This window comes from Strix uralensis, chromosome 2 (genome assembly GCF_047716275.1).
Source record: "Strix uralensis isolate ZFMK-TIS-50842 chromosome 2, bStrUra1, whole genome shotgun sequence".
Taxonomy (NCBI): domain Eukaryota; kingdom Metazoa; phylum Chordata; class Aves; order Strigiformes; family Strigidae; genus Strix; species Strix uralensis.
In genome coordinates this window covers 33,305,730-33,558,445 of record NC_133973.1, presented here as the reverse complement: position 1 = coordinate 33,558,445, position 252,716 = coordinate 33,305,730, and the positions used below count along the sequence as shown (strand labels likewise).

Sequence of the window (252,716 nt, the reverse complement as noted above, 5' to 3'; positions counted from 1 at the left end):
CACATGCGGAGGCGCAATAACTTCTTCCTAAGAGGGGAGGGCTGCATGCCTGTGGCCTATTATCCCACACTTACTTCTGCTCCTCTTCCTCTTCCAAGGGAACGAGGGAAGCAGCAGCGCCCGCGGGGCAGGCGCCTTCCGGCCAGCAGCCCCCAGCAGCCCCGAGGGGACGCCCCGAGGGGTAAAAAGGGCGAGTGGGTTGCTTCTATAGTTCCCTGTTCTTCTAGCTGATTCCCAGGCTATCCAGTCCAGGCTGCTTCTAAAATTTATGTTATTTTGATCGTGGAGTTAATTTGCAAAGTTTTAGATTTATTTGGGTTTCTTCTACTTCTGCATCTTGAATTTTTTAGAGGATTTTGTTACTGTTGCAGTTGTTACCACGGTTTGAGTGACCATTCATTAACAATTCTTCATTAAAGCCAAGGTACAAGTTACACACAGCATGTACCACCCACAAAGCCATGGGCTTGCCCTCAGCTTGCTCCTCCTGGACTTTACCCTGAGTCCTCTGAAGCTATTGAGAAGACTCTACAGACTGATTTGAACCAGGTCCCACCTAAAAACTGCAAATGTGTGCAACAAAAATCAGGAGGGCACAGAAATGAGGAGGGCTGACACGGCAGTAGCAGTGGCAGGAATGAGCCAGTCATATCCATCTGCCACACACGTGATGGGTCTTGATATCACAAAATGTTTATTGGCTTCAGACCCAGAAGGCCTGGAGTCCAACAGAAGAGACCAGAGTTCCCTGACCATCTTCCCAGTCACTGGCTTTCAGTCTTCATTTACTCAGAGCTTCCTCAGTTCAGGTGGGGGGGCAGGCAAGGTGAGAATATCTCACTGCAGCAAACAGTGGTCCCTCCATGGCTGGCCCTGATGTAGCAGGCTCAGAAAAAGTGAACAAAACCTGGTCTGACACCCACTCTATTGGACCGTGCAATTTTCCTGGTAATATCATCATATGTTTTCAAGCAGAGGGAGATGCATTCCATGCTCATATTCACACACATACCTCCCACCTCCTGGGAAGACTTTGGAGATCAATCTAAGATTAAAATGCTGTCTGTGAGAAGACAGAGAGCTCAACATGGGCTCTAAAATTTTGTATATAAGCATTCCAAGGGAGGTAGCTGACTTTTTCAGAAATAGGGCCCATCCACAAATATCTATGAAGTCCAGGGGTTCTGCAAGTCTGTGGTTCCTCAGAAAAACTGTGTGGTTTATATAGAGCAGTGACATCAATACTGAAGACCAGCTTCAAGAGCAAAGTGTGTATTTCACTTATATCAGAGCATTCTCAACCCTCCTAAGGCCCAAAACTTACTGTTTGTTCTTGGTGAGGTGGAGATCTTTTAAGTTGTATCTGACCAGACCATCGCTGTATAGGTGTCTTTATAACAGAGGAAAACCATCACTTCAAGTAAAACAGAGACTTCCTAGAGTGAGAGCCGGGCACCTGGTTCAACAATTGCCATCAGACTATAAGCTGTTATGTGCCCTCAGTCTCACCAAAGACCCTTTCAATAACTCCACTTCATCAGCCATTGCTACAGGGAATGGGAACATTTCCACCCTCTGAGCCATTTCCTGCACCCCAACTAAGCAGGTGCATCTCTAAAAGGCAAAGCACACTAACAAGTCATGTCTGCCTGGTAGAAAGCAAGGGAAGCAGGAATGCAACATGTACCAGAAGACATATTATGGTTACAGAGCCTTAATGGGAGGTGCCTTACTTCCTCTAGAAAATGTGTACATGACATTGAGCTTTTGGAAGCCTGCTCTGATCTTCCAGAAGTTGTGTCCTCCCCTATGTGTGATGGACACCAAGGGGATTGCCTTATCTCTTGAGCCTGAAAGGCAGGAGGTGTGTGCACATTCTTTGACAGGGACAAGGTGAATTCACTGAGAGAAAGGTGCTGTTTTGGCACCTGGTGCTAACTACCCAAGGCCCAAGGCAGGAGAATTTGTGGAGATTCAGTCTCTCCCCTCACGCTCCTGCTGGTACCCTGAAATCTCACCAAACTGCTGGATCCTTAAAGCTGCACATGTCTGTGTTGAGACCCATACTGTAAAAGTTGAATTGATCTAAAAACCCCCAGACCTCATTTCCTGAACCTTAGGAAGCAATTCCTGAATTCGGCATCTGGTTGTGAGAGCTGAAGAGCTTCCCATGTAGGAGAAGCACCCGGCAAAACTTTAATCTGCCTTTTCCAGGAAACAAGATTGTTCTCTAAGTTAATGAATTGGTGGTTCTCCTTTGTTTATAGAGACCAAGCTGTCAAGCAGGGAGCTCTGAAAACCCTTCATAGCATTCCCTGCCAAAAGTATAAAGCCTCAGGGCTTAGTCATCCTGAAGAGAGGTGTTCAGTACACAGCCCATTTTCAAAGATGTGCCTAGTAGAGGACAAACCCACAGGTAGCTGAGAGAAAGCCTTGTTGGCAGTTCAGGTGCAATATTTTAGAGATGTTTTTGGCAGCTTGGTTTTGCCTGGGAACTGCAAACACACTGCAGAAGCTTCTTTTTCCCTGCTTATAGTGATAAACAACATATGAGCAGGTGCACCAATTTGGTGTATACAAGAAGTGGGTGAGCTGTGTCCTGCATCAATTCAGATCTTGCTGGTGTAAGAAGTAGAGGTTGGATGCTCCTGCTCACATGTCTGCATGCCCTGGGTCCCAGTTGTTGTGATAGCTACTGGTTTAACTAAACAGAGGGGAAACATCTGGAGCATTGTATCACGGAAATCAGTCACCACCTGACCAGACAGGGTGGTTGGGCTGGGTAGCCAGCAATTGCCCCCGCTGAGGGCATGGGCAGCACTAGGAGGGCAGTGGCGAGAGGCGGTAAGGTCACCACTGGGCAGAAGGAAGAGAACCTTGGGGGGACCCATGCTGCAGATTGATAGCCCACTGGCAAGCCTGTGGGCTGCTGGCAGAGCATCCCTCTGGGGGCAGCGGGCACGTCCCAGAACCACCCTGGTGGCTCTTTCAGGGACCATCTCATGTAGGAGAAATGACCCTGTGTCCTTGCTGTGCAGGAGCCTCACCCGGCACTGACCAGATGATCATCTTTTAATAATGCTGCAAAGATTATATTGATTTTCCCAGGCTTTAATCATAAGGAATATTTTAGCCATTATGTAGCAGTAAGATTTAAAACCTTGCTTTTCTTATTTAATTTTAGCAGGAAGACAATTCCCAGCAGGTCTGGAAAACTGGGTATGTGTCATCTTTTGAGCTGACACAGAATGCCCCAAAATGAGGTTGTTTCACCTCTACATTAATGCCTCCATCTCACAAACACTTACTGAGACAAGCAAAGATCAGCTCACAAAACCAGTCTAGGCAACCGAAAGTCCCAGCACTATACTTAAAGCCTTTTTTATTGTATGTATGACCCAGTAGCATTTACCTAAAACACAAAACAAAAATAGGAAAGCAGATATGTTGAGAATAATGCTTCTGCTTGGCTGAAAGCAGGAATGTCTGGGAAAGCCTGATGCCCTCATTCTCCCTACATGGTTGAAGAGTGTAGGGGATGGATGAGAAAGAAGCTGTTTATTTTCTGCCTGAGACAAGATGGGCAGAGCACACACCGAGGAAGGGCATGGGGGAGCCCACAGTATCTCTGAGCACCTCCAGCCAGGAAAGGAGGAACCCAGGGCTTGTGCTGGGACGCTCTGAGCCTGGAGGCACGGGCTGAACCCTTGGGTATGGGCCAAGCACCCACACATCTTAAAAGGAAAGATTTGGGCAGAACTGCTATACTCTTACTCCTGGTCTGTTTTGCAGTATTAAATCTCAGAAAGAGAGTGAGCATGATCTGTACAGACTGGCTTTGTGTACCAGAGAAGCTGTTTTGGTGTGGGAGGTGTGAATGAAGTGCCATCAAAGAGAGTGAGGCACAGGCTCCCATGTGCCCTCCCTTCAGGTAACATCCTCTCCCTGTCCTAGTGCCATGTCAGGGGAACACTGATACCTTCATGACCAAACTAGCCCCACTGAAATACTCCCATGCCAAGAGCCAACCTCAATAGTATATCCTAAAAGGAAGAAACTCAAGACTTTCTGTCCTGTTTCAGATCCTGTGATGCACTCTTTCACTCTTTTTTTTTTTTTTTTTTAGCCTGTCTGTGTTTTGTCAAGCTTCTGTATGTGAGAGAAGAGAGCCTGTCTCCTCCACTCACAAAAGCCCTGGCTCTTCCCTCCTGGCCTTCATAAGCTGAACGTATGGGGCCAAGAGATGCATGATGGAGTGAGGGGTTCGGCATTTCTCCCAGCTTGGAGTCACCAGCAGGAGCAGCGGGAAGAGACCACCCACCTCTTATGGTAGTAGTCCATAAACAGGGCAACATCAGTAGCAGGGCGAGGACTGCAGACAGGCTGTTTCACAGGACACAAATTATGTATGGCCAGTCAGGTTGGCCCCTAAAGCTCTGTGTTTTCCCACAGGAGGCTTTTCAGACCAAGGACTCCTTTCTCCAGCACATGTCTGCGGCAGGAGCCGTGCCAGAGCACCATGCCAGCTCTCCTTTGCTAGCAACACAGGTACAGCATGCGGTTTGCAAACACCACCCATATGTCAGCTGGCAGGATATGTGCCGAGGGCTCTGCCACCTGGGCTCTGGCTGTCTTCTGTATCACTGCTGATACATCCTTTGGGAGCTACATTGCTAATGCAGAGGATGAGTCCAAGAAAGAGGTGAAGTCCACAGACAGTCATGGCCAAGGGGTTGTGACCAGGTCTTAGCAGGCGCCCTGAGGGGATGGTTCTCTATGGGAGCAAACCCTCTGAGTGCTCCAGAAAGGCTTCAGTTCCAGTAGGTCGGGGCTAAATAAACTGGACTCTTACACTGACAAGACAAATATACCTTTACCCCAAAAGCAAGGCTTGTGTAAAGATGTAGTATTCAGTTGTTTTGAATTCTGCTCCTGCACAGACACACACACACATAGATAGAAGAATTGTCCTTCCAAGTAGAAATGGTGTCTTCATGCCTTTGGAGCCTAACACAAATCAAACACTCCAAAGTATCACCTTGACCTCAAAAGTTTTACTCTGTCCTTTCACCTGTGCTCTCTTTCCAGCCACCTCAACTCACACCCATTTCACCAGCCACCTTCTCTTTCTGATATTGTAAGGCCCTATTTATTTTTGTTCCTACTTTTGACAAATGTTACTGTTTGAATAGGTGCTTTTTGCATAGCTCTCTGCTCAGGCTGGATGCTTGGAAAACACCAAACCAAGTAGTTAGGACATTTACAGAAATATAACTCATGGAGATGCACAACAAAACAGAATTTTTCTGTGCAAATATTATTTTTTGACATTTTTCCAAACACAGAGGTATAGGGCTTTTCACAGGAAAATCTGAATGATATGGATCTGACAAAATGGGTGTTTGTTGGGGGGTTGTGTTTTACTGCTTTTCAAAAATGCAGCCAAATCTGGAGAAATTATAAAAAAATTATAAGAATAAGAATTTTGCACATGCTCAGTAAAACCTTTGTGAATTTTAGCAATTTCATTCCCTGAAAACTCTGTTGGTTTTGGGTAAGCTCCAGAGCCTACTATGGCTTTTGATACATTTGCAGAGAAAAATCTCTGCACTTACAATTTTATTTTAGATGATGGGGGAGTCTTTGACTTGGATTCAACATGCAGAAGAATGTCATCTCTTCTGCTATCAGTGACCCACTGGAGGGAATCTGCCTGGCTTAATGTCAAGAGGATGAGAATTAACCTGCTTGGAGGTGAGGAAGGAGTGTAACCAGACAAGGAAACTGGGATGGAGACTTGGAAACAGGCAAAGAGGAGATAGAAACTGGGTTTGGGAAACAGAGCTGAGAGACCTGGGGTCTGTGCCAGGGAGCCCTGTGCAGTGAAACCAGAAAATACTAGAGCTGGGATGCAGAACATAGGAGGACTAGGAGACAATGGTGGGGCCAAAACAGGGACATGAAGCCAGAGGTGTGGAAGAGGCTGGGTTTGGGGTAAGGGGAGGGGGGAGGGACAGGCCAGGACAAGTCCTGCCTGAGGATGGATGGGGTGAAGAATTTGCCTCAACAAGAAATGTGATGATGCTCAGAGATGCAGAGCATCTCAGCTGCAGTTGGCATCGGGGGGCAGGGGGGGATGTTTTGCACTAATGAAATACAGGTAATGCCAGAATACTATAAAACAACAAAGCCCCCCAGTTAGTTACTACTTTTAACTGTGACCCTGTGCCTCAGCTCACTGCAGCAATATCTTCTCTCTCCCTTCGCCTGCCACACTTTACACAGGAGTGGTGGAAATACATACTTTGTGGGGCACTCTGACACTGCTATGCCCATGGAGAAGCCCGCGAGGACACAGATAATTCTCCACAGAGCAGAACTGGAACAGTGTCTAGCAAATAAGATGTACAGCTACATATCAAACAGTGATGAGAAACTAAATACTGAAATCTGCACTCTAAATCAGTGTAATCGATGTCGAGTGGGGAGATGGTCCCTGAGAATGCGTGAAACTCACACACCCCAAAGGAAACGGGGGTGCCTAAGCACTTTCCCTCGTGTTGTGCCATGTCTGTTGGATGAGGACGGTCCCCGAGGGACTGTGGTGGGGTTCCTGAAGGCAGCTTTGAGGCACGGTCCTCCACCCCCACTGCCAGTGCCCACTTAGGCCAGGGAAGGGAAGAAATGACAGCCAACACCTTCAAACCCTGGGACAGGGCTTGTGAAAGGAAATTTTTGGGAGAAATTATAGCAGGGCAAACTTTAATCCCAGCACGCAGCTCTTATGAGCTCTTGCCAGACACAGGGGAAATTGTCTTTCGGTGAAGCTGAAGTCACCATGGAAAGGACTTGCCTGCAACTTCAGTGAGTGATTAGTATAATTTTCTTTCTGAAAGTGCCCTTCCTCACATTATCTTTCAGCTTTTCACTTGTGAGCATTGATTTCTCAGCTTCACCTTTATTTCCAGGTCATGTTGGCACTACCCTGCCTCACATGAACAGTTTGTAAAATCTGTGTGTGGCATTTTTTCATTTTTGGGTGCAATGCAGCTACAGAGCAATTTGATTAGGTGAGTCTGTCAGGGAACATGGTGAGTACATCCCCCAGATACCTCTCTGTTCTTTTACACTTCTTGGTCCTTTGCACTACTGCTGGGGGGGGGCTTCCCATTGCCCATTCCTTCCTTGGTGCATGGCCAGCTCTGAGAGCACCTTTCAGATGCCGTTCTGCCCTTGGATGTTACAAGCCCTGCCACAAATATCACTAAAAATAATCGTTTAGCATATTGTGTACCCCACAGCATATGTTAAGATGCATGGTACAAATGCAGAGGGCATTTCCTTCTTTCAGTTGCCACTCAGTTTTTCTCCATCTTAAATGGACCACTGTACAGGGGCAGTATCCAGAATGATGGGGCCCATAGAATGGCAGGAGCAATGTACATCAGGCACAGAGTTCAGATCTTCCAAAATACATGAGCATGTCCTTACTAAACAGGATGCGTTCTGAAGTTTCTGTAAGGCAAACATACTGAATCTCTATCATCAGATGTGGAGATGCTTGGTGGTATTTGTCTCCTGTCTGGGAAAGCCCCTGTCCCTCTGATGCTGGGAGGGCACTGAGAGGAACAGGAGGGCTGACACTGGAGAGTTTGGTGGCACGTTCAGCTCAGTGTTGTTCCTCATCATTCTAAAGTGGTTTCTTGTTCAGGGTTGTGTTTGCTTCTAAAGTAGCAGTTGTAATTCAGCTGCTGATGTTGGACATTGCTGCTGCAAGTACAAATAGATTTGTATTTTGTCATGTCTCACAGTCTGTACGTATGACGCTCCATCATTTTTGATCAAGTTCATATAGTTTGCTATATCTCTCTTTACAGCTTTTCGAAGCCTTATAGTCACAAGGAATGCTCATGCTTTGACTGTCACTCAATACACATTTTTTTGTCATGTTTGTTTTGCACTCCCAGATTGTTAAGTGTTGCTCTTTGCTGCACTACACAGGGAAGATATTTGAGGCTGAAGAGGCCACATAAACTTCAGTAGCCTTCTCCAGGGAAAAACCTGGTTTTTGTCCAGTCCTAAACCTGGACATAGCTGCAGAAAAGAGGTAGGAGACCCCAACCAGCACAACAGAGTCAGTGACAGGAGTGGATGGCAAACAAAAGGTACCTCTGCACTTCAGTGGTGAAGTAGGATAACTTGCACCAATTTAGTCATTGTTTTTTGTATACAACATAAGTGTGAAATACACTGGGAGATGGATGAATTTTTCCTGAAGAAGGTGACAAGTGCTGAAGTGCTACGTCCTTCACTGATGCAGCTCCCTTGACTTTGTTGGAGCTTCACGTTTTGTTAAGAATAGAAGAGCGCTGTTTATCTTGCATTTCCCATTACCTGCTTCTCTGACACCACTCTGCCACAGAGCTGGAGCTGTGTGCATTTAATCCAGCCGCTGGCCTGTGAGAACTGATTTGTACTCAACTTTTCATACTAATTTAACAATGTCAGGTTAGAATTCGAGTAGTTAAAATGATCTGTCCTCAGAAGCCAGACCAATAGAAAGGGATGTGTAAATCTTGCGCAAGCAGTGCCAACGCAGCATTTGAGCTAGCCCTCAGCTGTGTTCATTTTTTGTAACCATATTGGGGCAAGCCGTGCTGTTTTGTTGCTCAACGCTAATCTGACATCTGATGTCTGCCTCGCATCATTGTCTCTGGCACAGCTGGATTCAGCCCAGAAACACCCACTGGACTTGCACCCTTTAGTACTCGTTTTCCAGTGCTCGGTAACTTATTTGCGGGAGGCCAAAAGGGCTGTAAAAAATCAATCATTTGATATGACAGCCCTTTGCACCCACTTTGCATGGGCAGGTAAAAGATGCTGTACGAGGTGCGAGTGGTAGGAAATCGTGCTGCTGCCTGTTGGCTTGTGTGCGGCTGAATTTGGCCTACTACAGTTAAATTGTAGGAGTCGGTTAGCAGGCTTCCTAAATATTATGGCAGACTTGCATCTGCAAGCCTGCTCACTGCTGCAGCTGCTTCACACCTGTCTATTAATAGCCTCCAAATGATCTTTTTTTCTTCCCTGAAAGTTGCTGCTGCAAATTCACTTCGCAGAGAGACTTGATTATCCTAGTTATTAGCGCAAATCTGAGTTAGACCTTTAAGGAAACACAGTGAGGTATCAGTTGTTAACTTAACACAGCTCTGCAGCTAGGATGAGAGCTAAGGTCGTGACCTTATAATGGTCAACCAGCCTATTAGTTTAGCAATGCGGGACTCAAATGTCATTTCAGCACCGGTTGGATGCTTCAATTTATTACCCAGAAAGCTCCTTACTTGAAAATGATATGATTTTTTCTACTAGCTGCTAGAAGTCCCCTTTTTAAAAATAATAGCTACAAATCTGCACTTTAAAAGTTCTCTCTGTGCTCCTTAAATGGTAGGGTGACCTATGCCGAATGAGTAGGCAGAGCAGGTACGGCAAATCATTCAAACCTGTGGGCTTCAGAAAAAGGGGGGAAAAAGGCAAGATAAAGGAAAAAATGCCAATCAAATTTAAATGATGATCCCATTAAATAATGATTTTCATTCAGACCTCACCGTTCACAGTTTTCACATTTTATGGTTGTGTCTTACAGGAAACAAATTCTGCCCCTTATTTCCTTCCCCTTCCCCTGCCCCCTGTTATTAATTCGTGATATTCTGCAATAATTTTAGTTAAGGGGGGAAAAAAAAAGAGAGGAAAAAACCTGACCAAAAAAATCTTGCTGTATTCAGTCCCCTGAGAATGTTGGGTCGAGTTTTTTGATCCCTGTTGCTCATTGATTTGAGGGCTGATGTAGTGCAAGGGGTCCCTATTAGTGGCGTCTGTCACTGCTGTAATGTTTTTGTTATTTTTCCTCATTTGTTCGCTCTGACATCATGTCATTACAGAATGGTGCTGTTCAGGCCCTGCCTTGGCTGTTCGTTAGCGTGTGTTTAATGAGCAGCTTAATTGAGCTGTCTACTAGGCCACCTGTCACCCTCCGGACTTATTAACATACTAATGGCCTGACATTGTATTCTCTGACAGGCAACAGGGTTTACTGATTTGATGTCTGGACATGGGGATTTTATGCAGGAATGAGAGAGGATATTGGGAAGGAGGTTTAAAAACGCAAATTAACTCTTTGGTATCTATGTATTTATGGCTTGCTTGTAAAAGTTCAACACAAAGTAGCAGGGGGAAACGGCCCTGCTTAGCAAGCCCGACTTTGTCATTGCAATTGCAGCACGTTTCTTCAGAAGAAAATATGCTTGCTGTAAGAAGAGCAGGCTTTACTTCTATTACAGTATTATTGTTGTTGCTGCTTCAAAGGAGAAATCTTCTTAAGCACAGAGGAAAGTTTTGTGACTAGTCTTTTCTCTACTGTGGCTAAACAAATGAAAGGCAAGAAATTTCCAGTTAAGGGATTTAAGTGCACGACATTGTTCCCACCTTTTAAAGCCAGATGAAGACATTCATCGCCAGTGAACACTGTGCTGAATTGTAAAGGTTCAAAGAAATGGCTTAAGTGCATGCAAGTTTAATAAAAACACTTGTTTTGATTTGGTTGTTTTTTGTTGTTGTTGTTGGTTGTGTTTTTCTCCAGCAGAGGAGAAGCAGACCTTCTGTCACGAGAAAACTCGGGTTACCAAGCAGATAACAGATCCAGATGGGTTGGCTTTAAGTCCAGCACTGCAGTAAATCCACCTCATATGCAGACTGCACACCAGACATGGGGCCATATTTCTGGGTGGTGGGGTTTTTTTCTTCCATGTAGGACGGGCTTGGGCTGGGTGGGTCTCACCAGACCTTTGTGCAGGTCCAACCAGTACTTGCCAGCATTCAGAAGAAAAATAAATCCCAAAGCAAACTCAGTGTGAAGGCAAACCCTGAGGAGCATGGTTTCGGCTCCCAGTTGTTTGCTGGTGGGTGACATGACCTTGCATGGGACTCAGCCAAGAGCCTGAGCAGCCATTGGGACCCAGCCACAGAGAAAACACAAGAGGTTTTGGTTCCACAGCTGCCCAGTACCATCCTTGTAGGCATCCACAAATGACTCAGGACATGGGGCAGGGAGAAACAGACCACATGGGTAAAAAGGGGTCCCCACTGCCAATGCAGAAGGGCTTTGCCCATTCACTGTGAACCACCTCAACCACCCCCAGGCAGTTTGATGACTAGCAGCTAGTTGTGTTTAAGCATAATAGGACAAAATAGCTACATTCCCAGCAACACAACAGAGCTAGGAGAGAGGAGTCTTATGAAATATTAGCCAGGGGTGATGGGCTTATTTTGGTGCATCTAACTGAATAAAAACCACCCAGATTTCTCCAGCTTTAACGGGCCAGCATGTGGCTAGTTTTCCAATTTCTCAAACTGAGGATGATCACAGATTTTAAGATCAAGGCATCCTTGTGATTATATGTCACAGTCCCCCATAATGCGCTGTTAGTAGAAATGCACCCATCGATTGATATCTGCTGTGAGCTTGTAACTTCTGGCTGAGCCACGGCGTGTCTCTCTAAGAGTTTCTCATCAACTGAGTGAGACACAGGGAGCATGCATGAGAGGGAACTGGCAAGCACTCAGCTTCAATGAAACTGCCCTAAAGTGGTCTAGGAGGGCAGCTGACAGTAATTATATTTCTTGTCTTGTGGGAAGGAGGTAATTTTGGTTACTTCTGCCAAAGTTTGCTTTCTGGAGTTTGGTCAGAGTCCCAGGTCACTTCAAACAATAGCAGTGACCGAAGCAGCTATTTTCCATCTGTCTTTGGCAAAGAGAACTGCTCACTTTCCTCCTGAGTGTGAATGTTGCTGATGTGGTCTGTGCTTTTGCTTTGTCTAGATTAGATTTTGCATTGGGCTCCCTGAAAAATCAATGCAGAAAACCATGCTAGAATAAAACACAGAGGCTCGATTACCTCCCAAGCACATCCAGATGAGCTTTGGGGCTTTCAGTTATGATACAGGGGGTAAGTTTTGATTCTCAGAGCTTGAATCAGCCTGTGGTCTTCCTCCTGGGAAATGACCTGCAGCCCTCATGGTGCCACAGCAGAGATGAAGAGCAGAGGAGGGGGACCTGCTGGTGTGGGGCTGTCCTCTGGGGACTCCCTTGGATTTGAGTTCATGTTCCATCACATCATGGAAAGGAGAGAGATAACATCAAACTTAAAAGGCTGCTACTGCATTCATCATTTTGGGTGGGTATCTTCATGGCACAGAGGCTTACAGGCATCATTTCTTTGAAAAATGACAGAGAGAAAAGAATTTCTTTGGCTTCTGTCACCTCTGTTGTATGTATGAGCAAGAAGGAACACTAATATCTGAAATATCTCTATTCTCCTCACTTAGATGGGATTTATGAGTATTTAGGATTGTTGTGTGTTATGCAGGTTGAAAAGCACAGTCATTTCTTAAGAAGAGGAACATGCTCCTATGTGACCAGATGGCTGGCAGTTTTTATTGTATTTGTTCAATCTAATTAAGCACACGTAGCCTGGGTCTGGACAGCATTTGCTGGTTACCTTGTTTCATGCCATTTGGGCAAGAGTCCCACCTATGCCACATCTGATTGCTGTAACAGGGTCACACACCAGCCATGGACATGTCTACATGCAACCTAATTCAGGGTCTTCTGAAGGCATCAACTTCTGTACAATTCTGGTGCAATGCTCCCAGAAGCCTAAATCTGCACATGCAATTTAACACCTCATGACCAGCCCTTTGTGTGCGCTCATTTTTGTACCCTTTCTTTCAAAGATCTAAATCACGCCTTCTGAAGTTAGTGCAAATCAGGTAAGTTCATCAGAGATGCCATGAGACAGGAAATAAAACAATATATCAGTTGGACTAAGTCCCTGTGCCTTTGTTTTGCACTGATAAAGAGCTGAATTCAGCTGGATGTGTCTCTACTCAGGTTGACATGACTGATAGTGAAAAATCTCACATCATGAAGTACTTCAGTAGCTGCTGAAGAAGCAGCAAAAGTCAGCATGTGTCAGCAATGCATGAGCTTTAAGCAGAAGGCAAATGAATTTCCTTATTAGTTTCCAATTAGTAAAGAACTTCAGGCCTCACCTCTGAAGCTCCAGGTGCTATATTTTTGATTTTCAGTAAAGCTGCTTATTGTCTGAACAAGGTGCTTTTGCACGCAGTGTCTGTCTTTAATTTCCATCAGGGTACAAGTTCCCTTCTGGTGCCTTCTCTTCCAGGATCCTCTGTGCACCCATAGGCATGGTGGAATATAGCAGTGTCCATGGAAATCCTCAGAGACAATTACAGGTTCAAAATTTAGGATGGTGTTTAAAATAATACTTTTAATACTGCATTGAGGACTACATTTAAAGCATCAGCGACAACAGATGTTTGCTGCTGCATGTACCTTCTTAGTGGGCAGCAGACACTACCAAAATGGTTCTAGTTGTTACATTAGGGGTGCACGAAAAACAAAAACTACTCTGCACTGTAAGAAGATTAAGGCTAAAGGATTTAGAGCTGGAAAAAATAGTGCTTAACACCACCACTCAGGTGAGCAGTCTGATCAAATATCTTTTCTTTCTGCTTCACTGAGAACTGCTGTGAGAGCTCAACCAGCATGTTTGCAAGTCACAGCTGGACTGCAGAAGGTCACCAAGGGGTAGAAGATGGACGAAGATCCAACTCTTTACAGTGCTTGTCCAGGATTCTAGCCATAGATTCAGTCCCTAAACTTGGGAACTGCTTTCTGGGGATCATTTATTAATAAAATAAATGTATGATAGAAATATTGTGATGTAAATACATACAGAAGGACATACATGAGGTACTGAGGAGTTGACTAATCCTAACTATAATGACATGACAGAAATGTGCTGCCAGCTCAATTTGGAAGAGCACTGAACAGACATGGTGAGATTTATCCAAGTTAGCTGTTTTATCAGATGGAAACATGCCTCATCCCTTTATAAAAGTTTAGCTTCTTTCATTTCTGCCCAGGGTATTTAAGCTATTTTCAGCAGACTTCTTTGAAGTCAAAGACATCCAATACTCCCACCACTCACAGCTCTGGGCATGGTCAATGGGCTATGTTGTAAGACGAAGTACCCACCACCTCCCAGGCTCCCTGACATGGGATTATGGATCTGACAGCTCTCCAAGTTTTATGACCCATCTCCCTCCACATCAAAGTGTCCATAACTCATAGGGTCTGAGCTCCTGACAGATCAGCAGATGAACAAGATGCCCAAAACCCTGGGGATCCTTAAGGCTTCCTTAAGGCCCTGTGCCATAGAGCTGGGAGCCTACACACCCTGGCAACCACTACCGGGCCTCAAGAAACTGTCACCTAGGGCTCACGGGTCCCATACTGATGGAAATTTTCAGGACAAAACACTTGAATGATTTCACAGGTCCCAGAATTTCTTGTGGAAAAGAAATGTCTGTTTCCATTAGATCCAGAACTGAGGGAATCCAGGAAATCACACTCTCCTCATTCAAGTTAAAACACAACCAGATCATGTTTCTCTCTTTCAGAGGGTGTTTTCTTTTAGGGAATGGTGGGTCCTACTCCAGCAGCTACAGAGAGAACATGCTATTATCTTTTTCACTGAAAGAGTAAGCAAGGATTTTGCTTCAGCTGAGCCATTGTACTCCATATGTTAGAGATAACCAGCTAGGAAACACACACAAAAGCTCTTCTAGCTTTACAACAACTGCAAACACCCCAGAACACCTTCTCACACAAACAGTGGAATAAACAGAAGCCTTGATTTCCTGACACTTTGGGATGTATCCAGATGAACCTCGTTAGCTGAAAACAAAACCTGGAAATAAGAAGACAATACTCACGTATGCCTTGATTCTTTCATAAAATGACACTTTCTCACTCCAAAGGGCTTTCCATCCCTCTTCAAAGTGACATGTACATTCAGCTTCTTCAAATCTACACAGAAAAAGGAAGTCCTATTCTTGCTTTATCAGTACTGTCATGTTTTCAGCATTGCCTGGCCGACAGTCCCATGCCTTTAGAAGAGGATCTGTCATAGACTGCAAGTACAGGGCTGCGAAGGCAAATGCACTGCCCTGACCAGGTCTTGCGTGAAGAGTTTTGAGGCTGCTTATTAATAAATGTGCTTCTCTTTTTGATGAATACTAATAGGATACAAATTTGCCTTTAAACTTCTTGCATGTGTTTGTAAGAATAATTTTCCTGACTCTGGAAAAAACTTACCTCTGCAAATGTGGGGTGGGGTTATATCAGTACTCACTCTTTTAACATGGGTTTCACCAATTCTGTTAAAGCTTGTTCAGCCTCTTTAAGGAGATTAAGGGCCAAGCTCATGCCCCTTTTGGGAAAGAAAGAGGACACTTTTGTGATCAGAGTGCCAGCAGGCTGAGGGCAGAAACAAAGTGGTCGAGTTGGAGGTCTTTGCACCAGCTCTGTATTCATCTCTTACAGTTGCAAGTTTAGCTGTATAAAACACTGAGCTTTTCCTTTTGTGACTGGTCCCATCTTCTCCCTTACAAATATTGCTAATGGATTTGATTTTTTTTTCCCCTAAACTTTCATATTTCCCCTAAACTTTCATATTTGCAAACACAAGAGATACATACTTCAACCTCACAGCTGATGAGAAAATTAAACATGTTTTAACACAGCAAACATTTCTGTTGAAGGTTATTTGCCAAAGCATACATTCCTCATTAAAAGTAATAGAGAAAACAAGGAGCCTAAACTCTGTGGCACTGCAGGTTATGGGTAATGACGGCAAATTGGCTCAGGAAAGCATAGGGCAAGACTGCAGAGATGTGTCTTTTTGCTCTTGAAAATAACAGGCAAAGCACTGAAGCAAGGGAGAAAGTACAGAATATTGCAAATTTGTCCTTGTTCAGCATCCTTGTTTCAGCTTAATTGGACCATACGCTACTTAGCTCTGCTACTATTGAAAAAACACATATAAAAATATTTTAATGAAAAAACGGTGTTTATGAATTCACTACCATGGTCTTGATTTTTCAGTGGAATTAGAAGGACCCCAAAGCCTTTCCCCCAAAACCATGGCTGCTTACTGCAAGACTGGTCTGAAAGTCCAAGCACAGTCCAAGGGCAACACCTCGGCAGGATGCATTGATGCATGAAAACACAGACCTGCACTCCCATGGAAGAGCACAAGTGAAAAGGTGGTAAAGGAGAATGTAAGAGGAATGAGGGGAACAAATGAACCCATGCCTTAAGGAAGAAAATAGTTGCAGGCCTAGCTTATCAGAAAAAAAGGCAACTACACTTACAAACTGTGAGATCTGCAGCTTGACATAAGATGGAGTTCTCAGCTACAAATGGTAGAGGGATGAGGACTTCCTCACAACTTCCCTCGTAATAAAGCCAAACTATTCCTGGGCAGGAGCAGGCATGGGAGCTAGGGGAGAGCTGCTTTAGCAGCTTGCAAACCTGAACTCAAAACCCGCTTTATCCCACCTACTCTGCTTTCCACCAGGACCTGCCTTTTCCTCCCTGACATCGGTGTCCATAAATATTCAACGTACTGGGTAGGACCCTGCAAACCTCCAGACCCTGGTCTAGCGAAAAGAGTAAGTGACTGTGCAGCCTTTCACAAGGCAGGAGGCAGGTCACGTACTTAGAATTAAATTCACCTGGCTCATGGTCAGCAAAATAAAAATTTTTGTTGCTTTTAAAAATCAAATCCTGCAGGACTTACAGGAAACAGTGATATGGCACCTCTTCTTTCCTACCTATGGAGAAGGAAAGGAGGAGACAGGGTCACAGACCTGTTGCAGGTATAGCAGATGGTAAATTTAATAAAAGAGGGAGATCATAGTGCTAGTGGCAGGAGAAACAGAGTTCCTCATCATTAAAGATGGGAGATGAGTTTTCATCAAGTATTTTACATTCTGAAAAGTAGAGTTGCAAATGTTTAAATAGGAAAGAAATTTCAAATAGAATTTTTTAAAAAAGTCACAGATATCTGAGAACCAATAAAACAAAGTTCATGCTGTACTTGAGAAAAAAAAAGAAATGAACAAAATCAGTGTTATGGTAAAGTGTGGAAATGCAGATTTGATGTATACCATACTTACTTCTGCTTTTGGAACCTCACCTTCCTGTGCAGCTTTTATGGACACCCCGTATTTCTTTGAAGTATGATGACATGGGCTGTCCAAATAACTGCTCATGGATGTAGGCTCTGGGGGATTCCCCTAGGCTGTCATATACTGCCACAAACCATACAATGTACAGACCTGGGCAGAAGGGTTTACACCCCAGCCTTTGTTTTGGGCATGCTTGTGTCTGGTACCATACTTTATCTACCCAGTATGTTTCAGAAGAGCTCCATAGGCCATTTGGAGGTTGTATTACTGTTGTTGTGTGGACAACGGCAATTGTCTTAAAAGGAATGATCTGAAAAAACCTTGATTTTGAGGCTACTTACAAATATATAAATAAATAAAATAAAATAAAATAATGAAAATTCTGACATTATCTGTTAGGTTGATCAAGCCGTTCCATACTGTTTCATGTTTATTTACCTGCATTTGTATTATAATGTTTACTATCACACAAAATCAAAGTAATTTGACACACAGAAACATGCTGAGTAGTTGAGAACCCAATGAGAAATTTGGATGTTTAGTTTAAAAAAGACCAAAATGCCCATCCGACACTATCAGAATTTTCCCTCCTGAAGCAAAACTGCAGCAAAATAATCTTGATTGATTTTTGTCACCGGAGTGGTATTTGTCAGTTCAGCCATTTTATCATATCAGAAGCATTATTCAGCATGTTAATAAGAACTTCAGGTTGCAAAGTACAAATTCAGTCTCCTGTGAGACCAAAGGACATAATGTATTTTATAAGGGTCTATACCTTACTGGTATATGCATATTGTGCACTGGCAAACACTTGTTACCTTGGTCTGAAGCAGATCCAAGTTTGAGAGGTGTTGCCGGGCTCATCCTCACACAGACTCTTCAGCCAGCCTTGTAACAGGAGTTGCACAGTCACCCTCTGGGTGATCTTGGAGTCTACAGCATAGCTGCATTTCTGTGGTTTGTAGTAGGATATATTATTCCTGGGGGCATGCTGACAGCGTAAATGTGTTTGCTATCTTCTGTTTCTTTCCTAAGCGATACATTATTTTTATTCTTCGTGTTTACCAGGCAGGAACCTATGAAAATCAGAGATGTTATCCTGTCGGTTTGGAGCATAGTTAGTAAAATCAACAGCAATGAAAGAAGTGTCTATGAAATTTTCTTAGGGACAAAAATCAGAAGTTAGAAAGTGCTGATTATGCTAAACCAGAAGCTTGTCTGTTATTTCCAAAATAATAATACCCCAGCATTTGTTAACGGCTATATTCACAGGCTAAGAATCAACAAGAGCAAGAAAATCCCTGGCAAATGTTGGCTGAAAGGTAGTCCATACATTCACCCACAAGGAGCAGCACGTTCTTCAGAGATGTGTGTTTATGGGCAGCATGGTCAGGACTCTCCAAGTCAAGCTGTTATCTGTGCTCTTGTCCCTTTTTGTCTCAAGGGTTTGACACACAGCTAGTCTCTTGTCTTCTCTTTTCGTTAACTGTTTCTTTTGCCATTGATCTAATGCTCACTCTAATAATTTTCATGTGGCACTTCACTGTGTCCTTCTGTAAAGGCCTCCTGTAGCTCTTGGGTAATTTTTCACCTCTTCCTTACATTGTGAAACGTTTGACAATTCTCACCTGTTTGTTGAAACAATATACTAGACAGCAATCTTCTAGACCAGCATATCTGAAAATTCCCCTAAAAACAGACTTTAGCAATGTCCCTCTTTTAAATGGCATTTCTGGTTTCGAACAGCCACATCCACCCTCCTACAGGAACGGGAAGAATGGCCAGAGGTTTGCAAATGGAGCATGTGTCCTGATTTATCCTTTGTGTTTATCCCCGAGGTTCAACATATTTATGAGCCATTTCCATCAGTCCTGCAGTGTTCTAAAGGATCATTGTTCTTTTCTCCAGGTAAGGCAGTTCATGTTGATTTATGCCCACTGTGAAGAATTTCTGTGGAGTCTAAGGGAAAGATTTTTTCCAGGTGATCTTTAAGGTCTCAGCAATGATTAGCCTGTGTCAGGCACTTCTGGAGAGCCTGCACATCTCTTCTGTAATATCTACCAATGCACACACACAAAAAAGAGATTTAGGCACTGTTAGAAACACAGTTTGTGATATATTCAGATAAACACAGAAATACTTTCATTCATCTGAACTGTTCACCCCCAGTTTCTCTGCTGTATTTCTGTTTTCCAGAAGAGGAGGACTGCTAATTGCATGTTCAAGAATTGCAAATGTAGCCTCTTGGCTGTGTTTATGGGTGCTGTAGCTCTGCTCACACCAGCCAGATACTGTATGGGGATTTGCAGACTTGCACTCAAGTTATCTAAAATACCATGCCTCTTTCCTGCTCTGCTCTGATAAACCAGTTTTCCTCAGAGATGGTTTTGACTAGAAACCATGCACAGGTAATGCATGTTGTGCAGTCCAGCACTGGCTTGGGACCGGAGGCATGACCTGGATGTCCACATGTTGCCGTTGGAAAGGAAATGTGAGCTTCCTGGATGGGGGTACAGCTGTGTGGATGTTAATCACCATGACAAGATTGGTTACTAATGGTGGCCTGTGGATCACAGCTGGGAGAACCTGCAAAGGGGCACCTGAGAGACTGAGGAAATTCTTTCTGACCCTTTTCTCACCTCCAGGTAGAGGAAAACCAGAGGGCAATTGGCACCAAAGACTTTGCTGTGACACCAGAGCAGACCATCATTGCTTGCCAGCAGCTCCAGGGACTCAGTCAGTGGCACAAGTGTGTCTGTCTTGTCTGCATTTTGGGCAGAGTTAAAACAGGCAATGCTGGGGGGCAACAGCTTAGTGACCTGGAGCCATTTCTGCACTGTCGTGCCAGGGCTTGGGGATGCTTTTAGGCCACCATCCTCTTTTACAGCTCTGGTCAGGGTAGCAAAATCTGTCCCGAAGCACTGCAGTCTCAAACAGACATATCTGGGTTTTCTGCTCCCTAGGGGATTTTTAACAACAACGCCACTCTAAGCATCTGGAAATGTCAGTTTAAATCAGCCAGATTCTATGTTTGCTTCAGTGACTCGTTCCATTCACAGCAGTGTATTGCACCTGACAGGCAGAGAGCACGTGGGGATCCCTGGTCCCCCGCTGCCCACCCCGTGTGTGCCTCTGACACCTCTGTGCCCAGGTACGGGCTGCATCACTCCGCTCACCTCCACTTACTTGAACTGAGAAATATTTTAACAAAAAAATGTAAAAAGTCTTTGTCCCACCTCAGGGGCAGTTATATTCTCAGCACTGCTTTCCCCAGTCCCTCCTCCTTTCTGCCTTCCTGGGGACATTGGATGTTGTGGTCTCGCAGTCTGCATGTCAGATGAGACAACACTGCCTCCAGCCTCTGACCTGATGCTTACTGCAGGTGAAAAGATCATTCAAAAAAAATCTATATGATTAGGTGCTGCTGTCACTCATCCTCAGAAATCTTTTCCACTTACTTATGGTAGCAGTTGCTGATGTATATGGACACACATTTTGAAGATGGTAACTTTATTCTGATAGGTAATTCTACGCCTTCTTGTTCCTGAAAAACAGGCTGAGCTATTTCTAAGGTCATGGCCCAGATCTGTGTCTCTACAATGAACTTTGACTGGGGTCATGCATTTAGTTTTCAGTGTGTCTGCAACTGAATGGACATTACACTGACCCCTGCTAAAGAAGCCAGTACTGAAAATGCTGCCTTCAATAATTAATAGTAACTCATTTTGATCCTCAGGCTGGCCATATAAGATAGCAGATGTCAGGAGCAGCTAGGGCAGATGGCCTTGAGCCTTGTCCTGCTCACCAGTTGGATGTCACGAAGTATAAGGACTCTTGTTCAAATGTGTTTTCAGTTTCTCTTTTTTTTCGCAAAATAAAATTATCAAGCTGATAATTATTCTTCCCGTTCCTGTACCTAGGGAGAAGGAATAGACAAACTCCACTATATCTGGATCTGATCTGGGAGAAGGGATGCAGTGGCAGCATTCTGTGAAGCCCAGGAACTGAAATATGGGTCAATGACAACATCATAACATACAGAAGACAAAAGGTTTTCCCGAACACATAAAATCCAATGGGATAGACAAGTAAACTGGCATTCTTGCCTGATTCTACCTGGAGAGGGGAAGAGAAAGTAAGCACTTCCAATTAGTAATGCTCCCTCAAGTATTTCCTTCTTCAGCCTCATTTTCAGTTGCAAATTTAAAAGATCATGAAAACCTTGGGGATTATTTTTCCTTCACAATTTAGTTTCCATCAGAACAGTTCCTGAAATGAGGACAGAAGAAAGCATGATGTTTTGCTCCTATCTAAAAACAAAATCTGTTAGCCTTTTCTCTAAAAAGCTGTCAGATTCCCTTTTTTGGAGGCAGTATATCTTAAACATAGCAGCTGGTTAGCCTTTTCATTAATGTGAAAATGCACCCCATCGGTCAAATCACAGCCTTTCAGAAAAGAATAGCTTGCATATGCTTAACCAAACTTGTAAGGTTTCAGCCAGTGACATCCCTGAAGAAGATGAGAGCAGGGTTCAACACCAGAAGGAGCCTCAGTCCTTCTGAAACTAACTCTGGGCAGTACCAGAAGAGCGAACAACACGTCTCTCTGCTGAGGACCTTCCCACTGAGAGCTCATGTAACCTCAGGATGAAAACCTCAAAGATCAGAGAACTCTGCTTCTTATTTGCCAGCAGGCCATTTCACCTGACATTATTTGCTACATTATCAATCACTAAAGCTCTGAGTTAAGCTTTGCTTATCTAAATGCCTTTGCTGTCCAGATAACAAGTGATGTGTAAACTGGAGCCTGCTTCTCTCCACCAGTGTACCTCTATATCCTGCCCTGGCTAGGGGTGGAGTTGTCCTGATGGCTGACCTGGGTGTCTCACAGTGGTAGTATCTAGCTAATACAGACATCAGCTAGCTGTGGTGATTTTACGAAAGTCTAGAAATATGAAGCATGAATTTTTTTTTCTTTTTCAGGAGTTAGCAAGAAGTCTTTGCACATCCACATAGGCCTTGTTAAACTACATGGAAATGAAGATTAACCAGCAAAAGAATGTGCAGCTGGGAAAATAATAGAAATTAATATCATTACATGCATCTGGTTTGCAGGAAAATTAATATAAGGCCATAAGCCCTTAATAAGGCTAGACATTATAAACATACAGGGAGGAGATTATAAGCATACCAAAAAACAGTCTGCATAAAGTAATTTATCATGGGCACATTATAAGGTACTACCATGCCCTTCCCTCTGTGAGATGGCTCAGGGTCTAACAAATGAATGAGGAGCACCAAGCTCCCCAGACACAGAAGTTAAAGGCGACAAGATTTACTACACCCATTCAGCCCTGGACCCACAAAGGATCCAGCTCTCATTATTTTCAAGGAGGGTTATGGTGCTAAATACGTCAAGGCTGTCTTCCTCACTTTTGAGTGCTTGCCATTGTTGCTATTGAAAACCACCGGAGTGGTGTCAGCCTCACCCCCGTGGCTCTGGCCCTCCACGTGGAGCCCGTGCTGGCTGCAGATGGCAACCAGCAGCATCCTGTCCCATGAGCAACAAAGGGCTGGGAGAGTTACAGGATGGCCACTTAACGCGATTCATGCTCTCCCTCCACTCGTTGGTAGACAATACACTCCTACTGCCTGTTTCTGGCTGCTCACTATTCTGCTTGGAGAAGCTGTGCTCTCCCATCCTTGCTCCTTGGTCTTGCCTTCCCCTAGTTTGGGGTCAGGTCCTGCCTCCTATTTCCAAGGTACCAAAGCAGGTTGCCTGGAGAAACAGTGGAGCCTTCCCTTTTGGGAGGCTTCAAGCACAGGTTACACAAACCTTTGCATTATGACAGATTTTGGAGACTAACAGTTGGAGGGAGGGATTTGGGATGAGTAAGCTGACCTATCCAGACCAAATCTCACCCTGTGAGTCCATGCCTGCTCTGATCACCCTCCTGGAGATGCCCTAATGTGTCCTACAAGCCTTGCAGTAACCACCGAGGGCACCAGCTCCCAGGATTGCTGCATCTGGTGCCTCACTGCTGCCTGTGTCAGTAGGAAATGGAGTTTTTCAGTGTGGCTCGAGAACGGTGCTGATTTAATCCCCCTCCACTCTTCATGGAGGAGAGCAGCTCTTCAGAGGACCTGTCTGCAGGGTTTACACAAGTGGTCAGAGCACTCTGGAGACTCAATCCCTCATTGTTCTGTTAGCCACAAGAGCCCCATGTCCTCCTAAGGGTCCCCAAGGCTACCCACTAGCTGGGGACCCAGTCCTATGCTTTGTGAAGGCTCCTCGGGATCCTGGGGCAAACCCAGAAAGTATGTCAGAAGCACTTGGAGGAGAAAAAAAATGAGGCTTACCTGTGTGCACAACACAGCGTTGTGCTGGGGATGCTCACGCTTGTTCCAGAGGTGCTGGCTGAAGGGTGTGTGCCATGCTGTGAAGCTGCTGCAGAAATGCTGTCTTGACCCTCAGAGGCAGAAGTGACACCCAGTCATGCTAGCAGGACAATACTGCCTCCTCCTCCTGGCCTCTGCTGGGTGGTGTTGGCAAGGCTAGAATGGGAGAGAGCCAACAGAGAGTCCCAAGTGGCTACAATGACAGGCCAGTGTTTGGTGAGAGAGCATCAAGGAGAGAAAGCAAGAGAGGCTGAAAAACAGACTGTGTTACGGAGCTTGACCAGACATCAGGATGCTTGTTTGTGTCTCCAATGAGGTCGTAAAAGGAAGACCTCATCTACTCTGTGTTGGAATTGAAGGTGTGGTGGCTTCTGACTGCAGGGCTAAGTTCTGGTGCCTCTCCAGCTCGTGATGCCTCTGAGTCCTGGCTGACTGCTGTTTCCTCTCCCATATCTCAGTTGGATCTGACAGGTATGATTTGTGAATTATTTTGACAGGTCCTTTCAGAGAAGATAAAATGTCAAGGAAAAAAGTGCAATTCAATTATATAATACCATGGTTTTCATATCAGAACTGTTTATGCATAGCTGCTCATGTGTGGTGCACATTAAGTTACTCTTGAAGGTCTACCATTTGGAAGAAAATTTTGTTTTAATACCACCGATTCAGTCCCTGCTATTTGCAAGAACAATTAATTTCTGTCATGCTGGGTTGGAGCATTGCCAAGAAAAACCTAGATCTGATTGCAGAGCTGAGTTCTGGCTTTTATAGCCTCTATGCACCAGATCGGTACTTTGCTGCTGCAACTGACCCTGTATATGCCTGTGGCCAGACTCTGAGTACATATTTATAATTTGATGATTCAGGACCCAAAAGAAGTCAAATTTCCATGTGCTTTGTTTTCAAATGGCTAGGTTGGCATTACCCGTGTTTGGTTATGCTGGAAGCTAGGGCTGCTTTAAAGTTCCTTTTTCTTATGATTTTTTTTTACTAACTCTGATGTTTCTTTGAATTAAACATTTGATTTTGTGGAAAGTATTTTGCCCATTTGCTCGAATCTTTGATGTGTTAAAATGTCTTTATTGGAAACTGGAGATCTCCTTAAGGCTTTTGGCCCTGGTAATTAATTTATATTTGTCTGGTAGATCTCCCAAAGTCATTGTTTCCGGTAAAAGTCACCCTTGCAGTGGCCAGTCTGGTTAATACTGTTAATCATAGGGTTATGCTATAAGGAGTTCTTGATAGAAAAAAAAAAGAAACCTCCAATATGTTCAGCAATTTCATCCCTTGCTGAGACAGCCTGGCAAGTGGCTCTTATGCTGGGATGCTGAGCTATAACAGAGCATAAAACCATCAAAGGCAGAGACGCCAAGGGAAGCACAGACACAATCAACTCTCCAATTTCCAGTCATCCAGGCTTCTCAGTTAAGGCAAGTGATTGCCTCCAACAGATCCTTTGCAGAGCTGCCAAGTTATCAGGAGCTGCTCAAGGGAGAGGGAGCGCAGAAGGGGTTCCCAGCAGCTGAAACCTCACCCGCTGCCCTGCAGCCGCAGCCCAGCTCAGTTCGGAAGCACTGTTAGCCTGTTTTCCTTGAGGCTGGTGGGAGAGAGAGCGAATCTGAGTTTCTTTGTGGCTGCTGTTTGGTCCTCACAGTTTGATTTTGCAACCCCATTCTTCCCTCCCTGCAGTCAGCCTTTTGGCCAACACCTCTGTGCAAGGATTTCTCTCAGGCAACCTTCTTCCTTCTTTTTCCTCTACTGTCCTGCAGGCAGGTCTCTGCACTTAGAGATAGGAACTGTTTATGGATGCTGTCTGATCTTTTAATGGGTCTGTCCAGATACATCACAGGGAAGATGTCCTCTAAAAATAAATGGCTTTAATATTACCTTCAGTAACAAAAAAACACACTGGAAGGCAAATGCAGAAGGAGTGGGGAAAAGTTGGAGTCCAACATGGGTGTTTGAGATAGTAAGTCAAGTAACAGAGAAGTGATCGTGAGTAGTCAGTTGTCAATATTTCCCTTCCTGGTTATAATTCTTTATGCATGGTAGTACTAAGTCAGGACACGGCTATACCAGGGCATGTACAGACAGACAGCCGCACTGTCCCCGTTTCAAAGACCTTAAGCCAAGTCAATAAGATGGGCAACTCACCCTGGCAAGGACAGGGGCTGCAGAAGTGAGCAGCAAAGTCCCCATGCAGGATAAATCAGGCATGAGTGGGATGGCAGGAGGTGAGGGGCCTGCAGTCTCTGCCAGAGTATCCACCGAGCAGGTGGAGCAGGGAGATTGGGCTTAAGCACCTGTCGGTCTGAAGAAAAGACCTGAAGGAGAGATTTGAGTCATGCAAGGCTCTGCTAGTAAATGAATTTTTCATTCAGAAGCTGAATGGAAAAATAACCTCAGTTTAACATGGTTGATAAGTAATTTTTTTTTCAAAAAAAACCCAAGAGCAAAACCAAAAATGCACCCAGCAAGCTAAGTGTGGGAAACCTGCTGGGTACAGTCCTCTCCTCAGCCAGGAATATATGATCTTAAGGCTCCTTGGTGTGTGTGTGGGGGTGAGGGTCTTGCTCAGGTGAGTGCTGCAGACACTGTGGCTCCTGAGAAAACCTGGAAACAGCTCTTCCTTCTACGATGAATCTGATCTTTCTAGTTTTGTACTTGTTTTTAAACTTAGGCAGCACAGGTGAAGCCAGGCCAGATAAGCAGTTTAGGTTACCCCAACCACTTTCTGGTGTCGTTACTATTTGGCAAAATTTAACCCAGGTCTAACTGAGAAAGTTTCTTCCAAATGGGAACATCGGTGTTACCTCATTGTTACTCATTCACCCGTGGGGATGGTGCCTGACCGTGGCAGGTACCAGGGAGGACAGAGTCCCTGTCCCATGGAGCAGATGGTCTAAGCACGGTCAATTCCACAAGAAGAAATGTTGTTTCCCTTCCCCTGGGGATCGGAGGGGCAGAGTTAGTGACTTGGTGCAAATCAGGATGGGAGAAGGGTTTCCTCAGGGCTCCCCTTGCTCCTGGGTGGGGGGTAAGAAAGAGGTAGAGATGGGGCTAGGAGGAGGGGGCTATCGCTGACTTTAGTGATGGGGATAGCTCTTCAAATGCCTCAAACTGAAAAGTGACATTAAAATATGACGGGATGTGAGGCATTCTCACTGTTGAACATGGGACATCTAACCTTGGCTCCCTGCACAGCTTGTGGAAAGAGGGGGGATCCTCCGGGGAGTTATTCAGAGTTCCTCAGGGAAAAACAATCCCTCCCACTGAGAGGCACATGTTGCAGGTAACCCAGGTACTTTCTGACAAGCTTCTTCCTGGGTGTCCATGCTGGAGATGGAGGTGGTGTTACTGCCCCACTGCCATCACCTTTAACACCTTGCTTCTTTCCACTTAAATTAGTGCCCGGATGCTGCAAGGCTCCCTTGGGGAACAAGTGCCCAACCCCTGAGGATGGAAAACCAGGTTATGGCAGACACTAGCCAAGGAGAGGGGAGCAGCAGCAGCTCATGATGGGTGGGCAGTGTGGCTGCAGGTCCCCGGTCACTGCTTCGGCACAGCAACTGAAAGCTCTCGGTGATGTTTTCCCAGCAGGATCACCCTCTTCTCCATCATGAGCAGGTTCAGCCTGTCCGAAATGAGACCCCACCAGCCAGCCACCCCACTGCATGGCTGCTGACCTGCTCACTGCCCCAGGAAAGTCCCTTTGCCACCGCTCTCGCCCAGCTGCTGTGGGGCGTCCAGGAGGATGGGCTCAAGCAAACCCATGCTGAAACCTCCAGACATAAGCAGCAGCAAAAGCCCTGCCCTGTGCATGCTGAGAGGCTGCCCCAGCCCCCCTTAGGAAAATGGGGGTGTGTGTTTTCCTGTTTTGCTTCCAGCAGCCCCATGTATATTGGCCCCTGGCTCCAGGCCCTGTTGTATGTGTCTATCAGGTCTAAATGTTATTAGACAAGGACAAAACCTGCAGGTAAGCCTCTCCCCAGGCTACAATGGCAGTGTGAAGAAAAGCTCAGCTCGTGCTGGGCACGACACGGCCCCCCGGGGAGGGGGACGACCAGGGTCAGCGGTGGGGACACAGGCGCCTGCAGCCCAGCACTTGCTCCCTTTCGGCACCAGTGGTCATTGTTGCTTCCCACTGACCAGCTGCCTGCGATCCCCCGACCGAAAGCAAAATGGTAACACAGCCCCCATTCAGTGGAGATTAAATGCCTGAAATGAGCCACACCTCTGAACAATTGCTTCCTCCAGGAGGACCAGCATTCAATAGCCAGGGAGCCCATTGATCGTCGCCATAAAGGAGGTGGGGGCCCACAGGAACAAGGTTTCACGCCGCCCCTCACACCAGCTCTGCGAGCCTCCCTCCTCCAACTGCCTGCTTTGCCCACATCGCCCCTCGGTTCCCGCGTTTGCCTCCCAAGAGGCAGGCAGCAGTCTTAAAAAACTCTCAACATTCGTCCCGCAAGGCATCATATTCCTTGCTGATCGCATTAGGACCATCATCTTACAACTCTCCCTCTCTGACAATTAGTTACTATCATTCACACTGTGCAATCAGCTGTTAAATCCTCATTTATGTTAATTTGAATGTGAATGTGCTGCTCAGCAAAATGTTAGATTGCCATGTTTACAAATATACTACAGGTATTTAGAAATTTAGATGATACAAAACATACTGTTTAAGCTACTTGTGATGCCAGTTTAAATAACTTAAGCCTATTTATCAGTTATTTAGCAATTCTTTGCACATACTACTGTTTTTCTTCTTGCCACCCCTTGTCACACAAGCAAAAACATGCTTGCTTTTCAAAAAAATATATATAATCTAATAACTAGTAATCTCAATGATAGAATTTAATTACATTCAAGCTCTACATGGGTAGCACAATTTAACCAAAACACGTTTTTCTAATCCGTGAAAGTGTCCTTTAAAGCTGGTGCATTTAGAAATAAAGAGGAAAATAACCTCTTTGGCTTAGCGCTAGTAGAAGCTCTATCTTAGAGAATGTAATATGTCCATGTGAAGTGATTTTCCCAAAGCTATTACAGTATAATAAGCTCAAGAATGAGTTTCAAGTTAAACTTTATCTCATTATGTGCTCCGACCTGTACGCATCTCACACTTCCCATCAAAAGCTGATTTCTTCTAATGGTTTTTCTTCAATGCAGTCAGCAGGGTTAGTCCACTTAGCTGACGAAACCTGTCTCTGATGCAGAAACTCTTCCCCTGGTCCTTGCTGGGAGTGAGTTCAGAGGAGGTCCCAGCTTCCACTGCATGGGAAGCAGGCAGGATCTCCTCTGGATAAACCACTGCCTTTTCATCTGGAGCACAGAGGTCAAGGCCACCCTGATTTCCTGGCTGAGGAATTTTGATGGGTCCAGCTGTCCAAGCACCCCCATGCTTGTATCACACCAAAACGGGAAGCGGGTTGAGACCCACCTACTCATAATCCTCCCTTTGGGAAAACAAGTTGTATTGAATTAATGAGGAGAAGGAATTGCATCTCACTCTAGAAACCTTGTTAATTTCCAATAAAGCTGTAGGCTATTTACTAGGTCCTACGCAGTGATTGCACACTGGCTGTTTCTGCTTCCCTTTGTCCCTGGATAAACAGAGAACAACAAGTCGCAGCCTTACCATTAAATTTGATCGCTGAATGGATCATCATAAGCCCTGGCACCCTGCAGTCACTGGTGCTATCTGCCACTACTGGTCCTCCAGCCTCAAAGCCATCCTGAGGCTTCTACCCCTGAGAAGGTAGCAATGAGTGAAATTCCCACAGACTGTTGCCTGAAACAGAAGTGCTTTTGAAGTCAAGGGAAGCTGTATGCTTGCAGTTTTGGGGACGGCTGGCACTGTTTGTAGCAATGCACATGCAAGGGTGGCAGGACACTGCAGATGGCACAGGAGGTTTAATTGCCAAACACATAGCCTATGTCCTACCTCTCTTCTATCTGAAGTGCATCTCATCTAGAAGAAAAGGAAGAATCTTAAAAGGAAGATGCTGAGCATGAGAATACCATGCATGGAGTCAGATTGGGCAACATGTTCAATGGACCAAGCATGTGGTCCTAGGGCACAGCAGCTTCGCAGGAGCTGCAGGTGAGCATGGTGGGAAGTGTTATGACAGTAACAGTGGAGCAGATGCTGCTTTGCTGGAGCTGTAGATGCTGTGGGCACACAAACTGGCTGGGAATGCTGCAGCATCCTCAGCTCTAGCAAGGCAGCATCCGCTCTACCAGTTCCCTGGTGCTGAGGAAGCCCCACAGCCACTGAGGCAAATTTTACCCCAGTGGATGTGGGACAACAGCAGGGTGCGTTCGTAGAGTACTTTTCTCTGTTGGTCTCCGCCACCATCTGGGGGGTGTGTGTGTTTCTTTTTTCATCTGAAAAACAGAGAAAAATAAGTCAGGTCATTCCTGTGGTGTCTTTTGATCGAATGATGTAGGGAAATTTGGGCTTGCCTGGAGCTGTAGACACCTGTGAAGGGTGGAAGCTTCCTGCAGGCTCAGGTCTCCATTCACACCTCCGGGGTTTCTTTGCAGACACTAGCGCCTGCAGGAAGGACCTAGGCCCAACAAAGTAGGGGCACGACATAGCAAAGAGTTGTCATATACAGCAATAAGGGGGGTGAAGATAAGAAAAACCTCAGGACTTCAGGCCAGAACCCTGTGAAGCAGAGCAGGAAGCCATGTGGGTAGCCTGGGACCCATGCTCTTGGGTCAGGAGTTTTCCCCCCAGCCAACCTTTTTTGTCTTTGCAAACTGGTCTGCAGTGTGACTGCCATCTAAAATTGAGAATAAGCTGGGATCATCCCATGTCTGAGCCATTGGGAGGGCAAAGGCAGCAGTAGAGAGGCTGGAGGACAAGCAACTACACTGTTGGGAGCAGTGACGCAGGGTAAAGGCTGCTATCATCTGCTGTCTCCATCCTTCTTGGCGCCAGCTCCAAGGTAAATAAAACCAGCAGTACTCTCTTTACAATTATTCACCTCATTAGCAGGCTGCGTTTCAGTCCTGGCTCTGGAGGTGCCCGTGAAGTGCTAAGACCCTCCAGTGTCTAACAGAGCATGAAACGTGCAGATTGCCTGCTGCCTGTACCACCACCTCTGAATCCATGGGTCAGGCTGAAGAGGCATTCCACTTCTATAATATGAGATGGCTTTGGGTTTTAATATTTCAAATGTATTTCCTGCCTTCTTGGCAGAGCCACCTTTCATTTCCCCTTACCAAGAGATGTGATAGCCAGGTGACTGTGACAAATAAAGTTACTTACTACCAGAGAATCCTTCCTTCAGAGAATCCCTCCACCAGATTCTCAGCCCAACAATTGGTACTTTTTGTGAAAGCACTAGAAAAAAAATATTTGTTATGTTTATCTGAAAGTTAGACTTGTCTCCAAGGAAAAGAAAAAACTTTTTTTTAAAGATGAAAAGTCAGTCGTTCAAACAATCTTCAAAGTGCTCGACTTAATCCGCAGGGGACTCAATTTTGCCTTTCTCAGCGCAGATTTCTTCCCCCCTTGTTCACACACCTTGAGACAAAGGCTATAGTTAAGACAGCGAAGGGGGAGGGAGGAGGGTTTTTTTCTGTGCGGGATGCGTAGCAAATTTATTCTAGAGACTGCCTGAAATAGGCTTCAGAAAATGGATAGAGTGTCTTCTGGAAGAAAAGGCCCCTAAGTAAACTCCACTGCCATTCAGAAGATTTGCTCCGGCACTTAACAAGCGGAGCAGGAAGAAAGAAAAATCTGTTGTCAGGTTTGGGGTGTTTATCAGCTACCCTCTAGACACTTGACCTGATGCCGGGGACCCCCTAATCCGCTGATCTGCATGCGGCGAGCCTTGCAGGATTCAGGCCCACGACCGCCGCTGCAATGGGCTGGAGCACTTGTCCTAATGCGCTGATCCCGCGGCACATTGTGTGCCACTCACCTTCTCCCGCCTCCCGCCTCCCCCCACGCCGCTCCCCCCAAATTTAATTCTACTCACAAATTGTGAAATAAGTTGTTTGGGCTGGATTTGTCGAGTGAATTGTCCTCCTAATGAAACAGTCTGGTCATTATACAGTTGTCGAAGGAAGATTTAGCTCTCCCATACCCCAAGACCCATGCAGGTTAACGTTTTGCGACGAACGGTTGACAAAGGAATGAATAGCCCAACACTGTCAAATCAGGCTTACAAACAGCTTGGCATACAAACAGTTACTGCTTGTGTGCATGTGGATTTAGGGTCCCCGCTCTCTTAATGGCACAGATTTGTAAGTACAAATCGCTCAGTCTTCAAACTGTTTGCAAAGGAAAGAAAATGACCAAAAATTAGTTTGTTTTAGGAGTTGTTTCCTCCCCTCTCCAACATTAAAAAAAGAAAAAGAAAAGGTGGATCGGGGAAGCACCTACTCCTACATTTGGCAAAGAGCACCCTACTTGGACAACCTGATTTTGCCAGAAGCCCCTGAGCTGCTTCTCCCTTTTCTTTCCAAAGCAGTAAGAAAGCCTGATCGAAATAATTCTCAAATCTTGGGGATTTGCAGCATTCATTTCAATGATTTTTAATACCTGCTGATTAAAACTGTTTGCAATATTTTTTACATTTTTAATTGCATTAATCATTAACTATAATTATTTAGATTTATGAACTCTTTTGTTCAGCAGCTATGCATGAACTAGATGAAAACAGCATGATTTTCATAAGGTAAGGTGACTTATTTTGCCTAATGAATTGAACTAAGCAGAAATCCCAGAGCAAGAGTAGACTGTGGAAAATTTTTACCAGGTGATTTATCACCAGAGGGACACTTTAAATCTGGATCAGTTTTATTAAATCTGCCAGGCATTTATTAAAGCTGGAGCAGGAATAATAGGTGTCTGCAATATCACATAATGACCATCATTCTGCAAAGCCCCAAAATAGCCAGCCGAATATGGTTTTCAAGTAACAAACAAGGATAATCTCAGGACGTGTTTGAAATAACTTGTGAATGCCGGCCTCATCTGACATGGGTTTCTCTTGCAAGGACATGGGTTTAAACCCCCCCTCTCTGCAGAAGTGCAATGGCAGGGCTGGATGTTACGCTTGGATTCCCTGCCATGGCTCCTTACCTCCTTGAAATTTGGAGGAACTAAAGACTGCGTCCCCGACGATGCACAGGGGCAAGCAGGTACCTTGGCTGTTCTCCATCAGATGTCCCCTGGCGATGACCCTGCCGATGTAGTGCGCTCCCATCACATCACGTTGTGGGGGTGTTACTGTGACTACATGGGACAACAGGGACATCTTTTTTCCAACAGCCCTGGGAAATTGCTGTGAAAGCCATAGAGGCATCAGTACAAAACCTCTGCTGCATCCCCGTTACCTGGATAGCTGAGGCTGGAGGCTGCAGTGCTCAGCCCCACTCTCACAAGACCTGTACTGGTGTGGGATTTCAGGTCTATAGGTAAGATTTTCCCCTTTGACAAGGGTTTTATCTGTGGCGGATGTGATTTCCCTTGTTAGAAACAGGGGCAGGAGGGATGTGGTTCTCCCCTCTCCTGCTCGTGGGGCCATTCATCCAGTCACTGCCCCACACTGCAGGGCAGTGAAAATGGCAAAGGGATCTCTTCAGCTGAGACAACGGCCTCTACTTTTATGGGGGAGTGATAAGGCAGGGGGATGCTTGCTGTATGCTGCAAGCCCATGTGCCTCTGGGTCAGCCAGAACCTTTTTTCAGGTGACAAGGAATTTTTGGTTTGTTTTTTCAAGTCAGTTTGAGGATGCTAAGCTAGTGGTGCAGGTAACAGCAGGCATCCTTCAGCCTGGGTCTGGATTCACATGGCATATCTCCCACTGCATCCATTGGTGAGCTGCCAACTTGCTCTGCCGAGGCTCCCGGCCATCCTGAAGCTGTGGGACTGCCACAGTCTTGCAGCTGAAGCCCGAGCTTGCAAGCCATGCTCAGCCACACAGCGCCTAACTAGGCATGTCTGGAGTCTGTTACAGGGCAAAATCTTCCCCCTCTGGAGAAGCTGGTCTCCCTCTTCCCTGACTACAGAGGGAGCCTGGAGAACACCTTCAGGCTGGGCACCTAGCTCAGATGGATGATGGAAGGTGAGATAAATCTCATGCCCTGACGTATCCTGAGGTGGCTGCAAAGATGTGGGTTACAGCTGCCACTGCTGCAGCTCTGGCAGAGGACAGGGACAAGGAGGTCTGTGCCTGAGTCCCCTGAAATGAGAAAGCACCTGGTAATACCCAGCTCCCGGACAACATGGCACCAGGAGGAAGAATGACACAGAGCTGTACCTGTGGTAGCATCTGCAACCCTGCTCTCCTGGCTCTTGCCCACCGGGCTGTGTCCCTAAGTCTGGAGCCAGCCCACTGCCAGACATCACTTATTCAAAAGTTGACATGGGTGTATTCAGACTGCACAGCTGTAATTGCAGGGTAGAGGCATCCCAACACAGACCAGACATGTGGTGAGACACAGGGACCAAGATGGAAGGGCAGAGGAGGTGGAGATGGGACTGTCTGAAATGAATACAGCAAAAAGAGAAAAGACTGGAAAAAAGTTTACTGATGCCCTTTGGTGAAAAAATGGAGGTGTGTGGGATTACTGGAGTTTGCAGTGGGATAGGAAAGGAGCTTTTGCATTTTGGAAAGGACAGAAAGCAGCATCTGCATGGAAGTCTGATAGGGGGACTACAGATTCAGTGGAGTTGTAGTACTGTTTTGGATTAAAGTATTTTAATAAAATGATAGTGTTATTGACAACTATCAATCTATTGAAAAATAAAGAGGAATGAACTTTGTTAAAGTATTGCAAACAAGTTCTGTCCCCCCACTTTTTAAAATCTTTGGTGGCAGTTGCAGTTATGCAGAATTTCGGAGAACCAGAGCACAGCGTCTAGAATTGTCCTTCCTGACAATGAGGCCTCCCTTCCCCAGCTTGTAGGCCCTTCAGAAAACACAGGACTGAGAGGCTCGCCAGCTGAAAGAGCACAGTTCAGCCTTCAGACACCTGGTCATCCTTTAATATACTGTGGAGGGTAGAAGTTACACATATCCCAGCTTTTATAGAAACACTGAAGGGCAAGTAGCATTGTCTAGGATTTTTTTTTTTGCTTAATATCACATCAACAAGAGCCAGCCAAGTTTTTTTGTGTATGAGAAGGAACAGGGCACCAGAGCAGCCCGGTAACACAGAGTTGCAGCATCGTTTTGGAGCAATTTTCCATGCCAGTGTTGTTGAGTCTTTCATCTTTTAGTTTAAAGTATTCACATCCTCTTGATGTAAATTACCTTCTTATTTGTAGGCTCCCCGAGATCACTAGGCATCACTACCAGCATATGTACTGTTTATGCACTGTACTACTAAAATAGTGGCAATTATTGGCCACTGTGTTGCCATTAAAAATTGAAAGAATACAGCCCAGTGTGACTATGTTATGTTTATTAGTGCGAGGAAGAAGGGAAAATAGGAATTTTTATTCAGTTGCAGCTAAAGGTCCATGCACAGGAGTTCAACAGTAAGATTTTTAAAATTCAAAACATAAGAATAAGAGGCACTTCATTGCAGAGTTGAAAGATAATTGTGCAATTAACTGTATGAGGTCAATAATGCCAGAGCTGGATGCTTCTGACAGATAGGGATAATCAATTCAGCCTCTGTCTGAAAGACTCAGAGGTAGCAACAGAAAAATAACATAGCACAAACGTTTCAGTGTTATAATGAACACCAGACAAATCATTATTGACTTTTTTTTTTTCACTTATTTCAAGCGTTAGCACACAAGTATCTTCTTTGATTAAATGTAAATTTAGAATTTTGCTTTAATTTCAGTGTCTGTCCTGATCTAAGTGAGGACACTAATTTAGAAATGTAGCAAAGTCTTCTCATTGCAGTTTCAGTGTCTGCACAGGTAACGGCCATGAAAGTTGACAGAATATTGTCCTGTCTTGGTTTGTTGCAGAGGGGAAGGGAACCATCTGAGCTCGCCTCGTGTTGGTAGGCACTTTGGTGCATCAAAATTAATTTTAAAATCTGGGCCTGCATGTCGGTAAGTCCATGGCACCAGAGGCAGAATGAGCTCCAGAGCAGCCCTGGGCAGGGATCGGCAATGACAAATTCAGGGGGAAAGAAATGTGGAGCCATGAGGTTATGGCTGTGGACAGTGACATCTCTTTCCTCCTTAGGTTCTCCTCTGTAATCAGGCTGAGCTTTGTGACAGCATGCCAGGCAGAGAGCCTTACAGCCCCTTACATAAAGGCAGAAATGTGGACTGGAAGCACTGTCAGCCTTCGCCTGGGCTTGGTATTTACCATTCGATGTTGTGACTTGCTTGTCCTCACCCCGTTAAGCTATTGTTGCAGCAGGGGGATCCTTCCACAGCCTGTACCATGTCCTAAAAGCCTTCTGGGAGTATGCTAATGAATGATGCGTAGCAACATTGCTGTCCGCGCCTGTGCCATGTCCCTCCCCGTCACTGAAGTGGCGTGGGCTTGGTTGCCTCTTGGCCACCCCAGCACTTGCCAACACCAGAGCCAAGTAGGTGTGAAATGCCATGAGGCAAGCAGGGACAGTGACCACAGTGATGTTGGGACACCAGGAAAACAAAGCCCTTTTTATCCTCATAGTTAAAGTCTGATGCCACAGGTCTTACTGTGACCTCCTCTGTGTGCCTTCTGTGCCCTGGAGAAGTGGGAGAGGAGCAGTCTTACTACCAGAGCAAGTGGAGGACGGTGCCTTGCAAGGCATCCCCTCCACCTGCAGTTACGCGATTTGGCCATTAAAACAAACCTCGGCCTGCAAAACAATTCAACTTCAAGTGATTAAAAGGATTAATTTGGTGATGCTGCAATCAGAGCGACAGCACGTGATTCATTATTCATCAATTAGGGGTCTCATCCGCACACGGCTGATTAGGGTGCATCATTGCCTCAAATTAAGCACAAAAAAGATGTTTTAAAGCAACCATATGGTTCTACTTCAGAAGCAGTTAGCTTACAAATTGAGCACATTGACTAGTCATAGCTATTGATGAATGAGGGAAGAGTGCACCAAATTTATTTAGAGAGTTCCCCCTCTACTTTTGCTGGGTTTTTTAATGCGATCTAATGAATAAGCAGAGTCAGCTTTAATTGCTGACTCGCTCTCAGATGAAAAAGAGAGCCTCCAAAACCCCTTTTCCTCCTCCTTCCCTGCATCACTTGCTGGAAAAAAAGGCCAGGGCAGATGATTTTTTCCCCTGGACTGAAGGCAAAACCTTGGCTTTCCTTTTTCTTTACTCTGTGGTTCAAGGTCAAATTTAATCATTGGACTGTGGCCAAGCAAGAGTGAGGCTTTACGCACTTGTCAAGGAGAGAGATGGGTTTTTTGGCTGTGGTGGGGGTGGCTATAGGGGGCTAGAGGTGTGCGGAGGGGTGCAGCAAAATGCCTTTCTGCGTGACAGGAGGGGTTGTGCGGAGGTGCCACCTGCAGTGGTCTCACAGCTAAAAGAGGAGGCAGGGGATAAAAATGGCAGCACAGAAACAGCTTCTTGGTGGAGAAGGTTGGCCAGTGTGATTGCTGTGGAGAGACAGTCAGTACGTCCCGCAATTACGTCAGGAAAGATAATTGTGCTGTCTCAAGAGAGCACAGAGCTTCCCTCTTCCAGGTCCCCATGAATATGTTTGTAATTTGGGGGACACCACTCACAGCCAGCTCAAGTCAAAGGGGAGATACCTGGTGGCTTCACCAGGTGCTGGATCAGGATCTTAACCACCAATATAGCCAAGGAGGAGTGCCAGAATATATGAGATGAGGCTCCTACCCAGCTTTCTAATCTCAGACTATTAGGGTCAGAGGCAGTTTTCAAATTGTAAACACTAATACTTTCCTTCTTTTTGTGGTAGTTTGCTATTTTCAGCAAAATTATAACCTGTTATTCTTCCTAAGGAACAACATAAATAAGGGAAGGGAGTTATTCTGGCTGTCAGTTTTTAGGACAGAGACTTCATTTCTTATTTATTTGTACCCAGCTGAAGAAAACATCAGGAACTTACTTTGCAGGTGTTTCCCCTTCTTGTTTCGATGATGTAGTGTGCATTGCTAGGCTGCTCTGGGGCTGCAGTCACCTGCGTGGAACCTGGGGCCATGTAAGTGCAATGTGGACAGAAAACGACACTCCATATCAAGTTAATGTATAGTCAGACATATACTAAAAAGGTAAAAACCCTCACCCTTAAAATAAAGCCTTTTGTAATTTTTGAAACAAACTGTAGTGACATGATACTTGATATTTGTTTGATCTGGTATTTGTTTGGATTTTTCTTTATGGAAGTTGTCAACTTTTTGTTCTTGTTCAGAACTGGAAAATTATTTAAATTGGTGGCAAATCTTGAGGTTTGAGTGAACTGCAATACATCCAGGTCTACTTCAATTCAGTGGCTTTGTGCCCTGGTTGTTTAATTACAAAACAGAAAATAATGCAGATTCTTTGATTGTTTTCTCTCTCTTTTTTCTTTTCTCTTTTTTAATCAGGGCATGCCCAGCAGCCAGGAATTTATCTGTGCTAGAATTATTTCTTTATGGGATCCTCATGAGCAGAATAAGAACTAGAAACCGTAAGCAAATATTTTCCTCCTATCTATGTGGAACACAGACTTATGCTGGTTTTGCAAATCAGTGTGGATCACATTTTCCTATGTGATTTTCATTTCTTTTTGAATTCACAGTATACACTGTAATTAATTGTTTCCTCCTGAAGTTTTAAATAAAAGGTGGTTTCAAGTAAAAAATGGCATCCATTAAGTTAATTAATTTCTCATGCAGCTGGCCTGGTAAAGGGGCACCTGCTAATTGGGAGCAGTTTTTAAATTCTAGATTAGCAAGACTACTCCGGTCGGTACAGGGAAAGGCATTAATATTTTTCTCTTGTATGCAAGTGCTGTGGAGATTGCCATGGGTAAAACTTATTTCAGTCATTTTACATGAAAGCAGAGTTTGAGAAGAGGGTCTTGCTGACAGTTACCTGGCCTGGTCCCTCTGACTGTCTCATGCAATGGGTACAGTGCAGGTGGCAGCATGGGAGCTCAGCAGGAAGCCCTCCAAAAGGGAAAAATCCTCCTGTTTCAGCATCCCTGTCCATCCCCTGGGATCGCCAATGATGCTCGGTCCTGCTGGGGACTGGTTTTGTAATATGGCTTCTTGACCTCTGGGAGTTAGTGTTCAGCCACCAACCTTGTTTGCACCAGACTATCAATTTTGGAGCTCTCTTACCACCCCTACCAGACAAAACGATGTGAAAAAGGAGTGTAGCTTTCTCAGTCGCTTCATGTCCCCCTTTCACACGCAGTCATATCTCCTCCTCGCCCTGGCAAGCTCTGTCTGGGAACCAGCTCAGTGAGGAAGGAGTCTGCTTGGCTGATCCTGCCAGATGATTGCTCTGGACACCAGAGGCTTTGGTGTTCCAAGCTCTTCTAAAATCAGCTGGGTCCCTCTGCGGTTTTGTATTGCTAAGGGTAGCTGTGGGGAGGGTAATATATTGAATTCATAGGCTGTTTTTTCATTCAGTGCTCTGCTTGGGAAGACAAATATATTAAATGAAAAAAGAAAAGAGTAAGTTTAGGACAGCATCAAAATATGTACAAGATTAGGACAGCAACCACACAATGAGTTTTAAATGTAACACAGCCAACTTGCTCTGATATGAGAATCTCTAAACATTTTAATTTCTCCACTTTTACAGCTTGATTTTGCAACTTCGTTACTAATAATGGCGATATTGTCTCATTCCCTTGTTTTCATTTTATTTAGTTATCATTAGACTGTGATGGGAATTTTTAAGTTTTTTTGTTTTTATCAACACATACACACCACTGCAAACTGTGCATATCTCTCCATTTCTGTTTAAATGATCTGTAGTTTTGTAAGTATGAAACAATTTTTCCTCTATCTTGTATTGCTTCACAAGTAAGGGAAATAAAAATAAGCAAGGCTGATCATAACCATGATTCTGTGTGCAGCATTGCCATCTGAACGTAAATGAAAACTCTCCGCTTGTTTGTGTAACTCAAAGAAGTCTTGAGCAGGCTTTCTTTAAGGTTTCCCAAAATGGCCTCTTCCAGCTGAGATCAAACAGGAAGCTTTAGCACAAAGGAATTTCTCTGAAAAGCTACTCAACAGGAAAGGGGGATCAGAGTAGAAACTGTGCCATTAGTTATTACTGTGTTTCCTACCAGTGACTAGATAATAAAATTATAGGATTGACTTTTTTTTGCAGGCATCATTCCACAACCTCCAGTCTGTGCTGGTGCCCATAACAAACAAAGATAGAAAACATCTTCTGTATTTTCCTTCTTCTTAAAATACTTGATTAGAAAGGGTTTGGCTTTTAGCTTTCAGTTCTTTCTACAAGTGTTTAAACACTCCAAAGCTCCTTGAATAAAACTGGCAAGATAGGGCAGGAAGCTTTAATCTTCTTCAGGCTGGCCCCTGGAGGGGGAGCAGCGCCCTGAGCTGGTCAGGAGGGTGATGTTGGGATAGAGGGTGGTTAAAGAAGTCAAGAAAAAAATGCAGAAAAAAATTGAAAAAGGAGTCAATTTATCTGCTCCCTTCTCACCTCCTCCTCCGCCAAAGGGAGCAATCTGGCTCACTTTCCCTTTTTTGTTTATTCATTTGGGATGGAGGGGAAATAGATGGTCTGATGGCATCTGAAATAGATTGTCACCCTCCAACAGCTGTAACGAATTTTGTTATCTAAACACTGATGTTCTTTAACACCATGTTTTGCTGTGGTTTTAAGTCATGCTTTGTGTGAAAACTGCTGAGAGTAGAATTTTTTGCAGGATCTGCTTTTCACTACTGTTGGAAATGTAGTTTAGTCCTATAAAATCACTGCAGCTGAAGCAGCCACTGAGGCAGCATGGGACATTCACGTGGGTAATCAAGGGCATTAGGAGCCACCATGGTGGGGGAAGCATGTCATCCAGGGAGACGGGTCCTCAGGCCATGAGTCAGTCTGCAGATCTGTGGAAGATGGGAAGAGCATGTCAACACTGGAAGAAAGCAAAATGTAAGGCCAGGTCAGAAGTATCTGTAGTCTTTGCAGGGTGTGCATAGTCAGCCTTCCCTTCAGGAGTATGAGTGAGACTGATCAACTGCATCAGCTGATATTACAAAATAACGCCATTAGAGATAAACTGATGCAAGAGAAGACATTGCTTCAAAAGCCAGACTTACCAGGGCTGTTGGAAACACTGTGGTGGGAAATGTGTGCAGTCATCTGGTCAACATAGACCAGCTGCTGAAAGCATGGGGACAATGGCTGCTGGGTCAGGCCTGGACTTTTGAGGCCTTCTCCCAATTTATTCCTCTGGCTCCCGAGTCCTGCGCAGCTGTCTGCTGCTTGGGACATACAAGACTTTGTATGCTTGTTGAAAGATTCAGCTCAAAATATGCCAATATTTAGTATTTGTGAAACTAACAGTAACATGTCACAATTTGGGATATGTATGTCAGCTACTGAAATTTTTTTCAAATGAGGTAACTATTTTTTGTGTAGAATTAGTGTACTGAACAACTACTATGTTCATTGACTTCATGACAAACTTTGAAGGTAACTCTGGCTACACTTGAATGAAAGGTTTGCAATATCAAAGATCAAGGCTATGTAGCCTGTGACAAACACCACTCCAGAGCTTACACATAAAGTTGATACTTTTGGTAAAACACTGAGCCTGCTGTTGGTACTTGCAAGGTTGTTTGCTTGTCTATTTTTGAAATCAAATGGCAGCAGTTTGAAAAATTATGCCGGGTGGTGAAACATACTTTTTTAAAATATTTTGAGTGATGATGCAAAATACCTCTGGTATAATAATGGACTTATTCCTAGTTTGGGAATATACTGTACCACTGCTGCAGAGACACCTGAGCTAGTGCTAATGCTGAGTTAATCAGGATCCAACAGGGATTACTGCTTTCCAAACAACTTGGATATGGGCATTGTATCCCTGCAGCCAGGCAAAGAGGGGAGCACCATGGAGAAACACCTGAATTAGAGCCACATGGTCAGCTCTGGTGGCATCAGGGCTGCCAAGAAGTGTCAGCTAATTAGTCCTTTTGGGCCAGAACTTGCTCTGTGTGGAGCTATTTTGCTAATTTGGGTACCCATTTGAACCACTTGTACCGTATTCCTTAGAGCATCTCATCTTTCATTTTATGTTCAAAGCACACCTCTCCTTGACTTGCTGCAATCATGAATATTTGAATTTAAAAGCAAAGTATTTTGCCAATTGTATCATGCCATGAAATGATCTCAGGCCTCACTGTATTATGAATGGACATAAACCACACTTAGCATTACTATTACCGAGCTATGAAAATAATGCAAAACTATTCTGAGTAATATCAACACAAAAACCCACAGTGCGTATGGAAATGGACATTGCCTTTGGGTATTATTCATACAGTCATTTATACAGTACCATTTTTCTTCCCTGAGTGGGCATCAGTCCTTGCACCATCCTTGTGCCCCTGCCCAACCACCCAAGCCCCATCTGTAACAGGGGCTTTTTGGAAGTGATCTGTCCTTTTGCCCATTGGGGCAGCAAGTTTCCCTATGTTGGAGGTGCTATCAGGGTAATAAGGAAACATCTTTCTTACAGACAAAAGTCCAAGGGCTGGAAAGGACTGATGCAGAGAGAAACAATGCACAAAATGTCCATTTTACCAGAAGGCAATGTTTCTGTTAACAGACCCATGAAACCATCTGAACTGTGTTTCATTTAGTTAGTCTTTACCCTGTCTCTGCTGGACCGCAACTAATCCTCTTTAGCTGAACAACTTCAAAGTCTTTGGTTAGATACCTCTTGCAAGCATACAGCAGCTGCCTCTTTGCCTCTGGTTACCTGCTTGCAAAATCTGCAAGAAAAGGTGTTATCGGTGAGTGTCTGATCCGGTGCTTCGGGTCAGCCCTCAGGTTTCCCCCCCCCCGCCCCCTGACACCACAGGACTCTGTTCCTCAGCAGGCAAACATCCAGGCTGACCCAGTCCGAGTTACCGAAGATGACCTCTTGCCATCTCATCTGGGAGGGAGCAGGGGGAAGGGTGGCAGCAAGGTGGGAGGGCAAAACCAGCAGGTCAAACCCTGCAAACCCCTCTCTCCCATGTTAGTTGCCCACGCAGTGCCAATTCCAGGAGAGGATGTACAGCAATGTGTGCACCCTGTGGAAGTGCTGCATGCTGATTTATATGCATTTATATATTGAGAGATTGAAAAATGTCACTGTGCTGGGACTGAATTCTGTCATACAGAGGCATCTGTTTAGAGGTTAATTTTATAAAAGTTGAGGATTAGAGTTCCTCACGTGCAATCACGCTCAGTTCTCATAGGACACCCACAGCAGTTATAGGTACTGGACCAAAGCAGCATCAGCTCTGGATCTCTGCTTTTCAGTATGATGTTCAACCTCTAGTTCTCTCAGCCTGGCAACTGTGTTCACTACAAACTTCGCTGTGATACAGCCTCTCCTTACACCAGAAAAATACACAAAACTACAGCAGCACATAGTCTACTTCCCCGGGAAAATGTATCTTCTAACAGTGAAACTCCAGCCCCAAACAGTGTCTGGTAACACCTTGGTACATACTTGTTCAACTGATAAGAAAAATAAGAGCCTACAACCAGGAAAATATCTTTTTTTCTTTAAGACTTTGATATCATTGCTACTACTACACAGCTGTATTTATAGGGACGTATGTCTGTTAGCTATCCTTTCGGTTCTCCCTTACCCAGTCTGTATTAGTAAACAACAGTAATGCACATCAGGCATGATCTGACAGTATCTCTAAAACAAGGTAAAAGCTCTATGTATATAATGATTTTTTCAGTTCCCTAGTTAGCTTTCATTTTATTATTATTAATATTATGTGAAGGCCAGAGTATTAATAAGAGGTCAGGAACTGGTTACTGCTTAACCATAAAAATGTCAAGGTGATGGCTCCAGAGCCAGTATACCCACAACACATGCCTTGTCTTGCAGTACCTCTGACAAACAGGGCTTGCTGGATGTGCCAGATTTATACACCTGGGAGCAAAAATCCCTATGCAAAGCAAGTAATCCCACATCAGCCATTTCCTGGCAGTCTGGCGTAGGGTGAAAACCAGCCTCTACTCCAAACACTCCATGCTGTGAAGGCATGCACTAAACAATAACAGATGACAATAATCAGAATATTTTGTCTTCTATGCAAAGATTCATTACAAATTGACTTGCTGCTAAGGGTGAGAAGTTTTGGGGACAACTTGAGACCTGACTGAGATCTCCACTTGACTCATCTTCACACTTGTTCAGGCTTGAAGCATTTCTTTTCCTTCTGCTTTTCTAAAAAGATGGGAGAAAGCAAGGGTGGGAGAGGAGACAAATGGGACACTTGTAGTGTTTCGATCTCTGCAGTACAGCCTCTTCTAAAAGAGGAATGAGGGAGACCAGCAGATGGGATCTAAGGTAGGGAAAAGCCCCAGGGATGGACTGGGGTGTTTCCTCCAGGTAAGAAAGGAAGCCTCTACCTCAAGCTAAAAGCAGTTTGCTACCCAGACTGCCAAGGCACTTCGTTTCTGCTAGGTGTGTATGGTTAGCAGCAGGCAGACTTTCACAGCAGGTTTCTGCCTTCAGGACCGTGCAGCATTTGCTCCCTACCATTTTATAAAGGACAGGTCAGTATTTGTTACAATTTACATTTAAGATTCGATTAAAATTTCCCAAAATTTAAGAAATAAAGCACACAATGTTTTTGTGGAAAGAAGGTTATCTGTCTTTGGGAATAATATGCTCCATCTCTCGCCTCTTCTCCAGCATCCTCCACAGCTCTAATACTTGAATGTTTTCCAGGCATGAACTGAATTATCCTTACAACATACCTGTGAAACAAGGAAATGCTGGCAAACCCATTCTGAAGGGCAGGGAAGACAGCGAGATGTGCGAAGGTTAGCTTTAACACACACCAGCCTCAATGTGTGGGGTATGTTTTGTGCACCCCAATCCACCAAATCCAACTTCATCCCACTGGTGGTACCACTGCACCCCCTGCAGACTGGGGTCCACAGAGGTGAAACAGTTAATGCATTTTTGCATTAACTGCTTGCAGCCATGCTCTTACCCTGGTAACCCATGGGAGAAGGAAGGAAGCTGAACCTTTCTGCTCCCTCAGAGAAGGAACATTTGTTTCACATTTACCGCTGAGTAATAGCCCACTTGCAAACAAATTGCCATGAAGTAGCTGTTGTACTGCATGGTAGCGGCCCAGGTTGATTTACAGCAAATTGTCCATCTGTCAATATCTCTAGAATAGACCCCTCTCTCCAGACTGTAATATTCATGTCTAGTTAGTGCAGCACTTCTGAATTTAGGAGCTGAGACCACACTTGAAACACAATGTCGTTCAGCAGTTAAATCACAAAAAGTGCTCGCTCTGTAAATAGTGGCATTATCAGAAAAGTTTGGGGCTGCTGATTTAGTGCTAGCTAGAGCTCAGTTCCCTGTAGAGGATCAAAAAAAGGGATTTCCACAAAAATAATTTAAAAAAAAATGGTAGAAAAAAAGAAACCAAACCTCAAAGCCAAACCTTTTGCTTCAGTCTAGATAAAAGTGTTTTGTTCTGGTTTTAGGTACTTTGGTTTTAGAAAATAAAACAGAAGTAAATTTAGTAAAAGAAATGCCTAAGTAATACACATCTGCAATCTCCCATTATAAATAATAAATGCTTCTGGCTGTTTTTTGCAGAGAGTTCACAACTGGGTAAGCCTGACATAAGCTGATGACATTTAGTGGATGTCCTAAGTGTGCATTATTTTCTTTTCATTCACTCCGTTCTGGGAAGTTCTGGAACTAGATAATTAGTTGTATCATTTATATACTCCAACAGCGGTTCCTGCAAGCACCATGAGGAATCGCTGCTCTGCCCCAGCGCCCTGGCTGCCACGCAGGTCTGTGGCAAATGCCTTGGGGTCCTGGGTATGCTTCAAGCACAGCGTTCAGAAAACAGCACATCACTAGTTTTACGGCATCTTGCATACTTTCACGCTGGATTGACGGGGGGAGAAAAACTGACCGTAGCATTTCATAACCTGAAGATGAGTGAGAGGGAGGTGCAGTGAGATTCGTATGGGGGTATTTGGGGGAACCATCTGGGATTCTCTGAGGCTGGTAGAGGCTGCTGATCCCTGTGATGCTGGCTGTGAACCAATCCTGCTCACGTTTCACAGCAGAAGAATGGGAACTAACTGCTAATGTTCAGTTTCGCTCGAAAAATAATCAAGTGTCAATCACCAGCTGAATATAAGAGAGGGGGTGGCAGCAGGGAGGTTGCTCTTCCTACCATATGTCTTTTCTCCTGCTTTGGATCCACGGTGGCATTTGTGAAGTGTCAGTACTCGATTCTTTCCATTACCTGGTTTTAATTAACCCCCTAAAGCCTCTTTGTGCGGCTGGTGATATCAGCTGGGGCTCTGAATAGAAGCCACTCCTGTCAAAAAATTTTGGAACAAGCTCCTCTTGAATGGGCCCAATGAGCCGGGGGGCTGTTTCCTCCTTAATCCCACATTTAATAGCACGAGCTGGGGACAATAGGCAGCTTCTCCAGCTTTTTGCAGCTTGATTCCATTTGACATATCCAGCCTTCTTTTGTCCCCCCAGTGAGGACACGCCACCTCCGCGTGCTCTGCACGGGACGGTCTCCCTGAGTGTCACTGAGATGAAACAGTCCCAGGCAGCCTCTGCCTCCAGACCCGCGCTGCCGGCTCCATTGCTGCCCACAAAGCTGCCTACTGGCAGTGAGGGCTGTGACCAACAGAGCAGAAATACCTGGATGCTGCTGGTTTTGGTTGGTCTTTTTTTTTTTCTTATATTACTATAAGGATGTGTTTCCATCAAAGAAGTCAAGGATTATAAGATTTCGCCATGGCAACATGCTATTATAAATGCAAATGTAAAACTGGAAAAGAGGGAAGCCTTTATTTCTGATAATTAGATGACAAAAGAGTATAACATTGCAATTTTCCATATACTTCGAAAGTGGAAAAATCATCCTCTCACCTTCTTTTTTCTGGAGAGCTATTTTTCTTCAAAAAGAGCTTTTGTCTGGAGACTGTGGAAGAAAGAAAATTTTTTAATTTCATTTTTATCTTATTCGCTTGGTGAGATTGACACTTCACCTGAACAAAGGCTAGATCTGACTGGCTGCTGCTGTTTTGGGCAGGCATTTGCTATCCAAAAGGATGAGTAAAAGATCAGCGCGATCATCAGTCTAGGAGCCACATTTTAAATCAGGAGACTTCACAAGCAGAAGCTGTTCTGCCTGTGACCTTTCATTTGTATTTACAGCTCTGAAGCTGATCATATGTTCATTAGATATTTCTTCAAATGCCTGCTGCATGTAGAACAAATGGACTAATTAGGTTTAGCTTTGAAAAAGAAAAGTCCTAGCACGTGTATAGCTGGCTAAGTATAAAACACTGAGCAGCACATTGTACAGAGAACACATGTTGGCATCTTTTTTTTACTTGTCCATCAGCATTTATCTTCTTCACTTATGCAAAAAAACTTCAGAGTAACACAAGAACAAGCAATGACCAGCCTCAGTGTCAGATTACTCCTACCTCAGGAAAAGAAGAAAAGTTTGAACTATAGCATAGACTACTCAATCTACTTTTCATATAAAAAAAAAACCAACAAAACCACACCATAAAAGCACTGGCCTAGTGCAGGCCCAAGTTTCCATGTGTAAACAGCAACATGTGGGGGCTCCACTTTTGGATGGTGCACTTAGGACTCTCTTAAACAGATCTTGTTTTCACAATAACAAGTCTTTCCAGGAAATCACAATATCTTAGGACTGGTTACCAAAGATGAAAACAAAAATTAGTAATAACTTCTCTAATTTGTCTGTATACCATCTAATCAGACTTTTTCCCCAGCTATTCATACAACCTTCTTTCAAGGTCCCTTTAAAAATAAGTTTCTTTAATGATGCTTGCAAACTCTCATCTTGCCCTCTGAGGATTTTTTGCTAATTTGATGAAGACCACACACATAAAATCAAATGCTTTTGTCATTTGTTTCTCATTGTACCCACTTTCTAAAAGAAAGCATTGCCTGCGTTGTCTGATCATAAACATTGGAGTTCACAATCTGGCACCTTTCCAAATGTTAATTTTTCAGGGTAGCATTTTAGATAATTGTTAAGCTTCATGGTAACTATCAATTATATGACTCGTTGGAAGCACTAGCACACTTTTCTGTGTCCTGATATACCTTATGTTCTATTACTGGACTGGCTTTAAATCTCTTTGTGGTTTTAGTCCTCACCAACTCAAGTAAAGTGGGATTTCATACTGTGACTTTATCACTTGTAAGAATATCCAGTGGTAAAACAAGCTCTCTTGAAAGTGGTATTATTAAAAGCTGCATCAATTGGTATGCATCATCAAAAATTATTAAGCCTTATTCCAACGGTGTATAGAAATATGTATGGTATGTACTTCCAGCCACATGAGTATGGCTTGAGATCTCAGTTCTCAAGCTAACCAGTGTTTATTCTAGTAACTATTTCCAGCACAAGCAAATGCAGAAGCATCACTCTTCTAGGTGCCAGAGGCCAAATCCTTCAGGACTATGACAATCATTAACTTAACACCTAACCCTTAAACACCTGGGTCCTGACATAAAATCCCCACTGCACAGCTAGGCACCCAAGCTTCCTACGCATTGAAAGAGTTTTGGGTTGGGGATGGGATGTGATTCACTGCAGCCAGCCTGCCCAAGTCAGTAACATGTCCTGAAAAGGTATATCTGAAACACAAGCTTCATGCACCTGACTCAAGCAATCCCATAAGCATTTGCACCATGCCAAAATGGCTGTCCTCGTACTTGCCTGTTATCCAACTTCATTGTATCACACAAACCCTGGACCACACTATTCCTGTTCTCCTTCCTTCAGTGTTGTTAATATAAGGCAACTCAACCACATTGACTCCTTCAACTCCCTCCTGACCAAGGACACAGCTGCTGTCAGGCAGTCATTTGTACCTGCTGTCTGCAGAGGGTCCCTCAAATACATATTTGTCTCCCCTTTCTCCTTTTCCTCTGTTGTCCTTGAGCTCCTGCAATGCCTAGGGTGCCTCACTAGCCTTAAGACTAGACCATAAGACATACTTCATCCTAAGAGGAAAGTACTTGATTTCCCTGTGAGGATGGACCTCATTCCCTAAGCTCTTACCCTCTGAAATGCCCCTGACAACCCTGTGAAATCTCCCCGTTGGTGCCCCACTGCCCAGGCATCATTTTGCTGGAAAGGCCAGAAGTGCTGGTGATGGGAAATCAAAGTACAGAGCCCTCAGGGGAACTTAGCCATGGCAGACACCCAGGAGTATTCAACCAGAAAAGGACAAGACAATGAAATACGTGGTGAATTATGGTCTCAAACTATAAGGATCCCAAAAGTCTGCAGGCATCACAATATGAAGTTAAATACACTTCTTATGGTTTCAGAGAAATAACTTCAGATGTGCTTAGGGCCGGTATGCCATCTCATAACAAAATAACTATCAATCAGGACAATAAACTTTAGCTGAAGGAGTCATCTGTAAACAGACAGCTTGCCAAGTAAAAATATAAGGGGCTGTTGCCTCTCAAAAGATTACAATCTAAGATAATATCATAGAAAACCAGGTTGGAAGGGACCTCAAGGATCATCTGATCCAACCTTTCTTGGCAAAGGCACAATCTAGATAAGATGGCCCAGCACCCTCTCCAGCTGCATCTTAAAAGTGTCCAATGTTGGGGAATCCACCACTTCCCTGGGGAGATGATTCCAGTGGCTGATGTTTCTCACTGTGAAAAATTTTCCTCTTGTGTCCAATAGGAATCTCCCCAGGAGTAACTTGTACCCATTACCCTTGTTTTCTATGTGACTTCTTGTAAAAAGGGAGTTTTCATCTTCTTTGTAGCCACCCTTTAAATACTGGAACAAAGTTATGTATACAGTTATGTATATACTTCCTAGGAAATAATTTGAAAGAATTGACAAATTTGAACACCATCCTAACTAAAATTTCTCACATTTCTTCCCAAATCCTCAAAATTCACCACTTTTGAGACAATCCCTATTACTGTGTTGGGATCTATCCCTGCCAAGTAAATAGGGAAAAGATGAGATTTCATTCTAGAAAGGAAAAAACTTTTCCAAAAACCATGAAATTAATCTTAAGGAATTAATTGGAAAAGTTGTTTTCATATAAATAACTGAGCTGATGAAGGCTGTATGAAGTTCAAAGAACTGATATGACATTAAAGTAGCAACAGCATTAGGAGTCATGTGTGTCTCCACACTTGACTCCAGTAATTGCAATAAAGTCAGTATCATTTTTAGTCTTGCGATTTTTTTCAGGGCTTTTTAGTGATTTTACTCTCAACAGACTGCATGAATAAAATCCCATGTTTGTAAAATGTTTGTATTCATTTACTGTGGTTTCTTAATCCTGTAAAATGAATTGTTCTCCAGAACTGGTCAGCTGTGGCCCTCTGACTTCCAAGAGTAAAGCACAGAGGTGAGGTCTTTTTAGCTAGGAAGCTTTCTGCTCTCTCCATGAAACATGTTGGTTTTCACATCCTTGGTCTGTATTTGAGCACCTCATTTTTTGTCCTGGTGGATTTGTACCAGAAGCCTGGTAGGCAGGAGGGTTATTAGGAGTGCTCAGGGGAAAGCTATCCTGCTGATCGGATTTGTTATTTAGTTGAGTATCAATGCTGGAAGCACATTTCAGGTCAAATAAACAGTAAGAGACCTGAGTCTGTTACTCTAAGTATGGAAAAATGGTCACATCCAGAAAAAATGGCACTTAAACTAAGAACAGGTTTCAAGCCTTTGCCTCCAATGTTTGCTGCTGGATAGGTGGTAGGAGCAGAGAGAGATCAGAGGAGATGAAGCTTGCCAGAGGCTCTGCTTCACTGAATGCTTCGCACCTCTCTCCTCTGCATGCTCTTTCAAAGCCTGATTACACAAAGTTGACGAAAGCCCTTTTGCCTTCTGTAAAGGGATAAGGATTAACTGGAAGTTTGCTGGTACGAGTTCATTCAGCCACACTCACCTCATCTGATACAGAGCCCTGAATGATGTCTGAACAAATTTTTTGGTAGGACTAGTATATTAAAAGCTCTACTGTAAGGCTTCTTTCCTTCATTTTGCATAAGGAGCTGTCCTTTTCACTGGATGGTGCCTTGTTTTGTGATGGTCAGTGAATATGGGAAAAGCAATTAATCTGGAGGATCCTAAATAGGAGCATTTTTCACAGGAAACAAGAGGCACGTCTCCTCAGCAAAAAATAAATGTGCTCTATTTAATGCCATTCCTACTTTGGGCAAAGAGATAAAGGTGTGACACAAAGGGAAGGACACATTATAGAAACCCTGCATGATACTCGGTGCAAGTGTACTACATTGACATTTAAAAATGGTTAGATGCTGATCATCAGTAAAGATATAACTGTTTCCAGTGTTCCACTTCAAACACAGAAATGTACTAAAAGGAAACTCAGAGCATCAGTACTGAGATTTATTACTCTAGAGGTGAACTTGGGCACTTTAGGAAAACTGAGTAAGGATGAGCAGAGATGGCCTCAAAAAACTGGCAGATAAGTGTATGTAGGAGCGACACAGTCTTGGTCTTTAAGACTGGTTTTTATTAGATTTTTTTGTAGGAGATTTCAATATCAATGAAAACTATTTGCTTTCTACTAGCATCACTGCCTCTGGGGGGCCATGAATTTTCCCATGAGCATGCGGTCAAAATACAGTCAGGAATATTTTGTTCTTGCTTAAGCCAACTTCTTAACTCCTACTGACACTGCTGAGTCTTAAGCACCTGCTGCTTTGTTTTCGTGACCAAGACATACCACCCTTCCATTGTATCTTTAATATAAATCCTGCTTTTATTTTCATTCCCTGTTACTTCCAAGCATACAAACCAAGCCAGTATCTTCCCTGAACCAGGTTCTTAGGAGAGTAATTCCAAAGGCTCAGGCAGGGACACAGTAAGATTCCCTCCCTCCATCCCCCCCATAAAAATTACCCTTGCCCAGACCTAATATGTAAGCTCTTCCCAGCTTCACAAACCTCCCTGTTTCTTGGAAAGAAAAAGGAGAGAAGAGGGAAGGAAGATACTTGATTGTCAGTGGAGACTAATGGTCAATATGATGCACATCCCGGGCCGTTTGAAATGGGATAGCTCAGAGCGCCGAGGTCCTGCCAGCTGTTCTGCACTTGGCTGAGGGAATGGCAACTGGGCACCTGGAGAGGGATATTGCTCAGGAAACGTTTAGCTCAAAACAGGCACATCTAATGCCAGGCAAGGCGCCCCTGCCAGAGCTGGGACAGCCACAGGCACCAGTGGCTTGGTACCCTGGGCCCAAAGCTCCCAGGAATGCAGCAGCAGTGGTTACCCCCAGTGCCCCTGTCCTGTTCCCCCTACGCCCACATCCCACTCCCTCTGTGCCCAGGGAGGCTCCGGTGAGGATCTGGCCTGAGGGGGGCCAGCAGCCACTCTGGGGTCCCTGAGCATCCCTTCTCATTGACACAGACCCCTCCAGTGCTCGCTGGTTTGTGGTGACAAAGAGCTGTGCTCCAGACGTGCCTGCGGCAGGGAACCAGAGCCGCCTGGGGACAGCGGGGAGGCCTGGAGGGAAACCCCCAGCACAGCCAGCATGGAGGAAACTCAAGCCATCTCCGGTTTCTCCCCAGCCATCTGCGTCCCCCATCTCCTGGCCAGGGGGGCCGCGCTGGCGGAGAGCAGCTATGCTCGCCCTGTGCTGCTGGGGGTCTTCCTCCCGCCTGGGACACACTTTAGCTGGCAAGGCGCATGGCACAGGTCAGGTGTGCCCCAAATTCGCATCCTCCACAGCCTGCGGCGCAAGCAAACGCAGTTGTTTCTGCATTAACGATCCCACAGCGCTGCTGCCCAAGGTTCACCGCCTCAAATTGCTCATTAAGTTGGAGACATGAAATCTATGACATGACCTGATCAATACCAGCCAGGAAGGTCGGGTTTGCGACAGAAAACACTGGGGGGATGGGGGGGGCTTGGGGGCGTGCAGGACGTCACCGCAACGCCACCTCGGAGGCCCCCGCTCCTGCTGCCGACGCGCCCCGACCCCCGACGGCCGCCAGGCGGCGCTCGCCTCCCGCGGGGCGGGGCGGGGCCGGGCGGGCAGCGCGCGGGCGGGCGCGTGCCTCCACCCGCCGCGGTCGCGCAGGTGCCGAAGCTGCGGGCGCCCCCTGGCGGGCGGGCGGGCGCGGCGGGGTCGGCCGCGTCCCGAGGCCGCCGTCGGCGGGAGGGGCAACACCACCCCCCGGTGGCTCCCGGCCGGTACTGCGCCGCCCGTGTCACGCACACGCACACGCGGGCACGCAAACGCAGCGTGCGCAAGGGTTTGCCTCGCTGCCCGCCTTGGGCGGGTGAAGGCGGCGCGGGGTGTTTGCGCTGCTGTTGCTCGTGCCCCTTGCATGCAGGCCGGCAGCAGCGTACGTGAACCCCGAAGTGAGCAGCCTGGCTGGGGGCTTTTGGCAAACTGTATTTTTTGATTGCCCCCCCCCCCCAGCTTTGCTCTCACATCTGTGGTTTGCTTACATAAAAGATAAATCCCTCCTACAGTACTGGAAATCCCTCTATTGATGCTAATTCCTTAATTCGCTGCTGAGAGCTTTGCAATGTCTGCCATGGCCATTTGTTGGGTTTTTCAAACCACAGGTATGTCTACACAGCATTTTGCAGGCAGGTACAAGCTCCCGCTGCCCTCACTCTTCTGGCAGCTAAACAAAAGCCAGCTGCAAACTGAAATTTGGCACTATGCTTTCTGTCCTTTGTCCTTCCCTCTTCCACGTCATGCCCCCTGATACAGCTTGGCACAGCGGCAGGGCAACCCCTCTGGTGCCTGAGGAGGGCCACAGAGATGTGACTGCAAAGCCTGAGCTTCTCCCACCCCTCCGGTGCCTTTGGACTGTCCAAATAAACTGGCAATCTGCTTCCCTAAAAATGAAACAGGTTGTTGATTGCTAGGCATGGTTTGTTATTAGTTACATTTATCATTGTAGAATTGGCTCAGAGACTGACTGAGGGGGTAGTTGGTGCGCTAGAAGAAGAGGAATAAAAAGGAAAGGTTGGTGTTTTGGGAAATTTAGCACAGTGGCTCAGTTTCATGGACCTGCTACAGGCTGGATGTCTATGAGAACAGAGGGGCCCAGTTCCTCTCCTCCCCTCAGAGATCAGTGGCTCCAGCTGGCAGGTGAGAGCTTCTTGCTGTCAAAGGACATGGAGAAATGGCACAGTTGGCCTGACACATCACTGAACACCAGCAGTTTGATTTTCTTAACGACCTCTAAGCTCCTGCATTCAGTGGGAAATGGGGAGAGCTGAGCTTTATTGGGATTCTGTACCCCGCTTCTCAGATGCAATGATGTTCACAAAGCCAAGATCAATAGAGCCACATGTTAGCCAAAATCTAGGCATAACCACCAAACACCTGAATGGTGCCATACATTAAATCAACTGGAGGTTTTAGTCCAGGTATTAGTGGACCACTGTCTCCACAACAAAAACTACAGCCACAGCTAACGGCACAGTTCCTTTGGGGATTGTTGGACGTGACCAACTCCAAGCCAACAAGAAAGCCATGACATATAGCTCCTAAAACAAACAATGTTGCAGCCACTCTGTGTAATGTAAGCCCAGACAGATACCACATATTAGTGCCAGCAGAATAATGACTGTTCATCATGGGTGAGGCCCATGCTGATCATCTCTTTCAAATAACATTAAAATATTTTTTTCTGTGGTGTGCAATGCGAAAATACAATTGAGTGCCCTGCAGAATTATACTCCTCAAAATCACCTGTTGGATTGGATGAAGTCAGTATAAGGTCTTCAAAGCAAGTGTTTTTAACTGGAGTAGATTTATTTTTGTTGAGACCTTTTTGTGCTGTGCAATTGCTTGTACTGGATGTAGAGCAGTAGGAGCACACATGGCTATGGTCAAGAAAAAATATGTCAAGTGGGCTCCACATTTTGGGCTAGGCACATTATTTTGTCTTCCTTCTGAGAAGAAACCAAAGTAAAGTCCTCCAAAATAATCTAGCTATCAGTACAGCTAGCTTCTTACCTTGTTTTTCATCAGGTTTCTCAGGCCTTAGCTGGAGTGATGATCTCGCTATGTGTACACAGTCCTTGGCCCGTGGGTTCAGATGAGCACTGTTTGCTGCCAAGTGTGGAAGTGGGGTTTTGATGTTTGCTTAGAAATGTTTATCCAAGGTGAGGTTTTGGTGTTTGTTTAGAAATGTTTATCCCTTGACAACAGGACAAAACATCCAGTTCCCTTTATGGATGATAGTGAACAGTTGACTACCAACTCTATGGTTAACCCTAGTGAACTCAGAAGCAAGCATCAACTTATCACACCTAATCATCATTCAATTCACATGGTTTTAATACTGCTGTAATATGTATATGCATAAAATGTTTATTATTCCTCTATGTCAGTATGTGGAATATTATACTACTCCACACTGTGGGATATATGCTCTGTTCCATAAAACCTCTCCACTACTTAGCCTTTTGCAGAATTGCTGCTTATTTTTATTGACTTAAGGCTGTAGCATTTCTGATGCATTATAGGATTTCTTTCCACGTTCACAGGAGAATAATGCAAAGGACAAGGGGAAAAAGCACCCCAATCTCAAGCCTTCACATTCTCCCTGGAGGAACACTGAAACTCAAAATATTTTCCTGATTCAAGAAGCTATATATATGCACACATATGCACATACATGGAACAGCTAACAGGCGTATTTCTTTTCCTTCAAAGACAAATGGCAAAAGGTATCAGTCATCTTACGCAAGTGCTTTTGTAGCAGTCCACTTTGCACACAGATGGGAACATGCTACTATTCCCCATGATGACATACTGAGAGATGGCAGACATAAGCAGGAGCACTGCTGGACAAAAGCCATTTGGCTCACTTACGAGTCCATAAAACAGAGCTAGACCGAGGCAAGGCTGATATCCATCCCTCAGCCTGGTTTAGAGTCTGATCCTGCAGCGTTGTGAGAGCTGAAATGACAGGGATGGCAGTGCCTGGCATACTGCAGAATCTGGTCCTCAGGGAAGTAACTTACCAATTAAGAGAAGAAGTAATTGCTGTCTAATGGACTATGGTACTACAGGGATTAGTGGTTGCTTGTGGTAGCCTCTTGGATAAACAGAGAGCTACCCACAGGTAAAAAAGAGAGCACACTCCTGCTGCAGTGACCTTACTAGATGCAGGGAGTCAGAGGGAAAAGGCTTTAGGAAAGCTGAAGGTTGGGCTGGATTTCAACCATCATCTTGGCAAAGTCAAGTCTAGAAACTTATCGTAGGAGCACAAAGTGACAAAATTGTTTATTCTAGAAAAGGCAAGACTCAAAATGACCATTTTAAAATTTATTTTTAAAATATGTGGTCCACTGAGAGTGAGGGGAAAACCCAATTTATTTGCAGTTTATATACTCAGGAAAACTTTCCTGTGCTAAGTTTTATTAAATTCTGAAACAAGTTAAACAGGAAGGCATTGGAATCTCTTTAAGCGGAGATTTTAAAAAGATGATCCGAAGTTGCTTTACACCCTATGGAATGGAGTATACGAGGTTTTCAGCCCTCTTCAAGCTCTGCCTTTCTGGCTTTCTGTGATTAATTTTAATGTGTCCAGGAGAGTCAGCTAACCTGTCCACAGCTAGAGCACTGCAATGCGAGCAGTCTCTGTGGAGCAGGCAGGTACAACTGAAACAATGAACTCTTAACCAGTTTGGATTTTTTTAGTTTTTACATAGTTCAGAGGCAGGTGGAGTAGATACTTTTCCCCCATGTGGGCAGGAAAGGCTTGATGACAAGGATTATACTCCAGACAGACATGAAGGAAAAGGTGCTGTCATTTAAATAGCAGAGCCCCGCAGTTTCCCCTCCAACCCACTCCATGACTTCAGGACCTCTGCTTCTGGGTCGCTGTTTCTCTCTGGACCCTTCAGAGCAGGGGCCTCCTCTTGGTTTGTGCAGCTTGTATAAATAGCAGTATGATGTTAGCTGGGCTCAGAAGATGTTACTCCAGTTCAGATATTAATAATTGGTACTAACAGATGTTGGAGACCCAGCTTGTGTCCTGCGGCAGCCCACGGGCGGGCTGTGTGCCACAGGATGGCAGCCGCGCACCTTGCACCGAGCCGTCCTGCAGACACCACCTCTCCACCTCCCTCTCCCCCGGCTAGATAAGCAGCTTGTAAAAAGGGTCTCTTGAGGGAAACCACAGACTTTGCAAGCTGCCTCCCCTGTGTAGCTATAGCCAGGTACTGAAATCTCACTTCATAGAAATTCTCAGCATTTTTAGCACAGACCTGAAGCTACCAGCAGTTTGTTTCACCGTGTCGTCCAAACGCTTGGGTTTGATGATTCACATTTCCAGAGCTGAAGCCATACAGCAGCTTCAGCGGGGCTCAAAGACTGGGGTGAATAGTTCAATACCAAGCTGGAGGGATGAGTCGATATGCTGAAGGGCAGGGCTGTCACTCAGAGGGACCTCAGCAGGCTGCAGGAAGGGCTGACAGGAACCTCAGGAAATTCAACAAGGACAATTACCAAATCCTGCACCTGGGAGGGAGTAGCCCCTTGCAATCATAAGGGCTGGGGACTGACTGGTTTGAGACAGCTCTGCAGAAATAAGCCCTGGGGGCCTGGGATCTGGACTGACAGCAAGCTGAGCATGGGCCGGCCAGCCTGCCCTGGCAGCAGAGAGGACCGTCAGCATCCTGGGCTGTTTGAACAGGAGCACATCAGATCAAGGGAAAGGATTTTCCCCATTTACTCAGCACTTGTTAAACTGCATCTGGAGTAATGCTTGTAGTTTTGGGATTCACTGTACAAGAAAGACATCAATAAACTGGAACAAGGTCAGGAGAGGGCCACCAGGATGCTCAAGGCTGTCCTATAAGGAGAGGCAGACGGAATGGGGCTTTTTGAGCTTTGAGAAAAGACTAGGGGGGACCTAATGGCCACCTCCCCATATCTATCGGGAAATCATCAAAAAGATAGAGCTAGGCTTGTTACTGGGGTGCACAATGGGAGAACAAGAGACAGTGGAAAATACAGGAGGATCCAACTTGATATAAGGGAAAAAAAATCTCAAATACTCGAACAGGCTCCCAAGAGGTGTTGTGCAGGCTCCATCCTTGGAGGTTTTCAAGGCCTAACTGGAAAAAGCCTTGAGGACCCTGGTCTGATGCCAGAGCAGGACCTGCTGTGGGCAAGAGGTTGGATCAGAGATCTCCTGAGGGCCCTTCCAGCTGAGTGACTCTGGGATTCTGTGAAACTGCCTACCTGACAGTACCCTTCTAACCAGTAATGGCTGAAGACCTGGTGATGCAAAAGCTGGCTCTGTGCCTCATTGCCTGCATAGCTGTGTGTGAAGAAGATGAGCAAACTTTTCAAAATGTCAAAAATCATGTGTGCAGACACAAGTGTGTGAGTCCCGACCAGAGCTTCCCATTGCTCCCACCTGTAATGTGAAGTTGCAACATCAAGCTCTATGCAAGTGATGTCTAATTTTGTAGACACATTGTCTACAAGTTCTCAGCAGCAAGATGAACTCACTTGTAAGACTGTGGACCTCATCCTGGTTTTTCTTGAACATCAAACTCTTGGACATTGCAATACAAAACTTCTTTAGAAATCACTAGAGCAGAAAAAATAACTATTTCATAGCATGAATGGCATGCACATTTTGTAGTGTATATGAAAGCAACAAAAAATAAGCAAGTGGAAAATCTAATAATCTTTAATAAACCATGTTTTTACAATTGACTGCATCTTATATTTTCACAGTGAAGCATATTAACGAAGGATCTTTTTTTCCTTGTGCCACAAAATGAGAGTAGCAACATAAGCAAGCAATGTGGTGTGTCAAGGTGGAAGAGCAAGAAGCTGGCAGTAACTCAAATCCAAACTCTCTCTCCATTTGCCCCAGGGACAGCTCATCCCTGCACAGAGGAAGGATGATCCCCCCTTAACAACCTACCATTTTCTTCTGTATTGCTTGTGCCAGATGATAATACCTTGCAAGAAAAGATTGCAGTCTGGTTAATGGAAGACTCTTTATTGGTTTGTGCTTTTCTCATGTTTTGTGCTGTTGAATGACAAGAGCGACTAATGCTCTCTTTTGAGGATGTTTATTCAGAGTTGCTGCGCGGAACCTGCTGGTAACAGGTCCTTGGAGTGGAGGTGCATACAGGCGTCAAACCCAGGTTTGCTCAGTTTCCATAGCTGGGCTGTTGAGCTGGCTGCCAGACAGACCCTTTCTTAAATTACTTGACAACACCCCGTGGACCCAAAGGAAGCATGAAACTACCAGAAATAAAGGCACTTTGTGTTAGCCCTAAAGAAAAACATAAAGCTAAGGGTGGTTTGGAGCAAAGAAGGAATGAAGAGCTTCCCCTATTAGATGCATCCAGGAAGGGCAAAATGAGTTTAAAGTCAAGTTTATCCTGAAAAGCAACAGAGTTTCTGGTAAGTGTACAGTCAAATTCACCACTACCTTACGTAGTAGTAAGCCAAAAGTAAGCCAAAGTGTCTCTTATTGTGTAATATTAGCAACAGAGAAGTACTCTAGTGAACAGATCGTATGTGATCCTCACATTTACCTGATCTACAAGACATGCATTTACTGCAAAACAGGGTTCCCCAGAGCACCTCTCCTTCAGGAGCTGAGTGGGCATCTTGGGAATTCAGGCATCTGAAGGGATTTCTGATGCTTCCTCAATTCTGAATAGGGTGAGAGAGGACTGAAGACTCTCATGCACCAGCTCTTCCAGGAAAAAAAGTACAGTCACAAATCCAAAATTCACAAATCAGACAACTTGCCTGAAATATCTATAGTATAATTGGTTGGATTTTTTCCTTCACATTTGTGTATGCAACACACCTTATAAATGAGTAGGTAGGGCTTGAATCACAGTAGCATTTTAGTGTCTAACTTGCATCGGTTTCAGTGATGATAAAATGCCCAAATATCTCTGAATTGGGCCTAAATGACACTCTAAGTCCTGGCTTTGGCCAAATGCCCTTACTGAGGTAACAGCATCAGCAGTTCCCAGAGGGTCTTGGGCGTGTAAAGGCCAGGCATTGTTTTTGAAAAAGCAACAAATATCTTTTCATTTGAATCACAGCAATTCTTACTCTTCGTTCCCTGTAGGTTGCCTGCCAGAGTACCTTTGCCCTGCAGCATGCTGTCTCGTGCTTTATTTAAGATGCTGCTACTGCATTTCCTTGTGAAGCTGCTTATGACTGGCCTGTCCTTCCAAATAATTCCACTGGTTATTCAGGCTAGTTAGTATCAGGCTAGCTGTAGAGATTCTAGTTTTTGGTAGGTACTCTCCTGCCATAACAACATTGTAAACCATGACACAAAAATGTTTTCTATGCTGGATCATGGAGAAGCATCCACAGCGTTTGAGACGTGGTTGAGAACCACATTGTGCCTCTGCTAAGCTGTGATTGAAATTTCCAGTTACTCCTTCCAGCTGGGCAAGCAGGCTTTCAAACCTGATCTGGGTTTTTTCTGTTTTAAAACTACACACAAAGCCCCTGGAAAGTGGGCAGAGCAGAATATGTCCCATGGGGATGGTCAGAGGGGCTCCCCAATTGGAGGGCCAGTGCAGTGCTGGGAGGGGGCCACAGGACTGCGGAGGTCCCATCTCCCTCCCTGTGCACCAGGCTGGCCATCCCCCTGCGAACACGGGTCACCAGCTCCCTCTGCTCCGCTACACCCCAGCTCCCTCCTACAGCAAGCAGGGAGGCCGTCGGTCACCTCAGCATTTCCAGGTGAGCCCTTCGTGTACGACAGTACACCCGATGGCATGGGAGCAGAGAAGGTAGACAGGTAGGGATCCTGCTGCCGTGGTGTTAATGATAGGGATAGACCTTGGACCGCTCTCCCGGTAGTCAGGGAAACGGCATGGGTTGCCGGCCCGTGGAAACATAAAAGAGCAGCAGCGAGTGGGAGAGGAGGCACTGCTGCCTGCTCCGCAGGCTGACCCCGCTCCCAGGCGCAGCCGAGCATCCCCGGCTCGGCAAGCTCCGCCGAGCGGGAAGCCGGGCGGTGGTGAACCCATCCACCAGCATCCAGAGAAAGAGTAAGTCGCTGTCTTTGTTTCGGCTCTAAAAGGTGGGGGTGGTAAAAAACAGGAACATTTAATAGCTTGTATTTTTGTGAATGAGGATGTTTCTCTTCCAGCACAATTATTTCCTTGACAGTAACTCTGTTCCTGGCAGGTATTTTTCTTTCAGATTTGTTGTTTTGTAATCACGGTGAAATAACAGATTCTGCAAAGTTTGACTTTCATATGTTGCAATTGTTTATACGCTGTATCTGTATGCCTTAGATAATAATTAATAGCTCTATGAATAATAACCACAAAGAACAGTGGAATGATTTTGCTCCGTTTTGCAAATACTTCTTTAGGCAAATCTTTAAAGGTGACAGAAGTGTTGGTGGGAATTACTCCAGCTGACAGGAGTGGAGTCATTTTACTCAGTTAAAACTTCCTTGAGAAGAGCACTGGAAGAGGAGGATTGGGGAAAGAGCAGTTAGGACCTGTGTTTTATTCTGTCATTTAATTTAGAAATCAAGCCAGTGATACAGTAAGGACAAAACAAAGTAACTACACCACCTCTATATAGCTACAGAGCCTCAATGGCAATGACAACATCCACTGTCCGAGTGAGCGAACAGGAGCTGAGATACCTGGCACCAGGAGGCCCCATCCAGAGTTTCAGTCTCCAGCTGCTTAGTGACCATTCACATTTCATAACAGCTTTCTGTCATGCAGCTTTCTCCTCTCACATATATTTTTCTTAATTTAGGATTTGAACAACAGAAAATAAAGTGTTAAAGTACACTTTCTATGCCATTTTCATTCATGAAGTAGGCATTATGTTTTGGGCTTGGCAAATCTTTAATTTAGTGTAATACTTAACTTGAACTTTTGTCCAGGTCAGGTTAGAAAGGGCAGTGGGAAATAATAGCAAAAAGTTGCAGTCGAGCTTTCTTTCCTAAAGCTCACTCAGTGTAAATACCCTTGCTTCAGGGAGTAGTTGGTTTGACATTAAAAAAAAGAGAATTTTAAAAGTGGTTTTAAAATGAATTTTAGTACCTCAGTGTTGAAGTGCTCAGCTTGAGCTACCAAGGATAACTCTGGTTTTCAGGCAATGCTGACTACCCATCCTTGGGACACCTGATTTCCCAGAAGGTGTCCCTTTCTGAGGGCAGATAAATAAACAGGGATTTGATTGTGCATACCTTACAATTACAAAAGTACTTGTGTGAAAATGTGATGCACTTGTGCATTGAGCATACAAATTCATGCTTTATGCATGTGTATACACTTTTGGGGTTTTTTTAATATTCATATTCAATTTAAATCACAGGGAGCACAACCCCCCTAACATGGTAGCTTACATACACATGCAGTGCAGTCAGAGTCAGCACCAGTACTGAAGGAAATTTTATTTGCTAAGGCTTATCTTTCACAAAAATAAATAAAATTAGGCAAAAGGCTGGATCGTTCAAGAAGCGAACAAATAAGTTATTGGAAAGTACTAATCTATAATTTAGAGGAGAAATAAGATCTTTTCACAGTGTAACATATAACTGTGCACTCTGGGGTTTCTCTTTAACACAAAGCCAGGACATGATTTTGTATTCCTGACACCTTTTTGGTACAGGGCTCTCTCATAAGCATCAGGACAAGAGTTCAAGTCACTAGTGCTTCCGTTATTTGAAAGCTGCAGAAGGCACTGCGGAGAAATATCAAACAGTCAACAGACTGGAATAGCTGCCTGGTTAGATAGCAACAGGAAAAAACTTGTTTTTCTATAATGCCTTCCTTCTGAGACTCTTAAAGCACTTTATAACCACTGAATAGAAAACTGGGATTTGTAGTCATAGGTTGCAGTAGCAGGCAGGATAGAGACACACTGCCATAATGGCACTGCTAGAAATAAAATTCTGATTTTTCATTTCATTAGATCCAATTTATACCACTTATTTCAATCCAGTTACACAGGCATAATGACAAATCCTTCCTATGGTGCTCAAGTGAGTAAGATATGTATGATCTGCTGCTGCTTTTTAAAGCTGTGCAGAATAGTGCTCTCCTCCCGAGTTGGTAAACCTTTATATCACTTTCTTCTCACTTTTCATTTATGTAAATGCTTATCCTGGTGCAATTCAAAGGTGAATACCCCAATCAGTGTGTGTCACCCTTCCTGCACATCTCCAAGCTGGAATAGCTCCAGGTCCGTTCTGGCAAAGCAAATCCTGCCACTCATCTTGGTCCCCCACCCTTTATTACGAAAAGTGCAGACTGCATGTGTGAAGCAGGTCATGAAAATGAAGGCCTTACACATGCATCCTTTCTTCTCTCTCAGGGTGGGAAATAATCAGGCTGTGGCCTGCCAAGGGTGACCTTCATTGCAGGAAAAAGGGAGGTATCACCATCCCAATTCTTTGGGAGGGTAAGACTTCCTCCTTTCCCTTGTGTTTTCTCCTATTAATCTGCCTCCCTGCAGTTACCTGTCACAACCCCCTCTGCTGCAACATTTGCCTCCAGTATGGACAGAAGCTTTGCATGGAATGGACAGCCTTGATGATTTTGCAGAGGTGTTTTTAGATTAATTGTCTGTCCCAGAGTCTGTGTACACCTGAATACCAAAATACCCATACAGGAACATTTTCAAGGGTCTGTGTGTACTTCAAGTTCAATGCAACAGAATTGCCTATTTTATCTTGCATTTTTATCATTGCTGGGAAGGAATTTGTTCTGCTACGCTTGACAGCACCACTGCTAGAGCACTGGCTGCTCAGCCTAATGACAAGCAGCCCAAGGCTTTTGCTGCACAAGCAAATGCAAATACAGGTTTCAGGTTGCACAGATCACACTGCAGCCTGTAAGTCTGTAGAACGTCAGCTTTTATCACAAAGTTATTTTCCTACATTTATCTGTGGAGTAACTAAATAAATATGGTAAGTGTTTAAACAAAGAGACGGAAAACAAAATACTCTCTCTGCTATCAGCCCACTCAGGGAACTCCTAAAACTTCCACAGACTACAAAGGTCAAATCCAGCATTTTGTTTCCCTCAACGCCCAAGGCTCCCTAGGGCTTCCTGGTTAGATAATGTAGCTATTCTGCACTGAAGACTCAGACTGGACTTACTAAGGGACTGACTCTTTGCATTTTACATAACCCTTTACATTTTCCTGTAATCTTGTAGTTTAACACCTGCTTAGTTCAGCAGATGTTAAAGCTAACCTCCTCCTTTCTCATGTGCATACCTCTCTGCAAATCAGAGATGTTATTTTTTTCAGTTACAATTTAACAATAAAAGGTTTTTTCCAGAAGATCCGATAGGCTTTCAAGCAAATTTTTAGCATTATCTTTGAGGGAAAAAAGAAAAAAAAAAAAAAAGAAAAAGAAAATTTCAGTTTACTCTTTCAAATGCCAAAGAAATTGCACTTCAAAAACCTCCAGTTAGTCACTACGTGAACACAGCACAGCCACCCAACAGTAGCCCTGTGCAGTCTTTAAAAAAACCTCTTTCACAAAAATTTTACAGGTTATACCAGTATTAAATATCACCAAAAGAGTGCACAGATGAAGGCAAGCCTGGAGTGAGCTTTGCTCCTTAGCGTAAGGGGAGCTTGTCTGCACTCCTCTTCCCCTTGGCTCCCTCCCTTTTTGAGATTTCTGCATGGCAGGCGAGTTATGCATCATCCCCAATAAGATCAGCCCAGTTAAGCTGCTGTACCTACCTCCTTGCTGCCACCTTCACTGTGAAATACAATGTATTTTTTTACACATCCCTCCCATACCTGCCTGCAAATAGGAAAAGAAAGAGGCAGTCTTCATAGCTCTTCTAAAAGCTCTTGGTGTTGTCCAGCCTTTCACGTTATTTTGATCTAAATTGGGTGGTTTTGGTATTCATCCTGTGTACATTACTCAAGCTGCACAAGATTATATGGATTTAAGCTCCTCTTTGCTTAATACAGCACTTTCACATAGGCACATGTTAACACAAGTGATCAATGAGGGGTTTTAATTAGGTTTTTTTCTGAATAGAGAATGGAAGAAAGCACCCTGTGAAGAAATTAATTGTATAGGCTTGGGACTTCCATTGAATAGGATTAACTTTCCTTGAGACAGTAGCATTCTCACACAACAGTCAAAGGCTTTTTATTGCTTTTTTGCAGTTTTCTTAATACACAGATCTGCAATTAGCAAAAAAAAAAAGAAAAAAAGTGGAATGATCAAAGCAAATTCAGAAACCTAAAATGACACTATTACTAAATAAGCATTGAAAATCTCCTTTAGCTCTCAAAACCTGAGAAGAAAAAGGAGTGGGGATGGAATCTTGTGCTAGAAAACTTTTGGGATAACATGTAATAAATCAGTGTTTTCAGTGCTGGAAAGAGATAACACATCTAAAACCATGCATGGCTGAAGCAATCAAACTGGAATAATTTTATGCTGGTACCTATGTCTAACCCAATCTTCACTTGAAAGGCCCCCACTCAGGACAAAAATGAGCAAATCATTTGCTGGATTTAGATCACTCAAAATTGTTTAATCAGAAGCAGGTTACTGCTACCGGAAGCAAGTAAAATTTCCTAAAATCATTAGGATTTTTGTTTGCTGCTAGGCAGAGAAGCCAGCCTCTCTTCTCCTTTTGCTACCATAGAGATCCCAGCTCTGAAGCGGTGGCTGCCTTCCCCCTCTCCAGACCAGCACTGCAGGCTGGAGGGACTTTGGGGCAGCTACCGGGATCTAGTTTTTCTCCAGTTTTTGCATGCAAGGAACAACTTAGTACTGAACAACAAATATTGGACTGGATATAAACCACACAAATCAGGAGCCAAAGCAGAAACAGAATGGGTGTCTCTTCTGGAGAAGCGTTATTCCTTTTCTTTTACTTTCTGTCAAGACATGCCTGTAAAGTTTGCAAAAAACTTGCCCCAGGATCTCAGTTTTGTACTCTTTCTGTATGTTCTGCGCTATTAAAAAGCTTCCTGATTGTTGAGGAAGGCTTCCTACTCCTTCCTTCTCCTTCATGCCTCCAATCCATTTCTGGGCTGCACTTGCCTCTCCTCCACCCAGCCCCTTATCAGCACTTTTCTCCCTTCTTCTCTCTACAGCTGCCTCCTTCACCCACTGCTACCTCCTTGTTCCACCATACAGGCTGCAGTGGTTTTCTCCTCATCCATCTGCATCTGCTCAGTCTGTGCTCTGGGGTTTTGGTATTGTGTCCAGGTACTACTAGACATGCTTTACTATAGACCTATTTAGTTGTTACAGAATTGCTCTTGGTGCTTGGTGCCCTGTTCTCCAAGTATTCAGCTAAATAGACCTGGTTATAACAAAAAGTCCTTCAATTTGGGGTGATGCAAGAGCTTCCCCTCAATGCGAAAGAAGACTTTTCTAAAGGAGTCTATGAGGAAAACTGGATGGTAGCTTTGGACTTCAGGAAGCTTAAATGCCAGATGAAAATCAAGATTATACCAATCACCAAAGCCTTCTTGATGATTAACATCTTCAGGCCAATTAAGAATCTCTTGAGCTTGAACATATCCCTCTTCCACCTCCCCATTTCCCAGAAAACCCTTGCAGTGGCAGAGTTTCTATCAGTACTCTTTTTCTAATCGCTGAATCTTTCCCTTCTGTTACCTGAACTGAGGTATCTCTTTGATTCATAGAAACCAAAATCCACACTTCAAAACCTTTCTGATGTGTTTTAATACAGTAATTGGAAGGTAACCACTGGGTAAATACTGTCAGCTGTTTGGAGGAGAACTGGATCAGCTACGAGTAATTCCCATGGCATAGTGGTACTCTACCACTGCTTAGTGAAGTTGGGTGACTGCTTACCCAGGCATAAGAAAAAGCAGGCATAAGAAAAGACCTCTGGGGCAATACAGTCTAATTACTATTCAAGGCACTGAGTCATTCTCATACACTGATTTAATTTTTCACTTCATTCTCAAATACTAAATGCTTACCACATTGTGACTCTGGACAGCAAGGTGGTGTGGGGAGTATGACTCAGCAGCTATTTATCTACTAGTTTTACTTGCCTCATGTTTTTTCCACTTCTAATTGTATTTCCAAAACCAGACTATGTAAAGATGGTAGGGGAAGGAAAGTAGGCTTTACCTCCAATTTACCTATGCAGGGGGTGGATTTGTCGAAGGTTGTAGTTTCAGTAACAAAACCTGACCAGTAACTGATAAAAGGAAACGTTGCAATCACAATGCATAATTTCAAAACATTGTGTAATTGTTAGCTGACTGTATGAGACCAACTTAGAAAAAGTATCAGTGCAGTTGGGTGAAGGGCATGTTATTATATCCCACCTATGCCTCATTTGAAACATGGCTGTTTGGGATGTTGTTAGAAATAATACCACTGTGAAGAAACCATGATGTTAGAATAAACCACCATCAGTTTGGACAAATTATTTCTTTGCTGCATTGGACAAAGAGATGAACCCAAGGTGCTATTACTTCTGCTGGAGGTCATCTTGCAGCCTGGTAGAGCTCTAGATCTTTTACTCAAAAACTTAAACCAAACATTCAGCAACAGCAACAAGACTCCAATAGCACATACCACATTTAGGCTACAGAGCCATTTTGTGTTTTAATCAAAACATATTTATCAATCATCTCGCTGCAACTGGTTAATGAACAAGTTCAATCACTTCTGTTATGAAAATGTGTTACCATTTTTATTACCCTGCTGCTTTCAAGGACTGATGAACATTGGCTATAAGGCTGGACAAGAATGACTGCCTAAAATAGCTGAATTGAACAATTATACGGAAATGAAATGCAGACCAGCTCCTTTTTACCTTGCGCTTCTGTAGACAAAGGAGTTATTCTTTGCACCAGAACAGATGCATAAAAGCAGGTAGGTTTTGGTTACCCATCTGTGAGAGAAGAGCATGCAGATAATTTGCCAAGTTCAGATTTGAAATACCATTCTTGTTTCCTGAGTTCAGCAACGTTCTAGTATAAACTGTAAAGCTAAAACATGCTCATATGATTTTTACAGGACTGCTATACCTGCTATGCTATGTTATGCAGGGAAATGTCAAATGGCTTATGGAAACAAGTTGTAAAATCCACTGTGTCAGGTGGCTGAGTAAATAGCTATAGATTTTAAAAGTTTTAAGTAGAAGCAACACCCATAGGTGTTTTCTTCATAACTGTATGATAAGCCTCCTTTTGCCAAAGTTAATAGCATAGTAGAAGAGTAAGACATAGACTGAGTCTGTTTGGTTGTTTTATCACTGAAATGCTGTATCCTAGCCATAATCAAGGAAGAAGGCTGCAGAGCTAGTTGAACACATGCATAGTAAATGCATATGAGACTGTTGCTTAGTCTCTGAATATGTACTGATTATATTGGAAGTCTAGCTAAGCTTGATTTGAAAATTAGGGAAGAGAAGAAGCATACCCACCAATTTTCTAGAAAATTGTATGGAAATTCTTGACATTTAGCATGATCTGATGCATTCTTTGGGTTTCTATAGGTTATATCTAAAAATATTTTAGTGAGTTCAATGGATCAATTATCTTTGTTAAGGGGATTGGGTAATCCTCAGACAGAGAGCATGGTGGAAATATGTATCCCACAGCCCAAATTCTCCAGTTTTCTGAAGATACTCCATCATTTTTTGTAAATTTGGAGATGATGGAGAACACAGACCCACAACAGGGAAGAGAATCACCCCAAATTTCCTTCAGCATCATGGCAATTTACAAAAAAGGGCTTTTGTGTGTCTCCAAGAGCCCTACTGAAGGCATCTTTGCATTACAAGCAATTCAAAATATAAGGAATCTCTGCAAAGAAGGAAGATTTTTGAAAATAACTGTTAGCTTTTGCAACTTCAAAAGTACTTCCTGAGAGACAGTTTATTCTTTGTGTAGCTCACCATCACATCAACACACCAAATTAAAAAAAACATTAACAATTCTATGTTTCAGTCCTTTCAGTGGTTAAACTCAGATCACCTCAACCATTTTGCTTCATAATAACAAGATGTCATCCTGCAGGTATATACATTCAGGCCCTGGCCCTGTTTTTCAGACCTATGCTCTTCTTTGATTCTCCTTTTCCCTACATCTTCTACCCTGGCAAACTCCTGTTCCTCAACTTTCATGTCTGTGACTTTTGCTTCATATTTTTTTTTATCTTCCTTACTGAAACTCAGACTCTTCTGAGCCACTCCTAGAGAAGACAAGCTAAAGACATCTCCCCAGACTTTTAGTGAAAAGAACCTCTTGCTAAGTTGTGACCTCTTCCCTCCTAACAGTGCCTTGACAGCAGTAATAATTCAAAAAGATACAACTCAGAGCCATCGAGCTAGTGCAGATAAGTTTTATCTATGCTTTATCTTGCTTCTTGCAAGGCAGCTCCCCCCACCTCTAAAAATTAAAGCCAACCGTTTCCCAAGCCAGTGCAGGCAGCAAAATAATTTGATTCAGAGCCATATAATGCACATTTTTCTGTAGATAATTGGTAGATTAAGTAAAGGTGCATTGCAGGTGGCTTTGACACTTCACAGACAGACAACCTGCAACATATATTTCACTGCTTGCATATCACTCACCAAAACCACACAGAAACTAAATACCAAGAACTGAATTGACAGGAATGTTTCTGCATTGCAGGGAGCAGAAGAGGATAGCAAGTATTTCTGGAGATAACATTTCCTGGAATGCCAAGATTTAGAATTTTGTTTGGATTTTGATGGACAGAGCCCAAATGCTATCAGCTCAGCTAAACTTGAAAGAGAATTTTCTTTGGTTGGCTGCAAGACAGTAGAGAACTAAAGGTTCTCCACTCTTCAGGTACTGAAAAAAAGAAAAAGAAAATAAATAAAGAGCTAAAACTGAGGAGGATGCATCAAAGTATTTTATCTAATGTTTTATGACTATGAAGTCCTCCTTATGTGGAAAAAGCAGTATCACCCCTTTTGATGCAGGTGGGAGTTTGAAATGCAGAAGTGCTGAGTCTTACTGAGTAAAATCAATTTTACTTAGTTCAAACTCACACCGTTGACATTGTCTAGGAATTCTTCTTGCAACTATTACCTCCAAAACAGATAAATCCAAATAATTTCACTGAGTTGTGAAACAGTGGTGATATTACAGATTTCTGATTTATCACAACTGCTAGCCACAGTTAAGGGCTGAGAAAATAAGCACAGTATGGAGATTTAGTAATAGGATTTTCTTTGTGATGCATGAATAGATGCTTAGATACTGGAGACCAAATTAATTTAGCAGTAATGATACCAGGACAGCTACCAGTTGGATGAGTCTGACCTTTGAAGTTAAACTTTAGCTAACAGTTGGACTGGTATTTCTGGTATGTTCCACAACATGGATTAAATATTTGATTTAAGCATTAAAATGTCTGTATCCTTCACTTAAGAAAACAACATACTAAATTTAGGGAGTACATACAGAATTAAATCATGTTTGAGTCAGTCCACGTACATTTACACTATATATACCTTATCTAAGAATAATAATATATCTAAAAATAATAACATAATCTGTCAGACCAAATATCCATCTAGTCAAGTAGCCATCTCCATGTACAGCCATAAGAAGGTGCGTAGGAGAGATTTCGAATAGGACAAAAACATGTGATACTTACATGTGATATTTTCTTTGCCTCCAGTTATTTTCAGCACGGGGCCTTCTGTAGCCAGGTGTGGTGCCTGTGTACACGATAACTGCAGTGGACTTCTCCTCACTGAACTTACCCAGTCCTGCCTTGAATTTGTGAAAAATTTTTGTGCCCCCAACATCCTTTGCTAAGGATCAACAAGTCAGCTATGACTCTACTGGTTTTATTTGAGATGTCTTACTCTTGTTCTTGGAAGAAGTAGTGAAAAACTGGTCTTTACCCACCATCTCCATGTTATTTGTGCTGTTATAGGTCACCACCATATCCTACCTCAACCATCTTTTTTCCCACCTAGAGTCCTACTTTACCTAGTCCCATCTTACTTAAAGGGAAGTCCTTCCATATCTCATCACTCTTGTTGCTCTTCTCTGAACTCCAGTCTTTCCTGAAATGGTGGGATCTGAACTGCACACAGCAGGCAAGTGTCAGCAAACAAGTTATTTATGCAGTAGCTCAACAGCACTGTCTCTTTTTTCCCACCATTTTCCTATTACATCTTAACAATTTAATTACTTTTTGACTGCTGTGAAGCAATAAGCTGATATTTTCATGGAACTGTCTATCACAAGCTAAAGATTTCATTCCTGGAAAGGATCTGCTGGTAACGTCTGGCCCAGAGTCCACCATTCTTAGTGCAGATTTTTGCCCCATGTGCACGTAACTTTCCCTTTTCTTGCTTTTCCTGTGGATGGCAAAGACCTGGTCATTTACGAACTATCACAGTTTCCACAGATTAACTAACGGAAACCAAACTTCAAAGAAAGAAAGGTGGACTAGGGGACTATATCCTCTATAAGTGAGAAATGTGGAAAGCAGGACACAAACTATTCTGTCAAGATGCAGTTTTGTAGGTTTTTAAAAATTAACATTAGTCAAAGAACTCTCTCACTTGAATTTTCAGCAAGAATTGAGCTTGGTAAACTACCATGCATATGATAGTGCTAATGACCAAGATAACTTTAGTGTGCTCCTGAAGACATTTTCTTTTAATTGTCTGTTAAACGACCATGAAGTTTATAGCAGAAGATTCCACTCCCTAATGAAGGAAGATTGAATAACAGACAAAACCAATTTGTGTTTTTATTATAAAGACTACTATTTTCATGTTTATCTGGCATGTTTTTCCAAAAATGTAGGTGTAGTGCTGTGTTTTGTGAGTGCTGGAGACATGCATTCTGGACATGGATCAATCTTTCCACATGCTAATTCTGTTCCAAATTCTGCCCAGTGCATGCTCTACTGCTGCCTTCACTAGGACTTGCCACCTTTGGTCAAAATTTGGCTCTAATGTCTCTTGGTGCTTCAAAACAATTACAGTCAAATCAGACAAACTTTCCAACATCTTATAATTTGTGTTGAGAAATGGCATTCTGCATCGTTGCTTGTACCATAATCTAATAATATGCCAGGAGTATCCAGATGCTTCTGGTAAGATCCAACCCTGCTCTGAAAACCAAGGGGCTGGTAGCTGAGAATTCAAAAGTCCCCACCAAATGCTCCCAACCATTTGAGGCTGGGATGGAAACTTGCTCCATTGTCATAAGCATGCATGGAAGGTGCTACTTTGCTTTGTCAGGGTAAATGAAGGGGGGCAAAGCAACCAAGAAAGTCAGGATCTATCCTAGGCTAGTTGCTGTGCAGAGACACAGCGAGAGATGGTCCTTGATCCTCAAAACTTACAGGCTAAGGCTGGAGCACACATAGCTTCATATGGATGAAAAGCAGGTTTTATCAGCATACCAGATAGCTGTGGTGCATCCAGTAGTGCTTCCGCCCTTAACCACCCTTTCTTTCTTTCCCTCTGCCCAGTATATCCCACATTCAGTTTAAAGGGAAAGTTATCACAACTCTTACTTAGCAATTCAAGTGTAAAACAAAACACTTGTCTTTAGCCCTTCTCAGACTGCCTCTCTTGGTGAAGTGGAGCATGGAGTCATTTGTCACCGCTATCTGTTGGGAAGTGGACAAAGAAAAGGCAGAAAGCAGAAATGAGCAGGAGGAATCCTGCCTTCACCTTCACACTGGGCAGGCTGAGGAGCTGCCTGGATAGAGAGGAGGGTGTCCAAGCTGGCCCATAAGCAAATGAAAGCATTTAGAGCAAAAAAGGAGTGAAAGAATAATCCCAAACATGAGTCACAATTCATTTTCTGAATCAGTGTAGCTGCACTTCCCCTCTAATGCAGGACAACCTGCTAAACTGCAATATGGTTCTGACTAGATGAGACAGATAATGAGTGGGAAAAGTGAAGTAATAATAACCATTGAGTGGTCTTTAGTATAATAAAGAAATTGTTTCTCCTCAGTAGGTAAAGCCAAGTGATATAATTCACTGAAGTAAAAGAAGGAGACACCTGGCAGCTTGGCACCACTACTAATGAAGCCTATAGCCTTCTCTACTTTCACCTTTTGGCTGGCTCTCATTCTGGCTGGCTTTTTTAGCATATGCATCACTGGCAGTTTTGTGAGAAGTCAGAAGAACCATACGCTAATTTTCACCAAGGAAAACACAATTCGCAACTGCAGCTGCTTGGTGGATATCCGTGACTGTGATTACTGCCTGGCAAACTTGATGTGCAATTGCAAAACAGTGCTGCTTTCTACCATGGAAAAAACTACCTACAAAAGCCACCTGACCATTTGGTTCACAGACACCTCTGTGCTGGAGATGCTCCTCAACTTCACAAGGGTGTGGGATTTGAAGCTGTCCTTCTGTGGCACCACTCCTCTCCCAACAGAATACTTGGCCATTTGGGGACTTCGAAAGCTCCGGGTAAACAAGGTCAGGGGACTATTTGCAGAGCAGAGCATAACCATCCACAGCAGCAGCAACAATGAAAAAGAAGACTCGCTTGCAGTGCACAACAAAGACAGGCAAATGTTTGTATATATTTCTTTCCTGGACACCTCGCTTTTCAATGGATATTCTCTGCTGAAGTCTTACAGTGTGGAAAACGTCTCTAGTATCACAGAGCACTTTCCCAGCCTGCTGTACTCTGATGTTTTCTCAACCTCAGATAACAGGAGCTATGTTGTAACATTCATTTACTGAGTTATTGAACATATTCAGCAGTCAGAGGCATGGCAAACTGCTAAGAAAGAGATGGGAATTCTCTACGTCTCTTTGGTTTGACCAGGAGGACTGTTATGGGATGGACAGTTGTGACTGTGATAGCACTCTACAAGGAGGTGTTTAAAGTAAGACAGACTTGTCAGACTAATTCAGTAAACACTTTCTTAAAGAACAAAGAAAACGTGGAACAACCATTTTAGAAAGCATCAGTATGAAATCTTTTTATATACTGTAAGCTAAGAATTGAAAGCTCCAGATAAATTTTGTTTTAAGGTTCTGCCTCAGACAGAAAAAGACATAACCATGTACCTCCAGTGGTAGAAGAACCTGAGCCTCCCAGACAATCACCTGGGTTAGATGGCAGCTTGGGAGGTCTCCAGTCCAATCCCCTGCCCCAAAGCAGGGCAGCCTCTGGGATCAGACCAGACAGCTCAGGGTTTTCTGCAGTCCAGTCCCGAAAACCCCCAAGGACAGAGCCTGCACCTCACTGACCAACCTGCTCCACTGCCTGCCTGTCCTCATGGGGAAACTTTTCTCCATGTAGTAACCTCAGCTTTCCCTCCACCAAGCTGAGCAAGCCCAGTTCTGTCAGACTTTTCTCACAGTCACATGTGCCAGCCCCTGACCATCTTGGTGGCTCTCTATGGGACCATGTCAGTTGATCCACATCCTTCTTGCACCAGTGGGGCCAAAACTGCATATGCAGTACTCCGTATGCAGTCTAGTAAGTGCCAGGCTGTGGTGGGTTTGTGTGTGGTGGGTTTTTGGTAGCAGGGGAAGGGGCTACAGCAGTGGCCCCCTGTGAGAAGCTTCTCAAAAGCTCCCCCGGCTCCAAGTCAGACCCGCTCCTGGCAGAGGCTGAGCCAATTAGCGATGGTGGCTGCACCTCTGCAATAATGTATTTAAGAAGAGGAACCTGAGAGGGGGTTGGGATTTGCGAGGAGGAGTTATGAGGACACCTATGCAAACACCACTGGCCTCAGTGGAAGGAAGGAGGAGGAAGCGCGGGGAGGTGTGCCACAGCAGAGAGCTCCCCTGTATCCCATGGTGAGATGGCAGGGCCATGCCCCTGCCACCCATGGAGGTGCTTAAAGTAGACTGGGACTCTGAGGGAAGAAGAAGCCCCTGCTGTTGTAGTTTGGCACTGGGAAGACTGCAACACATGGGGGTGACCCTTGCTGGAGCAGCATGTGAATGGCTACATCCTGTGGGAAGAACTCACGCTAGAGAAAGTTCATGGAGGACTGTCTCCTATAAGAGCAGAGCCATGTGGAGCAGGGGAAAGAATGCAGAAGAGTGCTTCCCCCACCTTGGAGGAAGAAGCAGAGAACTGACTGCACCCCCACATTCCCTGTCCCTGTGCTGCTGGGGGACAGAGGTAGAAATATCGGAACAAAACTGAGCCCAGGAAGAAGGGAGGGGTGGGGGGAAAGTGTTTTTAAGATGTGGCAATGCTTCTCACTGTCCCATTCTGTCTAGTAAGTGTTGCTGTTGTTAGTGTTTTGCATTAAAGTGACATTCTTTTTTTTCTTCCCCTAACAAATCTGTCTTTTGCTCATGACTGTAATGGGTGAGCTACCCCTCCCTAGCCTTGTCTTGATTCCCAAACCTTTTGCTTTATTTTCTTCTTCCCATTCTTGAGGGGGAAGGGGTGAGTGAACGGTTCTGTGTGTTCAGTCACACTCTGGGCCTAAACCACAGCACAATACAAGGGGAATAATCCCTTCCCTCTGTCTACTGGCTGTGCCCCTGTTGATACAGCCCACTGCTGTCAGGTTCAAGGGGTGCAAGGTGGTCACAGGTTACTCACACTGGGAATGCTGAGTTGTCCTTGCCCTCTGGTACTCGGTCAGAGCTGGGAACACTCTGCTCGGGCTGGGTGACACAGCCTCTTATGAAAGCAGGGACGGGCTATGCGGGCAGCCTCCAACCTCGGTGCACAACTGACGGTGTGTTTGCGGGATGACCAAGAAGCTGTGTTCTCTGCCAAGCCATGGCACACACCATGGGAAAGCACTGGCCAAGAGGCCACCTGACAGGTGAGACAACACACTCACAAAGGTGTTTTTCCCAGGGAAAAGCCCGTCTCTTGCACGTTGGGTGTGCCCATGCCTGCAGTTTCCCAAATGCAAAGAACTTGACTTCGTCGTTTGCGACAATGGCAAGCTCTGCTCATGTTGTCCCCTGTGAGAAAGGAGAAAGACCCCATCTGATGACTCTCATCTGATAAGGGAGGTGAGGCTTCTGGCAGACATGTAGCAAACAATTTTGAGACGCCTTGTGGGAAACAGATTACTACCCCCAGGAAAACATATGTCAGGACTATTTATATAGCCCAAAGTCTGCTCCTTGCCCATGTCTGCAGGATTTGCCTCCTATGAGATACAAATAAGGCTGGGATCCATCCATATAGTACAATAAAGGCTTTGGAATAGCAAGTCCTAACAGTCATACATTGCCAGCAAAGGATTACATGAAACTACTGGGATAAAATACGTGTACTGAGGGGAATGGCTATCAAGGTTCTGAGGAACCAATGAATTTGCTTCAGCAACTTTAAAGAAAGACTTTTTCTATAATTGTAATCAGTGACGGAGTAGTTTTGCTAGGAAGCAAAACTTAATTATTCAGAATACTTGAATACATGCACACCTTCCATTACTGTGAGCTTTCCCACTGAAATCAACAATGCGGTAACTATTGAACTAATGGGGTCTATTTGCAATTGCAAATTAACAGATTTAAGCACACGGGTATTTGAAGGCTGGGGATTGAACTCAATTTAACTCAGCCAGAGAACTACTAAATCAGCTGTTGTAAAGATGTCGTTTCCTTTGTCAGCACCCTGGCAAAAACCGTAAGCCTTCTCCCCAAATCACAAATATTTCTAGCGATACCTTTCACAATGGTCTCACAGGTTACAAAATGGTTAGAAGCTGGAGCTTTGCTGACAGAGATTGGCGGGAGGAGGTGTTCTGAACACATTACATGCCTGGAATGTATTACAGACCCAGGCAAATAATTCATATTGTCAGCCCAGGAATCCCATGCTCCAACTGTCTGTGCAAGAGTACTAGCCTTACCTTCACAAACTGGCTGCACAGGATAGTGTTGTAAAAAAAAAAAAAAAATAGAGCTGGCACACAAATATATTGATTTCTAAATGTTACCGACCTTCTCCTTAAAATCTGGGAACATCAAACCTAAGTGATCTTCAGCGAATTCACTAACTGAGGCTCTGCTGCCCTCTAGTAACAAACGTGCTGAATAACACTGTACTTCCACATTGCCGTCACAGCAGCGGTTGGCTGCTGTTACTGTTCAAAATTCACACATGCAGCAGTAACTGAGAATGTATGTATTCTGACCTTGTCGGGAAGAAACCATGAGATTAATAAATCCATGTGCTTTCTAACACTGCAAATTACAGTTTTGGTTACTTCTGTCACTGTAATGTTCTGAATAAGGCTGGCGTAAAAGACCTTTTTTTTCCTGTGTCCAAGTAAACACTGCAGAGATTTTCCTGGAATCGGGAAAAAATCCTCCTCTCAATTACATGCGCAGCAGAAGCCCACAGCACCAATATTGCAGTGATCTTTTCAGCTCCCCTGTTCTTCTCCAGCAGATACCAAGAACCTGATTCTCCCAGTTTCAATTTTATATGGCTTTGCCATATCAAAGTACTGCATTAGAAGCTTGCAGAATTTCTTCAGACCAATGGATACAAAACATATTCCACATACGTTGTGAGTTTTATTAGTTTTATTGGTTCATCTGCATGTAAACTACACACAGCAGTATATTAAGCATCACTCTGCAGAAATAAGTATGTGATTTTGTGAATGTTTTAAATCCCAGTATACGGTATGCTTAACCACACTCAACACCCTATGGTATTTGATTGTATATTTATAGCAATTAGTATTTATACATACAATGGTTTCATTCTCCATGTATCAGTTTCAACCTGTATGTATTTGCCAGTGACATATGATTACTGGATATGCCAATCAATGAAAACTGAGGTGATTTTTTTTTGTGTCAGAAAAAAATTGAAATAGGAGCTGTAAATTTAGTTTTCCTTCCTACTAGCAATTGGGAAGTCAATACATACTGAGAACAGCACGAAAGCGATGCGATGCTTTCTATGGGAGATCTTGCTGTGCAGCCGCAGCGAGAGGCTGCAGGAGGCCAGCCAGGCCCCCTGCATCTCCTCCTGGGCAGACTCCCAAGGTGGCTGGCAAAGGCGGGCTGCAGAGAGTTCTGGGGTTGTTTAGTCTGAAGCAGAGGAGGCTGAGGGGACACCTCATCGCCCTCTACAACTACCTGAAAGGAGGTTGCAGAGAGATGGGGATGAGTCTCTTTTTAACCAAGTAACAAGCGATAGGACAAGAGGTAATGGCCTCAAGTTGTGCCAGGGGAGGTTTAGACTTGATATTAGGAAGCATTTCTTTACAGAAAAAGGTTGTTAGGCATTGGAATGGGCTGCCCAGGGAGGTGGTGGAGTCCCCATCCCTGGAGGTGTTTTAAGAGTCGGGTTGACATAGCGCTGAGGGATATGGTATAGTTGGGAACTGTCAATGTTGGGTTGATGGTTGGACTAGATGACCTTCAAGGTCTTTTCCAACCTAGACAATTCTGTGATTCTGTGGCCTTCCTGATGTGGTGGGAAGCCCCTCCAGTTCCCAACACTTGTACTTGCAGAGATGGTCTTCAGAAAGGCCAGTGATCTTTTGGCATCTGCCACCAAACCTGCAGCTTCTATTTTAGTCAACACAGTGGCCACTGAGGCTGACTCAACTGACTTCTGAGAATGCCCCCAGCCCAGATGAAACCCAACCCCAAGGGGCCCTGCACACAAAAGATGCTATTTACTTAGCACTAGCGCAGAAGATCACCATATTATTTGCCCCCTCCAAGCCAGAAGCCAAGATCTCCTCAGGGAGGCCTGGGGCTTTCCGGCAGAGGCCGTGCAGAGACCCGGCTGAGATGACGGCGGCTGGGCGCTGCGTGGGTACCTGCACCCTCTCCGGATACCCGCTGCCGCCGTCCCCAAGCTGGCTGCGGAAAAGAAGCCCGCGGGAATGGGGAGGCGATGCTGGGCGCCCCCCCTTCCCCCCGCGGCAGCTGCAGCCACGTCCCCGCGCCCCGCGCCGCCATGTCGCGCTTCCACAGGGGCCGCGCGCGGCCCCCTCCCCGCCCCACTCCCCGCTCGCGCGCCGCGCGGCCACGTGACGCGCGCCCCCGGCTCGCGCTGCCTCCTCGGCACAAGATGGCGGCGGCGGCAGCGGCTGCTGGGAGAGGGAGGGGGGAGTGGCGGGCGGCGAGGGGGGCCGCTCTAGCCCCTGCTCTCTACGCTCCCCGCCGCGCACGCTCTATCTTCCGTCCTCGCCGCCTCTCTATGGTCGGGCGGCCGCTCGCCGTTGGCGGGCGGGCGGCGGCGGGCGGCGGGCGGCAGGGGGCGCTGTGGCCGCCGGCGCGGCGGCTATCATGCTCGGGGAGCCGGGCCTGGGCCGCGGCGCGGGGTGGCGGGAGCGGGCGGCGCCGGAGCGGCGCGGGGGGTCGGTGCCCGGCGGGATGTTCCGCAAGGCGCGGAGGGTGAACGTGCGGAAGAGGAACGACTCGGAGGAGGAGGACGAGGAGCGCGACGAGGAGCCGCCTCAGGAGCCGGCGCCGGCGGCCGGAGCGGGGGGGGAGGGGCCCGGCGAGGCCTCCATGGCGCTGGCGGCGGGCCCCGGGCTCCTGCCGCTGCCCGCCGGCTGCGTGCCCCTCGCCCTGCCCGGCAGCCCCGCGGCCTTCGCCTGCGCCGCGGGCTACGGCGCGGCTCTCGGCTTGGGGCTGGGCTTGGTGGGAGGCGACAGGGCAGGCCTGGGGGCTCTGCCGGCGCCCGCCCTCCTGCCCCCCCCGCTGCCGCCGCCGCAGCAGGGCAACGGGCTGCCGGGGGCCGGGCGCCCCAAGGAGAAGAAGCGGCCGCGGGAGAACAAAGAGGTGCCGCGGGCCAGCCTGCTCAGCTTCCAGGACGAGGAGGAGGGTGAGGCACCGGGGCCGCGCGGCCTTGGGCTCGCTGCCTGCGGGAGTGGACGGGCCCGGAGCTGGCCAGCCCACACCGGGCCTCCGCCCGTCGTCTGCGCACCCCTCGTCCCCCTAGAGAGCCTGCACCCTTGTTTTATTTAATTATTTTTTGAGGCAGTTGGGTTGCCCCGCGTGACGTGGGGGTGATGAGAGGTCGCATAAGAGGGGGAGAGCCCCAGGGGCGCGGTGCGGGGGGCCAGGGATGCACGGGCGGGGGGCGCCGCAGCGGCAGCCGCCTTCGGCCCCGCTCCCTTCCCGGGCCCGACCCGGCTCCCGCGGGGCCAACGTGCTCCCAGCGCCGGGAAGCAGCCGGGTGGCGTCCCGCGTGTTTTTAAGTCCGGTTTAGCGGAGTAATTTGCCTCTGCTGCCGGTGCCTGACTTGCAGCCGTGTTGCGCTCACTGCAGCTGGCTGGCTTGCAGGGCCTGACCTGCGCTTTAGCCTGACCTGAGTTTGTGCGGTACCCAGCGCCCGTGCAGCCACCCCCGCCTCCCCCCAGAACCAGCAGTGCTGTTTGAGGGGCATCTTTCCCGCGGCTTTGTGTCGAGTTTGTTTTCATCATATGTGGCTGGTGTTCACAGGTCATGTCGGGCTGCCTGTTGTCCTAGCAAACTCCATGTGAAGCCGCTGGTGTTTTGTTGCGGAGTTAGTTCATCTAGCTGCCCACAAGGTTTATTAGATTAACATTCAGAAATAATGGGAAAAAAAGATTGAGCGGTTTCTGGACCTCAGCTTTTGGAAAAATAGCGTAGTTGTGTTTGTACAGTGCTTCAACTAATAATTCTGCTGGATTCCAGCAGGTACTGCACTCATGAATTGGTCCATTCACACTCAGATAATCTGATTATGTATAATAGTTATTACATATTAAAAATGATCAAAAACCACTCCTCAAACTCCGGAGTTCGTTGCATTCCAGAAGTTCAGGGTGAATAAAATTAGGATCTTATTTTTGTACAGCCTTTTGTCAGCAGGAAAGTTAGTATGCATCTTGAATTTTTTTAGAAGGAATTCTCTTGTAATCATTGGAACTTGGAATCTAAGACTTGAAATCTTGACAGAAATACTGAAAACGTGGAATTACACTGTAGACTTAAAAAAGCCCCAAACACTTGTGGATTTTCTACATCAAAGTTTAACTTTTCTTTTTTTCTGTGCTATTTAGTTCTTTAACTTATTGCATACCTTTTGGTAGGTTGTAGTGCTCAGGCATTTGAACTGGTAGTACAGCCAAAACGAGAAGTTCACTTACGCATTGTGTATACGTGTGGCTGTGAAAAGGCTGTTGACCCAAAATGTTGGGGCTTCATCTTGTTTTCTTCCAAATTAGTGGTCACAGTGAAGAATCAGCTGGGTTTTGTTTGGTTTTTTTTTTTTAAAAAAAAGATTACTGCAGTCAGATAAAAGCAGGTCATGTGTGTACACTTTTGTGTAACTTCAGCTTTGCTTTTCTGTGACTGCAGGATGCATACATTTAAAAATGACCAAAAAAAGACAAGGTGGACATTAGTTCACATGAAAGGATATGGGACTGGTTTTGTTGCAACAGTGCAAATGTAAAGTCGCATTAAATTATGTTGTTAGTGGCATTTATCAAGTTCTATGTGCAAAATTAAGAGATTTAATAGGTAAGTATACTTTTTGGCAGGTCTAATGTCATGTTTTTCAACTTCTCTTTTAAAGAAACTGAAGAAGTTTTTAAAGTGAAGAAATCAAGTTACAGCAAAAAGATTGTAAAACAGTTGAAGAAAGAATACAAAGAAGATCTTGAAAAATCAAAAGTTAGAACAGAGGTCAATTCTCCAACAGATGGTAACTACAAAACTAACTCTTGTAAAAGATTGAGTATTGTAAATACAAATTACTCGTGTTCGAGATGAATTGTTAGTCTTTCTGGAGGATTTAGAACTGAAGTAAAGCGTGCATTAAATGTGTTCATTCAAACTTTGCAAATGCTGTTCTGAAGCTGGTAGAGAGTTCTGTATTTCAGTTCTGTTTATGTCAGATGAGTTGCTTCCTATTGAATTAGGAAGGAATTAAATTAGCTTAGAACTGTGTGGGGCTTACCTGACAGGATGTGTCCTTGTAATGCATCTTCTTGAAAAGGAAGATTTTTGGGGTGAGCAGAGTGATGTTCTTTGTTATTAAGTAAATTATTCAACAGCTGCCTGTTTCAGGACTTGGACCTTAGAGTAGATTTGATGATTAAGATGACAGGATTAAAGTGTTAGAGCAGAAGGATATTTTAACAATGTACAATCCTCCAGAGCTTGGAATAGAGCCTGGGATTTCAATTTCATTGTACTTCTGCTATTGGTTTTTGGCAAGCTCATTGGGAAGGAGTAATGATTCCTCTTCCAGTTAGGTTTTTGTGTAGAGTATTAACCCACAACACTATGAGCACAAGCTGAGAGGCTTATGATCTAAAGATTGCAATGGTATAGATGAAACATATGAGAGTTAAACGTGGTCCCATGCAGCAAATTGCCCTTTTTAAGTTAATTAAATTAGTCTGCATTTAAAAAAAACAGGAATTCATTCTTATTAGAATCTTTAAGTTGCATATGCAGTTTTATGGGGCATGAGCAAAAGCAGAAATTATCATTTCTGTGGCTAATGTTCGGGTGATCTGAGGAAACCTGGATCTTAATTCTTGCTTCTGTCACAAAGATTCTTAAAAAAATGCATTTTGCACATAGCTAGCATGTGCTAATTTTCAGTTTGTCTGTTTTGCAGTCTCTATAATTGGTTTGGTTATAGTGCAAACACCTCATGGCTGCTGCCGAGTCAGTAGTCTAGATTCTCTAAACAAATGCTAAAGTCTAAAAACTCAGATCCGTGTGGCTTGGATTGGATAGCTGGATTTAACATGCATTTTTTTACATAATATTTATACCTGCTGCCTGTATCTGTTGTATGTTACCTAATGTAGGGTAATGTTGCACCCAGCCCAAGAGGAAAATGAAGGGGTTCTTTTGAAATTAGTCTGTTTTTGTGGAAAGATTTGGTGTAACACAGTCAATGCTTTCTAATTACATACGTAAGAGGCTGTGTGAAGGTTGCACATATGATCTTAATTATTGAGTTCCCCTCATTTCTGCAATACTTGGCAATGTGTAGAGTGTTTAGTGGTGGTTGTTGTCTGCTTTGTCAGATTTTATTTTGAGAGGGTGTTAGTGGCTTAATAACAATTAAGAAGGCATGTTTTACTAGATCTCAAACTATAAAATTGTCATTTAATGTTTTCATTTGATTTTTACTTTTGGTTGCTAGACCTTAAAAAAATACTCCTGAGTGATCTTTATGAAGGGAGTAAAACATGGGCTTTGTTGTCTTCCCAGTTGAACCACCACTAGAAAAGACAGGACAGATTAAGGATCTAGGTCAAGAAGATGGGACTGCAAACAGTGAGCATGGTGAAGAAGAAATGGAAGTTGAAAGTGAGAAGGAAGAAGAAAAACCAAAAGCTGGTGGGGCTTTTTCAAGTGCTTTGTCATCACTGAATGTTCTCCGCCCAGGTTGGTTATTGTGATGTGTCTGATATGTTAACAAATGTTTTATGCAGTGTTTACAGCAGAGTAATGTATTTGAGAGATTAGGAAGTAATTTACAGCAGTATATCCAGCATCTGAGAATTCAGGAAACGGCTACTTTCCAAAGCTGTTCAATTTTACAAGGCTTTTGAGAAAAAGTGTTTTGCTACAGAATGCTTCATCTTGATGTCAAAAGCAGGAATTTGTCTCTCAAAGTGATGACAAACTGCATGAAAATCTAGAATTGGAATAGGTGACTTAACATGAATTTTAACTGCTTTCAATTAAAATTCTGGTTTTAGTTCGAATGTCTCTGTTGCAGGTCTACAAGGTATCTCGAATGTTTTCCTATCTTATTTTGTCTAATGAGGTTCTTGTCAGGCCCTGAGGCGTAAGAAATCAGTCTGAGATAGTATTTTTGAAACTACTTTACTAATTGTTAGCTACGTTGTGGTAGCCTGCTCCTCAAATAGAAGATGGATGTCCTGGGTCCACAGACTTGGCCATATTTCAAGGGAAAAAGAATTTCCTAGTTGACTCGCAAGTCATTTTTGCTTTTACGGGTAATTGCAGAGTGGTGCGATATGTATGTTACTGCATCTCTGAAGATATTGCTGGCTTGGAGTATCTCATGTCAAGTGTAAAGAGAATCTGAAATCTAACCTTTTGTGCATTCCTTATCAAAGTAGTGGTAAAAATTATTCATGTATCAAAAAATTTATTTTTGGGCACCATTCTATATATGACTTACATAAATTGCATTAATTTTGTGCTAGGGATTTTAGATTTTTTTAATTAGATGTGCTTTTCTTGTTTCCCCTTGATTGTGCAGTCTTTTCATATTAGCTTTGTCTGGTTTGGTGTCCTCTTAATCTCCGAGCTGTCATCATCTGTTGAAATGGCTGAGGTTTTTTGTTCCCCCAAAATGAGAAGAGTTGGGAGCAATAGCAGGACAGAAAGTGACACAGTCAAGAACCTCTTTTTCTTCCTCCTTTTGCAATAGTCAGGTCCTGTAGAGCACTTGCTTTTTAGGAATTTTCCATAGGAGGAGCATCAGGCTTCTGCTCTTATGGCACATGAGCTGCTGGAAGTAGAGCCAGACTTTTTGGGAAAGATCCCAGTGTTGAGGATTTCTGGTCAGAAAGTTTGCATGTGCAGCTTCTAAGTAGCTTGCAAATGTTTCTGTGGGTATGGACTTTTTTCCTCTCACATTTTTTTTTGTTTGTAAGGATGATTTGGTAGGGTGGCAGAGATGAATAATAAGAAGTCGTAATACCTGTTTTGTTGCAGTGGTTGTTTAACAGTGTAAACATCTGTCTCTAGGAGAAATTCCAGATGCTGCTTTTATTCATGCTGCTAGGAAAAAGCGTCAAATGGCTCGTGAACTTGGAGACTTTACCCCCGTTGACAGTGAACCAGGTAAAGGCCGCCTTGTTCGAGAAGATGAAAATGATGCCAGTGATGATGAAGATGATGACGAGAAGAGGAGGATAGTTTTTACAGTGAAGGAAAAATCCCAAAGGCAAAAGATTGCTGAGGAAATAGGTAAAACCTTTTTAGAAGGACAGCTGATAAACATTCACACTGTTTTCACTGCAAGTGCTCCCATTCAACATTTTTAAACAACGTGTTTTCAAACAGGCATGAATCTGGAGTTGTATTCCACTTCTGAGGAAAAGTACTGCATAATGGAATCTGTCTATGAAATTTTGAGCACAAGCTATGTTCTTGTGCTTAGAAGCACACAACTCTACTGAATCTGGTAGAAACTTACACTAAGGCTCAATTAGTATTGTTCCTGTACTTTTTTTTTTAGGAAATACATAGTTGTGAAAAGAAAAGCATCAGTTCTTTGGTATAGCATTCTTCTTGTTGACAAGCAGGTAAAATATATAGGATTTTAACATTAGAGGGTTTTACCAGCAGTTAATTGCAAACTTACCGGTTGGATTTTTAAAGTGGAACCTCTGTGATGATAATTCACAGACTAGCATCCTTAATTCCTCATGAAGAGGAAAGGAGGTTGCACTGACATGTTCCCACCGAAGTGTGGTGTCTCAGGTTTTTGAACTCATGGCCCTTACTGTGAATACATTATCTTCTCCTTTTTGTTACATGTCTGTTTTACTCGTGTTAAGGTATTGAGGGAAGCGACGATGAAGCACTGGTGGCAGGGGAGCAAGATGAAGAACTCAGTAGATGGGAGCAAGAACAGATACGGAAAGGAATCAACATACCTCAGGCATGTATTTTGTTGTGAACTCTTTCTTGGTTTGTTTCTGCATATATTGGCTAAATCCATCACAAACTTGAGTAGCTTACAGAAGGCTGGTTCATCTAAGAAATTCAGTGTGTAATTTCTGATACTCTCTTTGAAGAGAAACGAGAGGTCAGATTTTAAGTATCCAGTGGTATCCATTTCATTAGTCTCCCTGTTCTGGGTAGATCCTGATTGTGGTGGTGTTAACCAGCATTTATTTGCAGCCTAAAACAGCTAGAATAATGCCACTTTGAAGAGACCTCTGTTCTTGTTTATCCTTGGGTTTGTAGAGTCTGTGCAAAGAGTGTTTGTTTCTTTGTTGTTTCTGTATCTTGTGTTGCAGCATAGAGTTGGAGTTTGTAGCAGTTTTGTACCATATGTTGTCTGTGCATTCATAATGAAGTTGCCACTCGGTTGAAGAGGATAGTTTGTTTTTTTTTTTTAAAAAACCCCCACATTTCAGCAAAATCACAACCAAACACACTGACTTTAAGAACCTATGTCATTCTATTAAATAGTCTTAGCAAAATTTAGTATAGTCTCAAACACTTGGTTATTGTAGGAATTATAGGCTGGTTAAAATTGTCATTTAATAACTTGTTATAAGTAGAAATATTTATAATTATAATGATACTAAGAGTTTGTCCATTTAAGAAGGTGCTTCTGAGGGAATTTTTCTTCCACTGTAGGTGTTGGAAGTTCTACACTTAAATCCACTTGATAATTACATTTTGTAAATGTACCTGCCTACATTTTTCACTTTATACCATTTGAGATGTAAAAGAAAATAAGTTTATCATTTCTCTGAAGTCTAATTTAGTACAATTATATTTCCTCTTCCTTTAGGTTCAACCAAGTCAGCCTGCTGAAGTGAATAATCTGTACTACCAGAACACTTACCAGACACTGTCTTATGGTTCATCATATGGCATTCCATACACTTATGCTGCGTATGGATCATCGGAAACCAAGTCTCAAAAAACAGATAATACTGTTCCTTTCAAAACTCCCAGTAATGAGATGACTCCTGTTACTATTGATTTGGTAAAGAAACAGCTTAAAGACAGGTAGGACAGACCATCTTTTTAGACTTAAAGACCTGTCCCCTAGCTTTCTGTTCCTCAGGCGTCTTTTAGTCTCGGTGAGCAAACGCAGAGTTTCATCGCTGGAAAAGTACTGACTGACACATCCATTAAAAAAAAAAATAAAAAGGCAAACAAAAAAAGCTCAAAGTGAAGATGACATTGACACTTTGTTCGAAAATCTCCTTGGATTGCTTCTCTGGAAGTGAAGCTTTAAATATGAGGCCATTGATCTTGTTGAAGACAGGTCTGAGTTGCATCTTCTGGACACTGCACAGTCTTATAGTCAAGAATTGAAAGGCCAGTGAGGTGTTTAGCTTATCAAATTGCATTCTTTTAAACTGTGAATCAGATTTTTTCCCCTTCAGTAGATAAAGAGTTTAAGCTTTAGCATATACAGGGCTTTTTTGGTTTAAACACTGTAATCTGCTTGTCAGGTACGCAAAAGGTCCTACTGAATGAACAACCCAATTGCAGTGAGAAATCATTTGTAATGAACAACTTGCACTTTACATGTCTTCAAAATTGGTTTGTATGCCCCTTGTAGTGTTACAGCTTTTGACAGTGAATCAAATTAGTAGAGGAATAAGACTGCTTTGTATAAGCTGTAGTTCTCCGCTACCCGCCTCTCCCCCCTCCCCCTTTCCTCCCAGTTTTACTTTAAGGCCAGCTTTGCACTATTCTGAGTGCTATCAGCTCCTGTAAAAATTTGTGGCAGTGGGCAGTGCAATGCACTCTGCATAATTATATAACTCAGCAAATTAATTTAAACCATTAGCCTTGCTGTTTATGTAGAGAGCAGAGAAAGTGACAAATGAAAGTTAGAGAACGTGTCTGCAGTATTTCCCATATATAGACTTGGTACTTGCGCTGTCTGTTTAATATCTCAGTGGTCTGAAATATACAGACTTTTGGATGTAAATTTGCTATTTATCCATTGCCCTTCAGGTTGGACTCTATGAAAGAATTGCACAAAGCTAATCGGCAGCAATATGAGAAACATCAGCAAAGCCGAGAGGACTCTACCAAGGCAATTGAAAGATTAGAAGGGTCTTCTGGGGGTATTGGTGAACAGTATAAGTTTTTGCAAGAAATGCGAGGGTATGTCCAAGACTTGCTTGAGTGTTTCAGTGAAAAGGTAAGGATGCAAAAACATTCATCTTTTTTCAAAAAAAAAAAAAAATAGGGACTCTTAGTACATGCCAAACACCACATCTTCTGTTTTCGAAAAAAGTCCCCTGAGAACATATTCTTCTAAAGGTTTGGTTATTTGAGGGTTGAAAAGATAACTTTTCATCATGCTAAGTTGGTTATCAGAAACCTCTCTTTCACAGTGTTAGAGATCACTGACTTTAGATTGTCTAAAACCACTTCTAGATTATAAATCTTCAGGATTTTGGCAGATACTCTTACATTTTGACTTCACTCAGATGCTGCTTTTTACTTGTGTTGGATATCAGGTTAACAAAAATAAGGGTTGAATTACAGCATTGCTAGTTTCTGGAATGCTTTATGAACACAGTAACAAAGACTTGTATTTTGTGTGTTGTTACAAAGCTCTTGCCAGGCAGTTTCACATACTTGGTAGTGCTCTAGTGTCTGAAGGAGAAAAGCTTTAAAACTAGCGTAGCTGTCTGAAGACACCCAAACTTAAAAATATCCTCCTTTTGTGTAGTGTGATACTTTTGTATATGTCTAACTTGAAAACTTAGTCTTTCCTTCTTATGTTATTCATTATGCTCAAATTACTTTGTTGTAAATACAACAGGAGCTCCTGAATATATATATATTTATATATATATTACAAACAGGAGCTGTAAAATTCAGTTAGCAGTACATAAGCTATTTCTTCATTGTCTTCTGACTTGTATACAATAGTATAGTATTTTCTTAATACATTAGCTGTCAGAATTACTTGAGTAGTTGAAGCTACTGCTTACCTAGCTTGTTAGGTGTGGGAGAGGAATATAAAAGCTTTCTGGTTGCTAATTGGTTAGACATTAATTGTACAGCATTAGTGGTATTGGGAGAGTCCCATCTTCAGTCCTGTAAATTGAAGAATAGCTATGTCATGAACAAACCCAGGAAGTGTGGACCAGTTAATTCACCCAGCTAATTGATTAGTTGCAATAGATATTGTTCACTGAAGAAGCAGTATTCCTGAGTCTGTATTGGCATTAGCTGTTGAGGGGTAGTAAAGGTGCTTTCCTTTGCAGCTCTGTCAGTTGGTCGCCCAGATGCCTAAATTCCTACTTAAAGATAACATTTTATATTCTTTCTCTGAGATAAATTTGTATTTCAGAAGGCAAGATAAATACCTGTATCTCTATTTAACATCTGCTTTCTAAAGACCTCTGGTTAAATTTCTTTTGTGGTAACTATAAGCCATGCCTGGATAGCCCATGCTGTTTTGTTCAAGTATTTTCTTTAAACAAATTGTTTAAAATGCACCATTCTGAGTATAAACCAGGCCTTTTAGTCTCCCAGATTCTGTATAAACCAGGAAAACTTACTGTTAAGTAATAGTGTAACAATTTCAGTACAGTTTGTAGGAAGGTTATTGACCTATCTAGCTACATGTGTAAATAAATCAATTCCAGCTGTTATATAGCAAATTAGCTGCTGATAATTTAACAAATAGGCTTGTTAAAGTTGCTTTGTTACAATACACCTTTACTTTCCTGGTAGTTGGTCTTTTAAGGATTTTATACCTGGACACCTTCCTCTTCCTTCCCCACCCTCCCCATACTCCTCCTGCCATGCCAGTCCATTGAACTTTTAAGATGTGATTTTTATCATCTCATGCTTCTTAGGGGCATTCACAGAGTTTTGCTGTTTTCAGTTGGAGACGGCTGCAGTACTTGTATGTACAACGAGTTGCAAAATTAGGAGACGACACGGTCAATTTAACAGGAGCATTTCATTTATTAAGATGTCCTATATATTCCTCGGTTCTTTGGCTAGATAATCTGTTCTGGAATTCAGTGCTTTCAGCATGACAAAAGTACTATCAAATTCAAAACCAGTAGCCCACATGATGCCGCAAGGTTTTCTAAAAAGGAGGCGGAGTGGGGGACAAAATAAAGTCATAAAATCAGTATTGGTGTTTATTTAAATGAAATAATGAAATGCAGCAGGACAGTAAATTCTTTTTATCTTTTGAGCGTAGAGACAAATTACTTTCAGCTCTTTTGCAGAACCTTTGGTGCTGACTGCTTCGTATTTAAAGTGTGTGTGTGTTTATATAATGTACATAGTTGTTATGATTATAATATACGTAAGCATATAAAGTGTGTATCTGTGTAATAACAATATTGTGTGTGTATATATATATACACATACATATATGAACACTTACCCTAAATATGTATAAAGCTAGGTCCCTCCCTATCCTTTCAAATAGGATGCTTTGATGCTTTCTCTTTATTAGGGCTAGTTATGGTTATTAGTCAGATTCACAGTGGTACTGATCTGAATGAGAAAGTGGTTTGCTGAAGAAGCACTAGTGGGTTCATGATATACTTACCCGCTCCAAAAAGAGTCCATTCCCCTAGAATTTTCTTGTATGTCTATTGACTTGGTTTTGGAGAACAAAAACGTCATCATAAATTAGACTTTCTTCCCCGTGCCACCTTCTGCACCTATTCGCCATGCTCAGCCCTTTGTGACCCCCAACCAAGCAAAACCGTTTTGTTTGTATTCTGTTTTGAAGAGATTCTGAATGTTAGAAACACTTTAATCATTGGTAAGGTGCAATGGAGAGTATAATGAGGCAGCTATTATGCAAATTTCAGAAACAAGCAATAGAAATGTCAAATCCTTTATGTTGTTTTTTTTTCCCATAAATGATAAAACCAGTGGAGTGGAAGATGCTTGCATGACTTCCTTCACAAGTAATTACTGTCAATATTATGCTTTCTGAGAAGACTAGAAAGTGGTAGCTGTGTCTTTACATTTTGAATGTAGGAATATGCAAGGGATATAGAAAGATTAAATTGTTCCGAGCGTGTATCTGACAGCACAGTTAGATGAACTGTTATTTTGACTGCAAAAGCAAATTATCAAAACACACAGTGTGTGTCAGAGAGGGGGACTGTAGGTTAAAATTATCCTTGTCATCTAAATGTTCAGAGAGCTTTCCACTTTTCCTATTATACTGTTTACAGTGAAAGTGAAGAAAAAAAACCCCAAAACACTGAATTTTTAAGGTATTGACTAAACGAAACACAATAAATGAGGGCTGTAACTTTACAATAGTCAGTGAAATTGTCAGTCATTCATCAACCACAGTATTGATTATAGAAGAATAACAGCTTCTCAGTCTCTTGTGTTTTAAATGGGAAATATTTTGAGTGGATTCATATATCTGAATACATAACTGGGCTTTTTTGATCCTGATGCAATTATAGAAGGAACCTCTAGTGATACTGTGAAAAAATTTCATTTACCTTTTCAGTTTTAGAATTCCCTTTACACACTTAAGAGAAGAAGCTGTATCTTTTATGGTAAACTGCAGTAAAACTAGTATAATTTTTTTTAATTATTTCTGTTTTCAACATTGTCTTAAATACCGAATATACACTCCCAGCACTATTTCTCTCTATTCTGTTTTCTCCAAGAGAAAGTTGTATGTATTTTGAGTTGGTGCAGAGCTGCTTTCATTTTAAGCCCTGTAGCCCAGTTTATACCACAAAGAGCTAATACTTATTTCCTTTTAATATCTCCTCTGATGTGTGTGTCATTCTCGGATGGCTGAAATGGCCCTGTAGCTCTAATCTTCTATTTTACTGGAGGAGGTACTTTAATAGCTGCTGAGTCACATTCTAAATTACACCAGGAAACAATTTCTGATTTTATCTTTTGCTTTGAAAAACCTTAATCCTGGATGGTAGGCAGCAATGAAATATTTGAGCTAAAAGGCTGGAAGACTGTGGACTAAGCATATGTCTTGGAGGTAAGGAGGATATGGCTTAAGTGTTCATACCAAAAGGACTTGCCTTTCCAAATTAAGAGATTGTGAAGTGTTCTGTTTTGCATTTGAATATTAATCTAATTTTAGCTTGTCCCGGGAAATGAATTTTTGCAGAAGTGAGCAGTGAGTCTGCTCTTTAATGTCAGGAAATTCCTAGTGGTTATAACATCATCTATTTTTGTTATAATTGCTACTGAAATTTAGTCCACTAAGAAAAAAAGTGGCAGGTCTGATCTGACTTAAGTCTGTATAGTTCAAAGGTTATACTTCATGCATAACTCTTACGAATTGTACAATTTTAATGATAGGCTAGAGTAACATTTTGCTGATCTTGATTACCTGTTTGCATAACATGCTTATGCAGTGTTTTATTGCATTTTAGTAATAATATTTTAGCATATGCTAATAAATAGCAAAATAATACCCGCTGGCTTCAGGAGGTTAGATTCATGCTTTGTTTTTTCACTGTATACAGTCAGGTTATTTTCTCATTGAAGTGTAGAATACTACTACATTCTTGTTTAAAGATAAGAGAGGAAACAATAAGGTCTGAGAATTGTAAGCAATGTAACACAATGTGTAGTGCACTTGGTAGAGAAAACGAGTACTTGAAATAACATTTCACACTCTCCAAAATGGTTGTCTTACTGTGTAGACTCCTTCAGTCAACAGAAGTTACTTTCAGAATGCTGTTGCCACGGTTGAAAGCTGTCAACGTTGTTAAATGCATGCATTTTCTTCACATTGAAATATTTACTGGTCCAAATGATACAAATGGGTAAAAGGAAAGAGTTTGTGCTGCTAGAAGTACAGTGACAGCATTATGCTTCGGAATAGTATGGTACCCCAGAAACTAAGCACCTGAGGAATTTGATATTACGTAGTGTGTTGTATTTTTACAGGTGCCTCTGATTAACGAACTTGAATCCGCAATGCACCAGCTGTACAAACAGCGAGCTTCCCGCCTTGTCCAAAGACGACAAGATGATATTAAAGATGAATCTTCGGAGTTTTCAAGCCATTCAAGTCAGTCCATCTTGAAGGTTTTTATTATTCATTAAACAACCTTGTTTACTTAGTATGGCTTAATTTAAATGTAAATATTTAAAGTATGACTGTCTTAAAGTTTATCCTTACTCTTGAGATAGGTAGAAGCAAGTTTAGATAAAAGTTCTCTAATCTGTTCTGTTTTAAACTCAAAGCCACTCTAACTCTGACTTCATCTTTCCTTTCTGTTGCTCTTAACTGTATTTTCTCTTTCCTAGCACTGAAAATGTATGCATAGTGTCAGTGGTAGTAGTGGTAGCAGTGACTCCCAATTTTGCTCTTATGTCAGGACACTGGTTTTTTATTTTTAACCTCCTTGAACCTATACATTTCCTGTAACATGTACAGTTAACTCTAGCCCAGTGCCTCGTGGCTTTGTACAGAGCTGACTTCTGTCTAATACTCTATTTTGTACGCAGCATAAGTATTTCATTTCACACGTAACTGGTAGAGCTAAAGGACTGGAAGAGACTGGTGCCATTGTTAAAAATCAAACTAATACAAAGTGACCCTATATGAAATACAGCTTAAAATTAGCCAGTTAAAATATCTGCTTACTGTGAGTGTGTGGATGGGGGATTCGCATAGAGGAGTTTTCTTGTGGTGATTACTCTTCAGTATGTAAAACTCTACAAAAGTATAAATGTTAACTTGGATGGAAATATACGTTCCCCAATGGAGATTTTATTCAGCATGTTAAATGATGGGTAAAATACCATATTAATAGTAGTTGTCTTTCTGCTTTGGAGAGCTTCTCATTTTTAAAAATGGCTTTCTTGTCTGTCCTATTGCTGACCTAAAATCCTGTAATAAAAGACATTTCCCATTCTGTCACAGTGTGTCCAGAGATGAAATTTTGTTAATACCATTAGATAGAATTTGCTGAGGGTGATAAAGCATTAGGGCATAAACATTGGTCATCCCTTTATGGAGTGGTTAGCATACGTATTCCCTTTAGAACTTTATTTGGAGCCCCAGGCATTACATGTAGGCCTCACAGTTTTACCATGAAAATGCTGTTGTGAGAACTAGAAACCTAATGTACTAGAAACATATTTCCTAAAGAAGCTTAGAATGGATTACTTTAGACTGGAATTTAATGGTGGGGTGGGAATAGTTGTCATTGTCAAGGCTGGGTTTTAAAGAGAGATCTTATTTGGTATCTGGGAGTCTTGAGAATGAATTTTAACTGTGTCTAGAAATAGTTCAGTTCTGTTCCTCAAGTTATCACAGAAACTAGGAATTGATGCCAGCCTTCGATTTGATGTGTGTTGCGGACACAGACGATCTGCTTTTCTTCATACAGTGTCAGAACACTAAAGGGCTGGAAGTGAATTTGAGTTTATCTGCCAACTTTTGCTTTACTTCTGTGTAAAGACAAGTAGCTCAGCTTTGAATAACATTTTAAAAAATTGGACAAATGATGGCTTGATCTGTATGTTAAGGCCCTTAGTAGTTCTGCTGTAGAATTGGAGTACTGACATAGAGCATCATTAATATTTTTAATGATGGATTTGTAAATAGATTTAGTTAAAACATGTACATTTATTCCTGAAATTTGGGTAAGCATTTTAAATTATGATGTTTATATTATAGTGGGTGGACTTGAGCACTGGCTAGCATTCAATCCACTTTTAAAAATTTGCCTGAAAAGGATGAACTGGAAGCACTCTTGGGTCTGCCTGCTGGTTGCTGATCAGCTTCACTGGTTAGCTGTGTTGTTTTCTATAATCAGGAACATCTATAATGAATCACAGCTTAAAAAGAGGAGGGAAGACAATTTATTCTCCTGTAGATTTTGATGTGTTTTAAACTTTAGGCAATCTGAAGCATATAAACTGAGAAAACACTATGACTAGAACTCTGAATTATCATATATTCCTGCTCCAGTCACTCTTCTCTTCCTTTCTTTTTGTTCATTTTCTTTTCAAAAGATAGATGGTGAATGTGTTTATGTAAGGAGCACTTTTTGTCTTGGAACAGTGAATTTCAACAATTCCTATTAAAACAGTTGACTTTTATTTAGTCGGGCACTGTTGTGAGAGGGACAAGAGTGAAGTACAGTGAAAACTATTTGACATTTAAGTGGAGATTTTTCCAGCTTCACTACTTCCTCTTTTAACCTCTACACTTGCAAATTCAGGCTTTTGGGTGCATCTTTTTGAAAACTTCAACTTTCTACTTCAAATTACACTTAGTTTAAAGTAGGTAAAAGGCTCTTATGAAACTGCCTACAACACATTTATATAATCATAGATAAGCATTTTAATTTTCGTCAATGTAATTTTACAGATAAAGCACTGATGGCCCCAAATCTTGAATCTTTTGGACGAGACAGAGTGATCTATCAAGAACAAGTAAAGCGTCGGACTGCAGAAAGAGAGGCTAGAAGGTAGAGTACTGAGATTTCTTGTCCATTAGGGGTCTTTGCCTCCTTTCAGAATGCAGTTGTCCTGTGTGACACACTAAGATAAGTAGCACTGTTTCCTTCTTTCCTGCAAAGGGAAGAAAACACTTAAGCTGATATGCTGGGCAGGGGTATTCCTATATATCCCAGCTTATCATGCAAGTGTACAAAACCAAGCACCATTACGTGATACAGATTTAACATCACTAAAAGAAAGCATAGTAAACCCATTCCATATCTATATGGCCTCTACTGGTTTCTCTTCCTTGCATTGTTTGAGTCAGCAACATAGTGGAATGTTTGAGGTGCTGACATAGTGAATGCTTTTTTTTCAACCTGGATTTCCTACATTAAAAGTTATGACAATCTTAGGCAGGTCTGTTTACTGTATACAGGGGGGGAAAAAGTAATAGTTGGTTTATATTGCTGATCCTTTTCAGAGCTCGTCGTAGACAAGGAAGAGAGCAAACTGGTAAGATGGCAGATCACCTTGAAGGCCTTTCCAGTGATGATGAGGAAACTTCAACAGATGTTACAAACTTCAACATGGAGCGAGGTTAGAAAAGCTACTGAAGCTTTATGTAACAAAATACAGAAAATTTGGCAGGAAAAAAAAAGATCCAAATTCTGCCCTGTCCTTATATTTCATCATATTTTAGAGAAGGTTTAGGAACTGTTCCTTGCTGGATCATCAGTGTGACCAAAACAGTCTCTTTCACCAACCTGTTTTACCACTTGCAGCTAACTAAATACCCCATCCTTAATGAGATTTCTTTTTATTTGATTCAAACATGCTTTTGCTGGCAAGCAGTAAGCTTTTGTACCTTCAGTGGATACTAAGTTTTCCTTCTAATTTCTAACATGGTTTATAATTTTTCAAATATCTGTTTGTTTTACACATGAAATTCTGGAAACCTCAGTGCTTAGAAGCCTTTTTTTGCTTGATAGGAAGTATTTTCTAGAGTTTTGCGTAACCATCTGGAAATGTAATGACAGAAGTTTTGCAGACTTGTTACAGCCTGGCAACTTTGCAGATGACAGAAAACAATGTTGAATGCAAACATTGCAGAAAGATCTTGTGGTACTGACTTGATTTGGAATTCATCTGCAGTTTTATGATGGTTTGCTCAAAGTAACCATCATTATGCAATTATGCATAAACCTAATTATGCAATAAATGGGGTTGTAAGTTAAGCTAATGCCTCTGAAACACTGCGAGAACTGCAAGGAACCTGAGATTTGGGAAGTATGGATAGTTTGATGGAACAGTCATCTTTTACAGCAGCAGTTAAAAGGAAAACAATTCTGGTGGTTACTGTGAAACCAGTAGTGAAGAAAGTAGAACATCACTGTAGTAATCCTGTTACCTTCTCATTCTGAACCTGAGAACAATTATCATTCTCTCTGATTAAAGAGAATTTAATCAGATTAGAAGAAATATGGAGAAGGGGAGCAGCAAGGATCACATCTATAGAATTGTTTATGTTGTATCTTGACGAGGGATTAAACAGTTCTGGACTCTTAAGCTAGGAGAACGATGTTGACTTTTCACAGTATGAGAGTTAGCAGTCCTGCAATGAAGTGATAAGATAGGTTTAAAGTAAACAAGTCGCTTCCCACAGAGTGTGTAATAAAAATGCCTAAGTCATTGCTGTAGGTGGTTGTGGAGACCCAAAATATGAACGGATTAAAAAAGCAATTGGATGAACTGCCTAGCAGTTGGATCCTTCAGAAGTGCAGTTTCCACACCTTTAGTTGCTGGCTGATTTACCAAAACTGTGGATTCAGGGAGAGCTTTTTGACAAGCAAAGCGACTGTTTAGGGTGGTTAGGTGCTATAATTAACTTTGCTAAGTTAAATGATCTAGATTAAAAATTCAGTGTAGCTGAATTGCTCTTTGTAACTTGGCACTTTTATGTGTACAAAAGCCTTTTGTAGGAGTTTCATCAGTTTCTGAGTAAACATAGTATTTCTAAAGCTTTTTTTAATCATTCATAGCTCTCATGTTAGTCCAGAATCAGCAGTGAGCTATATGGAACAGAGGGATGCACTTTGGACCTGCTAACTTTGTTTGTAGCATCCCTTCTTGATCCCAGTGTGAGAAGTGTGTTTACATGACATAATCTCATGTTCCCTCAGCCCTGTCTCTGCCTGCTTGTGTGCACTAGTTATGTTAGTTATGTACAGGTTACTACTGTAATTGAACATTTAAAACTGTGGCTGCAGCAAAAATGACTGAATAAGATGAAACTAACCCTGGGAAGTAAAAAAGATGAAGGGAAAATAGTATGCAGAGAAAAAGTTTTGGATTGCATAGCATACTGGTACTGTAAATACAAAAAAATCTGAGGAAGGTGCTAAGGGATTGTAATGGTTGCCAGTGCTAACAGCTGTGTTATGCTCGGCAGTTCAGCGTGGTGTTTGCCAGGACCTGCTCTGTCTGAAGTGCCGATTTGGTTGGCTTATCTGAGATGCCCTCTGGTACTTGCACTTGGATGAGCAAAGTTGTAGAATAATTTGGATTGGAAGGGATCTGGAGAAGAGCTGTTTCAAACTTCCATGCAGAGCAAGGCCAGCGTTGAAGTTAGATCACACTGAATACAGCCCAATACATCACCAGTCCAATGTCTGGGGACTGAAAATCATTGTATGAAATGATTAAAGCAAGACCTGTGATAAAACAGTATATCGGAGAGTACTCATGTGCTTATGTTTTTATCACTTTGTATATTTGAGGCAGAAGTAACAGAACTTTTAAAGGTGATGGGTTTTTTTTGTTTTGTTTATAGGAGTTATCTTATGTCAGTAAGCATCAAAGTCCATCCTGAAAGGTATTAGAGGGAATAGGTGATTAATTTATTACTAATTTTTCTCCCTCACCAGATCGCATACTGAAAGAATCCAGCAAAGTTTTCGAAGATGTTTTGGAAAGCTTTTATTCAATTGATTGTATTAAGTCACAGTTTGAAGCTTGGCGATCAAAGTACTTTGCTTCTTATAAGGATGCTTATATTGGCCTCTGTTTACCAAAGCTGTTTAACCCCTTAATCAGACTTCAGCTGCTTATCTGGACTCCTTTGGAGGTAAGGTCCTCTTCAAGCAACTTCTATGTAAGCTTCTATGTAGTGGTTCTAAAATTGCACTTTTGATGGGTGCTTCTCATAAATGCGTGTCCTAGGCATGAAATTTAAAATGGGCACCTCTCTCACGGTGAAGGGCTTCTGGGGAGTTTCTGGACTGTTGTTCCCTGTGTTCCCAGCAGGCCAGAGTTCAATTTGGTACATGCCAGTTCCTTCTCAGTGAGTGGTGTAGTCCAAAAAGCCAAACAGCTTCTTAAATAATACATTTAGGTTTTAAAATACTTAAGAGAAAATTGTGATTCTAGAGATGTTGTTTCCTCAGAAGTGGAACTAAGAGGCCTGTTTTTATCTTGACTGACAACCTATGTCTCTTTTTCTTTCTCTCACCTACACCTTCATACCCTGTAGAACTCTGACTGGCAGTTTCCAAGTCTTCCTCATAGTACTCATTGCCCAGTTATTAGGTAGGGAACATGGGAAAAGCAGGACAGCATTGTTGCTTTGGTTGTATCCCTGTATATGTGTGCTGACATGAGTAGCCATCAGGACAAACAGTTCGGGTAGCTTTTGACTCCCACCCTGTTCTTCCTATCGGTGAAAGCTGTTGTAAGGTATTTCTGTTGCAGTCAGGTGCTTATTTTCACAGTACTGGTAGGAACTTACTTTTTTCTGCCATGTTGGCTTTTACTGGGAAATGGGAGTGGGTCAAGGCACAGAGTACAATTGCGTAAGGTTGGGGGGTGGGGAGTGTTTTTTAGGAAACTAGGCTAATAAGGCAGATTGTCTTCTTCCCTTTCAAAACTTAGCTCATCTACAGCACCGTCTGCAGATGTGTCAGCATTATCTCACAAATGACTGAATCTCTCCTTTTTTCAGAAGTCCTTTTTCTTAACTACTAAGAGAATATTTGTAGAAGGGGATCTTTTGTTGTCTCTGCTCTGATTGCAGTGAAAGGGGAGCATGAGTCTTCCTCAGAGAGCACTTTGTATTTAATTTGAATAAATGAGGGAAAAATCTATGAAAGGTGTCCTTGTTAAATTTAAAACTGTTTTTGTACATTCTCCCTTCCCCCATGTTATTTCTATGTGAGTTCCCAGGCTGGCAAAACAAAGCTCAAGTTAATTGGAGAATTCCCAAATACAATCATTTTCACTTTGTGTTATTGGTCCTGTTAAGTATTTTAAGTTAAAAAAAAATCACAAGGTATTCATAAAAAGAGGTTTTTAATCCAGAAAGCACAGTTTTATAATGAAGCACAAATGAACTGTACTTCTCACTTTTAGCCTAATCTGTGGGATTTTATTTGGCTCAGGTGTAATTAGAGGTTAAAATCTGCAGGGCAACAGCTGCCAAAAAACCCAGTTTTACTTCCACCATTTCCACTTTCATTAGATCTAATGATTGTGTGGTTGTAGAGTCAATTGGTTTGTTTTGGCTGATTTATGGAAAAGTGACCTTGCTCCCCATCCTCTCTCAGGTTTGGGTTGGGTTGTCCATATACTCTAACCTGACCTATGATGACACCTTTAGTAGTGTCCAGACCAAAGAGGCAGAACATTTTCTTCACTTTTCAGAAATCAGGCTTACCTATGTTTTTGAAGGAAGTAGTATCACTGTTTCAGAAGTAGGAGAGCCAAAGCAGGTGCAGTAATTTGCCCATCCTTGTGCCAGATTAAGGGACTCTTTGGTCTTGAGACACTATTTTTTGTTTTGTTTTGTTTATTTACAGTGCACATGAGTACCTGACACCTAGACAAAAAGGACTAGGTTTTTGAGTTGTTATGCTCAATTGCTGCTTACCCTGCCTGCTTAGTATACTTGGTAGACTGTTTTAAAGTAGTTTTGTTCTGGCTTGTGAGTGTATCATACTTGCATATATAATTCTTTTTTTTTTTCTTCTTTAATGTGTTGACTTCAAATCTGTGTTTAGGAATCTAATCTCAATTCTTTTTTTATTAGGGCAAGTGTCGAGATTTTGAGACTATGTTGTGGTTTGAATCATTGCTGTTTTATGGCTGTGAAGAACAGGAACAAGTGAAAGATGATGCTGATATTTCACTATTGCCTACCATTGTAGAGAGAGTTGTCCTTCCTAAATTAACAGGTATGGTCTTAGAAAGAAAATGGGGGAAAAGGGGTGTGTGTGGAGGCTGATGCTTGTTTGTGCTTTCAGATTTCACTGTTTTGTAAATTATTGCCTGACTGTTTAGTACCTGTGTTTGAGTATTTGCAAAGTGGAGTAATTCTTCAATCTCTTACAGTGATTTCTGAAAATATATGGGATCCTTTTTCTACCACACAGACATCTAGAATGGTAGCAATTGTACAGAAACTAGTAGATGGATATCCTTCAGTGGTGAATGCAGAAAACAAAAATACACAAGTAAGTTGTTTTTTCTTAAATATCTTGCATAAGTTAAGGAACTTGAATGTATTTTTAATACACTGTTGGTGTGGTTTAAACCTGGCCAGCAGTCAAACACCATGCAGCCACTCGCTCACCCTTCCCCTGCCCTGGGGGATGGGGAGAGAATTGGACGGGTAAAGGTAAGGAGGTTCATAGGTTGAGATAAAAGCAATTTAATAATTGAAATAAAATAAAATTAAAATAATTATGATATTAATAATGATTATGATGATAATAATAGAATATACAAATGTGTGATGCATGATGCAATTGCTCACCACCTGTAGACCATTGCCCTGCCCGTTCCCAGCTAGCAATCCAGGAGGAGAGAAAATCCCAAAATTGCAATCTCGGAAGAGAGCTAGCTTCCCCACCAGCCTTCATCTATATACCAAGTGTGATGTATGATATGGAATATTCCATTGGCCAGTTTGGGCCCGTTGCTCTGGCTGTGGTTTCTCCCAGCTTCTTGCGTACCTGCACACTAGCAGGACATGGGAAGTTGAAAACTCCTTGATTTCTTAGCAACAGCTAAAAACATCACTGTATTATCAACATTCTTCTTGTGTCAAATCCCATACTGAATCCAGAACAGAGCACTATTCTAGCTACTAAGAAAAAAGCAGCTCTGTCCCAACTGAAACCAGGACAAGTATGTTGGAGAACAGAGCATGCTTAGTGGGGAACAAGATAGAATTTTGCAGTTATTTGATGCTCTGCAGCCTAGTTATGGAAAGTCCAGTACAGTGATAAATTAGGAGGAGGACCTCGGTAAAGTGTCCCCAAAATAGATACTAAAGAGATACCAAATGTACTGACTTGTTGGTCTGCAGTTTTGCTTTAAGGATCAGCTACAAATAGTCAGGCTTTTTTTTTTTTTTTTTTTTTTAGATCTTTGTAACCTTTTCAAATGTGTTGCCTTGAAATTTGATTTATGAATACAAGAACTGATGTCATGAGTTCAGGTGCTGTAGCTAATGCAATATATGTATTGCCTTTAGTATAATAGGAGATAGGCAAAAGTGCATGTGTATGGGGAAGTTAGCAGAAGATTAAAAACTATAAAAGCCCTGACTTCACAGAAGCTAACTGTGTAGCCAAGTTTAACCATAAAGTAATTCTATTGCCTTCAGTTTTTATTGAAAGCATCAAATTTCAGCTCTGTTAATTATTATAGGCTTCTCTAAGACTTTATTTATATGTGTGATTAAGTATGTGTGCCTTTTACTGTTAGGTTATGGTCACAAATGTTTTTTATGGCTTTGAAAATCAATTTCTGATTGGTTAACTACTAAGCAGTGCTTTGGACACGTTAAAAAAAAAATTATCTGTTTCAGATGCTTTTAAAGGCATTGTTGCTAAGAATGAGGAGAACACTAGATGATGATGTATTCATGCCCTTATATCCAAAAAAGTAAGTTTGCTTTTAACTATATTGTTTGACCTTTATTAGCAAGTCAGTGTTTTCTGTCTGTAGTTAACAGGGGTTTTTTCCCAGTATGGTTCACTGGCTGGATACAGGAGATCTTTTGTTATCATGCTGTGAGGATTAGCAAAGACAAGCAGGGTAGAAGGGAATATTTATAGAAATGAACTGTGTGGGAAGGAGGAAGCCAGCAAACTCCAGACAGAGATGGTCTTGGTTGCTCATTAAAGAAATCTCTTACTTTCCAGCATCTTAGAAAACAAGAACTCTGGCCCCTATTTGTTTTTCCAACGTCAGTTTTGGTCCTCTGTTAAGGTAAGTCAGTAAATACATCTGGTAAATCTTTGGTCTAGACAGTGTAGCAATAAAATCCTCTTCAAATTTGTGGAAAATGGTAAACGGAAATTGCTTTAACTTTACTCGAAAGAACTCTAAATTAGTATTCTTAGTCTTTGATAATGCACTGTGCCCTCTTCAAAAGATTGCCAAGTGAAAGCACCATCATTTTAACTTGTATGTTGTGGGTTTACTTAGCATACTCAACCCATTTTTTTTATGTCATTGTGCTTGTCAGAATAAAATATGCTGCTTTTAATTTCATTTATGTGGGAATGAGAGAGATTTTTTTTTTTATATATATATAGTGTGAGAATCTTCATGAAAATAACTTGGCCCCTTTTGAAAAGCTCACTGCTATTTGTAAAGTATAAGAGCATTTGTAATCTTAGTTTAACTGAAATGATAGAGTGTGAAAGAAAAAGTCTGTGTGTGGAATGTGCGATACAAAGTTTGCAAAGGTCTGTAAGAAGCTATGACTGTTGTAGTTTTCCAGTAAAAGGCTGTGAAGAAAATTAACTCTCAACTAAACAGGAAAGTAGAGTATGAGACCAATGTTGATTAAACTACTGATCTCCATGATCATGCAAACAGAACTCTTATCTGGAATTTTCTATTTAATTTGCAGCAGTGAGGGAGACTGTATTCTGAGTAGGTTTGCAGTCGCTTCATTTAAAATACTTGGCACTGAATTCTTTCACTCAAATAAAAGTCAACTTCTTAAATGCTGTCTAGAGCAAAAAAAGCACAAAGCTCATTTATTAAAATGCTGTTAAAAGTGAAACAGATCTCTTATTTAGGGCTTGTGTCTCTTTTAAGAATGAAATTGCCTGTTTCTGGCAACATCTATCAGAGCCTGGGCAGTTTAGAAGTATGCACGCTGTTACCAGTTTTATTTTAGGGAAGCATTAAAAATACAGCTCTCTTGCGCTAGCAAGTCAGTTATAGCATCACAGATGAGCAGAAATAGAAGCTGGAAGGCAAGTGCTCGTTTACTGTTTCCTGATGGTCTGCCTCAACAGTAAACTGCTGGCTGCATTCATTTGTACAAGGCTGGCAGCAGTTCCCCACAGGCCATACGCCAGCGGGGAATAACAGCTGTACAGTTGGCTTAGCCAGCACTCCCCCGTGACACTGCCTGTGTCTCTTGTGTCACCAGGCCTTGGAAATAAGGGTATGCTGGCAGCGTAGTTGGGGATTTCATTGACAAGGGGGCTGTGAATTTGCCCCCATATGGCATATGCTAGGCCTCACTTGGCTTGACATTGACATCAGATTTTGAGACAAGATGGCTTAAAACTTTTATTCTTTTTTTCTGATTTCTTGTGCAGACCATGAGCAAAGTTGAGGTGGTGATGGTTGTTATATGAGAATCTGTAACACTCTAGGCTGGCACTTTATGGATTCTGAGTTTTGAAGCTTACAAAAGGCATATTTCCATTGCTTACCTTGGCCATGCTGTTGCATTTGAAGAAGCTCGATAGTGTTTGATCGACTTCCTGGTTTCACTGCATTTTCAAATACTTACTTTCCCTGTGTTGTATTTTCAGTTATTAGGAAACTTTCTTCAGTGGTATGGAATCCTTTCAAACAAAACCCTCCAGGAACTGTCAATAGATGGTCTGCTAAATAGATATATTCTTATGGCTTTTCAAAACTCTGAGTGTGGAGAGGACAGCATTAAGAAAGCTCAAAGTGTAAGTAAAATCAAACAGTGTTTAAAATCACTTGCAATTCACAATTATCAACTGAAGGAGGAGTGTAGTTAAAACTTGGTTACCTATGAAATCTTGGCTTTGATATCTCAAAGTTGTAATGTCAGTGAAAAATAGATTTTTTTTTTATTTTATTTTTTTTTTTCCTTGTAAATACACAAACTAAAGAAGGAACCTTCTCTGGCTCATACCTCTAGATAGGTTAGGTATAGTGTCTGTTTCAGTGGTTTACTTCTTGAATTTGGGATTTATTTTTTGTTTGGTGGGTTTCTCATTGTTTCACTCAGTTGGGCCTTGTCTCTGCAATCTTACCTGGCAGACTTCACAAATCATGTTAGATAGTTAAACACAATGTAACAAATTAAAAAAGCTTTCTTTTTCCTGTTATGTTAATTATGTTCCTGTTATGTTAATTCCTAGGTAATTGCTTGCTTTCCTAAACAGTGGTTTGCTAATCTAAAAGGAGACAAGACTATTCCTCAGCTAGAAAACTTCTGTAGATACCTTGTTCATCTGGCTGATACAATTTATAGAAACAGCATTGGCTGCTCTGATGTAGAGAAAAGAAATGCGAGGTAACTTGTTTTGAGTTAATGCAGTTGCAATTTTTGTGCTTTGTGTTATTTTGCTGATGCTTGCAAACATGGGTAAGTATCTCCATACTGCTGCATGTCTTTTGAAACTTCTTTGAATTCAAACTTTAAACATGTTATGTTATGGTAGATGGGGAGATTTTTAAGGTGTCTGAAAACAGCAACTGCTGGAAATCTTTAAACATTCATAATATATTTTGCACTACTGCTTAGTGTCACTGAATCTGGCAAATTTTGTAGCTACTGGTTTTGGACTGTTCCACCTTCTGAGCCTGTTGCCAATTCCTGCATAATGATTTCTAAATTTCAAACTGTGCTGTTGTATAAAGTTCTGACTTCATTTACACAACCAACTAGATGAACCTGTTTTCCCCTAGATTGAAGAGTCATTTTACTTGTATCTGGCGACCAGCATAATTAAAAGTTCAAATTAGATGCATAAAAGTTACTGCTGGCCAAGTAACCTGAAATGCTATGGGTGTATTGTTTTAATCAATGGTAAACTTAAAAACCAAATTGTTGCACTGATATGCAGGAATATAACAAGACTGGAAGATTCTTTATTCCTGTGCTGTTGCATGAGGAGGAGAGGTTTCAAGGTCAATAGGTCTGTTGTTTCAGCAAACCTGAAACTTTGAAAGACGAACCCCCTTACTACCTACATTAGTCATTCTTGATAGTTGAACTGGCTTGAGCCATTGTTGAGTTACTCTTCAATTATTGAGGCTCTCCAGGGGATTAGATCCTTCTCCCTTTTTGATCTTATGCATAGCACTGAAACATAGACACACACATTTCCCTTAAACTGTAGCAGAAAAATCTTGGTTAAGAGGTTAGGTTTTTTTTTTTCTGGTATCAATTTTTTTTCCAGTTACCATGTTGGTTATGAAACACTTCTCTGTCTTTAAAGTCACTTTTGGAAATAGTAGAAATAGCATAAAAGCTACTTCTTATAACTGAAGAATGTCATGTATTTTCATATAAAACCTAGTACAGTTGTTTGAAACAAAAATGCATTAATTTTTGCCAAGAGGGAAGTGTATCTTCACCTATGTCTGTTGGTGCTAGTTTTCCAAATGTTGGATGCTTTTTCACAGATCAGCTGGGTTTGTTTTTAAGATTAATTTTGAACTTCTAGTATTTTTTGAGAGACTGGTCTAAATTTCACATCCATTTTCCTAGCAAGATACCAAAAGTGTTCTTGACAGTCAAAGAAGTACAGTCCTCCTAGCAGTTTATTCACTCTAAGCTTCCTAGATTGACCTGAATTGTAATGCAGTTCACTGGTGGCAAGCTTCCTACCTTTTTAAGGCATGCATTAAAATGTACTTGCTGCCTTGATATTTTTTTTTTTTTTGGCTTAAACATTAGTTACCAAGAGAGCTGTGACTCATTGCACAGTACCATAAGTAATCCAAGACACCTCTTGAGATTATACTGCATCTAGTATTAAAGCACATTGTGTGATTAATTCCTACTCCCAAAATAAATTTTTCAACTTCAGTTCAAAGCTGATAACCAACTTACTTTATCAGACTAAGCAAGTGGAGGAGATGTGAAGTTATCTGAAACAGATTTCCTGTATGGATTCATAATGTTGAAATATTAATACTTGTACATGATTGTTCCATTCCTGTATTGAATTCTCCTTCCTCTCTTTTAGGGAGCACATAAAGCAGATCATAAAGCTTCTAGCAAGTATCCGAGCACTGGATCATGCTGTGACAGTTGCAAATGATCACAATGTAAAAGAGTTAAAGATTTTAATAGAAGGAAAATAGACTTTTCCGACAACTCATTTTGAGCTTTAAAACCATTCCTGATGTGTAATTTATGTACATATGTAAAGTTTCTTAAACTGTAAAGTATTGGTCTTTGTTTTAATACAAAGTGCATTCTTATATACAGCATCCTTAAAAAAAAAAAAAAAATTGACTTTGAAAACAAAAATGGAATCCCAAGATTGTCATCTTTTCAGAAATCAGATTTTCCTTAAAGTTTCTCAGTCTTGTTTACAAAAATACTTTGTACCCATGATTAGTAGTCATCTACTCCTGTTAATTGTTCCATGGTTAACTGGAATGTGTATAATATATTATGTGTAATACAGTGTATGCATATATTTATACCACCATGTTGCTTTCACACTGGATATAGAGATCTTGTACTGTTGGAATAAGCTTTTCATTTGCTAAAAAACTACTTATTTTGACAATAAAATGATCATATTATTGGTCAAAAGGGCTGGCAAAACATTCAAATATGTGAAAATCATTTAAGCTAAAGAGTAAAGACACTTTCAGATGGGACCTGACCTTTAAAAAGCAGCATTTGGAATATGGAACTCTCAAGACTGTTCTTAGAAACAAAACAGAAAGGAAGACCCAAATCAATGCTTAATTTCTTTTTTTTTTTTTTTAATGCAGACATACCGTGAGAACTTGTGATTACTGCACAAGTATACATGACAGCATTTCCAAAGCCCCAAACACCTCTCATTTTGTGGGAGTAATAGTTTACCCATGAACTCTGGAGCCTTGTTCCTTGTGCAAGTTGGTTAAATTCACTGTTTGGTTTTGGAGTTTGGGGGTTTTTTTTGTAACTTCATCCATGGAACCTGTTTCTTCTGATTGGTATGGCTAAAGAGGTCAAGCAAAATGAAGGTGAAGAAAATTGTATATGCTATGATGTGAAGTATTTATGTTGTAGTAAATATTCAAATGTTACACTTCCCACTAAATACCATCTAAGAATAGTCTTGCTAAAAAAGCATTTAATTTAAATGTAAATTCAAAAGAAAACACTTTAAAAATCTGGTGATTTACATTGGAACACTAGTGACTTGATCTTGGGGTCCAAGGCACGGAAGAGCTGTAATAGCCTTGGGTTAAGAGCTATTTCCAGGTGTGCCCTACTTTTTTGGGGAACTGTAGCAATAAATTGGCATACTGAGTAACATAGAAATCATTGTATTTTATGCTCATGTCATGTGCTATAAATGAGTATATTTAAAATGTACTATTTGTAACATGCACATTTCATTTGGACACTGAACAATTGTTTTTCTGAACTATTGAGATTGGAGTATGTTCAGAAATACCTGCTTTTAAAAATTGTTTCAATAAACTCATCTATCAAGGAGTTGTTGCAGTGCAACTTGGTAAACTTCATTCCTTTAGGAAGACGGTAAAGGAAATGATACACATGCTGGTTTACTATTTCAGTGTGTCAGAAAAAATTGTCCTTAGAAGGTGGACTTTTGGAGTGAACAAGAATGTCTTTACTTTGAAAAAGCAATAGGATAAACACTGATATTTGTATAACTACATAAAGAGAAATTGAGATATTTCAAAAGATTATCATGCTGGTGGTTGCATGATTTAATGGTAACAGATTTGACCTTTTCTGTGCTTAAAATTTTACTTATTTTAGTATTTTGTTAGACTGAGGAGGATACAAATAATCCATGCTACCAATGTTTCTAAAAGAGTATTTCTACTCAAGTGACAATCATCAGAGAGAATCAAAAGTTTTAGCGTGGTTAAGGGAGGAAGGAGAGAGAGGGTAATCAAAAATATGCAAAATGAGATTTATTTATTTTTTTCTACAAGGAGGAACAATACTGTATAGTGACTTTTCTGCATGTTAATGGATGCCTGCCTTCTAGTCAGTCACAGGATCTCCAGGGGTGAGGATGCACAGTTCAGGCAGTTTGGCTACTCTTTCTAGTCTAGCTGCTCCAGTATAAAGCTCAGTGAAGGTTAACTTCCTGGCTTTAGGATAAAGTCTAACGCAGGCTTTTATGGTACAACAAAACTACTGCTGGTATTAAGAATAGCTGCTACCCTTACACCTGTGGTTATGGGGTGGGGGTGGGGGGGGAGACAGGTATGTTCTGTGAACAATAAAATAAGATCAAGCAGTTCTAAGACCTGTACTGCTAAATTAGGTTGTCTAACTGGGTAGTTAGTGTTACTGTTTGCAAATGAATGTAAACAGTATTACTGCAGGGGTGAAAATGTACTTTATTTCGTTTAGACAATTCCTTCAACTGAAATTACTGAAAAAGTTGCAAAAATTTAGAAGCCTGACATCTCTGAATATATTAACATGTGTGCATCGTGTACTGTCAAATCCATTGAGGATCACAGAGTAACAACCTCAAATGCCAAAGCTTTTCACTGTTTTTTCTACACCCAGAATTTTGACTGCCATCTAATACTGAAGCTGCAAGGTGGCAGATTCAAAGATTTCAACACTGGAAAATAAGGAAAGTACTTGATTGGGAGGTGTCAGAGTTTGCTATTTTCAGTTACAAAATTTTTCAAACACTGGGGGTAGTAGTGCAGGAAAAGGGTTGGAGTTAACTGTTCTGTTTTGGTGCCAGGTGCCTCTGTTGAAAGAGGGGGCCCGTTCACAAAAGGTAGTCAACAGTAATCTGCCTACTCTGAGAGCCCTCTTCAGCCTTGCTCTGCTGTCCACCCCGTCGCCCTGTGGTGGTGGTGTGCTGGGCTGGGCTAATAAACAGTAACTGGATTTGTTTTGGAAATCATGTTTATTCACACTCTCTACTGCCTCTCTGGGGAGAATACTTGTAATGAGTCATCCCCTCACTCTCTTCTGGCTGTAGTTAGTTCAGGGAGGAGAAAAGCCATACATTCAAACCATTGGCTACCATTTCAAACTTTGCTTTTCTTCTAATAGTATATATATAGATATAAATACAAAGCTTAAATGCAGGTTTGTAACTGCAGTTTCAGTAGGTGTGCACAGTACTAATGAAGTTTCAGACTAGTAGAGCAGCAAAGCTCAACCCTTATTAAAAATACAGGCATTTTGCTCTAATTCAGATTGTGAGTAGGACTGAAAGGGAGGGAATGAAGAGTATCTTCCTTGTAACCTCATTATAAATTATAGCTACAGAGAATCTTTTTTCAAGCAGCCTGTAGTCATTTTCCTAATTAACTGCTGCAGAAGACCAGCTATTCATATTACACTTAGCCCGTCCTCCCTCTACTACAATGACACCACGTGGCTCTGGTGTCTAAGCCTGTGCACACTGGAGGACTTTCTCCTTCCTATCCCCTTACAATGTCATATTTGGAGAACAGTAACATGAAGAAACTTGCAACAAAGTATACTTATGGGTAATAACTAATGTAACCTCATTTGGGCAGCGTGGTGCCTTTCTCATGTATAAATGGTTAGAATTGTATAGATGTTTAAAGACTTTACGTAAATAACCTTATGTAATTTTATGTATAAACAAAAGAACCACTTGCACTTCTGCCACTTCACCTGTGTCTCATTTATTGATACAAATCAAATGCTAGTAGCAAAGTGGTCATACTTTATATAACGATCTTTAAACAATGTTACACAACTGCTGCTTTGTTGAGGTATAATCCCAGGACAACTGCTTTATTATTCTCCCACGGTTTACCATGTATATCTCACTGTTCACTATCAAAATTAACAAATAATTATAACATGTTAAAAGACTGATGTCCTAGATGATGATGACATCCCATGTGAGAAGGTACTAACACTTTCAGTGACATGACAATCTTATTTCTGCTCAGAACTCTACAGGGACTCTTGAGAAAGTCTAATAACCTCTTTAGTAGTTAACATTGTTTAGGAAAAGGAAAGATGTAGAACATGTAAGAAAAAAATGCATGTAAAATTGTCAGTCATTGGCATTTTTATGAACAGGATAATATATTGCATAATTATTAGTTATTTAATTATAATTAGCTAATTATACAGTTATGTATGACTACAGTTAGTACAGAATTACCTTCACCCTAAAGGTCACAAAGGGGAAACCTTGTCCTTTACTATGAAGGAAAGCAACAATGATTTCTGAAATGTGAAATGGAGAAGTTTGAGGGAAAGTTGTGCAGATAAAGGGAGCCACATGATTCCTCTTTCTCCTCCTTTCAGATACATCTCATTTTCTGCAAATGTTTGCTAATTGATGGTTCTGCTTTCAGTTCTCCCTAAGTTACTCTGCAAAAAAGGCATTTTTTTTAAGAAAGAATCCTGAATACTGGGGGCGAGGGGATATGCACCAGCAGTTTTGATGTAGTGTACAGCTTTGGTAGAATGACTTGGTGGGGTTTGTTTTGACAGGCTGAACTGTCCTCTTATGCATGGTGGTGCTTAAAAGCAGATTCCCATCATCTTAGGTTTAGTAGTTGCCCAGTGAAAATTAAATGTCCTGTGATCAGTGCTCTAAAAGGAAATAGCAGTATCTGTGATCTGACCATTAGGCTTTACCTGTGGAGTCACAAGTGAACCATTCCTGCAAGAGTTAGTAATGAATGGCATGTACAGAAAAGAGAACTTTGAGAAGGCTTCAAAAATGATTGCTGCAAGGAGGGAGGATGGTTGTGGTTTCTTGAGAAGCTTGCATGCAACCCACAGGATGGATCAGAGTTGAGAGGTTTTGCCCTGCATGTGGTACTCCAAACATAAAACTGTGGTAGCCTTACAATCGTTAGTTGAATTAGTCTGTATGCACCATGAAATAATGTAGCCAAGAGTACCTAATTTCCATAACTAAAACTCTTGCCCTAAATATGCAGAAATAAATTAATGGGGATAAAATAATTGCATAGAGACAAACTTAATAATACAAGGGCCTGCAATTTAAGGCTCTGCTCCAAACAGTGGGTTAAGCATATGGTTTTGTTCAAATATGTGAACTGTCCTATTGACTCCACTTTCATGCTTTATGAGCATAGTTAAATGTTTTCATAGAGCAGAGACCTGAGTGAAGCACAGATGTATCTCCAAGATTTGGTGTAGTATTTTTCTTACATGCTTAAGCCCAAATTTTCATGGCCTAGATTTCATACAAGTTCTTGAGTATTGTCTTAAGACTTCAATGATACCTATCTAACAGTAAACATCCCACATTAAGTGGGATCTAGGTTGCATAACTATGGGTCTCACACACCCGGGGGACATGTGGCTTAAAATCATTGTACTGCACTTAAATTACATATTACCATTTCACCCAAAATCTCCAATCAGGATAAGACACTCGTTGAACTAAAGATACTAAAATTATAATGTACACACATGGTTACTACCTCAAGGATCTAGCAGTTCAGAGAACTGGCATCTGCAAACAAGTGGTGGATAGAGCAAACTCTAAAGATTTAAGCGGTAGGAGTTTGCTGAAGTAAGGCCTATGATAAGTGCTAGGAAGGATATACAAACCAAATATAATTTCAAAACTTTCATTTATTTGCTGTTGATGTGCCAATTTAGTGATGTACAGCACCACAGATGTCCCTGAGAAAATAGTGGTTTGAACATTTAGTGGAATGTATAAAATAGTCGGTGGCATCGCTGCCAGTGGTGCACGTGTCAGAGCCTGGCAGCCCTGGGTGGCTGCTGCTGCCAAGGGGAGAGGTGGGGGGTGTGAAGCTGCTGATACTGCTAAGGCTGAGGCTCACTCTCTTCCCGTTTTTTCCCACTGCTGTTTTTTGCACTCCTCCTCCCAATTTTGCAGAGGGATTTGCAGGCCCAGAAACCTTCCTTTCCCCTTTTCAGGCACCCTAATTCTGCCTTTACATCTGTCTTCTCTGTGACAGATGCAGCATGGCCCTGGGCCTCCTCACCTTTTTGATACCAAAGGTAAATGTTGCCTATGTTGCTGAGGAGCCTTGGGACAACTCTGCTTTCAGACAGGAAAGAAGTTTTAAATAGGCTCTGCTCTGAAGCCCAGTGAAGTCGTGGTGGGTTGACCTTGGACTGCAGTCAGATGCCCACCCAGATGCTCTCTCACTCCCCTCCTCAACAGGGCATGGTGAGAAAATAGGATGAAAAAGCTCATAGGTTAAGATAAACATGGGGAGATCACTTCACAATTACCATCATGGTAAACGGACTTGGCTCAGTGAATTAATTTAATTTATTGCCAATTAAAATAGATGTGGATACCAAGAAACAAAGACAATTAACACAACACCTCCCCCCCCCCCCCCCCCCCCTTATCCCAGGCTCTTCACTTCTTCATTCCTGACTCCTCTACCTCCTCCCTGCTCCCTGAGCCCCAGGTACTGAGGTATGTCTCAACTTTTCTATATATTTAAGGCTGGTGAGATTCTGAAATTCAGTTGACAAGTGGAGAAAAAGTTACCAAAACCTGTTATTACTCAAAATTGAAGAACAAATTAAACTTTTATGTAATATGCTTTGCTATATTATGTAGTATATTACATTGTCGATTAGTTAGAATCAAATATTCATTCTCATTTTCCTTTAACTTATAAGCAGCAGTATTTTCTGAAGTTAATAATAGCTTTATCAAAGCTCCCACTATTGGGTAGCAATACATTTCTTTACATTCTCAGCTGATGTAAACTGATACTGATGGATAAAAAGCTGGACATGACCCGGCAATGTGCGCTTGCAGACCAGAAAGCCAACTGTATCTGGGGCCGCATAACAAGAAGTGTGAACAGCAGGTCAAGGGAGGTGATTCTCCCCCTCTGCTCCCTCTGTGAGACCCCACCTGGAGTGCTGCATCCAGCTCTGGGGCCCCAGTACAAGACAGATGTGGACCTGTTAAAGTGGATCTAGAGGAGGAACTCAAGAATGGGGGCCCCCCATTTGGGAAGGCTGGAACACCTCTCCTGTGAGGACAGGCTGAGACAGTTTGGGTTGTTCAGCCTGGAGAAGAGAAGGCTCTGGGGAAATCTTATAGCTGCCTTTCAGTATATAAAAGGTGCTTATAAGAAAGATGGAGAGAGACTTTTTACCCAGGCTTGTAGTGACAGGAAAAGGGGCAACAGCTTTAAACTGAAAGAGGGTAGGTTTAGATTGGGCATAAGGAAAGTGTTCTGGGAACTCTCCCTGGCAGTGTTCAAGGCCAGGTTGGACGGGGCTTCGAGCAACTTGATCAAGAGGAAGGTGTCCCTGCCCATGGCAGGGGGGTTGGACCAGATGATCTCTGAAGGTCCCTTTCAACCCAAACTATTCTGTGATTTGATGATTCTATGATTATATTTTCAACTGATGCACTCCTCTGATGTTTTGAAAAGTCATTAAGCAAATAATGGAGTAGCCCATTTTCAACTGCATAATAATGATTAGCTATCAGAAAAAAAATTATATTACCCTGAGGCAAAATATATGTGTTCATAAGAAAACCACCACACATGCCATCTGAATCTGGTTTATCTGCTGAAAAACATGTGAATAAACTTGATACATTGACTGTTTTATGATACAGGTATCATTTTAGCCTTGGGTGTAGCTTGTAAAACCATCTTTAAATTGCTATACCTGTTAGTGATCTTTATGCATGGATAAAGCCAGTACACACTTACTTTTCTTCCACAGCAGCCACATTGTCATTCTTTTATTTTTACATTCTCAACAGTAAAAAGGTTTCATGTGCTTCCTTTTGATGCTATGCTAGAGATAGTTTGATAACATGTGAGAGTCTACCATGAGCGAGTGAGAAATAGCATAAACTGTAATAAGCTGTTAGCAATTACGCATTCTAGTAATTACAAACCCCATTAAACCTATCTTTAAATAGTCTTTTAAAATATCATACTTTTATTTATCTATAGAACATTTTCACTGGGGTCATCATAATGTGTGTAGGAAGCTGGCCAGCTAAAAATACATGAAGATTACTTACGCTGTATTTTACATCACAAATATTTGCTCTGTGTTCTCTCCCACCAGTGTACGCCACTGAACTGGTACTTAGCCTATGGTATGTATGTGGGATAAGTCCATATTTAATATCAAAAGATTATGTGTACAAGCTACTATTTTGTTAGAATAGACTAGAGCTATTCAGGGAATATATATCAAACATAACTTTCTGTGTTTCAATATAAAGTTTATAAGAAACATAAAAGGTATTTCTGTTTTGAATTTTTACCCTTCTGTCCTGGATTTTGTTGGGACAGAGTTAATTTTCTTCCTAGTAGCTGGTACAGTGCTGTGTTTTGGATTTAGTGTGAGAATAATGTTGGTAACACACTGATGTTTTGGTTGTTGCTAAGTAGCACTTACCCTAAGTTAAGGATTTTTCAATTTCCCATGCTCTGCCAGCAGGTGCACAAGAAGCTGGGAGGGAGCATGGCCAGGAGAGCTGACCTGAACCAGCCAAAGGGATATTCCATACCATAGGATGTCATGCTCAGTATATAAACTGGGGGAGTTGGCTGGGAGGGGCTGATCACTGCTCGGGCATCGGTCAGCGGGTGGTGAGCAACTGCACTGTGCATCATTTGTCTTTTCTTGCATTTTATTTCTCTCTCTCTTTTTCAGTTTTTCAGATTTTGTTTTTTCTACTTCAGCTCTCCACTCAAACTGCCATCCTGGCCCCAGCGTTATCTGAAGCACAGCAAAGCCCACTTCTCTTCATTTTAGCAGGTAGCTCTCAAACCTGCCTTCTGTAGGCTCCTCAGCAGCTTGCAACCTATCACCAACCCAGCACAGTAAAGCTCCCGTGAGGCGGTACTCCTCCTCCACCTACAGCCTGCTCAGGCTGAATGGAAATTTCCAAAGAGATGCTTACGGTCTGTCCCTAAAACTTTGGAAGCCTGTCAGGGAGAGGCAGGCTTCAGCGGCGCTTCAGTGCTCCCACCCAGGCGGAGGCACTCGGTGAGGCCTGTGCCGACAGCTTCCATGCCCATCGCACATTTTGCGCAGCGAGGTTTTCCAGTTTGCGCTGCCAGTCACAAGCCTGTCCCTAAGATTTTTCTCCCTGCTGTAATAAATACATAACCCGGGCTGGGGCTGACTGTTTTAAGACAGCCTCACCGTGCATCCACAGCACATTTTTCAACTCTGAAGCCTGCGATCTGGCGCTGCCACGAGACGCCGCGAAGGGAGAACTTCTTCGAAGGGCGCTCTTCTTACTTTTCCCCCAGCGCCCGGGTTTCCCAGGCCGAAGTCCATCCTGACGGCTGCGCTCTGCTTCGACCTGCCCCTGACAGGGCCCACACGAGAGACGCGGCTCCGGGGAACCCGGCCCTGGCAAAGCCTCCCCCGGCCCGGCGCCGCTGCTCCCGCGGGCCCACACCTGCGCCGCCGCAGCGCGTCCCGCCGTCAGCTGCCCTTTCCCGCCTCCTCCCTCTCCCTCTCCTCCTCTCCCCTTCCCTCTCTCTCCCTCCCTCCCCGCCATTCCTCTCCCTGTCTCTGTCTCTCCCCCTGTCCCCCTCCCTCTCCCTCTCCCTGCCCCCTCCTCCCCCCGTGCCGTCCCCCCCCGACTTCCGGCGGCGCGAGGCGCACTGCGGAAGGGACGGCGGGGCCGGGGCGGAAGGGAGGTCCCGCCGGCTCCCGCGGCAGGGAGCGGAGCGGAGCGGGCGGCCGCTGGTGGCAGGTGGCGCGGCCGGTGAGGGCGGCGCTGGTACCGCTGTGGCTGGTGGGGCTGGGGACGGGGGCGGGCGGCGGCGGCGGCGCCGGGGGAGGGGGTCGCGTCGCTCGGCGCCTGTCAGTGCGCGGCGGAGCCGGCCCGGCTGTCGCCGTCGCGGGGCTCGGGCCGCGGGGGCGCCGCTGGCGCCAGACAAGATGGAGGCGCTGTCAGCGTCGTGGGGACCGGCGGCGGCGCCGGGCGGTGGCGGGTGGTAGCGGGGCGGAGATCTGCCGGCCCGGTGCCGGCTCCGGGGCTGCCCTTCGGCCGGGCGGCGGGGAACGCGCGGCTGTTCGGTGGCCCCTTTCCTCCTGCCCGGCAAGGGAGAAGGGTCTCGGGTGAGGGTCCGGGCCGGCGCCGCCGCCGCCGCTCCCCGGCGGGGCTGCGCTGGAGGGTGGGGGCCGGCGTGTTCCCTACCGGCGGCCTAACGTCCGTGTCCGCCCTGGAGGGTACGGGCTCGGAGGTGAAGGGAAGGGAGCGGGCGGAAAACCCTGCTCCCGGCTTCCATGAAGAATCCCCCCTCGCTGTGTGTTTTGTGAGCTTAAGCCCTTAAAATGTGGCTACTCTCATGTTTGTTTATAGTTTCTTATTGTTTGAGTTGCTTCGTGGTTTTAAAGGAAGATCTCACCTCTCTGGCTTACAGGCAGTCTCACTAGGACAATGCTGCAATGTTTCAGTCGTCAGCCGCTGCAGGGGAGGGTTTATATCCAAACAAAAACCTGTTTTCATTTAAAAAAGAAAACCAAAATAGGTTAACATTTTGTATGATCTTTTAAAACGTCTTAACAGCTTTAGTGTTTAAAATATACTGTCCTTTCGTACAAGGTCAGAGTCAGTATAATAGATCTTAAAACTGAAGTCTGCCCAGGCTTCTGGTCCTCTGCATTTGGCATTAGTTTATGATTAAGATAGTTGCCACTCTTACATATTTGTGGTGGCTAGAGAACCTTATTTTCATTCTTTTTTTTTTCTATGAAGAAATGCTATTTGTGAAATAAATTCTTGTTGTCTCTGAGAAGTTTTTAAGTAAATCCTTTATTTTGAAAGATGCTTCTCTGGGTAATTGTGTTTTTGAAACATTGTTATGTGGTCTTGAGATAGTCCCTATATTTGTTTTGAAACATGAAGTAAAATAAGTCTCATGAGGTAGAAAGAGGGAGCAGGTCTTTATTTGTTGTTAGTTTTTGTTAAACATGTAAACTCCCTAGGAAAGGATGCAAGTCAGACCTGCTTTGCAGCATGTATCTGGAAGCACAAGAAGGTTTCACTAACATCATCTTGTGTTGGACAGGACTGCCTCTGATAAAGGCAAAATGGCTTTCAGTAAAGGATACCGTGTCTATCACAAGCTGGATCCGCTTCCATTCAGTGTGATAGTGGAAACCAGAAACAGAGAAGAATGTCTCATGTTTGAATCTGGAGCTGTGGCTGTCCTCTGTAAGTCGATATGTTTTGATAACTACAATGTAAAAAGTTGACAGGTTTGACATTGTGTAAGCTGTTTATTTATGGGATATAAAGAAACAACTATTCTGTTTTCTTATTTGCTAATGGAGAGGCTTCTGATTTAAACGAGAGGGGAAAAAGAAAGACATTTTCCTATCTTCATTTGTTGAGAGAAAATTTTACATATTTAATTACGTTTCATCACGCATGTATATTTTCATGTATACTAAATTTTCTTCTTCTAATAGCTTCCAACATCTGCTTGTTTCTTTGGTTCTGAACAACCTTCTTTTGAATACATGATAACTCATTGAAAAGCTAATTCTCTCTCGATGTTGTATTTCATAATTAAAATTTCTATATTCTTAAATGGTATATCATCTTAATTTGTTTATTGCATTTTGTATCGTGATTTTTTTATGGTTTTTTGATTTTTAGCTTTATTTTGTCCCTGTGTTTTTAACCTACCTTGAGACTCTGTATTGATTTGTCTTGTAATAAAATGAGTAATATTTGGAGCAAGGTGTCTTGCATTGCAAAGTTATTTTTACCTGTTTTCAGTGATAAATGCATTAAATGTTTCCCCTAAATGCTTTTGGGCCCCTTCCCCCCCCTTTTTTTTAAGTCATAGTTGAAGGAGGACACTAAAGTGAGAAATGCAGAGAAATCCATGAAGCCTATAGATAGGGTTTTAAAATGTTGCTTGGTTTGCATTTTCAGGTCAGAGCACCTGGTTGCACAGGGTTTCTAAGCTTCTTTTTGACTCTTTTTATAAGAAGCTTTCATACTGCAGAAGTATTTCCTTTTCTTTTAGTCAATAACTTTTTGATTAATTCGTTCTGATGCCTGTTTGTGGTTTTCTAGCCTAGCTATTCTGAGCACCTGAGCAGAAAAGGGGAGATTTGGTTCACTGCCTGAAGTCTGAAGGGACTCAAAAACCTACCTTTCAGGAGGATGCTCTGGCTTTGAGACTGTGGAATAGGGCTGAATGGGGAATATGTTCTCTAACAGGACCCAGAGTTAGAAATGTCATTTCCAAAGAAGTGTGGGACTTGAGATATGGTTTGTTTCTTCGGTATTTGCAATTGGCTCTCCTATACCTGAGTGTGCTCCTTGGCAATGTTGTGATCTCTTTCTGAGGCACCTGACTGTCCCTGTGTCCTGTGTAAGGTACTTAGAAGATGGACCATAGAGTCATCTTACTGGGCGGGCTTTATGAGCAAGTGCTGTCTAGCACACAGCTTAGTCCACGTCTTTAATGTGCGATTAGAACAAGCTGCCATTAACTGTTAGAAGCCTAGCAGTAGGACATGCCAGCATGACTGACACTATAGCTGTGATTATGTGATGATCCAGGTGAAAAACAATGAGTGCTTTTCTCCTATTTTTGAGAATTTTTTTTTTTCCTGATAATTTCTTCTTACTGTGTATCTGAGTAATCTCATTGACTTTGCCAGCAGTTTTTGAAAGGCATTGTGTAGTGTGGATTGGGTTGGGAATAAATGTCCAGTCATAAAGCGATCAGGTTTAGTGAAATTCATAAAATGGGGAAAAATGCTTTGAAGATTGTGGAAAACTTTATTTTAGCATGTATTTAGCAGTTACTGAACATGCTTAAGCTACTTAAGGAGCAATGTATTAAAAATAACTTATTCCTGAAAGTTGTGCTCAAAAAGGACAGTAAGTTAATAACTTTTTGTGCTGTGATATAGGTGCAGGTGCCTGGATAAACTTTCTTCTCTAAAAATTAAAAAACATATCACAGTTCCTGCCCTCTTCTATGTCTCATGCTGTCACCAAACAGAGGAAGTGGAACCCAAAGGAAGTTTGAAAGCCTCTCTCCTCTTGTGTTCTGTACTTATTAATAGCATGTTATTGATCTGTAAAGGTTTGTCCTTGGTATTCTCATTAGTAGGTTACAGCATAGTAAACATTCATACTTAGCTAGAAGTAGTTACTCTGAATACTGTTTTCAGTCACCTTAACCAGTAAACTCCTTACTCTTTTTCTATCTGGTAAATGGGCGTATTTTCCTAATGCATATTTAGCTGTGGCACTTTGCTTTAGTTCCCTTTTTGCACCTAAACTCTCTAGGTACTGAAACATGATTCTTTTGTTAATGGTTGAAAGATCGCAATCATACCCTTGAACTGACAGTAGAAAAAGCGCTAGAGTTCCCTAGCTCAGGATTATTTTTTCTCTTTTTCTGCTTGCTGCTCACTTCTGGTATCTATTCTTTTAAATACATATTTAAAGGAGTACAAGTATTAGTGCTTGGGGAAGATTTGTAAAGTACTACTTTTTCATCTCTCTAGTCATGCTACAGAAACCAGTCAGAAGATTCTAGTCTGTAGCCTTACAAACTTCTGGATATTGGTACAAATCTGAAAGCCAAAGTCAATGAAAGTCTGGCCCTTGGGGAAGATTCCCCAGATGTTTGTAAAATCTGTGTGAAGAGATAGAAAAATGGTCAGATCAAGTATATATCAATTTAAATCCAGAACAGCATAACTTTAAACTGTTTAAAAACTCATATTTTTTACTTATGGTGCTAACAGTTTTTAGACTCTACAAAAAGTAACAATACTGATCTCAAACTGTTAGACAATTTTCAAAGATTTTAATAAATACTGAAGATAAAATAAGATGTTCAGCCTTATACCCGATCATTGTTCTTACTTGTATGTAGAACATACAATACAGGCACAACCTAGTAAAATACACTTTACCGTTAAAAGTGGTTCATGTGGTTCAGTTCTGAGAGCCTTAGTGAACTGCATCTTCTAGGGTATTCATGTACAGAAATTTGGATTTGAAATGGGCTAAGAGAAAGGAATGAAAACTTACTGAACCTTTAATTGTCATCTTAAAGGAAATACGTCTGTCATTGTGCTGAGGGAAGGATAATGGTATTAACCTTCGTCAGCTTTACATTCAATGAAGCATTGCAAGATGATTCAAAGTTTAGTTAGGCCTCTGTATGAAGTGCTATACAACATTTTATGGTTTTCAGTATGTGTTGTATGTGCACTGAATCTGTTATTCAAATCAACAAAATAAGATGGAAGAAAGAAAGAGGGTCGAAGGGATGGTTCACAGAGGGGGTGGTTGCATAATCATTCAGCCTTAATGTGGAAGCAGCCCCAGCCATGCTTCTGCTGGAAGTATTTGATGTACTGCTTGTAATGTGGATTAGCTAATGTTACAGTGACCAAAACATCTGAGAAATACTTCACTTGCTTTATATACTTAATACCTCTTTTATCGACACACTCCTAGTATTGGGTTAACCCAAGATATTGAAGTCTGAGGGAATCCTGCCAACTTGCTTCTCAAGGCCTTGTAAGAGGACTTAGTTTTAAATGTCAGCAGCTTCACTGATGATTTGTTTAGAATTTAGTGGGAGGATGTCATAGACCTATTTTTTTTCTTTGACGTATAAAATAGACAGTATATTTATTCTTTGAAATAGGACTCTAATGAGATATCTTACCTGTAAAGATTTCATTGACTGAGCAGGAGGGTGTTCTCTCTCCCTGTTCCTCTGTGGTGAGTCATAACGAAACAAGTGGGAAGCTGTCTTTACTCCTGTCGCCTGTGATGAGTAAAGGAGAATGTTCTGTTGTCTGGGAAAATACTGAGCCCTGAGTGGAGAGAGCAGGAGCTTCATGCACATCCTTTGACTTCAATCTTATGGTAAAGCTGAGAAGAGAGCAGGTGTGGACAGGAAGAGGCACTATGCCCACCCCAGGCTTTCTGGAGAGCTAGATAAAGTAAGAGCTGTAATAACCTGTGTGCAGCAGGCATCCTGGTATTCATAGTCACATTTAGCAATGCTACTCTATCACCCATTCACATTCCACTTCTTTTTAAAAAGGAAATTCTTCTACACTGCATTCTTGGGGAGCGGGGGGGAGAGGAGCAGGTATGCTATTATCTATCCACAGTAGCAGATGGGATATAATAATTTTGCAAGAGATTTAAAGTTGATATGGTGCTTGAGGAAACTTAGATACCTAGAAAAGAAACATACTGGCAGATACATTTGATGAGCACCTGCTGTAATGTACATAATTATAAAGGAGGGTGATGTTCTGTATGCTCACAACCAGAGTGTTTTTTCCTTTGTGTTTGCTGCCACCAGTAATAAACTGCAAGTGTGTGATTCTCCCCACCCCCACAATAATGTTTATAGAGTTTTGAGTGAAACCACATCCCTTTAACTAGGGAAGGAGAATATTTCAAAATAAATGACTACATTCTGATTTTCATGATGGGATCTTATAAAATAAACTTAATATAAATATTTTCTTGTCTTATATACATATATAAAGGTACAATAATAATAAGAATTAAAATTCTTCAGACAGTAATTTATCCTCTGGAAAGAGTGCTTAGAGAAGAAAGAGTGTTAGAGAAGAAAGGTCAAATACAGGCTGTGGTAGAAACAGCTTTTGAATGTATTATTATGTAATATTGTATTTATCTGAAGCCAGATTGAAGGGACTAGGATGTAAAGGGAAACAGCAGTTTCACCTTCCTGTCTTCATTACTGTTGTGACAGTAGTGTCATCTTCCGGACTATGCCTTCCCATTAAACAGTACCTTAAAACACTTAAGAAGCTGCAGGGAAGCAACAGCAACAGCCAAGGGCAGCTGTGCTGGTGGAGGAGGCTGTAACCTGTCCTCCTGTCATCAAGTGCCTTTCCTAGGATCCTGCCAGAATTCACTGTCCTTTCAAATCTACTGGGAAGATGTTCTGCTCATTGCTTTCCAGGCATTTCCAACAAAATCACATGGTTTAACAAAGACCACGTATGCTAGCCTAGCACACTTTGAAAAGTACAAGAAGTACAGTAAGAATCTTCCTAGGAGGTTGGTGGAGGCAGTAACTCTTGTCTGGGTGGACTGTGATCTCTCTGAATGGCGTAATGGATCTGCAAGAATTTGGTTCACCGTTCTGCAAATATTAAAAAGAAGTTACTTTCAACAGAATCTGAAGGCTTTTTGCTTCTTAAGGTAGATTAGCTTTACAGCAATAGTAAAGACTATTCTGTATGTGTACCACAGCCTTTTGCATGATTTCAACAAGAAATTTCACTGACAACAAATAATTCTCTTTATGAATGTTCCCTTTTCATTTCAGTAAATTTTAATTTCCGTGGTAGCACATGTGGTAGTAAAAGTCTTGGGTTTGCCCTACTGGACATTCAGTGAATGATAGCTCTGGCTAATTAAATGTCTGTTAAGAAGCCTAGTTTGCATACTTCTGGAGTTACTGAAACATAATTTAGAAAAACTAATTAGCATTTCTACATTTTAGATAATTTGGTAGTTTTTTTGCATGCTAGCACGTATTTAAATTGAAGATTCTGCAATATTGTGAATTGGCTAGTACAAGCAAAAATTGCAACAGTTGTCTTTCATGTAAAATAACTATATTTTAATCAAAGCATTCACTATTAGAAGAAAATCTTTGTAGATTATTGGCTATAAAGTTTTGTTTTCAATGGAGAACATGTAAATGGGTCAGAAAGCCCAAATCTGATGGAAACGAAGTGCTTGTAGGCTGTTACATAGGTCAGCTTTGTTTTCACACTTCTATTTCTCAGTTTGTTTTTTTTCCCCTCCTCAGTGCTGTTAGTTGAAAAGATACATTTTGTGAAGTAAATTTGCACAATATTGAAAAATAGTGTTAAAGCAACCAAGCCTTTTAGTTGCTTATCTCTTAAAATTATTTTGTTGTTGTTGTTCCAAACAGTCATGTTTTTCTGATGTGTAGTATTTAAATATAATTGTTGACATCTAGAGATGTCTGGGGTTATTTTCATTGCTGGGTAGAGGTGATTTGTTATTTGGGGGTTCCTCCTCATAGTCTTAAGATACGTGTTGATTATGGCAACATGCACATGTCTTTGTGAAGTGAATAATGGTACTTCATAATTTGAACTAGCAAATAGAGACAAAATAGGACAAAAAAAAAAGTCCTATTAATTCAAAGCAAATGTCATATGAATTGTGGCACATTTAAATATCAGCTGTCATCCAGTTTTCTGTGCATCTTTTTGTGGGAGCAAAGTATCAAAAGTAATAAAATCATTCTTCCATTGGTTGATTTAGAAATTAAAGTGATGACTCAACCCTGATTTTAATGTCACCTATGTGGTAATATTAAAGTGTTAGCTTTAATTTAAATACCAAAAGTTTAGCTGTCCTAATTGGACAAAAAGCTTGAAAACCTCAATCTTAAAATCTCAAAAACAAACTATCTAAGAAAAGTTCATAAATTTTTCAGATTTTAAACTTTTTAAAGTAACACGACAGTAGAATGAGCTTTTTCTTGTCTAACTTAAATGAGAAGTCTTGTTTCTGAAGGAACTGCACATGATTTCCAGCTCAGTGTCCTATATTCTAGCTGTGGATTGTAGCTACTAACTTACAAGGTGTCATCATGGCACCTTGGAACCAAACCCACCAAGAGAACATAACTGTAGAAGGCCTAAATGATAACTTTTAATGTGTTCTTAGCTTTATAATTGTTAAAATTACAAAACTAATTTCTAATCTGGATTTAAGCAGAATACATGTTGAACCAAGTTGTCCTGAAGACAGGATTTTTAACGGGGTTCCATTTGAGCAACAGTAAGAGGGCTGACATAATCCCTTCAAAATAATTTTATCAGTCACCTTTCTTAAATGAGTCAGTGATTGATAAGGTGTGATTATTACAGATGTATACTTGTGACTTAACTTGGAACAAATTAGATGTTAATATTGAAAAATGCTATGACCTATTAATTTTTAATAAAGATTTACTTAAAATTATTTTATTCTTTTTCTCTTGACACTGCAAATGAGGCATGCCAGCTTTCTACAAGAATGCATTACAATTTGACCTGAAAACCACATTAAACGTGTTGTGGGTTTGGGTTTTTTTTTTGTACTGTTAAATAGCGAGTCATTATTTCTGTTTTAGGAATTAATCAACTTTAATCTAATTAATGCAGTGGGTTAAGCAGAAGCTGCTTTTAATTTCCTTTCTGCTTAACATCTGAACTGACACAAAGTAATAGAAGAAATACTGCTTCATAATGTTTTGTGGCCATCTTTATGCAGAGATATATGTATGCTTTCATTGTCTACTCTTTAGTGCTCCTCTACGGTATAATTTAAAATCTGTTAAATCTGGTGTTACAGATGAAAGTTGTAATTCCAGCCAGTAATTTCTGTCTTTTAGAAGTTGCATGTCTTAATTCGGTTTTAGCAAGTGACAGCATTTTATTTTTTTCCAGACAACCTTAATTGTGTTTGCTTACTTCCAGCTATTTAAAGATGAATAAATAGAAAAGTCAATTTCTCAAGGAGAACTAGGTTCATTAATTTGTAGGACTTTATGTTTTTCTGAGTGCATATTTATATTAGCTGCATTTTTTTCAAGATATGGAGCTCAAAAAGTCAAAAGGGTTCTCATGGCTGCAGGCCAGCCTACCATTCTGGGAAGAGATGTTCTTATTCATTAAGAATGTTACAGAGGAAATGAGGAAATGCTCTTGGAAATGCTCTCTCCTTCTGTCAGGATTACCTTAGCCTTCCTGTGGTTTAACTTCTAAGCTGCAGTTCACCCAGTTGATAATTTCAGCTATTCATAGAGGAAGCTGAAAGCTGGCTTTGCATACACTGAATGTAAGAGATTATAGTGATGGCGTTTTAGCCATGTGTTTTTGTAACTGCAGTGGCTCTTGCATATCCAGCTGTATCTGATGACTTTGCGTGCTGAATGAAGTGAGAGAGAATAGATCTTCATGAAGCTTACTGCTTTGGTGAAGAAGGAAGAGTTAAATATGATAATTATGGGGAGAATCTGGATGGTTTCAGAGCACTTAAGTTGCTATTCACACTGGTACGGAGTGACATGAAAACCTGCAAATTTCATTTTCGTATCTTCAGAAATGGGAAATGCCATGTGCAGTGGCAGTCAGTAATAGATTACACTCTGGCCTGGGTGTTTGGGTTTTTTTCTTTTAGCACCCTTAAATGAAAGGCATCCTTGTGGCTAGAACTGGTGGAGGTGCTGGTTCAGGAAATTCTTGTAAATGTTTGGAGGCTAAATGGACTTTTGGTCTAAACCAGCTGTACCACCATTTGCATGTTTTCATAGCATTACTACTTGTTCATGTCAGGGCCCTGAGGACGCCACCAGCCCTGACTGTCCCTGATCAGCCCCTCTGGGGCTTCCCCTACCCTGCCCACAGCCCAGGACTCCATTTCAGTCCCCTCAGGGCTGTCAGCCCCTGCCCCAGCGATGCTGCAGCATTTCCACAGCCCTGATCAGCCTGGACATGGGCCCTGCCAAGCTGGGCTGATGTTCCAGCCCAGCCTTGGCCTGGCCATCCTGGGTCTGTATCTGGCCCAGTTACCCTCTCCAAGCCTGACCCTTGCCCACAGACTGATGTCCTGGCCTGGCCTCGCCTCAGTCCATTCCATGAAGGTGCCTGATGTCTTGGGCTGGGGCTGCCCTCAGCCTGCTCTGCCTCCCTGGAGGAGCCCCCATGGCTACCAGTGCCCTGGCCCCCAGGGTGGTGCTGGTTCCCACAGCGTCCCAACAATTCAAATGGAAGAAAATGGAAAGGAGCATGGTGTAGCTGTGTCTTGTTTCTGATTTCGTGTTGGTTTTTGGAAAACTCAAGTGCCTTCCTTAATATTGTAGCACTCCTGATTGTGGGAAGTCCCTTATTGTGCATTACCCTGAAAGCAGCCTGAGCACTGCTGCAGTCAGCCATCCAAAACATCCCTGCGTGGTGTGGGTTGGTGCTGCTACAGTAAGGAGGAGACAGTAGTGCGGTGCTGTGGAGTTGCTCCCTTTTCTGCTATCGGTGCTACTTTTGTGACTGCTTTCTTTTTACATCAGTTTCTTAAGGAAAAGGAGGTTTATGTGATAACCATTTTTTATCTCTCTGTGTTGGCTAATATCAGTCATCACCAAATGTCCTAATTCTTTCAGGTTTCATGAGCACTGATGGTTAGAGGTTTAAACGGATGCCCTCAATGAAGGGGAATCTACCTTAAGAATTTATGTTATAAACTTGTAACTTGTAGTAGGTGTGATGTGCCTTATGAGAGGGTGGTAGGAGTGTGTTGCACGTAAGCTCTTCAGTGTCCTGGCTGCCTGCTGTGGGGCCTGTTAAATATACCTTGCACCTAGACTCGGGTTCTGCGGAGGCAGTGGCTGAAACCTGGGGATAGGTGAGGATGGGCCAGGGCAGGATGGATGAAGTGAACCTTCTGAGGTGTGCGATGCTTGACATTTTCCCATGTGAATTTTGGCCTTAATGAAAAAAAAAAAGGGGGGGAAAGCGCAGGCAATGCGAGATAGAAATACACACTCACTGTGAAAAAGCTTTACTCAGAGTTCACACTGTATTAGATCTAATGTAACTGAAAAACATGGCATGAAATGCTTTTGGTTGGTGCTTGGGTGCTTTGTTAAGAAAACAATAATTGACTAGCCACAGTAAGTTTTTCTATTTCCATTTGTTTGTTTGTTTTTGCAACTCTTTGCTGATTTATTAGCGGTGGCCTTTTTTGTTGATCTGAATTTTCAAAGCCCATGTTACTTAATTTTCTTTGGGCATTTACTTATTAAGGCTTAGCAAGGATAATGGGCTTTCTGTGCAATGGAAAGAGACTTAAGTCCATAGAAGACAGAAAAAAATGTTGTTCTGAAATGTTATTAAATGCTGGTAGGCAACTTTAAGAAAAATCCTGCAAAAAGTTTGAAACTAAACCTCATGTTTTATTAATAATTTGAAATGTGAAAGAAGAACATGGCAATACTCTGGTTACTGAAAGTTGAGTTTAGAAGAATGTTGACATCATTAAATGGTTCCTGGAAAAATGGATTGGAAGAGCCAGGTTCTGAAGTTTAGAAGCTGTTCTTTCCAGCCTGATGGTGATCTGGTTAAGAAAAACATGGTTTGGTGATGCTGACATAATCACTGTCTGTAAACAATGTGTTTAGATTGGCTGTGAGTCTCAACACTCATTATGGGTGAGAATTTTGGAAATAATCATGCTGCTATAACTCTCTTATCTTTAGTACCTGGATTACAGGAATACACAGCATATCAGTGCTGTACTGGGTCTGGCCAGACCCAGTACAAGTGCAAATAGTCAAAGAAGCTTTTTTAAAATGCACTTAAAACATTGAATAAGCTTAGATTTCAGGCCGAGGTTAAATAATTGTTTCATCTATATTGGTGTTTCTGATCCACTTTAATAACAGAGCTGGCAGACATTTGAACAGAAGGGATAGGATTGTGCACAGGCAGGACTATGCTAAGTTTGGGGAATACTCATTAGAAAGATTCACAACAGCAATTCTAAAGAAAATACAGCTCATGTGAGAGAGAGCACAGCAGATTGCCGGGACAATGGGCATTTTAATTTATGCTTTTCTTTATGTCAAATTCTGATTTTTTTAGTGTCAATGTGAAAATTAATTAGCAGATAATTTCTGAGGAGGGAGAAGGTGCTGATCCTTGATGACCCAGAAATCTCGATCCCTGTGGATCCAGGGGCACAGCTGGAACTGTCGCTCTTTGCGCTTCAGGTGCAGTCTCAGTCATGAGCAAAAGCTCAGGACAGGTGGGATCTGGTTTCTGCTCTGCAGCATCTCTGTCACCTGGCTCTGCAGTCAAGCTTGTGGGTCTGTTTTTTCTAATGCTGTTAAAGTCCTAAAGTGTACACAAACATTAATTCCCAGGTCAATAGTGTAGATATACTTTAATTTCTTCTAAAATATTACAAAATTTAAAAAAGTCTATGAAAATTGTGTTTTCCTAAGCTAAGACATGGCTTTTAAGTACCATTATCTTGTGGGCCTACAAGAGTTTTGATTTGCTTGGAATATATCTAAAACTAGTTAAAATGCACTTGTGATAATCTTGTTTACTTATCTGGAAATAATACTGCCACATCATGGTTTTATTCTTGGAGAAAACGGTAATTTTTTTCATGAAAAAAAGTGCAGCATTTAGCACTACTCTAATTTTAACTAATTATGGGAGAATTCGCATGGAACTCATTTGCCTGTGTGTTAGCTGCTTTTTATATTAGGAGATGATGATGTTAAAAATGTCAGCGTTCTCCTTTAATATCACTTGGAGATTTTGCAAGTCCTTTTTTTGTTGCCTAAAAACATAGCATGATCATACTTTGTCATAAAATCAAATACTCATTTTCCATTATAAAATGCCATATGCTCATACATTTTGATTTCTTTCCAGAAGTTTCACATAAGCACTACTTTTGTAATCTCTTGGATTTTCAGTTTAGAGTGGACTCATTCTCCCTGCTGTAGTATATGGTCTTTTACATCATAAAATCTTATGTTATCTCTCTGTAGCTTCTGCAGAAAAAGACACAATCAAGAATACCTACTCCAAAGTCATGGATGCATATGGGCTCTTGGGTGTATTAAGGTTAAACCTTGGTGAGTAAAATATGTAAAACCTTAATTTTTCATTTGGGAAGGAAAATTGTGCTGCTCTTGTAAAACTGCACAGCACAGGATCTTTGCAACAGGAACTGGGCTCTTTTTTTCTTTTTATTTTTTGTCTTTGTAGAGTAACTTGCAAGTTTGGAGCACTCCCAGAAATGAGGGAGTGGTCAAAAATAACTTCCGTTTTCACAATCCCTGTTATTTGCAGCATAGTTTCTGCTGTTTGTGTTTTCTTTTCTTCTGTAGAACTTGAGAGTGAGTTCTTGGTGTTGGTTCTTTTTTGTACTTTTTTCAGGCAAACTGGGGTCAGATGGTGTGCATTTAAGCATATAAATACATCAACATCACACTCCACTAAGATGCATTGTTACCCATGCCTTTTCTTTTTTTACAGGAGACACACTGTTACATTATCTGGTTCTAGTAACAGGATGCATGTCTGTGGGAAAGATTCAAGACTCTGAAGTTTTTCGAGTTACTTCCACAGAATTTGTATCATTACGAATTGATTCAACAGATGAAGATCGTATTTCAGAAGTGCGCAAAGTTTTGAACTCGGGAAACTTCTATTTTGCATGGTCTGCAACTGGTGTCAGTTTAGATCTTAGTCTCAATGCTCACCGCAGCATGCAGGAGCACACCACTGACAATAGGTTTTTCTGGTGAGTTCATAATGCGTTTTATCAGACATTATATAGAATAATGCAAGCCTGTACAAGTTAATCTGCAGCAAGTTTTTATCCCTTTATCAGCTCTTAAATGTACACCTTTATCCCACAAATGTTGATGAGATAGAATAGCATTATTTTAACTCTAAGGACATAAATATGTTATTAACGATACAACGTTTCCATGGCCACTTGGAGTTTCTTAATTGGAAGACACAGATTTATACTTTGAACAGTTGTTGTGATGTTGTGTTTCAGCCTTGGTGTCTCTTAATTCTTCATCAAGCATGTCAGTTTTTTAAAATGAGTGTGGTAATGGAGCTTTAAAGAAAATTTTAATCTTTTGAACGTTCTGGATTCTAAAATATTGTGGTGTTTATGTATAGTTTCCAAGTGGGTTTTCAACACATGAAAGGGCTTTAAAAGTTTTACTGCACAAATAATTGTCATGTTGCTGATTTTGTTGAAACAAAGCAGGTAGGCTGTGCTACAGTGCACATTGCGTGACTGCTGAACTCACTATCTTTTAATAGAATATTATTGAATAAAGTATAGGTTTTCACACAGAGAGTTCTTGGTAAAAGGAATACTGCTGTTTCCACCAATAAGCAGCTTTGATAATGCCATTGATGCATACTGTCATGTAAGAAATTCTGCTCCCATATTTTCAGCCTTTGTTAAAAATGGTGTATGTGTCCATGAACCCTTGGAAGGGTTCTGAAGGTGTGGCAGTATGCTGTTAGAACAGGTGAAAAGCTATATCTTCCTCCCTCTTCTGTCCAATATAAAAGACACCAAACCAGCTCTGTGCCAGCGCTATTCTACCCTTTGCCATTGTTTTGGTCAGATAGAGGAGTATGATCAGATTGCTGTATTAAGACAGAAAATAAGCTCTAGTCTTCAGAAACACATCTACCTTGATGTAGGATGTAGGTTCACAGGAGTTATAGGAACCTAGCTGTTTGTCTCTCACTACATCTGGAAAAAGACTGGGCTCTCTGTTGAGAAGTCAGTATTTCAAGGCTTGAGAAATGGTGATGCCTGTTGACCCTGTCCACATAGGCTTGGCTGATTTTGACCCCTGTCATAAAACTTCTTCAGTTACCTGGCTTTTTTCAGTAAGAATCGGTACTCACAGTAGGTAGATGGAACATCCCATGTTCCAAGATCTAGAAATGTAAACATTAAAAGTCAATAAGAGAAAGTATTCTGCTTATGCACTTCAGTAAGCTTTCTTGGACTTTTCCTATTCAAAAGTTCCAGTCTCAGTTTGCCCAGGGGAAGGATACTGTTTGCTTTCTCAGTCTCCTGTCGTAATGCATCTGTATACTTTTCTGTAAAGTGAATGCATACTCGATTCACAGGATTTGAATCTTCATTAATGATTGAACTGAGGTGTTTGATAAGTTGCAGATTTTTTTTTTTTTAAATTAGAAGTTTAGAATGAAAAGGCTAAAATTAAAGTGAATAGCTTCAACATTTATACCAAATATGTTATTTGCAATTATGGTCGAATTTTCTGGGCGGAGACAAAATCAGCTGTCTTACTAGAGTTTACTTTTCTTTGCTATGCAGAAAAATTTACTTCCTTTTTATACAAGGAATGTTTCCAAAGAAGATCAAAAGTCCAACTAGAGTGAGGTAAAACAAAAAAACCTCACAAGACCCAACTTCAGTCTTATTTACTTACTGTAGTGTTCATTGGTACTACTTAATGCCTAGGTATATCCAAACTGTGGATCTTTCTTTCATTTGAGCAGTAATTGGTATTAGAGAGAGGTATATGCAGTATATAATGCACAAACACTTAACCCTGAAATTGATATTTACAGAAATTTGAAAATCAGTTGGCTATTAGTGTATTCCTGGAAGCTTGTCTGGGCTAGTGATGTGTTGTGGTGATGTATAATAGAAATAATCAATGTATGTTGACCAAGAATTTTCTTATAGCTTTATTTTGTGGTGGTGTGAAATTGAATGGTGCTTTACCCATCACAAAAAGTAACCCTATAATTGGAATTCTGGCTTGCTTTTCCCAGAGCCTGCAATCTTTGGCTTCTAGAAGCAAGTCTGAGTAGAGAAATACAAACAAGCTTGGAGTGTTGTTTTTTGCTGGGTGAAGAGCAGAAGCTATAAGGGTTGTTTTAAGGTCATTAAAATTCATGGCTTCACCCTATATTCTTGTTGTGCAGACATTTAACCAGTTCTCTTGTAAACTTTGCTATTTCAAATATGTTTAAATAAGAGTTATATCATAAAACTATAACATGCATATTTTTCTTATTTGTAGTAGTGGATGTGAAATATAATAAGTCAATAGCTGGCTTAGCAATTTGAGCTGCATTTTATTTCCTTCCAGTTATTTAATTTTATTTTTTTGTTCCTGATAGGAACCAGTCACTGCATTTACATCTGAAGCACTATGGTGTGAACTGTGATGACTGGTTGTTACGTCTCATGTGTGGAGGAGTAGAGATAAGAACAATTTATGCGGCTCACAAGCAGGCAAAGGCTTGTCTCATTTCACGACTAAGCTGTGAACGGGCTGGCACCAGATTTAATGTCCGGGGAACAAACGATGATGGTCATGTTGCTAATTTTGTTGAAACAGAGCAGGTATGTTACGCTACAGCGCCCATTGCTTGGCTGATGAATTCAAGATAAGCATGTGTATGGGTAGTTTTTTGCCCTGAATCAACATATCGCAAGTCAAGTCTGTAACCAACAGATATTGGAATAGTTCCTTTGCTGCTGAATAAGGAATCCAAGTAGGTTACATAATTTGATGATCTTGTTTTTTAGTGTAGCTTAGGGTAAGGATGTGCATGGGTCTGAGTTTCAGTAGTTTAAGAAGCTGTTATCCATCAGCTGAACTGTTGTAGGTTGCTGTACTTCCTTTTAGCCTCCTGAGCTGTAGGTGAGTGTGTACTACTCTTGCCCTGAGCTAATAGTAAAGTAAAAGATCTTAGAAACAAGCACAAGACATTTTTGACAAATACATGGTACCTTGTGGTTCAGGAAAGATAAAAGCATTCCTATGCTTACTTAACACAGTTCCTCTGAAAGGTAATTTTTAAAGCCACTGTAATTCTGCTGCATTTGATTGCATATCTTTGCCCTTATACAGAAATGCAAGAAGCTATTAAATCATTCTTTGCTGGCCTTTCTTTGCTCACTTCTTATGATAACCTAGTTACCAAGATGTTGTTCCTGCAACTGTATTCATGTGAGCGGACATCTTTGGTTTACCGACTGACTCTTTGCAAAACCTAGATGACTTCAGTAGAATTTTATTCAGGAAGGGCTCTGCTTGTACACATCCAATTTCAGGAGTTTAGTCAGAACACTGTTGTTACAGTTTCTCTGTCCAAGTTTCCTGGGAGGCTAATGTCACTAGATGAATGTGGCATATCATTCCACTTAAAAGTTTCCTTTCCTGTATATTTAATAGACCGTTTTATTTTGGATTCTGATGCACAAAATCTGTGCAGGTGTTCTGAGTAGGCTACATTGTTATTTTCTCTGCATTGGTGTACCTTTTAACTGTTCCTACAGGAAGGTCTTCCCAAGTTTTCTAAAACAAGGTACTCTTAGCACAGAAGTTGTTCAGGCCAAAATAATAAAAGCTTGCTGTATTTTCTTAGACATTGTGAACTATAATTCCGCAAGGAAGCGTGAGAGTATCAGAACTTCTTTTATGAATTGTTCAGGGGGGACAAAGGATGATGTGGTTTAATCCCACCTGTCAACTAAGCACCACACAGCCAGTTGCTCACCACCCCCCATGGTGGGATGGGGAGGGAATCAGAAGAGGTGAGAGAACTCATGTGTTGGGATAAAGACAGTTTAATAAGTAAAGCAAAAGCCACATGCACAAGCAAAGCAAAACAAAGAATTCATTCACCCCTTCCCATCAGCAGGCAGGTGTTCAGCCATCTCCAGGAAAGCAGGGCTCCATCACCCGTAATGGTGACTTGAGAAGATAAACACCATCACTCTGAATGTCCCCCTGTTCCTCCTTCTTCCCCCAGCTTTATATGCTGAGCATGATGTCATGTGGTATGGGATATCCCTTTGGTCAGTTGGGGTCAGCTGTCCTAGCTGTGTCCCCTCAGAACTTCTTGTGCACCCCCAGCCTCCTCGCTGGTGGAGTGGGGTGAGAAGCAGAAAAGGCCTTGGCTCTGTGCAAGCACTGCTCAGCAACAGCTAGAACACCCCTGTGTTATCAACACTGTATCCAGCACAAATCCAAAACATGGCCTGGTACCAGCTACTATAAAGAAAATTAACTCTAACCCAGCTGAAACCAGCACAAGAGAAAAGTCTAGGGAACACAATATTTTAGCTTGTAGTGTTGAATATGTAATATGTAAATATATTTTATTTACTATGCTTAGCGAAGGCTAAGAAACCTAAAACCTTACACTCTGTAATACCTATTAATACTATGCTTTTTATTTTAACAGGTGATATTTTTAGATGACTCTGTGTCATCTTTCATACAGATTCGAGGATCTGTTCCATTATTTTGGGAACAGCCAGGTCTGCAGGTAAGCAGGAGATAGATTTAATTATACAGATAATTCTTATTCATGTCTTTTTAAACATCTTACAGTAGCGTTTAGGCTCTTCTGCACAGTTACCTGTTAGGATGAGGTTATCCTTTGGGAGCAGGTTGGTGCTATTGTTTAGTTCACCAAGCCTGCTACTTTTAAGTCTCTGAATGCTGTTTTGCACAAGATTTGAATGTCTGTTGCTTTTTAGATGTTTTCTCTTTGAAGTTCTGGATTTTTCTGCTTTAATTTAAATTACTTTTTAAAAATAAGTTATCTAAGGGCATCCAAAGAGACTATTTTCTTCAGAATTATTCTTGAGGATAAGTCTTTTCAAGAAGTCAATATGGATCAAGAGTTACTGTAATGTAATTTCATCCCAGTTTTCTTGAAAGAGGGATTGTATCAGCAATTACTGCTGTGATACAATTTTTAGAGGGAAGATTAAAAAAAGTTCATGCCTCACAGTGACTCTAGGTTCTTTAAACTAGACATATTATTTTGCATTATAACTGCTGAAACATTTACATGTCTCTTACTCAAACCAAGAAATAATTAGATCATATGAGTAAGTATATTAAATAGAAAAGAAGGGGAATATAAGAAAAGCCTATAAAAAGAACGCGCATCATAGCAAGCAGAATAAATTTGGAAGATTTCATTTAGAAAGTGAAATTAATTTTTAGGCCATATTTAGGATCAAAAGAGATCTTTGAAGAATGATTAATCAAATGTGTAAAGACAAATAATTTAATGTAATCTTCATGCCATAGGTGGGATCCCATCGTGTCAGAATGTCACGGGGTTTTGAGGCGAATGCACCAGCTTTTGACAGGTGAAAGAATGTCTTAAATTTTCGTTAATGCATGACAAAACTCTGATAAGTCATGCATCAGAGGGATGGGATATGTTATTCCAAACGGGAGGCTTTGTCTGTACAAATGTGTGATTCAGCAAAGCAGCAAACTGCCTGAGCAGCTTTTTCAAACTTCCACAGGATTGCTTGTGCCTTTGAGTGCTTTGTTGAAAAGTTTGAAGAAAACTTAAAATAGTGACATACTTTGTTAAATTTAAACCAAAAATAATAGCATGTTTACATTGAATAATCTATATTTGTCAGCTGCTGTATAAAAGTAAAATTTGTATTTCAATTTTATTCCTGCTATGACACTTCAGCTTTACAGACTTACGATTTTAACTAAACGTATGTTGTTAAATTGGTGCTATAATCCTAATTAAATAGCAGTCAGTGGTTGTATGCTATTACTGAGTTATATTGATTTGTTTGGACATGACATAATAAAAGGCTTGCAGCAGGTATTAGAGGACCCAGTACATTTCTGCAGCATCTCAGTCAGTGTTGCAGGTGTTTGTGTTAATTTTTCTGCACGCCAGAAGATGAGTGTGCAATTTTTCTTCTGTTAACAGGCATTTCCAAACTCTTAAAAATTTATATGGCAAGCAAATTATTGTAAATTTACTTGGGGCAAAAGAAGGGGAGCATATGCTCAGCAAAGCTTTTCAGGTGAGTATGACAATTCTCTCACTGTGCATATCCTTGGAATTTGCTTGGTTGTGATGAAGCTTTTATATAGCCTTTGAAAAATGAAACAGGTATGCTATGCTCTGGAGCAACTACCACTTGTGGTTAATATTGTATTTATCATAAAAGTGCTGCTTAATATACATAATGTGAAATGAATTTTTAAAACCTCTATATGCAATTAGTGTTTGATTATGTTCAGGTTTGTTACTTTACTGAAAAATTTTAACAGCAACATAGGCAATGTTGAGGGATTTTTCAGTTATTGTCATATTTGATGCTTATTAGTGGCTTATTTAAAAAGTAAATCTTTTTTTCTCTATAAAATTGGTGAATAAAAAAATATACTTTGTGGTATTTAACATTGTGATGTTTCTTTTCAAAATCTTTCCCTTGGAATTCCTGGATATATTCCTTAATATATTTTTTTAAAATCACAAATTGATTTATCATTTTAAACATAAAAGCTGCTTCATGATTAAATAGAAATGTTTGTTTAGAAGATGTTAACTCTAAGTGGCCATTTTCATGAATTCCCACTAGTTAGGTTAAAAATAACATTGTAGTCCATAAATACTGACAATTTGAGAAGTTCTGTCTGAAGCCAGAGAACATGTCAATAGCCATCTGTTATTTCCCTTTCCCTTTTCCCTTTATATTATAATGTTTGAATATCTTAGGTCATTCACTAGTATCTTTTCTGTATCCAGCTATTCTGGTATGAGACATTAGTGTTCCCAGATGCATATCGATGCCCAGTGCAGATCATAGCTTTGCCAACAAAGATTGTGTGAGCACTTCAAGATTTTTCAGGGAATATTAGGGAAAGTTTTGCTTAAGTCACCCTCCACATCAACCTAAATAATTTGTCTGTTTTTTTCAGTAGTAGTTTATGGAGTGTTTACTCAGTCCCCATTGCTGGCAGGTATGTCTAAAATGGTGACTGTTAGTGAAAGGGGCTTTCACTGAAAGAGCTCTTTGCAAATTGAAGCATTTTAACAGTAGAAGAGGCTGTAGGCTGTCTTGGTGACCCCTAATATAGTACGGAAAAAACTGACTTGGATTGAGACAAGAAAAAGAAAAAACGCAGGTGAAATATGCATCAGTTCTGAGTGATTTGTTGAACAATAGTGATAAAATGGGTTTCATTTTACCTAAGAGAAAGCATGTAATAAACAAGATAGCTAATAAAACAGCTTTAAAAATATTTGTAGCTTCTTATTTAGCTTATACTACTATATGTTCAGATATTGGTGTATTTATACTTTTTTTCTTCTCCTTTTACAATGTCAGAGCCATTTGAAAGCATCTGAACATTCAGCTGATGTCAAAATGGTGAACTTCGACTATCATCAAATGGTTAAAGGTGGAAAAGCAGAAAAACTACACAGTGTGCTTAAACCTCAAGTCCAGAAATTCTTAGAGTGTGGATTTTTTTATTTTGATGGAAAGGAAGTTAAAAGGTTTGTGTGTATAACTTCTGTAAATTTCTTCAAATTAAATTATGATTCCAGGATGCTTCTCACCCCTTAGCAAGAAAATAAGAGAAAAAAATGTTACTTCCGTTACTGTGTTTTTATTGTATCCACAATAATGCTCAACAACTGGAATACAAGTCACTTATTTTACTCTATTAAAATTCTGTCTCATTCTGAATATGCTCTAAAAATCTTAATGGAAAACGTCTCTCAGACATTGATAGGGCATGACTTAATTTCAGGCCTTTGACTTCATGATTTTGGGGAAAATGGGCAGTTGTCCTTTTTCTTGGATGTACCCACATGGGAACAAAGAGTGAATATTTTTCCATCTTCCTGAATATTCTTCCATCTTCCTGTATAATGTTAATCATATTTTCCTCAGCGATGGAACATATCATTTTCTGTTGTAAATGCTGATGTTCAGTGCAATCTTTTTCTAAATCTGTCTGCACCTGGATCCCCCATTTGAGAGATTCAGTTCTCTACAACGTATGAATGGGATGCATGTTTTCTGTCCTGCTCTGTACTTCCCAGTCCTGCTGTACTTGTATTTCTGTCCCTATTTCCCCAACCCTCTTCCTAGAGCAAAGGCTGTGCTTATCTCAGCAGGAAAAGGGAAGCAAGGCTAGAAATAGGCAACATTCCTGCTCTTCTCCCTTCTACACCCTTCCTCATTTTAATTAATACCAGAGCAAACTGCTGAATGAGGTTCTCCATGAGAAAGAATTGTTGAGTGAGGGGATTGGGGTTTCATCTTCTAGTGCGGTGGGAGAGAAGAAGGTTCCAGTGCCACTCTGTGCTCTAACCTGTCTGTGGGATTGAATCCCCCAGGGCCAGGTTTTAGTAGGCCTGAATAAGATTAGATTTAGTGGAAAGGTGCTTAGGTTCCATCTCCACCTCAAAACATCACTGACCATTCTCCAGAAAGCTTTAAAAGTGGTGTGACACTTCATGTTGGGAGAACACTATTTGGTCTTGATGGAGGTTCAAACAATATTATCACACATCAAAAAGACTGACAACAGAACAAAAGCAAAATAGTCTGTGGCTTGTGATAGCTTGAAGAATTGCATTAATAAAAGTTAATATAAGTTCATGGACCATCTCCTTTGGAGAATATCAGGGTTTTTTCTAACACAGATAGCAAGTTGCTTTGTATTTGAAATCAAATAATGAAAAAAATAACCTTGGAGAAGGTTCTTCAAAACTTTCTACAGTTTATGATTTGATCTCCAAGTAAATGTGATGAAGCCTTACTGACTTAATTGGACAAAGTGTGTAGTGGGAATGATGAAGGTAAGGAGTAAGTGTGTATCATTGGGAGAGCCATTAGAATTTTGTGCTCAGCCAGGCAAGAACATGGATGTTGACTGGTATGATCCTTCTGAAAGCTTCATAGCATGAGTTAATGGGCTTCTTTCAAAGAAAGGGGAGCAGTCCAGAGTGCTTGAGGGCCTTGAGCATCTGTCGAGCTAAGGGGGAGAGGCGTATTTTTCATTTTTATTTGGGGAAGAAAGGGAAAGTAACGAGGGGTTGAAATTGGCTTTAGTTTTATCACAAATTCTTGTTACTTTTAGTTTAGTTAAACAAATCCAAGAACTGTCCTAATATTTTATTTTTCATTTTTGTTTTAACTAAGAGTTATTATTTCTCTCTGTAATTTTTGGGAAGTGTGTTAGTTGGATTGTTTGAAAAGAAAACTTAATCCTGCATAGCATTGTAACCAAGCAAGCAAGGAGAATTGAGGAAAAACTGAAGAAGAAAGACTCATGTCATTTGCAGAAAATCAATTAGTTTCGTGTAGTGAACACTGCTGCAAAATTCACTGCTGTTATTGGAGCTAACCCTCTATTGCTGACGCATTTATAAACATACTTGTGATGACAGTAACGTTGCACTGACAATACCCTGATTTACTGTTCTGGTTCAGATCTTGATGTCCCTGTCTTTGTTGATATGTGTGTTAAATGAGTTATTTGAGTTGTTTTCTCTCCCTGTCTCTCATTGTCCTTGGCACAGATCTCAAAGCGGTACTGTCAGAACAAACTGCTTGGACTGTCTGGATAGAACAAACAGCGTGCAGGCTTTCTTTGGCTTAGAGGTAGGAAAAACAGTGTCCAGATACACAACTACTCCTGATGCTTCTGCAGCAATTAGGCTGTAAAAGTAGCATTACCTTCCCTGTGAAAGATGAGTTAAAATGTTTCGTAGATGGCAGTTTGATTTATAGCGTGATACTTTTCTTGTTTTGGGGCAACCCAGATCTTAGTAGTTACAGGAGCAGTAGCTGTAATTAAACAGTAGTCATGCAGCATTATGAAAAATGTTCATTCTTTTTTTAGGTGTCAGTTTCTTACGTCTGTTAAGGTTCAGGCTTGCAATTCTAGAAGAGGTAGTAGTGTTATAGTCCTTCACAAAAACACTTGCATTCACAATTACTCTATTAGATTAAGTTCTTCGGCACATAGGATTACTGTTCTTAGCATCTGGCAGTGCTGTGTGTATTCATATTTTCACAGTGCTGTGCTGTGAATTCACGGAACAATCTCATGCTTGAGGCTTTGGCCACACTCAAATTGAGTAGTTAAAAATTAACCATGGGATTCAGTCCTCCTGCAGGGTTGTGCTTCAGCATATTGTCTTGCTATCGGAACAAAGGTTTTATCCTCCAGGCTTATACAGTAGAGCTGGAACACATGAACCTCATAGGAATTGATGGAGTAAAATAGTACTGCTTGGGCTAAAAAAGTAGCTCTGAAAAACATTTGCATGTTTAAAAAGGAAAAGTTATGGGTGCTGTAACATCAGACTAAGTAAAACGATTATTCTTTTGGTTTCTGAATTGTATTTAATTAAAATGCTCTTGGTTTAGCATCTATAGGAGGATTTTCTGTGAGAACTGCAAAATCCATTGGCTGCTATGCGTGCATTTATCAAGTGAACACAGTTGCCAGTTCACTGGTGCTTTAGTCAAAGGGAATACTGAACTGTCTACCCTCGTGCAAATACTCTGAAAATTGTTCTCTTAACATTCAACATCAGTACATACTGCAGCAGATACAACACAGTTTGAGAGATCTAATGCCTTTTTTTCTCTATTGTTTCAGCTCTGTGTTTACCACAGGAGGGTACACATTTTAACTACTAAAATTAAGAAAAATAATTATTTTTCTTTCGTTCACTGTGTGTTGAAAAGAGTAGCAGCAGGCTTTGAAAATCTCACAGCATTGTATTGCATTATGTAGTTTATATATCTGTTCATCCTGTATTGACCTTGCTGTGGGGGAGAGAAATGATTACCTTACAGTCTTTTCTGGTCCTAAATCTGTTTGCTGCAGTTTAACAGTTCACTGTAGATAGAAATGCAAACTTGAAGTAAGCAATTAGGTTATCTTAAATGAGCCGTGAGAAACATCGCCTCTTGTATTTTACCGATAATACAGTAGCTTTCTATGGTGTAAGAACAAATCTTTATACACTCTTAATGCGTATAAAACTTACATGGCAAACTTAACTTTGTGGCTCTTTTATCTTTCTGATCCTTTTAAGAACAGGATTAAATACTGTCTTTTTTTTTTTTACCACATGTGCCAGATTTTTCCTTGGTGAGAACTAAATTATGATTTCAGCTAAAATATGAAAGCTAAAAGTATAAAACCAGTTGATAAGAAAGAAAATGCTAAATCCTCAAGAGCTGCTTACTTAATGTTAAAGTTCTATTTAAATGAGATATTTAAATTCTTATTTTTTTTAACATCATAGATACTTGATATAACAAGTACTGAGCTCTGGATGACCACCTAAAACTACAAGATGAAACATCCAGTTTCTGAAGCTTCTTCTCTTGTTTATTTCTACTTAATTTTGTCTGCAAGCTTCCTTTTGTAACTTTTGTTAATTCCTGCCCAACCTTCAGAATTTTGCCTTTATGTCATTTTATGTTCATCATCTTAGATGACTCCTTCTTGCTGTTGGACTCAAGGTTTTAAGGATTTTAAAAAGCTCTTGAAAATAGCTCTTTTTGGTTTTTTTAGTTTTAATTTTTGATATTTGTTTTCAGTATTATGTTGGTAGCCACAGACAATAGAAACTTACTTGACTTTTTTTAAATAATTATGATTCCATAAACCACTATTTCAAACAAGGTACAGTGTCCCATTCTACATCCATTAGCATAATGCTACATTTAAGTAATGTATTTAAATGTAAAATAATACATTTGTATGTATTATATGTATACCATTTAAATGCATTTAATGTAGACTGTGCATCATGGAAAATGAATTCAGGCATACTGATTGTAAGGGTAAAGATTGCTGTGTGTTACGCATGTAAGCAGAGTGAATGACAGAAGCTGTTGCTGTTTCACTGACTGCAAAGCTCTGTTGCCGCTGCATTTGATAATAGTGGTCAGTGTGTTTGGTATTACGTTTTTTTGGGAAGAACATGAATTTCTCTAATTCTAAATTATGTAAGTAGAAAGACTTGAGAACCAAAAATAGCTTACCTTGTAACTAGGGAATTTTTAGATGAAAATGTTTACATATCAACTACATAATTCTTTTCCTATATTACTACCTATCTTTAAAAGAAAATGAAATGCTGGTGCTAGTTACATGCACGTTGCAGCCTTTCAAATGTGACACGGTATCAGTCTGTTCAGAATGATACTTATAAACCAAAGGTTTTTTTTGTTTTGTGCATATATGTTGAAAAAATATGATGTACCTTTTAATAAATACGTTTAAAGATTTTTCTTTTGCAAATGCTGTCTTCAACTGTTGCAGATGCTAACAAAACAGCTGGAGGTATTAGGACTAGCTGAGAAGCCTCAGTTGGTTACTCGCTTTCAGGAAGTTTTCCGATCCATGTGGTCTGTGAATGGTGATTCTGTTAGTAAAATTTATGCTGGAACTGGAGCCCTTGAAGGAAAAGCTAAGGTAAAGTACATTTTATTAAGAACTTGCAGTATTCAGTATGGATTTAAAAAAAATCTGTCAATAATATAGCAACTATGAGATTTTCTTTTTTAAAATGTGCTTTTGTTGTAATCCTAAAAAACCAACCAAACAAAAAAAATTAACATAAAAAGGTTGGTTATGTTGATAATGAGATCTTGTTTCAGTACATCCTTTCTTAGCCATACCTATGCCTCCCAGATAACACCATTCTGTAGTAAAAGATGAGGCTCAAAACCCATTTCTTTAGATCATATTTCAGAAAAATGTATATTCAAATCAGCTTTAGTTTCTTTGAATATTTTCATTTTTGTCTCTGTACCTCTGCCTCCTATTGTTTCAGTTTCATTACTATGTCTCCTTTCTACTGAAATGTGTTTTGCTGGATGTTGTTGTTCATACTTTTAGTGTTTATTAACAGTGTTAAAATTAAACAGGTTGCAGCTGGGTGTTTTTTGTTTGCATGTTCCTCCAGCTATTTCTGTTTAGTTTTGCAATTACTGGAAAAAAACCAAATTCTGTTTTTACCTTGCTTTCTAATGTTGTGTAACAATTCCATACTGCATGACAGTGTAATGCTGTGTTTCTCTTCAACTTGCTTTGTCTTTGTTGATGCCTGAGTGTACAGATTTTCTAATGCTGTCTTTTATTTTTCTTCTAACAATGTTGCTTTTTTTTGTCTCCATAATTCTCTCTCTTATCAGGTGATACCTGTCAAGACAAACAAATGTTGAACCATAGCAATTTTTGCCCTTAGTTCCTTCAAGCATTTATTTTCATACTGTTCTTTTTATTCAAGAATGTGCTGCTTCTCATTCCATAGTATATACTGTGTACTCATAGTCGACTGTGTTGTTTTTCTGTCACTTGTTCATTCAAACCATATCAGGGTTCTTCTCTGTACAAGGCATTGCAGTAAGCTACATAAAAAGAAAATAAGTAAAATAGACTTGTTGCTTAATCTAACCTTAATTGGTGCATACAAGACCTTTTCATTTGGGAATTTTCATTTTCATACAAGACCTTTTCATTTGGGAATTGCTTGTATTTTAGTATAGAGTGGAATTTGGTTGAAGATGTTTAGTTTTATTTTCTTACAAAAATGTCACCCAGACCGTTAGGAAAACTACAGTAAGTATTTTATGGGGTGTTTCCCCTTCTTCTGACTTTCTCATTCAACCTTACTTGTTTCTTTTTGTAAATTAATAGTTTTCTACCATTCATTTGGCTACTTAAATTTTCTACTTTGTAAAATGCATTTACTGTATTTACGCTTCCATTTTTAATGTTTACAACACAGAGTACATTTACTCTGTTGTCTCTGTAATAACACAGGATCCCTGCCCTGGTACAACTGTTAATGAGTACCACATCTCATAAATCAAACACAGCATCGCTGACAGAGGTCCATCTATTTGAAGAGGATCTTTAGTACTTGCAAAGCCATACAGTACTTGCCATTGTTTCAGTGAAACCTGACCAGGTCACTACTCAATATATTTTTGAGTACTCTGATAATATACTTTGCAATGTAGTTTTTAAGTTGTTAGCTGTATTATCATTTCTCAAATGAAAAGTTTGATGGTTGAAATTTCTTGCTTGTCAGTTTGATTCTTCAAAGTCCAAGAACAGTTAGAAGTAAGAATATGGACATTCAGGATAGGAGAAAAAATATTTTAACCTTAAAAGTGTTAATATACATTTCTATACTGAAAAAGAATCCTTTTTAAAGTATTTTAATACTCGTTACATCTAACTCCTTACCTACTCTTTCTTTTGCTTTCTCTGGGTTCCTTTCAATTAATTGCCTGATATATGAATGGTGAGTGTGTTTTTTGGATCATGTCATAAGTTATACATTGTCTGACAGAAAGGGAGCAGCATCCTATTAAAATCCTATTGCAATAGTATGCTCCTCAACACCTCATCCACATTGTCTTCCAAAAATCATGGTGCCAGTTTACTACTACTTATCCTTGACAAAAGAGTAGTTTCTTTCGTGTTGTGTAGTACAATTCATAGAACTAAATGGTGGGCAAGTTTTGTAGTTTTCTTAAGCTTTAGTCTTTTTTTTCTTATTCATTTAAGAGACCTTCATGAACAATGCAAACTGTAAACTTGGAGTATTTTTTATAATAATGTAATACCATGCAGCATCCCTGATGGATTACAGTCTATATTTCATATCCGTGCAATAGCATGTGTTTGCTCACCTCACACGCAAAATACACTTGTTTGCATAGGACACAATAAACCATGTAATCAAGAAAATGTCTTTGTGCCTGTCAATGTCAGTGCTGTGTAGACAGATTAACACTTCTGGTTTTTGAATCGAGTATGAGACTGCATGACATGTTGATTACATTATCCTCTAGGTGTCTGACCCACAGGGAATACCTGTAGTAGCAGTACATCTCTTGGAGATTCTTGTTTAGTTCAGGTAGTTGGACACTTGTTTTGGAGCACTGTTCAATTGTGCCACTTGTGTGCAGTGTGTGCAACGACAGTGTCTTTGTATGTACGTAGCTATAGATTAGTGTATATGTTCCTTCTGGGATACTGCATGAGACTTGCATGTTATTTTAAAAAGATAAGGTGTCTTAGTAAGTTGAAGCAATCTCTTTTTTTAACATGAATATTTCAGAATGTGAATTCTGAACTAATATGTTCATATGTGCATACACATACCTATTCATGTATCATGACATTTGGACTCAAGTGCTTGCTCATCTCTCACTATTTGGGGAAAAAAATAAAATCTCATATCATGGTCAAAACATGGCACTATGTCAATTTAATTTTTGAAGACCAGGGGTTTAGGAAAAAAAATTATTCTCCTCCCTGCAGTATTTTGTCTAATCTAAAGAATTTAAACTGGAATAATCTGGTTGTTAGATATGCCTTGAAGGTAATACTGTGTTATTTAGCATTTAGGGGGGGGGAAAGCACACATAGTACAGTAGGCTCAGAAAACTTTATTTAACACTTGAAGAAGGAAATTGCCTTAGATTTTAAAATCATTAATGCAGTTTGCAAATATGTTACTGAATATTGCCAATGTTATTGTAAGCAGTGTCCAACATAAAATATTTTATACGTGTTCCTCCCTAACAGGCTGGAAAGCTGAAGGATGGTGCTCGTTCTGTGACCAGAACGATTCAAAATAACTTTTTTGATAGCTCCAAGCAGGAGGCCATTGATGTTTTGTTATTGGGAAATACCCTAAATAGTGATTTAGCAGATAAAGCACGGGCTCTCTTAACCACCAGCAGTTTACGCGGTATGTGTCTTTCAGGATTTTAATGTCTGATAACTATTTGGTGTAAGAAAGCTGTATGGAGTCTGTTTTCAAAGCAATATTGGAAAGTATAAATGCTATTTTATGTTCTGTTGTCTTATTAAAATATGAAAGTTACTTCTGCTTTACTAATATTACCAAACTAACATGCAGCAGTAATTTGTTTACTGTTTATATTTTGTTGATGTCTGGTGGTATAATAAATAAGTGTTTGTGGAGTGTATTTGTCAGAACTTTACTGTAGATTCATGTTAGATATGTTCAGTTCTTCAAATCCATTTATAGCAAGTGTTAATCATGACAATTACATGCTGAATTTGGAGAAAAAAAATCCTGATTCATTAAAATATTAGGGTTTTTTATTGTTTATTAAATGTCTTCCTTAATTTGATCTGTCATGTCAGTGAAGAAATTCTCACCATGATGTTAAACTAGATAGAAAGCATTTATTCTTTTCTCAAGCTGAAGAATGCTGGGATTTATCTTCATTTTGGTTTCTAAGGTACTGAGGAACAAAAGGGCTTTTGGTAATGGAAGAAAATTTAAGATACCAGGAGCTATCAGAAAATTCCTCATGAATAATTTTCCATCACAAAATGTTTTTTTGTGAGAAGCCTTTCCCAGGAATGTGTGCACCACAAAAGCTTGTCAGGCAGTGGGTTCAATTCTACATCAAGATCAGAGAGATCTCAGTGAGAAACTCGACTTAGGCAGAATAGCCATGTGTTACAAGGCAGTGGTTCACCTAATCAGAGATGAACCACAGCATCCTGCATCCCCAAACAGAGGTGTAGCCTACATGGTCACCCGGACTAAAGTCACATCCCATCCTTCTGCAGGTCTGATGGGCAGGGAAATAGTAAGTAGGCCAGGTGTGGGGCTGTGTTTAGAGTGCTCTCCTGGGATTTAAAAAATGGAGGAGCTAATTCTTGGGCAAAGAAGGAACTTAAATTTGAGTCTTCTTTCCAAGACCCCAGGTAAGAGTATCCCAAATGGTAGGTTATTGCCATTTTTAGGGTTTAATAACATCCTTAATTTTTCCTTTTCTCCCCGCTTCCCCCTTTTCCTGGATACTTCTCAACCTAGAATGAGAAAAATGTGTCGAAACTTCAGTGCAAATCTGTGGCACAAGAAAAAAAATTCTTGCCCAGTTGTACTCTTCATCTTGTGGGTATTTATATATTTCCTATGTGGAACCTGAAAGACTGTTTTCCTCGCATTTCTTTACCACAAGATTTCATGTTATAGTAACTTTTCCTGTATCTGAAACCTGCTAAATCAGCGTTACCTCAAAATTAGTTGAAAGTTTTTGCTGCTTCTCACTTTCTCTGTGAATGCAAGCTGTCCTTTCAATTTTTGCAGTTCCTGTCAGCTGAGGAACATTAATCCCTCTTCACTGAACATAATGTCTTTGCATTGTCTGCTAGGTGGTGAATGAACTAGAAAGATCCTTCATCGTATGTAAATCCATCACTAATACAGCAAGAAAAGAGAATTTGTTAATATTGATGTGGAACTTTTTAGATTTTGCAGCATAAAAGATGTGCTTTAACTGATGCAAATTATGTGTAATAAATTGTATGTTACAGCATGTTCTCTCACATATTGCTGGAAAATTTTAAAAAACAATTACTTATTTGACTAATTTTTTTCTTGTTTCCTTCTTACTGCATCCGTAGTTTCAGAGCAATCCTTACAATCAGGTATAGTATAGTAAATTAAGCTGTAAATATCTGAGCAGCTATTGTTCTCCTCTGCCTTTTTTCTTGTGCCTATTTGCATAATATTTGGTTGTGGGCTCACATTTTCCTAGTAGTGTTTGGATCTGGCATTCCTGTGCCCCAAAATCACTTAATCCAAGAAAAACTCTTTAATAAAAGAAAAGTGAAAATATAAGGGATGAAAAATGTTGCAGTTGTGCTTGGGTGTGAGTTATGAAAAGAGGCAACCAATTATTTGGGTTTTATTTTTGCAGATGCTTTATTCTAGCTGTAGAGGAATTTGCTTTTTTATCTGGTTTGGGAGCTTCTGTATTTTTGGTTTTGTAAATGTTTTGTGTAGGATAAGAGGTAAAATTCTTCAGTACAATTTATAACTTCATCTTTTTTGCCATTAGAAGGCTCTACCTGCTTGTGGTCTTGAATGAGACGGACTGGTTTTGTAATATCTCCCAGCAAAGGTTAACGTTGTACTGGAACAATCTGAAATAACATGCTGACACTTGTGTTTTGTGGAACAAAAGTACAGTCAAAGCCACTGAGATATGGTTACCTCTGCACGTGACACAAAATGAAAGTATTAGAGCATCTCTTTAGGTAAAACTGTCAGTGAAGAGAAGGTCAGAAGAGGGAACTTTGTAATTAACTCCTAATCTTCTACTTTGAGACACTGCAGTAATATCTTGACCAATGGCCATGATGTTGGGTTTAAAATATGAGAGGTTGACTTTGGAGGATTCAGCAATCCCAAGTAAAGACATAATACATAAAGAAATGATATGTGCTAATAAGAATGTGTAGAGATGAGCCAGATAGAGAAAAATGACATGAAAGATCTCTTCAATTTAAGATATTCTGAAAACTCATAGTTATTATCTTTGTAAGTTAGAAATATAAGCAACATAATGCCTTTGAACTTTGTTTTCAAAGTTTTTGAATTCTTAGTGGAAATTCTCCTTTTTATTGTAATATAAGATGTTTACATGAAGCTGCTCCATTTGGGAAGATGTGATCTATACATTTTCCATATTTTTAAGGGAGAGCTGTGATTACTTGTCAGCTGTGTAACACTTCATCATCTCCTTGTTCCCAGAAACTATTATTTAAAATAAAATACTCCTAATGCTCGTATGTTCAGATTTTACTATGTGTTAAGAAAATTTAAATGGCCATTTCTGAGCTGTTGCCTTATCAGAGTTCATTGTGCTACCTCTTGGAAGTAGGTTCAGTGAAACCAGATCAGATGCTTAAGTTTCTGGGTGAGAAGAAAAAAGTACGTTCTTAATACCTGGGAAGACAAAGGGAGAGGAGGGGGGAAGGAAACAAGGAAGCTCTTAATTGTTCAGATGAGTGTCCCATTTTAAGAGAATAGTGGAGTTGTGCACAGTATCCCCTGAACCTCTGTGCTCAGAGAGTAGCCACTAGCCCCAGGTGCTGAAGACTGAGAGGGTAGGATGCTTGGAAGAAAGCATGAAGATTTGTTGTTGGCTAGATTGTTGTTCAAATACATTTGAAGTGTTTAAAGCTTCCCCCTCCCGCCCCTTGGAAAACCATTTCAACAGTAATCTGTATTTTTGAGGTTTAAATGTTTTTTTCCCTTTACATTTGTCTCAGCTTTGCTTTTTCTATTAGTGTTTTACTGTATCTACTTAACTCTTACTGAGTACTTAAATAATGAAATCTGAGTTACAGGTAACATACATCTGAAATTAGCTGATTCACTGGCATTTTGTCAATGTGAAAAACTGTTTATTGGAATAAACAGTCACATTGTCATTTATGGTGTTGCCATCTAGACTATATCTGCCTGGCTTATAGCTCATGAAGAGTCATAACTTCCTGATGTAACATTTCACTGTGGGTATCATCTGAATACAAATTGCATATATTGAAACATATCTACAGTAATTTGGATGTTGTAGTAAAACAGTTCAATCAAGTTTGGTTGCACAGAATATCCCACCAAGAATTTTAAATTAATACTCCTTTTGTAGAACTGATTTCCAAATATCTGCCTGCCTTTAGGCAGTTAAAGTATTTTTGCTGCAAAATAACAGAAAATGTAATTGATTGGATTTTTAACATTGTGGAGTGAGACATAATTTTGTTGAAAAGATAAAGAGCCAGAAATGTGTAGGAAGATAATGTATGCAGGAGGCTTAGGAGCTCTGAAAAACAATTGGCTGGGTATTTTGGAAAGCAGATTAAAATTTTATTTTTTTCTTTATTCTAATTTAGAAAAAGAGTAATTCTACAATTTAGAAAACTTGCTAGTTTAAAAGTATGAATTTCATGTTTGTAATAAGCATGTTGTCAATTCACTTCTAAAGTTAGATTCTATCCTGGTAAGATTTTTCACATTAGGGGTTCATGACAATGTCAGGAGTTAAATAGGCAGTAATTCAATTTTGCAGCTTTTCTTAAAAGCTGCTTGGTAGCAAATATTAACTATTTGGAGTAACTATTTAAAATTAAGCTGAAAATTGCTAAATTTGCATCAGTAAAAGAAGGAACTGGAGAGAATAAAAGTCCAAACTCTGCTTTAAAACTTGCTCAGAGTACTAAAAAGGCTAATCTGTGCAGATCTTCAAAGCTATTTGTGATGCTAATATGGATTTCTCTGGTTCACCTAATCCTTTGGATAATTTGGGTCCTTGTATATATGGTGGCTACAACTTTTCTTGGATTGGTTTCTCTTCAGTGGTCAGGTGCTTGGGTAGCTTCTGTCCTTGACACTTGGAGGCTTTTCTGGCATTTGGTGGACTTCCTGACTTGACAGTTACCTAGTGTGTAGATGCATTCAGAAGTAGACTCAGTATTTGGCTCTCATCTGAAGGTGTAAAGTATTCTGTTGGCTCCTTGCTATTTTCTTGACTTCATTTACCTGGATTATGATAAAGAAGTCGTATCCCCAAGCATGATCTGCTTGCAGTACCCCAAGGAGTCACCGGTCAGTTCATTGTCTTTTGTATGTGTTTAGCCCATATATGGATATTATTTGTTCAGCAGTGAAAGAGTTCATAAACAACAAATACAATATATTATTTTTTTATATTTTTTTCTAGTTTGTTTCAAAACCATGAGGGCTATAGAATCTCTGATTTTTGTTTTAATTGGGTAGCCAAGATTCTGTAGCAAATTTAAAGGTGGTAAACTTAAAGAATAACTAAAAAGACAACAACAGCTCACGAATCATCCTATTTTGGGGATTTGAATGAAAATATTGTGCCCAGTAGCTGACCGTTTTGCAAGACAGCACACAGTGGAAGGAAGAGTGCCATCTAATATTGTTTATACAATTGTCACAGAGTCTCATAACCATAAGACTATTCAAAATAGGTAAATTAATATCACTTAGGTAAAGTACAATGCAAACAATACTGTTTACACCTGATGGAATTTTTATTCCACTGAGATTAAGGAAAAAAAGGAAAGTAATTTTAAAAAATATTCAGATCGGTTCATTTGCATTAGGAAATATATTTGTATATTTTGTAGCTGATTTATGAAGGGACTTTAAAAATCTCTGTAACTCTAGTGTCTGACCATTGAAGAATATTTTTTTGTTTGTTTGTTTCTCACAGTGCCCTTTACAGATGGGTCATTACTCTCTCTCCCATCTGGCAGATAGAAACAAGGCACAGAGAAAGGCTGGTGTGACAGAGCAATGAGTTGAATTGTTTTGAATCCTAGCCTACTTTCCTTGCTAAATCAGAATTTTAGGAATTCAACTGACCTAATAATTCAGATTTGTGGCTTAAATAGACATACTCTAACATTACAAAATAATGTACCTTATCTGTTTTAGTAAGTGTAGTATATCAGTAATTTTTACACTAGTAGAAATTAACATATCTGTAAGTTGTTTTTGTAATGGAGATTGAATTTCATAAATGTAATCTGTGAAAATGAGGTAGATATCTGTGTTGGCATGTATGAAAAATAATGGTTTCCATAGAGACTCACAGAAAGGGTGAAAGTGACAGATATTTATAAAACATAGAAATTATGTTTCTTTCATATATTATTTATATATATATATTACTTTGAGCAAATTACTACTGTCTTTCATTCAGTCAGTACCCTACCCAGACAAGTAATGTCTGCAAATGTACTTTCCCTTGTGAAAAGCTGCATTCATCTTGCTTTCACAGTTTAACTTTCTATATGTCTGTGCATGGATTTGTTGCCGTTTTTTTAAGGGAAATATCTCATTGCCAAGTTTTCTGAAGAAACATTCTATATAAAAATAATGTCTTTTCAAATGTTTTTGCAGCATCTGTAAAAGTGCTAAAGAGTATGTGTGAAAACTTTTATAAGTATGCAAAACCGAAAAAAATTAGAGTCTGCGTCGGGACATGGAACGTCAACGGAGGGAAGCAGTTTCGAAGTATTGCCTTTAGAAATCAGACCCTCACTGACTGGCTTCTAGATGCACCAAAGTTAGCTGGTATTCATGAATTCCAAGGTAGGATTTGTATTCTGTCAATTTTTTCTTGAAAACTCTGATTTTTCATAATTAGATCATAAACATTAAAAAAGATATTTTATATGAGGTCTTGGGTTCTTAAGTTAATTACAAACAACAAATAGTTTTCTTAATATTTAAATGCAGATCGCAAAAGCAAGCCTGTAGATATATTTGCCATTGGATTTGAAGAAATGGTGGAGTTAAATGCAGGAAACATTGTGAATGCAAGGTAGGTGATATAATCTATTCAGTACTAGTTTAGTTGATAATCACATTTCTTGAGTAAAATGTTATTTAAAATTTTTTTCTCATGTTTTGTAATGGTTGGGATTAGTCTGGATTAATTTTTGACTGTATTCGCCAGTTGCTGTGCCAGGATTGCAGATTTCATCTCAGCTTTCTCTAGCAAAGCTGTGATCACTTAGATCCTGTATAATGTAATCTCAAGGATCCAAATAGTCAATACTTGACCATATTTTGGATTGCACCTTCATCAGCCCCTCAACTTTTTCCTTCCTTTAACACTTTGAAGGAATTTACCTCCAGTGCTCATAGTGTTCTGCAGTCTCTGTGCCTTCACACTGCTGGGAACAGCGAGTCCTGTGAAATTCCTTCCAAAAGCATGTATTGTTGGTATGCCTTTATATAGTGTCTTGCATCAGATTTTGATCTCTATAAAGCAAGGCTTCCTTCCACACTGTCAGGTTTTGCTGTCATTCCATGTATTACATGCGTATATTATTGTGGAGTTTGAATTTTTCACCCTTAGTGGAGTGGGTTATGAAAATATATTTTTAACAATGGTGGGTGATACCAGTGATGAAGTCTTTATGTGTAGTCCTAGGATTGTATTCACTTTTGTCCATTGTTTTGTCTGCCTGTTTTGCGTGTTTTCTGGTGTTTAGCAAGCTTTAACACTGTTAGCCTTTGCACAGGCTTTTGTCTTGAGGACAAAGTGGCAGTTTATCACCCCCTAATTTCACACTATGTCTAGTTAACACTGTTTCCAGATTTGATATTTTTCATTTATCTCCAATGGTTGCTCTGAAAACCATAGGCTGTTAGGTCTCCAAAGAAGTTGCTTCTTGATCTAAGACCATGGACATCTGTCTTACAATACTGAATGAGCTCTAGGCTAGGAAGTAACTTCCTAGAAAAATTCTTAGGTTTTGCTCCTCTAGTCTAGCCTAAGAAATACAGGAAAGATAGCCCTGGCTCCTGACATTGTCTGTGGTGGTGTTGAGAAATGTGAGACAACGTTTTATGAAGCTGAATTTGAAATTATGATGTCATGACAGTCTGTAGCCTGTGTCTCTGCTAGGAGGCATTTGAGCACCATTCACAACTTGGCTTTGGTTTACTACCCCAAGGTTTAGTTAAGATTATTGTATGAAGCTTATTCAGTTAGATCAACAGTTTAGATACCTGCCTGATTTGTTTTCTTTTAAAACTGGTGGTTTTAATCTCACTGCTAGCACAACTAATCAGAAGCTCTGGGCTGCTGAACTGCAGAAGACTATATCAAGAGATTGCAAGTATGTGCTGCTGGCTTCTGAGCAGTTGGTGGGCGTCTGCCTTTTTGTGTTCATCAGGCCCCAGCATGCTCCTTTTATCAGGTCAGTGAACACACAGCTGAGCACAAGTTGGGTCACCTTCAGTTTGCTTTGTATTGCAAGCTAACATACAAGTCTACTAAGAAGCATATGGGGCTCTAAAAGAGCTGTTCCATCTTCTGGGGAACTAGTTGCTTAAATTCTTTTATCTTAGTTTTTAAATGCCTCATCAGTTGCCAAGAAAGCTTGAAAAGCTGAAGTGTTATATTGTTACCTGCTCAGTAGCTGTTGGCATTTTCTTAAAATAGCCCAGTGGCCTTGCTGATGAAAGAACAATGTGAAAATGTTTTCTTACCAACACAATATCATACTCTGACATACTTAAAGCTGTTAACTTCTGTGCCATTGTATTTCAAGGTTTAATAGTTGTTTAACTCTTTTAGGGATGTTGCTGTTGATACTGTAAAGACTGGCATGGGAGGCGCCACTGGTAATAAAGGTGCAGTAGCAATTCGGATGTTGTTTCATACATCCACTCTTTGCTTTGTCTGCAGTCATTTTGCTGCAGGGCAATCACAAGTTAAAGAGAGAAATGAAGACTTCGTAGAAATAGCTCGCAAGCTTGGTTTCCCAATGGTAAGCAACAATGTTCAAATTCCATAATGAATGAGAAGTTAAACCCTTTGAGCTCTAGCAGTGTCATCCAAAAGCTCTATTTGTTTTTCTTTCCCCTTCCCAGATTCCCGTGGAAATCAAATTTCTTTGTGTTAGAAGTCTCAGAGATAATCAAGTTCCCACAATTTTTGTTAAAATAAATGCAGAAAGAATAGACCCTTCCAGTGCAATGACTGATAGAGACAGGATGAAGGATGAATTCATTTTCATTAGGCATCAAGGCTTTAGCATAGGAAGGAGATTTTATAGATTGCTGACAAGCAGTAGAACTTTTGTAGGCACTGGAGTTAATCAACTATGAGAAAAAAATCCATGGGAAACAGCACTATTTTCAGTACACAGGAATGATTTTTTGCTGACTCATTTTAACTTATTTACTCATTTTTGTCAGGTTGGATTGTACAGTTCTGTACTATATTCTCATAAAGGATTATTTATTATTTAATGGTTGGACTAGATGATCTTCAAGGTCTTTTCCAACCTAGATGATTCTCTGATTATCAAACACCAAATAAATACTTGATAATTTTATCAATGCAACAAAATGCTTCCTTGAGACTTAAAGCTGTCTTAAATTTTGTAGTTAAAATATCCTTTGCTAGTTTCTGTGCAGGAGCCCAACATCTTATTTTGCATGTTTTTTTAATTTCTAAATTTGTGCCCATGGTCCTGTTTCAGTTTTTCTTTAAAGTACTGTATTCTTATGGACCCCAGAAACAGTTTCCTAAATGCTGCTGTTTTAATCTGCCAGTGTATCTGCTTTGATTTACTTAAAGGCAACTGAAAATTCAAAACAAAGAGAGAAGTGAAAGTTCTCACTTTAAACCCTAGGCTTTGTTTAAACAAACAGAGCCCTTCTGTCTCTCCCTAGCCATGAAAATTGTACGTAACTGAAAAGTCTTCAATTAAATCTAATAATAAAGCCCTTGGTTTGTAGTTTGTCAGGGTATTGTGCCACAAGATCCCAGGGTAGTGTTTTGTTCTCCTTTGTAACCTCTTTGTGACACAGGTAGCAGTCATCATCTTAGAGCAGACTTCTAAAACAGGAGTAGAAATACAAAGAATTTTAGAATCCAATTCAGATGATTCATGTTTCTTTAGAAATGCAGACTACATAAGAAATGTTACTTCTTCTTTCATGTTCTGTATGTGTGAATACCATACAGTTGGCCATGTTGTTCTAACCATATGAACACTAAATACGAACATGTATTTCAGTTGTTCTCATCAGCTAGAAATGATGCATATTTTACAGTTAAAAACTGAACTCTGCACCTGGAAGTAGTAAATTTGTCACTTGCTTGTTTTTAGCTTCATTGTGTGCTTCTGTTTTACAGGGAAGGATGCTCTTTTCCCATGACTATATCTTTTGGTGTGGTGACTTTAATTATCGAATAGATATTCCAAATGAGGAGGTTAAGGACCTAATACGACAACAGAACTGGGATACCCTTATAGCAGGAGACCAACTTATCAATCAGAAAAATTCTGGACAGGTATCTTGAAAACATTACCACACTTAAGAATACTTTATTTTTCTTTTTGGCTTTAGCGATTTTCTGTGGTGCTTCTGTAAATCTGTATCCTCAGCATATTTTACCTGTCACTTTTGTCCAGGTAGTGATATGGAAGGGTGGGACATAGTAACATGAAGTAACTTGTTGTAACTGACCTGAAGAGGCAATGATACGAATACAGTGACTAGCTGTAGGAGTGAGGTTTTTCTTTCTCTCCTGAAAAAAAAAGAAATTCTATCACCTCTTTAGAACTTCCTGTTGGAGTTTACTAATCACAATACTTTTCTTTTTATTGGGTGCAACTATTTTAAAAAATATTTGTAGCAGTTCCTTTGGTAATGTTACTGTTTACTTTAAATTGCTGCAGTAATAGGTCTAATGCTGTTACTGTCATTCTGTTGGAAAAAGGAGTAGTCCAAATGGTAGCCTTTTTACTTACAAAGAAAAAGAGCATGGAATAACAAAGTCTGAAGAAAGCTTCAGATTTTAAATTTTTAGGGTTTCTTGAGAGGCAGCACGTAGCAATTAAAGGAATATTTGTAATGAATCAAATTTGTGTGAAAGTGTACATTCTTTCTTTCCAGCTTTATGTGGGAATGCTGTAGATGGTAAAATGAGAGACAATCCTCTGTTGTCCATTTTCTCTACTTGCCAGCACTTTGATCATAAGCAGTGTTTTTTCTGAATTAGAGTTCTTCTTCCATTTGTGCTGGTATCTTGTGCACCAGAACAGGAGACAAAGCATTTGAAAATTTTTAATTTGATTAGAATTAACTTGATAATTGTTAATTTGATCAAAACAAGAGAGGTGTAGCGGTCTTGGGGACACTTACAGCAGTTATAGGGCTGGAAAGATCTATGGAAACTACCGGAATACAAAAAAGACTCAAAACAGTCTCCTAGCTGGGGAGAAGAAGGGCTAGTATTGCACAGTTGGGGTAATATTCAATTATTTGGAAGTGGCTGGCTGGGCAGCAAGGGATATCAGCTGGCTAGCGAGGGTTGTTGCATGTGGCTGATAACCGGTGTATCTGCCATTCAGGAAAGGCATTTACATATCAATTTTCTTCATAAAAGTAGGTTAAGAAATAATTACTGAAGGCAAAGAAATTAATAAATTGTCTCAGAAGTTGCAGATCTTCTGACACTGATTTTTAAATTGACTGGATTTCAATGAATATTTCCAAGAAGAAAAGCAGGCTAACCTGTCATTTGATGCAGACTTGAATATAAGATCTAACTTAGATTTATATTTTACAGCTCTCTGATGTGAAGTAAAACTGCACATACAAGATTAAACTCAACACTGAAGCTGGTTAGGTTAACTAAAGGATTTTAGCTTATGTCTGGTTTAAACACTTAAGGAGTGATTAAAGCTCCTGGCCTTCTAGGGTCTTGTGTCAGCTGGCTGTATCTGTTTATGTTGCAAAGTACCTAAAGGATTTTTTGATTCATTTCAATTGACTCTATCTGCCAAGAGTACATACAGTATTTAGAGATAATTTCACACGTTATCTCTTTTTATTCTGTTTTCCTATTTGCTTGAGATACTATCTCTCTAATCTTTCAGTTCATATTGACTGTATTAAGGATTCTCTATTTTTCTTTATCTTTTCTTTTTATCCTTAACTCCTGTTTTATTGGTGGGGCATCTTGTGTCAATTTGGGGGAATGCTCTGCATGTTCAGATAGGTACATTAAATATAAACCTTCATTCACAGCTTTTGCTGACACGAGCCACTAACGAACTAATTAAAATGCTGTGGGCAGTATCTGGATTCAGGGTGACCTCAAGTTCTGAATGACATTGGAGGAACAGTAGGTTGCTCATGAGCCTGGGTTTAAAGATATAAATGTTGACATACTTCTGTTTAACAATAATCTATCTGGGTCATTATTTAGTCTTAGTGGTAAATGTAGAATGTTTTCAGCAGATAAAATTTGGAGAAGGGTTCATATTATCAAATGCCTTTTTTTTTGAGGTGTGTATACAGGTTTTCACTGTTAGAAAAGAGAATTCTGATTAGTTTCAAGCTGTTTCCCATCTGTTTCCGTCTTCTGGCATGACATACAACTGCTTTGTTTCTTACAGATTTTTAGGGGATTTTTGGAAGGAAAAATAAATTTTGCGCCTACATACAAATATGATCTGTTTTCTGATGACTATGACACCAGTGAAAAATGTCGCACACCCGCATGGACAGATCGTATTCTTTGGAGAAGAAGAAAATGGCCTTTTGACCGATCAGGTTTGAGTGCTTCCTTGAACTGCTTAAAATATCCTTTTAACTCGCTTATAGAATCAAATTCACAGTGCCAGTGATTCTGAGCTTCTATCCCTGCCTTTGTATGAGACAGAGAGCTTATAACAGCATCTGAAATAAATACAGTAACACTAAACAGAAGGATCAAGAATCAGATACCAGTTACTGATACTTCAAAAGTTCAAAAAGAACTTCTGTTTTCTTCTGTAAAACACTGTTTTGGTTTACTTTCTTTTTTCTCTTTTTACAAATATCTTAATTTTTAAAGCATATTCTTGCAATCACTGTATTTTTCCCTTTTGTTTTCATTAATACTCAATGTAGCTGAAGACCTGGATCTTCTGAATGCTAGTTTTCACGATGACAGTAATGTCCCTTATACGTGGAATCCTGGTACTTTGTTGCACTACGGAAGAGCAGAGCTGAAAACATCTGATCATAGGTTTCAGTTTTGTTTTATACATTACTTCCTAATCACCGAATATTTAATACTCATGTTATATATTTTGTTGCTCAGATCCTCTGCTTACAGGTTTTTCTCGTGTATGTTTTTCCAAGGCCTGTGGTTGCATTGATTGACATCGATATATTTGAAATTGAAGCGGAAGAGAGACAAAAAGTTTATAAGGAGGTGATTGCAATGCAAGGACCACCTGATGGTACTGTAATGGTCTCCATCAGAAGTTCTTCAGCAGAAGAAAACTATTTTGATGATAACTTGATTGATGATCTTCTTCAAAAATTTGCAAGCTATGGTGAAGTTATACTTATAAGGTTAAAAAGACTTTTTACTTTTAAGCTATATCTCTCTTCATTGTTCCCACCTATTTCCTGAACAAAGTTACTTTCTTAGTGGGCATTTCAGTTATGATCCACTTGATTTTTAACATTTAAATTTCAACTTTGATGTCTTTACAGTTGAAAATTAGTTTTGTATACCTGTATGTGTCTCAGTTTTCAGACTTAATTTTTCCAGATGCTTTTTATTTCTGAGATAAAGTATCATACTGACCTTGTTAGAAATCAGAATTAAAATTTGTTATTGATCCAATTTTATACAAATTTTGCATTCTAAAATTAGGTTCATAGTTTTAAATGAACTGAAGATGAGAGGATCCCTGTGAATGTGGCATTTTTCACTAAGCTCTTACTTGAACTATAAGTGCTGTGGTATTTTGTTTGAGGTTTTGTGAGGGTTGTTTTGTTTTGTTTTCAGAAGACAGGTGTGATGTAACGTGGAACACCTAATACAAATATTTAACCTGTAGCCACACAATTACTTTTGAATGTGTAACTGTAGTCACATCATTTTTAAGAGGACAGTGCTTTTGCTGTGTGATATTTACCTCGTTCTTTTTTTTTTTTTTTTTTTTTTTGTTGCAGGGATACATTCAGTTAAAGCTTGTTAGCCAATTATATATATTTTAATGAACTTAAAAAAAATTCTTCTCCATCAAATGAAACATTGAAAAACCTTTAAGATAAGAGGCTTCAAAATTTATTAGGTAGGATAAAGTATTTTAATGACTGTTTCAATGAACTTTGCAGGTTCGTGGAAGACAAGATGTGGGTAACATTTTTGGAAGGAAGCTCTGCTTTGAATGTAATGAATTTGAATGGTACTGAGGTAATGTAAAAATTACTGAACTTGCTTATAGCAAGAGAAAATCCAGCTTTTTAAAGAATACTTGTGTGGGATGGGTTTTTTGTTTCTTTGTTTTTAATTCCTAAAAGTCTTTCATGTTCCATACTAGACTGTTGCATCTAATCTTTGTTTTTTTACTTTTGATATCCACATTGCATTGTGTTGTTTTGAAAGCCAGCTGAGAGAAGTACCAAACAATTTTTTTTAACAGGAGGACTGTTAGAGAAATGAAGAGCCCATATTGGGGGGCATCTTCATCAAATGAAGGATTTTTAATTTTAATTATGTAAAAAGCAGAGGTTTTGCCTTAAGGTTGTAGTATGAACCAGTTTATCACATTTATAGCCTGCAATTATTTAAAATACAGCACTCCTGTACTGCAATTACTTTAAAATGTCAAAATTTCATTTCTCACTGACTTCTGTAGGGCCAGTATTTAATATCTGTAAAAACTCTAATCTTCATCTTCAAATTTTTACTGCTTTATGTTCCTGTTAAAAGTTAAATTCTGTAATGTGGTGTTTGCAGATGGATCCTCGCATCTGATGAGTTTCACTGACAGTCCATGCAGGGTAGAGCTCAGTGTCATGTGTCAGTTTGCAGAATGAAGGCCTGCTGTTTTGTCAGTCTCTAAAAATGGCTTTTTTAATGTAGTTCATAAGCAGGTCTGGTTTTCTTTACAAAGAGTAGTGTTTCTGTAGAAATAAAGAAACCAGAAGCTTTCTGTTAACTGAAGAGGAAAATCTTACAAGTTGTTAGTTTTTCTTTAGAAAAATATTAAATAGTTGTAATTAATAGTTTAAACTACAAGAATGCATTTAATTATCAAACTGAAGTGAAAAGCATAATTATTTTTGTGATGTTCCACTGTAATTGTTTCGTCCCAGAAATTCTGATAACCTTATTTGTGATATTTTCAGTAATTTTTAATTTTTTTTCTTTTTAAATCTAGAATGCTGAAGTGTAATATTTCTGCTCTTAACAATTTCTGTTTGTGCATACCTTTTTGAAAATTCAGCTACTAGGAAGGATTATAAACATAAGCTTGAAAAATCCTGATTGGATCAGAAGTTTGGAAGATGAAATGAATCTAGAGAAGATTAATATTGGGCTGCCTTCATCAACAAGCTCCACTTTGCTTTGTGAAGATGCTGAGGTTACTGCAGACTATGATATGGAAGGTTTGTTGAAATAAAGTTATTCCTTGTATTGAAATGCTTACAGTCTTAAATAAGGTGGTTAATTTAATGCATATATCAATACTTTAAGAAGTTTATGCCCATCTAAAGCAGATAAATTAGAAACCCCGTTATTTCCAACAGTATCTTGACAACTTGTTGAGCAGTGTCAGTTTGCACTGTATCTCTAGGTTTTAGTAATTTGCTGACATTCTCTTTATTCTTCTCAGTTTATCCTGTGACCTACCCTCTCAGGGGCACTTCATTCAGGCAAATTTTACTGTTCATGGAGACATCCTATAAGCAGGATATACACTCCTGCAGAGTGCAAAGCAATTATTTTTTTGCCAATACACGTAATAGATTAATAAGACTAATGAGCTCCCATGCTAAGCATTGATATGCTTACCACCCCCAAGAAGACACATGGTGAGCCTTTGACAGGGAGGCAAATATGAGTCAGGCAAGGAAACCTTCAGCCTCTGTTGCTCTTTGGAATAGGCTGATCTTCAGCATTGATGAGTTGCTGTTTTCTGGTTCCCTGGTTTTTGTCAGTTTTGGTTTTTCTCTGAAGGGTTTTTGTATCTTTTAATGTTTTACTTTTCTAGTGGAATCCTCAAGTTGCTGAATATCACTCTTGCAGCAATTTTGCCTCTGCCTTTTGGCTTTTCTTTATTTGTACATTTCTAATTGATGTACTTTGTCACAGCTCATTTTTTTAATCTATTAATTTATTTTTATGAAAGGTCTGCTTCACTCTCTTGTCTACATTAAAATATATTTTTATATCCTTGGCAAGTAAAACAGCTGTTTTTCAAACAGCAGCAAAACCCACACAGACACCTTACCTGCTGACTCTTCCTGCATGTATTGCATTTCCATATGTGTTCTACAGGGTCAGGTTTTTGCCATTTCTTGAACAGATGTACTTTTTAGATGTAGTCATTGTGTCTATATTGATTTATTCTAAGTTCGAGTAGTTCATTTGCCTTGAATTTCTATCCAAGTTCCTTAGTGGCAAACATTATGTTGCAAAAGCTTCAAGAAAAGAGGTGGCAGCTTTGTGTATTGGAAAGAGTAGACTAAGATTTTTTTTGTACAGGTATTTCATAAAGGAAGATGTTTTGGTAAGGGTACAGATATGGGAAATCTGTATGAAAAGTTGGAATTTGCGTTAGTCTTGGTGTCATAAGATACTTCATCCATTTTCCAACGCAGGTAGGAAATAGGACTTTAACAGTTTAGATGCCCGTATGATTGGTTGATTTTATTAATAGTCCTACGTGAAGTGGTATGATTCCCTTAAAATGTGACATCTCAAATCCCACAAGACTCTTAGATCAAGAGCTAGTATCGAATTAGCAGCCTGGTTATGCTGTCACTGCTGAGCGGTGCAGAGTTGAAGCTGGAACTTCTGTAGAACATTGTGTGTCCTTCATGTACCTGAAGAAAGAGAAGCCTAGAAGTTGTGGAAGAAAAGATGACTATGGTCTTATTGGAGTGTGATGGGATAATTGTCTATTTTAGGCATTTTGAATATCAACATAAAAATATTCTAAATTGACAGTTTACTTTTTAAAGGCACACCCAAGTTGAACCTTTTTTTAAAACATCATTCTACCTTTTCAAACAGAAGGTATTAAAATTAGCAGATATCTTGAAATCCCCTGCCCAGCCTTCTGAAGAATAAGTGAAGCTTGCCATCTATTGCAAACCAGGGAAATAATTTTTGCAAAGGTCGTCTTTGTAAAGCTAATTGTTTCTTAGATTAAGCAACATTACAGTTGCTACACTATTATATTTACCTATAATGTATCTATAATATATATTGTGCATTTGGAGTATTTTCAACTGGTTTGAATACATATGCATTCTTCATGTGTAATTTTATGATGCAAGAATCATACTTTGGTTGTTGAGCTAATTCCTTGGAACTTGAGGGCTTTTTGCAGAGAATCCCATGCCCAGAATCCGTTTATAATTTCCCCACTTTTTAAAACAAGTAACTATTGTTCCCTTTATTTTGCATGCTTTTTCTTTTTTGGGGTGGGGTTTATTATTCAGGAGATATTGATGACTACAGTGCTGAAGTAGAAGAAATTCTTCCTCAGCATCTACAGCCAACTTCAAGCTCTGGTCTTGGAACCTCCCCAAGCTCTTCACCGCGTTCCAGCCCCTGTCAATCCCCTACGCTGTCAGATGGACCTACGCTCCCAGTAAGACCGAGCAGAGCACCAACAAAAACTCCTGGACCGCCTGTTTCCACACACAGTGCGTATTACCTTGCTCGACTGCCTCTATTACTACTATACAGTCTGGCAGCTGTATGTCCCAGTGGTAGAATACTATTTTATAGATTATTTTAATAGAGCTTTTAGATTAATATAAAAGGCTATTCTTGTCGTTATCTAGCATATTATGCATGAGTGGCCTTGGGCAAGTTACCTCATTCTTTGTGTCTAGGTTTTCCTAATGGGCAGTGGAAGAGCTTTGTTTCCTGAGTCTTACTTAGTACACTGTCCATGGATCTATGCTGCTGCAAACTACCGAACTTGCTGTTGTTCTTTAGCATTTCATCATGAAACAGACATCTCAAAAAGTTATGTGATTAAATAGGCTTTCTAAGTTGATTAGTTTGAAACCTCTGTTCAAGAATTCTGATGCAGTATGTCAGTATAATCCTAGTTCACTTTAGTCATACTCTTCAAATACAGCCCATTTCAATTAATGCTCCTATCAGCTGTAATATGTAAATTGTAATCGGTAGATTTGTAAATTGGGTGTATGAAATGGAATATGAAAGCTTCTGTTTAAACACAAGTTTATTTTAGTGACAAAGTGGATGTTTAGAATTGCACTGTTTGGAATGGCTTCTAGAACAGTTTATTTCAATGTAATTTGGAGTAACTTTACAAAGACTGCTAAAATGCCTTCAGAATTTCCCTTGGAACATTTTTTTCCAAAGCCCTTAGTTCACAGATAAGGGTCAAAATCAAAATTTGGAACTCTGCAATTTGTAAGAATGTTCAGGATTGAATGAAAAACATATACTGATTAAAGCATATGAGACAAAAATCTTTATTTAGGAAATCTGCTTCTTTTCACCATTGGTTTATTCCTCTTGTTTTCCCTCTCTCAAAAACTTCTGTATTGTTGTTCCCAGGGCTGGGGACAGATTGTCCTCTCTGTGAAAATAACTTGCTATTAGAAAAGCTTTACTGTGATTAGAATGTACAAGTGATTAATTTTTGCATTGTTTTCTGTCATGTTCTTCAGCTGAATTTCAGCTTGGTACCCAGCAGAAAGAGTCTTCTCAGAGCTTGGAGCCTAAGCGTCCTCCACCACCTCGCCCCATTGCTCCTCCTGCACGCCCCGCTCCACCACAGAGGCCACCTCCACCATCAGGTAATGTGGTGACATATATCAGGTGGTCAGGAATATTTTGTTTCAAGTCTGTGAGATGAACTTTGAAGTCCACACCCAAACTACATATTATATTGTGGTTTAGGGCTCAGTGGAATGTACCAGTTTTTCACTAAAATGTTTAGTTGGTACATTTAATAGCAATAACAGCATGGGAAATAACAGCATTTTTCAGTGCCATTTAAATATTATTGTCTTTGCTTAGTGAATGTTTTAAAATTTTTATAAACTTATTTTAAAGTTTAAAAAGTGGGATTCCTACAACAGTGTTTACACAACATTTTCATTTTTAGACCATCTTCATTTTTTAAATGAAAGATGAATAATCTTGTGCATTCATTGATTTATGTTCCTTTAATTTTGGCATCAGTATGTATGCATTTTATCATGTCCAAGTTTTTAATGTAGAGTTCATCTGGATCGTCTGAAAATGTAAACAATTGAGCACTAAGAGAAACTGGATGTTCAGAAGCATATGGGCAACATAGTTAATAACCAACTGACCCTTGTCATTTTTAACTTTCTCATTCTTTTTCTTTCCTCTTACTGTACTGGTATTTTTCATTATTGCTGCATTCATTTCTTAAATACTGTAAGGCGGTAGGAGTCCTGCACCTGCTAGAAAAGAATTTGGAGGTAATGATTTTAATTGTTTTCGAATATGACTACATAGCAAAACTACTATGGTGGTCTGTTGTGACAATACTTAATATGATGATGTCCAAAGTATAAAAATGGGTAATTATTGATCGTCAATGTAATTTCTTTCTCAGGGCTTGTATCCCTCTCTGAATTACATTTAACTCTTTAGAGAAAAAATATTTCACCAGAAGTTGGTACGTTATAGCCACAGAGATTAAAGTTCTTCCAGATTTTTATTACTTTGTCCTGGTAAAAATACACCCAGCTAACTTTTCTGTGAAAGTGGAAGCTTGTCTTTACTTGTGAAAAGGCTAGCTTTTTTCCTCACAGTCCATGACAAGGAGCATTGTAAAATGGATTTTGATTGCAGCTACTTGCAGTGATTATCCATTCATTAATTGTTGAAACTACTGCTGACCTGGCCCAGTTTCCTCTGGATGATCACCAGTTAACAGCTCCGAATCACTGAGCTATATTAGTCTCTAAGCTGAACACTGACATATGGGTAGTTTATTTTCTGTTTCTAAGTCTGAAGTGTGCTCCTGAGCCCTTCCTAAAGACATGAAACATCCTCCATAGTTCTTGGAACTAGCATGTACTTCAGAAACACAGACTTAGCAAAGGAACTTATTCAGTTACTTTGAAGGCACTCGAGAGCTACAGGTCTTTACAAAGTAACAAAATCCTAAAACAATTCTCCCCTAATTCCTTCCCTTTTGATAATGCTGAGGGCCTTATCAACCCGTCAGGCTAGTTTTGTTTTTTTCCAGCTTGTTCTTGTTTTCATGTAATAGCAATTCACATGTTCTCAGAAGTGCTTCTTCCTGACACTAATCTTTGTCCTTTGTCACACACTTCATAGTTGAGCTGTCCTGTTTGGACTCAAATCAGCTCATTAATACATGGGATAGAGTGAGAATAGTTAGTGGCTCTGAAATACTTCCTTAATGGCTTTTCAGACACTGCCACTCAGTTGGTAGGAAAGAGGGTTTTTTTGAGAAAATAATTCAAGAGTTTTGAGCAATCTCAGGAAATAAGTAAACTATTTTGCATAGTATATAAATATCAGCTAACTTATGCTGATGTCAGGTGGAGATGTGCATGGCTCTTAAGATACAGCTGAGGGGAGAAGGTTATTATGCCAAAGGCATAATATTTCAAATTAGTTAAAATGCTTAAGTTTTAGAAAAAAAACAGTTTATACATAATGCATAACATACATGAGATTTCATTAATTGTACTACTTCAGTCCTATATAGCTTTATGTGCACTGACATAATCCTGTTTGCCTAGTTTTTCTCAACTGTGCAAAGACTAGCTGCCTTTTCTACCCTCTTTTTCAACATAGCTTTCCACAAAGAATTGTAACTGGCATCAAACTTGCTTTTTATACAATCTTTTCAAAGAGATTGTAGTATATTTTTTTTCATATATTATTCTGACCTAAAGCTCATCCCACTTTTTCTATCCTCTTCATTTTCCACTCATGGCATACCTTTATAAGGCATAATGCTTTGCTTTTCAGTGGTACCTGAGCTCAGCTCTGAGCAAGCTAGGACAGGACTGGAAGCAGTATAAATGTCACAGTGTGTTACTATGCTTGGGGAAGTGGCATCTGTTTCTCTTACCTTGAATGAAGGCTCCTAAAGCACTGTGAAAATATCCCTGTGTACTGTATAAGTGTATCAAACATTGGTTTTGGGCTTCTGTAGCACATGCAAAGTGACACTGATAATGTCTTTAAAATGTTGTGCATTTTGAATGTTACTTTTTGGGTTTTGCTCATGTGTTTTAACGTTATTTTCTGAGTGCTTCGCTCCCTTCAGTGCCCATAACATTTCTTCTGATGGCTCAGTATGCTTTGAAGATGGGAGCAGGAATTGGGCATCTAAGGTTTTTTTAGAGTTTGGTCATATTTTACATCAGAAGTAACTTGGAATTTAAGCAAACAAGTCTGTGTACTCAGTGCAGGGGTTTGCAAAGTGTAGACTTTTTGCCTGCTGATACAAAAGATTTCCACTGAGAATTTCATAAGTTCTCAGGTTTTTTATAGTTAAAAAATAAAATGTTGCACTCTGTTTACCCAAGATTTTTTTAATACATTACAGAGTCAATTCTTACAGAACATTAAAAATTATAAAGGCTGCTAATTTTCAATTACTTGAAGTTTAAAAATAACATTTGTTTTGGGTTTTTTTTCCTTTCATAATATTAGTCAGACTTTTCCTGATTAATGCAGGAAAGGCTTATAGCTGTCTTTTTATCATTGGTTTAAACTGTTAAAACAGGGTTAAGATTGAGAGAATGCACAGTATTTTCAGTATATGCAATAATTTGGGTAAAATGCATTACATTTTCACTGTGATTATCCTCCAAATAAATAAAATAAACCTAGAAAATACAGCAATAATTTTGACATTAAGAGAAATTCAAGAATGTTAAGCTATGAAAATACATGCACCCAAGCAGCAAGTACTTATTAGTTTACACTGATATTTATAGTCACACATTAAACTTAGCCTTGCAAGAACCATTCGACATCTTTATTTTTCCCCTGTAGCTTGGTTTTTGGGGTTGAGTGTTTTTTTTTTTGCCAAGCAGAGTTCAGGTTGTTTGGGTGCATTAGGATACGGCAGTCATTTTGAAAAAGCTTTTTCTGTTGTTTTGTTGGGTTTTTTTAAAATATGGGAAAGAGCACCTTTCTTCTTTCCTTGCTGAAGAAGGAATGTTCAGTAATGAAGGAAACAAGAAGCCTTAATCCTAAAACAATAAATGCATTGTTCAAATGTAGTCAAGTGGCCTAGATTTCATATATATATATACACACACATGCACATGTGTGCATATATGCACATTTTACTTTATGAGAAGTTGGGGTTGCTTTATTTTCCATTTAGCTAATGTGTAAATGTAGTCTTTGCAAAACATGCAGTTGGAAAGATGTCAGGGCATAAGTTACAGGTTGTTTCTGTATAAATCCAACCCATTTCCTTAAAATACTATTTAAAACAAGTCTGTGATATCTTTACTTGCAAAATACTGTTTCAAACTACAATAGAGATTTCAAGCTATATACAGACTATAGTAACAGTTTAAAATAATACTCAAAAATATGTTTCGGATTCAGATGTACATTTTTCACTGTCCTTAAGATTAAAATCTCCCTATAATGCCAATTATGATAGCATTATCACAGCACTATAATTTTCTTTATCACTGTTGAAGAGTATTATTAATGAATGAAATTTAGGGGATTTGACCTTTACACCCTTTCTCTCTCATATAATTAATATTTTTAAATTTGCAAAACCTTTTAAAATCCTCATGCACAAAGCCTTCCCCTGTATGGTGCACCAGCATAGGAACATGTCTATGTCAAAGAAGTTCTCTGCCTTCCTTCTCCTGAAAGGAGTTGACTTTATTGATCCTCTTGCATAAACCAAGATTTGCTTAACAAGAGCATCCTGAAAATACCTATTCAAAGTATGGGCTGAGTTGAGATTTGGGACGTGAAAGTGCAGAAGATCTGTGAAATGAACAGGCTAGTTTCCTGCTCTTGGGGAGGTTTTATTGTGTCCATTTCCATTAATACTCTGAGGTGAACAGTTAGCTTTATGTCTCTATAACCACAGAGGGTTTAGAGGAGTGTCCTGTATGCTGTTGGGCTGCTCTCCACCTCCCTTTATTTTCCTCCAGTTAGCAGGGTAGTCTTCTTGTAGCCTTGGAGTTACCACTGCCTTTTCTCCCCTGGGGTTCCTCTGGGTTGCATGGGAGAAGGGCAGAGCTAGTACCTGAAAGCAATTAAATGTTCTCAGGCAGTGCTCTCCTCCTGTGCCCCCTCCTTACAGTCTCTGTTCATCCCTCCTCAGTGCTGCTTCTCTTGCAGAGAAGTTCACTGTCAGAAACTTTTGTGATGGAAGTCTAATGTTAATTGGCAGAGCCTGGAACCCACCCAGAATATATAACATATGCTAGTATTTAACATCTTTGAACCAGATGTTCAGCAAAACCAGAGATCTGACATCTCTGGAGATAATCACATACCAGCCTCATCTGCAACCTTCACTCTTCCTACTCTGAGTGACACCTCCACCCATATCTGACAAAATTCACAGCACTCTTTCCAGATCATAGAGAGCTCCTGAGCAGATACCACACATTGGCACATGATGAGAAAGCATGAGGCTGTGTCATCGCTAAGGCGAAAGTTGCTTTTAAGGTAGGCTTGAACACTGGCTCCCTTTCCTTCCTCTGTACTTGAGCCACTCCACAGTTGCCAGATATTACTGTTACTTTTTCCTATGCGCATGCCTTAAGGATTTCTCCTTGCATACCGTCCAGTGTTATCTATGTCCTGACATGTTTTTACCATACAGTTTTATGGACCCAGTATATGCTTGATCATATTGCAGAAATAATTCAGCATGGTTATGCATGATTGAAAATCTTCTTTCTCTCAATCTGAACTATAACATCTACTGTGCACCAGCTGATACAGCTTTCCCAAGTACAGAGTGCTGCTTGGAGATAACTTAATAATACAATTCTGTAGGATACCATACATTATATAAAGTGGGAAACTTATTTCTTCCATAAAATTATTTATTCAAATGTAGTCTTGGCAGAAATATATTACATAATATTCTCCTAAATTATAGGAAGCAGACTTGATGTCGCAGGGTATAACTGAGGTACCTGCTTATTTTCAAGTGTTTGAGTATAGGTCTGTGCTCTGCTTTAGAAGAGTTTCAAGACTGACATTTAATATCATTCTCAATTTACAAAAGTTTGTGGAGAGTGAATAATGAAGAAATGAAATTCTCTTTCAACTGTAATGTGAAATTGAAATAACAGCATGTTTCTAAACATGATTGTACTTGCTGATCTCTATTTCCTATCGGTCTGGTTTCCCCATGCTGCTACAAACAGTTATCTCCTACAAGTAACTACAATCTAGCTAGGCCATTTTAAAATTATGTAAAGCTGTCTTGTGGCAGTGTTCTTTCTGGTTTTACTTTCTCAATCTACTGCTTTTCTTATGCAATGTACAGCTTCTCTTCTTTCTCTGAAAAGGTCTTGGAGCTCCTCCCAGTCCTGGGGTAGCTAGGAGAGAAGTAGAAGGTAACATAACAATTTTTGTATTATAGAAACGGATTTCTAATTTAATACCTGAGTAATATTATTGCCCTTGTGATACTAAAAGTGGATTCATTAAGGTATTTCTTGTGTCGGATCTTTCTTCTTTTATTTAACATAGTTTTCAGACAGCCAAGTTGCTTCCTGTTTTTCAGTGGTGCTGTGAAGTTATAGAAGGCAGTCTTCATTTATAAAAAATTAAGTGAAAACTTAGACTGTGCTAATCAAGAAGAATGCTTTCAAGGCAGACTCAGAGGAAACTGTAGCTGACTGATTGCTACAGTAAACACTATACCTGTAACTAAATCAGGAATCTAGGAAGCCTAATTTTTCATAAAGAACTACATATGTTCATATATTTTGGGGAGATAAACTTCCATTTAAATAATTTAGCCTATAATTTAATATTTTGTTTTTTTCTAAAGAGCACAGTGTAGGTATTTTGATTCTGATACCTAAATGTATGTGACACACATTTATGAGAAGCATTTCTCTTGCATTATTCTAGTTGGAGTATGTGTGTCTAGTGCTGAATGGGTCCTGTTTTAGCTATCCCAGGAGAGGCATGGTTTTGGTTTTTTTTCCTATCCCTTCATGAATGTGTCCCTTTGTAGCAAATATAGGTATGACAATAAAAGTCCTAATACAGTCACAGTCAAGATCTCCTCCTGTATACTACAAATGGTTTTGACTATATTGTTGATTCATTTTTCTAAATTGGCAAAATCACTATATGCATAGAATAGTTCAGGTTGGAAGGGACCTCTAGTCCAATCTCCTGCTCAAAGTAGGGTAAAGTAGTGCCAGGTCACTCAGGGTACGAGTTGCATTACGGAGAGCTGTACCCAGAAAGCCATTCTAACCGGTTCTACGAAAGCAGGGTCATCTGACAACTGGAAGCCCATTTGATAAACTAAGTATCTTATGTACCACAAAGTATTCCTTCCAGTTACTGTAACTGACACGGTGATTTTACCTTCCTGGGAAATAGGCAACAGAAACACAAGCCAGAATCCTAAACCTCTTTGCCTGTTAGAAATTGTGCACTTGTCTGATCTAAAGGTAATTTTTTCATCTCTTGCACTTCACAACTCGAATGTTGCATACAAGGTTTTCATTAGCATCAGCATGTAAATGTTGAGGTTGGTGCTGTAATTTATTTATCCCATAAACAAAGAGAGTAGGTTCAGGAACTTTGGTGTAGACCCTGTAGATTGCTGAACCATGTATAATTACAAATGTACTCTTCTGATCGCATGATTTTTTGAATCAGCATGTCACATAACCTCTTTGTGTTTTAAAGACTCCTGTTAGAATATTTGCAGAATATACTACAAAAGAAAACAACAACTTCTAGCACGATTGAGAACACAGGGTACCTGTACAAGTGGGTGTCTTTAGCTTGCAACAAATAGGAGGTGATTTGACTTAATTTGTAATTAGAAGGGTCAAATTACTTCATGTATGCCATGGAATAAGAATGTGCTAGAGTAACAGCTTAGCTGATGGGTAGACTTTAATACATAACAACTCTTAAAAAAGTCACTAATGTCTTTTTGCTCCCATTTCCATTAGTGATAATGTACCATTGCCATATAATATCCATTTGTAGCTTATCTAACAGATAATCTATTTTTTTTTTCCATGCTTCAAAGCACAAAAAAGTCCTGGAACACAAAGAAAAGATAACTTAGGTAATACAGATACATGCTTTGTACTAATTATGATATAGAAAGAAGTTGATTTTGAAATATGTTCTAAGTCAGCGATCTCTAACATCTGTTCCAGTTCGTAATCAGCCTCCACCTTCAACTGGAATTTCAAGCACAGGAACTGCTGGATATAGTACAACCAGACCGGTAGGTATTCTGTCTTAAAATAATTTTCCTCCTAAGTTTCTACAGTTTATTACACTGGTGGGTTTTTGTAAGTCACAACAGATGTAAGAAAACTGCAAAATTGACTAGTCTTTTTGCAGCATATATGAGTTAATTTCCTCAGCAATTCTTGTCTGTTGGCTAAAAATACTCCAGAATATATATACTCGACATGACTTTGTTGTTTTGCACTGTATGCAGTCACTTCACGGGCTCCCAAATAATACTACATTTTACGTCCACTTTCAAATAACTGCAAAGTGTGAAGCTATTCTTTGTATTATATGTTCCTGTTGACTACATTGCTGATTTGGTATGATAAAATCTATTATCTTCTGTGCTGAATTGTATATCCTGATGGCAGTTAACTGCTTGCAGGCAGTTAATGTATTATAGAGGCAGTTGATGTATTATATTACTGATTACTTGATGTGTAATAGAATTTCTTACCTTGTTTTAAAAATTAATTTTGACAAAGGTTTTCATGTAAAAATGAAACATTCAACCATTTCAACAAAATATTCAACAAACATTAGTTCTGCATTTCATTCTTTTATTTGTGGAATTGAAGTGAAGAAAGTGAATGAAGGATTTGTGGGTGCTTGAATGCTTCACTACAAGCAAGAAATGAAGGCACCTGCCTTATTTCTCTTCACAGCAGCAAGTAGGAGCCTTGTGTTAGGGAAGGAATAAGTGTTTTAATAGCTATAGGTCTTCTTAAAGAATTTCTAAGAAATTATATTGTTTGTTGATAATTCTTTAGACTTTACAGCATATTTCAGAGAGAATTTTTGCAGCAGCATGAAGGACTTTTCTTTCTATATCAACTCCCTCTGTTGTGGCAGTTCCAGGCTCTTTGACTTAGACCGTACCTCTTTATACCTGGACATTTTATAGGCTAAAAAGCAGCAAAAGTTGGCTCTTTCTTATCAGTTTCTTGGTCATTAGAGAACTTTGTTTTCCTTCTCTAAGGCATTTTGCTCTTCTCATTGGGATAATGTTCACAACGACACTGACAGGATGGAGAGCACACATCTTTAGTAAGGCTAAAAAGCATTCTGCTTGCGTAAATGTCCGTGGGATAGATACTGATGAGGTTTTTGACCTATCTACAAATAGCAAACAGCACCTCTTCTTTAATTCTGTAATTTTCTTTCAGGTAAAGGGATAGACCAGTTGTTGGGAATGAGAGAAAGAGTGTGAATAAGCCATTACAATAAAGATGCAGCTAACCATGGGAGTTGAAGTTAAATCCATATAAATTTGTTTTATAAAAGGTTGTAGAGTCTTTTTTTCACCTTTTAAATGATCAAGAAACAAAAGAATGCTGCCAGCTGTGCAGAGATAACAGAGTTCTTGTAGAGCTTAAAGGAGTTGTACCTTACTGGTATTGCCATTTCTATTGTACTCTTGTACAGTATTGAAACCACTGAAAACTACTGTTGAAAGCCACCCCTGAAATCACTTTTTGCTGATTCATTTTTCTCAAAGATACTGATTCTTACAGTGAACAGTTCTTGATCTTTGCACTTTTCCGTGATTTTCCCAGAAATGTAAAACACTCTCTTCTAAAATTTGTATAAAGAAAAACTGGCATACACAGGAAAGAATGTGTTCATTTATGACCATGTGCCTCACTTTTTTTTTTTTTTTTGGTAATCTGGAGCCAGCAGAGGATTTGCCATTTCTAAATCAAAATAATTCAATAAAAAAATCTAGTGTACAGAAGAGACTCCACCAGTACCTTAGAACTGGTATAAGTGCAAGAATTTTTGTTCATACTGTCAAGACAGAAAAAAAAAAAGTGATACTGTTCTCTCGTGTTGTGCTTCTCAACACCCAGGCTGGACTACAGTTAGAGCTGCTTGACAGTTTCCAGAAAGAGCCACAGTGCTGCAATTGCCAGCAGAATTTGATAAGACAAAGCTGACTGCATCTCTTCCTTTGCAGACGTTGAGATTTTCTTTTAAAAAACCCCCAAGCAAACCAAACCAAACAAAAAAACCCCACAACAAACCAACCAAACAAATGCAATTGAAGGTCTGAAAAAAGCTCTCCTAAAATCTGGTTGGTTTTTGAAGCCTTAGCTCAACCCTTGTTGAATTTTCTAACTGACATTGCTTCTCTCCTGTTTCCCAGGTTGGTTGGTTTTTGGGCAGCATTTCCTTTCGAGGATTTCAGGACCAGGGACAGTGGCCACGGCGGGTGCTGCTTCCCTCTCAGTGGGCCTGAGGATTATTTTAGACTTTCTTTCTCTTTCTTTGCTGTTCCTTTTGATGTATATTTTTTGTCTTTTTTTAAAAATACATTTTGGCAATTTAATCCATTCATCCTTCTGCCTACTTTCAGAATATTCAAAGAAATGACAAAATGCATCTAGGCAATTAAAGGGCAGACAGGTATTTCAGAGGTTAGGTGGTTTAAAGCATTTAGAAAGTTGTTAAATGGACTCAGCCAAGCATAATGAATTGGATGTTATACAAAGTCTTTGAAGTAGAATACATACATCTTATAAAAGTAAGATCAAGGATGATACTTGTTTTGTAGTGCTGCACTTGGGCCACAACAACCCCCAGCAGCGCTACAGGCTTGGGGAGGAGTGGCTGGAGAGCTGCCAGTCAGAGAGGGACCTGGGGGTGTTGATTGACAGCTGACTGAACATGAGCCAGCAGTGTGCCCAGGTGGCCAAGAAGGCCAATGGCATCCTGGCCTGTATCAGAAATAGCGTGGCCAGCAGGGACAGGGAAGTGATCTTGCCCCTGTACTCGGCACTTGGTAAGGCCGCACCTTGATTACTGTGTTCAGTTTTGGGCCCCTCACTACAAAAAGGACATTGAATTACTCGAGCATGTCCAGAGAAGGGCAACGAAGCTGGTGAAGGGTCTGGAGCACATGTCGTATGAGGAGCGGCTGAGGGAACTGGGGTTGTTTAGTCTGGAGAAGAGGAGGCTGAGGGGAGACCTCATCGCCCTCTACAACTACCTGAAAGGAGGTTGCAGAGAGCTGGGGATGAGTCTCTTTAACCAAGTAACGAATGATAGGACAAGAGGTAATGGCCTCAAGTTGCGCCAGGGAAGGTTTAGACTAGATATTAGGAAGCATTTCTTTACAGAACGGGTTGTTAGGTGTTGGAATGGGCTGCCCAGGGAGGTGGTGGAGTCCCCATCCCTGGAGGTGTTTAAGAGTCGGGTTGACATAGCGCTGAGGGATCTGGTGTAGTTGGAAACTGCCAATGCTAGGTTAACAGTTGGACTAGATGATCTTCAAGGTCCTTTCCAACCTAGATGATTCTGTGATTCTGTGAAGTTTCTTTGCTTGTTTTTAAATCATGTTTGTGTAAAGAGTTGTGTAATAGGGTTTGCTCTGAAAACCATTTCTGGAACATCCACTGTTACTAAGATTTTGTCAGAACATACCAAGTACACAAACATTTTAGAGGAAACAAATCTTACAAACTATCCTTCCTCATGATCTTTTTTTTTTTTTTTTCCCCGCCTGCAACATAGCATTTTTATTCTAATGCTTTACATTCAGCTTTCAAGTGTGGTGTTTGTAATTCACTTGTCTTCAGTTGTAATCTGGAATAGTTTCCTATTTCTCTTTAAATACTGATGTAGGCTTTTAAATTTTGTTTTATGAGAGCAATTCCATTCCCAGCATATTAACTTATATTCCAACAAGTTTGGGATGACTCCAGCCTTCAGATGAGGCAGAATGTATGTTGCATTAATACTGTTTGTTGAGGAGCAGAAGTAACTGCCTTACAGTTAGCAAACATAAGTTTCAGAGAAAAGAACTAACCATGGTCTTTTATGCATATCTTGAACTTTTACTATATAAAATTGACTGTAGCTGCTGTTTGCAAATGGCAGGCTAAAAGGTAGATGGTGTCTACAGTCTGCATTGATGGTGGATTATCAGTGTGTCCTTACGAGATCTCCAAATACAGTAGTTCCTGTTGTTGGTTTTGTTGCTTACAACAACTCATAGATTTGGGTAAAATTACCTTATTAATACTAACAAAATAGTAAGTGTTTCTAACATTATTGCCCATGTATATATTTATATTAAGTTGAAGACTGTTGTAAAAATCCTTGGCATTGAATTGAACACTCATAATGTTTTGAGAATATATTCTTTGCTTTTATATGTGCATAAAAAAATCAGTTCATCAACTCTTATCAAAGAATTTACTTTTCAGAGAGTCCTGATTAATCTAAGTCATTTAGCAGTAGATGACTACAGATCCAAAGTAGAACTAAAATACTTTCTTTTTACCAATTATTATGTCAGACTGTTCCACCTCGAGCTGGAGTTATTAGTGCACCACAAAGCCATGTCCGTCCCTCTGGGGGAAGACCAGCACCTGAAACTCAGATCAAACCAGCTGAACCACCAAGGGGTATGTTTACTTCAGAAGTTAAATATAAATGTCACTGTTCAGTCAAGAGGTACAGTCTCTGGTTTGAATGCTTTGTTTTCAATAGATGTCTTTGTTTTTCACTAGAAATTAAGATTCTTGAATGTAGTAACATTTGGCAGTTTCTGTTAATCATCCACAAATATTGTAAACCCTTATCAGATAATAGGCAGCAGTCAGGTGAGATCTAGACCCATAGATTTCATGCTGTCAAGAGAAACGTTGATCAGATTGCCGTGTTTTGGTGTGAGCACATTGGGGTGTCCTATCGTGTGTTGATCACTGGACCATTCTCTGCACTGGTGGTTCTGCAGTCATAATATTTGGAATAGTGTTTATGTTTGACTCTCAAAGCCACTTCCTAAACTTAAAGGGTTTTTAAAATTGTATTAATATCAAAACATGCACTTTATAGTAGTGACTTCCAAAATACTTTTGAATACAACTGAAGTACATTTAAGAATGACATGGTTTTTGGTTCTTTATTTTGTCTCTATAGTAACAATGTTTACTGGAGAGATGCTGAGCTTTTGATAACTTCTAATCTAGTTGCCGTAAACACCTGCTGTTCTTACAGCCCCTTCTTCTGCAGCTCTGTCTGGTGCTTCCACAGCCACATGTTCTCATTCATGCCATTCTTAAGATTCTTTACAATGAAAGATGCTGCAAATATACTTGCAGGCTCACCGTTGCTTCCTGAACCACTAAAGCCTCAGGCTGCTGGACCGGCTCAGCCCACCACTCAGCCACCGCCTGTGCTAAGGATGCAGGAGCCTCTGATACCTGTGACATCGCATCAATCTCAGACAAGTGCCCCACAAAGTCTGGAACCCCCACAACCACCTCCTCGTAGCCGATCATCTCACAGTTTGCCTTCTGAATCTGCTCCTTCACAGCAGCAAGTAAGTAAAAAAACCTTGTATATATGTTTTCTCGTTATGTAGATTAGCACAGCTTGTACTGAACACTGTAGATTTGTGAGAAACTCCTAAAGCAAGCAAACAAACAAAAATAAAGGTCAACACATTGGATTCAAAGATCATCAGGCTCTAGTAGGTTAATACTTAATTGCTTATGTATTGTCCATGGATGACTAACATCTTAAATACTAAACATTTAACTTAAGATTTCTTATGACAGACTTACAACTTATGGACAGCTTGGTCTTAAAATTATGTTGTCATTTGACAAATTCGTATTGAAAAATACACAGTCTAAGAAATTTAATTTTATAATGACACATGCATGACTTAAACTGTATAGTAACTAGCTAACAAAGGGTTTGATTATAAAGTAAACTTTATAGATTTCATGCTTTATCTTGATAAGGAAGACAATACTGATAGATACTTAATTAGAAATAAATTTCTCCCCATTCCCCAGTGTCAAAATATATAAACATACTAAAATAATCTAAAAGTTTAATACAGTAACATTAATATTCTTTTCTGTGGGACCATTTAGAGTGTTACTTTCAAAAAAAACCCTTTCTCTAGGAAAAGACATAGTTTCTTACTGCTGTTTAAAAAGTGCAGAAATAGGTTTTCAACGTTCTTTATATATACGTAAGGCTAAACTTCTTCACTAAAGGCCAGCGCTGTCAGTTTTCACAGTATCAGGTGCTAGGCCAGATAATACACTACTCGATTAAAAGCACAAATTTATTGAAGCTGATGGATTTGTTCCCACTTCTTACTAACAGTAAATTTGTAGTTTTGTTTCCTGGTGTTTGGTTTTTTTAAATATAAAGTCAGCTGTGGATATTTATGACTACCGAAGTTTTCAACAGTATTTTAGATTTTACCTTATCTCTACACCTGAAGCCCACTTTCACTAAAGCAGTTAGTCAATACCTATTTTGTACCACACTGAAACAGCCAAATTCAGTCCTCAGTGAGTTGATTTCGAATTCTAATCAAAAAATATTTAAATGCTCTTCCTTTCTTTCTGCTGAACCTCTCTCTCTGCCTGTTAACTTTTTCTATTTTGGAAACTTTCGTCAAAAAATGGAGGATGGTTTTGAATATAGAGGTAGAATATCAGGACTTTTTGTAGTTTGTTAGAAAGTATGAAGTGTTGCCAGCAGAGAATATACATGGAGACATAAAGTACTTGAGAACATACCACTTTTGTGAATAGAAACAGATTGCATTGTGTCACTTTTGAAAGCCTCATACCTTCTAAATGTAGTTTTACCACTGATCATTTTGTGAAAGAGGTGCAAGCAGTTCTTTCAAAATTATTATGAAAATTACATTTTTCTGTGTGTATACAAAGCAATAAAAAATATGCTTAAGCATACTGTAAACAGGTTTTTGAGCTGTGTAATGCTGTGTCTATATTGTTAACAATATCTAAACTAGATATTTTAAGACTAGTTCAGGGAGCTATAATTTTCTCTGCAGTCAGATTTCTTTGATTAATGCAGGCTAAGCAATCACAAGAAAGGCCTACTTTGAGCTTCATTTATTGTCTCCAGCTTAGTTTTTTTATTTTCATTTTGGTTTGGGTTTTTTTTTTAGTTAGGTGATATTTACTTCATTTCTTGATTAGAATTTGTAAATGTGAAGTTTTCTCAGAAAAAGTCTTTAAATAAATACAAAGTCTTTTGAGAGGTAGTGGATTCCAAGCCCATCCTTTGATTCAAAGATTGATTGTGATATTTAAGAATCTAAATCTCTCCTTACAAAAAAAATTGTTTGTAAATATTCAGGACTCTGTAGATTACCGAGCAATACATTAAAAAAGAGAAGTAATTATTGTAAAAAGATTTTATTTATTTTAAATTAAGGAGACTTTGGTTTTTGATTGAATGACAAGTCTTACTTTTTTTCCAGCTTGGTAAACTATTACTATAGATGAGTGTTTATACCAACACGGTTCCCAGAATGAGGGCTATAGTGCTTTTCATGTTAATAGATGGTTCGTATTAGACCATCAATAGTCAAATTCTTATAATCAGTCTTCAAAAAATAGCTCAATCAGCTGTGCAATGAATGTCTGAATGGAAATAACATTAGAATTGGCTCGAGCTGATTTTTGACTCTTAATGTAGAGCTTAAAAGTCTTACAATAGAATACAACAGAAATTTAAAATTTAGTGTAGTGTGTAATAAATATGTTTGGTTTGTCTTCATGTGTCAAAAAATGGCTTTGTGAAAGTACTTTTAACATGAGGTTGCTTTGTTACTTGGATTTTCTTCCTAATTTTCTTTCCTTTGATGTCTGTTTCTCTTTCACAAGCAGGAGCAACCATCAGGGTAACAGGTATCTGACTATTTACCAATCTTGTATGTGGTCTCCATCTATTCAAGCAGAAAAGATGTATGAATCTAGTTTTCATACATCTGCAGTCTCATCCACGTTAAAAATCACCTGTCCACGTTAATGAATTGACTGTCATACCATAATTTGCTTTATTCTTTCATAATGCACTTAAAATTGATACTGTTAACTGTATTTATTAGCACCATAGCAAATATTTTGCTTCATCATCTTTTATGGAACGATTGGAACCTCACGTATGTTGCTTAGTCACTGCTGAATCTCCTGGGCTCAGTCTGTTTGGAAAAATATGAGTAGGCATTGGAGTTAACATTCCTTTTTAATACAAATAAATCCTGATGCAATTGCACTGCCAAAGTTTTTTCAAAATAAACCCTACATTTCACATTTCTCAAAGAACAGAGAACTTACTATTACCCAAAGTAAAATATACCGTTTGTTACAATTTTAAAAGCATTTGGTTCCAAAATTATTCAGATAAATTTTTACTTACAATAAAGAACAATTGGGATTCATAGTTTCTTTGGGATCTTGTACTGTTTGATTACTTGGTTAATGAACACAGTACTTAACCAGCTAGTGTCAAGCTGCATTTGATTTATAATTTTTCACATTTCCCCGCTCAGTTACTTCATTGATGCCTTTGTTTTAACATTATTTTCCGAATAATGTTAAATTTTCCACTTACTATATACATACAAAAATACCAATATTGAACTACTCTATTTATGGTTTGGTAACATTAGGCCTTATCTATTTTAGAAACTCTCTGACGTAGTAGTACCAGGGATGCATGTAACCGACACTGTTGTTTCAAAAAAACCACCAGAGCAAATGCATTGTTGCCAGCATACTTTGTTTCTTCTGCCAATCAATTCAAGCTACAACTGCAGGTTTTTTTAAAGAAATTGCTATGTTGGATACATTGGGAAAAATTTATAATATTATTATTATTCCTGAGAGTCTCTAAAGCCTGTAGACTAATTTTGCACAGCTACTTAGTCAGTGGATATGTGGAGACATGCCTGAAACTATTCACAATAAATGCAGTAAAGACAAGATGTTTAAAGATTGAGGTTAGGCTATAATAGTATGTATTTTAGTTGATAGTTTTTGCTAGCATCTTAATTCAACAAAATATTAGTTAACAGAATTTTCATGCTAAATACCCAAAGTATTTGGGTATGTTAAGATGATGTGTTAAAATGACAAATTTGTTTGTGAAATTGGAATTCTTGGAAGCTGTTTTAACTTGCTTAAGTTTAATTCTTTGCATTCGTTTAATAAGGGAAAGCTCCAAAATCTGTTCTGTCAGTGTGATGATTTGAACAAAGGTACATATTCTACCTTTTTGGACAGTTGTTACAAGGTACAAAAGTTGCATTGTTGTTCAAAGACATTTATAAAAGCAGGAATATTTTGTTTTTAAAAGATGAGAAGTTCTGTGGAGAAAACTCTGTCTTCTCCATTTGGTATTATTCTAAACAATGATAACTTGCCATTTTAAAATATTACAAACTGATGATTGTACCTTCACATGTCAGGAAGCACTGGAGATGCATACAGATGCATATGTCTACATAGAACGTCTGAAGTGCATATACTAATAACACTAATTTTTCCTTTCACTGTGATGCTTAAATATTGCTTGTAACATCAATGTTATAAACTCTCAAACAATGAAACCTAGAGCTTTTTATTTCATATTTGTGCTGGGTTATCACTTGTTTAGAATACAGCGTCATTTCCCAAGTTTCCTAAAGATTTTCTTATACAATGTCCACTAGTGCTTTTGGCTAGGATTCTGACCTGCATGAATTAGATTCAGGCTGCATCAACAAACAAGGGGGAAAATCGTGTTTAATGACTAGTAGGCTTTTCTTCGGAGAAGGGGTTAAGGGTGACTGTTTTCCAGAAAAGAAGCAATCGTTCTACTACAAGTGCATTGTGCAAGTTAAAACTAAATTGCATTGAAATTTCAGTTAAAGCCCAAGAGCTTCTTTTCTTCTCATAGAAGAGTGAGAGATGGGGAGTTAGTAATAATCTTAAAACAGCCAGCCACGTGATTACTAAGCACCTTGTTTTCTTTCCAGATTAAAACAAATGGAACGTACGGCACTAAACTTGAAACACAGTTAAACAGTGACCCTTTTGAAGATTTGTCATTTAAGCTGCTTGTGTCAAAGATACAGACATCTGCTCGAACATCACCTGTTCCGACTTTAAACCAAAAGGAGTTGATACAGTTGCCTTCAGCAACACAAAGAAATGCTGATATTTTGAATACTGTAAGTTGCATGCCAGCAATGCCTCCTGTTCCAACCTTTAACACATCCCAGGAACATAAGCGCAGCTCTCCAAATCCATTTATTACTGGACTGAACTGCACAAATCCATTCACTGAAAGAACTCCTAATGCTGGAAACCCATTTAGAACAGAAATGCAAGAATTTGAAATAACTTCACATTTACCAGAAGGACGTGCTGCTTGCAATCCTTTTCCTTCTCTAAATCCCCCCAGCTGTAATACGAGCAAGCCTGTATTTTCTGTTGATGCACCTGAAAACACTTCTTGCTTGCGAAGTAAATCTTTCGTGGTAAAAAATGTACAGCCGAAAGGATGGGTAACGTTTGATGATGAGGAGGAGAATTTCAATGTAAAGCTAAAGCCATCTAAAAGTGTTCCAGATTTTAAGCAAATCACTTCCAGGAAGTCAGCTGGATCTCCAGATTTGCTGGGCACTGAACAAAAGACTTTTCTAGGTTCAGACTTTAACTTTGATAATGACTGGAATAAAAGTTCTACTGATTGCTTCTATACAATGCCAGCAAGAAGACCACCTGCACCTCCTATACCATCAAGAATAACCAGCAACACATCCCCCACAGATCCGTTCACTTCTTTGGCACCTAAGGTGTCACCAACACAAGATTTTACAGAAAGATAGATGTTCAAAAACATAAGAGGTTATATTTGTTGCTACGTTTATCTAGTAGAATAATTGGGCATTTGAGATTATTCTGTGTGCAATAATTAATTGTCAAATGCACTGAAACTTAACTCAACTCATAGACAGCCACTATTGTTTGTGTATAAATTTTGAATATGTATATATGGTAGAGCACAAAAAATGGTCTGAAATTTATTAAAATCCCAATGTAATAGTATTTGAATAGACAGAGAAGAGAAGGATGAGCTACTAATCTCATTAAAGTATACCAATCTTGGAAATAGTTTTTGCTTAGGGAGTGCTCTCATTTCTGTTCCCCTTTGTGGAATTTCAAAAAAGGAGGCTCCCTGCTGGTAGCCTCCCCACTCCCTTTTTACTGTCTTGTTAATTGATATTTATAAGTATTTACCAAAGAGCTGCCAAAGTTTATTGAGATTTGAATGTTGACAAGTATTGTTTAGAAGTTGTTTAATTTATAACAGAGGCTATGGATATTTGTAAGGCTTATATTTGAATTTGAGGCACAACAAAAATAGTTTAATTTCAAAATACAGACAAAACTTTGCGTATTAATATATTCAATATTTGACTTTAATTTTCTGTGTCAGTACATTTCAGCTATTAAACCTTATTGTGACATATACTCACTAGCATTACTTCAGAATAATTGTTCCATATCATCCATTTGTTCATTACTATTTAAAAGATACTTTTTTCCATTTCCAAATTGGAAACAACTGATACAACAAATTTTCCCTCAACCTCTGGAAAAAAATTCCCCTTGGGTTTTGAGTTACAAAGCAGTCTTTACCAGTTGCAGACAACATATTGGAGTTGGCTTGTCCCACTCTCCTCTTCTGCACATTAGAAGGGCTTTCTTGTCCTATAGAAAGACCTGAGTGTGAAGGAATTGGCAGCCATGTTACCACATCAGAGAAGGAGAAAGTCATCTTATGTGATTGGGCTGTCTGCTCAGCATCCTCCCCATCTACTAGATTTACTGCGGTATTTTTAAAATGTTAATTTCAAAGAAACAGGAGAACAGTAAGTAATTCTCTGAGCTGAACAGTATCATTCTGTCACTTTTGCGGTTAAAACTAAATGAGTGACTCTTCGTCACCCAGAGACAGGGACCATCCTCTGTGTGGTGCTGCTTTGAGGCTAGTGAAGGCTAAGTCACAGTTCTATATATTATGCTATAAAAATGCAACTCTTTGTGCTTTTATGATTTTCTAACGCTCACGTGAGACTACATAAAATACGATATGTTGTTATCTTGAGGCAATTTAAAATAACTCCATTTATGTATGCTATAAAACCCTGCAGTTCTCCTTACAATTCGCAGTGTCTTAGGACATAACTGTTACATGCAGCTGCGTACTTTCATCCAAAGCAGAATGTGTTACACTGTTGTCATCTCTTGGGGGACTGCAAATACATATGCCTACATGCATTGGCTTACTTGTGAACAAACTACTGGTTCTGCAAAACCAGGGACTGAAACACAACATACTAGTGTTCTATTTATAGTAGCAAAATATATGATGACAGTACTTTTTTTTTTTTTTAATTCTCACATTATTTATAAAATCATCCACTCTTCCTTTCAACAGTATATGGTTAGCCATGAGCTGCAGCTGGATAGAAGAGTGACGATAGTGAGTTTTATACTGCGCTTTCTTCTGTTCGGGTCATTAAACAGTACTTGTACATTTTTAAACAGCAGTGGTACTATACTCTTTGTGCTTCGGTATGTGAATTACCTTGTTTTAAACTGTTGCTATAAACATCTGTGTGATTGGTGTTTTGGTATATTCTTACATTAGCAAAACAATTTTTGGGGGAAACTTTTTGCTAGTGGGAGTTACGTGATAAATATGTTCTTTGTTGAATATTTAATTACAGTGATTAAAAACTACTGTCTAAACTATACCTGGTATAGAGCACCTCTACACTTTACAGGATTACGGAGACTGACAGCAAAGTACTGCAAAGATCACAACAAATGCTCCAAAAATACAGTGTGTGTGTATATATATATAGCTAACTGCTGTAACGTGTATTAATGAAAATAATTACTAGCAGAAGTTCTGAAAATACTAAGGATTAAAATTAGAAGCGCTCAACACATTTTCATGAATTCTGTGTTCCCTGTGGTAAATTGCTCTGTTCAATGTGACGATTTTCTTGCTTGTGGCACACAAATCTTTATGGCTGTATCCTTTCCAGAGCTGCAGTATTGAAACTCAGTGGCGTACAACATTCCGTATCTGCCCTGTGGAAGGCGGTGGTGTATTCATGAAATAAACGTACCTGCCCTTAAGAAAGTAGCTTTTTCTCTCTTTGTGTCGTAGGTGCTTCCCCGTGCCCCTCTTTGCCAAAGCCCTGCTGTGCTCGTAGCTGCCGCTAGGAGGGATGGCGCGGGCCCTTTAAGGAGCCCTGATGACGACAGCGACAGGGCCGGAAGCGGAAGCGCCCGCGGGCCGGAGGGAGGACGCGGGTGCTCGCGACCCCGGTGGGCGCGGGGGCGGGGTGGGCGGCGCCGCGCCCTGAGGGTGGCCGGGAAGCGCAGGGCGCGGCCTTCCCGCCGCCGGTAGCCAGGGACGCGGGCCGGTTCCTAACGGCCGCCGCCTCTCCCCGTGCAGGCCCGGCCCGGCCCCCGGCCCCGCCATGGTGCGGCTGCACGTGAAGCGCGGCGACGAGAGCCAGTTCCTGCTGGAGGTGGCCGGCAGCGCCCGCCTCGCCGACCTGGCGCCCCTGGTCGCCCGCATCTACAACGGGAGGCTGAAGGTGCAGCGCCTCTGCTCAGGTACCGGCCCGCCGGCAGCCGGCGGGCGCTGCCTTCCCCTCGCACGCCGGGGCCTGGCCGCGCCTCCGGCGGGTGCGGAGCTCGGAGGCGGCGGGGCGGGGGCCGCCTGCGGAGCAAGGGGATCCCGGCCGCCCCGCGCTGGAGCGCTGCTGGAGCTCCTGGGCCTTGGCTGCCCGGCTGGGAGCGGGGCGGCGGCGCCGGGAGGGGGCCCAGCTGCGGCCTCGCAGGGCTTCTGTGCTGGCAGGAGTTAAGAAACGCCGCTCAAGGCCCAGCCTAGCAGCACACCAGCCATCCTCCCCTCGATTTAACAGAACAGTGAATACCCACCCAGAACGCCAAACCGTGTGTAAATTCCCACCTTCTGGTATTTTAGTAGTCCTTATTTTTTGGAGACCATACGGCCCTGAGCTTTCTACTGTACACAGCTGAGAATTCATCCGTTGATTGACTGAACTGCAGCATGTCCCATCCCATAGTGGCCACATACATGCCTTCTGGCCAGCGGCGTACCCTGCCCGTGAACGACGTTCTCACGCTGCCTGGCGTGTGCTTGGTGTGCAAGGCATCCGCTTGCCGTATGGTGGAGAGTCATTGGATGTGTCTAAATTAGGCCTATAGTTCAATTCAGGAGGTGGGTTTTGAAAAACATTTACTGTTTGTCCTTGCTGAGCCGCTTCAGTGTGCGTTGCGGATCAGCCTGGGAACGCAGGAGCTGAGATGCCCTTTAGATGAGACTGACCCGCAGGGTGCAGCCTGTCTACACCCGATGTGCTCCACCCGCAAGTGTGTCTGTAGTGTATGAGGCCATCCTGAGGCTAATCTGAAAAAATACCAAAACCCAGACACCATGGTTACCATATTTTCAGCACTCACTCTTTCTACAGATCTGCTGCTGTTGCTCCACGGTACTTGCTAATTTAGTCTTAGCCTTTATGTTTTCGTGTGGGTGTCTATATTCCCAGCCACGGGAACAGAATGGCTGTTTCTTGAGACTTTCATACTTCTGATGTGTCTGTTATGAGATGGATATGCTTTAATTAACATGGTGATGGTAAAGAGGCTGGAGAGCCTTCAAGGAAAGGGTGCTGTGAAGTGGGCTGACAACTGGGTAAGTTGTTCTGGGGGAAAGTAGTGCATATAGCTTGCAGGCTGTGGATTGGATGCTGTGGGCTAGGTAACGGAGTTGGGAAACCGCATCCACACGCTCTCTGTTCTCCCTGTGTGAGACTGTGCGTTGGTAACCAGCATTTACACCTCGCGGTTGTCTCAGCTAGAATTATCCTGGACCGTTGCTTCTTGATTAGACATATTACTATATGTCTAGTACTCTTGATTAGACATATTACTGTAGAGATAAATTTCTATAGAGCCTTTTGTTAATTTTTTATTTCATACTGGGTGTGATTCTGACTCTTTGGGTCAGGTGTGGTATGGACAAAGCTAGGTAGTCTAGTTACATATTTTCTCAACTGCAAAGAAATTAATTACTGTATAACAATAGCGTGTTTTTGAAAAAAGTTGCTTTCCCAAAAGTACTTAGAAAAAGGAATATGCAGTCAGCTAAAGCTGACTAAGAAAATACCAGAAAGTTTATGGCCAGCAAGTATCATCTAGGTTTGCATACCTGCACTGTGTCATTTGTTACATTGTTTCACATATATGTGAAATATATGAATTGTAATGAAATTACAGCATATATATCCATATATATGTATTTATATACCTTATTATTTATTCCATATACTTAGCTCTTTAAAAACTGAAGGCTAGGAGTAAGGTTCACCTGCATGTACATAATGTGGAAGGCTTTTCTAAATGATACGTTCTCAGTAACGCAGACTTTTAATCTTGTTCTCTAAATGCTTTAAAGAGATGGCAGAGCTGGCAGAGCATGGTGTTTTCTTGCCTTATAATATGCAAGGACTGACAGATGAGCAAATCGAAGAACTGAAGTTAAAGGATGAGTGGGCAGAAAAGTGTGTACCAAGTGGTGGAAGTGTATTCAAGAAGGATGAAATTGGGCGAAGAAATGGACATGGTAAATCAAATGTAAATGTTTGTTTCTTTCCCTGCAGACACAGATAATCTATAATATAATGAGGAACACAAACCCCATAATTCTGGACCTTTTGCTTTTGCCTCCCTGTCTTGGAAGAAGAAAAAAACTAGTAGATACTAAGTATGCTTTTGATTTCAGGCCAGCATGTTAACCAGCTCATGTTTAATTGCTAATTATAAAAATCATCCTATAAATAAACTGTTAAAGGCAGTCGTAGATTTGTTAAGTAGTAGCTATTTCAGTTTTCACAATAGGTTAGTTAAACTATCTGTTACATATGTAAATCTTCTGTCTTGGATTAGATGATGGTGTAACGTTGATTTAAAAGCCTAAACAGTATTTTCCAACACGTATGCTGTTTAACTTTGCAACTGTAGTACTTGGAAGTGAACTCCAAAGATAAGTAAACAGTTATCGGAAGCAAGTTTGACTGTTTCACTTGAATTTATTCTCCCCATTTGTAAATGTATACTTGAATACTGTTTTCCTCCAGAGGCACCAAGATACATTAACAGGTTGTTTTTGTAATATTTCTCCTTTTTTCTCATTGACTGTGACTCAGAGTTACTGAACTCAGTCCTGTCGCTTTTTCTTTCTGCAACTCCAGGCAAGAGGTTTTGCCTTAGCACTTGGTATGTGTATTGAGCACCACTTTACAGTTGAGAGCATGAGGACTGATTGCACAGAAGAGACCACGATTGTCTTCTTGCTGTCTGTGCCTCTACTCCCAACACCACAACAGCCCTTGTTGGGTCAGCAGCCCTTTTGACGTTGCTTGCAGGGCAGCTCAGTTGAGGAGGAATCTTTGAATAACTTAGTCTTAACTTGTCATATGCAAACAGCTTAGTCCAAGTGTCTCATTTTGAGGAAAATAATTCTTCTAACACAACACATTGCCCAATCAAATTTAAGCCTTTGCTGAACTTGATAAAGAGCTTAAATTCTAGCTAAATGTTTTCCCTCCTATGTTCTCAGAAATAGCTGTCTCATGCGTAGGCATGCAGACAAAGCCTGTCTTGTTTGGCATGGTTGTTAGCAGTGTCGGGCCTTGCAGTAGAAGTTTACAAGCAACTTCAGTGTAAGGACAGTACCACTTGTAGTTGTACCCTGGCATTTATTTGTTAGTGGGAGGACAGCTTTGTAATTAACAAAGTTATAATATTGAACAGTGTGTAGATGTGGGCCAAACTAAATACGATCAAATTACGCATTTATGTGTTCAGCTGTGAATGAGTATGACTTAATTGGTTTCTTGTATTTGAGGAGAGGCTTGTTATAACAAAATAGGTAGCTGTGATATGAAATGCACATTGTATTTGTAAAACTGCATTTGATGTTAGATTGAGATTTTAATTAGAAAAAAGTCAGAAAACTCCAAACTGTTGACCCCAGTTAAAGCACATCTACCAGTACAGGCCATGATAGTCACGGGAAGGAGAGTCTTGCTTTCAGTTGTGGGGAGTATGTGATTATGGCTGTTGCTTTCTACTCAGTACTTTTGTCCCAAATACCAGTCAAATGTCTTCATGGAAAAGTAAGTTTGGCTCTCCCATGAAAAATGCTGGTTTGTTTCTTAAGTTAGTAAGAAATAGGGCAATGAACTATCAAACTAGTAAAGAGACAGCAACTTGGTAGTGTCTTTCTCTTGCTTTGTGATTTAACAATGTTTCATTTGCTTACAGTAGAGAATAACCTGGACAGGTCCTTTGCTTTCTGGTAAACGTAGACTGTTAAATATGTGTCTCTTATTTTTAGCTCCAAATGAAAAAATGCAGCAAGTTATAAAGAAGACAATAGAGGAAGCCAAGGCATTAATCTCTAAGGTAAGTTTCCTGAAGTAGCATGTGATATGTGGGACTTTCTTAATAGGTACTATGTAGTTGGGCAGCTTAAGAAAAAATAGTCTTTTTTCAGTCCAAGGGATGACAATTTTTGAGTAATATCATGAAGTGATGTGAATAGTCTAGTAAAAACTGACATTTCTGTTAATGATTTTCTTAATGGCTTTTGGCAAGCTGGTTCAACAATTTAAGGAATCAGATATTGAAACTCCAAGTGAATGCTGGCAGCTGAGACCACACTGAATGATTAAATTGCATTTAATTTTATCCACATGCCTTTAATTTGCTATTGGTGCATTCTTCAGGCGAATGCTTGTCGTGTTTTCTGGTGAAAAATTAACTGCATTCTGTGATGTCCCTGGAATAAAATACCTTTTGCTTGTTAACATAGTCTTTTGAGTTTCATGTATAATTAATTGAAAAATGTGTTCTAATCTCTTAGATTAGGCCTTGGTTTTACAAGCACTAGGTCTCATGCTCAGTCCCGCTGAGTTTGTGTGTTTAAAGATAAGTGTGAGGGGATGCCCTGATGGGACTATAGTCTCAATTATTCAGCTTCACTTTACCAAATCTGTAGATGCTCTGTATTGTGTTTCAGCTTTTATGACTTTGAAACACAAATTAGGTAATATTTATTATCAGATTTCATTTTTTAAACATTTGCAAGTAATCTTCTTCTCCCAGCCCTTACAGTTCTGGGAATTGATATGTGTGGAAGTTTAAAATATCTTTAAAGCAGTTATGCAAATAGATAATGTTACTGAATTTTTAATGTTGCCTGTGCACTGAAATTGGCCGCCTTGGCTGTTTTGTTGCTGATAACAGTGTCATATCAGTCATTTAGAGTAAGCAAGTCAGTGTTTCCAAAGGCCTCATGGAAATAAACAGAGGAGCTGCCCTGTGGCCTGGCAGCGCTTCCAGCGCGCTGAGTTGCAGCAGACCTTTCCTGAATTGAGGCAGGATTTCAGCCAAACCATTCTGAGTCATAGCAAAATCTACGCAAAATCAGAGATGTTTCAGATTAAAGCTTCTGGACTATAAAGATTTTTTCCAGATGGACTTTTTTTTTTTCTGTTGATTTGCATCTCATCAGCTCTATTTATAATCAGGGAGGAAATTAATAATGTGTAGTTTTACTTCTTGAGTCAAAAATATCTGCAGATCTGGTATCCACTTTGCAGGTCTTCCTGGGTGAAACTTCCAACTATATACTATGCTGTCATGTACAATAAGAAGTTGCAAAATTGCTGCACTGTGTGCTGAATTACTCCCGAAATTACTGCCATTCATTGGTGAATGAAGTTAAGGATAGTGTGGGAAGTGGTTTGTTAGGTTCATCGCTTTATAATGATGAAAATGAAGAAATATGCCTGTGTATTTAAAAAAAAAAAAAGAAGTTGATCATCTGAGATTGAGACTGAGTTGTACTTGCCAGTTAACTGGAATGTCCACAAGGAGGCAACATTCTCTTACTCTCTTTTTTATAAACCTTGTCGGTTAAAATACTGGAACTGTTAAATCCGTAAGCAAAAGCTTTATTTCTTGTCTTCCACATGCATCTTGTTTTTCCTCTATCCATTGTGGTAGAATTTGGAATGATCTCAAGTATTTGATCTTACAGATCTCTGCATATGCCATGCAATATGCCAAGCTTTACTTTTCTGCTCACATGTGCTCTATATTTTTTTCTCAAGTTTTAGGCCCCTTCTCTAGCCCTCACTTGAATTCTACTGTTTTGAATCTTGTTCGTGAATCACAACTTCTTGGAACAAAAGACTCCCCATCCAGTTTCTGTGGTCATACACATACTTGTTGGAATGCCTGTATCCCAGAGATGTTTATTACTAAATGTCTCCTGCACAATTTAGTGAAGATCTCTCTTTTTTTTTATTTTTTATTTTTCCCCCAGCATAAGCAAGCTAAATGGAGGGGGCAAAAGTGGAGTGATGTATTCAGAAACCAATATACAAACAAGAAAATTTGTGCTTCTATTATCTTTGTGCAGCCAGTTAGCTTCGCTCAAATATCACACTGTTGAACCTTTGAACTGACTACAAAGCAAAGTCTTTCTGCATATTTTTTTAAATTACCGGTGATCCCTGTCTGTATTTCAGAAACAAGTTCAGGCCAATGTGTGTGTTAATATGGAGATGGTGAAAGATGCATTGGACCAGCTCCGAGGGGCTGTGATGATTGTGTATCCAATGGGATTGCCTCCACACGATCCAGTTAGGATGGAGTTTGAAGATAAAGAAGACTTGTCGGGAACTCATGTATGCAGTAATGTATTTGGGTTATATGTAGTGCCAGGGTTAAATATGTGCTATGCTGTTCTCGTTCTCCATTTTATCAATGAAGGTTCTTTTCATTTGCATGGCAAATTTTGCTTAATATTTTTGTCTGATAGTTGGTGTGAAAGCACACCAATAGCTTAACTAGAAATAAGATGAATGAAGTTTATTCAGATGTTACATACAAAGTTCAGGTAAGTCTGGGACTCATTTTAAATAGCTTGTCATTTCTTTCTGATACCAGTATGGAGAATTTATTGCTCAAAGTGTTCGTTAGGTCAAGATTGAATGGAATATAAATGACAGTTCTGTAGATTAGTGTGAGGAGAACAATATAGCAGAAGAGTAGCATAAAATTACACTGGCCTTTCTGTTAGGAATTCCAGAAAGATTTTCCCAGAAGATTTTTCTGATTTTGAAAAAAAGCAAAAATCAACACCCCACCAGTTGTTTGTTTATTTGTCACAGGCTGGACTTGAAGTTATAGAAGAATCAGAAGCACAATTATGGTGGGCAGGAAAGGAGCTGAAAGAAACAAAGTTGCTCTCTGACTATGTAGGCAGAAATGAGAAAACAACCATCATTGTCAAGATACAGAAAGTAAGTATTGCTGGGAGATTTCTTTACAAGTTACTCACCTTTGTCTGCCCAATTCTCTGTGGAAGGGGAATTGTCTGTAGGTGTATAAAATGGATTAGATTAGTTCCGGCTTGAGTGTTTTAAAACTGTACATCTATTTTAAGGTTTTAATATACTATATTCTAAATTTTTCTTTAGTAATTCCTTTGCCTGTCAGTTAAATACTGTAGTTGCTCTTACTTGCTCCATAGCACTTTTCTAAAGTACAAAAAAGAGGTATTTAAAAACAGATGAAATACAAATGGAAAAGTTTAAAAAACCTCAGCTGGCTCTTCACTGAATCTCAGTGCAGAGCACTGAACAGACCCAGTCATTCAGTCTGCCCAGTTTTTCTAATTGTACTTGTGAATGTTTTTCTCTCAATATTCTGGCCTTTAAAAAACAGTTTTAGTGTTTTGTGCATATGTGGTGTGGATACCTCTCACCCCCGTTTCAGTCTGCTGTGTGTCTGAAAGAATGTGTCTGTAACTCAGTAGTTTCCTACCTGTGGTGCCCTGACTTTGTTGATGGCAGGTCCTCAGACTGTCTCAGTTGCCTTGGAAATGTGGACATGCATCTTCTTTGCGAGGACACAGGTGGTGGCAGAGGCTGAACTTACACTCTTCCAAAGTGTTCAGTGAGAACTCGCTGAGTGCTAGAAGGAAGAACAAGCTACTGGGCCTCTACAGCCCAGTGGTGCTGTCGGCAGCAGCTCACCTAAAGCTTCCAGCTGAACTTTTTTAAAAGAAATGAGACTTTCCAGCTGTCAGTTGTGATGAAACAGATGAGGCCTTCTGTATTGATTATGAACACAGGTCTGAGTCATCCTCTGGAGTAATGAGCTGAGATGAGGCAAAGATCTCCTGCTGTTCCTCAGTTTATAGACCTGGAGCTTCAGCAAAAGCATGTCAGACCACCTGGTGTCTGACACAATGGTCATGTTCTTGCAGTATCAGGATTAGTACCAAGTTACTGGGACTGTTCATTATTTTTTGGACAAAATGATTTTGTACTAACTCTGCAGTTGTGTTCATCTCCGGTGAGAATGCCATACTCAAGGGAAGAACGTTTGGTGTTTCAATCCATTTTCCGAGCTTATTCAGAAGATAATCACCCCGTTCATGTGTATATGTATCTCTATATAAAATCACATTCAGAGGGTGCTTTTGTGAATGTCAAATGTCTCAAGAGTACTTACTTACCTGTAGCTCAGAATTATTCTGGAGCTGCATTTCACTTCCATGTTGGTGAGAGCTTCTCTGCCACAGAAAGCATAAATATTTATGGCGGATGTTATTATTTGCAGGTGTCTGTAATAGAATTCCTCAAAGATAAGTGATTTATGTGTTTGTCATTTAGAAGACCAGAATTGCATTCTCTTTCCTATCAGGGTGACTGAAAAATTGTGTGACAACTTAACAGCCATTGAAGCGTAGGCTCCTAGGAAAGTTGTTTTACTGTTTAATTAGTTGATGGACCTCTTCAGAGAATGCAGGGTAGTACAGTGATTTTCTATCTGAGAAGAGATGCCTGCATTCTTGGGTTGGAGAGCTAAACTGAACCACCTCAGACCGTTTTTGTTCCAGAGAGGATTCACCATCTCCATTCAAACTGTTCCGTTTGCTATTGTTGACAATAGCTGTCATCAGCTATTTTCTGCTGCACACATCATTTCTTCCATGAGCACAGCTGGAAAAAAAAAAAAAATTATTTGTACTAACAAATTTATTTTATTTGTAGTGTTTTGTAACTGTCTGCCTTCCCTGCTTTACTAAGTCATATGCCATCTTGAGACTGTATTAGCAGGGGAGCTAAAGATGGATGGGCCCATCCTGAGGCATCTAGAATGACCTTAAAACAGAGATATTTATTATGTCTTCTAGAGCAGAAGTTTAAGTAAAATAGACTCAATCCTGTTTGCAGCTTCCACTCATGTCCACAAAATTGACAGCGTGATTCAGATGCTGAGATGAAAAAATAATTCTCACTTGAATGCAGCAGAAGTTTCTCAACATTTATTTTCCTGTCCTGTGGGACCTTACTAAATTTGAGAAATCCTATTGTCTGAAGAAAGATTTTGCTATCTTTGCATAGCAGCTTCTCTTTCGCATTGTAAATGCCATCATAAATAAAATTTATGATTTTCCTTTCAGAAAGGACAGGGAGCTCCAGGGCGTGAACCTCTGATTAGTCATGAAGAGCAAAAACAGATGATGCTGTATTACTACAGAAAGCAGGAGGAACTTAAGGTAACAGTGTCTTTTTACTGTATGTGAGCTGTGCTGTTGTAGACACTAAGGGCAGTTTACGTTCGTTGCTGCCTTCTTAACCTGTTGGTTCTCTTTACAGAAACTAGAAGAGGACGACGACGACTCATTTCTAAATGCTGAGTGGGCAGACAACCATGCTTTGAAAAGGCAATTTCATGGTGTAAAAGACATCAAATGGGGGCCGAGATGAAGCTCTGCAAACACCTTTTTGCCTCTTTAAGCTGTTTGGTTGATACACTTGTTTGCAACGTGTGGTAGATTCTTCTGACAAAAGCTGAAATTGTCACTTCCATAGCAGATGCCTGTTTCAGCCTTAGGTTTTCAATAAATGTTTACATTTCTGCGTAACTGTAGTAGCACTTGCCTCTGCAAAGAATGGAAGTGATCCTGTTGAAGTTTGTTATTTTATTAGAAACTTGTAATTTGAATATTAAATATTAAACTACTTCATAGATGATATCTAGTAAATATGCACTAGAAAGTTTGGTAATGTTTTGGATGGTCTTTATATTTTCTTGCATTTCTTTTAGATGGCATGATCTGTAGAAGATAATTTATTTTATAAGAAATCAGTTTTCCCAGGCTAATCCCATGAAAGTTAGTGACTTTTATCTACTTGTTTGCATTTCAGCCTAGCTAATACCAGACTATCATTTTTAAGTGAGTTGACCTCTTAACAATTGTTTTAAGGAAGTATTTTTATATAAACACAAATAACATGAAAATCCTTGTGGAATGCTTCATTTTCATTCTTTTGGTTTATTTTTTTCATTGACATTGGAAGCCAACCTGTTGATCTCATCCAGTTTAACAAGCTGTTAGCCATGATGCTTTTATATAAAGATTGACAGAAATCCATTTACAAAAGTAAGCATCGTTTGCAAGTAGGCTGGATACAATAAAACCAGGTTTAACAGGGCAAGATCTCTTAACATGGAAGTACTTCTAAGATTATGACTGAATTAGAAGTGTTTCATTTCTAGCAAATCAACATTTTAAATTGAGAAATCATGAAATTTATTGGAGAGTGTTTCTACTATATGCTTGATGTTTAGGATCCTGTTACCATTTCTAAAATGTACCATCGATTGGTTCTGGGTTCAAGACTAACAAAGGAGATGCTAGTAGACTTGAAGCAAACACTGTGTCTGGTTTTGAAAGGAGGATTCTGATTTGGGATGCTGTATGACTAATGGATAATTAAATCTCTAGAATTATCTATGTCAGTAATCAATGTTTAGAAACAAGTTGCTCAAGTTTTACATGTTTAGGCCTCTGTGTCCTTAAAGGAGATGCTTTTCTCTGGAGGCAGATGTGCATCCTCGTCAGGTCACTGAGCAGTGGAAAGCCAGGGTAACCTGAAAACTCTGCATGAGGATCAACTGAGTGTTTTAAAAAGAGGTGAACTGACGTGGGCACTCATCACCCACAGCTGAAATGATGTCTCTGTTCACACCTCAAAGCAGTTGTCCCTAGGGCAGCAGGGAGCCGCGGGTGCCCAACTCTTCAGCTCTGCAGCGCGGAAAGGCAAGCGGGCTAAGGGCGTTGGGTTTGTAGTTTGCAGTAGACTTCGGGAACCAAGTTGCCCCTGCCCACGTCTGCTTCCTTTCCACCTGAGCCAAATTAGATCACCTTCACAAACTACATCAGTCTCAAGACCGGGCAGTTGCCCGTCAGCACGTAGTTTAAGTCAAATTGTAATGTGAAATATTCTTTGCAGTTGGCATGTTATGGCACTGTGGTGCTAGGGCTGCTCAGCAACTCTGGAAGTCAGATGGGTTTTGTTTTCTGTCTGAACTTACACCCGCATTTGACATTTTTCATTGATAGTTTTTTTGTCTTATTCATGCCCTAATCCTCATGTCAGGAGGGCTTAGTGGCAGAGACACTTGAAAACACAAACGTCTGCAGTATTATCAACCAGAAGCTTCCTGCCTTGCCAAACCTGCCAGTGCAACAAGATGGAAGTAAATGCTGTGATCATTAACTGTCCCCTAAAAATACCTGGCTGTGGCTCTCCAGGATCACAAATCTCTATACTTCTGGCTTAAATCCCTCTGCTTGTTTGAGTCATTGTAAAATAACAAAGAGAAGGTGTTTTGTTAGTCATTTATTGATGGTGAAAAAATTACCATTTTCTGTAAGTAGTAGTATGGTTGAAGAGACACTGATCAAGTTAAAGTGTTTGCTGAACTCGCAGCTGGAAGATTGAGTACAGAAAAGAGAATTAATGCCATTCAGTGAACTATTAATGATGTTTTTACTTCAATCTTTGAAGAAAATTTGATGTCTGGTAGGTTTTTTTGAATATCAACTTTACAGTAGCATGTTTTTTAACAAAAAAAGTACACTATGTGGGATTTTTCTAAGTTGCAAAACTTCAAATTTTTTATATTTAAAAACTACTTGGAATTATTTCTATGTGACAAGAAAATAGTGTGTTTTAATAGAACACTTTGTTCTACCACTTTGTCAGATGAAAATCAGTGTCCTGTACAGCTCTTTGGAAATTTTTAACCATTCCCATAGCTGAAGGCTTTTTTCCTCATGTCCTCCTTTGTTGTCATCAAAGGGTGGAGTGAAGAAAATCTGGAAATAACTTAATTTCTTAATTTCACTGGCATTGCAGCCCACAGTGATATGGTGAATGTTCTTGAGCCATAACTGGGATTGGGAGCACTCAGTAAAATCATTATAAAATCATAAAAGTCATTGATTTAGTATAAAGGTTGTTGGTGACCCAGCTCCAGCTCCTGACCAGTCCTACCGGTTGTAAGAGGCCCGGGTTGCCAGAGGTGTTGCTGTGGCTTTTAAGGGGGCTTCTACAGATAAAATACCTCTTCCCTCCCCGCTCCCCTGCAATGCTCTCCTTAGGGATTTTACAGGGATGTGTACGAGTGCTGACTGAGGGCCCAAATTTCAGAACAGGTTCTGCCTTGAAAGTAATTATTTTGTTTGGGCAGTTATACATACATGCTTCAAAAAAAAATCAAATTACTATAGATTAATGACTTAGGGTTGTTGCACATTTGTCTTCCTCTTTTCCAGCAACATTCTGAAATATTTATGTCCTTTTGGCAGCCAGAAAAAATGTAGCCCTGTTCATAAGCTTTTGAAGCAAGTTGGGTGGCAGCCTGGCAGATTTTGTATCCAGGGGGGAGTTACAACCTGGCGGTTCCCAAACTTAATTCCTCCAGGGATCGCCTTGTTTCTCCTGCTGCTGGTGACAACGCTTCCCCTCCCCAAAATCTAATTTTACAAGCCGGCTGAGGACAGCCAACTTTGCCATGTGATATTTGTCCTGCTGACCTGGAAGGGAGATTCCTGAAAGACAGACTGCCCATGAGCTACCCGAGGTGGAGACCAGCTCCAGGATCAGGGGTTACAATGTGACCTTACCTTGTGGGGCTTGTTTGTTGGCGTTTATGCACCCTGAACAATTTTTTAGCGGAAGTACTTATTTGCCTGCTCTTCATCATTTGAAAGTAGCTTTTTTTAGTTACTTTGTTGTAACAGCATTGAGTTTAGTGGCCTTGACAGGAAGCTTCCCAGATGTTTTGGATCAGTTATAATGAATGCTTGAAAATACCCGACTGAATCCCTCTTACAAATAGAGCTTTCATCTTAGATTAGTATTATTCCGAGGAGTTTGTTCTGTGGGCTCCCAGTCCTGTAAATAACTGAAGTCATTGTTGGCTTTTGGCCATTTGATTTAATGTCCTTGATACCAAGAAAGTACTCAATAGCAGAGGAGGCAGAATGAAAATAACATAAGCAGTAAAGTATCTATGCTTGCTGGATCTTGCTCGTTAAACCCCACTGCACATCCATGGCTGCAAGTTACTGGTTTTCCGTGACAAAACCCTAACGCGTTACTAGTGCCTTCCTGCCCCAGAGCTCTCTGCAACTGGCATACATGTCAAAGGAGCACAAGAAGTATTATCTTTCCAAGACTTGTTGAGAGTTATTGTTTCAGTGAAAAAGAGACTTTTAAATGACCATTATACAGAGGATTCCGAGGGGGGTGTTTGAACAGGACCTTTGATTATGGTGCTTATAATATTGTTATTTTGTCTCTAAAAGTGAGGGAAACCAGGAATAGGAAATAATTATCACAGAAGAGAATCCATTTTATTCTGCATACCTCTGACTGCTGTTCTTCTTTAGCTGAGGAAACTGTCAGATCAATGCTCTTCTGAGTTCTCATGACAGTGTCCGTGTATCTACTGGATTCATTTATTATGGCTGAAATTGAATGAGCTTACTGGAAAAAGATGAAAGAGTATAGGAACAAAGCAAAGCCTATATGTATCTAAATATCTAAAGAATTTGAGAATTATGAGATAGGAACACCACATGTAGGTTTACAAATTTGCAAAAGCGTTTTATCTTTCTTCTAAACTGTTTATTTCTGGAAATTTGATAGCAGACATGCCCTTCCAGAATGAAAATCTGTTCTCTATCAAAGGACACGCACAGCAGAACGTTGCTAAAATGTTTGTTTTGCAGCCATATCACCATCCCGATTAATGGAAACTCACATTATGTGTTGTGAGAGTTGCTAACGCCATTACAGTCCTTAATGTGCTTTTGAGGTTTCCTTGAACAGGAGGGTGAGAGGAAGCAAGGCACGGGCCCTTTGCTCTGTGTGGATATGGCTCCGGTGCCACTTTCCCTGCTCCCCGAGAGGTGGGCTGCACTCCCCGGGGTGCGAGGTGGGTGCTGCTCTGCCCTGGGATGCTGCCACCACCCCCAGCCTGCCCCGTGCCTGCTGGTGGGTTCTTCTGACTCCATGAATGTATTGTCCTGTATCATTTCACTGCTTGAGGGTTACTGGCAAAAGCCACCAGGGAGCAGGAATTTGGTTGTTGCACTGGAAGGTCTTAAAACAGGGTGAGCCTAATATACAGAATGTGTTTTAAAATACTCCAGTAACATTTCCTGGTTGTTTTCCCTCTCTGTTCCCCCTCCTCTGCCCACAAACCCTTGGGCTCTGTTGCAGGTTTTTCAAATGGCAGGAGGGGACTGCTGTCGGCATGGCTGCAGGATGGGGTGTCTGTGGTGGGCTGCTGTTGCTGCAGAGGTGACCCCGGTGGGGAGGTGAGCACCTGGTCCCCAACTCCATGCCCGAGGTGGGGGCCCAATGGGCACAGGTAGCTGGAGCCACTGCTTTTGGCACTGCTGATGTCCCTCTGGGGTGCAGCTCTTGTTCCTGCTCAGCACTGAGAACCATTGGAGCCTGCAAAGGTCTGCAGTGATGGGGCCAGAAAGCAGAAGACGCCCGCCACCATTGACGGCAAGGTCTCCCTGCCAGCAGACGGGAGGATTTCCCAGCTGCCAGTGGCCTCCTGAGCCTGTGCGCTCTGGCACGCTGGTGTTGGAGGAAGATGGAACGAATTGCATCTGCCTGTCTGGCTGTCGGTGGTGTGCGAGTCAGGAGTCACCAAGAGCACGAGCTTGTGCTTTTCCTCTGGCTGTTCCCATCCTCGCCCACAATCTCAGGGTGCTGGGTGACAGGGCGTTGGCGGCCTGGGGCACCCATGGGCTGGCCCCTCCTTGCCACCCAGCTCTGGCTGCATGCGTGTGCTGGGGGCATGGCTGTGCCTCACCCAAACCCACCTGCCCACCCGTGTCAAGGGCTGTGTGTGTCCCCGTCCTGTGCTCCGGTGAGTACAGGCCATACAGCAGCTACAGCGGCGTTGTGTTGGGAATGAGGAAGTTTATAGCAAAAATAGGAAATCTGGCACTTCCTCAAGGAAAATTAAAAAGATAATCATTGTTTTATTCCAAGGGTTGTGTTTGTGAGAGCAGGTCTCAGCAAGGGCTGAGTAATACGGCCAAGTACTTACAATATTGTAGTTGAAAACTGTTGTGTGGGGATTTTTTTTCCCTGATGATCAGCATACAGCTGCCACTCATGCACTGTGTAAGGATCTGGGGGCACTGCTGTGTAAGTGCTGTGAGGTTTCATACTGCCTCTGCTTTGTCTTTCACCCAAGCAACAGCTCCAGCAGTTTAAGGATTCAACCTATAATTGTCCCCAGCACAGTGGTCAGTTGTGAGTTTGCAGCTCTGTTTCTTCCTGCCTCTCCCTGCGGCCTCATTCAGAAAAGGACATTTCACCTCTTTCCTGATGAGGGACTTTTTTGGAAATCCCATTTTAAATTTTGCTGCAGATAGATCAGCAGGGTGGTGGAGTTGCAATGCAACCAAAAGGCTGGAGAGCAGGGTGGTTGCAGCTCTGAAGGCTGGCTTCCAGCTGTGGTTAGAGCTGGTTACAGGCTTATAAAAACAATTTAGGTTGGGCGGACCTCTTGAGGGCTGCTGGTCCTACCATGCACTTGAAGCAGGTCCTGGTTCTGAAACAGATCCAGCTTCAAAACTGAACTATGTTGCTCAGGGTCCTGATTTTTCAAAAGAAAAAGAACCAACAGGCAGCTCCATTGTGACTGGACCTACCAAGGTTTCCTATGGATTTTTATCTCCTGGCTGCTTGACTCTATTGCATGAAGAAGGTGTGAGCTCTGGCTGCCACTTTCAAGCTCTTTCTACCCCAGAAGAGCAACTGGGTATTATCGTCATGTCTTCAGGTCTTAAAAATACATGGTCTTAAAAATGCAACAGTCTTAGATTCTGGGGAGTTGTATAAGGCTGAGTCAGTGCTCACCCCGCAGCCAGCACGCTGGCGATTCTCTACAGCCATAATTACTCTGCCTCAGGGATTGTTAATGGATAGGCACTATTAGTGTGCATTCCACAGCCCCCTGGATGCATATTTCTCAGGTGCCCTGTGTGTTTGAAGGCACATTCCCGGCATCTGATATCTACCGAGACTGTAACCAGGATGTCACCAGAGTAGTTTGTAACATCAAGCTAGGATTTGTCTCTTTCTCCACGGAAGCCACAAGTCCTGACATTTTCTACAGTGCTGGAAAAGGAGTTTTTTACTACAGTGCTAGGCCATCTACATGTTGGGGCTGCTTTTTCTTTTCTTGCCGAAATGAGAACACGAGAAAACAAATCAGTCCCCTAACGTGCTGAAGGAGATCCCTGGAGAACTTGGTTTGCCAGGGGCATCTCAGAGTGCCTGGACCGAGGGTGACCACTGTGGGGCAGCCACCCAGGGGGTCTGTTGGGGTGGCAGTGCTCGGGGGCTGGCAGGAGCCCCACTTTCTCTTCATTACTGAAAGTGACACTTGGCAGCAGAGCAGGAAGCACCCTCAGCACTGCTGAAACCGTGGGGTGAGGTGCACCAGCAGACGGGGTATTTTGGCACAGGCCTGGGCAGTACGGCGTGCTGGCGTAGGGCTCTGCATGCTGCAAACACAGCGGGGCTGAGCTGTGCTCCTTGGCAGGGTCTCTGTGTTTCTTTCATGCTCCTGAGCTGGAATTCAGCTCTCTGGCACCCAAACCCACGTCTCCTCTGAGGACAACAGAGCTGCCACCTTGGTGGTGTCTTTCCAGGCTCACTCCAAAGCTCAATGGAGAGTGACCCCTGTTTGCTTCACAGGGTCTGGGTGGGCTTCGGGAGCCCAAGAAAACCCACTGCAGATGACATCATAGGTGACATGAAATCCCCTACTTGGCTCATGTTTGAATGCTCCATCGCTCAGCCATGCATCTTGCAAGAAAGCCCATCTGTGGTCATTTATCCCACAGGCTTCCCAGCGTGCAGATGAAACCAACTGGATGTTTTCCACACCTGGTTCCGCTCCTTCGCACCTTGCTCACAGGTGAACAGTTTTGCTTTCCCAGGTTGCTCCAGGCTCTGCCCTCACCACAGCTTGTCCCCAGCCCTGCCGCCCTTCCTTCCCTGCCACCCCCAGCACCAGCACACTGTCCCGCTGATCACAGCTGCCTCCTGTGAAATCATAGGGTGACACCAGGGATTTTTGGCCGCGGTGTCACACAAGTGTTAGGTGCCACACCTGAGTGGCTGCCGATAAAAGGTGTGCGTTTCAGAAGGATTTATTTACTGCTTCCTGGAACCTCACCCAGGGATTCCTGGTGGTAAACTCTGGGTTATTTTAAAGGAGGGAGTGGAGAGTTAAAACAGCCACAGCAGCATTGCACATTGCCTTCCAGCAGGTTTAGGTGTTAATGCTGGGTCATATGATTTTCAAATGCACGTCATTCCCCCAGCCATGCATGTAGCATGAACCTAATAGTTATGGCCAAACAACCTTCAAGTTCTCCTTTTAATATTTTCTTCTTAGGCTGCTCTTCTGGGCAGCTGCAGGGATTTTACTGCTGAAACTTCATCCTGCTGCTAGCCCTGAATGGCCTCTCCATAGCGTTGCTGCTGCCCTATGGCACCCTCCTCAACGATATTTCTGCCCTTAGCCTGGAAATGAAGTAGATACAGGCTACAGCATTCCTGCTTCTTGTTTTTTCAGTTTACACATCCCTCTAATAACCAGTCAAATCCAATTGCTTCTCACCATTGCTGCTGTCCCAGTAAGGCAGACTGGCCATTGAAAAGAGCCTGGCTCACTGTACACACCGTTTCTCTTTAATTGGCATATGCTGTGTTTTCCCATAAAATCATGATTTGCGTGGGCTTGGGTCAGGTAAGTATGCTCCCCATTAATTTTCTGGTTTCTATGCTGGATGCTTTTTCTGCAGAGGATGTCTCTTCAGAAAGATTAAAATAATTCAATGTTCATTTCTCAGGTTTTTACTTGCTTGTTTTCATTCTAACTTTCAGACTGCTGTGAATATTTGGGAACAAGGTGAACCACTACTTGATAGCTTTCCCCAACTAGACTTGGAAAGTTTATGCAAAAAGAATAAAATAGCAACCCAAACTCAGACTACAAGCAGTTCTATCAAGGGAACAGCTCCTGAGTGAAGCTTGACCTCCCAGTCTGGAGCAAAAGCTGCTTTTCCTGCCCTGCTGAGTTATTCCTGGTGCTGGGGTTTGCGATAGGGCTTTGTCACCATGTCTGAGGATGCATTTAAACAGGCATGCATTATTAAGCACTTGTTTTTTCTTCACAAAAACACATTCCCAGAGGCTGTGTAAGGATCCATATTGGGAAGCAGGCTCTTCTCTGGCACCTGCAGAAATCTTTTACTGCCCATGTGCAGCTTGTGGCGGCAGGCAGGGAGGAAAATCAGGAGGGTATCAGGTCTGTTAAGTCATTTACAGGTGACTGTGCAAAGGTAACAGAAAAGTAAATCGGTAATCTTCACTTTAGTACAAAGGATTTTTTTTCCCTCCAGGATTGTAAAAGTAGATGAGAGTGCTGGGATTTGGGAAAAGTGAAGTATTTTGCAGTTTTGCTCCAAGGAAGGGACTAACCTGTAAGTTGCAAACTGCTTTCTGCTGATCTGCTGCCACTTTGGATGCTTCATCACCAGGAACGAACACTCTTGTTTTCAGCTGGGAACCCCAAAGCAGGCCTATCAGATGGAAGACATGCATGGAGGAAGCGAACAAAACAACAGGGAAAGGACCTATGGTTCCCAGTGACAGGACCAGAGGCAACGGGCACAAACTGAAACACAGAAGTTTCCCTCTGAACATCAGGAAACACTTTTTTACTGTGAGGGTGACCGAGCACTGGCACAGGTTGCCCAGAGAGACTGTGGAGTCTCCATCTCTGGAGATATTCAAAAGCCGCCTGGACAGGCTCCTGGGCAACCTGCTGTAGGTGGCCCTGCTTGAGCAGGAGGGGTTGGACCAGATGACATCCAGAGACACCTTCCAACCTCATCCATGTGTGATTCTGTGGCCACCCCTAGGACATGCTAATTGTACATAGGCTTCAGCAAAGTGAAAGTCTGGTGGAAAGACTAACTCCCAGGTGTTGTTTGATGTCAGCTTCAGGACTAAAACCCCATGCAAGCTTACAGATAAAAAATGAGGAAAGAAAATACAGCAATTTTAGTGAATTAAAACATTAACTGCTGGACAGGTAACTTCTAAAAATAGATCAGCTGGAGATCAGCTGGCCTGTGGGTCCCAGGCTTTTCAGAAGGAAGTTTCGCTGGGGCTCAGCATTTTGGGGAGACAGCCGGAGCAGGACCCTGCGCTGGGGAAGAGACAGCCCCCAGGAACCCCTGCCCTCAGCCCTGTGCGTTGGAGCCTAGCCTGCAGATGAACGACAGCCTCCTCGTAGGAGGAAGAGGCTCCATGTTGTTACTAGTATGGTCTGTCAGCAGGGGGAATTGTTGGGATGTAGATCAGTCTCCTTTCTTTCTGACAGGGAAATGGGTGGCACCTGCCCCCATGAGTCAGGAAGAAGAAACCAGCTCCTGACCAGAGCTGTCCCACACTTACCCACAGGGCCAGCAAAAGGAAAACCTGCCTTCTTCCACCCTCGGAACAAAGGCACAGGGTTTTCCAGACCAAACCTATTCATCAATATCATGCAGTGGCACAGGCTGTGATGACTTTCTATTGGAAAGTGGGAGAGTCGAGGCCCAGCGGGCGTGCGGCCAGGCCCCTGGGCTGCGCCAACCATTTCATGCAGTTTCCCAGTGCCACGGTGACCTCAGCTTGCCGTCCATCTCCTCAGCCTCTCTTCCTTCCGCTGATAGGATGCTAATTGCTGCTAAGATTTTTCCAGCTGAGCATGGGATTGCGCCTTAGTCATTTGAGCAAGCCCCCTTCCTCCCTTTAAAGTTTTCCCATGCTTAATCCAACTTTGTATAAGTAGGAAATGACAAGTCATGTCACTTTTTTTCTTTCCAAGTGTTTCATACTACTTCACTCTACCTAGACGCACAGCATCTGAGTGGGAAAGCACAATGGACTCATGAAGTATTACCAATAGGAAGTGACATTTTTCCTCCCTTTGTTCAGTAAATTCCCTATGGACTGCAGTTAAAATATTGGAGACATTCTATTTAAAGACAGGAAGGTTGTGTTTTCAACTTAGATACATTTCTGATTTAATTTTCTGTCTGACTGAAACCAAATCTGACTAGTCTGAATTTTCAAGTGAAGATTGCAAACTTACAAAAAAATTCTGAGAATATAACCTTCAATCAAGTGCTGTCTCTAAATGATGATTTAATATCAGAAAAATCAACACAGCATTTCACTTAGGAAGTAAGTGTTCTTAGTATGTGTCAACTTCAAGAGTCTTTTATAAAAGCAACCATTTTCAAGCTTGCGCTTCACAAAATTTGCCAGCATGGGTAATGGTAGAATTACATCTTGGACAGGCATCTTCTGATGGTTGGATGGTGACCTTTTCCTTAACAACAGGCCACTGAAGGTCTCGAATGCAGATTGATTTTTGCCCTTATGTCCATGCTTCAGCAGTGCTTGTCTTCCTGGGGCTGGCCTTATCTGGTGGCTATGTGCTTTAAAAAAGAAGGGGTAGACTTGGAGAAGTACTGTGAAATCTCTCTACACCGAAGTGTGCCTGACTTCAGGTGCTGTTGCATTACAATCAAGAGGACTGCTGCTAAGGAAACTAATTCTCAAACCATGAAAATTTTCACTGAAATGCTGGGCAAATTAGTTTCCAGACCTCCCAGCCCAGAGAGGGACCCTTCTCTTTTCTTAAGTAACTGCCTCAACCGGACTCAAGTGAGCAGAATTTAACCCCCTTGTAGTCAGGATCACTGTTACCAGAGCAATGGGATTTATTAGGGAAATGTTGGGTTAAGAAAACAGCAGGAAAGCTTCAAGAACCTGTGTTTGCTTTGTCCTGCTCATGTTATTAATAATACTCATATTTCTCATCACTAGAGCACGTTCTTATGTGATTTGCAAGCTGCAACACACCAACTGGTTACAAGTGCCATACCCTAATGAAGAAGGTGTTTCTCCATATTATGCTGCTTAAATATTTCTTTTTTAATATTCCTTAACCTGCATATGGCAGTTGATCCCAAATTACAGTGAAAAGTCATCCATAACATAACTTAAAACTATGAAAGCTTGTAGATGTTTTTCACAGAATCATTTACAGACAGTCAAGGGTTTGAAACTCTCCTTTTATTGCATATATTTCTTCTTACTTTACAAATAATTATATGCATTGATACAAATGTTCCTTCACAGAAGGTACATTTCTTTTTTTAAAAAAAAGGGTAGGGTGTCATCCAAAATAAGCCATTTATTGTTCATTAATATAAAATGTATTCATATTTCTAGGAGGTGTCATATCCAAACCACTGTTCATCCAAATTTCTTGTATGATCTGCTCCCTGCGCTCTATCCTTTCGGCCAGTTCTGCTGCCTCTGTTGAATTATAACCTGGGTAAGAAGGTCTGTAAAGTCCCACTCTCTCATCCTGGATGTCTGAATCAGAGGAATCCTCCTCCTCCTCCTCATTTTCACTGTTCTCGTATGCTCTGTCACTTTCTGGCACCAACTGCTCCTTCTTTCTGTGCAATTTCTGGAGGTCATTCGAGCACGGCACGCAGATCACCAAAGCACACAGCGTGAAGATTAATCCCACGCAAACGCTGGACACAAACAGGAGAGCAGCTCTTTCAGGGTGATCTGAAATCAGAAAGCCAGTGCTTAAACACTTTACAAACTCTGCCAAAGCCTACCTACAAAAAAAGTCAGCTGCCATTTCCAAAGTGCCCTGCATTATGTAGCCATAAGAGTGCGGTGTGCTTGGGGGAGTGGGGGGAGGCTTTTTCTGTCACTGAAACCACCCTGCACTTGCAGTCTGAATGCTGTTGTCTCTGCCTCTTCAAATTACTGTGCAAAAATCCCAGCCTCTTAGTAACATTATAAAAAAAACATTATCCCATCTTTTTATTAGCAACTTACTAGCACTCTCAACCAGCTACCAGAAGCATGCCTTTATTTTTTTTTTTCCAGCCATCCTGCCAAAATGGGCCTTACCCTCATGAAGAGGGGGCATGGGAAGAGCAACTCTGGGCTCCACAGAGCCATGGCAGCATCTCCAGGCCAGGCTGGGTAAGGAACATTTTTCTTCCTTGACATAGTCTGAGATCACTTCTCAGTATAGCAACAAGTGAGACAGATGTGGAAACAGCCTTTCTCAGTGGGTTGTAAAAGCCAACCCTGGCTGCTCAGGGTGTTGCAAGGAGGTCTCAAGGGCGGTGGGGCCTGGCGGTTTTGGGGAGAGCTGCTGGGGGCAGCCGGGTGCTGCTGGCAGGGACAGTCTGTCTCCGGTGACGGCAGGCTGCGGCCACCCTTTGTGCTGGTGGGGGAAGCCCTTGCAACTGCTGTGGGATGATGCTCGACAGTTGCGTGGTTCTTGGTGTCTTCTAGAAGAGCAGCAATCTTAGCTCCAGAATCACTTCTCAGCATCAGTCTTTGCTCACTTCCAAAATTTGTGACTTCCGTGGTGTTCGAGATCTGGTGATTTATTTGCCTAAACAAAATTTGCCTTAGTGATACTAAGTCAAAAAACCTGCCATGTCCCATACCAGAGACAGCTGGATTTGGGCTGGGTTTTTTTTTGTTTTGGTTTTGTTTTTTTTTTTTACTGCTCCTTGATGATCCTTATATGTATGCAAACCAACATTTCCAGAAATAGATGTCTCCAGTGCTGCTCCCAGATCAGGACTAGGTTTTCAAAAATACTTAACAACCAACAGTCCCCATTGAAAATATTCATTAAAAAATATCTTGGCTGCAGTCTCTAAAAGTGTTTGGATCCTTCAAGATGGAAAATATTCTATAAATAACAATTATGCTGTGATTGTCCCATCCACAAGACTTTGATTACATTGTAATAATATTGTTACTATAAACAAGGGATTACCAGTTGTGACGTTCTGAGGTGATCTTCCCTTTTCCCAAAATGCCATGATCTAATGAACCAAACAATCTCAGCTTCATTCTCCTACCTCTAATGTATGCAAATGTAGCCAAGGAGCTGCTAACAATAATTCCCTCTTTCTTTGGAAGTCTTGATTCCTTTGGATCAAGGTCAACACCTGTGACACGAGGAGGCAAAGCAAATTCAATCATATCATAGATGATGAAGCTACTAAACTGATATTCACCCAAGAACTTTTAAGCTAACAAGTCCACCTAAAACACAGGCAGGCCAGTGCTGTGCCATAGGGACCTTGCAGAACATTAAACCAAACAACGGTTGATAAAGAAAATAAATATTGAAATAAAGTATAAATAAAGTATTGAAAATACTGACTATCTAGAAAACAGCAAATTTATTTAAAAGAATCTATTACACCTTGCCTATTCCTGTTAAGGTTTCTGAAATAATTTTACTTCATTAAGCTTCACAGCTCTCAAATGAACTTCCCAGCCCAGTCCTTGCAGTACACTCCCGTTATTAATGGCAGCAAATACACTTTAACCACATCATTAATTTTGTTGCCTTTAAGAAGAGCAGGTGTTGGCATAACTCTTAAAAGACTCTTCACCCTGAAACAACTGCAGTTTCACTTCTACTTTTCCCACGGTTCAACCAAAGTCAGAAGACAGCAGCTGGTTGTGCGTTTGGACGGGTCACTCCTTTCGCAGTGTTGCTGTGAGAGCAGGACCGTGCTCACGGGTCCCATCCTGCTCCCAGCCCATCAGGCTGCCCTCTGAGGGGAGGAGCAGCTGCCTCAGCAGGGTTTCGGCTACCTCATCCCACCCCCCTCAGACCAAGCTCTGCAGTGGGAAAACATCCTATTCCAATCAAAGACAAGAGAGAGCAGAAAACCGTATTTTTTTTGATGGTACATACCATCGTTCTGTTTGACAGAAGACTTACTATCGGTGACCGGGGGGTTGACAGCCATGAGGATAAATTTAGGAACTGAAAAGAAGAAAGACAAATTGTGTACTGTTAGTTTTAGGAACCAGATCCTCAGTTAATTACCAGTCCCATTGCTAACCCTGGGTTTATTAACTGGGTTTCTGACGGTGGTAGCGAAGGGATCGTAGCGGGTGGCTGTGCCCAGAGGCAGCGTGGGCAAGTGCCAGCCCTGCCAGTGTGTGCAAGCCTGGCCCCGGCGCTGCAGCCAGCCTGAGCTTCCTCAGTGGCCCCAAGATGCTCCCTCATGCCCGAAGGCTGGGAGTGTTTGCAGAGGTGGTCTGTGGTGCAGCCCCAGGCAGAGCTGTGCTGCTTATCCCCCTGTGCCAGCCCCAGTCAGGGCTGCTGCCGCTGCCTGCTGTGCTGCCTTGACTTTTACTAACATAGTTCTACTCTAACCCTGATGGCTGGCAAACAGCCCAGAAGGGCTGTGCCCAGCAACACATCCTCCTCCCTCCACCACCACCCACCGACCAGGCACACCACTGGGATGCTCTGGCATGGGACAGTGGCAAAGAGAATGCTGCTCACAGGGTTAGCACTGGCAGGGAGGAAAAGGAGGTGGGAAAGGCAATAAAGTAACTGTGAAGAAGACTGAAAGGAAGGTGAGGTGGGCGGGGAAGGGTGACAAGGGCAAGTGCGTCAGGCAAAGTGAGCCTGAGTGATGGGACACACAGGTAGAGAGCCAATAATTTTCACCTTAAGATGAGCAAAACACCGAAGGGGAGACACAACGCTGCAACTTCTTGCTAGGGACTAGTAAGGGCAGCTCTGGACCTGTGACTGGATTCACACACCTGCCTGTGTGGAGCTCGAGGAACATCAGTGCTGGGGACCTGCCCCCTTGTTTTCTGCCCCCTTGTCTTCCACTCCCCAAGGGGTGTGCCAACCAGTGGACAGGAGACAAAATTAGCCTATAAATTAAGGATAAACTGAATTTATCCTGAATTTAGTCAGATGTTAAACTGCATCTAGATACTTGGATGAGGATAGTTCACTGTAATTCCCAGAGAAATGTTTAAAGTCTTGTGTGACGTCCCCTGCAAAGCCTCTGAGACGAATGGCCACTGAGAAGGAAGGTCACAGGATGGGAAGAAATGTGCTGGGTGGGAGTGCGCTGCATCCTTCTCATTTCATTAATTTTTTCCCTTGATAAGTTTTCACACTCTTCTTAAAATAATTAAAAGAGCTAAAAGCAGGTGCATCATGCAGACATTGAGAGTTCACATATTCTGTGAATGGGCCCTTCAGATACCCAGATCTTGGCACTTGTTCCCTGTACTATGTGAAGGCAGACTGATTGATTTTCAGACTGATGTGAAAGGGGAAAAACAAGAAGAAATTTCAGGTATGAAGCTCACCTCTCTCCCACATAGAAACATTTGCCAATAGTGTTAAGGAAAGCTAAACGGAACAGAGGAGACTGAGGTTTGCGGCTTAGCATAGTTTTCATTTGAAAAACAACTAAAAATAGCACTTCTTTCTGAGCAGAACTTTCGTTTGTGTGTGGGCTCAAAGTCATAGCTGTTTTTCCTGATGAAGGAATTTTTGGGGGACTCTTAGCTCCTGTTTGCAATAGGAGGCCAAGAGAGATAGGGGAGAATTAGCTCATTTCTATTTTGGCTTGTACCTCATTGTAATTCTTAACAGTTTTCCTGTGGCAGAATATTTTTGTTGGTGCATGAGGCAGACAGTGAGCAGGTTGGTTTGTTTTCAGACTGCACTCCGAATTTGCAGGCCTGGCTGTTATGAACAATGTGCACGTGTTATGAACAACGTCCTGGGAGGACGCACCGTCCCCAGCGCCTTTGTGTGACCTGAAGCTCCTGTCGCATGGCCTGGTGCCCAGGCAGGGGCTCCTTCACCTGTGCTGATATTCCTCCTGCTCCCCTCCCAGGGGGAACTTCCCAGGGCTTTGCTTGCTACAGGACTTTGCTTGCTACAGCCCACGGCTTCCTATTGGGTTTGAACAGCTATTTAATATGCCATTCAGATATCTGTTGTAGAAGGGTGCTTAATTCAAAATGGAATGGACAAAAAAAGCTCCTGACTGCTTCCATTGTTAATTTCCGTCATGGATTCATTTCAGACATGAGGACTTTAACTACGATAGGCTACGTCAGGTCGCTGAACAGAATAACTGGTACTAGCACAAGGAATTTTTATCAAGATAATCACATCTATACTACAGCTTGTGCCAGCACTACTTTGTCAAATAGGGTAGGAGTCAGTCACCTACCACAAGCTGCCAAAGGCAGCCCACAGACAGACTTTGAATGGCATCCAGGGAGTGCAGATACAGCGGAGGGCATCAGGAGCTGTGGGAGGCTCCTGGAGTCCAGCCCCAGCAAGAGCCAGGAGATGTCACCTCATGCAGACATGAGATGATACTGAGCAGGTCATCAGGGGCATTGAGACTGTGAGAAACTAGCACCTCCTGGCTGCTGCTAAGTTTTCACTTGCAGGAATTAACTGCAAAAATAAAAATGCAGCCAGACACACCTAAATGGTTGCTGGCCACTGAGGTGGGGAGTATAATTTCTTTCACATTCCTGACCATGATGGATATACTTCCAAGTGTGGCATAGCCCTCAGAGAATGTGGTCTGCTCTGTTGTACTCCTGTCACTTCAGAGGGAGGCCTATTTACCTTATCTTGGGAAGCATCGGATTAGCAGGGATCTTCTAGTGAGGGGAAAGAATGTAAAATGTCATTCTGGAATATGCCCAAACTCTTCCCATGTTCACTAGATGATCTGTAAAATAATTAGACCTGCAAATCATTGGCTAATGCTTCAGATCGCACAGCTCAGTAGGATTTGGCAGAAGAAAAAGTCTTCAAAATGTGCCAGCAACACACAAGAACACTGTTTATTACCCACGTGTTTTTGCAAAACCACTTCACTAAATAACAGAACGCATAACATCACTGCAATCAAACATACACTGGTTTTCTAGTACACAGATGTGCAAGAAAGAACAGTCTGTTATAATTATCCTTACTCTAATTAAAGAGAATCTCATTAACTCATTCATAAAGTTACTACAGCATGAAGGCAAATGCACAATAATACAACGTATTAGTGCAAAGGCAGATCTCCAGCTCTCTTCACAAATATAAAGCTGAATTACTGCAATGCCTCTCACCTGACAATGAACTCAGAGGGAGACTGTAAAAGAAAATCTCTCATGGCAGTAAGGAAGCAGCCAGGACTCATTTTCCTCTGATCTTCAGGTACACGGTGATCTGGTAATCAATCCTACGCTGCTGTTCCCAAAAGCACGTCTCAGATAACCTGTGCCCTTTGCCCACTACTCACTAGAGATGCAGCAAAAGGACTCTATGATATGTCCCCGTGGAGCTACTGCTGTGCCTCCCTACAGACCAGAAAGAGCCAGAAAGGAGCAGGGCTGGCAGCTTTCCAAGCGGTGCACAGTAAGCAGAGCGGTAACTTGGTGAAAAAGCTTTTACGCATCTTCTGGCTGAAGCAGAGGAGTGTGAGAGACAATCACCCCTGACCCTCACACTTCCACCCCACAGCTAGCCAGCAGCAGAAAGCAGAGCCTGAGGAAATCTGTTCCAGGTATAAGAAATGTGCAATCATTCCTAAAAATGTGCAATACCAAAAATAAGGCACTACACTGAAGTTCTGCAATCACTTCTCTCTCACCTTTATTGATATTACACTTTGCTGTCCCACAGCCTTTGGTTCTGAGAAAAAAAAAAAAAAATTGTAGGGAATTCTGCTTTCCCTTGATGTAAATATATTAGTCTATGGTAAAGAATATGGAAAACTGTTCCCTCTTTGAGGAATGAGCTGAAGTAGGCTTCAGTCCTGCAAGGGATATATAACCTCAAACCTTTACTATTAGTGAGACTTTGCCCATGAGAAAGGAAATCCCTCTGCAAGGTTGAAGGCTGTAGGTGTGCTCATGTGAATCAGATTTCAAGACTGGGCTTGTACACACTGCTTCAATTATGCTGGATTGCTTTACCTGCACTGATGGCAGGCAATGCCAGGTTATTTTTCCTCTGTTGTGGGTGAATTCTGTAGAACAGAATCTTATTTTGATAGTATTTCTCAAAATATTAAAACACATACTTTATGTTTTACTGTCAATTGCACTTTTATAGGAAGAAAACCCTTAATGCCCGAGTTTACATTAGGTGCAGCTCTGTCCATGGGATTGTTCACCTATTTTCGTTGTTCTTGTATGTCTGTGTCACAAATTTCCTATGTTAAAAGGAAGGGAAGACTTAGGAAGCCACTGTGTACATGTGTGTGTGTGTGTGTGTGTCTGTGTGTGCACCATTTGGCATTGTTTTGCTTTGCAAGCAGAATGAGGGCTTTAAAATGATCATGCATTTGCTCTTACCACATGCATAGCTGACATTAAGGTATTTTGTCACTCCAGGGAGGCACGGACTTCCAAAATCCCGGCTAGTGACAACGATTTTGCATCTCTGTTTCCCATAACACCTTTTTGATAAAACTTCTAGCGCTGTGTAAGACACACAATCTGAAAGAAAAATACATACAATAAATATACAACACTGGTGTTAGCAGAAATGATAGCTGCTACATGCACAACTAGAGATATAAATCTGCTATTTATTTCAGGCATATGTTTGCCTAAGCAGGATTTCAGAATTAAATACTAAGATTTGTCAATGCAAGGAAGTCAGCTGCAATGAAAATGTGAACTCGCAGCAAGCTAACTACCTCATGCTGACTTCCAGGTGCACACTAAGGTTGCACTAAGATTTATGTCAAGCTCCAAACAAGGTGCCCAGTACAAGGCCTCTATGTTCCCTTCATGGTGACTTAGAAAAAATAAGCACATCCAAATAGCTCTCCATCTATTCCATCTCAAGATGAGTGTGCAAATAAAGGGAGATGCAATTCTGTTTGCAAGTCTTTCTCTTGGTCCCTGGGTTATTGAGATGGTTTCACTGGATGCCTAATTTCAGTTCAAGTCAGGTGAGATCAATTCTTGTGTGTCGCAACAGTTAGGGCTACAGTGAACTTTGGTGTATTAAAGGTAGCTTTTGATTTATTATGCCCGTCGCTGGCAGGAGCCATTCTGCCATGGCAAAGAGGTCAAAATGGGCTCAATATTTAACCAGGGGAACATTTGGCTTCTTCCTCCCATACCAAATTCCAGGCTGTTCTAGCAAGGCTGCCACAACAAGCCAAATTTGCATGCCTATAGCAACCTCAACGCATCTACACTGCACTGCCGGGTAACTCACATCATTTTCAAAGCAGCCTAAACTACCCCTGACTTTGTGCAGATGAAGAGTCCAGATTGCTGAACTTCTCCCAAGGTTCAGAGCAAGAAACATGCACTGTGTGTGAAAACCTGCCTTGCTAAAATCTACACTCGCAGTTGGGATTTCTTTATTCAAGATGTACACCTTCTACCACAGTTTATAAAAGAATAAAACTTGATTAGCAAGATTTTGCACTGATGCAGAAATTATTTGAGTGGGAAAATGTGTATGTCAGACAAACTTTAAAAAATCTGCTTTCAAAAAAGAAAAAAATGTCTCTAGATGTGATTAAACTCCTGTAATCCATATGTGCTAAACTCCAAGCCACAAAGCAAAAATTCCTCTTAGTTTCATTTTCTAAACAGAAAGTATGCATAAATTACAAGTCTGGAGTAAGTAATAGTTTTCTGAAGCTGTCTGCTTCCAGTCAGCAGTGTTTTATGACTTTCTGTGGATGATAGCTATTTCTCACTCTAGTCTTCTGAGGCAGGGACACTCTAGAGGTCTGAAAACATATTTCTCTGGGCATTAAAACAGTCCTTCTTCCTATAATAAAACTCAGATAAGGACAGCACCTTGTCACCTTCCAGCTGCTGAAGCTCATTTGTGCCTATTTAGAGGAAGGAGAAACAGTGTTTGCAAAGACATTCCAAAGGTTCCCCAGTCTTGTTTGAAAATAAGAGGTTTTAGACTGGAGTTCTTAACAAAGAAGACTGACATTTAATATATGAAAATGGGACAGGTTTGTGATTTTAAGAGTTAATCCCCTGACACAAGCACTAGATAAGTCATGTACTTGAGCGGAGCCATTGGAAGATACTGAGCTGCTCTGTTTGTTTGGCAAAGGGCTTGCAGGTTACCTTTGTATATGGATTTCTGGAAGAGCAACTCTTCCTTTGTCTTTTCAGAGACCTAAAATCCTAATGCCCATGTGTCCTGGGAGGCTGCTGAACAGGCAGGGAAGGCTGACCTAAAACATTGGGTGGTTCTGATTAAGTAACTGAACCATTTTAGTTTCCCTCCCTGGCGATTTTAGATGAGTAAGGATATATTTGGGTGGACATTTCAGGCAGCCAAGTAGCTTATTTTGGCAAGTACAGAAACAACTGAAGAATATCAGGAAGAATTATCAGATGATTCATAAATGAATGATTGGGAACACAACAGCAATCTGGCAAATTGAATTATGTTTTCTACAAAATTTCCTGCCCTGGAAGCTACTCACAGTGTCTTAAAAAACAGGAGGCCGTTGTGCTGATGGTTTTCTACAAATTCAGTGATACAGAGAGTACATGTTTCATTTTGCCTTTGGTAGATGTTTGCTCATGTTTCTGTGGGAGTTAATAGTTCCTTATCATCTATATTCATGTTGGATTTGGCTCCTCTGCCTGAGGAGCCAGTCATCACATGCCTGTGGGCTCTTGGCAGGCCAGTTTTTTGAGAATTTCCTAAGGCTTGCCTGGTGTCACAGGTGACTAAATGAAAACCAAGGCTGGCTTGCCTTTGCAGGACACCACAGATGTTAACTGGAAAGACTTACAACAAAAAAACTCCTAACAGCTTCCTGTGGTCTAACAACATTTTGGCTTTTAGTGATTCAGTCAAAAAATGTTCACTTTTTTTCTCTCTGGTTTATGTGGATCCTTGCTATCTCCCCATCAGCTCTCCTGGCAGCTACGATGCCAGCTGAGCAATGAGTTCAGCTTGGAGGAATTCTGTATACTTGGTACTGAAGGCCACTTTTTCAATGTCTGCAGCTTTGACTGTACAATCTCCCATGAGAAGACATCACAGAAGTGTATCTGCACCGAAGTCAGAGGAATCAGTGTGTGCTGAAGGGATGTCCAAGCTAGTTTCAACCAAACTTGCTTGGGGTCTAATAGCAATCCAGCTGCAGCAACGCAGAGCTCATGCTAGGAATAACTCATCTTCCTTTTGGTCAAACACCTTATTGCAGTGTCTGAATGTGGAGAGAATTCCATCAGTGCTGCATTTTGAGTAAATGAGTGAATGGTCCCACTGAATGGTCCCGAAGAAATCACCAATCAGTAGATGAACATAAATATGCAATGTGTCTTCTTTCTGAATATCTAAGTAATACTTGAGCTACACATATGTTTATGGGGCTTTCTAAATTGGTACCATATGTTTAAAATAAACTGCCTCTTGAAAGGCACGTTCCCAGTGTGCTAGAAGGCTGGTGGCATCCACCAACAGTGGCAGAAAAGGCAGTGATGTGCGGCTGGGAAAACACTCCATTCTTCATGCCTTTCTCCCATAGTTGCGTGCTACATATCAAGACTGTTGGTGGATCTTTTGAAACAGACACTTATATGGATGGCATAGAGATACGGGTGTCAAGAAGAGGTTCTTAATGCAGTAATAAACTATCAAATCTGACTGCAGCTATTTAACAGTTAAGAGTAGAAAGCCTTGTTTCTGGAGGACAAGCTTTCAGCTCCCTAATTAGCTTTGTTTAGGAAAGTTTTGGCATGCAAATGACATGCCATAAATCATGCAGGCTTTAATGAGAAGCAATTTGTCTTCTGGTTTCTTAAAGCTTCTCTCAACTCAGACAGAAGGAGCCTTCCCTCCCTTTCTTTCCATCCTGCCACACAAGACCTGCAGGTGATGGAGCAGCCAGAGCTGGCCTGAGTATCTTGTGCCAAGCTCTGGCAACAGCGTCCTGTCACACCCTCTCCAAACGTTACTAATTGTTGTTTTCTCCCACATCACTATGCACAGGGTGAGCCTCAAGACATGGTGGGTAGGAGATGTGTATCAAATGTAGATCAGCATGACGTAAGGTGCTGGTGAAGGACCAAGGGCACTCAAAAAAGAAACCCCTACACAATTTGTCACTCCAATACTGGAGCCCAGCTGCCTCTTGCTTTCATCCCAAACTGTTGGCTTATGCTGTTTTATGCTTTCTGGGCTGTGCCTACCCGCAAAAGAATAAGGAGCTTGCTTTTAAAATCAACTGAAAGCAAAGATTTCACACTACCAAATCGGGATGGCTTGTGCTTTGTGGAGCCCAAATATCAGCTCTGGGGATAAGAATTGACAAGGGGAAACTATGGAGTTTGGAGAAAGCTAAGGCTGCAGACTCTTAAAGAAAGTTACCATAATAATATGGTAATTTATGCAAGAGCATGGCACACAGGGTCCTGCCTATGCATCAGAAAAGGGCCATTTGAACCACTGATTCTAGCAAAAGCACACAATGTGATCAGCAGCACTTATGAAAAGTGTTGCTGGTACCTTTCTATTCCAGGTCCAAGTATTGTCAGTAAACAAGGCAGTATGATATGCTAAAAATACTACTTTCTGCCAGCATAGGCCATTCCTTAGAAGTGAATACAACACCAAGGCTTTCTGAAAAGCTGCACCCTCTCTCTCCCTCTCACTGCAGTGGCTGTTGTGAGGCCCTTGTAAGCCTGCATGAGATTAGCCCATTGCTTGGTTTTATTTACAAGCGGCTCCGAAGTTCAGAATTCAGTCTGTAAGTATTTCACACAACCCCCGCCCCATGGTCCTTCTCTCCTTCTTGCACATGCATATGCACAGAGTGGGAGATCCATCTGCCAGCATGAACACCGAGGACAAGAGACAAGTGGAGCTCCATGCTCACTGACAACAGCAGGGACCAGACTCCCTCTGCTCAAATGCTTGTTGCTTTGTCTTGCACCATTTGGGTCAGCATGTACACAGGCAGGAGTTCCTTAGCTTGTTTTAGACTTGAGTGCCAAGTATACTTTTCCAAACAGTTCAAAAATCTAAGTCAGAAAAAACTACACACAAGAAAATCCCTGAATTGCTAGTAAAAACATTAATGGATGAAGTGATGTGCGTCTGAGCATGCTTCAAGCAACTTCAAACAGCTGCTCAGTCAAATGTGACCTTCCCTTTTCATCTCAGCAGAAAGATAACTGGACTCTAGAAACGGTGGCTGCTCTCTTCTTCCCTTCAAACAATCTCTTCTCATTCTGCCACTGCTTTGAACAACTTTTCTTTTTGGGGAGCTTTGTCTTGACAAGATTTGTTGGGGTCAAGGGTCCCTACTGGCACCTTCTGGGGTCCAAAACACCTACTAAGCTTCCCAGTTTGCTCAGGCTGACACGGACAAGGAACTTTTCATATCTGATGTCTGCACATAGACTTAAGGATTTTTGTGATGGAAGCAAAATTGAACAATTTTATCCTTACTTTTGCATCCATAAAATTCAGTTGACTGTTGTCTCCCACACCTAAAGTGGCAAGGCACTAGTGGCAGAAGCTGCAAAGGGAGATGTGAACCTAGCCCATGTCCCTGAGCCCTGGTCCTGCTACAGAACAGTGCCTCTGCATCTACCCCGCTCACACCATCCCTCTGCCTTCAGAGCTGGAGCACATTTGCTCTTTCACGGTGTTCCTGTAAGAGGTCCTATGCTTGGTTACTGAAATAACTGCTCTGCAGTCTCAGGTTTCTTCCATTCAGGAGCCTGCCACTTGCATGACTGCCCACAGGGCTTGTGTTTGAAATCAGTCCCTTAGTTAGCCACGCACATGATGCTCTGGAATGGAAAGGAAACCCAGGCCTTGAACCAGTGATACTTGCAGTCAAAAAAGGACTGTGATTCTGTGACTTGGTCACCTTCTCTGTAGCAGCTCTGAGCTACAGGCTTTTGCTTCTTCCCCCAGCAGAGGACTGGGCTCAGTGTTTCTGTTAATTGACTAAGTGCTCCTTGAAGTGTCTGTACTTCAATATCCAGTATTTCCTAGCTTTTGGTCAACTTACATGGTTTGTGTTTTATGGCACCTAGAAGTCTATAGCTAGCATGAACCTAGTAACTTCAGTGTGTAAGCATTTCCAGATCTGCCTATACCCATTTGTACCTTTACTTCATTTACATCTGCTCTCAACAGACATATACAAGGGACTGGCTCACACTAGGAGGACACGTCTTAGTAAGAGAAAGAAACCAAAAGCTTTTCAATCCCTGTTAGTGATTAAGAGATGTAGGCCTTTTGAATTGTACGCAATACTGATACAAAAAAAAAAAGGGGGGGGGGGGAAGGAATCACAGTATCATAAAATACTGTTATATAACAAAATCATGACGCCTTATTGGGCTGGAAGGAACCTACAGGATTTTGGAAATCTCTCTTTCTTGCCCCGCTAACACCCCTTCTGCATAGCTGAATGCCATTTCACTGGGAAGAGGGGATTAGGACAAAACCCAGCTCCAGGGTATGTCATGCCATGGTGCAAGCTGTGATGACAGTACCTGAATTCTCCACCTCCCCTCTCAACCTCCCAAAAGTGGGAAACAGGTAAAAGAGAGGGCTGTGCTGGACCCTACCTTCCAGCAATGAAGACACGTAACTCAGGGCTCAGATGGTCATTAGTGCTCAAGGGAATGCACATCTGACCAGCCAATGCACATCCAGGTGAAATTTCTGGGAAGGACGTTTTAGTGTTCTAGCCTGCAAGCTGCAGCTAGAGGCGACCCACTACCAAGCCTTCTTTCAAGTACTTTCTTGTATTAACAAGAGTAATTTACAGTTTGAGAAGTGTTTGTTGACCTGAATCTTCCTTGTACTCTCTCTCTATGGCAACCTGTTCTGGCACAACTCTTTAACTTCTTTTGGCCAATACATTTTCTCTTTCTTCACCCACATGTTAGTACAAATATAAAAGAGATAATATGTCACAAAGGGCAACAACTCACACAGAAATTAACTGCAATGGTTTCATGCTTTGGTGCTAGACACAATAGATTCCTCTAAGCAGAAACATCTGCTACAAAACTGCACCCAAAAAAGTTTTTGTTTTCCTGTGAAATTTTTTATAATCTTAGTAAAACAGGGAAGTTACTTCCTGTAAAGTCTGTACAGTCTTAACAGTGCCAGTTATTTGAACAGCTGCAGAAGCAGGACACTGCTTGGAGTTTTTTATTTTTCTGCAATGATCCAGAGATCTTATAATGGAAATAATTCCTTCTGCTGCAATGAACTCTGTTACTTATGGTAGGAGCTTACTTTGCAGAAGAAACTTTCCTGAAGGTAAAATATCCTAAAATGCCAGGAGACAAGATTTTACTCACTGTTCTTTGAAGTGGGCAACGGTGACCACTCATAAGAATGAATGGTCTTGATGACAAGTTGGAGAGCAAGACCAGAGACATGTAAAAATACCCTATTTCAGTTTGATGGTGAAAGTTATTTAAAAAAGGAAAAATGTTTTATAGTGATCTTATATGGAAATTTCACATTCTTTGACAAATCCTTCCTCTCCCCAAACTGCATCAAGCAAGATGAGTTGTTCTAAGCACAGCTTTTTGTTTCTGGTCATTTTTAACAAAAGCAAGAGACATTTTGAAATGGACGGTGCAAGTTACACATATAATTAGGCATCAGTCCTAGGACTGAAGTAGTGATGTCTTATCAGCTGCAGTACACGTTAGAGAGTTTCTTGTACTCACACTAGTTCAAATCTTTACCCAGATTCAGATTTTCTCTTTATCTGAATCAGAACAAGGACCTGAATCTATGTCTCCCTTAACCCATCCTGTGTGGGTTTTTTACTTGGCTTTGTCTTGTTCCATTGTCTAGGGTAAGCAAGACTTAACCAGACCAGAGGACAACTCTACTATAAAGGCTTTATCTAGCAGGAATGACACCATGATGCCATTGCTCTTCTTTCTCCTCTATATTGAAAATGGCACCTAATTTACATTACTAAACTGGCTCAGAAAACTAGTTCCAAAAGGAAGTCATGCTAAATGTTGAGCTGAGGCTCAGGATCCTACAAGTGCTCCGAGGCCACACAGGTATCATCAATACCAGAGATGGATTTATATACTCTATTTCCTATATGGAGAAGAGCCTTTATACTAAAGAAATTTTATGTTTTTCTGTGTTCCCTTTGAAGCAAAGCTTCAAAAATCTCTCAGCTGATTTGATAGACTGTTCACGGAAAAGCAATAGTTCAGAATACATCTGTCTCAGTCCAAAGATGATATTTGTCATTAACTGCTTATCAGTTATATTACACATAACATGAGGTCACCAAAATCTAGAGAAGTATCTAATTAATTCAATACCCAGTACTCCTAGCAGGACCATATCAAGTATGGATAGATGCAAAACTCTTGAGCTTCACAGAGACTTCCTATGCTTGCCGTTAGGACATACAGATGACTTCTCTTCTGCATAGTACTAAAAAAACCCACTTCACAGTTTTCCTGCGATGAAGTGAAAGAAATGGAAAGACTCAAGCACTGCCTTTAGGCTGAGATGCACAAACGTGGGTAGAAACAACAATGGATGTATGTTGGAGCAGATTTAGCTTTTGGTGTAAACATATACAAGTACATGGACTGTGATTCAGGAATGAAGAGCAGCTGAAGTAAATTTTTTAAATTGTCTCAAATCATTAAATTCGCATTGACATCCAAATTACCATTGCTTTCCCCGAAAGGTACACAGATATTTAAAAAGTCTAATCATGTACTCACTCACATCTGTATATGCTTAAATAACCACATAAATAAGATTTAATCTTGAGATGGATAGATCTGGAATCAATTGGATTTGTCTCCTAAGTGCTAAGTCTTTTGTGATAACTGAATGTGTACTCCCAAGCCACATAGGCGCTTTTGAAAATTATACTCATCGCAGAGGGTTAGTGGTACCATGCAGGAAGAGGCCAAGCACTTTCATTAAGTAATGGGAAATGTATACAATGATCTACCTTCTACAGATCTACCTTGTGTTTGTCTTAGGTTTTACACGCTCTCCTATTATCACAGTTTTAGGTTGCGTTATAGAACACAAAACCAGCAACAGCCAGTGTGCTTCTCAAGAGGTGCTCGTATGCAGGGGGCCACAGCAGAGAGTTTGTCCTGTTACAAATTCTTTCTCTGTTTATACTGGGAAACTTTACCCAGTAAGAAGGGTTTGCAGTATTCTGATCTGTGAACTGTAAGTGCTGACATTAGAGGCGAGTGAGTGATTTCTGGAGGTGAATGAAATGCAAGAAGCAAGTATGATGGCAACCTTTCTTGATCAGCTGAGCTATCTCTGCTCTGCCTTGTGTCATACACTAACGCCACCATCATGAAGGATGTATGGGCTTGTCAGAAACCTGCTAAAATGTTTCTTCCACAGAAGGTAGCAAAGGTAAAGTCTGTGTGAAGGACCACACAAGACAGACAGTGTGAAACACACACCTGGTAATTTTAAATAGATTCTTGTCTAAGAATGGATTACAATTTTCAGCCAATACATTTTTAATAATATCTATATAACTAAATAGAAACATTGTCTTGCAGACAAATGGCTTTTAAGACTAATTACTGATCTCTTCTTGACCTTCAGAGATGCTTCTTATAGATTTTACTTGTAGCATGTTTCTTAGCAGTAAAGTTCAGCCTTTTCAGAGGGCTGGCATCAGTCATATAAATCCTTTCCTGTGTGGTATTGAGGGATTTGAACAGCACACCTATCTTGTGCTGGCCTGCTCTGTGGCATGAAAATTTACCTTCATACGTTCTGTGTCAGCCACTTGAACATATTATTCATACAAGCATCAAGGACCGTCACAACCACATGATACTATAAATTTAAATATTTAGTGATAAAAAGTGAGTCATAAGTCATTAATCATACACCAGCTGAGACTATACAGTGAAGTCAATGACTGGTTATCAATGCAGACCATACACTGCTTATGATATTTTGGGTTCTTTAACCTATTCGGAAGGGAACGATCTGTGCCTGTAAGTGTTCACAATCTGACCAAAGGAATATTAATATTATAGCAACAATAATATATTGTTTATATATAAATTACTAGTTTAGTGACATTATATATTAATATATATATGTATTGGGGTGCACCTGTACCAGTAAATCAGTAGTGAGAGGGAATGTTTCTGGCACTGCAGCACAGTGCCAGGCATTTGGCCCTGCACCCATCTGGCCCAGGCCAACAGCATCCTCTCAACAACTCCCCATCACATCTGAGGAGCTAGCGCAGGCCAGGGAGCGGCCCCAAGAAGCAGTTTGCATGCAGTCATCCTGCTCTGGAGGGTAAGAGTTTAGTACTACATACATAGGACGTTCCTGCCTGCTGGACTTGGTGCCAGAGAGAAGTCCTAGGCACATTTCATTTTCTAGTACCACCAGTCTTGAAGTCTGGTCATACAACAGCACCTAAAGCAATGGACCCTGACCTATGAACCCTATCCTTACAGTCTGCATTTAAGGCAAGGAAGAGCTGGCAGAAACAGAGATCAGAGAAGAAGGTAAGAAGAAGAACAGTAAGACAAGGTGTCATGACACTCGGGTTGCCTAATCATTGTCAGAAGTTGGAGAAAGAAGAGAGGCAAACAGCTGATATTTAGTATACGTCACCTAAGTTCCAGACAGCCAAGAGAACTAGAGTTTTTGATGTTAGTCATACTAAGGACTGATTAACTATATGAAAGTTTATTACTTTGCTGCATTTCCTACTCAGTATTTCTCCCTCATACTGGGCAATTCGTTTGAGTTTCAGAAATAATCTCTTATATTTCAATCACTGGCATTTTCAAAATGCCGTTGCTCTTGCACCTGAAGTTTTCTCCCCATCTCCTTCCCCCACTTCTCTGTGCACCTGCCTGGAGAAGGTCTATCAACAGTGTAAAAACATACCAAAGCGGGGGACATGCTCCACTTCTGTCGAGCAGACGTTCTCCTCGTGTGCCCATCTGCCATAGGTGGCAGAGTAGATGATAAGGAACTTGGACTCCTGACAGTGGAGTTTCAGTTCCTGGTTTTCACATGCTGATTTGGTTTTGTATTCAGCTAAAATAGAAGCAAATAACAACATGGTAGCATGAGGCAATTACTCAGCTGGACTGTTAATAGCAAATAGCAGCATGACAGAAAACAGCTTTTCTGCAAGTTCTGTTGCAAGTGATATGTGGCACTATTACAACCAGAGATAAAGCCAATAGCAAAGTGGAGTGTTTCCTCCAACTGAATTGTTCCCATATGACTACCTAAAGCCTCTGGCTCCTTTTGGAAAGGAATTAAAAAGTTAATTTTTGCCAATCTCCTCTCCCCGTGGAACAGCCTCCCTCCTTCCTGTATGATTTCCTGGCTTGCTTTCCACTGCTACTCAGTAGGAGAAGCCTTGTCCTTTCCTTTTGTCTCTCCCTGGGACAATGTTGCATTCTACGCCTACTTCAGATGCCCGCCTGAGTGCTGAGAGCCTCTGACCACTCATCAATCACAGGGATGGCTGGCATCAACCAGTGCCACTGTGTACAGCACTGAGCGAGCGCTGAAGAATGGGAGGCACAAAGGCATGGGGACGGGCTAAGTATCCGGAGCCAGACAGTGCTCTTGGCTGTATTTGCACAGCTCCACCAAGGTCAGTGGGTTTCCCTGGGCGTGACTATCCAGCACGGGCTCATTTGAAAGTTTTACTGACAAAGCGATGTGAATCAGGAGCCTGAGAAAAATACACCCCCTCCCTTTCTCAGCTGGCACAAGCACACTGGCAGCACGCTCAGCACAGAGGTGGGGAAGCCAGTGAGATCGTCTTCCAGACAGCCTGGTTTATCCCTCCTAGGGAACTGGTTAACATCTGCCATCTGGCCAAGGCCATCTTGCTGGCCTAAGCAGCCGTTCTGCTTGCAGCATTTTACCACTCAGACCTTCCTGGTCTAGGTATGTGGCAAACCTTTTTACTGCAGATAAGACCAGGGAGAAGAGTTTATTCTGCTCCATTTTTTTGTCCTTCAAAAATGTGAAAACAGGAAAAGGAGGTTCCTGAGCTGAGCAGGAGAAAAGGGAAACCTTATTGTTACTGAGTGGTATCCCTGTGAGTGGAGTGTGGGTGTTGGTGCTAGGGGAACTGGAGAGAGAAAAAACTCCTATCTATTCAATACAGAAAACATTATTATTTCATTTCACAGAATCACAGAATCATCTAGGTTGGAAAAGACCTTGAAGATCATCTATTCCAACCATTAACCATTAACCTAACACTGGCCATTCTCAAAAAGAATTTTTCAATAGAACAGATAAAAAAATGGGTTAATGTTCTTGGTAATAGTCCAGTTTTTTCCATTCGAGTTCATCAGCAGTCACAAGTTTAGGTCTAAAAAGAGTGGTTTTAGAAAACAGTTGACCTGCTGCAGACTGTTACTTCTGCAGAAGCACCTGCCATAACGTGCAACCATGAGGACCATGCCAAGAAAACAGAGGCTCTGACCCAAGGGCTGATCAGCCTAAAGCTGGGCACTGTGTCTGTATGGCTGTGCTCGTGGTTGCTGGAGAGGAAGTACAGACAACAGAAACAACCCCCCAAGTGGTGTAAGACAAGGGTAAGAACAAAACAGAGACCTCTGCAGAGACACAACAACAATATTTCAACAATATTTCTAAACAGATTAAAAACTAAGGGATTCAGGCAATTGCTTAAGTGCCCACTTGAAGGCAAGGAGACTGTAAAACATACTTGAAGTTACACTCAAGTGATTTCCTGAGTAAGGATGTTTTCCACAGCCAAGCCTAACAATATTGGTATCTTACCTACAAATACAAATTTCCTGTCACATGAAATCATGTAATTTGTACTGGTACTGGACTATTCCTCAATTCTGAAGGCAGCACTTGCTGTTAGTTTGACCAGCTTTTGTAAAACTCAGATCACTGAGAATATTATAGATTCAAAGTAGCTCACTTCCAGTGGGAAAAATATTAAGCAGCTCATAAAAGTAACAAACAGGATCACAATCCACTTTTGATTAATAGAAAGAATTTCTAATGACACAGACAATGATATGATATTCAAGTTCATCTACTATTAATAATGCATTAATTGTAATATGTAAAAAAACCTACTAAGATAATAAACCAGATTATTAAAATTTTAAATTTCAGACATTTTTTCTCCCCCTAATGATCAGCCCAGTAAATCTTGCTGGGAGTTCTTGTGTCAGTGCTTTGCCAACAGTAACATCTGCCTACTTCATTCCCGTATCTCTGCTCTGACTTCAATACTCTGCATAAATTGGGCCTTCAGTTTGCTTGCCACTGCTGCTCCTATTCCACCAATGATATCTATCTTAATGCTCTGATTAAAGAAAATCCCTATTGTGCTTCCTCCTTTGGTTTTGGGATGGTATTTCTGAGTTGGCTGGTGAACCTACCCATAAATCATCATTTAACTATTTTCTTTGGGACCCATTTCAGCCACACTGGGGATTAGCTGCCAAAAAAAGCTGAGCCCCCAGGCTACTGGGGCTTGTTCTTATATACAATAGCAACAAGAAAAACAATTTAAAACCACCAATAAATGAAACCTCATGATGATTGCCTTAATCTTTCTTACACTTTTTTCACGTTTACAAAGTGAATTCTCTTTGAGGCAGAATTTGTCCGTTTACATATCAATGTCAATTACTTGCACAGAATACAGGTTATTCTATAATGAAATTCTGTAATAAAATTAGCCATGCATGTGTATCCTCCAGCCATTATTCTATAAATGGGAGGTAGCAACAGAGAACCTTTGAAAGCTTTGGTCCTACCTCCTTAAACATTTTTTGCATATTCCTTATATAATATCTTCTTCATCATTTGGATCCTTAGCCCAAGCATCTGTTTTTGCTGTTCAGCTCTATCATTCTAATATGACATTTTCATTGCCATCTCTTTAAAAATAATTTCCAAATCATTTTTCTTTTCTAGTCTGCTGACATCTGACTCTGCCAAACTACACTGGTCATTAAATTGGCAGCAAGCACACTGAAGTTGCAAATACAATGGAGAGCTAAGGTAAAGTAGAAAAAAACAACTTGCTATTAACCTAAGAGTCTCAAAACTTCACATGGATTTACGCAAAGCCTTGTGCAGTGGCATTTTAACCAAAACAAACAACAAAATACACACAAAACCACATTTGCCTGATGTGGATTACTTACTAGGTTTGCATTTAAAGGAGACAAGGAGGAATTTAGTGGTCCCTGGACACAGATCAGGTCCAAAAACCCGACTATTGACAAGGAGCTGGCAGGATCTCAGGTTTTGGCATTCATCCAGTACTTTCTAGAACAACAGGCAAAAAGGATAGGCTTGAAAACAAGGTATGAAGCTATATAGCAATGAGAACACTTAGTTGTACTTCGTTCTATACAGGAGAGAAATCATTCCTTCATAACTTTCTGGCTATAAGCATGTAAGAAACATCTGTATCACTGGATTTAGGCCACATCTCTACTGGACTTTAGATCATGGCCAGGTATATGGGAATAGCGATGTCCATGGCAATTTAGGATGTTACCAATTTGCTGTTGTTTGTCACTTTTCCCTCTGCCCCCAGAAGGTCAGCCAGATCTTGCTGTGTGCCACCACAGCCTCAGTGGTGCTTGGGACTCCATGCAGAGCCCTGAGCAAGTGGGAACACATTCAGCATTCAGCCCCCAGTCTCTCCACTGACACGTCTGAGGCACTCACACACTCCTGATAGCATTTATAGGAGTGCAATGTCCAGGTGAAGCATGGTAATTCAAAAAGATGTCTTTTTAACAATTTCACCTTGACCTACTTAAGTTTACCTGATCATGCTCTGTAATATCTTCACTTGAAAGAGTTCTAACTAATGACTTGGTGTGCTTAGTGACACTTAATCACAACCCTAGCTTTAAGCCATATGTAGGACCTCCTGCTTAAGGGGCGCTTCTTGCTTGCAGTTACACACATTATCAGGTATTTACTTGACTTGCCACTTGAACAAATTTCAGAATTAGTTTGATCGGATAGCTCAGATGTGCCTGTCTATCCTAAGTCTGCTTGTCTTTTTTTTTTTTTCTAAATGCTGTTCTAAGGCCATATCTACCCCGGATTTTTTGGCCCAGCAATATACCATGGTTCTTACTGTGCTGCTTCACTTGGAGTGGCAACAGAGGAAGACAATAAAAAGGTCAGTAGTGTTAAATGCTAAGGGGCACATGAGCCCTCTCCAAGTTCAGCAAAAGGACTGAGTAAGTCCTAGTGCTCACATTAGAGCTCCCACTTCATCAGCAGTTTTGGAGCTGTAGCTATAGAAAATGTGAAGACATTGCCCAAGATGAGCCTGAGACCAGTTTTTAACACAGTCACAAGCCAAAGCACCTAAAAAACCCCCAGTTTAAATGCAGCAGTGTACATATGAAATTCTTATTCACCTTCAAGGCCCAGTTTAGAGAGGGCTTTCTATATGCTATTTTTGGATAGTCTATGTTGTTGTGGCTGTGATTCTTAATGTTTAAAATCACACCAGGCTGTGATAAGGAGGGTGTTGTTTCTGGGTCACCCCACTCTTAACAGGAGTAATTAAGATACCATTCTCTGATGCTTTTCGGTACCCCCATAAGATCTATGGGAACTTTTGCCTTGTTTCTCATCAGAAGGGGTCTCAGTCATACCAAGAGGCCAAATCACAAATTTGCCACTGTGATAGCATAAGCTGCACTCTTGTTTCCAGGCTGAGAGAGTTGGCAGGGGCTGAATCTCTCCTGTCATCCCTGGAAGCCATCCCTCCCAAGCAGAAATGATACACATTGGCAACACATTGCAGTGATCCTGTAACACTCTTGCTGTTTTATTCCCATTGGTAGAAGAGGACTTGCATCCAACGCTTTCTGAGCATTAAGTGCACTCTAAAGAGTTTAAAAGGGAAGGAAAAGCACAGCAGACTTAATTTGATCAGCCAGTCAATTCTTCTTTTACAGAGTTGCAAGTCAAACAAATAACTCCTCCTTAATTAGGATGGTTCTGGAACAGGCCGGTGAAATAGAGTTACATTTTTAGTAAGTGGAGATAGCTGTCCCCTCCTACTGAGTCACCTTCTGTTTGCACCTGAGCTAAATTATCGCCTGTGCATCTGTTTGTATTTTCTCCTACTTAATGCAAACAGCAGTCGCATTTTCTATCATGTTGCTGTGCAAAATCACACAACCACAAAAGCAAACAATGATACTGGTAATGAGATAACACAGGGCTGTTAATATCTTGGGACAGATCTAACTCTGCAGTGATCCTTTTAATAGGAGGTCACTGTAAAAAATGCCTGTTATGTTTTCTCCCGGCTGCAGGGTAGCATCACGCCCTATTATGCAGACTGCAGATGCAGTTCCAAAGGGAAGGGCAGGAGGAATGAGATCACTGGTGCTCTTTTCTAAGAAATCAGTTTACAGGATGTGTCTCTTCTCCTTGACAGAACCGGAACTCCCCAAGATGCAGAGCATTCGTATCTCTCACGTTCATGGCCTCGTCAAAATGCCTTCATGCCTTTGATCAGTGACAGTGCCTGAATGATGATGATAGTTTATACAACAGTTATCCCATGCTGTGTTTATTATATTCAAGGGAAAAAACTGTCCATGGCGACCTCACAAAGGCACTCACAAGCCTAAAATAATCATTGGTGTTACTTCACTGTAGTCAGTAAAATGTCATCAAGGATGCATCTGGCCTACTGTTTTTTGGTGGAGAGATGTACTTTCACATGGCCCATAGGTCATGTCTGGAATGTCTTTAGAAGTTGCAGTACAGCATGGGCAAGCCACACTTATGAAACTGCCCTAATATTGCTTCTGGAGAGAGGATATTACTGCCAAACCACTCTGTAGAACTCTTCAACTCAGTAGTGGTGGGAACAGACCTGTTGTCAAGAAGCAATGTGTCAGCTGCAAGCACAAATGCTGCAAGCTTCATCAAAGCTTCTATAGAGCACTTAACAATAGCTTCACCGACAGAATGTGTTCAGATTCCATTGACTACTCATTTTTGCAATGATTTACTGAATTTGGCCTAACACTGGGCATTTTCACTATGATGAAACAAGCCTTCGATAGCACTGTAAGTCAGACTTTCTAAGCCTTGTTACAAAAGACTCCACAGCAAAAAGTAAATTATGAAGCATAAATCATTTTATGTTACACTTAAGCGGGCACAGCAAGCAAACCATAGGATATTACTTGTGCATTACTATTAATCATGCATTCACGGAAATGCAGCTATCTGCAGAAGTTTTTAAGATCTGCTGTTTAGCTGTCACAATGCCTTTTCAGTGAGTGAAAATAGGCATGGAAGCCAAACACCAACCAGAATGCCATCTTACTCAGTGGATTTGTAACCCAGTTCTGCCCAATGTTTGTATCCTCTACTGAGGACGAGGAGGGCCTGTGTGATGGATTAAGACTGGTCTGCTCAGTCATGACCAGCCCTTTATTAGAAGGGAATTGATTATTTTAGGGAACTGGGGTTTCCAAAGCAAGGCTCATCAAAATAGAAGGCAAGCTACAAAGCTTTCACAATCCTATGGTAATATCCTGCTGGCCAGACAAATCCTTTCAGTTGTAATACTTCTGATGGTAAACTGACATAGACACAATGTCATTTCATTCAACTTTGTGAACACTTGCCATTTTCACACACCATAGTTCACCACATGGAAACCGTCAAAAACATTTTGTGCATTAAGAACCTTTACAACGTGCGATACCTGCAAAGAGGTGGGTGCCACACAGTTTATGGGTTCTGTCATCCTGGTTTCAGGCTCCTGAGTACTACACATGTGGTAGTCTTGCCCGTAAAATGCTGACTGAACACTTATTGTTGAATGCCGAGGACAGTGCAGACTCAAATGTTCCCCATCGCAGGCATAGGCAGTATGATTTTGCAGAAGTTTGGTTAGGTAACCTAGAAAATATTCAGCTCTGTTACAACTAGTATAGGAAATGACAAGCTCGTTAGATAATAAGAAAACCACAATCAGTCTCTGGAAAGGGCATTGTAGTCAAGGTTATACGTATGGCCCGCTGCCACACCACATGGTTCTGTGAATGGCTCAACCTTTACATGCTCGTAACACTCAGGTCTGGAAAACAAGAGGTCGCGTGGCAGTGAGTCAGAGCCCTACCAGCACTCCAGCAGCAGCACTACGCTGGAGATGTCATTTCACAGGCAATAAATGGGCTCGGGCCCTTGCCAGTCATGGTTGCTAACAATCCCTGGGCGTGTTTGCAGAAGTCTGAAGGGCTATTACTTGATTTTGTCAGCTAGACTCTTGCATTCCAGCTGGCTAAGGTATTCCTTACACCTGGTCTTAAAATGATGCTTTGCACTTCTGGGCTCCTAGGCAGTTGTGTTTCACACAAGTTATAACAAAAGTGATTCTGTATCACTGAATCAGATGCTAGGATAGCAGAGGAAAGGTGGTCCATCAGTACTGGACACCATAGGTGCTGGACAGAAACCCAGAAGTAATATACATAGAATTTTGTATTTGCTAGAGAGTTTGTCAGTGTTACCAGGAGAGGGAGAGGTAGGATCTGTATGCAGCTGTCTACCTGTACCATCTGCTTGCATCTTCCAATAAGTAAGTCCATGAGCAGCAGAGCTAATAATTGTTTTGCTGATTTGTATTTCACTGTGTATTGTCTCTTTAGCCAAGATTTCTGTTATCACCACAAATATTTATAAATTTAATCTCCTACTGCCCTTCTCTCTGTTCTGCAGAGTTCTTTAATGGAAACATGCAGGCTACTACCTTTGACAATTACAAATTAGCCATTGTGATAAGAAACTACTAGGGGTAACTTAATTCAAAGACTTTCCTCACCTATACTTATGAAGCTTTGATATCTCTACCACTCTGTCACACTTGATTGAAATCGATCTTTAAGCAGAAAAGGTTTGTGGGTGAAGGGGAAGAAGCAGCGTAAGGGACAGAAGAGATACAAGATACAAAATACCAGTCCATAAATAAAGCAATATCCTTCCCCATTCCTCACCCATAAACACATGGAAATTAGATGCAAACCCACTTTTTTTCCCCATGAGTTTTATGACAACCCAATATACTACAATCAAAGTAAATCTGTTTTCTCTTCCACTATTAGCCAAACTTTTTATTAATGTGCAGACAATAACTATATTTGAATAGTTTCCTTATTCTTATACATGCATTCAATTTTGTATAATTCCTCTAAAATCAATTCCCAACTTCTAGAACACCAAGTTAATCCACATTCACATCAAAAAACCCAAACAAAATTCTCAAGACCCAACATATTAAGAAAGCATGATTTGATTTATTTGAGATTTAAGAAAAGATTTGTACAAGTTTTAAAACTGAGACCATGATTATATATGTATCTTTTTTATTTCAAAAATTATATTTTTCCTATCTTTGTGTCTTTTCCAAACATATAATTGGTCTAATTAAAGACAAAAGCAAGTATCTTCTCCTCAGAAGCCTTGCTTACACCACTGTGGTGACAGCAACATTATTACTGTTAAGTATAATGGAGAAAAAAATGAAACCATATTTTCTTATTTTGGTGGCTGAATGAGAATGACAAGGTTTTTGTTTAAAACAAAAATTAGTTTTCTCAAAGAAAATATTGAAAAAGAGTTTGCTCATGCCATTTAATTTTCACACTTTTTGCCTTTTTTAAACCTTTCACCAAAGATGAGCAATTTAAAAAAATGGTTTTAAAATAGAAATGTAAGTATTCCAAGTAAATTATATAAAAATATTTCAGTTCTCTGGTATCTTTTCCAGCTCCAGCTGCACGACTGCATAGGAAAATTCAGCTCCCCTACCTGTTACTAAGTCTGGAGAAAGGAGAAGCCTGCTCCACTTTTGTCTTTGCTGTTCCTCAGCTAGGGTCCAAGAGAGGACAGGAGTCAGCTAGACGCACCTTCCAGTGCAGCAAAGATGTAGGTGAGTTCCTCACCTCACTGAACTCAGTCTGAGCACTGGCACTAAAATCCAAACGGAGAGAATTTCATGCCCCGTATTTGCAGTCTGGATCTCAAGGAGACCAGCCCAGCAGAAATTCTCATGGCTTTTCACAGGTTAAAAAAAAAAAAAAAAAAAAAATCCATCCCCTACATTTTCTGTGTAATTGAGATCACAAATAGTTGAGCTTTCCTGTCAGAGCCACTCCTCTGTCAGCCTGCTCCTGAAAGGTGCTGAGTATTGCCAGGAAAATGGGCCGAATGCCCAATTGCACCCAAGTGACTTTGCTACGGTCCGATAATGTAAAGGGGCCTCCAGTGGCATTTACTGCCGCTGAATGCCTTTGACATTGCCATCACAGCATAAAGGGCCACAGTGTAAAAGAGTATTCAGCCCAACGTGAGTTGTGGGCACTCAACACCTTGAAAGATTTAGCCCGATATTTGTAATCATTTCAATTCTTCAGGTTTTAAGTTACTTGGAGCCAAGAGTGCTGTATACAAAACAGCCCAGTATTCCCTAAAGAATATCAGCTATGTTGTGATTTGGATGAGTTCCCTGGCATCTTAACTGCTACTTTGATCCTGCAAATTCCTAATCCAGTATCTAAGCACCTTTCTCCAACAATTGCAACTATTCAATCCTTTAAAAAAATGCCTTTATAAAAAACTTGCTCTGATTCTGTATAAGGAATATGGTTCACTTGTAAAAATAGTGCTAGGTGAACTGGTGAGAGTAAGACATCACGCTCTCCAGCTTTCCAAGCGGCATTTAAAGTGACTCTGCTGTTATTAAAATCCTTGAGTATTTGCACACAATAAAGGATAAAAATAGTAATGGAAATTGGCTGAAACTTAATGTTCTCTGATAAGAGAAGTTGTGACGTACTAGTATCTAAATTACTCGTCTCACATGGCCAACCATGTAAACCTGCATTTTTTATTACTACACACACAGACTACATAGTCACAAGTGGAGTGGTCAGCCCTTTGCGAAGAGCGGTGCCAACCACGCAGCTCATGGTCCATGCTGAGAAAGAATTCCCACTCAAAAAGTCATGATTTCCTCTTGCTCTTCCCTGAAAAACACCAGCTTTTTTCCTCTCCTCACACTGGCCCTCTTCATGCACTGGGGTGCTGCCTGCCCTGTGCTTGGCTCAGGAATAAGAGTTTTCTTAGCAGCTGCCGCCTCTCACCTTGGTCCCAGTGGTGCTTGCACAGGAGGGAGCAGTTTCCAGTTGTTTTCCCTCCTTTCCTGGGCAGCGTGGCCTTGTAGTCACCCTGGTAGAAAGCTTCATCTTCTCGAGACCATGAGTATCCCTACATTGTTTACCAAATTCTGTATAGAAACACACTTCCCTCGAGGCAGCAAATTTAGCCGAATGACAATGTAAGGTTAGGGAAAAAATATGTTCTTATCTCTACAATTAATAACAGCCATGGTTATCAGGAGAGAAGGCATTGTAAGAGTTGAATGGCTCTGTCACTCTTTCTGAGGCACGCTTCCTTTTCTGCATTTCTCTCAACTGGCGCAATTAAATCAGGTCATCCGAAATAGACAGCGGAGTTGTGTCACCGTCCAAATCAGACAGCAGGATTGTGTCACTTTCAGGCACCAGCCCAGCACATCGCGTGGGCTACAGGCACTTCAGGGCACTATTTGTTGTTCAGAAGCTCTCAGTTTGTATTTGTTTAGTTAATCAGTATCTGTTAGTTGTGAATCCTGAGAAAATTATTTTGTAAAAATATCTAATATGGGAGCTAGAGGCTGTGCCTGGACTACAACACACCTGTAAGTCCTGGTCCCCTGTGTGCTAGGGAAGTACTTGCTAGCTCCTCTCCAGCCAGCATATGAGGAGATTCCCCTCCCCTGGAAAGCAGGGCACAGGGAGGGCTGGAGCACAACCACAGCTCACCCCAGCATGGATCGAGCGAGGTCATGGCTGCATGTGCACCCGGACTGGGAAACCAGAAGACTTGTGAGTTATGGGTTTCCTTACCCCAAACAGAATCTTAAGCAGACCCTAAAAAAATCCTTAGATGACAATGTTTTAAACCTAATGTTGGGGTTTTCCTCTTTGTTTTCTGGGTTGTTGGGTGATGGAGGGGGAGGTGGTGTTTAGCTATGGCAGTCACTTTTTCAAGCGTTATTCTGCAATAAGGAGGACTATAGATTTCCTCTTTCTTTTTTCAAAAATAATAAATGTCACTCTTCTTTAAAACAATATGAAACTTCATTTTAAAAAGTCAGCTACTGGGAGAATTGTCTAAATTAGAAAAACTTGGCAATACTGCAGTGTCCCAATAACATCTCTACGCCTCTGTGTGAAAGCCCCACCGGGAGCTTTCCCTTTTATCCAAGACACACATTCATAAGCAATGTATGGGGTGCTCTGCATACACAATCATGTACAAGACATTACAGACTGGCTCAGGAGTTAAGCCTGAATCATATGGCAATAAACAGATCCCATTGATTTGAAGGCCAGAAGGTATCATCCCACTCAACTGTCTGCATAACCCAGACTACTCACTCATTGTAACTTTAAACTAAGACTCAAAACACCAATGCAGAATCCAAGTGTAATCCTTTCTTCCAGAATCAGGCGAACTAGTCACAGCATCCACTGTGTTGACAAAGACCTTCAACTGAAAAAACATAGCACCAGAAAAACACACAAAACACTGAGGCTGAGCAACTGAACAAAGCTTTAAGTCTTACCAATCGCTTCTTCTTGCAAAGGAGGACTAACAACTGGTAATAACAATGACAGACAAAAATAACTGGCCTAAGAGAGTGAAGGTTGTAAATAGATACCTCTTTGTGTGAAAAACTCAACGTTTGCCCCTGGCATTATTGCTTTAAATAGCAACAATAATGGTAGTAATGAACCTGAAGGTACGAAAATCCAGAAAGAATTTTTTTTCTCTCTTAAAAGCACTGAAAAACTGGGAACTTAGAAAGTTTCAGTTTAAAAAAATATGACTACCAAAAAGCCTGGAAGTGGTCAGCCAAGAGATGTGTCACGTCTCCAGTGTACGACATAAGACAGTACAGGGTGCTCAGATTTTCTGGATTCGTTCCTTATGGTGGAGGATGCTAACGTGAGGCTTTAAGGCCCCTTTTCAGTTGTCGGCATTAGAGTAAGAAAGAAATGTGTATATTCTGTCCAGCCTCACTGGACTGGTGTGAACCTCACCATATGGAAGCATCAAGGAGAACAGCATTTCAAACTGTGAGTCTAATGCCTAGCACATATTAAATGCAATCTCAGCGTTGACTGATGTAATGTCTTTTTGGCAAGAGAGCAGCTTTGCAATGGAATATTTTTAGAGCCTGAAGCTGAGTAGCACACAGTCCACAAGGATTCTCAGAATTAGGCCTTCATATACAGATTTAGTATTATTAGTTCCTGTGCATCATTCGATCTATCTTAATTAGCACAGTAATTTGCTAGTTCGTTTTAAAGACATACAAATCCATTTTAGATCAAAATAGGTTGAAATAGCACACATATTGTTGTGGGAGTCCCAGAAGGCTAATCCATTCGGTAAATCTACATCAGCTCCTGCAGTTTTATGAAGAACTGTGCCAACAGTCATTAAAAATACACAAGCAAGACTGGCAAGTTTGAAAGAAGAGATCTCATACGGTGATAACAGAACTGTTGATAAACCCTACTACAAACACCATTAGAAGCATCAAACTGATATTTATTGGTATTTGGGATCCAGCTGCAGTACTTTTCCAGCAATATTTTCTCCATTAGTGTGTGAAGGAAGCACTGAAGAGAAATTAACCCCTAAATTTCCTCCCCCATACCCTCAACTGGTCTTTAGAGGCAGCTACACCACAGACCATGCTGTTCAGGGTTACTGCATAATCAGTGCTCTCAGAGTCAGGTGGTATGTGTGGATGTGACAGCACCCATTTGGCTCTGTTCACAGAAGCAAGGATCTGCTTCATGTAAATCTCTCTAGTCTCTTACCTGGGTTGTCTTCAATTTCCTTCTGCAGTAGCTCTTTTTTAGAATTAGTAATCGTGACAGAGGACAAAACTTTATACAGGAAAGACACTGTTTCCAAAATTCACAATGCTGTGTTTCTTGCCCCATCATTTTATTCTTTTTCATCCAAGTGCCTTGTAAGCATACTGTTTGAGTCATTCTAGCCAGACTTGGTCTTACAGTCTTTTATCAGTAAGAAATATACTTCAGCAGAAGCATTGTTTATTCTACTCACCGTTCAGAAATGAGCGTAACAGCTTCACTCAGCAGATACACATAAAATCCATACTTGCTTAATACGTGCTTTCTTGCATAGTCACTAATTTGACTTTATTTCCCCCCATTGCTTGTTTTTTTCAGAGTGCCTTTTTCCACTATTTCTCTCAACACTCATACTCTTTACAAGTGACTGCTATCCTACTAACTTCATCCTTTTGCTTGTACAGCAGGAGATGGCATGCAAAGGAAAACAATATTTGTATAATCACTGTACTTTTTATATTACCTAAACCTTTTTGATGTGGGGATAGATGTTCACTTGGAAAAAAATAGTGGTAGTCTAGTTTCACTGATACACTAGTGACCATAAAAAAACTTTCCATTTCCAAATGTCTAGTTTGGTTTCAGATCATCCAAAGCTGTTGCTTCTCTTAGAATCAGTCCTTGAGAGTTCTCAGTTGACCATTTCTAAAGGAGATGAAGCTTATGAGATCATAATCTCTGTCCACCTGCCATTCTCTTACTCAACAACTTCTAAGCTCAATGGCCAGTTTCAAACCTGAGGGGTACAGAGCTCAAAGAAATAAAATTCCTACAAGTTCCACAAAAATTGAAGCCTAAGCTGACAGGTCAAAGTAAGAACTGTTGCTTCCAACTCAATCTAATTGACTAATGCTAAAAGTCAACTAGTTGCTGAAGAGACAGCATACTTACACTGGAGACCTAATCAGCCTACTGCTAATGGAGCAATTTGTTTTCAGTGGCTTTCATCACAGATGAAGTATTAAGCCTTCAATAAGAAAATTTTGGCATCATATGGCAATCAAAGCAGGCATCGGTGATGAAGATGTTGGTCAGGTTTTCCATTAACTGCTTTATCAACATGTGCGCTTGCCTAAGGAAATTGTCTAGTTTAATTTTTTCCCTCATGGTCATACCTCATGGATCATAACCATCTTATCGAACCTAATTCTCACTGTCTGCTAAATCAGAGGGTCAAATAAAGCAAGAGCTCGGATCCACTTAAACCAGAGAAAGGACCCAGGTAACCAGCAGATAATTCAGCGTAAAAACATTCAAACTCTAGTATGTGAACAGGGTTTATTCAATGAGTAGCAGTGCCCGCAAGAAGCCAAGCCATGAGCTCACTTTAGAAGAACAAACCCAAGACATCATGAAGAAAGTATAGACCTCCCATAACTTTTTGGTTATGCCAAATGGGCATTGTTTCTCCAGGAATCACATAACCTCTACATATCCATGCCACTCTGCTCAGACTTGCAGTTATGTGAATTAAATTTTTGCAGAGTGGGAAAATCCTTGAATCCTGCACTCACAGACCAGATGCCTATTCTCTTTCTCATACCCTCCCACAGCTGTTTTCTCTTTCCTTCAGATCTACAGTTTCATATTCCCTTGTATTGTCTCCTAGGAGTGATGCTTATTTTCACTGTATCCAAATGGATTTCTGAGGAAACTGGAGAGATCCCTATTCACCTTCCTTTTTCTCACTCACTTTCTCTTTTTATTTCCCTCTTCCCTTCTTGTGTTACGAAGAGGCAAACTCTTACTGATCCCCAGAGATTTTGGTCTGTAGTAAACTCCATGCTATGGTCAGTTATGCTTCTCTCAAGCTATTCCATGAAGCCATATGGGCAAACACTTGTCCTGGGACTTAATAGGGAGCTATTACAGTAGAAAAGGAAGATTTTCTTCCTCCTGTCCCACGATGCTGACAAGAGGTATGACACTGTTAAGGGAGACTGTGAGGCTCTTTTCTGCCCTTGCCAAAAAATCCTTCTTTTGACTGGAGACAGAGTAGCCTCTTCTAGTGCCATTAACAAGAAGTAACAAGAGAAAGGCTCAGCGGGTGACAACTGCTTCTGGAGACAGAATGAGTGAATCATTATGCCCAAGAGACAGCAAAGTTATAATCTTCCCAAAAACTGCAAGCAGGAGAACCTCAGAGACTAGAGGAAAATATTTCTTCGAAAACTTGGATTTATGAACTTGAACCTCCATTCAAACTTGTGGGGCGGGTGCTGTTCATTGCCAGCTCCTCAGAAAACAAATTGCAGGTTTCATTTTGCAAACAGAACTCTGCCTCAAACTCTGCATTTTTTGTATTCCCATTTATATTTGACACTCAAAAAATCAGATAAATTAAAGATCAGGGAATTTGCCTACGGAATCACTAAGTCCATCCTCTGGCAGCTCACAGATTTGCAGTGTTATGATAGCTTATAGAACAGTGAGTCCAAGCCAGAAAAGAAAAAAACAAACCCCACCTTACCTCATAGCCTGATGATTTTCTTTACAACAACGCTTCATTGTCCCCAACTCAGTTTTAGCCTGAAGAAATGAAAAGTCCAAAATTGCAAAATGATTCTGGAAAATTAATGCTTGTCTTCCTGTCCAAGAATAAATACAATGAAGAAAAATAAACAGATATTTGTGGGTTGAGACCCTCATCCAAAGCCCAGTGAAATCCTTGGGAATCCTTCCAGTGACCATAGGCTTTCAATCAGGTCTTATATTATGAGTGATGTTTTGAAATTAATTCTAAATTAAGAGTCAAACATCACTGGTATTTAATTTGTTGCCAGAAGCCACACAATAGGCCTTTGAAACAAAACTCTCAAAATGCATAGAAATTCAGATGAAATGACTCACCAATGCTGAACAAATAAGGTGCAACCACGCCTCCTTCTGCTCTTCAGCTCCCTTTAAGACACTATTTTCTCTGTCTTTGGTAATATATCAAAATATTTCAATTTTAATTGTACATTATGGTTGGCAGATGACAGAATTCTGATAACTGGTGACTGGTCAGACAGTGCTTTCTCTGTCTGGGGACACTTCCATCAAAATCTGAGTATTTATTTGGAACAGGTCTGTAACCCCTTTTCTCTAATAAAGCTAAGACTGTCTGGAAGCTGTCTTACTAAGAAGGGTATCAGCAGCAGATGGAATAGGAAGTCAGAGGGGAGCTAATCCTTGCTATTTATTTTGAATAAAAATAACATATGATGCCAGCAATCTGCACAGTGAGAACAAAGAGAGTTCTTGCCCCAAAGGTGTAAGATTTTGCAAGACAGACTCAAACATGTTGATCTCTGAGCAGTGGAGCTCAGGAAGTCAGGTTTCCTACAGGTTTGTGTCTCATGCCTGAATTTCCCAACATCTGTTGTAGAGGTAGGAGCATCACACTTTAACTCACTTTGGGAGACCTTCTGGAGCAGCATCCTTTTTGGGGGATGCTAGTACAGCCTAGCTACTTATGCTCACAAGATGTTCAGGAACTTAACAGGACCAAAGCTTTTACTTCTCTAACATGGATGATTAAATCTGATCAGCAGATTTAACAAATACTATTAGGCAAAATCCACATCTAAAATGGGATTTCATAAGCTACACTTCCTCAGGAAAGCAGCAAGAACTGCAGACAGGCCTGAAACAAAACCTTGGATCTCAGCACCATGATCTAAACTAAAATCTCACTTCTGACACACACCTCTGTTCCACAGAACAAATCCCAGATCCAAACCTGCTCCACTTTGACAAACTTTAAACCAGACTTTGATGTTTAACTCCCATATTATTGAAATGAAACATGTTTCTAAAATGAAATGTTTTTCTTTACACAAAGCAACCAAAATTTTCATTTGACTTTTACAAGGCAGTATCAAGAAGATGCATCATTGACATCACTCCTTTTAGCACCTCTTTAAATACCCTGGTTGAAGGACAAGCTCCACTTTGTCACGGTGAGTCAACAGAACCGACTCAAGAAAATTTATACAGGATATTATCTAACCAACACAAAACCAACAAAAAAACCTCTGCATCATTGTGGTCATGATTGATCCTGCCACGTTATTACAAACAAAGCATTTGCTCGAAGCATTTGTTTGCTTTCCTTTTGCCTGGGGGAATCTGGGATGGGTGAATGCCACAGAACTTAATGGAAACTTTCAATGCAGAAAGGCCACAGGATCAGATTATATTTCTTGGATGAACTGGTTTGCTTTTCCATTAGATCCATTTGTCTTCTGTTGTTGGGTCAGAAGATCAAGTCTATGGAGTTAAAGCAATGCCTAGCTCTGTCTGAACTGTTCTGGAAAAAGAAAGAAAAGTTGACACCAGTGGACAAAGATTAAAAGGTTCTACCTAAGTAGCCACTGCTTTTTCTGTTCACATCCAGAAAGTCATTCTTCAGCCCAGTTATGCAATCACACAGTTACTTCATTTTTGATCTTCGGTTACAGCCACGTTTCTTGAAAGCTGCCCAGAAAACCTGGCTGGGACCAGGGTAAAGAAAGGGAGATTGACTGATGAAGTGAGCAAAGGAGGCCAGCTCAAGCGGAAAGCCTAAGCTCAAAGTACCATGGAGAAATGAAGGAGAAGAGGAAGAAAAAAGGGTATAAAAAAAGGTGAGTGGGTGTTCCTTAGTGTTGCCAGAGAGAATGAATTTAGACGGATAAGAGGTCAGTTCACTTTTGCAGCAGACAGGAAAAAGGTGGGAGAAGGAGCAGGGCTAGGACAGAGAGCCAAGGCGAGCCCAGCACTTTTCCCATTGCCAGCAAGGAGGTCAGGAGGATGAGACGAGGGAGCAGTGACTCCTGCTGTTGTTAGGAAGGTACAGGCTCCTGTGCAAATGCCACCAATCCCCAGCAAAACCAGCTCTCAGCAGCAGTGGTAGCAGTTAGGCTTTCTATAGCACCAGTATAGGTATATAAGTTAAGTATAGTATAGAAGTTACGTGTAGTATAGCTTATAAATTTGCTGGGTTTGTTAGCAAATTTCAGCAATTTCTGAGAGCTTTGTCAAGTAGGAATTGAAACTGTGGACATGAATAAATATTTTGGTGAAAAGGTATTCTAGATTTGTGTTGAAGAGTAGGCATGAGGGGAAGAAAATTCTCTAGCTGTAGGATCAAACCAATATGCATGAAGATCTAAGGAAAGAACTGTGGATTAAATCCGTCTTCTTCCAAACTTTCAGCTTTCAGTTTCAAATTTGGGCACAAATGCTTGGATCCCTCTTTTAAAATTAATCACATAAAGGACTGCAGACCTCAGAGCAAACCTCCACTTCCAATAACTAATGCAATTAATAAATATGTTCTTTGTTGCCACCAAACTGCTAGAGAAGAATAGATTACGCAGATCTTTAAGTATTGTGTGTATCAACATTACTTTCCCTCCACTATCTCCTGTTATTAAAAGGAGAAACTAATTTTGCTTATTGACAGAGTCCTCCTCACAGAGTTTGATTTAGAACTGCTGTTGGAGTCTTGTTTCAGAACATTTTTCTCCCTAGAAAATAGCAATTCACATACCAATTCATAAAAGGATATTGTACACTGAAGAAATGTCTCTTAAAAAAAAAAACAAAACAAAAAAACCCAAAAACCGCTAACAAAAGTTTTTTTCATAGCTAAAAGCTAGACTGAGAAACATATGAGAACAAGAACCTGAAGTTCTACATCCTATAAGGGCAAGAGTAGTAACAAGACCACAATAGCAATTGATCTGCAATAACCAAATGAAGAGATTGTACTCACAGCCAGAGCTGCCAACATCTCTCTTATGAAAAGGGAGGGATAAATACTGTACTAGTTTCACTGCTGCTGTTCTGTGATCCATAAAAAATGACCACAGTTTTCTAAATGGGGAAATAAATACAAGTCAAACATAAAAAAAAAATAACCCTTCACTACCCACATACACTGTTCCCTACTCCCCTTTCCACCCCACCAAACAGATCCCCAGAAGGGTCATCTTCGTGTTGTTACAAGCAAGCAGCTAGGTCTTGGGATTAACAAATGGACCCTGGGCAGGTTAGAATCGCTAGCGCAATTTAATACATACATAAAGAGAACACCAAAGATTACATGTGCGGTTGTTGCCATCTGACAGCAGTCTGGGAAGTGATTGTAGAAAGCTGTCAGAATGGGGAAGGAGGGAGAAGGAGAGAGGAACAAAGTTTGGGCTGTTGAGGTAGAGATCTGATGCTGGAAACATACAGAGCGGAAAAGGCAATGAACCAAAAAAGTATGCCCCTGATACTCTGAGTATAAAAGCCTGAAATCTGTGAAAAGGGGGAAAAGTTTAAGCAACTGGCCTCCCAGTTCTCTGTGCACTCCTGAATTCCAGTACCAGCTCAACTCATGCAGAACGCATTCAAGGTGTGGATCTCAGCTCCTTTTGCTATGGCACAGGTGGCATGTGGAAACTATAACCTGCTGCCTGGAAGCTTTCCCCTCAGAAGGGCAGGGTTAGACCTGACCCTTCCCAGAAGATGAAAAGTGCAGGTGATGGGCAAAGCAGGGGCAGTCAGCTGCCCCCAGGGTTATCCCCGCTCCTCATCCCTCAGGATAACCCCCCAGGAGCTGCCTCCACCTTGGGAACTGCAAGGTGCTGCCCCTTTAAACAGGGCAGATTTGTTTTCAAGTAAATTCAACAGCACTTATGAAAATCAAGTCGCTGTTCCTTCTGAGGGAGGGAGCACATAAGGAAATTCAGGAACTCTAGAAGCTCAGCTTGAAGCTGCTGTGACAGAGCCTGTTGTGATTCTTTATTAAACAGACCGGGGATGGCACTGCAGGGTGTCATCTTACCTCTGACAGTTCCTGGCCCACAGCACCTACTTTTGAAGTAAAAAACTTCTCCATGTGCTCTGAATACCTTTTTTAAAAGGCTGCTGTAACATTTTCATCTTTTCTGTCATTGTGGATTAGATCTCCATGTTAAAAGTACAAACAAAATGTGAGCAGAATTTGTTCAGGCCTGGAAACTTCCCAGTCTGGCAAGAATTTTGGAATCTGATTTTCTTTCCTACATCTTATTTACTGAATTGTCTGCATGACATTTTTAATACTGATCTCTGGGGTGAGACAGAGATTTTTCCTCCGTCATTCTGCCTATTGGGAAAGCTCAGTGCACAATGAATACTGAATACAGCTGTACTTCTGAAATGTATCTTGGATAACCTTATCTAAATAACTTCATTTGAAAAGTGAATGGACTTTTGTGAGAGGAACTTTCCTAGATAAACTAGAGGGATATTTTTTAACTCAGCGGCTATTTGAAAGGGAAAAATCGAACATTTATTTTATTTTCTTGTGGAGAACTACCATGTGATTCCAAAACTAACATATACAAGCCAGAACTTAAGCCAAAAAAACACCAAAGAATGAGATAGCAAGCATTTAAAAGCCTTTTACATATGAAAGGAATCTAATAGGAGATATCCAAGTATATAATTCTGGTCTTTGTATTTGGTGGTTGCTTGCTTAGAAATGTTCAGGCTTATGGAGTTGGACATAATAATAAAATCACATTTATTTTCCTATTGCTGAGAAAATAGTTTCTACCAAACTTTCACCAGCATTCTGAAGTGTATTAACACAAACTACATTACCGTGCGTAACGACGCATTTGGACTATTAATTATATACTAACTTTGTTCCGGAGCACTCTACTGGCTTTGGGAAAGTTCTGTTCTGTTCAGTAAGGGTAAGGTTTGCTTTCTGCCCTAGAGGCAGTTTCTTACGCTTGCAATTGCCAGGAATATACTGTGCTTACTGTGAAATATAGGAAGGAGAGAAACAGCTCTCCTGAACAACTTTCTAGCAGCAGTGAGATGTCCTGGAGCACAAAAAAAATTTACAAGAGTGCAGTTTTCTCAAACAGAAAAGAAAGATTGCTTCTTTGTTCTGCTGGAAGCAAGGACATCTTTCCAGTTTCTACAGCCGCTCTGCACGGACACGGCACCCTCGCAGCAATCACATACGTGGTTTCTGCCTGACACCCAGCGCCTCTGCTCCCTCGGGAGCGGCTCCCACCATCCCACCGCTGCCGGGCGAGACGCGCTCCCAGCAGAGAGAAGGGCAGCGCTTGTTCGCCACCGGGGCTGCCGACGGCTCGCTCAGGGCCCGACTCCAAGCCTCCAGGAGAAAGTTGGGAACTTTTCCAGGGACTTCCACGCACTTCGGGTCAGGCCCTGGCCGATCCACGCACAGCCTTCCCACCGCGCAGCTGAGAAGAAACCGACAGTTCAGGTCCTCGCGTCCCTTCCCGCCTGACCCCCCTGGAAGCCCTTAACCCCTCTTTCCTCCCTCCACACACGGTGTCGCAGCCACGGCCCGTGGCGAGCCTGCTGCCGCGCCCCCCGGGCACAGGCCCTCCTGCCGCCACCCGGGCCACGACGTGCCGGCCGCCAGCCGGTCCACACGGCGCTTTCCGAGCCGCTCCGGGCGGGGCGCGCCCAGGGGTGCCGGGGTACGACGGCTCCCCGCCCGGGGCGTTACGGGGGGGGCGGCAGCCCGTAGCGCCGCCAAACCTCCGCCCGGCGGCTGGGACGCAGGTGCCCTCCCCTCCTCCTCCCCCGGCCGCCCGCGCCCCTCAGCCTGCCGCGCCGGGCACCGCGCCCCGGGTGACCGTTAGTCGGTGCCGCCGCGGCCGCCGCCCCGTACCTGAGAAGTCGGCGAGCGCCGCCACCTCCGCGCTGCACACGAGGATCACGCAGGAGAGGAGGCGGAGGAGCCGCCCGGGTTCTACCTGTCTCCGGCGTGGGTGCTGCCCCGCGCCCCCTTCCCTCATGGTGCGGGAGAGGGCGGCTCGGGGCGGGGCGGGGGGGGGGCAGGCCCGCCGCCTCACATGGCGGAGCCGGCCCCGGCTGGCGGCTCGGCCACCCCCGGCCCGCCGGGCGCCCTCCGCCGCGGGGCAGCGCCGGCTGCCCCGGCACCGCGCGGGAGGAGGAGGAGGAGGAGGAGGAGGAGGAGGAGGGCGGAGCAGCCCTGCCCGAGGCCGCGGCCGAGGCCGCAGCGCAGCCGCCCCCCGCCGCAGCGGGAGGGGGTCCCGGCCGGCCCGCGGCCCCGGGAGGCGCGTCGCCGCGCGGGGGAGCCCGGGAGGGCGGAGGGGAAGGGAAGAGGCTCCTCGGCGGCGCCGTGCCTGGCACTGCCCTCAACGCACATCGTGCGGGCCGGCCTGACTCAGACCCGGCGGCACCTCGCCCGCCCTCCCCCGGCTCTCTCCACCCCTCCCCGGGCAGTTCGAGGTCCCGGCACCTCCCTCTTGGCGAAGAGGCACGATCTCGCCTTCACACCCCCTGCGAAAGGCTTTATTTTTAACTTATTTTCCCCTCTCGCTCCTGCTTGGCAATGGTTGAAGGACTGTCACGGACTTACACACCCCCCCGACTCATGTGACAACTTGTAGTTTTCCCCAGGCAGGTGCAAGGTGCTCCCCACCGCTCCCTGCCCCCCGCAGCGCAGCTTCCCTGCTTTCCCTCCTTCGGACCCCCTTGCCCGCACGCCAGACCCTGCCGAGTGTCCTGCTCCAGCCCGGCTCCTCTCCTCACACGCTGGCTCACAGGGCTCGGGGAAACCCAGCTGACAGCTACGCCTGGCAGGATCTCCGGATGAGGGATTTCAGCGGGCAATCAGCCGCGTTCCGTAATGGCCCTGACTCTTCCACGTCGCAAAAGAGACTTTCCCTTTCTCTGTTTCCTCATGTTGTTGCCTGACACCACCTTATCGCAGCCCTTGCCTTTGAGACTCGTGTAGTTCAGCGTAACTGAGTTTGAAGTGTGTAGGCTTGCTTAAGGCTTTCATTGCAAAGTGGGAAAACATCTTGAAGTTGCTCTGAGAGAGTTCAGGTTGTTCCCTGAAATCTTTCATAAGACTGAAAAGTAAACCGATAGGAAGTTCAAACAAACTGTCGTTACAACCTGCTAAGCCACCTTCAGATATAATTTGGAGCTCCTTTTAAGGTATGAGGAATTAAAGAGAATAAATCAGGACACTCATTTCCTAGTTCCTGTAAGAGCTGCCCTCAGGAAAGTGTGCCTAGAAGCAACACTGGAAACGGGACATGAAAGCATCTTCTGCTCTGGGATTGTGCTTGGGTATAAAGTGGGTAGGCAAGACCATCTAGCTGTTTACATCCTGGCATGCATGTTCACACTGATCTTTCTCCTGAAAAAAACATGAGTCAGTAGGTGAGGGATGACGGAACCAAACTAATTCTGTTAAATCCGTTCCTCTCCTCCTGTTCCAACTCAAGTTGGATTACGTCCAGATTTGAATTTCCAAACTTTGGCACCTCTTTCTGGAGGTTACACTGAACTTTGACCAGCTTGAACTTCATGTTTGAGTCTGAATCCACTTCCTTTCCTCACCCTCTCCCTCTTCACACACAGAACAACTGGGTAACACATACATGCTTCGTTAGTCTTGGGCAGATAAGAGCAAACCAGGTTTCACACGAACCTTCCTGAGGTCAGGGACATTCCATCAAGTTTTACTGAACTCAGATAAATGGGATCAAAGATACCGAAATAACAGGATAAAATGGAATAGCTCTGAAGCATCTGCAACTGCAAACACAGGTGGGAAGAGAGAACAGTAGCTCTGCCAGGTGTGTGAAGCTCTTCCTTCTAGCTGCTTCAGATAAGGACAGTGTTTTCCTTTGAACTGAATCAGCTACCCTGTACCTTCCAACTGTGGTACTGGAAGACTTGTGGGAGACTCCTGCCTACTCCTCATTTTTTCCCTTGATCTTGCCATACCTGGTCATTTAATCTGACTTCCTGCACCTGTTGTCACAGGTCAGTTCCACCGAAGGCAGAAATGAATGCCAGCGGAACGTTGTAAGTAGCACAGTAGATTTTTACCCCTCCATAAAAGAAAGCATTTGGGGGCCATACTCAGATCTTCTAGAAAGGTGTTTAGGTGACTACGATGAACTTACTCGTCTACCCTAACTTCATACCTGCCATGTCTACCATAGCTGCATATCTACCATAACTTCATGTGAGTGCGGTCAGATGATCTATAGCTTCAGGATGCCAGACTCTCACTCCCTATACAGTCAATGGAGAGGTATCTCCTATTCAGGCCACCTGCTATAGCTCTAACAGGAAGTGTTTCACCTCCTCCTCTCTGAATTGCTCATTAATCCCTAGAACATACATGTCAATGATGGCAACTCAGTCTGCCGTGTGTGACTCCGAGTAGACAATGGATCTGTCATAAGTACACAATCAATGCAGAAGAATATATAAAATGTCAAAAACCACTGAGAGATGTGCTGTACTCATGCTTGAAAGGCTTTGAATTGGAAGATCCTGCGGAGCTGTTTGCCTAATGAGAACTTGTGAATCTTCTCTTTCCAATTGCCTTTTCTAGCCCCGTGGTGCTGTAAGAAAAAGACCATCCAGTGGAGCAGGAATGAGCCTGGTATGCTTCTGGCACTGTGCAGGTATAACCCAAAGGCAAAGGCAGTTCTCAAGTGGAATGACTGAACTGGGATGGATTCAAAATGCTGTAGGAAACCTCCAGGGAGGTGAGGCAGTGAGGGCTGAACAACAGTGCAAGAGGCAGCTGGGTGCTCCTACATGTAAATATCTGCCTTTTAGGGAAGTCTTCTTATGGAGGAGAGCAACTTATAAACATTGCAGCAAACGGGAATTGAAGACATGCTTTCAGTAAAATGGCACTGACAATGTTTTTTCCTGGCCGCGCCCCCCCCCCCCCCCCCCCCAACATTAACCTAAAATCTGCAATGTTTTTGGTAATCCCTGCTATTCCCTGCTATGGATAGTGCTTAAATAGTTAGAGACAGCATTGTAAAACTTTAAGGTAGGGAGGCAGAAAGTATTATTTATCCTGATGTGCAGAATGTGTTTCTTTGCCACAGACTTGAAAGCAGCTTCTACAAGCTGGCAACACTCAGTAGTTGGAAGACAATATACTAATCCAGACACGTTCAGCATGTAGAATTACAGAATCTCTCAGCCTTGGCCTTCCTTGTGAGCAACAGGACTGAGATTCATTTTTTCCCCAAAGAAAAAATGAAAGTCGATAAGTTAAAATCCAGGCTAGATATCCTGTCTGCTTCAAACATTTCTCTCTTTTGAACTTGGGGAGAAAAGAAATCATTGCACTGTGTCAAAAATGCAGGAACTGCATGGAAGCTCAGAAAGAGCAAAGCCAAAATCTGAGTTCTTTATTTCTTATTTCTCCATATTATTCATTTTTCTCTGAACTTCAGCCAAATTGCCAATTTGAAACTCATATCATGACTTAGTGTATGGAAATTCAAATAAAATTGGTGCTGTCTGTTAGGAAATAAACAGTGTGGAATAACAGAAGACAGTTGAGTTAGATGTCCTAAAATTTTCTATTAGTAAAAAAATCACAAATTTAGTAAAAAAATTAGTAAAAAAATCACAGTAAAAAAAATTATCAGAAATACATAATCTCAGGAATACTTTTTTCACATGTATATATATACATGTCTCCCCACTACACATTCTACTGTTTTTTCTTCCTCCTTTTTCCCCAATAAATTTATTGGAAGCTCATTTATGTAATTTTAGTTCTCTTCTCCCAGAATAAAGTTTCCAAGAAGTTCACTAATGTTCTCTTTGGCTTTTGGAGGTAAAAAAACCTCTAGAGTACAAAACCCCAGGCTTTTCCCACATTTTTAAATGCTTTATATTCCTGCATTCTGACACAGATGAAATCTACAAGACAGTTCAAACAAGTGGGCTGCTATCCTCTCTCTGTTTCTATGGAAATGAGTGTCAGACTGGTTAAAACAAAGCACATGCTTTACAGTAATCACTATATGGCGATTATTTAAAATAACATAGCACATTTTTCCCAATTCAACCTCTATTTCTATGGATACAAGAATGAAAATAGTGGTAGAGAAGACTCTCTTGTATTTTTTCAATTCTAAATGTGTTTTGGATGCTGTAAGTTCTCACGGGGTGCTACAGATTTTAAGTTCTAACAAGGTCTTCAAGTGTGCAGTAATTTGAACTTGAGAGGACCAATTCTGCAAGCCGTAGTTAGGAAACATTCTCATGCATGTAAGTAGAAGTTTGAATGAATACAGAGCACAGTACTTCACCCAGCAGGTTTAGGAGGAGGGGAAATATTTGCTACTTTCTGCCATTTTTTGACTCACTTCAGAGAGCAAAGTTAGCTAACAAGTTTTGAGTTTTGTGGTCATCAGCTGCTTCTTGCATAGTCAGCTCCTGGCCGAACTAATCATATGAGACCCTGACCACTTCACAAAAAAGAAGTAAGATGTAACACATGAGGTTTGTAAAACCAATCTTCTTGCGTTTCTTCTCATGTTTCATTCCATCTGAAGGAAATCTCATTCCAGCTTCCTCACCACATGCAGCAGAAAGGTCACCGCTCCTCATCCTCCTGAATGCTGACAGTCTTACTGGCACCTCTCCTGTATACAGATTATTTTTTCGAGCATACACCTGGGCACTTGTATAGACATGAAGTAAGAGGCATGCCCCATCTTACAGAGTTTACTGCTGGAAGCAAGAGAAAAAAAAGACCTAAGGTGGAAGAACAAACGCACCAAGAAAAAAGGCCTGGCTTTTTTGTTCTTGCCCTCTTAAAGCACTTATGTCATCCCTGGTCACTTCCTGACATGAATATTCAAAGTCAGACTGGAAAAGACTATGCATCTTGCCTCTCAGTTTAGGAAGGACATTAGGACAGAGTTTCTGGGTGGACCACAGTCTTGGAAATCAGCCTGTTTACTTGTGAAAGTGCCTTATTATGGGTTTATGAGCCTGCCTTTTGGCTGGTTGCTGTCACTGTTTCTCCTTTAATATGTATTTAGGCTAAGATTTTCCAAAATTACTAATGATTTTGTGTACTTGGAATTCAAGATAGCTGCTTTTTAAAGCCACAGAATCAATGTCAAAGCACTGAAAAAGCAGTGACTTTTCCAAAAGCCTTGGAAAATCAGGCCTCAAGGTCTTTCAAGTTAGGTATGCAAAGGCGTGTAAAACTGGTAATGTTTCAGAAAAAAGTAGCCTGTATCAATATCTAATCAGTGAGAGTTAATAGTTTTGAGATCCAGACCTCACACTAATTCAACCTGAGCACCCCAAAATTAGAAGCAAATAACAAAATCTGAAAAGAATATTGCATTGTTTCTAAGTGCTTGCTTTTCCTCTCAGAGCCCTAAGGGATCCATGGTAAATTCTGAATATATGTACAGTGACTATGTTAAACTAACTCAGGCTTGACGATGATTGAAGATTATTCCATGTATAGAAGATGGGAGGGATTTCAGTACACATGGAAGATACCCTTTTTCTGCCTCTGGATGTAACTATCCCATAGTGCCAAAGGTCCTGATCTGTACATTGAACTAAAGTGTTTATTCAATTTATTGCAAGTAGGTACCTGTGCTGGTTTTGTCCAGGATAGAGTTAATTTTCTTTATAGTAGCTACTATGAGGCCATATTTTGGATTTGTGCTGGATACAGTGTTGATAACACAGGGGTGTTTTAGCTGTTGCTGAGCAGTGATTGCACAGAGCCAAGGCCTTTTCTGCTTCTCACCCCACCCCACCAGCGAGGAGGCTGGGGGTGCACAAGAAGCTGGGAGGGGGCACAGCCGGGACAGCTGACCCCAACTGACCAAAGGGATATCCCATATCATATGGTGTCATGCTCAGCATGTAAAGCTGGGGGGAAGAAGAAGGAAGGGGGGGACATTTGAAGTGATGGTGTTTGTCTTCCCAAGTCATCATTATGCATGATGAAGCCCTGCTTTCCTGGAGATGGCTGAACACCTGCCTGCTGATGGGGAGGGGTGAATGAATTCCTTGTTTTGCTTTGCTTGCACGCGGGGCTTTTGCTTTATCTGTTAAACTGTCTTTATCTCCACCCACAAGTTTTCTCACTTTTTCCCCATCTCATCAGGGGGTAGCAGTGAGCGGCTGTGTGGTGCCTAGATGCTGGCTGGGGTTAAGCCACAAAAATACCCATAGCTGCTTTCAGCTTATACCTCCTCTAGCTCTTCCCAGCCTGCTCACTGACCTTCCTGCTCTTCTGTCCTCTTCTCTTCTTTTCTGATCTTTCCATCCATCTTCAGCATCTGGGCAAGCAGCCTGATTCCCGACTCATACCGTGCTCTGGCTCAAAACTCTGGTGCTAATGCACGTTCATACTGCTGACGCCGCAGGCAAGTTAGGTCCTTTGATATCAATAGGGCTCTAGTGTAATGGTAGGGAAGATAAACTGTCATTAGTCAGGTTTTAAATGCACTCTTTAGCTATTCAGAAAAGTGCTGCTCCAGCTGAAATAACTAAGAAGCTAGCAGAGGAGGGGGAGAGGTGACTTTGTTTTTCAGCATCAAGAGCAAAAAAAGTTGTTTTACTAAATTGGTGTAACTGCTTATGCCAGAGTGGCATTTGCACTGCAGAACCGTTTCACCGGGGTTATTGCCTTAGCCCAGCCTACCCACCCAGTTCCTGAGCCCAGACACCATTCTTGCGCATCACCCAGCCCCCTTGTTTCTAAACATCTGGAATTCAAGCTCTGCGATGTCTGCATCTCCAAGCGTGTGAGCTGGCACTGGGCTGATCAGAGTGAGGGTGGTGGGAGCATGGGGCTCAGGGCATTTGGACGTGTGACGACAAAGAAGTGATAGTGTTGGGCTGTGTTGGGAATATTCCCTTCTTGCGAGGCTGTGTTAAGGAAGTGGTCCTGGCACTTAGCCCATCTGTTGGCAGCATCCACTCTCTCTCCCTCTGTGATCCCATGCCTCAGGTGTCAAAGGCTGGAAAGCAGGAAGATCTGATAAACAGCTGTATCTTGCACAGGAACTTAAAATTTTAGGAAAAAAAAAAGGAAACTTTTCTGTGAAATAATTCTGTAAACCATCAAAGAACATTCAGAACAGCAGTTTCAAAGATGTGGGTTTTGATGAAATTCAGTCCCTCTGAATGCTTTCTATAATTAATTTATACATCAAATAAAAAATTTATGATAAACTAATGCATTTCCTACATGCTCTGGACCAGAGTTAGTGTGGAGTAGGGGATCACAGATCATGTATGGCCATTA

The 252,716-nt window shown here is 41.2% G+C and overlaps 5 protein-coding genes and 1 long non-coding RNA gene across 25 annotated transcripts; 4 read left to right on the top strand and 2 right to left on the bottom strand.

The window, feature by feature from the left end:
* Positions 1-60,662: 60,662 nt before the first annotated feature.
* On the top strand, positions 60,663-74,954 carry EPCIP (exosomal polycystin 1 interacting protein). Of its 2 annotated transcripts, none has more exons than XM_074860893.1 (2): positions 60,663-60,727; positions 72,651-74,954. In XM_074860893.1, the coding sequence occupies exon 2, from the start codon at positions 72,722-72,724 to the stop codon at positions 73,394-73,396; it is 675 nt and encodes a 224-aa protein (XP_074716994.1). In that variant the 5' UTR covers positions 60,663-60,727; positions 72,651-72,721; the 3' UTR covers positions 73,397-74,954. The 2 variants fall into 2 exon arrangements, with proteins under 2 accessions (XP_074716994.1, XP_074716995.1); XM_074860894.1 differs by lacking the exon at positions 60,663-60,727 and adding an exon at positions 67,436-67,554.
* A 3,970-nt stretch (positions 74,955-78,924) lies between these two features.
* On the top strand, positions 78,925-107,486 carry PAXBP1 (PAX3 and PAX7 binding protein 1). Of its 2 annotated transcripts, none has more exons than XM_074858216.1 (18): positions 78,925-79,448; positions 81,171-81,299; positions 82,829-83,005; positions 84,344-84,439; positions 85,159-85,262; positions 86,127-86,347; positions 87,311-87,500; positions 92,237-92,360; positions 94,674-94,773; positions 95,229-95,344; positions 97,672-97,871; positions 99,828-99,972; positions 100,130-100,251; positions 101,613-101,689; positions 101,950-102,016; positions 103,588-103,734; positions 104,173-104,327; positions 106,009-107,486. In XM_074858216.1, exons 1-18 carry the CDS (start codon positions 78,995-78,997, stop codon positions 106,124-106,126), a joined length of 2,742 nt encoding a protein of 913 aa, XP_074714317.1. In that variant the 5' UTR covers positions 78,925-78,994; the 3' UTR covers positions 106,127-107,486. The 2 variants fall into 2 exon arrangements, with proteins under 2 accessions (XP_074714317.1, XP_074714316.1); XM_074858215.1 differs by having other exon boundaries at positions 84,344-84,565.
* An 8,127-nt stretch (positions 107,487-115,613) lies between these two features.
* On the top strand, positions 115,614-184,269 carry SYNJ1 (synaptojanin 1). Of its 12 annotated transcripts, none has more exons than XM_074858202.1 (32): positions 115,614-115,722; positions 117,032-117,177; positions 128,591-128,677; positions 129,081-129,348; positions 131,745-131,970; positions 133,821-133,904; positions 134,681-134,742; positions 135,336-135,432; positions 136,744-136,913; positions 138,951-139,032; positions 141,719-141,871; positions 145,004-145,169; positions 146,867-146,890; positions 151,182-151,373; positions 151,521-151,605; positions 152,852-152,992; positions 153,373-153,565; positions 154,942-155,100; positions 157,214-157,370; positions 157,710-157,827; positions 157,944-158,159; positions 158,934-159,012; positions 160,049-160,211; positions 162,273-162,479; positions 163,485-163,613; positions 164,229-164,267; positions 169,347-169,394; positions 171,065-171,103; positions 171,198-171,268; positions 175,580-175,688; positions 176,388-176,608; positions 181,085-184,269. In XM_074858202.1, exons 2-32 carry the CDS (start codon positions 117,054-117,056, stop codon positions 181,937-181,939), a joined length of 4,764 nt encoding a protein of 1,587 aa, XP_074714303.1. In that variant the 5' UTR covers positions 115,614-115,722; positions 117,032-117,053; the 3' UTR covers positions 181,940-184,269. The 12 variants fall into 12 exon arrangements, with proteins under 12 accessions (XP_074714303.1, XP_074714305.1, XP_074714304.1 ...); XM_074858204.1 differs by having other exon boundaries at positions 115,625-115,737; XM_074858203.1 differs by having other exon boundaries at positions 115,625-115,752.
* On the bottom strand, positions 176,578-184,337 carry LOC141939114 (uncharacterized). The gene is made up of 3 exons (XR_012627477.1): positions 184,256-184,337; positions 182,754-182,825; positions 176,578-176,694 (listed from the first exon to the last, which is right to left on the bottom strand). It is a non-coding gene; the product is annotated as an uncharacterized LOC141939114 (long non-coding RNA).
* Positions 184,338-184,409: 72 nt separating this feature from the next.
* Positions 184,410-194,555, top strand: CFAP298 (cilia and flagella associated protein 298). Of its 4 annotated transcripts, XM_074858212.1 has the most exons (7): positions 184,415-184,751; positions 186,622-186,789; positions 188,566-188,633; positions 190,766-190,924; positions 191,411-191,542; positions 193,714-193,809; positions 193,910-194,555. In XM_074858212.1, exons 1-7 carry the CDS (start codon positions 184,613-184,615, stop codon positions 194,018-194,020), a joined length of 873 nt encoding a protein of 290 aa, XP_074714313.1. In that variant the 5' UTR covers positions 184,415-184,612; the 3' UTR covers positions 194,021-194,555. The 4 variants fall into 4 exon arrangements, with proteins under 4 accessions (XP_074714312.1, XP_074714313.1, XP_074714314.1 ...); XM_074858211.1 differs by lacking the exon at positions 193,910-194,555 and having other exon boundaries at positions 184,410-184,751; positions 192,095-193,809; XM_074858213.1 differs by lacking the exons at positions 184,415-184,751; positions 193,910-194,555 and adding an exon at positions 184,839-185,382 and having other exon boundaries at positions 192,095-193,809.
* An 11,211-nt stretch (positions 194,556-205,766) lies between these two features.
* EVA1C (eva-1 homolog C) lies at positions 205,767-245,801 on the bottom strand. 4 transcript variants are annotated; one of them, XM_074858193.1, is made up of 8 exons: positions 245,292-245,801; positions 230,344-230,540; positions 226,781-226,904; positions 223,497-223,649; positions 212,921-213,064; positions 208,476-208,547; positions 207,625-207,714; positions 205,767-206,296 (listed from the first exon to the last, which is right to left on the bottom strand). In XM_074858193.1, the coding sequence occupies exons 1-8, from the start codon at positions 245,416-245,418 to the stop codon at positions 205,908-205,910; spliced, it is 1,296 nt and encodes a 431-aa protein (XP_074714294.1). In that variant the 5' UTR covers positions 245,419-245,801; the 3' UTR covers positions 205,767-205,907. The 4 variants fall into 4 exon arrangements, with proteins under 4 accessions (XP_074714294.1, XP_074714296.1, XP_074714297.1 ...); XM_074858195.1 differs by lacking the exon at positions 245,292-245,801 and adding an exon at positions 239,106-239,124; XM_074858196.1 differs by lacking the exon at positions 245,292-245,801 and adding an exon at positions 233,783-234,172.
* Positions 245,802-252,716: the final 6,915 nt, after the last annotated feature.

Coding starts and splice junctions, on each gene's coding strand:
- EPCIP (XM_074860893.1), top strand. CDS start 72,722: ATGAAGCCTATAGCCTTCTCTACTTTCACCTTTTGGCTGGCTCTCATT.
- PAXBP1 (XM_074858215.1), top strand. CDS start 78,995: ATGTTCCGCAAGGCGCGGAGGGTGAACGTGCGGAAGAGGAACGACTCG. Junction 81,300..82,828: donor GGTCAATTCTCCAACAGATG/GTAACTACAAAA, acceptor TTGTCTTCCCAG/TTGAACCACCACTAGAAAAG. Junction 104,328..106,008: donor GTAGAGAAAAGAAATGCGAG/GTAACTTGTTTT, acceptor CCTCTCTTTTAG/GGAGCACATAAAGCAGATCA.
- SYNJ1 (XM_074858197.1), top strand. CDS start 116,247: ATGAAGAATCCCCCCTCGCTGTGTGTTTT. Junction 139,033..141,718: donor AGGCTTTCTTTGGCTTAGAG/GTAGGAAAAACA, acceptor CAACTGTTGCAG/ATGCTAACAAAACAGCTGGA. Junction 141,872..145,003: donor CCCTTGAAGGAAAAGCTAAG/GTAAAGTACATT, acceptor CCTCCCTAACAG/GCTGGAAAGCTGAAGGATGG.
- CFAP298 (XM_074858211.1), top strand. CDS start 184,613: ATGGTGCGGCTGCACGTGAAGCGCGGCGACGAGAGCCAGTTCCTGCTG. Junction 188,634..190,765: donor CCAAGGCATTAATCTCTAAG/GTAAGTTTCCTG, acceptor TCTGTATTTCAG/AAACAAGTTCAGGCCAATGT. Junction 191,543..192,094: donor TCATTGTCAAGATACAGAAA/GTAAGTATTGCT, acceptor TGTTGATGGCAG/GTCCTCAGACTGTCTCAGTT.
- EVA1C (XM_074858193.1), bottom strand. CDS start 245,418: ATGAGGGAAGGGGGCGCGGGGCAGCACCCACGCCGGAGACAGGTAGAA. Junction 226,905..230,343: donor TGGCACCCACCTCTTTGCAG/GTATCGCACGTT, acceptor CTGTTGTTCTAG/AAAGTACTGGATGAATGCCA. Junction 208,548..212,920: donor TAATGTCAGCTATGCATGTG/GTAAGAGCAAAT, acceptor TCTTCTTTTCAG/TTCCTAAATTTATCCTCATG.